At 43.1% G+C, this 249,884-nt stretch overlaps 1 protein-coding gene, 1 long non-coding RNA gene, 1 other non-coding gene and 2 pseudogenes across 15 annotated transcripts; 3 read left to right on the top strand and 2 right to left on the bottom strand.

Annotated features, from left to right (window-relative positions):
• The first annotated feature begins 52,278 nt into the window (after positions 1–52,278).
• On the top strand, positions 52,279–206,858 carry TPST1 (tyrosylprotein sulfotransferase 1). 12 transcript variants are annotated; one of them, XM_065541846.1, is made up of 7 exons: positions 58,448–58,639; positions 68,546–68,663; positions 91,082–92,027; positions 137,896–138,094; positions 198,929–198,979; positions 203,409–203,455; positions 206,314–206,858. In XM_065541846.1, exons 3-6 carry the CDS (start codon positions 91,183–91,185, stop codon positions 203,424–203,426), a joined length of 1,113 nt encoding a protein of 370 aa, XP_065397918.1. In that variant the 5' UTR covers positions 58,448–58,639; positions 68,546–68,663; positions 91,082–91,182; the 3' UTR covers positions 203,427–203,455; positions 206,314–206,858. The 12 variants fall into 12 exon arrangements, with proteins under 12 accessions (XP_073890965.1, XP_073890964.1, XP_065397918.1 ...); XM_074034864.1 differs by lacking the exons at positions 58,448–58,639; positions 68,546–68,663; positions 206,314–206,858 and adding exons at positions 52,279–52,448; positions 205,398–205,917; XM_074034863.1 differs by lacking the exons at positions 58,448–58,639; positions 68,546–68,663 and adding an exon at positions 52,282–52,448.
• Positions 190,440–190,552, top strand: LOC123572613 (U6 spliceosomal RNA; annotated as a pseudogene).
• LOC102139467 (uncharacterized) lies at positions 203,512–244,676 on the bottom strand. 2 transcript variants are annotated; one of them, XR_010585565.2, is made up of 7 exons: positions 244,553–244,676; positions 243,629–243,686; positions 243,037–243,134; positions 242,395–242,498; positions 238,591–238,751; positions 235,323–235,387; positions 227,082–227,473 (listed from the first exon to the last, which is right to left on the bottom strand). It is a non-coding gene; the product is annotated as an uncharacterized lncRNA (long non-coding RNA). The 2 variants fall into 2 exon arrangements; XR_010585564.2 differs by lacking the exons at positions 227,082–227,473; positions 242,395–242,498; positions 243,037–243,134; positions 243,629–243,686; positions 244,553–244,676 and adding an exon at positions 203,512–203,637 and having other exon boundaries at positions 238,591–238,727.
• On the bottom strand, positions 222,738–225,165 carry LOC141409972 (uncharacterized; annotated as a pseudogene).
• On the top strand, positions 237,895–237,998 carry LOC123572591 (U6 spliceosomal RNA). The gene has a single exon (XR_010585990.1). It is a non-coding gene; the product is annotated as a U6 spliceosomal RNA (small nuclear RNA).
• Positions 244,677–249,884: the final 5,208 nt, after the last annotated feature.

Here is a 249,884-nt window from a genome sequence, read left to right as displayed (position 1 = left end):
ATAAGATCTAGTATTTGATAGCACAACAGGGTGACTACAATCAACAATGATTTATTGTACTTTGTTTTTGTTTGTTTTTGAGACGATCTCATTCTGTCACCCAGGTTGGAGTGCAGTGGCAAAGTCTCAGCTCATGGCAGCCTCCACCTGGGCTCAAGCAATCCTCCCACCTCAGCCTCCTGAGTAGCTGGGACCACAGGTATGCGCCACCACACCAGGCTAATTTTTTGTATTTTTAGTAGAGACGGGGTTTTATCTCATTGCCCAAGCTGGTCTCAAACTCCTGAGCACAAGCAATACGCTTGCCTTGGCCACCCAAAGTGCTGGGATTACATGCGTGAGCTACTGTGCCCAGCCTCAAATTTAAAAATAAAGAGCCTAATTGCATTGTTTGTAACACAAAGAATAAATGCTTGAGGGGATGGATACCCCCTTTACTCTGTGATTGCTATGCATTGCATGCCTGTATCAAAGTATCCCGTAAATATATACACCTACTATCTACCCACAAAAATTAAAAAAAAAAAATGGCCAGGCATGGTTGCTGATGCCTGTAATCCCAGAACTTTGGGAGGACGAGCTGGGTGGATCACCTGAGGTCAGGAGTTCTAGACCAGCCAGGCGAACATGGTGAAACCCCATCTCTGCTAAAAATACAAAAATTATCCAGGTGTGGTGGTAGGCGCCTGTAGTCCCAGCTACTCAGAAGGCTGAGGCGCGAGAATCACTTGAACCCGGGTGGCGGAGGTTGCAGTGAATTGAAATAGCGCAACTGCACTCCAGCCTGGGTGACAAAGCGAGACTGTGTCTCAAAATATTAAAATTTAAAAATTTAAAAGAATAACTTAAAGTATAATTAGATTTTTTTGTTTATTTGTTTTTGTTTTTGGGACCGAGTCTCGCTCTGTCACCCAGGCTGGACTATAGTGGTACCATCTCAGCTCACTGCAACCTCTGCTCCCAGGTTCTAAGCAACTCTTCCGCCTCAGCTCCAGAGTAGCTGGGATTACAGACATGCGCCATCATACCCGGCCTTTTTTTTTTTAAGTAGAGATGGGGGTTCACCATGTTGGCCAGGCTGGTCTTGAACTCCTGACCTAAGGTGATTCACCTGCCTCGGCCTGCCAAAGTGCTGGGATTACAGGTGTGAGCCACCGCACCCACCCTACATTGCTTGTAACACAAAGGATAAGTGCTTGAAGGGATGGATACCCCATTTTCTATGATGTGATTATTACACATTGCATGACTATCAAAGCATCTCATGTAACCCATAAATAATACACCTACTATGTACCCACAAAAATTAAAAAACAACAAAAAACCCCACACCACTACCTCACTGATGCCATAATGTTTAACCATGCTTTTCACTTAAAGAATTCCAGGAAATAGGCCAGGCGTGTGGCTCACGCCTGTAATTCCAGCACTTTGGGAGGCCAAGGTGGGTGGATCACCTGTCACCTGAGCTCAGGAGTTCGAGACCAGCCTGGGCAACATGGCAAAATCCTGTCTCTACTAAAAATACAAAAAATTAGCTGAGCGTGGTGGCACGCGTTTGTAGTCCCAGCTACTCTGGAGGCTGAGTCACGAGAATTGCTTGAATTCGGGAAGTGGAGGTTGCAGTGAGCCAAGATCGTGCCACTGCTCTCCAGCCTAGGGGACAGAGTGGGACTCTATCTCAAAAAAAAAAAAAAAAAATTCTAGGAACTGGCCTTAGAAGATCTAAATATCAAACCAAGGCTGCGGAGAGTTCCACCTCAGAAAGAAATGCTGAGTAATTGATTTACAGCCCTTTTGTCGCCGGCCAGACCACCAAATGGCCCTTACCCAAGATTGCAACCAGACATGCTTGGCTTGCATGCCTTGCCCATCATGTGCTACCAGCTCAGCCTGCAAACCTTACCCCGATGCCAATTCCCACACTTTGCCTAATAAAAAAACTACTGACTTTTTTCAGAGAGTCAGCTGGAGCATCCTTGTACTGGGGCGCTAGCCCCAAAATAAAAGCCTTGTCTGGGGCCGGGTGTGGTGGCTCATGCCTGTAATTCCAGCACTTGGAGGATGAGGCAGGTGGCTCACCTGAGGTCAGGAGTTCGAGACCAGCCTGGTTAGCATAGTGAAACCCTGTCTCTTCAAAAATACCAAAATTAGCCGGGTGCAGTGGTGTAGCCTGTAGTCCCAGCTACTCAGGAGGCTGAGGCATGAGAATGACTTGAACGTAGGAGATGGAGGTTGCAGTGAGCTGAGATCACACCACTGCAGTCCAGCCAGGGTGACAAAGTGAGACTCCATCTAAAAAAAAAAAGAAGAAAAAGTAAAAATTAACAAGGGGAGCAGCAGATTTCCCAGACAAGGTTTTTGTTTTGTTTTGTTTTGTTTTGTTTTGTTTGAGACAGTCTTGCTCAGTCTCCCAGGCTAGAGTGCAGTGGCGCGATCTGGGCTCACTGCAAGCTCTGCCTCCTGGGTTCCCGCCATTCTCCTGCCTCAGCCTCCCGAGTAGCTGGGACTACAGGTGCCCGCCACCACACCCAGCTAAGTTTTTGTATTTTTTCTAGTAGAGGTGGGGTTTTAGCATGTTAGCCAGGATGGTCTCGATTTCCGGACCTCATGATCCACCCGCCTCGGCCTCCCAAAGTGCTGTGATTACAGGTGTGAGCCACCGCACCCAGCCTTGTTTTGTTTTTTAAGGTGGAGTCTTGCTCTGTTGCCCAGGCTGGAGTGCACTGGTGTGATCTCAGCTCACTACTGCAACCTCCACCTCCTGGGTTCAAGCAATTCCCTTCCCTTAGCCTCCCAAGTAGCTAGGAGTAGCATGCACCACCACATCCAGCTAATTTTTGTATTTTTAGTAGAGATGGGTTTTCTCCATGTTGGCAAGTTTTTCTCAAACTCCTGACCTCAAATGATCTGCCCGCCTCAGCCTCCCAAAATGCTCCCAAAGTTACAGGCATGAGCCACCTCACCCGGCATGATTTAGATAAGACTTTGAAGTTTAGACTTTTAAGGGTGATGCTGAAAAAGTTAAGACTTCTTGGGATTATTGGGATGGAATTTAATGAAGGTATTTTGGATGTGAGAAGGATATGGATTTCGGGGAGCTAGGGGAGAGTGCTATGGTTTGAATGTTTTTCTCTCCTCCAAAAATTTATGTTGAAATGTAATCCCCATTACCATAGGATTGGGAGGTGGGGCCTACTGGGAGGTCATGAGGGCTCTGCCCTCTTTAATGGATTAATACCACTGTATAAACAGCTTGCTGCCATGTGAGGACATACATTTCATCCCTTTGTACCCTCTGCCTTCTGCCATGTGAGGACACAGCAAGAAAGCCTTTATCACACCAGATGCGGGCACCTTCCTCTTGGACTTTAAAGTCTCCAGAACTGTGAGAAATACATTTCTGTTCTCTATAAAGTACCCAGTCTGTAATATTCTGTAATAGCAGCACAAAATGGACCAAGACATTTCGCTTTCTCCTCAGGTGGATCCCAAGACACAAAAAATGTCCTGCTAATTAGTGAAGGAGTTTCCTTGGCACAGACCCAATATGCAAAGAAGTGGCTGCCTTTTCAAACGCCTACTTTCCAACAACAACAAAAATCACAAAGCATATTTAAAAAAACAAGGTAACATGGACTATTTCAAGGAAGAAAATGAAGTGGCAGAAATTATATCTGGAGAGGCCGGGCGCACTGGCTCATGCCTGTAATCCCAACACTTTGGGAGGCCGAGGCGGGCAAATCACTTGAGGTCAGGAGTTTTGAGACCAGCCTGGCCAACATGGTGAAACCCCATCTCTACTAAAAATACAAAAATGAGCTGGGCATCGTGGTGGGCACCTGTAATCCCAGCTACTCAAGAAGCTGAGGCAGGAGAATCACTTGAACCCGGGAGGCGGAGGTTGCAGTGAGTTGAGATCGCACCACTGCACTCCATCCAGCCTGAGTAACAGAGCGAGACTCCATCTCAAAAAAAAAAATAAAGAAATTATTCCTGAAGAGACACAGGTACCAGACTTACTAGACAAAGAGCTTAAAACAAAACCATCTTAAATATGCTTGACTAGTTAAAGAAAAACATGGACAAAGAAGTAAAGGAAATCAGCAAAATTATATATGTATAAAATGAGAATATCAATAAAGAGATAAAAATTATAAAAAGGACCAAAAGAAAAATTCTAGAGATGAAAAATACAATAAACTGAAAAATTCAGTAGAGTCAATGGAAGGATCAAGCCGGCAGAAGAGAGAATTAACAAACTTGAAGAAAGTACATTTGAAATTACTTCGTCTGAGGAGCAAACAGAAAAGAACAAACAGGCCGGACATGTTACAGGCTCACACCTGTAACACCAGCTCTTTGGGAGACTGAGGCTGGAAGATCACCTGAGGTCAGCAGTTCGAGACCTGGCCAACATGGTGAAACCCCATCTCTACTAAAAATACAAAAATTAGCTGGGCGTGGTGGCAGGCGCCTGTAATACCAGCCACTCTGGAGGCTGAGGCAAGAGAATCGCTCGAACCCAGAAGGCAGAGGCTGCAGTGAGCTGAGATCGTGGCACTGCCCTCCAGCCTGGGCGACAGAGCAAGACTCTGTCTCAAAAGAAAAAAAAAAGAAAAGAGAAAACAAAGGTGACTGCATCCAAAGGGACTAGGGGACACCATCAAGAGGACCAAGATACACATTATGCAGTTCAGCAAAGGAGAAGAGAAAGAGGGAGGGACAGAGATTATTTGCAAAAATGGTCAAAAACTACCCCAAATTGGAGAAAGACATGAAACTACAAATCAAAGCACCTCAATGAACTCCAATAGAATTAACCAAAAACAGATCCACACCAAGACACATTATCATCAAACCGACAAGTGACAAAAAATCTTGAAAGCAGCAGCCAAAAAAAAAAAAAAAAAGTTAGCTGGGTACAGTTGCTCACACCTGTAATCCCAGCACTTTCGGAGGTCAAGGGATGTGGATCACCAGAGATCAGGAGTTCTAGACCAGCCAGGCCAACATGGCAAAACCCCGTCTCTACTAAAAATACAAAAAATTAGCCAAGTGTGGTGGCGAGCACCTGTAATCCTAGCTACTTGGGAGGCTGAGGCAGGATAATCACTTGAACCCAGGAGATGGAGATTGCAGTGAGCAGAGACTGCACCACTGCACTCTAGCATGGGCAACAGAGTGAGACTCTGTCTCAAAAAAAAAAAAAAAAAGCAAAAAATGTTGCTTGTCATGTACAAGGATTTCTCAATAAGATTGTCATTGATTTCTCAGCAGAAACTGTGGAGTCCAGAAGGGGGTGCGGTGATAGATGTAGCATGCTGGGTGGGTGGGGGGAAACCTGTCAACTGAGAATTCTATACATGTAAAAGTGTCCTTTAGTTACTATTAAAAATAAAGTAACTAAGATTCCAGAAATCACAAGTGTTGGAAAGGATATGGAGAAAGTGGAACTCTTGTGCACTGTTGCTGGCAATTTAAAATGGTGCAGCTACTGTGGAAAACAGTGTGGCAATTCCTCAAAAAATTAAAAATAGAATTATACAATGTAGCAATTCCATATCTTTGTATATAGCTGGCCCTCTGTATCCATGTTTTTTTGTTTTGTTTTGTTTTGTTTTGTTTTGTTGAGATGGAGTCTCTGTTGTCCAGGCTGGAGTGCAGTTGCACCATCTCAGCTCACTGCAACCTCTGCCTCCCGGGTTCAAGTAATTCTTGTGCCTCGGCCGAGCGCGGTGGCTCACGCCCATAATCCCAGCACTTTGGGAGGCTGAGGCAGGCGGATCATGAGGTCAGGAGATCCAGACCATCCTGGCTAACACGGTGAAACCCCGTCTCTACTAAAAATACAACAAATTAGCCAGGCGTGGTGGCGGGCACCTGTAGTCCCAGCTACTTGGGAGGCTGAGGCAGGAGAATGGCGTGAACCTGGGAGGCGGAGCTTGCAGTGAGCTGAGATTGCACCACTGCACTCCAGCGTGGGGGACAGAGCAAGACTCCTTCTCAAAAAAAAAAAAGAAAGAAATTCTTGTGCCTCAGCCTCCTAAGTAGCTAGGATTACAGAAGTGCACCACCATGCCCAGCTGATTTTCGTATTTTTAGTAGAGACGGGGTTTCACATGTTGGACAGGCTGTCTCGACTCCTGAGCTCAGGTGATCCACCCACCTTGGCCTCCCAAAGTGCTGGGATTACAGGTGTGAGCCACCGTGCCTGGCCTGTATCCATGGGTTCTGCATGTTGATTCAACCAACTACACATAGACATTGTAGTTAGGCCTATGATGATTGTGTCTGTTCTGAAGATGTACATACCTTTTCTTCTATCATTATTCCCTAAACAATACAGTATAACAACTATTTACACGGCATTTACATTGTATTGGGTATTACAAGTAATCTAGAGATGATTTAATGTATACAAGAGGGCCAGGAGCAGTAGCTCACGCCTGTAATCCCAGCACTTTGGGAGGCTGAGGCAGGCGGATCACGAGGTCAGGAGATCAAGACCATCCTGGCTAACATGGTGAAACCCCGTCTCTACGAAAAATACAAAAAATTAGCCAGGCATGGTGGTGGGCGCCTGTAGTCCCAGCTATTCGGGAGGCTGAGGCAGGAGAATGGCGTGAACCCGGGAGGCGGAGCTTGCAGTGAGCCAAGATCACGCCACTGCACTCCACCCTGGGTGACAGAGCGAGACTCCATCTCACAAATAAATAAATAAATAAAATAAAGTATACAAGAGGATATGCATAGATTATATGCAAATACCACCTCATTTTAAATAAATGACTTGAGCATCTGTGGATTATGGTATCCTCAATGTATCCTAGAACCAATCCCCTGTGGATACTGAGGGATGACTGTATACACAAAATAATTGAAAGCAAGGTCTTGAAAAAATATTTGTACACCCATGTTCACAGCAGTCTTATTCATGGTAGCAAAAAATGGAAACAGTCTGGGCGCAGTGGCTCACACCAGTCATCCCAGCACTTTGGGAGGCCGAAGCGGGTGGATCACTTGAGATCAGGATTTCGAGACCAGCCTGGCCAACATGGTGAAATCCTGTCTCTACCAAAACAACAACAACAACAACAAAAATTAGCCCAGCATGGTGGCACATGCCTGTAATCCTAGCTACTCGGGGAGCTGAGGCAGGACAATCACCTGAACCCAGGAGGTGGCGGTTGCAGTGAATGGAGATCACACCACTGCTCTCCAGCCTGGGCAACAGAGTGAGACTCTGTCTCCAAAAAAAAAAACCACACACACACAAGATATGGAAACAATCAGTATTCATCAATGAATAAATGGATAAGCCAAAGGTGGCATATACATACAATGAATATTATTCAGCCTTAAAAAACAAAAAAATTTTCAGACATTACGATATGGATGACCCTTAGTGATATTATGCTAGATGAAATAAGCCAGTTACACACAAAAAATACTGTATGATTCCACTTATACAAGGTACTTAGCATAGTCAAAATCATAGAGACAGAAGGTAAAATAGCGGTCTCCAGGGGGTGGGTGAAGAGGGGATTGGAAGTTATTGTTTAATAGGTGTATGTTTTTTGTTTTACGAGATGAAAAGAGTTATGGAGATGGATGGTAGTGATGGTTTACAACATTTTAAATATATTTAATGTCACTGGACTGTACACTTAAAAACCATTAAGGCAGGGTGTGGTGGCTCACGCCTATGATCCCACCACTTTGGGAGGCCAAGGTGGGAGGATTACTTGAAGCCAGGAGTTCCAGACCAGCCTGGGAAACATAGTCAGACTTCATCTCTACAAAAATAAAAAAATAAAAAATAAAAATAAATAGGCCAGGCACGATGGCTCACACCTGTAATCCCAGCACTTTGGGAGGCTGAAGCGGGCGGATCATGAGGTCAGGAGATCGAGACCATCCTGGCTAACACAGTGAAACCCCATCTCTACTAAAAACACAAAAAAATTAGCCTGGCGTGGTGGCGGGCGCCTATAGTCCCAGCTACTAGGGAGGCTGAGGCAGGCGAATGGCGTGAACCTGGGAGGCAAAGCTTACAGTGAGCAGAGATTGCGCCACTGCACTCCAGCCTGGGTGACAGAGCAGACTCTGTCTCAAATTAATAAATAAATAAATAAATAAATAAATAAATACATACATACATAAATAAATAATAGCTGGTTATGTTAGCATGTGCCTGTAGTCTCAGCTACTCAGGAGGCTGAGGCAGGAGAACTGCTTGAGCCCAGGAGGTGGGGGTTGCAGTGAGCCGAGATTGGACCACTACACTCCAGCCTGGGTGACAGAGTGAGACCCTGTCTCAAAAAAAAAAAAAAAAAGAACCCTGTCATTACCTCTAGCTTTTGGACTGTGAGACAATACATTTTTCATGGTGAGAAAACGAAAAAAAGAAAACAACTAAGCATTTAACTCTAACCTTCTAGGTCATTCACCATTTGGCTTCCAATAACATTTCCAACTTTAAGTCTCTTTCGTGACTGAGTGCAGTGGCTCACGCCTGTAATCCCAGCACTTTTGGTGCCTGAAGCCAGAGGATCACTTGAGGTCAGGAATTCGAGACCAGGCTAGGCAACAAAGTGATTCCCCATCTCTATAAAAAAAATTCTTTAGACCAGGCGCAGTGACTCATGCCTGTAATCCCAGCACTTTGGGAGGCCGAGATGGGTGGATCACCTGAAGTCAGGAGTTCAAGACCAGCATGGCAAAACCCCATTGCTACTAAAAATACAGAAAGTAGCCAGGCATGGTGGTGCACACCTGTAGTTCCAGCTACTGGGGAGGCTGAAGCAGGAGAATCACTTGAACCGGGAGGGGGAGGTTGCAGTGAGCTGAGATTGTGCTATTGCACTCCAGCCTGGGTGACAGAGCGTGATTCCAACACACACACACACAGAAAACTTTAAATTATCTGGCATGGTGGCACACGTCTGTAGTCCCAGCTACTCAGGAGGCTCAGGTGGGAGAATTGTTTGAGCTCGGGAGGTCCAGGCTGCAGTGAGCCGTGATTGTACTGCTGCAACCCACCCTGTATGACAGAGTGAGACCCTGTCTTAAGAAAAAAATTCTAGGCCGGGCGCGGTGGCTCAAGCCTGTAATCCCAGCACTTTGGGAGGCCGAGACGGGTGGATCACGAGGTCACTGGCGAACACAGTGAAACCCCGTCTCTACTAAAAAAATACAAAAAACTAGCCGGGCGAAATGGCGGGCGCCTGTAATCCCAGTTACCTGGGAGGCTGAGGCAGGAGAATGGCGTAAACCCGGGAGGCGGAGCTTGCAGTGAGCTGAGATTCGGCCACTGCACTCCAGCCCGGGCGACAGAGCGAGACTCCGTCTCAAAAAAAAAAAAATTCTCGGCCGGGCGTGGTGGCTCATGCCTGTAATCCCAGCACTTTGGGAGGCTGAGATGGGTGGATCACAAGGTCAGGAGATCGAGACCATCCTGGCTAACACGGTGAAACCGCCATCTCTACTAAAAATACAAAAAAAAAAAAAAAAAAATAGCCCGGCATGGTGGCGGGTGCCTGTAGTCCCAGCTACTCGGGAGGCTGAGGCAGGAGAATGGTGTGAACCCAGGAGGCGGAGCTTGTAGTGAGCCGAGATGGCACCACTGCACTCCAGCCTGGGCGGCAGAGCACGACTCCTTGTCAAAAAAAAAAAAGAAAGAAAAAAGAAAATAAATTATCTTGCAGAACCCTCTATTCCAGCTGAATGGGTTCACACATAAATTTTAATCCATTTTTATTGAGTGTCTATGACGCAAGGTTTAGGACTAGGCAGTGCAAGGCTTGTTTAGGACTAGGCAGTGGAGACATGATATGACTCAGACAACCAGGGCCCCTGACTTCTGGGGGAGGAGATGCTAAATGACCAAGATCACAATTCGTCATTGAATTACAACTGTGGCAAGAGTTACAAAGGAGAGTGCGCTAAGAACCTGACATTTTCTGGGAGACACAGGAAAAGTTCTCTGAGCAAGTAATGTTTGGACATGAAGGGTAAGCAGAAGTTAACCAGAGGAGGGAAGAACATTGCGTGAAGATATTTTGTGTTTTCTCTGTGCTTTTGTGTATACAGTGCCATCTGCTTGTACAGCATGCCTGTTTCAAGTATCCAAATCCTAACTCAAGATTTGGCTCCTGGCTGGGCGCGGTGGCTCAAGTCCAGCACCATGGGAGGTGGAGGCAAGTGGATCACTTGAGATCAGGAGTTTGAGGCCAGGCTGAGCAACATGGTGAAACCCTGTCTCTACAGAATTACAAAAATTACCTGGGCAGGTGCCTGTAATCCTAGCTACTTAGGAGGCTGAGGCAGGAGAATCACTTGAACCTGGGAGGCAGAGGTTGCAGTGAGCTGAGATTGTGCCACTGCACTCCAGCCTGGATGACAGATTGAGGCTCCATCTCAACAACAACAACAACGAAAACGCTTTGGTTCCTACCCTGCTTTCTCTGGAAAGCCATTCCTGATCATCTTACAAAGTATTCTATCCTTGCGATACATTGGAGGAGTTTGTTGGTTATTTGTTATAAGCTATGCATGGACTTGTGATGTTTTTGTGATTCTCGCCTTGCCCTGTGATGTAAATCCAGGAGTCACTCTTGAGTCCAGTTCTATCCAATCCATTTACTTCAGTTTTATGTCCACGAAGGACTTCCTGGGAAAAAAATTAGAGGATTTGGTTTTGAAATAACCTTAATTTTTCAATTGTATGATAAGACACAGATACAAAAAAAAAACAAAACAAAACCAAAAACAACAACAACAACAACAACAACACAAAACATGTGAACTGGCCGGGCTGTGGTGGCTCACACCTGTAATCCCAGCACTTTGGGAGGCCGAGGCGGGCAGACCACCTGAGGTCAGGAGTTCGAGACCAGCCTGGCCAACATGGCAAAACTCTGTCTCTACTAAAAATACAAAAATTAGCTGGGCATTGTTGCAGGTACCTGTAATCCCAGCTACTTGGGAGGCTAAGGCAGGATAATCGCTTGAACCTGGGAGGTAGAGGTTGCAGTGAGCCGAGATACCCCCACTGCACTCCAGCCTGGGCAACAGAGCAAGGCTCCATCTCAAAAAAACAAAACACAAACAAAAAAAACCATGAACAAAAGGAGAGAATTATTATTATTACTATATTATCATTATTATTATTAGTATTATTTAGATATAGGGTCTCACTCTGTCACCTCCAGCTAGAGTGCAGTGGCTCTATCATAGCTCATTTGCAACCTTGAACTCCTGGGCTTCTGTGTCAGTGTTGGGATTACAGGCATGAGCCCCTGCACCCGGCCTAAAGAGAGAGTTATAAAGAAAATGTGTTAATGATAAATCATAGTTTTATGAATTTTCAGGAGAGCTTGTAATTGTAACTACCACTCAAGGACAAGAAGTAGACTGGCTGTGGTGGCCTATACCTAAAATCCCAGCACTTTGGGAGGCTGAGGTGGGAGGACTGCTTGAGGCCAGGAATTCGAGACCAGCCTAAGCAACATAGCAAGACACTGCCTCTAAAAAAAAAAAAAAAAAAAAAAAAAAAAAAAAAAAACTCAATAATTAGCTGGGTATGGTGGCATGCAGCTGTAGTTCCAGCTACTTGGGAGGCTGAGGTGGGAGGATCGCTTGAGCCCAGGAGTTTGAGGCTGCAGTGAGCTATGATGGTGCCACTGCATTCCAGCCTGGGCAAACTGTATCTCCAAACAAGAAAAAAATAAAATAAAAAATAAAAAAAAGAACTCTTTTCCAGCCCCTACAGAAACCTCCCCTTTGCCCTGTCTCAAATACAATGACCTTCCTCCTGCTTAAAGTACGCACAATCCTGACTTCAAATAAACCACTTCTTTGGGTTTCTTTACAGTTTTATTACTATCCCTTACCATGATAATTTTCTCTTGCACTTTTGTTGACTTTAACATGTCTTTTAAGACTCTTTGGCTAGGTGCAGTGGCTCACTCCTGTAATCCCAGAACTTTGGGAGGCTGAGGCAGGTGGATCACTTGAGGTCAGGAGTTTTGAGACCAGCCTGGCCAACATGGAGAAACCCCGTCTCTACAAAAATACAAAAATTACCTGGGCAGGTGCCTGTAATCCCAGTTACTCAGGAGGCTGAAGCGGGAGAATCACTTGAACCTGGGAAGTGGAGGTTGCAGTGAGCTGAGATCGGGTCATTGCCCTCCAGCCTAGGCGGCAGAGCAAGACTCTGTCTCAAAAAAAAAAAAAAAAAAGAAAGAAAAAGAAAAAGAAAAGAGGGCCTGGTGGCTCACCCCTGTAATCCCAGCACTTTGGGAGGATGAGATGGGCGGATCACGAAGTCAGGAGATCGAGACCATCCTGGCCAACACGGTGAAACCCCGTATCTACTAAAAATACAAAAAAAAAAAAAATTAGCCGGAGACGGTGGCGGGCGCCTGTAGTCCCAGCTACTCGGGAGGCTGAGGCAGGAGAATGGTGTGAACCCGGGAGGCAGAGCATGCAGTGAGTGGAGATTGTGCCACTGCACTCCAGCCTGGGCGACTGAGTGAGACTCTGTCTCCAAAACAAACAAACAAAAAAAACTCTTTATCTAGAGGATCACCCTCAATTCCTTTCTTTTTACTTTATTTTATTTTACTATTTTTTCATAGAGACAGTATTTTGCTATGTTGCCCAGGCTGGTCTTGAACCCCTGGCCTCAAGCAATACTTCTGCCTCAGACTCATCCCTTTTTATTCTTACAGTTTCATGATGAAGAGCCCAAGAAGTTTGACCTGTAGAATTTCACACAGTCCTGGATTTTACTGATGGCTTACTTATGGCACATTTCAACTTGTTGTCTTATGTTTTTCCTGCATTTCAGCAGCTGGATCTGTAAGCTCAGTCAGATTCACGCTTGAACCCTTTGGCAACACTATAGTTCGTATTGTGATCTTTCCTCATGAGGGAAATAATGTGTCTTTGTGACTTATGCTACCAAATATAGTTTGTATAGAGCAGGCAAGATGAATGTTTAATTCTTTCCCATTTTTTGCCTATTTTCAAGGTAATGAATTGGCTTTTCTTTTTTTGAGACTGGGTCTTATTCTTGTTGCCCAGGCTGGAGTGCAATGTTGCCATCACAGCTCACTGCAGCCTCGACTTGCCTGGTTCAGTTGATCCTCCCACTTCAGCCTCCTGAGTAGCTGGGACTACAGGCATGTACCCCAATGCCTGGCTAATTTATTGTATTTTTAGTAGAGATAGGGTTTCACTGTGTTGGCCAGGCTGGTCTCGAACTCCTGGCCTCAAGCGATCCACCTGTCTTGGCCTCCCAAAGTATTGGGATTACAAGTGTGAGCCACCATGCCCGGCCAATTTCATGCCTTTTTAAGGCTGAATAAGAGTCTATTGTGTGTGTATCCTGCATTTTCTTTATCCATTCAACTGCTGATGTGCATTTGGCTTGCTTCGAACTTTTAGCTATTACAAATAATGCTGCTGTGGACACTGGCATGCAAGTATCTGAGTCCCTGCTTTCACATCTTCTGAGTATGTATCTAGGAATGGAATGACTGAATTGCTTAGTAATTGTGCGTTTATCTTTTTGAGGAATTGCCAAACTGTTTACACAGCAGCTGCACCATTTTATATTCTTACCCGCAAAGCACAATGTGATTCTCATTTCTCCACGTTCTTGCCAACCCTTGTTATTTTTCATTTTCTTTTTTAAATTTGTTTTTCATATCAGCCATCCAAATGGGTGTGAAAGGGGATATCATTGTGGTTTTGTGTTTTTGATCTGCGTTTCCCTAATGATTCATGATATTGAGTATCTTTTCATGTACATTTCAACCTATATATATATATCTTCTTTGGAAAAATGCCTACTCAAGTCCCTTGCCTGTTTTTTTTAAATTTTAATTTAATTTTTTAGTGACCATGACCCGTGACACAGCCCTCAGGGGATCCTGAGAATGTGTGCCCCAACCCTTGCCTTTTTTTTTTTTTTCTGACATGGAATTTCGCTCTTGTAGCCCAGGCTGGAGTGCAATGGCTGGAGTACAATGGCAATACTTCAGCTCACTGAAACCTCCGCCTCTCGGGTTCAAGTGATTCTCTTGCCTCAGCCTCCCAAGTAGCTTGGATTACAGGCACCCGCCACCACGCCCAGCTAATTTTTTGTATTTTTAGTAGAGATGGGGTTTTCACCATGTTGGCCAGGCTGGCCTCGAACTCCTGACCTCAGGTGATTCACCTGCCAGGCCTCCCAAAGTGCTGGGATTACAAGTGTGAGCCACCATGCCTGGCGATTTTTGAATTGATGTTTTGTTGTGTTTTTTAGTCACAGGAATACTTAATGTATTCTGGATATTAATCTTTATCATATATGTGAATTGCAAATATTTATTTCCAATCTGAGGGTTGTATTTTTACTCTTTTGATGGTGTTCTTTGATTAGTTCTCCCTCCCCTTTTTTAATTTTTGTGAGACGGGGTCTCACTTTGTCACCCAGGCTGAAATGCAGTGGTGCCATCATAGCTCACTGCAGCCTCTATCTCCTGGGCTCAAGCAATCCTCCCTCCCAGGTAGCTGGGACTACAGGTGTGCACCATCACACCCAGCTTTTTTTTTTTTTTTTTTTTTTTGAGACAGAGTTTCACTCTTGTCGCCCAGGCTGGAGTACAGTGGCCTGATCTCGGCTCACTGCAACCTCTGCCTCCTGGGCTCAAGCAATTCTCCTGCCTCAGCCTCCCAAGTAGCTGGGATTACAGGCACGCACCACCATGCCCAGCTAATTTTTGTATTTTTAGTAGAGACGGGGTTTTGCCGTGTTCGCCAAGCTGGTCTCAAATTCCTGACCTCAGGTAATCCACCTGCCTCAGCCTCCCAAATTGCTGGGATTACAGGCATGAGCCACTGCATCTGGCTGCTAAATTTTTATTTTTTGTAGAGATGGGTTCTCACTCTGTTGCTTGGGCTGGTCTCAAAATCCTGGCCTCAAGCAATCCTCCCACCTCAGCCTCCCAAAGTGTTGGGATTACAGGCGTGAGCCACTGCACCCTGCCCCCGTTTTTAATTAACAAGCATTTTATGGGGAAATATTTGAGAGAAATATTCTCTTACTACATTTTTACTCACTACTCTTAGGATCTAGTGATTGTTCTTGCCTCAACCAATAGCTACTATTTTTGAACACCAACCACATTCCAGGTGCTGCACTAAGGGCTCTGCGTGCCTTGTGCCTGTGTCATAGAGGAGGAAACCGAAGGTGCAGATTGAAACAATGGCCCAGGCACTCCCAGGGAGCAAACACTGGAGGTGGAGGTAGACAGCTGGGCGCAGTGGCTCACACCTGTAATCACAGCACTTTGGGTGGGTGAGGCAGGAGGATCACTAGAGGCCAGGAGTTCGATACTAGGCTAGCTAACAAAGTGAGTGCCCAGCTCTACAAAAAAAATTTTCAGGGCCAGGCGTAGAGGCTCATGCCTGTAATCCCAATACTTTGGGAGGCCGAGGTCGGGGATCAACTGAGGTCAGGAGTTCGAGACCAGCCTGGCCAACACGGCAAAACCCTGTCTCTACCAAAAATTACAAAAATTGGTCGGGCATGCTGATGCACACCTGTAGTCCCAGATACTCAGGAGGCTGAGGCAAGAGCATCCCTTGAACCTGGGAGGAGGAGGTTGCAGTGACCATAGATCATGCCACTGCACTCCAGCCTAAGAGACAGGGCGAGACTGTGTCTCAAAAAAAAAAGAGATGGAGGTCGACCTAGACCTGTCTGCTCTAGAGCTGGAGATCACGTGCTAGGTCTTGGGAAGCGAGTGTTTGCTGAGAACTCGAAACGCCCGAGTATCAGCTCTATTGAGCAAGCCTGTTTCTAAAGCTCCTTCCTCGTGGTTCCCAAACACCCCTGACCAAGGAGGAGGATGGAGCAAGTAGACTTTAGGGCTGGAGGCTGTGATATGCTGAGTATGGCTTGCAGCCAAGAGTCAGTCTTCCCTTCACTCCCCCTAGGGTACAAGCTACTCACAATGAGCCTCTGTTAGAAGCTTCGTGGGCCATTAATTACATGTCTGCCGTGTCCTGCGTGCATGGCTGGGTCAGAGGCTGGGTTCACAGAACCAGAAGATCCATGTTGTCCTTGCACAGGGCAGGGGCAGAGGGTCCCAGGAACCTGGTGGGTTCTGGGTTAAATGCTATTTTTCCCCCTTGTGTAGCCTTAGCTGGGAGGACCAGAACATGGGCAGGGTGGGGTCCCGGGGCAGGGAGCCAGAGTCTTGAGTCATAGGGACACCAAGGAGTCAGGGCCAGGGCAGGGTGTGCTGAGCCAGGGAAACCAGAAGACAGCCAGGGTCTGAATGCTGGGAGATGCATAAGTCACCGATGCAGGCGAGGTCACAGGAGGGGACTGCAGTCAGGACTGGAGCCAAGAACAAGCCCCCATGAGCCACGATCACACAGGACCAGGGCAGCAGAGCCTGAGCGTGTGTCTGCAGATCTCTGATGCTGGAGGCTTGTTCGCCAGGTCTGGACAGTGGCCCGAGATTGGTAGATTGGCCCAGAGCTGGGGATGCGCCAGGCTGGGAGCGGGCCTTGGTTGCAGGGATCCTCCAGGATCAAGCTTCGTGGTGGACATTTATCTGTCCAGCTACAGCCTGGCATTTCCAACAGGCCCTGCAGGACCATACCCACCTCTACTCCCTGGGTGTTCAGCCTCTGTATCCTATCAGCTGGGGTCACCTGGCCCAGCTCCTCATTTGCTGTGATGACTCACTCAGTCAGATCCCAGCCCTCTCTTTGTTTCTTCTTTAAATGCTTTATCATATGTGTGTGTGTGTGTATATATATATATATATATATGTATTTATACCTCCGTGTCCCAAGTTCAAGGGATTCTCCTGCCTCAGCCTCCTGAGTAGTTGGGATTACAAGCTCCCACCAGCACGCCCGGCTAATTTTTTTGTATTTTAGTAGAGACGGGGTTTCACCATGTTGTCCAGGATGGTCTCGATCTCCTGACCTTGTGATCCACCCACCTCAGCCTCCCAAAGTGCTGGGATTACAGGCGTGAGCCACCGCGCCCGGCCATTTATTTATTTATATTTTTTTGAGATGGAGTCTCACTCTGTTGCCCAGGCTGGAGTGCAGTGGCACAAGCTCGGCTCACTGCAAGCTCTGCCTCCCGAGTTCATGTCATTCTCCTGCCTCAGCCTCCCGTGTGGCTGGGACTATAGGCACACACCAACACACCTGGCTAATTTTTTGTATTTTTTAGTAGAAACATGTTTCACCGTGTTAGCCAGGATGGTGTCGATCTCCTGACCTTGTGATACACCCACCTCAGCCTCCCAAAGTGCTGGGATTACAGGCATGAGCCACCACGCTCGACCTATTTATTTTTTATTTTATTTTATTTTCTGAGATGAAGTTTCACTCTTGTTGCCCGGGATGGAGTGCAATGGCGTGATCTCAGCTCACTGCAACCTCTGCCTCCCGGGTTCAAGTGATTCTCCTGCTTCAGCCTCCCGAGTAGCTGGGATTACAGGCACATGATACCATGCCCTGCTAATTTTTTTTTTTTTTTGTATTTTTAGTAGAGACGGGGTTTCGCCATGTTGGCCAGACTGGTCTCGAATTCCTGACCTCAGGAGTTCGCTCTCCTCACCCTCCCAAAGTGCTAGGATTACAGGCGTGAGCCACAGTGCCTGGCCACTTATTTTTTTTTTAAGAGACAGGGTTCTGCTCTGCACCTAAGATGGAGTACAGTGGCGCAGTCATAGCTCACTGGTGGTGAGTGCCTGTAGTCCCAGCTACATGGGAGGCTGAGGTGCAAGGATCGCTTGAACCCAGGCGTTTGAGGCTGCAAATGAGCCATGATGGGACCACTGGACTCCAGCCTGGGTGACCGAGAGAGACCCTGTTTCTGAAGAAAAAAAGAAAAAAGAAAAGAAAAATCTGTCAATGGGAAAATAATAACGCCTTCCAGGTTCAAGCGATTCTCCTGCCTCAGCCTCATGAGTAGCTGGTTCTACAGGCACATGCAAAAGGCCTGGCTAATTTTTGTATTTTTAGTAGAGACAGGGTTTCACCATGTTGGCCAGGATGGTCTTGATATCTTGACCTCGTGATCCGCCTGCATTGGCCTCCCAAAGTGCTAGGATTACAGGCATGAGCCACCGCTCCTGGCCTTTTTCTTTCTTTCTTTCTTTTTTCTTTTTAAGAGACCAGGGTCTGGGGCCGGGCATGGTGGCTTACGCCTGTAATCCCAGCACTTTGGGAGGCCAAGACAGGTGGATCATGAGGTCAGGAGATCGAGACCATCCTAGTTAACAGGGTGAAACCTTGTCTCTACTAAAAATACAAAAAATTAGACGGGCGTGGTGGTGGGCACCTGTAGTCCCAGCTACTTGGGAGGCTGAGGCAGGAGAATGGCATGAACCTAGGAGGCGGAGCTTGCAGTGAGCCGAGATCAAGCCACTGCACTCCAGCCTGGGCGACAGAGCGAGATTCCATCTCAAAAAAAAAACAAAAAAGAGACCAGGGTCTTACTGTGTTGCCCAGGCTAGGGTGCAGTAGCGTGATCATAGCTCACTGCAGCCTTGAACTTCTGGGCTCCAGTGATCCTCTCGCCTGTGCTTCCCAAAGCAATGGGATTACAGGTTGCACCACCATGCCTGGCTCATGTTTAGTTCTAAAGTTTCACACGAGTTATGTTGGAGTAGTGGAGCCTCAGTCACATGACCTAGCCTAGGTCACATGACCATTCCTTAGCTGCAATGGAGGCTGCAGAATCATGCTTCCGGGCTTCTAACCTGGGGAATGGAGTAGTGGCAAGACTCATAAGGCAGAAAATTCTCCAAAATAGCTCACAGAGCCAGGCGCAGTGGCTCATGCCTGTAATCCCAACACTCTGGTATGCTGAAGCAGGCGGATCACCTGAGATCAGGAGTTTGAGACCAGCCTGGCCAACATGGCAAAACCCTGTCTCACTAAAAATGCAAAAATTAGCCAGGCGTGGTGATGCATGCCTGTAATCCCAGCTCCTAGGGAGGCTGAGGCAGGAGAATCACTAGAAACTGGAGGTAAAGGTTGCAGTGTGAGCCAAGATCGTGCTACTTCACTCTAGCCTGGGTGAAAGAGTGAAACTCCGTCTCAAAAAAAAAAAAAAAAAAAAAAAAGACATACATTCTGTAAGGCTATGGCTACCATAGCCAGTGATTTATTTTCTCAACTGAGCACAGTGACTCACACCTGTAATCCCAGCACTTTGCAGGGTGGAGGTGAGCAGATTACCTGAGGTCAGGAGTTCGAGACCAGCCTGGCCAACATGGAGAAACCCCGTCTCTACTAAAAACACAAAAATTAACTGGGTGTGTTGGTGCATGCCTGTAATCCCAGCTACTCGGGAGGCTGAGGTAGGGAGAATTGCTTGAACCCGGGAGGCAGAGGTTGCAGTGAACTGAGATCATGCCACTGCACTCCAGCCTAAGTGACAAAGTGAGACTCTGGAAAAAAAAAAAAGTCAGCTCACAAACATGAGAATATCCACAATACAGTTAAAAACATAATGACTGGGCGTGGTGGCTTACACCTGTAATCCCAGCACTTTGGGAGGCCAAGGCGGGCAGATCACCTGAGGTCAAGAGTTGGAGAACAGCCTGACCAACATTAAGAAACCCTGTCTCTACTAAAAACAAAATTAGCCGGGCTCATGCCTGTAATCCAATCCCAGCTGCTCGGGAGGCTGAGGCAGGAGAATTGTTTAAACCCGGGAGGTGGAGGCTGCAGTGAGCCGAGATCGTGCCATTGCACTCCAGCCTGTGCAACAACAGCAAAACTCTGTCTCAAAAAATAAAAAGAGTAATAACAGAGATTCTTCCTCTTATGTGGAAAAATACGTTGTAAAACTGTAATAATGTGTAATACCAGAATGAGAATAGATAAATCATTGAGGTGTATGTACATATACACATCTATATATGTATATAAGTCTTGGGAAAAAATGGACTTAGGTAAACACTCACACTTTACATCCAAGTTAATAACAGATGCATTAAAGAGTTAAACTGATTTGTTAGTCCATTAAAATACTAAAGAGAAAGTATTTATTTATTTATTTAGAGACAGAGTCTTGCTCTGTCACCCAGGCTAGAGTGCAGTGGCACAATCATAGCTCATTGCAGCCTTAACCTCCTGGGCTCAAGCAATTCTCCCTCCTCAGCCTCTCGAGTAGCTGGGAGTACAGGCACCTGCCCCCACACCTGGCTATTTTTTTTTTCTTTTTTTGAGACTGAGTCTCCCTCTGTCGCCCAGGCTGGAGTGCAGTGGTGCGATCTTAGCTCACTACAACCTCCGCCTCACAGGTTCAAGCAATTCTCATGCTCAGCCTCCTGAGTGGCTGGGATTACTGGTGCATACCACCACATCTGGCTAATTATTGTATTTTTGGTAGAGATGGGATTTTGCTAGGTTGGCTAGGCTGCTCTTGAACTCCTTACCTCAAGTGATCTGCCCACCTTGGCCTCCCAAAGTGCTGGGATGACAGGTGTGAGCCATTACACCAAGCCTACAAGTGGCTGAATTTTTTTTTTTTTTTTTTTTTGAGACGGACTGTTGCTCTCTTGCCGAGGCTGGAGTGCAGTGGCACGATCTCAGCTCATTGCAACCTCTGCCTCCTGTGTTCAAGTGATTCTGCTTCAGACTCCCGAGTAGCTGGGATTACAGATGTGCACCACCATATCCGGTTAATTTTTGTATTTTTACTAGAGACGGGGTTTCACCATCTTGGCCAGGCTGGTCTTCAACTCCTGACCTCATGATCCACCTACCTCAGCCTCCCAAAGTGCTGCGATTACAGGCGTGAGCCACCGTGCCCAGCCACCTGGCTGATTTTTTTTAACTTATTTTTTAGAGATGAGAGCTCACTATACTACCCAGGCTGGTCTTGAACTCCTGGCCTCAGATGATCCTCCTGCCTGGGCCTCCCAAAGTTCTGGGATTACAGACATGAGTCCATGAGTCATCCACACCCATATATATCAAATGTTATGATGGAGAAGAACTTCCTAAGTTTAATAAACTTTATCTTCCAGAAAAAAAGATAAATAGCTTTGCCTTTATAAACAGAACTTATGTACTTAACACATAAAACCAAAGGCAAACAATCATCTTAAATCATCTTAACCATTGCACTGGTAAAGTTTGTCATCTGCTTACTTGTAAGGAAAGGAAATGTCCTGGTATAAGCTCTCTATCTTGCCTAGGTGTGCTTTTTTTTTTTTTCTTTTTCTTTTTTTTTTTTTGAGACAGTCTTACTCTGTCCCTGTTGCCGGCTGGAGTGCAGTGGTGCAATCTTGGCTCACTGCGACCCTCTACCTCCTGGGTTCACACAATTCTCCTGCCTCAGCCACCCAAGTAGCTGGGATTACAGGTGTGCACCATCATGCCTGGCTAATTTTTGTATTTTTAGTAGAGACGAGGGTTTCACCATGTTAGCCAAGCTGGTCTCAAACTCCTGACCTCAAGTGATCTGCCTGCTTCAGCCTCCTAAAGTGCTGGGATTATAGCTGTGAGCCACCATGCCTGGCTTTGGCTAAGTATGCTTTCTTTCCCAGGTCACATTAACATTCCAGCAATACACCCCACTTCTGAGGGAGCAAAACTATTCAAGTTAGGCCGGGCATGGTGGCTCACACCTGTAGTTCCAGCTACTCAGGAGGCTCAGGCAGGAGGATCACTTGAGGCCAAGATTTAGAGACCAGCCTAGGCAACATAGTGAGAACCCGTCTCTACAAAAACTAAAAAATAGCCAGGCATGGTGTCCCACACCGTAGTCCCAGCTACCCAGGAGGCTGACGCAGGAGGATTGTTTGAGCTCTCAGGAGATAGAGAATGCGGAGTGCTGTGATCGTGCCACCATACTCCAGCCTGGGTGACACAGTGAGACCCTGCCACTGGAAAAAAGAAAAAGACAGATTCTTAAGAAAACCAAGTACAAAAAATAGGTCACAGGGTTTTATAGAAGTGAAAATAAAATAAACCGCTCCAAATCGAATGGCTTGAGACAATAAACATTTGTTATTTCTCTTGTTTTATGAGTCTGAATGTTTTGTGGCTGGCTCTGAATAGTCAGGGACCGTCTCACTCACATCTGGTAGCTGGCAGGCTGATGGGTCTAAGGGGGCCTCAACTGGGACAGTCCATCTCTGTTCCAGGTGATCTCTCATCTCCAAAAAGGGCTGGCCCAGGCTGCTTCTCATGGCAGTTTTGCAGCTCCAAAGAGCAGCGAGAGAACACGCCCCAAAGTGCAAGCCTTTTTTTTTTTTTTTTTTTTTTTTTTGAGACGGAGTCTTGCTCTGTCACCCAGGCTGGAGTGCAGTGGCGCCATCTTGGCTCACTGCAACCTCCACCTCCCGGGTTCACGCTATTCTCCTGCCTTAGTCTCCCGAGTAGCTGGGACTACAGGCGCCCGCCACCACACCCAGCTAATTTTTTGTATTTTTAGTAGAGACAGGGTTTCACCATGTTAGCCAGGATGGTCTCAATCTCCTGACCTCGTGATCCGCCCGCCTCGGCCTCCCAAAGTGCTGGGATTACAGACGTGAGCCACCGCACCTGGTCCCAAGTGCAAGCCCTTTTCAAGCCTCTCCTAGCTTCACAATTGCTAAGGTCCCATTGACCAAAGCAAGACCGAATGACCAAGCCTAGAGTCTGCAGAGGAGGGTATTACACGAGGCTGGAATACAGGAGGGTGTGAACACGGGAGGCCTTCACTACAAGAATCTACCTCAAGTATGTTTATTTGAGACACAGTGTCCCTCTGTTGCCCAGGCTGGAGTGCAGTGGCTCAATCTCAGCTCACTGCAACCTCCGCATCCCAGGTTCAAGCGATCCTCCTGCCTCAGTTTGCTTAGTAGCTGTAATTACAGGTGCCTGCCACCACAAACAGCTAATTTTTGTATTTTTTTGTTTTAACTTTTGAGACAGAGTCTCACTCTGTTGCCCAGGCTGGAGTGCAGTGGTGCAATCTCGGCTCACTGCAACCTCTGCTTCCCAGGTTCAAGTGATTCTCCTGCCTCAGCCTCCCCAGTGGCTGGGATTACAGGCACCCACCATTAAGCCTGGCTAGCTTTTGTATTTTTAGTAGAGACAGGGTTTCACTATGTTGGCCAGGCTGGTTGCGAACTCCTGACCTCAAGTGATCTGCCTGCCACCTCCCAAAGTGCTGGGATTACAGGTGTGAGCCACCACGCTTGGCCTCAAGTATGTTTATGGACCTTAAATCAATTTAATTTAGATTCTGAGTACTCATGCTGTTGGCCTGGTGAGAAACTCAATCCTGATCATTTTTAGATGTTTTTGCCACACTGTACCTGACCATGGCTGTGCCGTGGGGGGCCCCTGCAGTTGTTTATTGATTGTCCACCCTGGTCAGAAGCATAGCTTGGTGGGGGGGTGTGGTGTATAGAAAGGTGAGTCATTGCTTTCCCTGAGGACATTCTCCAAAAGCAGCCCTAAGATTTACTTGGCTACGGGTTGGGTTTCCTGGGAAGCCAAACTTGAATTAGAGATTAACGTGCCAGTGATTCATTAGGGAATGTGTGTGAGATCACCAGTTAAGCCAGGAGTGCTTCAACAAGGCCTTGAAAGACTGGTGGGGAGGCAGAAGAGTTGAGAGGTTTCTTAGAGTAAAGATTGATCTGGGGCCGGGCATGATTCCACCTGTAATCCCAGCACTTTCCAAGGCCGAGGCAGGAGGATCGCTTGAGGCCAGAAGTTTGAGAGCAGCCAGGCAACATAGCAAGACCTTGTCTCTATCAAAAATGTTGTTTTTTGTTTTTTGTTTTTTGTTTTTTGAGACAGAGTTTCACTCTTGTTGCCCAGGCTGGAGTACAATGGTGCAATCTTGGCTCACTGCAAACTCTGCCTCCTGGGTTCAAGCGATTCTCCCGCCTCGCCTTCCAAGTAGCTGGGATTACAGGCACCTGCCATCATAGCCAGCTAATTTTTGTGTTTTTAGTAGAGGCGGGGTTTCATCATGTTGGCCAGGTTGGTCTCAAACTCCTGACGTCAAGTGATCTGCCCACCTTGGCCTCCCAAAGTGCTGGGATTACAGGTATGAGCCATCATGCCCAGCCCCAAAACTTTTTAAAAAATGAGTCTGGTATGATGGCACGTGCCTGTAATTCTAGCTACTTGGGAGACTTAGGTGGCAGGATCACTTGACCCTAGGAGTTCAGCGCTGCAGTGAGCTATGATGACACCACTGTCCTCCAGCCTGGTCAATAAAGAGCGCGACTCTGTCTCAAAAAAAACAAAAACCCAAAAACCCAGATTGATCTGGAACATAGGTTGGAAGACTGAAGCCTGACTTTAAAGAAAGGGGCGGTGGGTGGCTGACTTCTGCTCTCTTGGGATTGGAGGACAGGAAGGGAAGAGAAAAAAAGTGGGTCAGGAAAGGTCTTGTTTGAGTGCAACTGTTGTGAGCTGGTGTCAGATTTGTTGGATGTTTAACGCCGCCAGCTCTTTGATATTTTGGAGGGTTGGTGAGTCTTCTGAGGAACTCCTCCCCTCAGTCACTGGGTGTCTACTACCTTCAGTTTTGTTGATGAAAGCCAATACCTTTCCATTCTGTCTCGCCCCTTAGTCCTTTCCCAGCCCTCTAGGAAGCCAGTGATAACCTTCAGCTTCTCTCTGTTGAGGTCTATGTGCACCTCAAAATAGCAAAACCATTCTGGGTGGGATTTTTTCTTTTTTTTTTTTTGTTTGTTTGTTTGTTTGTTTTTGAGACTGAGTCTCACTCTGTTGCCCAAGCTGGAGTACAGTGGCGTGATCACAGTTCACTGCAGCCTCGACCTACCAGGTTCAGATGATCCTCCCATTTCAGTCTCCCAAGTAGCTGGGACTACAGGCACATACTACCACACTCAGCTAAAATACTTTTTTAAGAGATGGGGGTCTCACTTGTTGCCCAGCCTGGTCTTGAACTCCTGGCCTCAAGTGATCCACCTGCCTTGATCTTCCAAAGTGCTGGGATTACAGGCATGAACTACTGCACCTGGCCAAACCCTCTGATCTTAAAGCTTAAAACTTACATTTGTTTTATCTGAATTCCTTCCTCAAGAAAGGACACCCAAGTCTCTCAAAAAGTACCAAAGATGGCCGGACGCAGTGGCTCACGCCTGTAATCCCAGCACTTTGGGAGGCCGAGGCAGGCGAATCATGAGGTCAGGAGATTGAGACCATCCTGGCTAACATGGTGAAACCCCGCCTCTACTAAAAGAAATACAAAAATATTAGCTGGGCATGGTGCCGGGCGTCTGTAGTCCCAGCTACTCAGGAGGCTGAGGCAGGAGAATAGCGTAATTCTGGGAGGTGGAGCTTACAGTGAGCCAAGATCGCCCCACTGGACCTCAGCCTGGGCGACACAGCGAGACTCCTTCTCAAAAAAAAAGTATCAAAGACTTGAAACTCACCAGATTATCGCATCCAGACAACAGACTCCAGGCCCCTCATTCATCATGAATGCTTCCTTACCCCCTCCTGAGTTCCTCTTTTCTCAGAGGTAGTTACATTTCTTCCCTGCTGTTTAAGCCCCTAATTTTAGTCCCTCAAGGAGATGGATTTGAGACTGATCTCCCCTCTCCTGGCCTGCAGCACCCGATTAAAGCTTTATTCCTTGGCAAGAATCATCGTCTTAATGGTTGGCTTTCTGTGCAGCGAGCAGCAGGACCCAGACCAAATCCCTGGTGTTTCAGTAACACACTGACCTAGCCCCCTTGCTTCTCAAAGTATGAACCATGGCCCAACAGCACAGTCATCATCTGAGAACTTGTTGGAAAGGTAAACTGTCAGGCCCCACCCCAGCCCTGCTGAATCAGAATCTGCATTTTATTTTATTTTATTTTGTTTTTCGGATGGAGTCTCACTCTGTCACCCTGTCACTCTGCATGATCTCGGCTCACTGCAACCTCCGCCTCCCAGGTTCAAGTGATTCTCCTACCTCAGTCAGCCCCCCCGAGTAGCTGGGATTACATGCATGGGCCACTGTGCCCAGCTATTTTTTTTTTGAGATGGAGCCTCACACTGTCACCCGGACTGGAGTGCAGTGGCATGATCTCGGCTCACTGCAAGCTCCGCCTCCTGGGTTCACACCATTCTCCTGCCTCAGCCTCCCGAGTAGCTAGGACTACAGGTGCTTGCCACCACGCCCGGCTAATTTTTTGTATTTTTAGTAGAGACAGAGTTTCACGGTGTTAACCAGGATGGTCTGGATCTCCTGACCTCACGATCCGCCAGCCTCGGCCTCCCAAAGTGCTGGGATTACAGGTGTGCACCCCCGTGCTCAGCCTTTTTTTTTTTTTTTTTTTTTTTTTGAGATAGAATCTCATACCATCGCCCAAGCTGGAGCGTAATGTCTCAATCTTGGCTCACCACAACTTTCGCCTTCCAGTTTCAAGCAATTCTCCTGCCTCAGCCTCCTGAGTAGCTAGGAGTACAGGTGCCAGCCACCACGCCCAGCTAATTTTTGTTTTTTGTATTTTTAGTACAGATGGGGTTTCACCATGTTGTCCAGGCTGGTCTTGAACTCCTGACCTCAAGTGATCTGCCTGCCTTGGCCTCCCAGAGTGCTGGGATTACAGGTGTGGGCCACCGCGCCCAGCCAGAATCTGCATTTTAACAAGATATGATGTGTACGCTCATTAAAGTGAGAGTGCTGGCCTAGCACATTTTCTAGAATGTGATTTTTTGGTGATTCCAGTGAAAGTGACATTTTTAATAGGAAAAGAAAAAGGAATCAAGGTTGTGGCCTGGCCTTATTCTCGCCATGTTCTCTTGCACTGGCCCTCAATTCAAGCCTTGAGTTAGAATCCCCATGGACTTTCCTCAAACAACATGAGGCTAGGCCTCAGATCTGGTTTGAGGGGTCACAGAAGGGGGTCTGTCATCTATGAATTTTGAAATGTCTCTCTAGGTTAAACTCCCAGTTAAGATTCCCTGATCAGACAGTACACGGTACTTAGCTGCCTCATACCAAGTTAATTTTTTAAATTGCAAAATCTCTTGAGATATAATATCGGATAAGAAGTGATCCTTGGCTGGGCTTGGTGGCTCATGCCTATAATCACAGTGCTTCTGGAGACCAAGGCTGGAGGACTGCTTGAGGCCAGGAGTTTGAGACCAGCCTGGGTAACATAGTGAGACCCTTGTCTCTACAAAACAAACAAACAAAAAAGCTGGGCATGGTGGCACACACTTGTAGTCCTAGCTACTCGGGAGGCTGGAGGCCCAGAAGTTTGAGGCTGCAGGGAGCTATGATCGTGCCTCTGCCCTCTAGCCAGGGTGACAAAGCAAGACACTGCCTCATGTAACAAAATAAAAAGGAAAAGGTGACCCTTGGCTGTGTTTCAGAAGCGCAGGGGAAAAGGGGTCGTATTTGGAACCTGGATTCTTCGCCATGGCCTCCAAGCCTGGAGGAGTGTGGTCCCTCTGGAAGTGTCCAGTTGTGGCATTCCCCTGGTACTTGGAGGACCCAAGGAACTACTCATTCCACCATCACACCCTGTCCTGCACACACTCCTGCTCAAACTCTGGCCACCAACCCAGGCGCAGCTAACCGTCCAGGCTTGCTCAATTCCTCTGCCTCCTCAGACAAGAATGGCTGGAAAAAGTGACAGGGCAGGGTTTCTTGGAAAGCAATCTGGCCTGCATCAGCATTAATGATTAAAACGTGTCCTCGTGTGGCAATTCCCCAACTGAGAGCCCATTCCTAAGCTATTTTAACTCATCAGTTCAGAAATTCTAGAGTCCCTATCCTTAGTTATTGAGGTCTGGATCCTGTTTTTTCCAGAGGATCCAATCCAGACACAATTGAGTAGAGGGCTTCAGAAGCCACAGAAAATATCTACCTACCTACGGCTGGGCACAGTGGCTCATGCCTGTAATCCCAGCACTTTGGGAGGCCGAGGTGGGCGGATCACAAGGTCAGGAGATTGAGACCATCTTGGCTAACACGGTGAGACCCCATCTCTACTAAAAATACAGGCTGGGCGCGGTGGCTCAAGCCTGTAATCCCAGCACTTTGGGAGGCCGAGACGGGTGGATCACGAGGTCAGGAGATCGAGACCATCCTGGCTAACATGGTGAAACCCCGTCTCTACTAAAAAATACAAAAAAACTAGCCGAGCGAGGTGGCGGGCGCCTGTAGTCCCAGCTACTCGGGAGGCTGAGGCAGGAGAATGGCCTGAACCTGGGAGGCGGAGCTTGCAGTGAGCTGAGATCCGGCCACTGCACTCCAGCAAGGGGGACAGAGTGAGACTCCGTCTCAAAAAAAAAAACAACAAAAAAAAAAAAACAAAAAAATTTTCCAGGCATGGTGGCAGGCACCTGTAGTCCCAGCTACTTGGGAGGCTAAGGCAGGAGAATGGCCTGAACCCGGGAGGTGGAGCTTGCAGTGAGCCAAGATCAGGCCACTGCACTCCAGCCTGTGTGACAGAGAGAGAATCTGTCTCAAAAAACAAACAAACAAACAAACAAAAAAACAAAAAAAAAACTACCTACCTATTATCTATCTATCTATCTATTATCTATCATCTATCTAGCTATCATCCATCCATCTATCATCTATCTATCATCTATCTATTCATCTATCTATATACTTATCATCTATTATCTATTATCATAGCTATCCATCTATCTATATACCTATTATCTATCATCTATCCATCGATCTACTTATTATCTATTTATCCATCTATCTATATACCTATAATCTGTCCATCCATTATCTATTTATCTATCTATCTTCCTATCCATCTGTCTAGATACTTATCATCCATGCATCTATCATCTATCATCTATCTATCCATCTATCTAGATACCTTTCATCCATCTATCATCTGTCCGTCCATCTACCTATACAGCTATTATCTATCATCTATCTATTATTTATCTATTTATCCTTCTATCTATATACCTATCATTCATCCATCCTCTATCTGTCCATCTATCTATATAGATATTATCTTTTTTTTTTTTTTTGAGACAGAGTCTCGCTCTGTTGCCCAGGCTGGAGTGCAGTGGTGCCATCTCAGCTCACTGCAAGCTCCACCTCCCAGGTTCACGCCATTCTCCTGCCTCAGCCTCCTGAGTAGCTCGGACTACAGGCACCTGCCACCACGCCCTGCTATTTTTTTCTGTTTTTTAGTAGACATGGGGTTTCACTGTATCAGCCAGGATGGTCTCCATCTCCTGACCTTGTGATCTGCCCACCTTGGCTTCCCAAAGTGCTGGGATTACAGGTGTGAGCCACCGCGCCAGACTCTTTTTTTTTTTTTTTGAGACGGAGTCTGGCTCTGTCGCCCAGGCTGGAGTGCAGTGGCCGGATCTCAGCTCACTGCAAGCTCTGCCTCCCGGGTTCACGCCATTCTCCTGCCTCAGCCTCCCGAGTAGCTGGGACTACAGGCGCCCGCCACCTCGCCCGGCTAGTTTTTTGTAGTTTTTAGTAGAGACGGGGTTTCACAGTGTCAGCCAGGATGGTCTCGATCTCCTGACCTCGTGATCCGCCCGTCTCGGCCTCCCAAAGTGCTGGGATTACAGGCTTGAGCCACCGCGCCCGGCCTTTTTTTTTTTTTTTTAAGACAAAGTCTCACTCTTGTCCCCCAGGCTGGAGTGCAATGGCACCATCTCAGTTCACTGCAACCTCCACCTCCCGGGTTAAAGCGATTCTCCTGCCTCAGCCTCCCAAGTAGCTGCCACCACACCAGGCTGGTCTCGAACTCCTGACCTCAGGTGATCCGACTGCCTCGGCCTCCCAAAGTGCTGAGATTACAGGCGTGAGCCACTGCACCCGGCCTATAGCTATTATCTATCTATGTATCTATCTATCATCTATCTATCCACCTAACTATATAGCTATTATCCATCTATCTATCCATCTAGATAGATAGATGATAGATAGATGATATATCTATATACCTATCATCCATCTATCATCTATTTATCCATCTATGTATATACCTATTATCTATCATCTATCTATCCATCTATCTACCTGTTATTTATTTATCTATGTACCTATTATCTATCTATCTATCTATCTATCTATCTATCTATCATTATTATCAACTAGACATAGATAGTGGTAGAGATACTGAATTATAAAGTAATATAGCCTTGATTTAGAAAGTCTGGAACATATTGAAAACTTTTACAATGTTGTTAAAGTGTAGTGGCCAGGACCTTCTCAGAGTTGTCAGGGTAACATAGAAAAGGCCAAGAACAGACTGCCTCATGGAATCGTGGGAAAGTTGACTGACTTTGTTTTGCTTCTTAGGGCCACAGGAGCAGACCACGTGTCATCTCAGACCCTGTCCCAAGGAATGTACTTTCCCAGAGTCTACAGGGTCCTCCGCTGTCCTACGTAAGTTGATTTTTCTTTTTCCTTCACCAAAAAACACACAATCGTAATAATGAAAAAGGGGGCTAGCATGACTAACTCCATCCTAGCCTCCCTGCTGTGATATCTTTTAGGTTCCTTGCTTTTGCTTATCTCTGCACATAGGCCAAGGTAACCACGGGAGGAATTCAGTTTATAGTTTAATTTTATTTTTTAACACTTTTTTTTTTTTTTTTTTGAGACGGAGTCTCGCTCTGCCGCCCAGGCTGGAGTGCAGTGGCCGGATCTCAGCTCACTGCAAGCTCCGCCTCCCGGGTTCACGCCATTCTCCTGCCTCAGCCTCCCGAGTAGCTGGGACTACAGGCGCCCGCCACCGCGCCCGGCTAGTTTTTTGTATTTTTTAGTAGAGACGGGGTTTCACTGTTTTTAACACTTTTTACTTACTTATTTTCCTTTCTAGTTCCCCCGCCCTGCCCCCGGGAAAAAACACAAGTCATAGGAACATGTGTGATCTGTACTTTTCTCCTATAATTTTTTTTTTTTTTTTTGAGACGGAGTCTCCCTCTGTCGCCCAGGTTGGAGTGTAGTGGCACAATTTCGGCTCACTGCAACCTCTGCCTCCCAGGTTAAAGCAATTCTCCTGTGTTAGCCTCCTGAGTAGCTGGGATTACATGTGTACACCACCACACTTGGCTAATTTTTGTGGTTTTAGTAGAGACAGGGTTTCACCATGTTGCCCAGGCTGGTCTCGAACTCCTGACCTCAGGTGATCTGTCTGCCTCAGCCTCCCAAAGTGCTGAGATTACAGGCGTGAGCCACTGTGCCTGGCCAAGATGTTTTTTTTCTTTGTTTGTTTGTTTTTGTTTTTGTTTTGAGATGGAGTCTCGCTGTGTCACCCAGGCTGGAGTGCAGTGGTGCGATCTCAGTTCACTGCAATCTCTGCCTCCCGGGTTCAAGTGATTCTCCTGCCTCAGCCTCCCGAGTAGCTGGGATTACAGGTGACCACCACCACACCTGGCTAATATTTTTATTTTTAGTAGAGACGGGGTTTCACCATGTTGCCCAGGCTGGTCTCAAACTCCCGACCTCAGGTGATCCGCCCCCCCTTGGCAAGATGGCTTTTTAGGACACTAGCCTGCCATCTTGTCAGTTTGCTGGCTCTCCAAAATAAAGTCGTCTTCCTTGCCCCACAGCTTGTTTCTTGATTTATTGGCTGCTGTGCAGTGAGCAGTACAAGCTTTGGACTTGGTAACACAATTGACTAGTTTCACTTTGAAGAGTATCTCACCAAAGTGAAAGATTCACCAAGCTTAGGCCAGTCGCGGTGTCTCACGCCTGTAAACCCAGCACTTTGGGAGGCCGAGGAGGGCAGATCACAAGGTCAGGAGATCGAGACCATCCTGGCTAAAACGGTGAAACTCCGTTTCTACTAAAAAATACAAAAAATTAGCCGAGTGTGGTGGCGGGCACCTGTAGTCCCAGCTACTCAGGAGGCTGAGGCAGGAGAATGGCATGAACCTGGGAGGTGGAGCTTGCAGTGAGCCAAGATTGCGCCACTGCACTCCAGCCTGGGTGACAGAGTGAGACTCAGTCTCAAAAAACAAACAAACAAACAAAAAAAAAACAAAAAAAACAGTTCAAATGTGGCCTTTGAAAGGTGTATTGGGTCTGTCAGTATATAGTATATAAAATGTGTGAAAGAGTAGGCTGTTCAAGAGTTAAGTTTGTAAAGTTGAGTACTGTCTGCATACACACGGCATGCCCTTTACCTGTATCACAGTATATTCAAAAATCTTCTCTCTTTTTTTCTTTCAGACAGGGTCTCGCTCTGTCACCTAGGCTGGAGTGCAGTGGCATGATCACAGCTCACTGCAGCCTTGACCTCCTCAAGCGATCCTCCCACCTCAGCCTCTTGGGTAGCTGGGACTACAGGTGTGAGCCACCAAACTCAGCTAATTTTTTTTATTTTTATTTTTAGAGACGGGGTCCTGCAATGTTGCCCAGCTGGTCTGGAACTCCTGGGTACAAGCGATCCACCCACCCTGGCCTCCAAAAATGCTGAGATTACAGGCGTGAACCACTGCACCTGACCTCCAATCTCCTCAAAATTCAGAACCTTACCTTTCTATCACTGTAACACTTTTTCCCTCACAGAATGTGTGGTAATTATCAAGAAAGGCAGTAAGGGGGAAGATTTCTAGCATTTCTCTTGAAGTCCCATTTGGTGCTTGCATCTTATTTTGGGGTACACTTGACATCTTGACATGGAGTTCTTGTCAGGTAGGCTTACAACAGTCTTAGATTGATCATGTAGGTAATCTTGATGACAGATATGATCATTCAATTCTAACCAAAATGTAGCATCCAAACATAAAAATAAGACAGCTGCTTACATTGTGTAAATCCTGCACAAGAGAGAGGATAAAGGTGCCCACCTCTGATAATCTGTCCCAAATGAAGGCAGTAAAATTCCTGCAGGGAAAAAGAACAAAGTGTGTCTGCCAGCTGCTGTCCTGTGTTAGAGAGGGCTCTTTCTAGGGGCAGCAGAGGGAATGGAGTGCATTTCACACTGTAAGCCTTTTAAAGTACAAATGTATTTGAGGCTTTACCTGAAATCTATTTGATGATATACCTTTTAAGTCCACTCAACTGCATTAATTAGGACTTTTGTTGCAAGTGACAGAAACCCAATTCAAACTAGCTTAAGCCTAAAGGCAGATCTATGGACTGTCTCTTGGAATTCATGAACAAGATAGTTCCATCTGTCAGAACTCATTGTCCTTAAGAACTATATGGAGTCAGAGACTCAAACACTACTCTCCTCTCTTGTTATCTCTGTGTCTCTTTGAGATTTATCCTTTTTTCTCAGCAATTCCCCCAATCCTTAGTTCACATAATCTGAAGCATGGTTACAGGGAGCTCCTAAATTTTATATTTTGCAGCCAAAGAGAGCTTGGTTCAACTCTCTTTCAGTCTCTGTTCCAAAAATCTGTGAAAGGACATTTATTGGATCGGCTTGGGGCAGGTGCCTTCCCTTGAATCAATCAGGACAAGTTCACATGATAATCTGGCAACCTAGAAAAAGGAAGTAAGGAGCAGAGGCAGCTCCTAGAAGACAAGTAGTGCCAGACCAACATTCCCACAGGTGTTCTCTGAACCAACAACCCTGACATTCTGATGTTTTCTTTTGCATTCATTAATATTTGTGTGAGTCTGGAGACATATACCATGTTCATGGATTGGAACACTCAATATTGTAAAGATCAGTTCTTCTTAAATTGATTTGTAGATTACATGTAATCCTTATCAAAATCTCAACATATTTCTTTCTTCTCCTTTTTTTTTTTTTTTTTTTTAGCGAACCACCACCATCAGGATGAATCTCAACACATTTCTTAATAAATATTGACAAGCTGATACTAATTTTTTTTTTTTTTAGACAGGGCATTGCTCTGTTGTCTAAGTTGGAGTATAGTGGTGCAATAATAGCTTACGGCAGCCTCAAACTCCTGGGTTCAAGCGATACTGCCTCCTCAGCCTCTCAAAGTGCTAGGATTACAGATGTGTGCCACCACACCTGGCTAATTCTAAATGTATATGAAAATGCAAAGGGCCAAGAATAGCCAAAATACTGGCTTATTCTGAAAGCTCTGGTCTATGAGATGATCTACTTCTTACTGACTTCAAGATGTGATAGAAGGCTGGGCACAGTGGCTCATGCCTATAATCCCAACACTGGGAGGCCAAGGTGAGAGGATGGCTTGAGGTCAGGAGTTGGAGACTGGTCCAGGCAACATGGCAAGAGCTTGTCTCTGTAGAAAAAGTTAAAAAAAAAAATTAGCTGGGCATGACACACACCTGTAGTCCCATCTATCCAGGAGGCTGAGGCAGGAGGATTATCTGAACCCAGGAGTTCAAGGCTATAGTGCCCTATGATTACACCACTGCATTCCAGTGTGGGCAACATAGTGAGACCCGTCTCTCAAACAAAAAAAAAAAAAGAAAGAAAGAACAAAAACCTAGCAGAATATGCTTCCCATAGCTAGTCTTCACTCAGTAATGTCCATTTGGCCACACAGTAGCTCTCAGAAAAAAACATTAATTAGTTCACCGATAGAGCAAGGAAACTCACTCATTAGCTTTAGGTCTGTTTTAGGGGAAATGGCATAATTGTCTAAAATATGATCGAGTTATTCAAGAAGCATTCATTGAGAATGTATTCTGTTTATATTCCACCCTACTCCTTCTACTGGTCTTCAGCATCCTGGTTTTCCAGCAATCTTGTACACTATGCCTTTTTTTTTTTTTTTTTTTTTTTTTGAGACAGAGTCTTACTCTTTCACTCAGGCTGGAATGCAGTGGTGCCATCACAGCTCAAGGCTCACTGCAACCTCCACCTCCTGGATTCAAGTGATTCTCATGTTTCAGCCTCCTGAGTAGCTGGGATTACAAGCACATGCCAACATGCCCATCTAATTTTTGTATTTGAATTAGAGACAGAGTTTCACCACAGTGGCTAGGCTGGTCTTAAACTCCTGACATCAAGTGATCCGCCCGCCACAGCCTCCCAAAGTCCTAGGATTATAGGTGTGAGCCACCGCACCCAGCCTGCTGTACCATCTTTAAATATGGAAATACTGGTATTTTTGTTGGTGTAATACTATTGTTTTGGCCTAAATCTGCAATATGAATTATTTTGTACTGAGACTATTCATGGAGTTTTTTGATTCTCTAAAATTCCAAATTGAACAAAGATACACTTAATTTAAAAATAATTTTTCTGACCGGGCGCGGTGGCTCACACCTGTTAATCTCAGTGCTTGGGAGGCCAACGCAGGCGGATCATGAGGTCAGGAGACCAAGACCATCCTGGCTAACATGGTGAAACCCCATCTCTACTAAAAAAAAAAAAAATACAAAAAATTAGCCGGGCGTGGTGGCGGGCACCTGTTGTCCCAGCTATTGGGGAGGCTGAGGCAGGAGAATGGCACGAACCTGGACGATGGAGCTTGCAGTGAGCCGAGATGCACAACTGCATTACAGCCTGGGTGACACAGTGAGACTGTGTCTCAAAAAAAAAAAATAATAATAATAATATTAATAATTTTTCCAGGCCGGGTGCAGTGGCTCATGCCTGTAATCCCAGCACTTTGGGAGACTGAGGCAGGTGAATCATATGAGGTCTGAAGTTCAAGACTAGCCTGGCCAACATGGCAAAACCCTGTCTTTACGAAAAATACAAAAATTAGCTGGGCGTGGTGGCACATGCGTGTAATCCCAGTTACTCAGGAGGCTGCAGTGGGAGAATCGCTTGAACCTGGGAGGTGGAAGCTGCAGTGAGCCAAGATCTCACCATAGCACTCCAGCCTGGGTGACAGAGTGAGACTCTGTTTCAAATAATAATAATAATTTTTCCATATTTCACACTTTTTTTTTTTGGAGACTGAGTCTCACTCTGTTGCTCAGGCTGGAGTGCAGTGGCTTGATTTCGGCTTACTGCAAACTCCACCTCCTAGGTTCAAGTGATTCTCCTGCCTCAGCCTCCCAAGTAGCTGGGATTACAGGCGTGCACCACCATGCCCAGCTAATTTTGTATATTTAGTAGAGATAGGGTTTCACCACATTAACCAGGCTGATCTCAAACTCCCAACCTCTGGTGATCCACCTGCTGTGGCCTCCCAAAGTGCCGGGATTACAGGCATGAGCGACCGTGCCTGGCCCATATTTCACACTTCTTTCCTTTTTTTGTTTTTTTTTTTTGAGATGGAGTCTTGCTCTGTGCCAGGCTGGAGTACACTGGCGCAATCTCAGCTCACTGCAACCTTCACCTCCTGGGTTCAAGTGATTCCCCTGCTTCACCCTCCCTAGTAGCTGAGACTACAGGCGCTTGCTACCACACCCAGCTAATTTTTTTGTATTTTGTTAGAGACAGGGTTTCACCATGTTGGCCAGGATGGTCTTAATCTCCTCTCCTGACCTCGTGATCCCCCCGCCTCAGCCTCCCAAAGTGCTGGGATTACGGACGTGAGCCACTGTGCCTGGCCGCTGATGCAATAATAATATTCTTTTTTGTTGTTGTTGTTTTGAGACAGAGTCTCGCTCTTATTGTCCAGGCTGGTGTGCAATGGCATGATCTCAGCTCACTGCAACCTCTGCCTCCCAGGTTCAAGCAACTCTGCCTCAGCCTACAGAGTAGCTGGGATCACAGGCACGTGCCACCACACCTGGCCAATTTTTGTACTTTTAGTAGAGACGGGGTTTCGTCATGTTGGCCAGGCTGGTCTTGAACTCCTGGCCTCAGCTGATCCGACTGCCTGGCCTCCCAAAGTGCTGGGATTACAGGCATGAGCCACCGCACGCAGCCAATAATAATATTCTTAACTCTGGTTCAAAGACTTTTTGAAGAAGCAGATAATGAGTGTGACAGAATTGGAACTGATTTGGGGAATCGATTAAAATCTCCATCTAGGACGGGTGTGATGGCTCACACCTGTAATCCCAGCACTTTGGGAGGCCAAGGCAGGCGGATCACTTGAGGTCAAGAGTTTGAGACCAGCCCAGCCAACATGGTAAAACCCCATCCATACTAAAAATACAAAAATTTGCCAGGCGTATTGGTGTGCACCCGTAATCCCAGCTACTGGGGAGGCTGAGCCATGAGACTCACTTAAACCCAGGAGGTGGAAGTTACGGTGAGCCAAGATCTCGCCACTGCACTCCAGCCTAGGTGACAGAGGGGAGACTCCGTCTCAAAAAACAAACAAAAAAAAAAAAAAAAAAAAAAAAAAAAACCCATCCATACATTATGAAACTGAAAGATCAAAAGAAAGCAGAATGATTTTATTTGGAGCAAAACACACTGCTCGCTGTCAATAGAAAGCTTGCAGTCCTAGGTTCGGCACAGTGGCTCACGCCTGTAATCCTAGCACTTTGGGGGACTGAGGCAGGCAGATCACAAGCACAGGAGATTGAGACCATCCTGGCTAACACAGTGAAACCCTGTCTCTACTAAAAATACAAAAAATTAGCCAGGCGTGGTGGCGGGTGCCTGTAGTCCCAGCTACTCGGGAGGCTGAGGCAGGAGAATAGCGTGAACCCGGAAGGCAGAGCTTGCAGTGTGAGCTGAGATCTCGCCACTGCACTCCAGCCTGGGCGACAGAGGGGAGACTCCATCTCAAAAAACAAACAAACAAACAAAACAAAAAAAATTGCAATCCTAATGTTTCCCCCCAGAATTCTGTCAGATAATCTAAAAGTTATCTAAATGAAATGGGAGTATTTAAAGATGAAGGACTTAAAGAGAAATATTTGGCCAGGTGTGGTGGCTCATACTTGTAATTCCAGCACCTTGGGAGGCCAAGGCGGGTGGACCACCTGAGGTCAGGAGTTCGAGACTAGCCTGGCCAATGTGGTGGAACCCTTCTCTACTAAAAATACAAAAATTAGCCGGGCATGGTGGTGGGTGCCTGTAATCTCAGCTACTCAGGAGGCTGAGGCAGGAGAATTGCTTGAACCCAGGAGGAGGAGGTTGCAGTGAGCCATGATTGTGCCATGGCACTCCAGCCTGGGGGACAAAAGTGAAACTCTGTCTCAAAATATACATATATATTTTATATATATTTAAATATATATATATATTTAAAGTTATTTCTTCCATCTTCCCCAAACAGGTGTCAGAAAAAGATTTTTTTCCAGCAACCAGAAATATTTACACAAAAGTTCTCTCACAACTCCAGATGCTTTTTATATTTAAAGGTTGCTTTTTTTTTTTTTTTTTTTTGAGACAGAGTCTGGCTCTGTCGCCCATGCTGGAGTGCAGTGGCACGATCTCCGCTCATTGCAAGCTCTGCCACCTCCCGGGTTCACGCCATTCTCTGGCCCCAGCCGCCCGAGTAGCTGAGACTACAGGTGCCTGCCACCCTGCTCAGCTAATTTTTTTGTATTTTTAGTAGAGACGTGGTTTCACCGTGTTAGCCAGAATAGTCTTGATCTCCTGACCTCGTGATCCACCCATCTCGGCCTCCCAAAGTGCTGGGATTACAGGCGTGAGCCACCACGCACGGCCTAAAGGTTGCTTTTTAAAAAATCAGTACTGGCCAGGCGTGGTGGCTCACGCCTATAATCCCAGTACTTAGGGAGTCCAAGGCAGGCATATCACTTGAGGTCAGGAGTTTGAGACCAGCCTGGCCAACATGGTGAAACCCCGTCTCTAATAAAAATATAAAAAAAAATTAGCCAGGCATGGTGGCGCATGCCGTTAATCCCAGCTACTGGGGAGGCTGAGGCAAGAGAATTGCTTGAGTCCGGGAGTCGGAGGTTGCAGGGAGCTGAGCTGGCACCACTGCACTCCAGTATGGGTGACAGAGTGAGACTCTGTCTCAAAAAGCAAAAAAAAAAACCAAAACAGTGCTATTTTGTGTTCAGTGTTTTACGATTAAACTTCTATAATTGTCTATTGCGCTAAGTTGATTATTTTTATTTTATTAAACTTTGGATTCATGGGGTACATGTGCAGGTGTGTTACATGAGCACATTGCAAAATGCTGAGGTTTGGGCTTCTAGTGAACCCATCATCCAAACAGTGAGCAGAGTACCCAATAAGCAGTTTTTCAACCCTTTCCCCCTCCTTCCCTCCCAACCTGTGGAGTTCCCAGTGTCTTTGTTTCCATCTTTATGTCCATTTGAACCTATCATTTAGCTCCTATTTATTTATTTATTTGAGACAGAGTCTCACTCTATCTCCCCAGCTGGAGTGCAGTAGTGCTATCTTGGTTCACTTCAACATACACCTCTCAGGGTCAAGCGATTCTCCTGCCTCAGCCACCTGAGTAGCTGGGATTAAAGGTGCACGCCACCACACCTGGCTAATTTTTGTGTTTTTAGTAGAAATGGGGTTTCACCATGTTGTCCAGGCTGGTATTGAACTCCTGGCCTCAAGTGATCCACCTGCTTTGGCCTCCCAAAGTGCTGGGATTACAGGTGTGAGCCACCGCACCCAGTCTATTTTTAAATATTACTTAATTTTCTTTCATTTTATTTGCTACTAGAATTGTATAATGATTTTTTTTTTTTTTTTTTTTTTTTGAGACAGGGTCTTGCTCTGTCACCCAGGCTGAAGTGCAATGGCTCAATCATGGTTCACTACAGCCTCAAATTTCTGGGCTCAAGCATCCTCCTACCTCAGCCTCCCAAGTAGCTGGGCCTATAGGCACGCACCACCATGCCCAGCTAATTTTCATATTTTTTATGGAGACAGGGTCTTGCTATGTTGCCCAGCCTTGCCTCAAACTCCTGAGCTCAAGCAATCCGCCCGCCTTGGCCTCCCAAAGTGCTGGGATTACAGGTGTAAATCACTGTCCCTGGTCTAATAATGTACAATTTTACTTTTTACTTAATGCTTCATGATATGATTTTAAAAGTTTGTATTTGAAATATATTTAAATATATAGTTTGATATTTTGAAAACATTTGGATTCCTAACAGATTCTAAAATACTAGTAGTGCCCAGGAGGCGAGGTTGCAGTGAGCCACCGCACCCTGCCAGAGCCCTGGTTTCTTTATTGAAGAATGGTATCAGAAACAGGGCCAGGCATGGTGCCTCATGTCTGTAATCCCAGAACTTTGGAAGGCCGAGGCGGACGGATCACTTGAGGTCAGGAGTTCAAGACCAACCTGGCCAACATGGTGAAACCTCGTCTCTACTAAAAATACAAAATTAGCCAATGTGGTGGCGTCTGCCTGTAGTCCCAGCTATTGGGGAGGCTGAGACAGGAGAATCACTTGAATCTGAGAAGTGGAAGTTGCAGTGAGCTGAGATCACACCACTGCACTCTAGCCTGTGGGATAGAAAGAGACTCTGTCTCAAAATAAATAAATAAATAAATAAATAAACAAAACACATTCCAACATCTGGGAGCTACATATGCTTGTTGTTGCTGGTCTGTAATTACTTCTAGGCCCTCTCCTAGGCAGAGTGAGGAAGTATGTGTGTACTACGCTGTGTACATTCATGCATGTATAATTATTTCTATACGTAATGATCTGTATCCACATTAAGGTAAATATGCATTCATCCTGATATCTCCAACTCTAATCCATTACCACATAAATCACTGTAGTTTCTTCCCCTTGCCTAAGCCTTTTTTTTTTTTTTTTTTTTTTGAGACTGAGTCTCGCTCTGTTGCCCAAGCTAGAGTGCAGTGGCGCGATCTTGGCTCACTGCAACCTCTGCCTCTCAGGTGCACACCATTCTCCTGCCTCAGCCTCCTGAATAGCTGGGACTATAGGCGCCTGCCACCACGACTAATTTTTTTGTATTTTTAGTGGAGACGGGGTTTCACCATGCTAGCCAGGATGGTCTCGATCTCCTGACCTCATGATCCGCCCTCCTCGGCCTCCCAAAGTGCTGGGATGACAGGCGTGAGCCACCTCGCCCAGCCCTAAGCCTTCTTTTAAAGGATCACAACTGATTGAGTCAGGCCTCAACCAAAGTAATCTCCCTTTTTATTAACTTAAAGGCAACTGGTTAAAGACGACTTTCAGGTGCAAAATCCCTTTAGTGTTTGATCAAATCACAGGGAGGAGCTGTGTGGATGCTACAGGATGTCTGCTGCCTTTCCATCCTCTGAGACAATATTGCTTGTAGCCCTAACTGGGGTTGTACTAGAAAGAAAATTCTAGGGTCTGTGTTTCAGCCTAGTCAAGTTGCCACATCCCACCAATGTGAGTGCCAGTGTGGTGGTATGACGCCCAGATATATATATATAGATAGATACACACACACACACACACACACACACACACACACATATATATACATACACACATTTTTTTAAGACAAAGTTTCACTCTTATTGCCCAGGCTTCTGTGCAATGTTTCAATCTTGGCTCACCACAATCTCAGCCTCCCGGGTTCAAGCAATTCTTCTCTCTCAGCCTCTCAAGTAGCTGGGATTACAGGCATGCGCCACCATGCCCGGCTAATTTTATATTTTTAGTAGAGACGGGGTTTCTCCATGTTGGCCAGGCTGGTCTCAAACTCCTGACTTCAGGTAATCCGCCTGCCTCAGGCTCCCAAAGTGTTGGAATTACAGGAGTGATTCCCAAAGCACTGGGATTATAGGTGTGAGCTACCACACCTGGCTGCATTAATAACTTGAAACCATCAATATAGAATGTGTTCAGAAAACATGTGGCAAGGCCAGGTGCCATGGCTCACGCCTGTAATCTCAGCACTTTGGGAGGTCGAGGCCAGAGGCTAACTTGAATGCAGGAGTTTGAGAACAGCCTGGACAACATAGTGAGATCCCATCTCTACAAAATATAAATAATGTTATCCAGGTGTAGTGGCACACGCCTATAGTCTCAGCTACTTGGGAGGCTGAGCAGGAGAATCACTTGAGGCTGGGAGGTTGGGGCTGCAGTAAGCTGTGATTGTGCCACTGCACTCCAGCCTGGGCTACAGAGTGAGATCCTGTCAAAAAAGGAAAAAGAGGAAGGAAGGAAAGAAGGAAGGAAGGAAGGAAGCGAGGGAGGGAGGGAGGGGAAGAGGGGAGGGGAGGAGAAGGTAGGGGAGGAATAAGAAGGAAAGAGAGGGAAAGGAAGGAAGGAAGGAGGGAGGGAGGGAAGGAAAGCAAGAGAGACAACCTTGAGAAATTAACATTTGTGCAGAGTGGAAGGGGGCATATGGATGCCTCTGTTGAGGGCTGAATGGTGCACCCCTCTGAGGATATGTTCTAACTCCCAGAACCTATGAATGTGACCTTATTTGAAAATAGTCTTTGCAGATTCAACTCAGTTCAGGATCTTGCAAAGAGATGATCCTGGATTAATCGGGTATCCCCAGGATCCTGCCAGAAATTGAATGACAAATTTCTATAAGAGGGGACATGACCTCTTATGTAAAGAGGAAGAGGGAACATGACCAAGGTGGCAGAGGTTGGAGGATGCAGGCTGGGAAGCCAATGAGTGCCAATGGCCACCAGAAGCTGGCAGAGGTAAGGAAGGCTCCTCCCCTAGAGCCCTGGGAAGAGGTGGCCCTGAGGACAACTTGATTTCACACTTTTTTTTTTTTTTTGAGATTGAGTTTTGCTCCTGTCCCGCAAGCTGGAGTGCAGTGGCTCAATCTCGGCTCACCGCAACCTCTACCTCCTGGGTTGTAGCGATTCTCCTGCTTTAGTCTCCTGAGTAGCTGGAATATCAGGCGTGCATCACCACGCCTGGCTAATTTTTGTATTTTTAGTAGAGATGGGGTTTCATCATGTTGGCCAGGCTGGTGTTGAACTCATGACCTCAGGTGATCCACCTGCCTCGGCCTCCCAAAGTGCTAAGATTACAGGTGCGAGCCACCGCCCCGGCCTTTTTTCCTTTTTTTTTTTTTGAGATGGAGTTTCACTCTTGTTGCCCAGGCTGGAGTGCAATGGCGTGATCTTGTCTCACCACAACCTCCACCTCCCGGGTTCAAGCGATTCTCCTGCCTCAGCCTCCCAAGTAGCTGGGATTACAGGCATGTGTCACCATACCCAGCTAATTTTGTATTTTTAGTACAGATGAATTTCTCCATGTTGGTTAGGCTGGTCTCAAACTCCCAACCTTAGGTGATCCGATCTCCTCGGCCTCCCAAAGTGCTGAGATAACGGGCATGAGCCACCACTCCTGGCAACTTCACACTTGTGACCTCCAGAGCTGTGGGAGAAGAAGCTCCTGTTGTGCCAAGTCATCCAGTTCATGGTCATCTGGAGGGAAACAAATACACCTCCAGGAGCTCACGGCCAATCCACCCTGGACTGTGTGTATCCTGTGGGCATCACGCAAACCACTCCCACTCCCATTCCACCTTGACCGCCAGCCTAGGGTTGTGTCCAACAGCACAACAAATATTTGCAGGGAGCAGAGCAAACAGGCCGGGGACCAGTGGAGGGGACTGGCTAGTGGGGCCAGGCCAGGCCCGGGTGTCTGGAATCTTACAGATTTACTGCACCCTGGAAATATCCTGGAGATAATATTTGCTCTAATGTAATTTACTCTCAAATGCTGTACTTCTGCCTTTGGGGCTTTCTCCACTCTACCTCCCGACCAGGGATCACTAGAGGCCACTGGGGAGTGAAGAGGGAAAGAGCCTTCCTTTTGCCTCCTGCAAACTGGCCTCTCTCCAGGGCACGATCCCAGCAAAGAGCCAGCCCCACTGGGGCAGCCCAGAAGTGCCTGGTGGGCACTGAAGGGGAGTAGGGTGCCCGCTACCCACCCCTCGGTGAGCTGCATGAAGGCTCCCGGCGAGGCATCCCAAATGCCTTCCCTGCTCTCTGCACAGATTCCTGTCCTAGTTGCTTTTCCTTCTCTGCCCATCCTGGCTCTGCTACCTCCAGCGCCTCCCAGCCTGGGCACTGGCCAGCTGCACTTTCCTTGAATGATTGGCAAGTACAACAGGACCAGGCTGGAATCATCGTCAGATGGGACACAGGCTATTTCCATAGTCACGAAGTATCGCCCAACAGATTACTTATTAATCACAAAAGAAAAACTAACTTTGCAGGAGAGAAAACTGGTGAATTTTTCCTTAACCAAATGATCAATATGTCCCACTATTGGAACAAACAGACCTCACGGGCTCCTGATATGACTGACGCCCTGAGAAAGTTACAACACACTTCTGGGGCACATAACTTGTGTACTTCCAGAATGAAAGCCAGAGTGAGGAAATGTTCCAGATTAAAGGAAACTAAAGTGGCACGACAGCTAACTGCAACACATTTTGCTATAAAGGACATAAATTGAAACAATCAGGGAAATTGGACTACGGACTGTATAGTAGGTAACAGCGTCCGTGTCATGGCGATGTTAAATTTCATTCATTTGATCATTGTATAAGGGAACGTTCTGGTTGGGCGTGGTGGCTCACGCCTGTAATCCCAGCACTTTGGGAGTCCAAGGAGGGCGTATCACGAGGTCAGGAGATCAAGACCATCCTGGCTAACACAGTGAAACCCCGTCTCTACTAAAAATACAAAAAATTAGCCAGGCGTGGTGGTGGGCGCCTGTAGTCCCCGCTACTCGGGAGGCTGAGGAAGGAGAATGGCATGAACCCAGGAGGTGGAGGTTGTAGTGAGCCGAGACCATGCCACTGCACTCCAGCCTGGGCAACAGAGTAAGACTCAGTCCCAAAAAAAAAAAAAAAAAAAAAAAAAGGAGAATGTTCTTTTTTGTTTTGTTTTGTTTTGTTTTGAGACAGTCTTGTTCTGTCCCTTAAGCTGGAGTGCAGTGGCTTGATCTCAGCTCCCTGCAATCTCCGCCTCTCGGGTTCAAGCTATTCTCCTGTCTCAGCCTCACGAGTAGCTGGGATTACAGGTGCCCACAACCATACTCAGCCAATTTTTGTATTTTTGGTAGAGATGGGGTTTCACCATGTTGGCAAGGCTGGTCTCGAACTCCTGACCTCAGGTAATCCTCCTGCCTCAGCCTCCCAAAGTGCTGGGGTTACAGGCATGAGCCACCATGCCTGGCCAAGAATGTTCTCATTTTTAGGAGACACTAATAAAGTATTTAGGAGTAAAGGGACAGAAGACGGTGTCTGTAATTTCAAATGATTCAATAACATTAGCAATAATAACCTATCTATATATAGAGAGAGATTAAGCAAATGAGGCAAATTTTAATTGGTGAATCAGCAGTTGGACACTTGGTGAACTGTATGGATACTGGAGTTCATGGTATTCTCACAATTTTTTTTTCTATGTTTAAATTGTTTTCAAAATAAAGTTTTAAATAAAAACAAGCCTGGGTACCATGGCTCATGCCTGTAATCTCAGCAGTTTGAGAGGCCAAGGCAGGAGGATCCCTTGAGCTCAGGAGTTTGAGACCAGCCTGGGCAACATAGTGAAATCTGGTCCCTATAAAAAAAATTTTCCCAAGCAGCTGGGATTTATAGGCACACGCCACCACGCCTGGCTAATTTTTGTATTTTTGGTAGAGACAGGGTTTTACTATGTTGGTCAGGCTGGTCTCAAACTCCTGACCTCAGGTGATCCACCTGCCTCAGGCTCCCAAAGTGTTGGAATTACAGGAGTGAGCCACTGCAATCGGTCTAAAAAAAATTTTTTTTAAAAGCCAGGTGTGGGCCGGGCGCAGTGACTCACGCCTGTAATCCCAGCACTTTGGGAGGCTGAGGCAGGCAGATCACGAGGTCAGGATAGCGAGACTATCCTGGTTAACACGGTGAAACCCTGTCTCTACTAAAAAGAATACAAAAAATTAGCCGGTTGTAGTGGCGGGTGCCTGTAATCCCAGCTACTCGGAGGCTGAGGCAGGAGAATGGCGTGAACCTGGGAGGCGGAGCTTGCAGTGAGCCGAGATCACGCCACTGCACTCCAGCCTGGGTGACACAGCGCGAGACTCCGTCTCAAAAAAAAAATAAAAAATAAAAATAAAAATAAAAATAAAAAAAAAAATAAATAAATAAATAAAAAGCCGGGTGTGATGGCATGTGCCTGTAGTCCCAGCTACTCCAGAGGCTAAGGTGGGAGGATTGCTTGAGCCCAGGAGGTGGAGGCTGCAGTGAACCAAGATTGCACCACCACACTCCAGCCTGGGCAACAGAGTGAGACCCTGCTTCAAAAAAAAAAAAAAAAGTAAAAAACAAGGCTGGGCACCGTGGCTTACGCCTGTAATCCCAGCACTTTGGGAGGCTGAGGCAAGTGGATCACCTGAGTTCAGGGTTTCCAGACCAGCCTGGCCAACATGGTGAAACCTCGTCTCTACTAAAAGTACAAAAATTAGCCGGGCATAGTGGGGTACACTTGTAATCCCAGCTACTTGGGAGACTGAGGCAGGAAAATCGCTTGAATCCAGGAGGCGCAGGTTGGTTAGCCGAGATTGTGCCACTGCACTTCCTCCAGGATAATAGAGCAAGACTCTGTCTCAGAAAAAAAAAAAAAAGTAAAAAACAAACACAAACCATAGGACTTTTTGTCTATGGGTCACAGAGATATAGAATAAAGTGAACTGATGATTCTTGAGGGAAATGCTGTCCCATTGTTCAGTTGACCCCATCTCACCAAATATTCCCAGGCCTGTCATGGGCCCGTCATAACAGCTTCCTATCTATCTGATGCAGGTGAGGGTGGAGAACCACACAAATACACAAAGAAAGAGAGTACAAAGTAGATTGGGAGAAGTGCCTTAAGAAAGGAATAAATCAGGCCAGGCAGGGTGGCTCATGCCTGTAATCCCCGGGCTTTAGGAGGCCGAGGCTGAAGGATCACTTGAGGCCAAGAGTTAGAGACCAGTCTGGACAACATAGTGAGACCCCTGTCTCTACAAAAAACTTAAAAATTAGCTGGATGTGGTTACATGTGCCTGTGGTCCCAGCTACTCAAGAGGCTGATGGGGGAGGATCACTTGAGCCCAGGAGTTTGAGGTTGCAGTGAGCTATGATCATGCCACTGCACTCCAGCCTGGGTGACAGAGTGAAATACAACCTCTAAAAAAGAAAGAAAGAAAACGAGGCTGGCTCAGTGGCTCACATCTGTAATCCTAGCACTTTGGGAGGCTGAGGCGGGCGGATCACAAGGGCAGAAGATCAAGACCATCCTGACTAACACAGTGAAACCTTGTCTCTACTAAAAATATATATATAAAAAAGTAGCCAGGTGTGGTGGCGGGTGCCTGTAGTCCCAGCTACTCAAGAGGCCGAGGCAGGAGAATGGCATGAACTCGGGAGGCAGAGCTTGCAGTGAGCTGAGATCGCACCACTGCACTCCAGCCTGGGTGACAGAGCCAGACTCCGTCTCAAAAAAAAAAAAAAAAAAAGAAAAAGAAAACAAAAGGAAGAAAGGAAGGAAGGAAAGAAGGAAGGAAGGAAGGAAAATAAGAGGGAGGGAAGGAAGGAGAGAGGGAGGGAAGGAAGGAAGGAGGGAAGGAGAGAGGGAAGGAAGGAGGGAAGGCGGGAAGGAAGGAAGGAAGGAAATAAATAAATAAATCAGGGCACAGATCACAAGAGTCATAGAGATGGGTCCCTACCTAGCGGAATTGACTTTTGCGGTCTGATGTGAAGGTTGGCTGAAGTTTTGCTGGCAGAGTTATGCTGGGAAACATAGGTGGATGGAGCTGCCAGAGGAAAAGGAATAGAAGGGGAGCCCTGGGCACACTAAGGGATGAGTAAGTCATCATGGCCTTGAGTGCTTTTGCTAAGCATGCTTTTCTTTCTTTCTCCTCCCTCCCTCCCTCCCTCCCTCTCTCTTTCTCTCTCTCTTTCTATCTTTCTTTCTCCTTCCTTCCTTCCTTCCTTCCTTCTTTCTTTTTTTTTCTTTGACAGAGTCTCACACTGTCGCCCAGGTTGGAGTGCAGTGACGTGATCTCAGCTCACTGCAACCTCCGCCTCCCAAATTCAAGCAATTCTCTTGCCTCAGTCTCCCGAATAGCTGGGATTACAGGCACGCACCACCATGCCTGGATAATTTTGGTATTTTTAGTAGAGACAGGGTTTCACTATGTTGGCCAAGCTGGCCTCAAACTCCTGACCTTGTGATCTGTCTGCCACAGACTCTCAAAGTGCTGGGATTCCAGGTGTGAGCCACTGTGTCTGGACTCATGCTTTTCTTTTACCCTTCTTAGGTTCAGTGACGAGGGCCTGCAAATTAAACTGACAAAAGATTAACAGGAGAAAAGCTTTTTTTTTTCTCTTTGAGACACAGTTTTGCTCTTGTTACCCAGGCTGGAGTGCAATGGCACAATTTCGGCTCACTGCAACCTCCACCTCCTGGGCTCAAGCAGTTCTCTTTCCTCAGCCTCCTGAGTAGCTGGGATTATAGGCACCTGCCACCATGCCCAGATAATTTTTTTGTTTCTAGTAGAGACTGCATTTCACCGTGTTGGGCAGGCTGGTCTCAAACTCCTGACCTCAGGTGATCCTCCAACCTCAGCCTCCTAAAGTCCTGGGATTACAGGGGTGAGCCACTGCACCTGGCCAATTTAATAAGGTTTCTTAGTCTTGTGTGATAAGAGTTATCTGCCAGTTGCTTTCAGAGAACAACTAAAATAAATTTCCTTTACAAAAGGGAAATTTATGCTCCAATTTTAGGGAGAAAGGGGGAGGACAGAGAGCTCCTATGTTTGCTGTTTGTTTCTTAATTGCCTTCAGCTCAAAATAAGCCTTAGGCCAAAATGGCATATTTGAGGGTGGCATATTCTGAACACTTCATGTGTAATTGATTGCCAGACTCTCACTAAACTGTAACCCCAAATAATGGTAGCAGGGCCCGGTCGTGGTGGCTCACGTCTGTAATCCCAGCATGTTGGAAGGCTGAGGCAGATGGATCACTTAAGGCCAGGAGTTCAAGACCAGCCTGACCAACATGGTGAAACCCTGTCTCTACGAAATACAAAAATTAGTCAGGCATGGTGGCACATGCCTGTAATCTCAGCTACTCAAGAGGCTGAAGCATGAGAATCACTTGAACCTTGAACCCAGGAGGTGGAGGTTGCAGTGAGCCAAGATTGTGCCACTGCACTCCAGCCTGGGCAACAGAGTGAGACTCTGTCTCAAAAAAAAGAGGGAATGGTAGTAGGGACTGTCTTGGTCACTGCTGTGTCCTCAGAGCCTATAACGGGGCCTGGTGTGGGGCTTTGGCAAAGCCTGTGCGCTGGTTCCCCTGGATCTTGCAAGAGTTTTCTATCCCTTGAAGAAGGTGCTTGCTCTGGGAAAGGGACTTGGGAGGGTGGCAAGAAGCTGGTAGCCCTTCTAGCGTCTTTTTCTTTGAGATGGAGTCTCACTCTGTCGCTCAGGCTGGAGTGCAATGGCATGATTTCGGCTTACTGCAACCTCCACCTCCTCTGTTCCAGTGATTCTCTTGCCTCAGCCTCCCAAGTAGTTGGGATTACAGGTGCCCACCACGACGCCCAGCTAATTTTTATATTTTTAGTAGAGACGGGTTTTTGCCATGTTGGTCAGGCTGGTCTCGAACTCCTGATCTCAGCTGATCCTCCTGCCTCGGCCTCCCAAAGTGCTGGGATTACAGGCATAAACCACTGCACTCTTTTTTTTTTTTTTTCTTTTTTGACAAAATCTCACTCTTGTTGACCAGGCTGGAGTGCAGTGGCACAATCTTGGCTCACTGCAACCTCTGCCTCCCAGGATTAAGCAATTCTCCTGCCTCAGCATCCTGAGGAACTGGGATTACAGGCGCCTGCCACCACACCTGGCTAATTATTGTGTTTTTAGCAGAGATGGGTTTCACCATGTTGGCCAGGCTGGTCTCAAACTCCTGACCTCAAGTGAACATCCTACCTTGGCCTCCCAAAGTGCTGGGATTACAGGTGTGAGCCAATGCACCTGGCCCCTTCTAGCCTCTTTAACCAGGGAGGGAAAGCTAAGACACAGGAGGAAATGGCACTCTTGAAGCAGGTCGCCAGGGGCCTGAGCAGTCCCTGTCCAAGTGGTAGGGTGTAGGTAGGGTAGTGTGGCAGTCAGTCCTGGTCTGCACTGGTGTCACTGGTCAGCATCTGTGGGTAGGGAAGGGCCAACTGCTCCCTGAAGAACCTGCACTCAGTCTCTCTTGCCTGGAGCATCTCCCAACTCTGAGAGTCCTAGACTTGCCTAAGAGGTGAAGGCATACCCCTGGAACTATTCCACCCCATACTTAGAAGCTGGGTGCTTAGAAGCACCTATCACCCCTCTTTAGCATAATCTAAGCCCCTCATCCTGTATCTCCTGAGTCTGAGAACTCAGCAGTTCTCAAACAGAATTTATTGGGGAGCGTTTTTTTTTTTTTTTTTTTTGAGACCAAGCCTTGCTCTGTTGCCCAGGCTGGAGTGCAGTGGTGCGATCCCGGCTCACTGCAACCTCCACCTCCCTAGTTCAAGCAATTCCCCTGCCTCAGCCTCCCAAATAGCTAGGATTACAGGTGCATGCCACCACGCCCAGTTAATTTTTTTGTATTTTTTAGTAGAGACAGGGTTTCACCATGTTGACCAAACTGGTCTCGAACTCCTGACCTCAGGCAATCCACCTGCCTCGGCCTCCCAAAGCGCTGGGATTACAGGCATGAGCCACTGTGCCCGGCTTTTTTTTTTTTTTTTTTTTTTTTTTGAGACGGAGTCTCGCTCTGTAGCCCAGGCTGGAGTGCAGTGGCCGGATCTCAGCTCACTGCAAGCTCCGCCTCCCGGGTTCACGCCATTCTCCGGCCTCAGCCTCCCGAGTAGCTGGGACTACAGGCGCCCGCCACCTCGCCCGGCTAGTTTTTTGTATTTCTTAGTAGAGACGGGGTTTCACCGTGTTATCCAGGATGGTCTCGATCTCCTGACCTCGTGATCCACCCGTCTCGGCCTCCCAAAGTGCTGGGATTACAGGCTTGAGCCACCGCGCCCGGCCTTTTTTCTTTTTTTTTTTTTTTTAGAGACAGGGTATTCTTCAGTTGCCCGGGCTGGAGTGCAGTGACATGATCATAGCTCACTGCAGTCTCAAACTCCTGCGCTGGAGCAATTCTCCCACCTCAGCCTCCCCAGTAGCTGGGACTACAGGTACACACCACACACCTGGTTAACTATTTTTGTAGAGAGTGAGTCTCATTATGTTGTCCAGACTGGTCTCAAACTCCTGGCCTCAAGAGATGTTCCTGCCCAGCCTCTCAAGCAGCTGGGACTGCAGGCATGCATTACCACGCTGACTTTTTTTTTTTTTTTTTTTTGAGACGGAGTCTTGCTCTGTCTCCCAGGCTGGAGTGCTGTTGCGTGATCTCGGCTCACTGCAAGCTCCGCCTCCTGTATTCACACCATTCTCCCACCTCAGCCTCCCGAGTAGCTGGGACTATAGTGGCCCACGACCACACCTGGCAAATTTTATTTTTGTATTTTTTGTAGAGATGGGGTTTCACCATGTTAGCCAGAATGGTCTGGATATCCTGACCTTGTGATCCACCCATCTCAGCCTTCCAAAGTGCTAGGATTAAAGGTGTGAGCCACTGTGCCTGACCTTTGTTTTTTTTTTAAGTGGAGACAGGGTCTCTCTATGTTGCCCAGGCTGGAACTCCTGGCCTCAAGCGATCCTCTACCTTGGCCTCCCACAGTGCTAGGATTACAGGTGTGAACTACCTTGCATAGTTCTATTATTATTATTATTTTTTAATGAAGTGTAACAAACATACAGAAAAGACCAGGCATGGTGGCTCACTCCTATAATCCCAGCACTTTGGGAGTCTAAGGCGGGAGGATCACTTGAGCCCAAGAAGTTCAAGACCAGCCTGGGCAATACAGTGAGACTCCTGTCTCAATTAAAGAAAAATAAAATAAAATTTAAAAAAATACAGCAAAGTCCACATGTATATGTAGCTTGATGAAATTTCACAAAGTAAGTAAACCAGCTAATTGCACCCAGTTCAAGAAACAGCATACCACCAACCAGTCTCTCTGAAGACACCCTAATGCTGCCTGTTAATCACTGGCCCACCCCGTCTCACTGTAGGGGTTGTGAGGAGTTCCTTCCAGATCTTCTCTTTCCTAAAACTGCTGAGAGGCTTGTGTCGACTGAGCTATGCAGGTAGTTTAGATGCATGGTGAGGTTTGGAAAACATTCCTGGAAGGCTTACAGTCTCCTTGGTCATAAGTAAAACCAGAGGATGCTTTGCTTTCAGCCTGGAACACAGCACAGCTGTCTGGCTGCGTTTCCCCATGGAGCAGTGGGCATTTCCTGAATCTGGGGTCTGCAGAGCACGTGGTGACAGTTCCCGGGTTCAGGAAGCTCAGTTGGTCGGCTCCAGCCTGGGCATGTGGCCTTCTCTCCCTGGAAGAAGTTGCATGAAGAGGTATTTTTGGAAGGTGCAGGAATTCTGTAGCCACTTGGAAAATGCCTGCTCATAGGCTGGGCTGAATTTTCATTTTCAAATGATGATGTGGCTAAGGGGCCTGACCTGCCCAGTTTTCCAGGATCTAGGGGTGGAGAAAGTCAGGAGTCCTGCTCACTTCTTTCTTTTTCTTTAAATTGTATCACCCTTTTCTTTCTGCCTTAAATCCTTGTATCCTGGAAGCTTCAAGAGAACTGCGAAGTGCCTCCCGCAGGTCGTTGGCTCTCTGATGCTGTGTGCAGGTAAGTGTTTCATCTTGTCCCAAATTAGCCAGGGCTTTTAGGTCACTTTAGGTCGAGTGAAAGTTTAACTCTCAGTTCTTCGTCAAAGATCTTTGGCCCTGGAGTCCTCACCTGGAGTTTCCCTGTCCTTTCCTGGCAGGACCCTGAGTGACCCAAGTGTCCTCCTGTTCTCCCTGGGTCCCGGCTCCGGTGCCCTGCTGGCCTTCTTTGACAATTGCAGCGTTTGCTGTTCATCTAGCCATTCATTACCTGTCCGTCCATCCATCCATCCATCCATCCATCCATCCATCCAGTGCCAGGCCAGTTGCTGCTAGTTGTGACAGACACATTCATCTCCTTCTTCTTCTTCTTCTTCTTCTTTTTTTTTTTTTTTGAGATGGAATCTTGCTCTGTCGCCCAGGCTGGAGTGCAGTGGCAGGATCTCAGCTCACTGCAACCTCCACCTCCTGGGCTCAAGTGATTCTCCTGCCTCAGCCTCCTGAGTAGCTGGGATTACAGGCGCCCATGACCACACTCAGCTAATTTTTGTATATTTAGTAGAGACGAGGTTTCATTATGTTGACCAGGCTGGTCTTGAACTTCTGACCTCAAGTGATCTGATCGCCTCACCTCCCGAAATTCTGGGATTACTGGCGTGAGCCACTGCGTCTGGCCTCAAATTTTTCATTTCTGAGGGACTCCCCATCTCTGCCATTTCCCACCTCTGCCACCATCTTCCCTTCATGCCAGACCCCAGAATGAAAATGTCACAAAGAGAGCTTTGCTGCATTTGTGTCCTTTTTTTTTTTTTTTGAGACGGAGTCTTGCTTTGTCACCTAGGCTGGGTGTGCAATGGCGTGATCTCGGTTCACTGCAGCCTCTGCCTCCAGGGTTCAAGCAATTCGACTGCCTCAGCCTCCTGAGTAGCTGGGACTACAGCAGGGCGGCACCATGCCCTGCTAATTGCTGTAGTTTTAGAGAGGAGGTTTCACCATGTTGGCCAGGATAGTCTTGATCTCCTGACCTCATGATCCGCCAGCTTCGGCCTCCCAAAGTGCTGGGATTACAGGCATGAGCCACTGCGCGGGGACTGTGTCCTTCTTAAGAGCAAAGCAATGCCAACAACCCCCAAAGCAAAAGCGCTGGAGGGCAGTGCTGCCTTTTCAGTTCTCAAAGCCTGCATATTCCTAGGTATGTTGCATAGACTTTCCCTCCAGGAGGTGAGGTTGCTGTAGTAAGGAGTTCTCACTCCTCCTTGGCCAGCTATTCTCTAGCGGTGAATTCCCAAGGCAGACGTGGTGCAAAGCCTGGCCTAGAGGAGAGAAACTCGCAGCTCTCACTGGGATGGCAGCAAGCACTGGTCCATTTCCTCTGCTTCTGAGCCGTGCCAGGGTTGCGTAGGCTGTTTGGAAGAAACAGGCTGTGAGCCCTTTGAATTGCCTAAAGAGAGGGCAAAGCCATCTATACTCTCAGGTGAGGTTATCTTTTATTTTTTATTTTTTTGAGACAGAGTCTTGCTCTGTCGCTCAGGCTGGAGTGCAGTTGTACAGTCTTGGCTCACTGTAGCCTCCACATCCTGGGTTCAAACGATTCTTCTGCCTCAGCCTCTCGAGTTGCTGGGATTACAGGTGTGCACCACCACACCTGGCTAATTTTTGTATTTTTAGTAGAGATTGGGTTTTACCATGTTGACCAGGCTGGTCTCGAACTACTGACCTCAAGTGATCCACCCTCCTTGGACTCCCAAAGTGCTGGCATTACAGGTGTGAGCCATCGCGCCTGGCCAATGCTCTCTGGTGAGATTATCTAATTTTGGGCTGATCACCTGGAGAGGTGAGGCCCAGGAGGGAAATTAGAAACACAGAAAGAATGTTCAGAATCTATGAGGCTCATTAAATTACACAGAGAAATAGAAATGTGATGTGAACCAGATGTGCATACAGGCTTGGAAAGTTTTTCAGGAACGAGTTTTCCTTTTAAAAAAAGTTATGTATTCATTCCTTGTAAATAGGTAATCCAGGCCAGGCATGATGGCTTATGCCTATAATCCCAGCACTTTGGGAGGCCAAGGTTGGAGGACTGCTTGAGCCCAGGAGTTCAAGACCGGTTTGAGCAACATAGCAAGATCCCATCTCTAAAAAAAAAAAAAGAATAAAAGACTGGGCATGGTGGCTCACACCTGAAATCAGCACTTTGGGAGGCCAAGGTGGGCAGATCACATGAGGCCAGGAGTTTAAGACCAGTATGGCCAACATATTGAAACCCTGTCTCTACTAAAAACACAAACATTAGCTGGGCATGGTGGCGGGTGCCTGTAATCCCAGTTACTCGAGACACTGATGCAGGAGAATTGCTTGAACCCGGGAGGCAGAGGTTGCAATGAGCTGATATCATGCCATTGCACACCAGCCTGGGCAACAGACCGAGACTCTGTCCCAAAAAAAAAAAAAAAAAAAAAAAAGCAGGGAGTGGGTGGCGTGCAGCTGTAGTCTTAGCTACTCAGGAGGTTGAGGTGGGAGGATCGCTTGAGCCCAGGCGTTTGAGGCTGCAGTGAGCTATGACTATGCCACTGTACTCCAGTCTGGGTGACAGAATGAGGCCCTGCCTATTAAAATAAGAAAAAAAAAAAAAAAAAAAAAAAGATAATCCAAGCACATAGCACATAATTTTTTTTTTTTTTTTTTTTTTGAGACGGAGTCTCACTCTGTCAGCCAGACTGGAGTGCAGTGGCATGATCTCTGCTCACTGCAAGCTCTGCTGCCTTCTGGTTCACGCCATTCTCCTGCCTCAGCCTCCCTAGAAGCTGGGACTACAGGCGCCCGCCACCACGCCCGGCTAATTTTTTTGTATTTTTTGTAGAGACGGAGTTTCACCACGTTCGCCAGGATGGTCTCGATCTCCTGACCTCGTGATCTGCCCGCCTCGGCCTCCCAAAGTGCTGGGATTACAGGTGTGAGCCACCGCGCCCGGCCAGCACATAATTTTTTAAGGTGCCAAAGAGTACATAGCTAAGAATTAGTCTTTTTCCTACTCCTGTGCCCAAGTCCTTCAGTTTCCCTCTCAGAGACAAAACTGTTACCAACTTAATGTGTGCATCTTTCTTGATATTGCCTCTGAAAATAAGAAGTGTGTGTGTGTGTGTGTATTTTAAATATATACAAATGGGTATATTATACACACTGTTTTGAACTTTGTTCTTTTCACTTGAGTATGTTTTGGAGTTTCTTTTCCTACTAGCAGATGTACTATATGTGTTGGGGCAGATTTAGAAAGCAGGAGAAGTTCATCTTGTTCTCAATAGCCCTGAGCTTTGCTTCAGATCAAGCTGCTTCTTACTTCTGCCTCAAAGGCTGGACCCTGTCAGCTACAGACAGTGTAGTTCCTGGGTCACCTGAAGCTGCCCTGCTCAGTGAGACATCCTGCCATGTGACAGGTTTCACTGAAAGGATTGTGTCCTTTGTTCTTACTGAATTCCCACATCTAGAATTCGTTCTCACAGTTTAATACGTGGTAGGAGGACCGGTGTCAGCTCCCCATGTGGTTACTCAATTCTTCTTCCAGGTCTTATAGGTGGGGGAAGGATTTTCTGGGCAGTGTGGGAGGTCATCTCAGATCTCCATCTCCACTTTGTGGAGAGAGCCTGGCAGGGGCTGTGCACCGGCGGTGGCTTCTGTATTACTGAGGTCATGGTGAGTCCTTTTCCTGAAGAGGTCTGAAATGTAGAAAGCAGAATGGAACTTGGCCCTTGCTTAACTGGTTAGAGGATCACCTGAGGTCAGGAGTTCGAGACTAGCTTGGGCAACATAGCGAGACCCTGTCTCTAAAAACAAAACAAAGGCTGGGCGCGGTGGCTCACACCTGTAATCCCAACACGTTGGAAGGCGGAGGCAGGCGGATCATCTGAAGTCAGGAGTTCGAGACTAGCCTGGCCAACATGGTGAAACCCTGTCTCTACTAAAACTACAAAAAAAAAAAAAAAATTATCTGGGCATGGTGGCAGGCGCCTGTGATCCCAGCTACTGGGGAGACTGAGGCTGAAAAATCACTTGAACCCGGGAGGTGGAGGTTGCAGTGAGCCAAGATCATACCATTGCACTCCAGTCTGGGCAACAAGAGAGAAACTCCATCTCAAAACAAAAACAAACAAACAACAAAATTGCTGTCTACTGTCTTATAGTCAGTTTTCTTATCTGTGTGTGTGGGTGTGTGGGTGTATACATACATATATATATATTTTTTGTTTGTTTTGGGTGAGAGGCAAGGTCTCACTCTGTCACCCAGGCTGGACTGCAGTGGTGCCATCACGTCTCACTGCAGCCTAGAACTCCTGGGCTCACAGGATCCTTCTGCCTGGGCTTCCCAAAGTGCTGGGATTACAGGAGTGAGCCACCACACCCAGTCAGTTGGTTATCTGTAGAAGGAGATATATGTACCTTAGACAGTTGCTGTAAAGATCAAATGAGGTCCACACAAAAACTTCTACACAAATGTTCATAGCAGCATCATGAATAATAGCCAAAAAAGTAGAAACAGATGTCTATCAATGGATTAATGGATAAATAAAAGGTGATGTCCAGCCAGGAATGGTGGCCATGCCTGTAATCCCAGCACTTTGGGAGGCCAAGGCAGGCAGATCACTTGAGGCCAGGAGTTGAAGATCAGTCTGGGCAACTTGATGAAACCCCATCTCTACTAAAAATACAAAAATTAGCCAAGCATGGTGGCACATGCCTGTAATTCCAGCTACTTTGGAGGCTGAGGCACGAGAATCACTTGAGCCCGGGAGGTGGAGGTTGCAGTGAGCCAAGATCACATAACTCCACTCCAGCCTGGGAGACAGAATGAGATTCTTCTCAAAAAAAAAAAAAAAAAGTGATGTCCGTACAATGGAATATTATTTGGCCATAACAAGGAATGAAGTGCCGATACATGCTACGACATGGATGAACTTTGAAAATATTATACTATGTGCAAAAGAAGGTAGTTACCTTCTTGGGTTCAAGCAATTCTCCTGCTGCAGCCTCCCGAGTAGCTGGGACGACAGGCGTCCACCACCATGCCCAGTTAATTTTTGTATTTTTAGCAGAGACGGGATTTTACTATGTTGGCCAGGCTGGTCTCGAACTCCTGACTTCAGGTGATTCACTAGACTTGGCTTCCCAAAATGCTGTAATTAGAGGCATGAGCCACCGCACCTGGCCTAGTAGACAGCAATTTTGAATACAGCTGTTAGATTCTGCACTCATGCCTTCTCTAATCCATGTCAACACAGTAGAAATAATTGCTTTGACAGAACCTGGTGTGGACGTGTCTCCAGGAAGAAACTGTAAAATGAATGGATCATTTTGTGAAATGTCTGCCCTTTCCCCACCTTTCTTTTGCCTCTTTGCCTTTTTCTCCCTTCCTAGTTTTTCTTTCTTTCTTTTAGGGCGTCAGCCTCCCACCTCTGTGGTTGGGAGGGACTATTGCACGTCTACACTCTCGGTGCGGATGAAATAGTGTTTGCGTTCGTTATCTGCATTTGCGCGTTATCTCCCCCAGGAGATGACAGCTCCTCTGCCAGCAGCTGGCAACGGTGGGCTCTGAAGCAGAGGAGGGGAATTATCAGGAAAAACTCATTTTATTGTCCTGTCCTAGGGTTTCACTGATGAAGGCCTCTGGGCTACCCACGTGGGGGGTGGGGGCGGTGAGACCGCCACCTGCCCGCGGCTCCCCTGCAGCCAAGCCACGCGCGCCGTTGCTAGGGCAACCACCCCGCCAGGCCGGCTGCTGCCGGGAAGCCCCCTCGGGAGCGCGCACGGGCAGGGCTGTGGGGGCGCGGGCCGGCTGCGACGTCAGACCCCCGCCCCTCGGCGCCTGCCGGACCCAGCTCCATCCCCAGCTCCACCTCCCTCAGTGGGCAGCCGGCCGGAACCCACGAATCAGAGCAGCCGACACATCGCCCGCTCACCCAATCGCAGCAGTTGTGTGATCCCGCCACCGCCCCGGACCCTGGAGGTCCGCGCTGAGGCGGCGACCGCGGGAGTCGCTGCTGAGGCGGCCTCGTGTGCGGGTCGGAACGGCGCTCTTCTGCGGGGCCGGTCCGGGCTGGCAGCTGCTGGCGCCTGGCGGTGAGGGCGGGCTCCCGAGTGGCCCCCCACCGAAGGCGGTGGGACTAGCGGCTGAGGCCAGGATGCCGTCCAGGCGGCGCGGCGGCTCCTCACTCTTCCCAGGTAAGGGGGACGCGGCGCTCGCTGCGGCTCCGCTCCCCTCTCGTCTCCTCACTCCCGGCCCCGAGCCCCGTCCTGGCATCCGTTGGCCCCTTGTCGCCTCCTGCCCGCTGCCTCCCGGTTGTCCAGCCCCGCCTCCGAGCGCGGAGCCCCGAGTCTGGCCCGTCCAGCCCCTGCTCCCACGCCCCTTCCCCCATCGCCGGCGTTTCCCGGGCTCGGCTTCTTCCCGGCCGCGGGGGCCTCTGCCCTCTGCCCCTTCTCTCCCTTCTCGCAGCCCTGGGACCACGTCCTAGCCCCGCAGTCCCCAGGGATGAGACCCTCGTCTCGCCGGGATCGGACATTTGCCCCCACCTCTACCCCGGCTGCGCTTCTCGAGCTCATCGCCCCATCATCCTACCCTTTGTACGTTGTCCTGTCTGCATGGCAGTCCCCTGCCCCGCTCCAGGTGTCCCTGGGTCTTGCCCTTTTGCTCCTAAGTACCTTCCTTTCCCAACTCACCTCTTCTCCCCTCACTTTGACCACCCACCATCGCGATCTCCTTTTCCTTCCCTTACACTTAAACCTCCAGACACTTTCCCACTCTCTGGAATGCCAGATCCATCGTTTTTTTTTTTTTTTTTTTAAGAGAGAGAGTCTCGCTATGTTGCCCAGGCTGGCCTCGAACTCCAGACCTCAAGCGATCCTTCTGCCTCGCCCTCCAAAGTTTTGGGATTACAGGCGTGAGCCACTGTGCCCGGCTCAGGTCCATAGTGTAATATCTTCATTCGTCCTTACATGAGCTGCACCCCATAACATGTAAACTCCCTTTCCCAGAGTCTAGCACACAGTAGGCCTGGCATATGGTGGGTGGTCACGCATGTTAGCCTCTTCCTCCTTCCAGGCCTTTTGTACTTTCCAGATGATGGTAGCAAGAAGTCCATTGTCCACAGGGATTTGACTCTGCTTGAAGAATGGTATGGGAGATGGCAGGAGAAATTGGTGAACTCCAGTAAAGCGATTAAATGGTCACTTACTTACTGCATTCATTAAGAAGAAACAATTCTACTATCTGTACCATGTATTGTTTTATGTTAATTGCCTTTGTAAAGGATTCTTAGGCTGCTAGTCAGCGAGCTTTACAGTATAATTACTCCCCATCCCCTCTCCATCCCCATCTGCAGTGTTTAGGGAACCTTTCTTTTTAGGAAAGAAAGAGCCCCTACCTCCCAGCTAAAATGGCGTAGTATATAAGCAGTGTTTCTCGTGGTTATCTATTAGCTGGATAGTCCAGGGAGCTTCAATGAATTTTCATCTTTAAGAACCAGAAGGAATCAGGATTTGGATTTCCTGGAATCAGCTGCTGTACAGACCAAATATGCTTGAGAATGAAACTTCTGACAAGTCCTCTAAGAGTGAGAGAGGAATTATCCACCCCTCTCCCTCCGCCTCTCCAAGCACTCGCTCTCGGAGGAAGTAGCGAGTCGATTTTTAAAAAAGAGTAAAATACGTTTGACTTTTTAAAATGATAAAAGCATTGTCATTGGCCCTGTACTATTCTTGCCACCTTTGCTCTGATGCTCTCAAGCCTGGACAATCAGTCAGCTTTTTCTGCTCCTGGGCTCCCAGGGCAGGCTGGCGAAAATCATGTAACTAAGCTGCTGGGTGCTGTTTCTGCACACTTCTGGATTCTGGAGATCCTTTGACTTACTCTCTAGATTCCGCTTATGTCCTAAAATCTAAATGGCTGTTTATAGATCTTCACCGTTCTTCTCTGACTCTTTGTCCTACTCTTGCCTTCGCTTCATTGCTTATTTTGCCACTTAACTCCACAGAAGAAATTGGTGGGCATCGGCCCTGAACTCTTAAGGAGCTGTCATTTTTGTCTGTGCCTGTCTGTCCCTGATTTCTAATATCCTTTCCTTTGATCTCAGAGGAAGAGGGGTCTTCCTTTCTAAAGCTAATCTCTTCCCATATTATTATTTTTTCTGTTGGACGGTATACATCCTCAGGTTTCCATCATTCAGACCAAAACAAAGCTTTTCTTGATGCTTCCCTTTTCTCTTTTTATTCTTCTCAGATTAACGTGGCATTCCTTAGGGTTGCATTTTTGTTTTTTTCTCTAATTTCCTTGTGTGATTACATGTCCTTTGGTGGCTTCAAATAGCACCTGTATATTTATGGTTTTTGAAGACGTCTATTTGGTCCCCATTTCTCTGGAACCTCAGGTTCTAATTTTCATCTGCCTTCTGCATAGCTGTATGTGGATGCTTGATTACTTCAAATGTGGTTACCTTTTCCTTCCCTTTCTTTCCACCCATAGCCCCCTTCAAGCACATATACAAACATTCCTATTTTAAGATCTTTACTCTAGAAACCTTAAAATCATCTTCTTTTCTCCTCACATTAAGTCTAGCATAGATCCTATTGTTGCTACCTCAGATCTTTTTTTTTTTCCCTCTCTTCATAAGATCTTTTTTTCCGGCCGGGCGCGGTGGCTCAAGCCTGTAATCCCAGCACTTTGGGAGGCCGAGACGGGCGGATCATGAGGTCAGGAGATCGAGACCATCCTGGCTAACACGGTGAAACCCCGTCTCTACTAAAAATACAAGAAAATTAGCCAGGCGAGGTGGCGGGCGCCTGTAGTCCCAGCTACTCGGGAGGCTGAGGCAGGAGAATGGCGTGAACCCGGGAGGCGGAGCTTGCAGTGAGCCGAGATCGCGCCACTGCACTCCAGCCTGGGGCACAGAGCAAGACTCCGTCTCAAAAAAAAAAAAAAAAAAAAAAAAAAAAGATCTTTTTTTCCTCTCTCTTCATTGCCAGAAGACTGGTTCAGACCTTGGTTATGCTTTTTCTGAACCTCTGCGTCCTGTAGTTCTACTTCATCCTCCACATTGCTGCTGGAATTGGTTCCATTTCTGAGACATCAATCTGATCATGCTGCTTGTTTTCTTTAAAAATTCTCAGCAGCTCCCAAACCCTTAGTATGTTGAGCCAGTCCTTCCAGGCCTTCTGCAGCATGGGCGCATCTCCTTCCTGGACCCTTTGTGATCCAGAGAAAAAAGCGGTAAAGAAACAGACCATTCACTATAGTACAATCAAGACTTTGACAGAGATGACTACAGGGTGCTCTGGGAGCATCACCCTGGAGTGAGGACATGTTTCTGTCGACAGGCATCTAGGACTTTTTCTGACTACCCTTTCTCCTCAGTTTGGGTTAGGTGACTTTTCTTTGTGTTCCCACAGCACTCTGTACATACTTCCATCTCCATTTTTACCACTTACACCATTTTTACTTTTTTTTTTTTTTTTGAGACACAGTCTTGGTCTGGTGCCCTGGCTGGAGTGCAGTGGTGCCATCTCAGTTCACTGCAACCTCTGCCTCCTGGGTTTGAGCAATTCTTGTACCTCAGCCTTCCGAGTAGCTGGGATTACAGGCGCCCGCCACCACACCCAGCTAATTTTTGTATTTTTAGTAGAGACGGGATTTCACCATGTTGGACAGAGACCAGTCTTAAACTCCTGACCTCAAGCAATCCGCCCGCCTCAGCCTCCCAAAGTGCTGTGATTACAAGGGTGAGCCACTGTGCCCAACCCATTTTTACTATTTATAATGTTCTGTTTTCTTATTTTTCTCCCTGACTTGAGAGTGAACTCTTTAAGGAAAAGGGTTGCGTCATATCTCATTGTATCTCCAGTTTCTAGCAAATTGCCAGGCACATAGCGCTCAGTAAACTAAGTTTTCAGAAGAGCTGAATCTAGACAAGGAAAGGTAAGGGGAGATGGGCATTTTGGAAGAGAGGGTAACATACAGAAAAGTGTGTCATAGGCTGGGTGCGGTGGCTCACCCCTGTAATCCCACCATTTTGGGAGGCTGAGGCAGATGGATCAAGACCATCAAGACGGCCGGGCGCGGTGGCTCAAGCCTGTAATCCCAGCACTTTGGGAGGCCGAGGCGGGTGGATCACGAAGTCAGGAGATTGAGACCATCCTGGCTAACATGGTGAAACCCCGTCTCTACTAAAAATACAAAAAACTAGCCGGGCGTGGTGGCGGGCGCCTGTAGTCTCAGCTACTTGGGAGGCTGAGGCGGGAGAATGGCGTGAACCCGGGAGGCGGAGCTTGCAGTGAGCCGAGATCACGCCACTGCACTCCAGTCTGGGAGACACAGCGAGACTCCGTCTCAAAAAAAAAAAAAAAAAAAAAAAAAAGACCATCAAGACCTGGGCAACATGGTGAAACCCCATCTCTACTAAAAATACAAAAATTACCCAGGCGTGGTGGCGGGTGCCTGTAATCCCAGCTACTCAGGAGGCTGAAAAAGGAGAATGGCTTGAACCTGGGAGGCAGAGGTTACAGAGAGCTGACTCCAGCCTGGGCAAGAGTGAGACTCCATCTCAAAAAAAACAAAAAAACAAAAAAACAAACAAAAAAAACCGTGCGATAACCTGGTGTTTTTGGAAAGAACTGGTAATTTGGAAAGGCTGGAGAATGGGCACGATGAGCGATGAGGCTGGGAAGGTATATAGGAGCCGCTCATGAATGACCTTGTGTGTCCTAACACATAATCTTGATGACAGCGAGGAACCTTTGAAGGATTTCATCCTGGGCAGATCTTACAAAGTCTGGCTTGTTCCCATCTCAGGCTTTGTGTCTTGCTGCATGTGTTACCTTTTGCCTCAGCCATATAAAATCACCTCCATTAGCTGAACATGCCTAAATGGCTTTATGTTTCTCTTTCTCCATAGAATGCATTTTCCCACTTAGGCACCTGTAGATTATACAGACTTCTGGTTACCTCTGCAGTAAAGCCTTCCCACATCTGCCTGCAATCCATCTCTCTTCATCTCTACTGTCATTTACTTGTTTATATGTCTTTCTCTACTCTAATGGTAGGGCTTTGAAATCAGGGTGGGTTTTGATTCATGTCTGCATCCCCTACTCTGGCAGGTAACATGAATGAGTATTGTGACCAGGTATATTTTGATTGTATTTATTTATTTTTCTAGAGATGGGAGTCTTGCTATGTTTCCCAGGCTGGTCTTGAACTCCTGGCTTCAGGTAACCCTCTGCCTTGACTTCGCAAAGTGTTGGGATTATGGGTGTGAGTCACTGCGCCTGGCCCCAGGTGTATTTTCAGAAAAATTACTCTGATCTCTGGTAGCATTGTAGAGAACAGGTTAGAGAGGGGCAAGACTAGGTGTACAAAGACCAATTAAGGCAGTCATTATAGGAATGTAGGTGAAAGATGATGAGGCCAGTGAGGCCAAGAGGTTAGATTTGGGGGTGAATTTGTGGAGTAAGGAGAACTGGTTAGGTGTATAGGTGAGAGAGAGGGAGAAGGAAGGGTCAAGGATGACTTACTGAGTTCAGGCTTGTGTGTCTGGGCAATGGTGGTTCTGTTCATCCAGGTAGGAAATGCAGGAAAAGAAACAAATTTTCAGGGAAAAGGAGAAAGCCAATCATAACATCTTGATGCCCAGGAAATAGCCTGAGAGAACAGTTGACCCTGAAGATGGAGATGTATATGGAGGGTCTGTGCTAGAATTGAAAGTGAAGTCATCAGAAGTAGGTGAGATTGCTTGGTTCAGTGATTTTCAACATAGGCACTACTTAAAAACCACCTGGGGAGCTTTTAAAGAATGTGGATGGGGGATCGATGCCTCGTTCCCCCATCCACAGGGATTCTGTATCATTTGGTCTGGTGCAGGGCCAGACCTTGTTACTTTAAAGATGCTTCCCATGAGATAGGTAGCTAGGACTGAGAACTGGGCTGAGAGCCCAAAGAGGGAGTGATAGAACCCTGAAGAACAATAGTAGTGACTCATCCTTTAAATATCAGGATAGCTGAGTGTGGTGGCTCACACCTGTAATCCCAGAGTTTGGAGAGATTGAGGTGGGAGGATTGCTTGTGACCAGGAGTTTCAGACCAGCCTGGCCAACATAGCAAGATCCCCGTCTCTACAAAATATGAAAAAATTAGCCAGGTGTGATGGCACATGCCTGTAGTCCCAGCCATGTAGAAGGCTGAGGCAGGAGGATTGCTTGAGCCCAGGAGTTTGAGGCTGCAGTGAGCTATGATCATGCCATTGCTCTCCAGCCTGAGTGACAGAGTGAGACCCTGTCTATCTGTCTGCCTTTCTTTCTCTCTCTCTCACACACACACACAACAGGCTAAATACCGCCTTCGTTGACATAGTTTCTTGTGTACATTTACCTATTAAAGGACTTACCACATTTTATTTCTGCTGGGTCCATTTTTATAACTAATTCCTTGAAGTCTGAAACCATGCCTTATTTGTCTTTTCATCACTGCCTTGCCCAGTACTTAATATATTTTAGAAACCTGTAAAAGTTGGTTGAATAAATCAGTTGATAAGTGATATAAAACAGAGCTTGAACTCATGATTTTGCAAACTGACCAGTTGTTTCTTTGCTGCTTAACAGGTCACTGGTCAAATACGCGTAGTCATTCCTGTTTTAAAAACATGCAATCTTGCCAGGCGCAGTAGCTTACGCCTGTAATCTTAGCACTTTGGGAGGCCAAGGCGGGGAGATCATGAGGTCAAGAGATGGAGACCATCCTGGTCAACGTGGTGAAACCTGGTCTCTACTAAAAATACAATAATTAGCTGGGCATGGTGGTGGGTGCCTATAGTCCCACCTACTTGGGAGGCTGAGGCAGGAGAATCCCTTGAACCCAGGAGGCGGAGGTCGCAGTGAGCCGAGATTGCGCCACTGCACTCCAGCCTGGCGACAGAGCAAGACTCTGTCTCAAAAAGAAACAAACAAAAAAACCCCAAAACAATTTTTATAAATTGGAGTGGATTAAGATAAGTATTATTTGCTCTGTAATGTCTTGGCTTTTAAGGTGGTTAAGCTGTGACAGTTATACAGAGGTTCATTCAGGCTTTGTCTTTAGAAGATACTATTTAAAATAGACTTTATTTCATATGATTAAGGTATATTGATCTTGTATCTTTTTAAAACAAATAGCTCTGATTTTAGGCCCATGAGCTTTTTAAATTTTTAACTAGAACAAAAACTGTCAATTTGATAAAAGATCTTGAACCGTGGCATAACAATTTCTTTTTAACTAAGAAAATTAAGGAAGTAAGGAATATGCCTTAAGCAAGCCCTATACCTAAATGAATCTCACTGGGATTGGTGATAGGTAGGAAGAAATAAATAATTCCCATGTATTTAAGCACTGTTACAGGAAACACCTGTGATTGCTCATCTACTGGTATCAGTGTATTTTCTTTTCTTTTCTTTTCTTTTTTTTTTTTTTTTGAGATTGAGTCTTGCTCTGTGGCCCAGGCTGGAGTGCAGTGATACAATCTCAGCTCACTGCAACCTCCATTTCCCGGGTTCAAGATATTCTCCTGCCTCAGCCTCCCAAGTAGCTGGCATTACAGGCTCCCGCCACCATGCCCAGCTAATATTTGTATTTTTAGTAGGGACGGGGTTTCACCATGTTGGCCAGGCTGGTCTCCAATGCCTGACCTTAAGTGATTCCCCCACCTAGGCCTCCCAAAGTGCTGAGGCATGAGCCACTGTGCCCGTCCTCAGCGTATTTTCTATTTTCTGATTTCTCAGGGCTTAGATATAAACCATGGAATCTTTTGTGTTCTTTGTTCTTTGTTTTTTCTTAAGATTTTGTCAGCTGTTTCTTTTTATAGGATTTGTGGTTGACAGTTCTTTGCTTTTAACATTTGAGAAATGTTGAGAAACTTTTTTCGGATGAGAAACCCTGCCATTAGAATTCATTTTCTTATAGGTAACATCCTCTCTCCCCAACTGCTTTAGAGGTTTTTTCTTTGTCTTTAGTTTTCAGAAGTTAAATTATGATTTTTCTGCACAAATTTCTTTGGGTTTTCCTGTTTGAAGTTCTCTTATTTTCTTGAGCTGCAGATTCATCTTTTTATCACATTTGAGAAGTTTTCAGTCACTTCATAGAATAATTTTTCAGTACCACTCTCTGTCTCCTTTCATTCTGTGACTGAATGTTAGATCTTTTGCTACTGTCCCACAGCACGTGAGACACTGTTTTCTTTTAATTTTTTTCCAGTCTTATTTTTTTGTCTGTTGTTTAGATTGGGTAATTCTTATTTCAAGTTTATTGGTTCTTACCTGTGTTATATTCATTCTGCTGTTGAGCTAACCCACCGAGTTATTATTTTGGTTGTTTTTCAGTGCTATAATTTTTATTGGGTTCTTTTTTGTCTATTCTACTTCTTTGGTGAGATTTTCTATTTTGTCATTTGTTTAAAGAGTGTATGTAATGGCTTGTTAAAGAATAATGGCTACTTTAAAATCTCTGTCAGATCATTCCAACATCTGATTCATCCTGTTGTTGGCATCTGTTAACTGTATTTTCTCATTCAAATTGTGGTTTTCCTGGTTCTTGCTATGATGAATGACTTTTGATTGTATCTTGGACATTTTGGATATTATGTTAGGAGTTATAGATCATATTTAAACTTTATGTTTTAGTAGACAGTCACCTTAGAAGGAGCATGTAGCTCCCAGCCTGCGTTTTGTTTTGTAACAGCTTTATTGAGATATAATTCACATGCCACATGTTAAACCATTTAAAGTATAAAATTCATTTACTTTTAGTATATTTATATAGTTGTACATCATTACCACAATCAATTTTAGAACATTTTCACTACCCACGAAAAAACCATACCATGCACTCCTTAGCCGTTATCCTCTCCTACTCTTCATCCTCTCCATCCCTAGGCAACCACTAATCCATTTTATGTCTTTATAGGTTTATATTATATAGAATAGAAATATCTATTTTGAACACATCATAAAAACAGAATCATATATAATATTGTCCTTTATCTCATTTTTAGAGTAATATTTACTATTACCCCATATTTACACTTTTTTTGTAATTTTTAAGTATTTATAAGTATAAATATAAATTATATTTATTTATAAATAGCGAGCTGCAATTTATTTTTGTAATATTTTTGGTTTCAAAATCCAATTAAAATTGGCCGAATATAATGAGTTCCGAAGTGTCGTTAAGAATTGGTGTTGCCAGGCCGGGCGCGGTGGCTCAAGCCTGTAATCCCAGCACTTTGGGAGGCCGAGACGGGTGGATCACGAGGTCAGGAGATCGAGACCATCCTGGCTAACACAGTGAAACCCCGTCTCTACTAAAAAATACAAAAAACTAGCCGGGCGCGGTGGCGGGCGCCTGTAGTCCCAGCTACTCGGGAGGCTGAGGCAGGAGAATGGCGGGAACCCGGGAGGCGGAGCTTGCAGTGAGCTGAGATCCGGCCACTGCACTCCAGCCTGGGCGGCAGAGCGAGACTCCGTCTCAAAAAAAAAAAAAAAAAGAATTGGTGTTGCCCGTGCAGTGGCTCATGCCTGTAATTCCAGCACTTTGGGAAGCCAAGGCAGGCAGATTGCTTGAGCCCAGGAGTTCATGACCAGCCTGGGTAACATGATGAAAGCCCGTCTCTACAAAAAAGCATGAAAATTAGCATGGTGTGGCGGCATACACCTGTAGTACCAGCTACTTGGGAGGCTGAGGCAGGAGGATCTCTTGAACCTGGGAGGGGAGGCGAGATCCTGCCACTGTACTCCAGCCTGGGCGACAGTGTGAGACCCTACCTAAAAAAAAAAAAAAAAACCACTGACCAAAAAAAGATATAAATACATAATGTACATTTAACATGTTTTTAAATATGTATTATGTATTTATATGTATATTTTTGTTGGCTTTTTAAATATATATTTTATAGATTTTTTATATGTATATTATATATTATAATAAACAATTTATAAGATATGTGCATTAAATATATAAATACATATTAATATATGTTTTAAATATATATTTAATATATTAATCTATATTATATTAAATATATATATATTTTTTGAGATGGAATCTCACTCTGTCACCAGGTTGGAGTGCAGTGGCACAATCTCGGCTCACTGCAACCTCCGCCTCCCAGGTTCAAGCCATTCTCCTGCCTCAGCCTCCCAAGTAGATGGAACTACAGGCATGTGCCGCCAAGCCCAGGTAATTTTTGTGTTTTTAGTAGAGACAGGGTTTCCCAATGTTGGCCAGGATGGTCTCCGTCTCTTGACCTCGTGATCTGCCCATCTCAGCCTACCCTCCCAAAGTGCTGGGATTACAGGCGTGCACCACCATACCTGACCCTAATATATATATATATATATATATAAATTTTTTTTTTTGAGATGGAGTCTTGCTCTGTTGCCCAGGCTGGAGTGTGGTGGCGCGATCTCAGTTCATTGCAAGCTCTGCCTCCTGGGTTCACGTGATTCTTCTGCCTCAGCCTCCCAAGTAGCTGGGACTACAGGTGCTTGCCACCACGCCCAGCTAAACTTTTGTGTTTTTAGTAGAGACGGAGTTTCACCATGTTAACCAGGATGGTCTCAATTTCCTGACCTCGTGATCCACCCGCCTTGGCCTCCCAAAGTGCTGGGATTACAGGCATGAGCCACCACGCCCGGCCTCCTAATACATATTTTTAAAAAGAATTAGTATCAATTTTTTCTTTTTTTTTTAACGTTTGATAGAATTTACCAGTGAAGCCATCTTGTCCTGGTTTTTCTTTGTGGAAAATTTTAAATTACTCTTTCATTTGCTTTAGTTGTTATAGATTTATTCAAATTTTTAATATTTTCTTGAGTTACTATTAGTAGTTTGTATCTTTTAGAAATTTGTCCATTTTATCTAGGTTAATTTGTTGGATTACAATTGTTTATGATCACTTTTATTTTTGTAGGGTTGGTAGTTATGTCTCCTTTTCATTACTGATTTTCATAATTTGAGTCTTCTCTCTTTTGTTCTTGGTCAGTCTAGCTGAAAGATTGTTAATTTTTCTGATCTTTTCAAAGAGCCAGTTTTTGGTTTTGTTGATTTTCTCTATTCTATTTTCTGTTTTATTTATTTCACTGTAGTCTTTATTCTTTTCTTCCTTCTGATGGTTTTGGTCTTGTTTGCTCTTTTTCTTTTCTTTTCTTTTTTTTTTTTTTATTGAGACGGTCTTGCTCTGTCGCCCAGGCTGGAGTGCAGTGGTGCGATCTTGGCTCACTGCAACCTCCGCTTCCCAGGTTCAAGTGATTCTCCTGCCTCAGCCTCCTGAGTAGCTGGAATTACAGGCACCCGCCACCATGCCCAGATAATTTTTGTATTTTACTAGAGACAAGGTGTCACCATGTGGGTCAGGCTGGTCTCAAACTCCTGACCTCAAGTGATCTTCCCACCTTGGCCTCCCAAAGTGTTGGGATTATAGGGGTGAGCCACTGCACCCGGTCCCCCTTAGGATTCATTCTGATGTCATTTTCTTCATGTAGCCTCTTCTGAGCCCATGGATGTGATCCTTCCTTGAAATGCGCATATGTCTTTGTTCATGCCTTTTGTATGATCTTTTTATTATTTTATCATGGCATATATGGTTAGTTTCTTGTCTTCTCTCCTTGCTAAGTTGCTAGTTCTTTCAAGGCAGATCATAAATCATACTCATTTATATGCTTATTTAATGTATGTAACATTTAATTGAAATGTATGAGTAAGATTTTCTACCCTGTAAAAATTAAATAACAGTACTGATATGTTTTTATAATTATTGGAAAGGTATAAGAAGACAATGAAAATTCAATTTTGCCCATAGAAATTTTTTTTTTTTTTTGAGTTGGAATCTCGCTCTGTCGCCCAGGCTGGAGGCGATCTTGGCTCACCGCAAGCTCTGCCTCCTGGGTTAATGCCATTCTCCTGCCTCAGCCTCCCGAGTAGCTGGGACTACAGGTGCTCGCCACCAGGCCCAGCTAATTTTTTGTATTTTTAGTGGAGACAGGGTTTCACTGTGTTAGCCAGGATGGTCTTGATCTCCTGACCTCGTGATCCGCCCACCTCGGCCTCCCAGAGTGCTGGGATTACAGGTGTGAGCCACCGCACCCGGCCAGAAATTGTTACTATAGGGCTGGGCACGGTGTCTTACGCCTGTAATCCCAGCACTGTGGGAGGCTGAGGCAGGCGGAACACGAGGTCAGGAGATTGAGATGATCCTGGCTAACACAGGTGAAACCCCATCTCTACTTAAAATACAAAAAAATTAGCCAGGCGTGGTGGCAGGCACCTGTAGTCCCAGCTACTCGCGAGGCTGAGGCAGGAGAACGGCATGAACCCAGGATGCGGAGCTTGCAGTGAGCAGAGATCGTGCCACTGCACTCCAGCCTGGGCGACAGAGCGAGACTCTGTCTCAAAAAAAACCCAAAATTGATGTTATAGTGGTTTCTTTTTTCTTTCTTTCTTTTTTTTTTTTTTGAGACAGAGTCTGGCTCTGTCGCCTAGGCTGGAGTGCAGTAGCACAATCTCAGCTCACAGCAGCCTCTGCCTCAGCCTCTTGAGTAGCTGGGACTTCAGGCGTGTGCCACCATGCCTGGCTAATTTTTTTTTTTTTTTTTTTTTTTTGTATTTTTAGTAGAGACAGGGTTTCACCATGTTGGCCAGGCTGGTCTCGAAGTCCTGACCTCAAGTGATCCACCCACTTCAGCCTCCCAGAGTGCTGGGATTATAGGCAAGAGTCACTGCTCCTGGCCATAATAGTGGTTTCTGATCAAAGATTTGATGCCCAGCTTTTCATAGAGAACATCACAAAATTCCAGCTCCAACTAATTTTGGGTTAGAGGCATAATTTCTCACAACAAACGTGGGAAACCTCCTTTCATAGGAGAGTGACTAGGCTAAAGCAAAACTAAACTGGTAAAATGTACAGGAAAGGTACAGCTATTTGCCAGGCTAGTTTCTAGCCTCTTATATATATCTGTTACTTCTTGAGACCAAATCTAGCTCTCCATTCTTAATCTCTCCCGGATGAAATCTTCAGAGACTTTCAGAAAGTGTGCAAATATGCATCCTGCTCATTTTTGTAAGTAAAGCATAATGGCTACATGGATTTACAGTTTTCTTCTGTCATTCTAATTAGATCTGAGATGGTCATGATGGGATAATTCTGGAGAAAATACAGTTATAAAGCTGGGTATATTTTTAAAATCTATATGCTAATAAAAACTTTATAAATAATAGCACATGGTCTTAACTTTACTTCATTTGCACCATAATTGTTGCATACCTGGCTGTTTGTTCATGCCAAGCCTAATAATGACTGGGACGTACCATGGTATACAGTCAGACCTGGGTTCCAGCTTGGTGAATAATTTGCCATGTAGCAATATATTAAGGAAGTTATTTATCCCTTTTGGGCCTCAGTTTCCTTATGTGTAAAATTCTAGAACTGAAATGTTCCTTTAACCTTATGATTTGTTGCAGCAAGTGTAAGGGATTGCAAAAAAGATTTTGATTCATTCATCAACGAGAGTGTGAAGTGATGATAGAGGCAGATGAAATAGATGATCAATAAAGAGAGTGGATTAGAAGAGCAAGAGTCAAAGGGAAAAAACAGGTGAACTTTGTATTTTTAGTTTTTTTTAAATGTAGTCAAACCTTATTATAACACTGGAACCAGAAGGAAAAACTAATGTTCTAATCCTAGGAAAGCATTAGCTATCTGGGGTTTTATTGAGAAAGTTTTAGCAGGATCAGTCAATGCACATTTATTGAATGCTTAATATGCTTGTAGTATGTTGTTATATACTATGGAGAAACTGAAAAAGATAAGATATAGTCAATACATCCCAAGAACTCACAACTAATTACACTTATAGAATCTAATTACAGCCATAATTACCTTATTGGCAATCTAAAATTCATTAATTCATTCAGAAGTCTCTAGTTTCAGGGAGCTCACAGTCTACTGGAAAAACAAAGTAACCATGTAGTGTGAGACATGATATGATAGGGTGTGTACGAGGGCACTAGGAAGTACACCTGTGTCGTATGTGGTAGAGAGCTGTCAGGAAAGCTGTGCAGGAGAGATGGCATTAAAGTGGTGGAATGAAGGATGAGTGAGAGTCATCAGGCAGAGAGACATGCAAAAGCTGCAGTGCATGTGGAGGCTCAAACAAGGAAGGGATGCTTCAGTTGGATGACGGTGGCACTGAGTGAGTGTGTGGGGAGTGTGGGGGTGGTGGGTGGTGAAACAGGCTGGGGAGCAGACAAGGGCTGGGTCAGGAAGGGCCTTGTACTAACATTATGATGAGGATTTTAAATTTTTTTTGGAAAAAGTAGAAAGTTGTGGAAGAGTTTTAAGCAAGGGAACATCATAAGTATATTTGCATTTTTGAAAGATGGTTCCTGGCTGGGAGCGGTGGCTCACACCTGTAATCCCGATGTTTTGGGAGGCCGAGGCGGGTAGATCACCTGAGGTTGGGAATTTGAGACCAGACTGGCCAACATGGTGAAGCCCTGTCACTACTAAAAAATACAAAAATTAGCCGGGCGTGGTGACACATGCCTGTAATCCCAGCTACTTGAGAGGCTGAGGCAGGAGAATTGCTTGAACCTGGGAGGTGGATGTTGTAGTGAGCCGAGATTGTGCCACTGTACTGCAACCTGGGCAATAGAGTGAGACTCCATCTTAAAAAAAAAAAAAGAAAGATAATTCCTGAGACAAGACAAGTTAGTGATTGAACTAATTGAAGGAAGTCAGAACTCAGACCATTTAGGAGGCTATAGAGTTCATATGAGAAAGGAAGAGGGTGAGGATTAAACTGATTTTTTTTTTTTTTCCTAATTATCAGCAGGGAAAAAATGGAGGGAAATCAAGTAAAGGGAGATGAAAGAGGAAGAATTGACAGGACTTTACCAGTTACTGATGGAGAGGTTAAGGGAGAAACTACATAAAAGTTCCCTGGTTTTGAGCTTGAGAATCAGAGAGAAAGTGGTTCATTGACCAATGGAGGAAAGGGAAGAGTAGAAGAGATTTACTAGGGAAGGTAGGTTCCATTCAGTGTTTGTTGAATGTGACATGCCGGTGAACATCCAGATAGAGTTGTCCCTTAGCCTTTAAATGATCAAGTCTGAGATAGGGATAGAAGTCTTGGTTGCAAATCAATTTGAGTCATTACAGTGTGAGTGGGAGCTGACTGCAGATGAAGCAGGGTAAGTGTAGGAGTGTGAGTGAGGGAATGCAGTGCTGTAAATTAATCTTTGGTCACCGCTTTGTGATGTTGCTTTTGAAACATAAGTTTGAATACAGAGTTGACTTTTTAAAATCTGGGCTTTTCTATTTTGTGTCATTGATTACTGTTAGTGTTCTAACAGTTAATATCTGTAGGACTCTTTCTTTCCAAAGACTTGGAAAAACTGTTTTTCCTCTCTGCTATGAATTTTGTAATCATTTTGTTGATTGCAGAATATCTTGTTGAGGCAGTGATTGAAATTGCAAAGTTTTTTTCTTCGCTCCCAGATTACTTTCTTTCTGTTTATTCATAGTTCCTTGTTTCATTTTTGTTGTTTATTTGTTGACCGTTTGCTTTATTTCAGATGACTTTGTAGGTATTTTAAGGAGATTTAAGAAAGGTTTCACTAGTTGCCTGTTCGTCTATAAATTCCTTGCTTAGGCCGGGTGTGGTGGCTCATGCCTGTAAATCCTGCACTTTGGGAGGCTGAGGCGGGCTAATCACGAGGTCAGGAGATCGAGATCATCCTGGCTAACACGGTAAAACCCTGTCTCTACTAAAAATACAAAAAATTAACCGGGTGTGGTGGTGGGCGCCTATAGTCCCAGCTACTTGGGAGGCTGAGGCAGGAGAATGGCGTGAAACCAGGAGGCGGAACTTGCAGCGAGCCGAGATCCTGCCACTGCACTCCAGCCTAGGTGACAGAGCAAGTCTCAAAAAAAAAAAAAAAAAAAAAAAAAAATTCCTTGCTTTGTATTTTATCTGTTCATGTACCTGCTGCATATTAAATGATGAATGGGTTTTAATTTTTGCTTTAAAGGAACTTAAGTAGTCTGGTGAGGTAAACTAACCACACAATACAGTGGTGTGTGTGCAAACTGATGTGTTTTTAACCAAGCACTTTGAGGTTACAGAAGAGGGAACAATTGATTTTTGTGCGGAAAAGATGGAAAAAGGCAGTCAGGGACAGGTTGACTGAGGAGATATGTGTAAAAGAGAGAAAGCGGCATGGTCCTGGAGGTGGTACCATGAGCAGAGGCCGGGTGTGGAGGGGCCTGATGTCAATGGGGAATGGTTCTCAGGGGGTCAGGCTGCATGGGAGGAGTGCTGGGAGGTGAAGGCAAAGGTGGAGGATGAGCAGGAGACAGTGAAGGAAGGGTGTCCTGGGCCCCTGTTCTTTAAAAGCCCCTTCACATGTTTCCACGTGATTGCCCCAGCAGCGCTGTGAGAGAGAACTTGCAGGTGTCCCTTTTTCTTTTGCATTTTGTCCCCAGTCTGTCTTCTTCCTTTCGTAATTTCTACTCTAATTACTTGTGAAGAAGGGTTTGATTATCATTATCTCTATTTTATGGATGAGAGAACTGATGCTCAGTGATTTATCTAGTGCCATGTGACTCAGAAAAAAACTGATTCCAGACTAGAGCCCAGGTCTTCTGACTCTAATGCACCAGGCTTCTTTTACATTAATTCAGTGCCATCTTCTCTTCTACTTTTTCTATTCAGTTACTTTTCATTCTAAAGGTTATGAGGGGCTGGGTGTGGTGGTTCATGTTTGTAATTCCAGCACTTTGAGAGGCTGAGGTAGGAGGATCACTTGAGGCCAGAGGTTCGAGACCAGCCTGGGTATCGTAAGGAGGCTCTGTCTCTACAAAAAAGAAAGAAACAAACAAACAAAAAATTAGCCAGGCATGGTTGCATGCCCCTGTAGTCCTAGCTACTTAGGAGGCTGAGATGGGAGGATCACTTGAGCCCAGGAGTTGGAGGCTGCAGTGAGCTATGTGCCATTGCACTCTAGCCTGGGTGACAGAGTGAGACCCTGTCTCAAAAAAAAAAAAAAAAAAAAAAGTTACAAGGTTGATAGAAAAATGGCAAAAACTTGAGTTACCAAATAAGAGTATAAAATTTGAACAAATTTGCTTTCTTTGTTCCTCATGGTGGGTGCTCTAAACGGATTGTAAACATGAGCTTGATGAATCTAGAAGAGAAATAGTTTAGCTAACAATGACTTTCTGATTTATAGGTCTGAGAAGTTTGGAACTTGGTAACTTAAATTTTTTATTTTGTTTTGTTTCATTTTAACTCTTTATTATGAAAAATTTCAAACATATCCAAAATAGAGACAGCTATATGAGCCCTCAAGTACCCATCACCCAACTTCAACAATAAGCCCATAGCAGTCTAATTTCATATATACCCTCCACACATGTTTGGTCTCAGATATTTCTGAAGTAAAACCGAGACGTCATTTCATTTAACTTGAACCTTCACAGATGTTATGCTTTAGTTTAACCTGTGCTCCTATCTCCATTTGTGTTCTAGGCATTAGGTCCAGTTCTTGGTATGGTTTTTTTGAAGTTTACTGCTCCTTTAAGAAGTGAGTGTCAGCTGACTTTCAAAGATTGTCAGTTGTGTGTACCATATTCTTCTTGCCATTTGCTACTCGTTAGTGGGTCTAGTGCCAGCCCCTAACGTGCAGCTAGGAAAAGATGTTCCCATGTTGGTGCTCTGACCATGAGCTGACATAAGAATGGATCTTGCAACAATGGTTTCATTTAGGTCAGATTTGAAGTTTCTACTGCATGGCAAAGCTGTCATTCAAAATCTGTCTCTGTGCATTTATTCATTGGCAAGTTCAAGCATGTGATAAAATTATTTTTCCTTTTGCTAACAGGCTAGAAGTAAATGGAGAAACCAGATACAGACTGGACTTTAGTCAGCAGGCACAGTGGTATTGGCTGTTGCTGTTTGCCACGTTGGTTGGCATCATGAATGGGCATGAGAGGCAAGGAACTAGTGATTAACAAGGAAAGACAGTTTTTAGGGGTGTTGTTACATTCCTGTAATTTATCTTTTGCTAGAATATGTTCCCAGCATCTCTTTGAACCTAGAATATGGCCATGTTCCTGATTATAACAGCAGGGAGTGGTGAACGTGCTCTCGAGTGTGTGTACCTGGGCCTATGTGTGTGCACTGGGTGTTGGGCATGGCCTTGCTGGCTACTGACCTCTGTATCTCTACTTTTGTTGACTTTGTCCTGTTTTTGGTTAGCAATCTTACTTTATAAAATTTGCAAATATGTAAGTAGAGAAATGTAATGTCAGCACTCTCTTCTCTAAGGCATTATTTCTGGGAGTCTATTTCATTTGGCCTGCTGGGAAAGAGCAGTTCTATTAATAGTGATTCCTCAGATATGTATATAGCAGTGTTTCAGTGCTTTTTCTTTCCCCTGGCGATAAAACTAAGCCTGAACATTCTGGTATTCTTTTTTTTTTTTTTTTTTTTTTTTTGAGATGGAGTTTCACTCTTGTTGCCCAGGCTGGGGTGCAGTGGTGCGATCTTGGCTCACCACAACCTCCACCTCCTGGGTTCAAGCAATTCTCAAGCCTCAGCTTCCTGAGTAGCTGGGATTACAAGCATGTGCCCCCATGCCTGGCTAATTTTGTATTTTTAGTAGAGACGAGGTTTCGCCATGTTGGCCAGGCTGATCTCGAACTCCTGACCTCAGGTGATCCGTCCCCGCCTCGGCCTCCCAAAGTGCTGGGATTACAGGCGTGAGCCACCGCACCTGGCCCATTCTGGTATTCTTTTTAGATCAGCCTTAGCTCTGTAAATGTCCTAGTTGAGAAAATGTTGATCTGCTTGTCTGAAAATACAGCAAAGTGGAGTTTAAAAGTAATGGAAAGAGGGCCGGGCACAGTGGCTCATGCCTGTAATCCCAGTGCTTTGGGAGGCTGAGGCGGGTGGATCACCTGAGATCAGGAGTTCAAGGCAAGCCTGGGCAACGTGGTGAAACCTCATCTCTACTAAAAATACAAAAATCAACTGGGTGCAGTGGCACATGCCTGTAATCCCAGCTACTGGGGAGGCTGAGGCAGGAGAATCACTTGAACCCAGAAAGCGGAGTTTGCAGTGAGCCAAGATTGTGCCATTGCACTCTAGCCTGGGTGACAGAAAGAGACTCAGTCTCAATAAATAGATAAATAAATAGAAATAAAAGTAACGTATCGAGGCTGTGTGTGTGTGTGTGTGTGTGTGTGTGCGCATGCACATGCACACATGCATGTAAACACACATGCACACAGTGTTTTAGTATATAAGGATAATGGTCAGGCTAGCTTTTACTGTACTTCTTAAATCAAAGGACTACCTGTTTTAGAATTTGAGAAGAATTAGTATGAAGGTGTGAGTGGAGCCTCAAACACTATAGTGTCTCTTATCTAGAAAAAGGTACTTCCCAGTTAGGTTAGGTACCTGTTTTTTTGTAGGCTCAGTATACACTGTGAGCTGGTGCTCTGCTAAGTATGCTCTGGTAGAGGACGGGACATAGACAAAGTCTCTGGGCTTCAGGCATGCAACATCTTTTGGAGTAAAATAAATATGGCACAATGAATAGTGACCTTTGAAGAATAGGTAAGATTTAGAGAAGTCATGAGGAGAATGTGCTACTTGGGCCTCAGTTTGTACATCTATAAAATGAGAGCATTATACGTAGATGATCTAAAGACCCCTCTTAGGACTGATTCTGGAAGTTAAGAAACCTCCAGAAAGAGAAAATTAGGCTTCACAAGCTTAGTGAAAAATAATGAGAATGTTTTTGGAGAAGCCAAAATCCCTTTCTTTTCCCTTTTTAGTATCCCTCACAAGGCCTTTGATCATTTACTTGTATTCAGATATCTTGAAGGACTATGGAACATACCCTCCCACTATTAATTAACATACGTTTAGCTAATGCCTTTTAATGTTTAAAATACAGCAGAAATTAAAACTTGAAGAAAATCACTCAAATTTGTGTCAGTTGACAACTAACAAGTATGCTTGAGTATATGGCAAGGTGTTCTTTGCCCTAAATTATCCCTTAGTAAAGAGGGAGTTGCTTTCATTTGAGTCCTTATGAAACCTCTGAAGGTGAGGGGTGCCTTCTCAATTGCTTTACTTTGAACAACAAACTACTGTTTTGGGATGATAAGCTATTATCATCAATTAGTGCTACTTTTTGGATGCCTGTAGGGATCTCCTGACAGGAGCAGTGGAAAAAGAGGCAGAGAAATTTAACATAGTTTGCTGTTGAATGCCTTAAAATAAGCCTTTTTTTTTTTTTTTTTAGATGGAGTCTCATTCTGTCGCCCAGGCTGGAGTGCAGTGGTGCAATCTCAGCTCCTGCAACCTCTGCCTCCTGGGTTCAAGCAGTTATCTGCCTCAGCCTCCCGAGTAGCTGGGATTACAGGAACCCACCACTATGCCTGGCTAATTTTTGTATTTTTAGTAGAGATGGGGTTTCACCATCTTGGCCGGGCTGGTCTTGAACTCCTGACCTTGTGATCCACCCGCCTCAGCCTCCCAGAGTGCTGGGATTACAGGCGTGAGCCACTGCGCCCAGCCCAAAATAAGACTTTAAGTGACCATTTGGAAAACAAATATCAGGCTTTGAGCAGAGGAATGGAACAATCTTTTTAATTAATTAAGTTAGTGTTTAGAGCTGGGGTTTGGCTCTGTTGCTCAGACTGGAGGGCAATGGTGCAATCATGGCTCACTGCGGTGTCAACCTCCTGGATATCAGCAATCTTCCCACCTCAGCTTCCCCAGTCCTTTTTTTTGTTTGTTTGTTTGTTTGTTTTTGTTTTGTTTTTTGTTTTTTGTTTTTGTTTTTGTTTTTTGAGACGGAGTCTCGCTCTGTCGCCCAGGCTGGAGTGCAGTGGCGCGATCTCGGCTCACTGCAAGCTCCGCCTCCTGGGTTTATGCCATTCTCCTGCCTCAGCCTCCTGAGTAGCTGGGACTACAGGCGCCCGCCACCGCGCCCGGCTAATTTTTTGTATTTTTAGTAGAGACGGGGTTTCACCGTGGTCTCGATCTCCTGACCTTGTGATCCGCCCGCCTCGGCCTCCCAAAGTGCTGGGATTACAGGTGTGAGCCACCGCGCCCGGCCAGTCCTTTTGTTTTATTAAAAAAAAAAAACCCCTCTGGCTGCTGAGTTGAGAATAGACTCTAGTGGGCAGCGGTAGAAGTAAGGATACCTGTCAGTAATCTTGGCGCAAGATGCTAGTAGTGGTAGTGGATGTGTTGAGAAGTAGCTGATTCTTGAAAGTAGAGCCAACAGAATTTTTTTTTTTTTTTTTTGGTCAGATTTGTATGTTGGGTATGAGAAAGAGATGAATCAAATGTTTATTAAATCCTTTATAATCAAGCACACTTCACCCTCCTTTACCTAACAATTCCTCCTCTAAAATTTAGTTTAAGAAAACAATCATGTGTGTAAAGATGTTTGTAAATATAAGAATAGTTATCATAGTAATATATCACAGTAATGAAAATTTTAAAACATGCAAATAATAATAGAGAATCAGCCAAATAAATGCAGGTAAATCCTTTCAGTAGAGTATTATGCAGTCATTAAAATGATCTATAAGTATGTTTTTGGACAAGGAAATGCATTACGAGTATATTTCCAGGTTTAGTTTTCGTATGTATTTTGCTGGGAATTTCAGGTTTCTTCTTTTGTTTTTCAAAATTAGTTTTCAATACTGGGGGTGTTTTAATGGGAAGTCGTTAGAGGGTATCAGAAACTATTGATTGCTGCTTTAGTAATGTAGAAGCCTTTCATGTTAACTTTTGATTGGTGAATATTTTGTATCTCTACTTTTAAAAGTAGTTATCTTGTTTTCCTACAGTTGAATTGTTGCTAAGGAAATTTTATTTTCTTGTGCTCTTTCAGGGAATCAACTAAGGCAATATTTGAAAGAAGTTGAATCATTTATTACCTGTTGTATTCTGACATGTATCAGAAATTGGCAAGTTAAGTGTAATTTAAAATAGTACAAAATATTTATTTTTCCTTATGTATCATATATGTAACCCCCTAAATAAATGGAGTATACTAGAAGAATCATTCCTGTATAACTGTCGGTATAAATGGTTGAAATGAAATCAACCATATTGAATTCATAAGCTTATTGGATCCATAAGAACACTTCTCTTTCATTCACTGAATGAGTTTGGTTTGCTTTGTTCAGATTTTAAATGAATTTTTATTTAAGTGTTCATAAGATGGAAAATACAAGACTGTTTTTCTAGGATCATTTCTCTGTAAGTTGTTTGCTTCATATGTTTCTGTCACCATTGAATCTATTATCTGTTCAATCAGAAACATTAATTGGAAGAATGAGGATCACAAACTCCTGTTTTTGGTCCTCTCCTGCCATCTGTCTTCCTCCTTCCCCCATGTTTCCTTTCAAATCTCTTCTGATTAAAAAAAAACATTTTTGAAATTACTACATAATAAAATAGAATTTTTTGTGCACAGTTCTGTGACTTTTGATACATATATTGAGTCATGTAGCAGTCACAATACAGAATAGTTCCATCATCTCAGTTATATCCCTTTATAGTCACACAGTTCCCTGGCATCCACTGATCTATAGTTTTGTCTTTTTGAGGATGTTTTATGAAAGGAATAATTTTGAGACTGGCTTCTTTTTTTTTTTTTTTTTTTTGAGACAGAGTCTTGCTCTGTCGCCCAGGCTGGAGTGCAGTGGCATAATCTCAGCTCACTGTAAGCTCTGCTTCCCGGGTTCATGCCATTCTCCTGCATCAGCCTCCCAAGTAGCTGGGACTGCAGGCGCCCACCACCATGCCTGGCTAATTTTTTTGTATTTTTAGTAGAGACGGGGTTTCACCGTGTTAGCCAGGATGGTCTTGATCTCCTGACCTCGTGATCTGCCTGCCTCGGCCTCCCAAAGTGCTGGGATTACAGGCGTGAGCCACCGCGCCTGGCTGAGACTGGCTTCTTTCACACAGCATAATGCCTTTGAGATTCATCCAAGTTGTTGCACATATCAAGAGTTTGTTCCTTTTTATTGCTGAATACTATTCCAGCAGTGAAAATGTCACACTTTGTCCAAATTAACTCATGGGATAATTTCTAGATTTTGGTGATTATGACTAGAGCTGCTATAAACATTTATGTACAGGTTTTGGGTGAATAGGATTTCATTTACTAGGATAAATACTCAGGAATGCCATTGTTGTATGGTAAGTATATATTTACATTTATTAGAGTCTGCGAAACTCTTTTTCACAGTAGATATATCTATCATTGGGCATTCCCAGTAGCAAAATGTGGCAGTTCCAGTTGCTTTTTATCCTCATCAGCATGGGTCAGTATATTTTAGCCATTCTAGTAAGTGTTTAGTGGTTTTTTTAAAACAGTATTATTGAGATAAAATCCACATACCATAAAATTCCGTACTGTCCAGGTTTAGAATATTTTATCACTTCAAAAAGAATACCCATGCTCATTACTAGTCACTCCTTGGGAGGCCAAGGTGGGCGGATCACGAGGTCAAGAGATCGAGACCATCCTGGCCAACATTGTGAAACCCCATCTCTACTAAAAAATACAAAAATTAGCTGGGCATGGTGGCACACATCTGTAGTCCCAGCTGCTCGGGAGGCTGAAGCAGGACAATTGCTTGAATCTGGGAGGCGGAAGTTGCAGTGAGCCGAGATTGCGCCACTGCACTCCAGCCTGGGTGACAGTGCGACACTCTCTCTCAAACAAACAAACAAAAAACCTAGTCACTCCTCATCTTCCCCCACCCTCCAGCTTCAGGCAACTATTAATTTTACTGTCTACAGATTTGCCTATTCTGGACATTTGATGTAAATGGGATCATATAGTAAGTAGTCTTTCATGAGTGACTGCTATCATTAGCTGGCCACCTCGCCCAGCTAATTTTTTTTTTTTTTTGTATTTTTAGTAGAGACGGGATTTCACTGTGTTAGCCCAGATGGTCTCGATCTTCTGACCTCGTGATCTACCTATCTCAGCCTCCCAAAGTGCTGGAATTACAGGCGTGAGCCACTGCACCTGGCCCTCACTTAACAGCTTTAAGTGATAGAAGTGGATGCAAGGTTTATCCATGTTGTAGCGTGTATTTGTTCGTTTTTGTGGCTGAATAATACTGTATTTTGTGGATATAACACATTTTGTTTATCCATTTATCAGTTCATGGACATTTTGGTTGTTTCTACTTTTTGGCTATGACTAACAATGCTGTAAAATAGGTGTACAAATTCTTATGTGGAGATGTGTTTCAGTACTCTTGGGTAGAATTTCTTGATCACATGGTAACTATTTTTGTTATTTATTTTGTTTCTTATTAAATTTTTTTTTTTTTTTTGAGACAGGGACTCACTCTGTTCCCCAGGCTGGAGATCTGGTGTGATTATGGCTCACTGTAGCCTGCACCTCCTGGGCTCAAGTAACCCTCCCACCTCAGCCTCCTGAGTAGTTGGGACCACAGGCACGCACCACCATGCCTGGTTAATTTTTAAGTTATTTTTTGTAGAGATGAGGTCTCATACTGTGTTGCCCATGCTTGTCTCACACTCCTGGGCTCAAGTGATTCTCCCACTTCAGCAGTAACTCTGTGTTTAGCCTTTTGAGGAAAACTGTCAGTGTGTTTTCTAAAGTGGTTGCACCATTTTATAATCCCTTCAGCAGTGTATGAGGGTTCTAATTTAACCACATTTTATCAACATTTGTTACTGCCCACGTTGTCATCTAGTGGGTTTCACGTGGTATCTCATTGTGATTTTGATTTGTATTTTCCTAGACTGATGATGTGGAGCATCTTTTCCTGTGCTTATTGACCATTTGCATATATTCTTTGGGGAAATACGTATTCTGATTCTTTGCCCATTTTTAAATTGTTATCTTTTTATTGTTGAATTGTAATAGTTCTTTATGTGTTCTGGACACAAATCCCTTATCAGGCATATAATTGGCAGATATTTTCTCCCATTTTTTGGTTTGTCTTTGACTTTCTTGGTGGTGTCCTTTGAAGCACAAAATTTTTTAATTTTGATGGAGTCCAGTTTGTCCATTTTTGGTGGTGGTGGTTGTACTTTTGGTGTTGTGTCTAGGAAACCACTACTTAACCCAAGGCCATGAAGATTTACACCTTTGTTTTGTTCTAAGAGTTTTATAGTTTTAGCTCATATATTTAGGTCTGATTCATTTTGAATTGATTTTTAAGAACAGTATATGGTAGGTATCCAGCTTCATTCTTTTGCATGTGGATATCCAGTTGCCTGAGCACCATTTGCTGAGAAGACTCTTATTTCCTCACTGAATTGTCTTGGTACCCTTGTCAAAAATCAATTTCTCATAAACATTGTATTTCTGGATAATTCTGTTCTATTCATCTGTGTGTCCATTTTTATGCCAGTACTACATTGTCTTATGATTATAGCATTTGGTTTTGAAATTGGGAAATGAGGGTCCTCCAACTTTGTTCTTTTTTAAGATTGTTTTAGCTAGAATGAGATTTTATAAACATAAATTGGAGAAAGTAACTCCATGCTTGAAGTAGTCAAATCAGTGATACCTGATTACATCTACCATAAAATTTATATCTCTAACTTGACCCACAAGATTTATGATCTGACCTCTGTCCAGTTTGACCTTTCACCCGCTTTTCCTATTGGTCAATGCCTTGCAGCTTCATTGGCCTACTTCCTGCTGCTTCTTTTTTTTTCTGAGACAAGAGTGTCTCTCTCTCACCCAGGAAGGAGTACAGTGGGGTGATCTTGGCTCACTGCAACCTCCGTCTCCCGGATTCAAACAATTCTCCTGCCTCAGCCTCCTGAGTAGCTGGGATTACAGGCATGCACCACCACGGCTGGCTAATTTTTGTATTTTTAGTAGAGACAGAGTTTCACCATGTCGTCCAGGTTGGTCTCAAACTCTTGACCTCAGGTGATCCACCCGTTTTGGCCTCTCAAAGTGCTGGGATTACAAGCGTGGGCACCGTGCCTGGCCTACTTCCTGCTTCTTGAATGTGTTAAAATGCCCTCCCATTACATGGCTTTTGCATATCCACATACTTTTTCTTGGAATGCTCTTCTCTTCACTAATTCCTACTCATTGTTCAGGTCTTAGCCTAAATGCCGTTTTAAAAGAAAGACTGTTCTTTTTATATTTATTTATTTATGTATTTATGTATTTATTTATTTATTTATTTATTGAGACAGAGTCTCGCTCTGTCACCCAGGCTGGAGTGCAGTGGCCGGATCTCAGCTCACTGCAAGCTCCGCCTCCCGGGTTTACGCCATTCTCCTGCCTCAGCCTCCCCTGTAGCTGGGACTACAGGCGCCCACCAGCTCACCCGGCTAGTTTTTTGTATTTTTAGTAGAGACGGGGTTTCACCATGTTAGCCAGGATGGTCTCGATCTCCTGACCTCGTGATCCACCTGTCTTGGCCTCCCAAAGTGCTGAGATTACAGGCTTGAGCCACCGCGCCCGGCCTCTTTTTATTTTTAAAATATTGCTTTATCTTTTCCCAGTTAGAAGAGCAATATAGAAGTCCTTTAGAGCAAGTTTGAAAAATAAAGAAAAGCATGGCTACACACACACACACACACACACACACACACACACGGAAACCATAGGACAAGCGTTAAATGTTGTAGTGCCATCAGATGTCAGTTTGTTATTGGTCCTTTGCGTTTTTCGTTTTTTCTGTTTGGAAGCCTGCAGCGTTTTTCATGCTTAGAATTGCCAAGTTGTGTCCAGATTGGGTCTGTTATCATTTGTTTTGCTCAATAGACGTATAGAGCCTTACATCTATAGTGTCTGTTTACATTCGTGGAAGTTTCTTTCTTTTTTTTTTTTTCTGATACGGAGTCTCGCTCTGTCGCCCAGGCTGGAGTGCAGTAGCAGGATCTCAGCTCACTGCAAGTTCCGCCTCCTGGGTTCACGCCATTCTCCAGCCTCAGCCTCCCGAGTAGCTGGGACTACAAGCGCCCGCCACCACGCCCGGCTAATTTTTTGTATTTTTAGTAGAGACGGAGTTTCACTGTAGCCAGGATAGTCTCGATCTCCTCCTGACCTCATGATTTGCCCGCCTCAGCCTCCCAAAGTGCTGGGACAGGTGTGAGCCTCCACGCCCAACCGAAAGTTTTCTTTTTTTGAATCTGCAATATGGTTTTACTTTCTTTTTTTTTTTTTTTTTTTTTTTTTTTAAGATGGAGTCTCGCTCTGTCACCCAGGCTGGAGTGCAGTGGTCGGATCTCGGCTCACTGCAAGCTCCGCCTCCTGGGTTTACGCCATTCTCCTGCCTCAGCCTCCTGAGTAGCTGGGACCACAGGTGCCCGCCACCTCGCCCGGCTAGTTTTTTTGTATTTTTTAGTAGAGATGGGGTTTCACCGTGTTAGCCAGGATGGTCTTGATCTCCTGACCTTGTGATCTGCCCGTCTCGGCCTTCCAAAGTGCTGGGATTACAGGCTTGAGCCACCGCGCCCGGCCTGGTTTTACTTTCTTTAACCAAAATGTTATTGTATAATAGGACGACTCTTCTCTGTTTTCTACATTATTCTCTTTTGCTGTTGTTTCCTTTTCTTTCTACTTGGCTCCTTTTAAATTGAATATTAGGATAACATCTTAAGTGTGTCTTCTATTATAATGGATACAATGTTGTGCATAGACATTTTAATGCTATATTGCCACCAATTGTCTTAATACTTTTTTCTTTGCAGTTTTTTAAGCTGATATTTTAATCTCAACCTAGTCTTTGTGATTCTTTGTTGAAGCTTTATATAGTGCCTGGCGCAAAACTATGTGCTCAAACATATATTGAATGAATGATTAAATCATACACATGAATAAACAAGAACCAGTTCTTAGTTGTTGTATTCTACTGAGACTGTGGAAGTGTTTCTCTAGTAATGAATTCCTTTTTTAAAAAAAAGCTGTATTGAAGTGTAATTTATATATATAGTATGTGAACCTCCAAAATCTGAGACAGGTATCAGTTAATTTAGAAAGTTTATTTTGCCAAGGTTGGGGAACACGCCTGTGACACAGCCTCAGGAAGTCCTGACGACATGTGCCCAAGGTGGTTGAGATGCAGCTTGGTTTTATACATTTTAGGGAGACATGAGACATCAATCAGTATATGTAAGAAGTACATTGGTTCCGTTTGGAAAGGTGGGACAGCTGGAAGCAAAGGCAGGAAGACTTGAAGTGGGGAAGGGGCTTCCAGGTCACTGATAGGTGAGAGACGCACAGTTGCATGTTTTTAAGTTTCTGATTAGCCTTTCCAAAGGAGGCAATCAGATATGCATCTATCTCAGTGAGCAGAGGGATGACTTTGAATAGAATGAGAGGCAGGTTTGCCATAAGCAGTCCCCAGCTTGACTTTTCCCTTTAGCTTAGTGATTTGGGGGCCCCAATATTTATTTTCCTTTCACAAGTATGAGGGTGTAATTCAATAATTTTTTAGTAGATTTTATAGGGTTGTACAACTATGACAGCAGTTCAGTTTTAGAACAGTTCAGTCACTGCAAAAAGTTCCTTCATGTAAACTTGCACTTAAATCCCTGCTTTTTCACTCTGCTGTCTCTATAAATTTGCCTCGTCATTTAAATGTATGCTGATGTTGCTCTCATATATATGTGTATATGTATATACACACACACTTTTAGGATTGTTTATGTCTATCTAAAGTATATATAGTATAAAGTATATGTACTTTATTTAAGTATATATACTTAAAGTGTGCACACACTTTATAATTGTTTTCATTTTTAAGCATGGCTTTCTAGGAGTTGCCTTCCTGTCTGCATAGCTTAGTGATCAGTGGTCACCCAGTGCTTGGATAGTGGTTGCCTCAGACATCTTGAGCCAGTAAGGTGTTCGTCCTCTGCCAGTAGACCTCTGTGGGTAGGGAGCACATACAAAGTTTAGGCTGTTTTCGGATCTGCCCTGTCTTTTACTTTCCACCCAGTCCTTTCATGTCTCCTCTGTGCCTGCATGCCACTTCAGGGTTGGCCAACAAATGTGCCCCACCTGGACTGCAACCTTCGCCTTCTAGAGCTAGTCACCCTCTCACTCACCTCCCACCTGCTCCATCTCTTACTCACAATGCAGGTGGGCATGTGTATTCTTACCCACTCCAAACCGAGCAAACTCCCTTCCACCCCAGCAGCAAAACTGTCAGTCCTAATGTTTTGCCTTGCCCTGCTCTGCCTTGCAGAACCTCTGTACCTACTGAATGGGTAGATGAGGTGGGAGTAACCTTACACAGACTCTCATTGTTCTTACCTACCTTTTAGCAGTTTTTCAAGCATAAATGCTTCTCAGGTTGTTGTATTCTTTTTTTTTTTTTTTTGAGACGGAGTCTCGCTGTGTCTCCCAGGCTGGAGTGCAGTGGCGTGATCTCGGCTCACTGCAAGCTCCGCCTCCCGGGTTCACGCCATTCTCCCGCCTCAGCCTCCCAAGTAGCTGAGACTACAGGCGCCCGCCACCACGCCCGGCTAGTTTTTTGTATTTTTAGTAGAGACGGGGTTTCACCATGTTAGCCAGGATAGTCTCGATCTCCTGACCTCGTGATCCACCCGCCTCGGCCTCCCAAAGTGCTGGGATTACAGGCTTGAGCCACCGCGCCCGGCCAGGTTGTTGTATTCTTCTGGTGGATTTCCAGAGCACTGAAAGGGTTGTTTTGCCCATTTCACCCAGCTTTATCATTGGTTTTTGGGGAGAGGAATTAACTACCTTCTCACTAGGCTGTACCTGGAAGTCTTCCCTCTCAGAATGTATTTTTTAGTGTAGTTAGTCATTTCCCCAGGTATATTTAGGGTTCTCCAGAAAAACAAACCGAACCCCTGTGTTAGGGTTTTATAGAAAAACAACCAGTAGTCAGGGCAAGGCAAACTATTAGCACTGGCTGCTTTGCTAGTGGGCTGGAAGGGATCTCACTGAATTTAGAGTGGTAGATAACACTCATGCCTACTGTGTATATGGGGAGGGGTCGGGGGTAGAGAGAGAAAGAGACTGATTTTTAAGGGATTCATTTATGTGATTGTGGGGCTTTGAAGTCTGAAATTCATAGGGCAGTTGGGCAGAGATGAGTTGATGTTGCAGTCTTGTTCCCAGAGCAAATTGAGAGTCAGGCTGCTATTTCTTGTGGCCCGATAACGAGATGCAGATGAACTGGGGAGAAAGAGAGTTTTTATTTCTGTAACCGGTTACAGGGAGGCCTGGAAATTATCACCAGACCAACTTAAAATTACAAAGTTTTTCTGAGCTTATGTACCTTCTAACCTATATGTCTGCATGTAAGTGTGCATTCATCTAAAGATGTAAGTGATTAACTTATTTTAATCTGTAACTAAAGTCTGAGTCCTGAAGCGCATTTTCTGGAGCCTCAGTAAGTTTACTTAATCTAAATGGGTCTAGGTGCTGGGGTGATTACCCTTATCTTGTCTCCTGCTAAATCACGGAGATTTGGGGTGTTCCTTCAGACCTCCAATAAACTTGTTTGTGGAGGCCTGGGGAGTTTCTTCAGACCCCCCATAAAACTTGTTTAATCCTAAATGGGTCCTGTTAAGAATTCCTTCGTTATTTTGTCATGCTTTAAGGCCCAGGAAAGGCCTAGGCAAAACTCTTGGTGGGCTTTTGTTACGTTCCAGCCATTGTATAACAGCACTGGCTTTTTTTTTTTTTTTTTTTTTAGCTTTTAATATTGAACTGAACCACTCAGTCAGTACTGAAACAGTTGTTATGGAGGCCTGCGTTAGTGACCTGGCCTGCCACAGGCTTGACTCCAGATTCTGCTGGGTAGCAGGCTGGACACACAGGCAGGGTTTCCATGATGTAGTTCTTTTCCAGGAAACCTCAGTCTTTGCTCTTAAAACTTTTACCTGTTAGACGAGGCCTTCCTGTGTTACGGAGGGTAATCCACTTTACTAGAAATCTGTCGATTTAAGTGTTAATCACATCTAAAATATACCTTCACAGCCATATCTAGACTGGTGTTTGACCAAACAACTGGGCACCAAAGCCTAGCCAAGTTGACACATAAAATTAACTGCCACACTTGCCTTCTGAGGATTCAGGGTAAATTATTTTGGTATAGATGTAGTCTGGTTGCTGTCTGTTTCCCACGGTGTACCCTTGTTCTAGCTAAACTAGCAGCTCCAGCTGTTTCATATACATGCTTCTGCTTTTGCACATCCATGCCTTTGGTGGTAGTGTACCTGCAGCTTAGAGCGCTTCCTGTGTCCAGATCTTACCTGTCCTTCTGAGGATTAGATCACAGATATTTATACATACAATTTTTTTTGCAACCTATACAACAGCTCTCCTAAACTTCTTCCTGTCACCTAATTATGCTATGTTCTGTCTTGCCATTGTGCTTTTGCACACAAGTTCCTTTGGTTTAGAATATCCCTCCCTTCTCTTTTCTTTTCTTTTTTAAAGAGGCGGGGTCTCAGTATGTTGCCTGGGCTGGTCTCGAACTCTTGAGCTCAGACGATCCTCCCATCTCGGTCTCCCAAAGAGCTGTGATTACAGGTGTAAGCTGCTGCACCTGGTCCTTTACCTGCACCTGGTCCTTTACCTGATCCTACTTTCTGTAAAACTTTTACAGCTTCCTCAGGTCAATTACATGCTCCTTTTCATTATGCTCCCATTGTCCCTTTGCATAGTTCCACTGAGGCACTCATCACATTTTATTGTTATTGTTTACATATCTGTCAAAAGACTTTGTTTTCCAAGAGCAGAGGTTACTCTACTGTTTTCCTTTTCAAAGTTGGTCCTCAGTCGAGCCTGAGTATCTGGTCTGTAGTACCTAAATAAATTGTGGGATAATAAACTGAATCTCTGTTGAAGATTTGGAAGTTGTTTCATGTTTCTTCTATAATTTCTCATTGTTAGAATGTGGAGCTAATAACTGCTTGGAGATGAGGCAAGTCTGAATAGCAGAGATCAGCCTTGAGTTGGACTCCAGACATTCTTGGGCTTATTAAATATTTGGTTGACTCACTGATAGAAATAGTTTTATTTATTTTCCATTCTTTACCAGGTACATAGCTTCAGAATTACTGCATTAACAAAAGCTGTTTCCGATTATAGACATTGATTTATTTTTACTCAAATTTGTCTATACTGTATATACTGAGTAAAACAAATTTTGCTCAAATTTGTTTTAAGAATATCAGAGGATCCTTTGGGAGGCCAAGGTGGGTGGATCATGAGGTCAGGAGATGGAGACCATCCTGGCTAACACAGTGAAACCCCGTCTCTACTAAAAATACAAAAAATTAGCCGGGCATGGTAGCGGGTGCCTGTAGTCCCAGCTACTCGGGAGGCTGAGGCAGGAGAATGGCGTGAACCCGGGAGGTGGAGCTTGCAGTGAGCCAAGACCGCGCCACTGCACTCCAGCCTGGGCGACTGAGCGAGACTCCGTCTCAAAAAAAAAAAAAAAGAATATCAGAGAATCCAAGACTGTTTCAGCTTTTTTCTACCTAAAATGCAGTGGTGATAACTGGTGACTGATTTGTAAGCAATCTCAATGTAATGATAAAATAACGTTTTCCTTTCTCTACTAGACGTTGGTTATCTTTCTGAAGTAGACTCTCCATGGCCTGAACATTTTCCGAAAATCATTTTGAGCAAAATATCTGTTTAATAACAAGATAACCACATCAAGATGGTTGGAAAGCTGAAGCAGAACTTACTATTGGCATGTCTGGTGATTAGTTCTGTGACTGTGTTTTACTTGGGCCAGCATGCCATGGAATGCCATCACCGGATAGAGGAACGTAGCCAGCCAGTCAAATTGGAGAGCACAAGGACCACTGTGAGAACTGGCCTGGACCTCAAAGCCAACAAAACCTTTGCCTATCACAAAGATATGCCTTTAATATTTATTGGAGGTGTGCCTCGGAGTGGAACCACACTCATGAGGGCCATGCTGGATGCACATCCTGACATTCGCTGTGGAGAGGAAACCAGGGTCATTCCCCGAATCCTGGCCCTGAAGCAGATGTGGTCACGGTCAAGTAAAGAGAAGATCCGCCTGGATGAGGCTGGTGTTACTGATGAAGTGCTGGATTCTGCCATGCAAGCCTTCTTACTAGAAATCATTGTTAAGCATGGGGAGCCAGCCCCTTATTTATGTAATAAAGATCCTTTTGCCCTGAAATCTTTAACTTACCTTGCTAGGTTATTCCCCAATGCCAAATTTCTCCTGATGGTCCGAGATGGCCGGGCATCAGTACATTCGATGATTTCTCGAAAAGTTACTATAGCTGGATTTGACCTGAACAGCTATAGGGACTGTTTGACCAAGTGGAATCGTGCTATAGAGACCATGTATAACCAGTGTATGGAGGTTGGTTATAAAAAGTGCATGTTGGTTCACTATGAACAACTTGTCTTACATCCTGAACGATGGATGAGAACACTCTTAAAGTTCCTTCAGATTCCATGGAACCATTCGGTATTGCACCATGAAGAGATGATTGGGAAAGCTGGGGGAGTGTCTCTGTCAAAGTGAGTAGAAGACACGTTTTTTATTTTGACTCTATATTTAGCTAATAATCTATATGTATGTATGTATGTGTTTTATGTATATATGTGTGTATGTACCTGTATATATAGAAACTGAAGACCTTTTCTGGAACAGATACAGATTCACTGATGAGGTTTCTTTTTTTGTTAATTCTCTACTAGTTTATTATGGATTTTCACTTATTTATACTTCATTTTTTCATTTATATATTGTGGCCCTCTTATTTGTTTGATGGATACAAACCCAACTTACAGGCGGTGAAAAGCCTTCTTCAAGGCCTCAGACCTTAATGTTCATCATTCAGTTTTAGTGCCTTCTGATTTCTAATTTCTAGATATTGTTGTTAATGAGGATAGTCGGCTTTTTTGTGGATAAAGGTTAAAATCAGGAAGTGCGTATATCATGTTAATGAGCACATAGTGAATTATAAGCATTTTGAAATTTTTAGTGGTAGAGAAAAATAAAAGCATCATCTAATCTAATCTCTTCATTTTATGGACAAGTAGACTGAGTCACAGTAAGATTAAAACAATTTGTTCAGATTTAGATGACAAGACCAGAATTCGAATATGTGTGCCCTGGTCTCTATGAGGTCGTGCTTTTCTCCATGGCATTTTACTACGTGTCGTGCTTCCTTTGTCATCTGAAGGATATAACCTCTCTTATTTTTTACAAAAGGCTAGAGGATCTCCAAAATTTGGAAGCCTAATCCATACAAGAAGTTCCTTGGATTCAAAACTTCTCAAATGATGATTTTTAGCATTTTGCTGCTTTTCTTATGAAGTGACAACTGGTATACCCTCCCACCTGTCTTGATGACTTATATACCTGGAATGAGGATATAAAAATGGAAACTACTATTAAATTCAGGTGGCATCTCTTCATGAAGAAAAGTTGGCTATAACTATATTTTTGTTTTTTTTCATTTATCAAAGTAATATATAACCCCTGTAAAAAAGAAAAAACAGTATACTTTCCTTGTGTGCCCTTCTTACTTTCACCAAGGAATATCTCCTTAATTTTTTTTTTTTTTTTTTTTGCTGTATAGAACTTGTATAGTAAATAGATTTCTTATGTAGATAATCTCAAAGGAACAGCTGCCTGCCTATACCGAGCTTTCAATTATTGATTATAAGTTATGACATACCATCACTGTAGTGGCTCTAGGTTGTTTTTATTGATTCAAAGAAAATTTCAGCTCTGGCTACTCTGATTGCAGTTTATTATTATTTCCAGATAATAGACTATAATTGATTTTTAATCACCTGCATTAGGTATTTCAGTCTTTGTGCTTGTATGTTGGCCCGGCACGGATGCCACCTACATTTACTAATATAAAAGGAGCTGTTAGACCACCAGCCTCTTTAGTAGGGATTAAAGAGATATGCTTAGGTTAAATTTTGGTGCCAATCAGGTAGAGAACATCTTGTGTATATACTTGCTATATTTAAGGTAAGCATAAAGGCCAAGAAAATTCATAGAAATTATATTATGAATTAATGAATTTTAGAAAGCAAAGAGACCTTACTTAGCATTTCAGTATGTGGAATGGAGGCCCTCGAAGGCTCTATGTTTTGTCAAAAATTAACGTGTCACAATCATGAGTAGAAGCTACTAATGCTTATTCCAAGATTTTTGCATTTGGGGTCTTTCTAGTTTGGGGCTATTACAGATAAAAGTTGCTGAGAACATTCTTGTACATTACTTTTGGTGGATATAGCATTCATTTCTTTTAGGTATATACCAATGAATAGAATTGCTGGATGACAAGGGGTATGTGTGTGTGTGTGTGTGTGTGTGTGTGTTTGTGTGTGTGTGTGTGTTTGATACTAAGAGTTTTCCAAAGTGTCTCTATCATTCATGTATGGCTGTACTGTAGATGAACATGTTCTAGTTGCCTCACATCTTTACCAACACTTGGTATTTTAGTATTTTCTGGTAGGCTACAATTGTTTTTTAAAACTTAAAAGCAAAATAATATTTGAACCCGTTTTTGAAAGAAAATCTTACCCAGAATTCCAATATAAAACAAGAACTGCTTTGGTTAAGGTGAGTCTAAACTAGACCATATTTCCTTTTTTTTTTTTCCTGAGACGGAGTTTCGCTGTGTCATCCAGGCTGGAGTGCAATGGCATGATCTCGGCTCACTGCAACCTCCATCTCCCAGGTTCAAGTGATCCTTCCATCTCAGCCTCCCGAGTAACTGGGATTACAGGTGCGCACCACTGTGCCCAGCTATTTTTTTTTTTTTTTGTAGTTTTGGTAGAGCCCACACTGGTCTCAAACCCCTGAGTTCAGGCAATCCATGTACCTCAGCCTCCCAGAGTACTGGGGTTACAGGCGTGAGCCACTATACCTAACCAGCCATACTTCTTTTTTTAAGATTGAATCCCTACTTTCAAAAACTGCTTATTGGGGAATAAGGCAGAAACATACAAAATTATTACATAGTACCAAGTTGTAAATATCCCATGTTCAATATAATGAAGAATTTATCACCCAGAGTCAGTCATCCTGTGTGCTTTTCTTTTTATTTAAACATTTTTATTCTGGGAAAATTGTTTAAAATAAATATTTTAATACTTAATATTACGTAGTATTACAATACTTAAATATTTAGGTAGCCTTCAAGGTTTGAAGATGTCACCAGATGGCCTAGGGACACTTATAGAAGTTGTCGAAAATAGAGATATCAGCAGGCTTTCACAGTTCTATCTCTTGTGTTGTGAACTATGAAAGTTAACCTTTACTTTGCTTAGAAATTTCCAATTATTTACTGTCGGGGTGGCATCTCTTGCTTCTCTGGGCAGTTCCAGTTACAGAAAAGTCAGAGGCTCCTGCTCAAATATCTTGAAAAGAAAGTAGAAGTAAAGTTTGAGGCTATTTACGTTGCCCTTTTCTCATGGTTTGTGGATTTTTTTGTGGAATTTTAGTTGTCTCCATCAGGGAAGTTTTGGGAAGTTATAAAAGTGTACAGTTACTTCTGTTATTAAACTCATTATGATACCATGAAATTACCTGGAACAAATAAAAATCAAGTTTGCTAGGTCAAAAGAGCAAAACCAGAAAAGCAGATTAATGTAACAGTGATGTTTAGACAACAAGTATAGGAATCACAACTACAATTCAGAGTTCTTATCTACACTTAGAGCAGAAAGAGAATATACTAACTATTAAACACAAATAAATTAGAATGAAAAAGATAATAGTAGTGATAAGTACAAGAGAACAATAAGAACATTAAAACTGACACCCTACAGCTTCTAATAAGTAAAGCAGACAAAAAAAACCTCTAAATTAGATCAAAAGCAAAGAAAGACTAAATAAATGAGTGAAAATAATGCAAAAGGTTTTTGGAAATGGAGATATTTTGAGGAAGTAGGAAGAATAATTAGTAATTTATTAAATTTATAACACAGTTTCTTTTTACTATCCAAAGTGAAATTTAGTTTTGTTAAAGAAAAAATTATTCAGTGATACTTGCTAAGGCATGAGGTGGTGTTTATTTAGCACCACTGCAGGAGATACAGGGACCACTGCAATCGGGTCTTGCAGTGGGGGATAGAGATTGGACTTAACTCTGAATACAGCATGGGCAAGTGGGAATTTATAGCCAGGGAGTAAGGTGAGGGCCAGTGGATGGAAAATTACTATGAGGAAACATCAGGGGTCAGGGGCATTCTGGCTAAATTTACCTGATAGGATTCTCATTGAAGATAGGCCAGGGTGATCAGACATCACCTGGGGAGTGGTGGAGGATGAGAAACCTGAGAGTGATTAGTTATCAAGGGTAGGAGGTTCTTGCTAAACTGCCTTAGCAGGGTTCTTTGCTAAAACTGGAATTTTTTTTCTTTTTTTGAGACGGAGTCTTTCTCTGTCTCCCAGGCTGGAGTGCAATGGCGCGATTTTGGCTCACTGCAAGTTCCACTCTCCGGGTTCACACCATTCTCCCGCCTCAGCCTCCTGAGTAGCTGGGACTGTAGGCGCCCACCACCATGCCTGGCTAATTTTTTGTATTTTTAGTAGAGATGGGGTTTCACCGTGTTAGCTAGGATGGTCTCAATCTCTTGACCTCGTGATCCGCCTGCCTCGGCCTCCCAAAGTGCTGGGATTACAGGCATGAGCCACCGCACCCAGCCTAAAACTGGATTTTATAAAGAAGTGCACGGATGGTCCTAGGAGAAGGTTCAGGAGCCTGACTGAAGTTTGGTCACACAAAGAATCTTTGTCAGTTTGGAAACTTAAAATTCTTACATCTTATGGGATTAACAGAAAACTCAATAGCCACTTGAAATTCTTGTGAAATTTAAGGATAACAAGAATATTTTGAGCAAGTGAAGAAAATGACAGACAATATTCACAAAGATTATGAGCATTAATAGCATGGAAAATTAATAGCAGGCAAGTTAGGATCATTTGAGCTCTACTAGCTCAGTCTGAAATATCCCAGAAGAATTTTATAAATATTACATGTAGTGTTTTTTTTTTCTTTCATGAAACTATCAGAGAACAAGTCTGTTTATTTGTGAAAACTTCTCCTTTGTGAAGGCACTGCCTAAGGATGCTATTGGGGTTGTGTCTTTTTTTTTTTTTTTTCTTTGGAGATAGGGTCTTGCTCTGTCACCCAGGCTGGAGTACAGTGGCAAGATTATGGCTCACTGTAGCCTTGAACTTCTGGGCTCAAATGATCTTCCCACCTTAGCTTCCTGTTAGTAGCTGGGACTACAGGTGCATGCCATCATGCCTGGCTAATTTTTTTTTTTTTTTTTTTTGGTAGAGATAGGGTCTTACTATGTTACCCAGGCTGGACTCGATCTCCTGGCCTCAAGCAGTCTTCCTGCCTTGGCCTCCCAAAGTGCTGGGATTACCGCTGTGAGCTGCCGTGCCCAGCCTCCTTTTACAAGTTATATTGAAGATAGAAGTGACTGAGACATCTTAGCTGGAGAGGAGGAATTGAATAAACAAGGGATATAAGCGACAGTAAAGTGGGCTGTGAAAGGAAATCAGAGAGCTGATGAAACACTGCATTTCAAAGTGTGTCAGTGAAAGATTGAGAAGAAGCAGAACCAGAACATGAATTAATAAGGCAACATTTGTACTTTTCTTGGAGAATATAGCAATTGGTAGCAAAAATTAGAAGTTGGATATCAGATCATTTATTAGTTTGATTAGATTTCTCTACAAATAATGGAGATCCAAAATAACAAAGATTTCCAAATAATGGCTGTTATGTAGAAGAAGGCAGACCTGGGCTGCTTGGTCAGCTCTGCAGTCATCTGGCATCTAGGCTGCTTCCAGCTTTTGTCTCCATCATTCCCAGGATCCAAGTTGGAGCGCCAGTCATTTCATCTACATTCTAAGCAGCACAGCGGGGGTGGATGTGTGTGAAACAAATGGCGTTTAGTATTTTTTGAGGATATTTCTTAGAAGCTTCCAGCTAGTACTTCTTGCTTTTCACTGGCCACCACACCCAGCTAATTTTGTGTGTGTGTGTGTGTTTTTAGTAGAGACGGGGTTTCACCGTGTTAGGCAGGATGGCCTTGATCTCCTGACCTCATGATCCACCCACCTGGGCCTCCCAAAGTGCTGGGATTACAGGCGTGAGCCACTGTGCCTGGCCAATATGTGTATTGTTTTTAAATGTTCTGTTAGTTGCTGGTGTATACAATTGTAAATGACTTGTATATCTATATCCTGCAGCTTTCCTTTTTTTTTTTTTTTAATTTTTTTTTTTTTTTTTTTTTTTTGAGACGGAGTCTCGCTGTGTCGCCCAGGCTGGAGTGCAGTGGCCGGATCTCAGCTCACTGCAAGCTCTGCCTCCCAGGTTTTTACGCCATTCTCCTGCCTCAGCCTCCCGAGTAGCCGGGACTACAGGCGCCCGCCACCTCGCCCGGCTAGTTTTTTGTATTTTTTAGTAGAGACGGGGTTTCACCGTGTTAGCCAGGATGGTCTCGAACTCCTGACCTCGTGATCCGCCCGTCTCGGCCTCCCAAAGTGCTGGGATTACAGGCTTGAGCCACCGCGCCCGGCCTATCCTGCAGCTTTCCTAATGTTTTGTGGTTTTGCCTAAGCTAGGACTTCTAATAGTAATAAGCAACCTTGGTTTAAAACAGTTGTTGTTGCTGGGTGCTCACGCCTGTAATCCCAGCACTTTTTGAGGCCGAGTTGGGCGGATCACGAAGTCAGGAGATCGAGACCATCCTGGCTAACACGGTGAAACTCCGTCTCTACTAAAAATACAAAAAATTATCCAGGCGTAGTGGCGGGCGCCTGTAGTCCCAGCTACTTGGGAGGCTGAGGCAGGAGAATGGCATGAATCCGGGAGGCGGAACTTGCAGTGAGTGGAGATCACACCACTGCACTCCAGCCTGGGTGACAGAGCGAGACAACGTCTCAAAAAAAAAAAGTTCTTCTTAAGTGGGGGCAGTTTGTTCCCCAGGGGACATTTGGCAATGTCTGGAGACTTTTTGGTTTTCACATTTGGGGAAGTGGAGGTGATACTGCTGGCCTTAAATAGAAAGAGGCCAGGGTGTTGCTAAACATCCTGCAATTATAGGACAGCTGCTACAACAAAGTATTTATCCGGCCCCAAATGTCAGTTGTGCCAAGGTTGAGAAATCATGCTTTAAAGGGAATGCCTTAAACAATATTTTATTATTGTGCAGAATTCCAAACACAAAAATAAATTGATAAGCAGAATTCCCAATACCAACAGTTAACCATTGTAGGCCACTATTGTTAACTCCTTTCCTTCCCCCAACTTCTGCTGAATTATTATTTTAAAACAAATACAAGATAACACATCATTCCATCTATAAATACTTCTCTGTGTGTCACTAGAGGTTCCCAAATTATGGTTTCAGAATACCAAAAAAATCCTTCAGACCTTCCCAGGAGATCTGCAAGATTAAAACTATTTTCACAATAATACTAAGATGTTATTTGAATTTTCATTCTGTTGACATTTGTGCTGATAGTGCAAAAGAGCTGAAAACTCTGGATGCCTTAGCACAGATCAAGGCTGTGGCACCAAACTGTACTTAGTGGTCATTGTACTTGTAGTACTGTCAAATTCTCTTCCGCTTAAAAAAACAACCAACTGGATTTAAGTAAGAATGTGATTCATGAAGCAGTACAATTTTTTTTAGTCTTCTGCCTAATGGTTTTAGTGATCATTGATGAGTCATTGCCCAGGCCTACTATTTTATTAAGTCTGGCCAAATGGTAGTCTAATTTAAAATTTCCTTCTGTATTCATTAATGATATTTTTCTATAAAGAAGACTGTGCTTATATCAACTGTTTAGTTACTCCTAAATATCCTGTGTATAGGAAATGAAGGAAAATGATTTATTTTTTTCCCAGAACAGAGTTTACTCTAAAGGGAATATGTTTAATGAATTTTGCTGTATTTATTTTAATGTACATTATTGGTATATGCTGTTAGTTTTCTTTCTCTTTGTTGATACCTTTTATCAAGTTGAATAATTTCTCTTCTGTTTCTAGTTCACTAAGAGTTTTCAAAGTTAATGGATATTGTATTCGTTTTTTCTTGCTGTGTAGTAAGTTACCCCAGAATTTAGTGGCTGAAAACAACAAACATTATATAAAAGTTTCTGTGTGTCAGGAATATGGACACAGTATAGCTGGATCTTCTGCCTCAGAGTCCCTCACAAGACTGCATCAGGGCTGGACTGGAGAAGGAATGATTTCCTAGTTCATGTGGTATTTGGCACGATTCAGTTCCTTATCTGTCATAGGTGGAGGGCTTTAGTTCCTTGCCGTGTATGTTTCTGTATAGGGCTATTTAACATGGCAGCTGGCAAGCAAGAAGAGCCAGAGAAGGTAAAGAAGATGGAAGTTACATCTTTTGCAACCTTATCTCAGAAGTGACATCCTATCACTTTTGCCATATTAATTAGAATCAAATTCCTAGGCCCAGCTAAAATCAAGTAGACGGGATTACACAAAGGTAGGAATATCAGGAGTTGGGAACCATCAGGTGCTATCTTAGAAGCAGCATTCCAGCCTGCCCTCTGGCCCCCAATGACTCATGTCTCTTGCATGTGCCCCTCTTAATTTGCCCCTTTCTCCAGGTCTCCAAAAGTCTCATTCCGTTACAGCATCAGCTCACAGTCCAGAATCTTACCATCTAAATCAGGTCCAGTTGTGAATGAGGCTTATGGGTGAAGTTTCTTTCTTTTTTTTTTTCTTGAGACAGCATCTCACTCTGTTGCCTAGGCTGGAGTGCAGTGGCGCAATCATGGCTCACTGCAGCCTCAACCTCCTGGGTTCAAGTGATCCTCCTGCCTCAGCCTCCTGAGTAGCTAGGATTACAGTTGTGTGCCACCACACCTGGCTAATTTTTTGATTTTTAGTGGAGATAGGGTTTCGCTATGTTGCCCAGGCTGGTTTCAAACTCCTGGGCTCCGCCTCCCAAAGTGCTAGGATTACAAGTGTGAGCCACTGCACCTGGCCAAAGTTTTTAAAATATAGTTCCTTGTGTACAGTTCCACTCAATCTGTAGAAATGTAACATTAAAGATACAAGTTATCCTCCTTTCCCTATATCCAGTATACAAGGGTGAAACAGGCATGGGATAATAGACATTCCTGTTTAAAGGAGGGAAAATAGGAGGCACAGAAGTGTCACTGGTCCATATCAATTCTGAAATCCAGCCAGGAAGTTAGAAGTTCCTTGATTGGTCTCACAGCCTAGGAATAATTCCTGCCCTCCTGACGCTTGATTCCACCTCTGAGTTATTCTTCCTTTTTCATGAAAGGTAGCAGTTAGCAGCTGTGTAGTTTTTTATCAGTCTGCTTCCTGCCAGTAGAATTTTGGGAGTCTAGTGGCCTCTTTTCATGTTGTACTATTTCTGGGTTTTTTTGGTCCAACCTGGCAGTGTTGCTGCTGATATAATTTTCTCAAAAACTTTGTAAGTCTTTTGTGAAACTCATTGGTGTTGATTCCATTGGGTAATAGTCACACCTACAAATCTAAGCTACACCCTTCTTTACTTTGTGATCTTTCTCAGATGGCTGAGGGACAATGTTCTTAAGCTTCCTAGAGCCCCTGTTGTTCAGTCGCAAGGACCTATTAGGCATACCCTTAATTTCTTTAAAGAGTCCTTTATATGACAGAATTACTGGGAACCATTTTCCAGGTAGCCCACCACAAAGGTTGTATTTTGTCAAATTGAAGGAGTCATCTGACTTTCTTTAATCATAAGCTGCAAATATAGTAAGCTGCATTAATAGATTTTCTAATATTTATTTAACTTTGAATTTCTGGAGAAAACCCAACTTCATCATGATTTATCATCTGAGCTTTGTTTTTGGCTTTGGTATGCAATTTTTTTTTTTTTTTTTTTTGGAGACAGAGCCTTGCTCTGTCGCCCAGGCTGGAGTGCAGTGGTGCGATCTTGGCTCACTGCAACCTCCGCCTCCCGGCTTCACGCCATTCTCCTGCCTCAGCCTCCCGAGTAGCTGGGACTGTAGGCGCCCACCACCATGCCCAGCTAATTTTTTGTATTTTTAGTAGAGATGCGGTTTCACCGTGTTAGCCAGGATGATCTCGATCTCCTGACCTTGTGATCCACGTGCCTTGGCCTCCCCAAGTGCTGGGATTACAGATGTGAGCCACTGCGCCCAGCTGGTATGCTAATTGTTGGCTTAGGATTTTTATATCTATTTCATGAGTGACACTGACCTGTAATTTTCTCTTTTCTTACACTCTTAAGTCTCGTTTTGGTATATAGTTATGCTTCCCTTACAAATTACTTTTGATTGTCTTTTCCCTCAATTTTGGAATGCTGTGGATTCCAATCCTGATGCTGTGGATTTGAGTAACTTTGGAGTTATATTTTGTGTCTCTAAGCCCTGTTAAAATCCTTGGGAGAATGCTGATTTTATTTTTGTTTTGGTAGGCAGTCAGGCTGGTTAGGTTCTAAACCACAAGTTTTCTCACCTTCTGTGAATAGTATTTCCAGTATCAATTCAAAGACTGCGCCATGCTACTTTGGGTCTTTCCTATCCACAGACCATTTATGAGTTAGTTTGGAGCTTTGGCAACAGTTTATATTTTAATTTATTCTCAGAGCCTTTGCTTTGTTTCCCTGAATCTGTCTCATGTGTGAGCTAGAAGTTGTGCTGGTTCATGTGCAAAATTATGGGAAACCCTTTCTCTGGCTCGTCTTTTTCCTAGATTCCCCACATACTCTATGGCTCCCAGAGGCTCCTTTCATTGTTATTGTAGTCTGACGTTTGGATTTCTTTCAGAGCTTTAGCTGCCTGTGATGTGTTTCTGTATGGCTGGTGCCACCCTTAGGGTGAAGAGCTCAGAGAAAGTGTTAAAAATAATGAGAATGATTCTTACACTCCTTAGACCACTGTGGTCTTTCCCAATTATTTTTGCCTGAAATGAGGGGTTTTGCCCAGAGTTTTTGCTGCTCACATTTGTGCATAGTATGGACTTATGATTCTAATTTTATTCTAAGGATCTTTATATTTCTCAGGGTTTTTTGTTTTGTTTTTTTGAAAAAGTCTTAGTTTCTTAGGTTATTTTTGGTTTATTTAATTCTGGGTTGGCAATAATTTTCTTAGTGTTTTGAAGATACTATTCCACCATCCACTAGTTGCAGTGGTTGCTGTTGAAAAATCTGCTGTTAGTAATTGTCAGGCCTTTGTTATATGTCATTTATCTGACCACTTTAAGCTCTTTATCTTTTGTGTATTTTGTTTTTATTACTGTATTTTGTGAGTAGGTGTGGATTCCTTTTTTTTTGTTTAGCTTGGTAAATGCTCTTCTTGTAAATAATTATAATTTTGTTTCTTTAGACAATATAGGGCTATTTAAATTATTTCTTCTTATGTGAGCTTTGGTAGTTTGTGTCTTTCAAGGAATTTGTTCATTTCCTTTAAGTTGTAGAATTTATAGGCATCAAGTTGTTCATAATCATTATTATTTACAATCTGTAGAATCTGTAGTAATCTGTAGAACCTTGCATTCCTGAAATCAGTAATTTTTACTTGGAATGTGTTGAGCTCTTTGGATCAGTGAGTTTTATAGTTTATATAAAATTTGGAAAATTGTGTACTTTTTTTTTTCAAAAATTTTTTTCTCCTTTCTACTTTTTCTTTTCCTTCAGGACTCCAGTTACACATATATGAGACTGTTTAAAATGTTTCCACAGTTCACTGATTTTTTTCAATTTTATTTTCAAAAATAGGCTGTTTTTTATAGCAGTTCTGGATTCATGGCAAAATTGAACAGAAAGTGTAGAGAATTCCCATATATTACTTATCCACACACATGCACAGCCTACCCCAATATCAGTATCCTACTGCTGTATTTATTACAATCGATGAATTTATGTTGACACATTATTATAACCCAAAGTTCATAGTTTACATTAGCGTTCACTCTTGGCATTGTACATTCTATGGGTTTTGACAAATGTACACTACCATATATCTACCATTTTAGTATCATACAGAATATTTTCACTGTCCTAAAAATCCTCCATGTTCTACCTATTTATCCTTTCCTTTTCCAGCCCATTGGCAACCACTGATCTTTTACTCTAGCCATAGTTTTCCCTTTTCCAGAATGTCATAGAGTTGCAATCATATAGTATGTAGCCTTTTCAGATTGGGCTCTTTCACTTAGTAATATGCACTTTACTCCATGTCTTCTCATGTCTCCATAGTTTATTTCTTTTTAGCACTGCCGTCAATACAGCTTAAGTATCTCTTATCCAAAATGCTTGGACTAGAAGTGTTTCAGATTTTGTTTTCTTTTTTGGATTTTGAAATATTTGCATATACATGATTAGATACCTTGGGAATGGGACTCAAGTCTAAATATGAAATTCATTTATGTTTCATATTACACCTTATGCACATAGCCTCAAGGTGATTTTATACAATATTTTGAATAATTTTGTTAATGAAACAAAGTCTGTGTTAAGTATGTGTGGAATTTTCCACTTGTGGAGTCAACGTGAATGTCACAAAATTTCATATTTTGGAGCATTTCAGATTTTTGGATTAAGGATGCTCAACATGTACTTGAATGACTGTACTCCATAATAACTGTGGAATAATCTGTGGAATAACTGTTTTAATGCATTTGGCAATTCTAACATCTGTGTTATTTGAAATTGATTATTTTTCTCATTATGAGTTGTGTTTCCCTGTTTATTTTCATGCCTGATAATATTTGATTGGATGCCAGATGTTGTAAATTTTACTTTTTTGGTTGCTGGATATTTTTTGTTTTGTTTTTGTTTGCTGGATATTTTTGTAGTTCTACAAATATTCTTGAGCTTTGTTCTGGGACGCAGTTAACTTACTTGACCAGTTTGATCTTTGGGGATTTTGCTTTTATGATTTGTTAGGTGAGTCTGAAGAAATACTTAGTCTGTGCCTGATTATTCCCTATTACTGAGTCAAGGCCTGGCTGAGTACTCTACCAGTACCCAATAAATTATGAGTTTATCCACTCTGGGTGGTAAGAGCAAGCACTATTCCTTGTTCTTTGTGAGTTCTGGGCACAGTTCCCTGTAAATTCGTTCTTTCCACTTAGCACATCTCCAGAATTCTCTCTATATACAGCTCTCTCCTCATTGATTCTCTGGCCTGAAAGCTCCAAACGGGACTTTCAGCTCCATTTCTCAATTTAGAATCTGCTGGGCTCTGCCTGGGACCCCCTTCTTGTACCACAGCCTGGATATTTTCTCAAGGCAGTAAGCTGGGGCAATTATGGGGATCACTTTTTTCCCATTTTTTGGGAAACACTGTTCTTCATTGCCCTAATATCCAGTGTTTTGAAAATTGTTGTGCAACGTATATTGTCTGTTTTTTTTTTTTTTTTTTTTTTTTTTTGGTTCTTTCAGGTTGTAGTACCCCACTGGATTACTTTGAAGCCTTTCGTTTATAGATATTTCAGTATGGTCCTTTGAAAGATAAGCACTCTTTACTTTTTTCTGAAACCTTTTATATTGTCTGAACTCATCACGTGTAGACAGCACTGTGTTGCTGTGTTCATGAAACATATATAAGTCTATGTACTAGTTTGCTTTATTTCCCAGTATATCAGTTTTGTTCAGTAACAATCATTTGATAGATTAGTGCTCACCTTAAAATTTTTTAAAATTGTGAGCAGCTGTTGGCTGTGTGTGTTATCTCCTATATCTTTATGTTATCCCGGATTCAGAGCAGTAGAATACCACCTAGATTCTTTAGAAAAGTCTTTGTATGTCTGACATTCTGTTTATCATTTTCATAGAAAATATATTTAATACATGTATTTTTCCATAAAATATATGTTGTCATATTGGGTTCAGATCTTGGCTTTACCACTTACTGACTGTGGGGCCTTGAATCAGATACTTAACCTTTGTATGCCTCATTTTCTTCATGTGTAAAATGGTGATAGTAATGGCATTTATCTCATAGGGTTGTTAGTAAGGTTTAAATGCATTAATAATCCGTAAAGAGCTTAGGATAGTATCTGGCACCTAAGTGCTATAAATGTGTGTTTGGTATTATTATTTTTACCACTGCTATCACCACCACTGCATATATTACTGCTAGTGTCCATGCCAGGAGAACCATGTCTGTTCCCTAGATGGCATATGGGTGTGTGTGTCTAAAGATGAGGTGACTGTGTGGTCTTGTGCTGCTCTCTCTGAGTCCTCCTTGGCCTCTGGAGTGATAGTATTGCTGTCCACCTGGTCACTGTGTCCTGCTGATAAGTGCTGTTGCAGTCTATGGTCAGCAGATAGTCCAGTGGTTCTCCTTGCTTCACTGGCCCCACCCTGGCTCATTCTGACTCTGAGGTTTGGGTGTCATGTTCTTTAAGCCCTGGACCTGTACAGTAAGACAAACAGCCCTCAGTTACTGAATCTGTTTGCCTCCCCTGGGGCAAAATCCTGTCCTTCAGTAATTTTGCTAGCAGAATCCCCAACTCCCTTCCTCTTCTTTCATTGGGCATACAAAAAATTCAGAATGCCTTTTATGCCTTGTGGGAGCCAGAGAACTCTGGATAACTAAATCCATGCCCTCCTTCCTCCTAACCCTTCTATGTTGATGATTCAGTCCCCACCTTTTCATTAAGGGGCATCTTGTGTAGCAGTCTCCTCCCAGAACCCCAAAAGGGAAATGGATCAAAGATGCCTGTTTTTTAGCTTTTTCTTCTGTCTGCCTAACATGTCTTTTTCCTTTTGGAACTCTATCCTGGAGAGAGGAGATGAGAACAGACTTTTGTCACTGCTGTTTCCTTCCCACTGTTCTCTTCTTCTGTCATGAAGACACCAGAAGTCTAGGCTGGGTAGACTTTCCATTTCCTCTGCCACTTTCCTTTGGGCATGATGGCAGGTGTGATACTAGGAAGGGGTAATCTGCTTGCTGATAAGGAAATGTGTGTTGGGAGATAGTTTAAAAAATACTATCCTTGGCTGGGCGCAGTGGCTCATGCTTGTAATCCCAGCACTTTGGGAGTCCGAGGTGGGCGGATCACCTGAGGTCAGGAGTTCAAGATCAGCCTGGCCAACATGGTGAAACCCCGTCTCTACTAAAAATACAAAAAAATTATCCAGGCGTGGTGGTGTGCACCTGTAGTTCCCACTACAGGGGAGGCTGAGGTACTAGAATTGCTTGAATCTGGGTAGTGGAGGTTGTAGTGAGTCCAGATTGCACAACTGCACTCCAGCCTGGGTGACAGAGTGAGACTCCATCTCCATAAAAACAAACAAACAAACAAATAAATACATATATACATACATACATACATACAGAGTGAGACTCCATCTCCATAAAAATAAATAAATAAAATAAAATAAAATATTATCCTTGTTAAATAGGTTAAAGGGAAAAATAATATTTTAGGGTAAAGGTGTGGGTGCCAGTTTGGATGGGAATTAGGGAAGGTTTCTCTGAGGACATAACATTTGAACAATTTCAAGGCTGTTTTGTAGTACTGACAAAATTTAATACTAGGATCAAGATTGCTTGTGCACAAAGCCAAAAGATGGTCTCTCTTATGCCCTCTTCTTCCCATATTGCAGTTAGTACATTCTGTTTTTCTGCAGTGGTGACTCTTTCTGGCCTAATTGCTCAGTTTCTCATTCTGGTCTTGTAACACATTTATTCTGCTTATCAGTATAGAGTTCTAATATGGAGAGGCTGGCAAAAACCTGAGGCAATATTTCTTCAAGCAAGCTACTGGTTTCAGAACCATCTGGGACACTTTTAAAATTGCACCTCTCGAACCCACTCCAGTGTCATAATTACTAATAGTTTCATTTGGAATCTGATACTGTTGAATTTATCATATTACTTGAGGACAAGCACTTTGTTATAGTTATCTTTTTAGCCACACAGCAGTGTAGATTCTAAGTAAGTGTTTGATAAATTGATTTATTAGGAAGCTAGGAGAGAGACATTTCAAGTGGTTTAAAAAGGTTTGCTATTTGGGGGTGACATCAGCAAAAGTGCCATAGTAAAGGGTAAAATTTTACTCTTCCATAAGAGCAACGGAAGAACTGGCAAAACCTATCAGAATCAACTTTTTCAGAACTCTAGAAAGTAACCAAAGACTTGAAAAAAAAAATGTGAAGAGTGCTTATTCACAAAAAATGGCTGAATCTTAGTAAGAATAATGAGCTTACCCAAGCCCCATTCCCTGTTCCATGTGTCAGCTGGGGCTAAAATAACAGCCTGTGTTCCTGTACTGGAGGGAGCAGAACAGACCTCATTGTAATTATTTGTTTTGCCTTCTTTGGTGGATCACTGGAAGAATGACTTAAAAACCTTGTCTTTATTTCTCCTGACTCAGAACTGGCCTACTTCTGAGAGTGGGGAGGACAGTAGTTATCAAGAAACATTTATAGACAAATAATTTAGTCATTGCTTCCTGAATCAATAGATAACAATGGGGGCAAACAGTAGACAAATTAAAGAGCTTAGGAGCAGAGATTGGGAATGAGATGTCTATGAGGGCTTTGAAAAGCTTCACATATTCCCAAGAATGTAGAAGGCCACGTGCTTGGCAAGGACTGTATGCATGCCCAGGGAAGACTTCTACCTCTCGCTGATCGTGAGACTCTGTGAAAGCAGGAAGTGAAGACTAAGGCAGAGTTAGAAGCTACCTAGCTAAGTAGTGAAGGTGTATCCCAAACCTACGCAGAGCCCTTCTGCAGAGATGGGGAGATTTTTTGGTTCCAAGCATTTAAGGCAGTCTGTCCAGTTGTTAGCTGGCCGTCGAGCTAACAGAACAGAGACTCCAGTGACTGCACATAACAAGGAATACAGATTTTACAGAATTAGTTTTGATAAGTCTTGAAACACAACTACAACAATAAGCAGCAATAAAAAATTCTGGAGAAGGGAGAGAATCTGATTCCCAGAGGTGCCACATTATAAGATTTAAAATGTCTAGTGATTAACAAAAAAGTGTAAGATATGGAACACAACAAGATAAAAAGCCATGAATAGAAATTGTCCCTGAGGAAACCCAGGCATTGGAATTTCTAGACAAACACTTTATATCAGCTATTTAAAATGATTCATCAAGAGCTAAAGAAAACCTTATCTTAAAAAAAAACAAAAAAATACAAAAACCTAACTGAAAGTTTGAGAACGGTGTCTTGCCAATTGAGAATATCAATAAAAAGATAGAAATTATGAACCAAACCAGGTAGATAAGCATGGTAACTGAAATGAAAAATTTGCTCCTAGGGCCCATCAGGAGATTAGAACAGGAAGAAGAAAGAAATTTGAAGGTAGTTCTATTGACTTTATCTAATTTGAAGAACAGAAAAGAAAAAAGAGTAATTAGGAACTATAAATAGAGCCTAACGAGACCTGTGGGATACCATCAAGTGTACCAACATACACATGACGGGAATCTCAGAAGGAGAGGAGAGATGGTGGGACAGAAAAATATTTGAAGAAATAATGGGCTGGGTGCAGTAGCTCATGCCTGTAATCTCAGAACTCTGGGAGACCAAAAGAGGCAGATCTCTTGAGCCCAGGAGTTTGAGACCAGCCTGGGCAACAGGGTGAAACCCTGTCTCTACAAAAAATACAAAAATTAACCATGCGTGGTGACATATGCCTGTAGTCCTAGCTACTCAGGAGGCTGAGGTTGGAGGATCACTTGAGCCCAGGAGGTCATGGCTGCAGTGAGCTGTGATTGCATTACTGCACTCCAGCCTGGATGACAGAGTGAGACCCTGTCTCAAAAAAAAAAAAAAAGGAAAGGGAAGTGAAATAGTGGCTAAAACCCTAAATTTGATTGATGCATTTATGCATGCAAGAAGCTCAGTAAACTCCAAGCAGGATAAAACCAGAGATTCACAGCTAGACACCTCATAAGCAAACTGTTGAAAACCAAAGAGAGAATCTTTAAAGCAGCAAGAGAAAAGCAGCTCATCACATACAGGGAAACCTCAGTAAGATGAATGCAGACTTCTCACTAGAAACTATGGAGCCCAGAAGGCAGTAGGATGACATATTCACATCCCTGAAAGGAAAAAGCTCAACGAAAACTTCCTATCTGGCAAAACTCCCCTTCAGAAATGAGGGAGAAATAAGATATTCCTCATAAACCAAAACTGTGAGAATTGTAGCTAGCAGACCTGCCTACAACGAATGCTAAGGGGAATTCTTCCAGCCGAAATAAAAATGTGCTAGATGGTAACTCAAATCTGCCTGAAACAATAAAGAACGTGGATCAAGTTAACTATATAGGTTAACTTAGCACTGGCCCAAGCTGGTCCCCAGAAAAAGGAGGCCGTCCAGTAATCAATTACCAGAGGACAGGAAGGATGAAACCATATTTTTTTCTCCTCTTCACTTTCAGGAGCCCTGCACACTTCCCATATTTCAGTATATAATTTTTGAGTAAATTAGCAAGGTGTGATCTTTTCACCAGTCTAATTCTTCTACTACTACTACAAAAAAAAGTAGACTTAGTATTATTAGTCCATAGGGAATACAGTTTAAAACCACAGTGAGATACCTCTCCGTATTCACCAGAATGGTTAATTTTAAATGAATGGACTTTACAGACTAATGGCAAGGATAATGTTGGTAGGAGTTAAATGGTATAACCATTTGGGGAAACTATATATTCTGGCTACTTAGCAAAACATGCTTAGCTTATGACCCTACAAATCCACTCCTACATATATTTCCAACATAAAGAGGTTATACACTTTAAAAATTACACTAGAAGACCTACACAAGGATATTTATAGCAGCACGATTTATAGTAATAGCTGAAAGCTAGAAATGGATCCAAGTACCTATCAACCGGGGGAGGTATAAATAAAATACGTTATATTCATGCAATTAGATATTACTCAGCAGTAAAAAGAAGCAAACTAGTGATACATGCAACATGATTGAATCTCAGAAATATTATACTAAGTGTACACAGCCAGATGCAAACAAGTATATACTGTAGGTTTCCATTTATATGAAGTTCAAAAGTAGCTAAAACCAATCTGTTGTGATAGTAGAAAAGTGATTATTCTGGGGTACTGACTGGGAGGCAACACAAAAGAGACTGTTGAGGGGCTAGAAATGATCACTGTCCTATCTGGGTGGTGGTTACATGGCTGTATACATAAAATTTTGAGTTATATACTTCAGACAGTGTTGCTGTTAAGATCTGTATATACACTGTATTATGAAAGATAATTTTTAGGATCTTAAAAAAAAATCTTGATTGCTCTGTCAATGTTATTCAAATCAAGGATGTATAGTATTATCAAGTTCAATCATTCTAGAAGGAAATTCAATTATAGTTTCATTTTTGTAACTGTTAAAAGCATTAATTAAGATATAAACATGTTAAACAATTCTCCTTTGAGACATAAACATAAAAACAGGTCTACTGATTAGTCTGTTAATTACCCTATTGCATTTTAGCCAGTGTTTAAATATTTGGTCATGTATGTTATTCTTGAAGTCCAGAATGTGCTTAGGGTAATTATTAGCAAGAATTAACTAAATTGGTTCTGTTATTTCATGCTGGAGGACCAGAGTCAATAAGGGGATGAGTCAGTAAAGGGACTTTTGAGAAATGAAATGTCAGTGTTTTTGCAGCCATTTGTAGGCCATAAAAAAGAAATCAGATTTGTTCTTGCAAAGAATGCAGGACTGGCCAAACACCAAAATGTTGCTACATAGAGAAAATAAAACAACCAGAGACAAAACCACAACAGAACTGCTTTCATCCCCAAACTGCTGAATAAGTACTGAGATACGACCGAGACACAGGGGAGAGAAAGGGTAAACAGTGGAGGAGAGAGATTTTTTGACCTTATGCTAACTGTTAATCTGAAGCTAGAAATCCTGATTTTATCTGAAAAATTAGAAACAGCTTTCCGCAGTTATTCGTTTATTCAACAAATATTTGTTGAGCTCCCATTATGTACCTAGGATCATCCTGGGCACATAAGATACAGTAGCAGACAAAACAAAAATTCCTGCCCTTATGGAACATATATTGGGGGAGGGGGTGTGGCAGAAATGCATACACATATTATACATGTAGCATGAGGTTAGATTAGGTGGCTTCTTTTTCTTTCTTTCTTTTTTTTTCTTTTTGAGACAGAGTTTCCCTCTATCACCCAAGCTGGAGTGCAGTGGTACAGTCTCGGCTCACTGCAACCTCCTCCTCTCAGGCTCAAGCAATTCTTCTGCCTCAGCCTCCCAAATAGCTGGGATTACAGGCATGTGCCACCATGCCCAGCTAATTTTTATATTTTTAGTAGAGATGAGGGTTTGCCATGTTGGCCAGGCTGGTCTTGAACTCCTGACCTCGAGTGATCCACCCACCTCAGCCTCTCAAAGTGCTGGAATTACAGGGGTTAGCCACCACACCCAGCCAAGGTGCTACTTTTTAAACTATGCCATAGTTTAGCCTTCAACTGTACATGCCTTATGGAACCTCCAGTTTAGTGCTGCTGTTGATACCCCTATTATATTTTATAATGAGACCTTCCTCAGCACTTTAATAATGAAATCTACTTGTATGACTCACGGTTGATGTGTCTTACTCAGTGGCAAAGAACAGAATAAGAAATAGATCCAAACATATGGGAATTTAAGACAGTGAAATGATTTCTTACAGAAAGGAGTCAGAGTATTGGGTCCTAAAGTCAATACAGATCAAAGCTGAAATTAATAAAATAGAGAAAAATAGAATAGGATAAATAAAAACCAAAATCAATTCTTTGGGATGGTGAGTAAAAATGTAAACCCTTTGCAATACTGATGAAAATAAAAATGAATATATATTATAAAGGATGAGGAAAGAGAAACAATCACAACTATAAATGATTTTTTTTTTTTTTTTGAGACAGAGTCTCACTCTGTTGCCCAGGCTGGAGTGCAGTGGTGTGATCTCGGCTCACTGCAACCTCTGCTTCTCAGGTTCAAGCGATTCTCCTGCCTCAGCCTCCTGAGTAGCTGGGATTACAGGCGTGCGCCACCACGCCCAGCTAATTTTTATATTTTCAGTAGAGACGGGATTTCACCATGTTGGCCATGCTGAACTCCTTACCTCAGGTGATCCGCCTGCCTTGGCCTCCTAAAGTGCTGAGATTACAGAGCGTGAGCCACAGTGCCCAGCCTATAAAAGACACATTTTTTAAAAATGACATGAGAATACATGAAAGTACATTTGTAGTACATTTGAAAGTCTAGAAACAATGGCTGATTTTTCAAGATAGATGGAGAGCTTAAGTAGGTTGATTAGCATCAAAGAGATTAAAAGACAATTAAGAGATATCATTTTAAAAGGAAGAGACAATACACAACTGAATTATTTCTAAGCAGTAGAGAACAGATGAGTCCAATGCTATTTAAGCTATTTTAGTTCATAGGAAAAGATGGAAAACTCCCCATTCATTTTTCAAAGCTACGATTTAATGACAGAACCCAGTAGAAATTACATAAAAGAAAACTTTAGATTAGTTTTCTTATGCATACAGATGCTAAAACCATACATAAAATACCAGTAAATAGAATTCAGCAGGGTAGCAAAGATTGATCAGCTATTATGACCAAATAGTTTTTGTTTCAGCAACAAAAGAATAGTTCGCTACTAGAAAAATCTGTCAACAGAATGTACTGCATCAATAAATTAAAGGAGAAAACCATATGATCATATCATTCAGTGCCGAAAAGGCTCTGGGTACAATTCAGTTGTGATTCATAATAAAAGCTCTTAAGAAGGAACAGGAAAAAAACTACCTAGATATAATAAAGACTCAACATGTTTTTACTGAGCATCCATTATATGGCCAATAATGTTCCAGCAGTTAACAGACAAAACATTTAGAGCCATCTCATTTTTAAAAAAAGAATGAGTTAAATGTTTAGATTGTCAGATGGTAATAAGAGCTATGAAATAAGAAATAAAGCAGGGAATAGGTGGTTGCCAAGAGCTGGGATGTAGGAATTGTCAGGGAAGGACTCATTGGTAAGGTGATATTTGAGTAGAGAACTGTAGGAGAGCAAGTGAACAAACCAGGCAAAAATTCCAGCCATCGTGTATCCTACAGTCTCATGGTGAGGGACAGGGGGGAGACAAAAAAACATAATAAAAACATATAGCATATTAGAAGGTTTTAATGGAAAAAAAGGAAAAACAGAGGAAAATAAAGGGGACCAGGGATTTTGAAGGTCAGATTATAACATGAAGTTAGTCGTCTCATTGAGAAGGTGATATCTGAGCAAAGTCTCAAAGGAGGTGAGGGAGTTAGCGAAGTAGATATACAGGAAAGAGTGCTCCAGGGAGAGAGAAGAGTCACAGTAAAGTAGCTATCAAGAGACCGACCACACCTGGCCTAGTCAAGGACCTACAAAGATGTCAATAGGACTGGAATAGAGTGAAGGAGGGAGTGTGTGAAGGTCAGGTTATGTTATGTAGGACCTTGTAGACCACCGTAAGGACTATTTTAAAAATTACCTTAATGAATTTTTATAAGGCAAACACTCTTATAACTGTCACCCATGTTAGAAATAGAACCATATCAGTCAATCCAGAAGCTTTTTCACGTACCCTATCCCAAACTAAGTCCCCTCCTTTCCTCCCAAATTATCCACTATTCTGAGACACCTTTAGAAAGCATTTATTCTGCTTCTTTATACTTTTGTTACCCAAATGTGCATTTAGACATTGTAGCTTATTCTTACTCATTAACGATAATTTGACAAGTCTTCTCTTTCTTTTAATTGACAGATTTCCAAATGATCCATTCCTTTCTCTACCATACACTATTTTTTGAAGAACCCAAGCTATTTAGCCTGTAAAGTTATTCACAATATGAATTTTGCTGATTGGAAAATTGTGCAATTTTGCAATTGAACTGCTGATTATCCAACATGTTCTTCTGAATTCTGTACTTCATGTAAATTGATCGCTGAGTCCAGAGGCTTAATCACACTCAAGGTCTTATTTGGTAAGGCTATATACATTATATGTGGTTGTCATTTTTCTTGTGGTTTTAGCAGCCATTGATCCTCAGTGCCTAGATTCATCAATTTGTTGGATATTGTAAAATGTTGATATTCTAATTCTGATTTCTTTTCTGTATCTTAGTTGGAACAATTTTATGAAGAGACACATCCTTGCCTCTATTTTTTGGTTGCCTAGGGTTACAGCTTTTCATATGGGAAAAGCATAATAAATGCCTGATTCTTTTGCTTTTTTTTTTTGGCCAGTTTTCAAGATAATGGTTTAGTTCGTTTTCATCTTCCCAAGAGACCAATTTTATATGTTTCTATCTATTGCAATCAGCATTTTTATTGGGTTCAAATTGTTCCTTCTCTGGCCACTAGATGCTTCTACACATTGGCTCCTGAGTACTCTTGCTGTGACCTCAGTTGTGTCTGATAGCTTCCTTGCTATCTGGTATGACAAGATCTGGTGTGACAAGATAGTACACGCTCAGCTGAGCTCAGTGATCAGTCATTTCTTTAAGATGCCCTACTTTCATTTAGTGGAAAATATTTTTTTCAAGACTGTTATCTGACCAGAAGGGGGGATGTTCATTGCTGGGGTAGTCAGTATTCATAAGCCTTTTTCAGTGATCATAGCTAGGGGGGGTGTGTGTGTGTGTGTGTGTGTGTGTGTGTGTGTGCAATAAAATACTTCATGAATTCATACTGATACTTTCTATTCAAAATCAGGACTAGCTGGGTGCAATTGCACACGCCCATAGTCCCAACTACTTGGGTGACTGAGGTGGGAGGATTACTTGAGCCCAGGCATTTGAGGCCAGCCTGGGCAACATAGCAAGACCCCTCTCAAAAAAACAAAACAACAACAGAAGTGGAACTATAGGGTTCTAGATTAAATCCGTATTACCTTTCTTCACACTGAGAATCATTGTTCTGAAGGACACAGGGGATGACAGGATTATCCTATCATATGATTATTCATTTGCTTTCTCAAACATTGTACAGTCACCACATTAAGATTAATGAGAAGAGCTAAAGAAAATAATTATTTGCATATGCTCTCTCTCATCTTCTCCTATATTTAAAAAAAATAGTATCTACATCATCAGAGTACACTTACATACCATGTCACTCTTAACTACTTTTATTTCCATGGATAGCTGTTTACTTAATATCATCCCAGTTCTTTGTCAGTGCCCCGCTAATCATTTTGCTTCTCTGAAGCTAGTTTTCTTTCTTTTCTTTTTTGGAGACGAAGTCTCGCTCTGTCTCCAGGCTGGAATGCAGTGGTGCGATCTCAGCTCACTGCAACCTCTGCCTCCTGGGTTCAAGCGATTCTCCTGCCTCAGCCTCCCGAGTAGCTGGGACTATAGGCTCACACCACCATGCCCAGCTAATTTTTTTGTATTTTTAGTAGATACAGGATTTCATCATGTTGGCCAGGATGGTCTCAATCTCCTGACCTTGTGATCTGCTCGCCTTGGTCTCCCAAAGTGCTGGGATTACAGGTGTGAGCCACCACACCTGGCCTGCAGCTCATGTTCTAGTACAGGAGTTGGCAAATTATGATCTGCTACCTGTTTTTGTAAGACCTGTGAGCTAAGAATAGTTTTTTACAAATTTATATTTTAAAAATTTTATTTGTGTATATTTAAGGTATACAACATGGTCTCTTGCTAGAAATATACATAGTGAAATGACTACTACTGTCAGGAAATTAACATGTTTATCACTAGACATAGTTACCTGTTTTTGTGTAAGAGGATCTAAAAGCTTAGCAAATTTTTTTATACTGTATTCTATTATTTACTATAGTCTCTATGTTGTACATTAGATCGCTAGACTTATTTTATGTACGTATGTATGTATGTATGTATGTAATTTATTTATTTTTGAGATAGAGTCTCGCCATGTCACCCAGGCTGGAGTACAGTGGCACAACCTCAGCTCACTGCCACCTCTGCCTTCTGGGTTCACGTGATTCTTCTGCTTCAGCCTCCTGAGTAGCTGAGATTACAGGCATGTGTCACCACGCTTGGCTAATATTTTTGTATTTTTAATAGAGACAGGGTTTCACCATGTTGACCAGGCTGGTCTCAAACTCCTGACCTCAGATGATCCGCCTGCTTCAGCCTCCCAAAATGCTGGGATTACAGGTGTGAGCCACCGTGCCTTGCCTGTTTATTTTATATAAGTGCACGTTGGTACCCTTTGACTTACATCTCCCCATTTCCTCCCATTTCTGCCCCTGGTAACCACCATCCTACTCTGCTTTGATGTGTTTTACTTTTTTAGATTCTTTATATAAGTGAGATCATACAGTATTTGTCTTTCTGTGTCTAACTTATTTCACTTAGCATAATGTCCTCTAGGTTTATCTATGTTGTTACAAATGGCAGTGTCTCCTTTTTAAAGACTGCGTAATATTTCATTGTGTGAGTGTATGTATTAATCCATATATACGTATATATCCATATCCATATCGTGTATGTATCATCATTTCTTTAGCCATTCATCCCTACATGTTAGGATTTTTTTTTTTTTCATTTTAGGACATTTTTAAAGGGTTGTAAAAATTGTAAAAAGAGAATATGCAACAGATTCTTCTTTGGATTATAGAGCCTAAACTATTTGCTATCTAGTCTTTTACAGAAAAAGTTTGCCAGCATACACTCTAGTAGATTCTTCAGAAAGTGTCTGTGGGAACAATATTCTCCGAGTTTGTAATTTTGATAACAGCTGCTCCGTGCCTTTTATACTTTTACACATTATTTTTCCTGGATATAAGATTCTTGGCTTATTTTTCTTCCATATGTATATTAAATAGATTGTTCGGTTTCTTCTAGGGAAAAAGTATTGATATTCTACAAGAAAAGAAAAATTATAAACCAGTATTTCTGATGAATATAGATGCAAAAATCCTCAACAAAATATTAGGAAACAAAATCCGTTGGCACATTTATAAGAATCGTTCACCATGATCAAGTGGGACTTATATTTGGGATACAAAGGTGGTTCAAAATAATGCAAATTAATAAATGTGATATACCACATTTACAGAATGAAGGACAAAAATCATATGATCATCTCAATAGATGCAGAAAAGGCATTTGACAAAGTTCAGCATCTTTTCATAATAAAAACTCTCAACCAAATTAAATACAGAAGGAAGGTATGTCAACACAATAAAGACTGTATCATAAGCCCATAGCTGACATCATCCTCAGTATTGAAAAGTTGAAAGCTTTTCCTGCAAGATCAGGACAGGATGCCCACTCTCACCCCCATTCTTTTTTTTTTTTTTTTTTGACATGGTTTCACTCTGTTGCTCAGGTTGGAAGGCAGTACTGCAGTCACAGCTTACTGCAGCCTCCTCCTCCAGCCTCAAGCAATTCTTCCACCTCAGCCTCCCAAGTACCTGGGACTACAGGTACATACCCCCATGCCTGGCTAATTTTTGTGTATTTTATAGAGTTGGGGTTTTGCCATGTTGCCCAGGCTAGTCTCAAACTCCTAGGCTTAAGCAGTCTGTCCACCTTGCCCTCCTAAAGTGCTGGGATTACAAGTGTGAGCCACTGTGCCTGGCCTCCCTCTCACCACTTCTCTTCAACACAGTACTGGAGTCCTAGCCAGAGCAATTAAGCAAGAGACAGAAATAAAAGGCAGCCACGTCAGAAAGGAAGAAACTAAATGGTCTCTATTTGCTGATGACATGATCTTACATATAGAAAGTCCTAAAGACTCCACCAAAAATTGTTAGAACTAGTTAATGAATTCAGTAAAATTTCAAGTACAAAGTCAGCCTTCAAAAATCAGTAGTGTTTCTATACACTAACAATGAACTGTCCAAAAAAGAAATCATGAAAACAATCTCATTCACAATAGCTACAAAAAAAAGAAAAAGCTTATGAATAAATTTAATCAATGAGGTGAAAGACTTGTACACTAAGAACTATAAAATACTGATGAAAGAAATTAAACACACTAATAAATGGAAAAATATCCTGTATTCATGGATTGGAATATTGTTAAAATGGCCACACTACTAAAAAGATCTATAGATTTCAATACATTCCCTATCAAAATTTCAGTGACATTTTCACAGAAATAGAAAAAGCACTTCTAAAATTTATATGGAACTACAAAAAGGCCCAAATAGTCAAAGCAATCTTGATAGAAAAGAACAAAGCTGGATACATCATAGTATTTGACTTCAAAATATACTCTAAAGCTATAGTAATCAGAATAGCATGGTGCTGGCATAAAAAAAGATGTATAAACCGATGGAACTGAATAGAGAGCCCCCAGAAATAAAGCCACATATTTATGGTCAGTTGATCTTAAGAGTGCCAAGAATACACAATAGGGAAAGGACAGTCTCTTAAATAATGTTGGGAAAACTGGATATCTACATGAGAAGAATGAAGTTAGACTCTTACCTCACATCATATACAACCACCAACTCAAAATGGATCAAAGTTTTATCTTGAAAAAACATTATTTTTTTCTTTTGAGACAGAGTCTCACTCTGTCACCCAGGTTGGAGTGCAGTGGTGTGATCTTGGCTCACTGCAACCTCCGCCTCCTGGGTTCAAACGATTCTCTCACCTCAGCCTTCTGAGTAACTGGGACTACAGGTATGTGCCATCACACCCAACTAATTGTTGTTGTTTTCTTTTTTTTTTTTTTTTCTGGTAGAGATGGGGTTTCACCATGTTGGCCAGGCTGGTTTTGAACTCCTGACCTTAAGAGAATCACCTGCCTCGGCCTCCCAAAGTGCTGAGATGATAGGCATGAGCCACCCGCACCTGGCCTCAAAATGGATTAAAGGTTTAAATGTAAAACCTGAAACTGTAAAACTACCAGAAGAAGACATAAGGGAAAAGCTCTATGACATTGGTGTGGGCAGTGAATTTTTGGATTTGACCTCAAAAGCATTGGCAACAAAAACAAAAATGGTCATACGGGATTATGTCAAACAAAAAAGCTCTGCACAGTAAAGAAAACTATGAACAGAGCGAAGAGACAACCTATAGAATAGGATGATATATTTGCAAACCATACATCTGATATAGAGTTAATATCCAAAATATGTAAGGAACTCAATTCGGCAAGAAAACAAATAATCTAAAAAATGGGGCTGGGCGCGGTGGCTCAAGCCTGTAATCCCAGCACTTTGGGAGGCCCAGATGGGCGGATCACGAGGTCACAAGATCAAGACCATCCTGGCTAACACGGTGAAACCCCATCTCTACTAAAAAAATACAAAAAACTAGCCGGGCGAGGTGGCGGGCGCCTGTAGTCCCAGCTACTCGGGAGGCTGAGGCAGGAGAATGGCGGGAACCCGGGAGGCGGAGCTTGCAGTGAGCTGAGATCCGGCCACTGCACTCCAGCCTGGGCGACAGAGCCAGACTCCGTCTCAAAAAAAAAAAAAAAAAAAAAAAAAAAAAAAAGGCAAAGAACCTGAACAGACATTTATCAAAAGAAGACATACAAATGGCCAACAGTTATATGAAAAAAATGATCAGCATCGCTAATCATCAGAGAAATGCAAATTAAAACTACAGTGTACCTCATACATGTTAGAATGGCTATTACAAAAAAGGTAACAAGTGTTGCCAAAGATATGGAGAAAAGGGAGACCTATACACTGTTGGTGATACTGTCACTTGGTACAGCTGTTATGGAAAACAACATGGAAGTTCCTCAAAAAATTAAAAATAGAACTACCATATGATCCAGCAATCCCACTACCAGGTATGTATCCAAAGGAATTGAAATCAGTATGTGGAAGAAATACCTGCACTCACATGTTCATTACAGCACTGTTCACAATAGCCAAGATATCAATCCAAGTGTCCATTCACAGATGAATGGATAAAGAAAATGTGGCATATATACCCAATGGAGTACTATTTAGCCTTTAAAAGGAGGAAATCTTGTCATTTGCGACATCATTAATAAACCTGTAGAACATTATTGTAAGTGAAATAAGCCAGGCATGGAAAGACAAATACTTGGGATCTCATTTCTATGTAGAACCTAAAATAGTCAAATTCATAGAAGCAAGAGTAGAATGGTGGTTACCAGGGCCTGGAGGTTAAAGGAATGGGGATTAGAGATGTTGGATTAAAGGATATAAAATTTCATTTAGACAGGAAGAATAAGTTCAAGAGATGTATACTGTGGTGACTATAGTTAATAACAATGTATTCTATACTTGAAAATTGCCCAGAGAATAGATTTTAAATGTTCTCATGACAAAAAAGTGATTATGTGAGGTAATGCACATGTTAATTAGCTTGATTGAGCCATTTCACCATGTATACATATTTTAAAACATGTTATATATTCAGTTTTTATCAGTTTATAAAACTAATTTTTTTTAAAGTATTGATGTTGAAAAGTTTGATCTAATTTTCTTCTCCTGTAGGTAATTTGCACACTTTGCTTAGCTACTCAAAATTTTTTTTAAAGTACAATAATTTTACTAGAGTATGTTTTATTGGTCATCATAAAGCAGATATTCTCAGATACATCTTGTGTTCTGTCAATATATAGGTTAAGAAAGCTTTTTTTAAAGAATATTTTCTTAAATTTTGGTTTTTAGTATTTGCTGTGTTCCCTAACTTTGATTTTCTTCTTCAAAGACTCCTATTTTTCATGTTAGGCTTTTCTTGCCTGTTAATATTTTTCACTTTCTTTTGAATTGTTTTTTTAAATTTTAAATTTATTTCTTCTATATCTGTGTATTTTTTTGAGGCAGAGTCTCACTCTGTCTCCCAGGCTGGAGTGCAGTGGTGTGATACTGGCTCACTGCAACCTCTGCCTCCTGGGAGTATAGGCACGTGCCATCATGCCCAGCTAATATTTCTTCTATTTTCAATTATTTTAAATTGGAAAGCTTTTAAATCTTTGAAGGCATTCTATTTCACTTTTAATTTGTTTTAAGATTCTCTAGCATTTATTAACTCGTCTTCCTTCTAGTTTAGTTTATTTCTGTAATGATTTTTCCTTTCATTTCTAAATTCCTGAGCTCTATCACCTTATTTCTAATATGATTTATGTATCATTTTCTCAATGTCTTTTAGCTTGTTTTAAAATAGTAAACTACAATTTTAATGTTTTGTGGCATGTCTTTTTTTGTTTATAGGAATGTTCTTCTTCTCTGTTTTCTTTTAACAATTCTTTATGATATTTGACCAAATACTTTTTTGTCACTCATTTTTACTGAAAAACAGTTTTCTCAAGCTTTTGGGAGGAGGAATAGTTCAAGCTGTCTTTATTAATTTCATAGCTCTCCCTCTCCTGTTTTTCGGTTTTGTTCTGGTAAAGCATTAAATAATATGGTGGCTTGCTGTCTGAGACTTCCTGACTCCATACCCTTCCTTCGCTTGTATCTGGGCCTTCTCTTTCCTTTGTCTCTGTCACCATTGTAATAGCCCAATTCTGATTCTCTTCCCAGAAGTTTCTCATTGTGATGTCCTGTCCTGTAGTTTTGGCTGGTTGGTTTCAAGTTCGTGTTTCCCATCTTTCTCTGGCCCCTGCCAGAACCTACCAGTGGCCCTTATAGTCACTTTTTGGTTTGATGAAACCCTTCCCAATTTCACCTGGTGTTCTCAAATAGGTCTGCTCTGATTTTTAGAGTTTGGTTTATGGCTGCTTTGGTGTTTCCCATTCTTGGGTTTCAGAAGCATCGTTGCTTCTTTTTCTTCCACCAAATTAACATTCATTCCATGCGGGGATTGTGGTTACTGTTGGTTGTCTCCACGAACTTGTATTTTGGAGTTTGTGAACTACTTTGTCATCTAGTTTTGTTGTCCACGGTGTTTTAGTTTTGTTATTGGATTGCTTTGTATGTTTTTAGGGAATGATTTGGTGAGACCAAAACTATTCACAATAGTTTTTTCTATTTCGATGATCGCACCAAATTATCCCCTAAATCTATCCAAATCAGAAAATCTGTTCAAATAGGAAAAACTATTCTGTGATTACTCAGATTCCCTCTCATTTCCAGTGCTTAGACTCTGAGTGACTAGGGAGTCATTGCAGGATTTTGAGCAATGAAGTGACATGACCTGACTGGTGTTTTAAAGACTCTGTCTAGTGATAGACTGAGAATAGACCACAGGGATGTAGAGGAAGAAGCAGGGAGACCTATTAGAAGAATGTTGCAGAAATAGGCTGGGTGGATCACTTGAGGTCAGGAGTTCGAGACCAGCCTGGCCAACATGGCAAAACCCTGTCTCTACTAAAAATACAAAAATTAGCTGGGCGTGGTATTGGGCGCCTGTAATCCCAGCTACTCAAGAGGCTGAGGCCGGAGAATTGCTTGAGCCCATGAGGTAGAGGTTGCAGTGTGCTGAGATCGCGCCACTGCACTCCAGCCTGGGCAACAAGAGCAAGACTCTATCTCAAAAAAAAAAAAAAAAAAAAAAAATTGCAGAAATCCAGGTGAGAGATGTTGACTTGGACTAGGTGTGCAGCAGTGGAGTTAATGAGAAGTGGCCAGATTTGCATATATTTTGAGGTATAGTTGATAAGATTTCCTGATGGATTTGATGTGAAGTATGAGAGAAGGTAGTTGAAAAATAACTCTGGTTTTGTCCTGAGCAACCATAAGAACGGAGTTGCTTTTAACTGAGATTAGGAGACTGAGGCTGCCTTGCGGTTAGGGTACACTTTGGGGTGACATTAAGAGTTCAGTTTGGACTATGTTGAGCTTGAGATAGTTATTAGACTTCTGAGTGAAGATACTCTTTGTGATTCTGTGAGTCCCATGATAACATGAGGTAAAAAAAGAAAGACATTGTTTATCATAGAACATTGGAAAATATGGAAAAGTTAGATAAGAAAATAAAAATCATGCTTCATTGTAAACATTCTGATATGATTCTAAAACATACATATAACATGCATATAGAACACATTGCTTTTTTCTTTCCAACTTTTAGGTTCAGGGAGTACATGCAAAGGTTTGCTAGAGGTAAATTGTCTGTTACAGGGGTTTGGTATACAGATTGTTTCATCACCCAGGTAATAAGTATAGTACTCTGTGGGTAGTTTTTCGATCCTCATCTTCCTCCCACCCTCCACCCTTAAGTAGGCCCCAGCGTCTGATGTTCCCTCCTTTGTGTCTATGTGTACTCAGTGCTTAGCTAGCACCTATAAGTGAGAACATGCAGTATTTGGTTTTCTGTTCCTGTATTAATTCGCTTAGAATAATGGCCTCCAACTCCATCTATGTTGCTGCAAAGGACACGACTTCATTTTTCTTTTATAGCTGTGTAGTATTCCATACTGTATATCTACCACATTTTCATCATCCAGTCCACTGTTGTGTGGGCATTTAGGTTGATTCTATGTCTTAGCTATTGTGAACAGTGCTGCGATGAACATACAGTTACCTGTGTCTTTGTAGTAGAACGATTTATATTCCTGTGGGTATATACCCAGTAAGGGGGTTACTGGGTCTAATGGTAGTTCAAGTTCTTTGAGAAATCTCCAAACTGCTCTCCACAGTGGCTAAACTAATTTACATTCCCACCAGCAATATATAAGCATGCTCTTTTCTTATTTTGTTTCGTTTTGTTTTAAAACTAAAGCTTATTCCGGCCAATTTACTCTTACTGTTTTGTAATAACAGCTCTTAGATCAGAAACGGTCTTTGTTTTAAACCTTCCTATCAATATTAAACACAATGATGTTGGGGTGAGAGGCCTTTTCTCTAAATGAAAATACAATACTTATTCTATATAATTCTAGAGGGCCCAGAGATGTGGAAATAATGTATTTGTAAGAATTATATTAAACAATCTTTATTTGATAAATAGTACCTTACAATCCTAATGCTATTTACCAAACTTCAGTAAGAGCAATTTCAGCATCAAGTAATGAACAGTAGCTAAACTAACAAGAGATCAATCAAAAGGGCTTTAAATGGAGCAGCACCAGCTGATGTGCTGCCAAGGCTCTGGGCATTCAGGACTCTACTACAGGGAAAACAGAATCAAACTGGCAGGTGCTCTGGACGCAAGCCCTCACATTGTGACCTGCCTCCCTCCTGGGGGCCTGGTGGCCCACAGTCCCCTTGGCACTTCTCAGCCCCTGTGGGCTGCAGATGGAAATCCAGACACCAATGGACAGCTTGGGAAAGGCTGGAACTTGACCTCACAGTCACCTGGCTTCTGCCTATTGTGGTTGTTTTCTTTCCAGAGCACCTAGAGCACTCACACAGTGGACACGGCAGTCATCCAGCCTTCTTGGGCTGTTTTCTCATAGAAGAGGATCTTCCTCTGAACATTGAAAGTGTCTTTCTCCAATTCCTGGACCAGATCTTGGGCCATCTTCTTGTAGGTCATGGGTCTGTCACACACGGTTCAAGTTTTTGTGGCTATTGTGAATGGGATTGTGTTCTTGATTTAGCTCTCAGCTTGGGTATTGTTGATGTATGGAAATGCTATTGATTTTTGTACAATGATTTTGTCTCCTGAAACTTTGCTGAAGTTGTTTATCAGATCTAGGAGCTTTTGGGCAGAGACTGTGGGGTTTTCTAGGTATAAAGTCATATCGTTTGCAAATATGGAAGATAGTTGGCTTTCACTCTTCCTGGATGCATTTAGTTATTTTTCTTACTACTCTATCTAAGACTTCCAGTACTGTGTTGACTAGGAATGGTGAGAGAGGGCATCCTGTCTTGTTCTGGTTCTCAGTGGGAATACTTCCAGTATGGTATGCTTCCAGCAGCACATCAGCTAGTGCTGCTCCCTTTAAAGCCCTTTTTGTTGATCTCTTGTTAATTTAGCTACTGTTCATTACTTGATGCTGAAATTGCTCTTATTGAAATTTGATAGGTAGCATTAGGATTGTAAGGCACTATTTATCAAATAAAGATTGTTTAATGTAATTCTTACAAATACATTATTCCACATCTGTGGGCCCTCCAGAACATTCAGCATGTTCTGGATGTTGGCTGTGGGTTTGTCATAGGTATCACTTATTATTTTGAGGTATGTTCCTTCGATGCCTAGTTTGTTGAGGGTTTTTAACATGAAGGGATGCTGAATTTTATTGAAAACATTTTCTGTGTCTTTTGAGCTGATCATGTAGTTTTTGTCTTTAGTTCTGTTTATGTGATGAATCACATTTATTGGTTTGCGTATGTTGAACCAACCTTGCATCCTAGGGATAAAGCCTACTTGATTGTGGTGGATTAGCTTTTTGATGTGCTTCTAGTTTCTGTTTCCTAGTATTTTGTTGAGGATTTTTGCATCTACGTTCATCAGGGATATTGGCCTGAAGTTTTCTTTTTTTGTTGTTTCTCTACTAGGTTTTGGTATCAGAATGATGCTGACCTCATAGAATAAGTTGGCAAGGAGTCCCTTCTCCTGAGTTTTTGGGAACAGCTTCAGTAGGTTTGGTACGAGGTCTTCTTTATACATCTGATAGAATTTGGTTATGAATCCCTCTGGTTTAGGGCTTTTTCTGGTGGGTAGGTTTTTTAGTACTAATTCAGTTTAGGAACTCATTATTGGTCTGTAGAACACATTTTCACAAAATTGAATTTCTATTGTATATACATTTTAAAATCTTCTTTCACAAGATGTGACCTGAGCATTTTCTAATAGTGAAAGTCTTTGAAAACATGGTTTTTAATGGTATTTCATTACATGCTTTACTGTAATAAACCTAATCACTTGGATTATGTACTTTCACTCTTTCCTTTTTGCATGTCTGTTCCATCCTCTATGCTTTAATCTGGAGGATTTGGTTTCTTGTAGTAGTTGCTGGGTATCATAATTCAGACCTGTGGTTTGGCAGTCAGCCTGGCTGTAGTGTTTAACTGAGTCTCGTGGAAAATCCATGCTTAAAATGGATGTCATGGAGGATTATATTCACCTCAGTCATTCAAGACTTTGGCATAGACCCCATTCCTTGAGGAGGAGTTGCTGCCACTGTGACTGCCACAGAGGGAAGGAAGCCTGGGCACTTGGGACTGCGAGAACTTTCAGAGTCACAGATATCTTGTCTCAGTGTACATGGGCTGTGTGTGTTGAAATGTACCAGTCTGTGAGGCACTGTGTTTTGAGGTCCCAGTAAGCTAAAGGTAGGTAGAATGGTATCTAGTTCATACCCTAGTATGCTTTAGATCTAAGTGTTGGTTAATTCTGGAAGGATTGAAGGAATAGGGGAGATTTAATGAGCTCCATGCAGTTCTGCAGGTTATTATCAAGAAAGGAAAATCAGGCTGTCAGTTCCAGGCCCATTTCTCTATAATCACTGTATCCTTTTGAACAAAAGTTGGCAAACTTTTTCTGTAAAGGGCCAGATATTTTTAGCTTTGCAGGCCATATGATTTCTGTTGTAAGCACTGAGCTCTTCTGTTATAGAGCAAAAGCAGCCATAGGCAGTACAGGAACAAATGGCCATGGTTATGTTCTAGTAAAACTTTATTTACATAGCAGGCAGCAGGCCAGATTGGAGCAATAGTTGTCAACTCCTGCTTTGAAAATGTTTTGGAAACTGTGTCTCTGTTGGTTAGTGGTCATTATCCCCAGTCTCTTAGGATCAGAGTTTTTCTTAGATTACAAAGCTGGATCATACAGACCTGACTTCCAGGTCTGCGTTCTCTCCACTACACTCTGCTGCCTCTTAGAAAAACATAAACTAAATAACTAGAACCCATGGAAAGCGGGAAAAGCCAAGCCCAGAGAGCTGACGTGGGACTAAGAGACAACTGTAAGAGTTTCAATGTGGAATGTTTATGTGGCTCCCCAACCAGACCGTGACCTCCTTGAAGATTGGGACTGCATCGTATCTTGTTCTCATTTTCTATTTTATTTTAAAGATCTATCCTTTGGGTTGAACAAATGTGTTTCTTGAGCCAGATAAGTGCAACACTGAGTAAACTCTTGTTTCTTTTCTCCCTTCCATCCTCCCAACTTAGTAGCTTCAGTACATTCTTAGCTCTCCTTACTTGCTATTCTCTCAACATACCAGGTGACTGGGCACAGTGGCTCACGCCTGTAGTCCCAGCACTTTGGGAAGCTGAGGTGGACAGATCACCGGAGGTCAGGAGTTCAAGACCAGCCTGGCCAACATGGCGAAACCACACTAAAAATACAAGAATTAGCTGGGTGTGGTGGCGTGCACCTGTAATCCCAGCTACTTGGGAGGCTGAGGCAGGAGAATCACTTGAACCCAGGAGGCAGAGGTTACAGTGTGCTGAGATTGCGCCACTGCACTCCAGCCTGGGTGACAGAGCGAAAGTCTATCTCAAAAAAACAAAACAAAACAAAACAAAAAAACAAACACCAGGTTCTCTCATGAATGTAAATAGTGATGTGGTCCTTCTGTCAGGAAGACATCACCTGAGACCACAACAGAAAGCCTAATTTTCCTTAGGATACAGTCCTACATCAGGGTTGACAAAGTTTTTTTGTAAGGGTTAGATAGTAAATATTTTAGGTTTTGCAAGCCATATGGTCTCTTCCTCAGCTACTCAACTCTGCCGTTGTAGTACAAGAGCAGCCATAGACAATCTATACATGAATGAGTGTGGCTGTGTTCCAGTAAACTTTACTTACGGATATTGATATTCGAGTTTCACATGATTTTCATGTGTAATGAAATGTGATTATTTTTATTTAAAACAAAACATTAAAAATGTAAAAGCCATTTTTTGCTTGAAGGCCAGACAAAAACAGGCAATGTGAACCAATTTAATTTAATGTGTGACTCATAGATGCTAACCCTTGCCTTAGCTGCTTAGTAACTTGCCCTAGTCATGTGTTACCCCATGAAAAGAATGGCCTACTTCTGTCATATTGCCTCTAACCTCTGTCACTTCATTTATGATGCTGTGTATTAGTCATGTGTACCTTTGTCTCTCTTGCTGGATTCTGAGCATCTTGAGAGGCAGGCCATGGACTAGTCAGTCATCTTTGTATCCTTAATATCAAACCTTAGACTTGACTTGGCACATAGTGGGTATTTAAGAAGTGACTGTTGGGGGGCGGAGCAAGATGGCCGAATAGGAACAGCTCCAGTCTCCAACTCCCAGCGCCAGCGACACAGAAGACCGGTGATTTCTGCATTTTCAACTGAGGTACTGGGTTCATCTCACTAGGGAGTGCTGGACAATTGGTGCTGGTCAGCTGCTGCAGCCCAACCAGCAAGAGCTGAAGCAGGGCGAGGCATCGCCTCACCTGGGAAGTGCAAGGGGGAAGGGAATCCCTTTTCCTAGCCAGGGGAACTGAGACACACAACACCTGGAAAATCGGGTACCTCCCACCCCAATACTGCGCTTTAAACAAACGGGCACAACAGGAGAGTATATCCCACACCTAGCCGGGAGGGTCCCACGCCCACGGAGCCTCCCTCATTGCTGACATAGCAGTCTGCGATCTAACCGCAAGGCAGCAGCGAGGCTAGGGGAGGGGCGCCCGCCATTGCTGAGGCTTAAGTAGGTAAACAAAGCCCTGGGAAGCTCGAACTGGGTGGAGCTCACAGCAGCTCAAGGAAACCTGCCTGTCTCTGTAGACTCCACCTCTGGGGACAGGGCACACCTAAACAACAACAAAAGCAGCAGAAACTTCTGCAGACGCAAACGACTCTGTCTGACAGCTTTGAAGAGAGCAGTGGATCTCCCAACACGGAGGTTGAGATCTGAGAAGGGATAGACTGCCTGCTCAAGTGGGTCCCTGACCCCTGAGTAGCCTAACTGGGAGACATCCCCCACTAGGGGCAGTATGACACCCCACACCTCACAGGGTGGAGTACACCCCTGGGAGGAAGCTTCCAAAGCAAGAATCAGACAGGTACACTCACTGTTCAGCAATATTCTATCTTCTGCAGCCTCTGCTGCTGATACCCAGGCAAACAGGGTCTGGAGTGGACCTCAAGCAATCTCCAACAGACCTACAGCTGAGGGTCCTGACTGTTAGAAGGAAAACTATCAAACAGGAAGGAAACCTACACCAAAACCCCATCAGTACGTCACCATCATCAAAGACCAGAGGCAGATAAAACCACAAAGATGGGGAAAAAGCAGGGCAGAAAAGCTGGAAATTCAAAAAATAAGAGCGCATCTCCCCCGGCAAAGGAGCGCAGCTCATCGCCAGCAATGGATCAAAGCTGGACGGAGAATAACTTTGACGAGATGAGAGAAGAAGGCTTCAGTCCATCAAACTTCTTAGAGCTAAAGGAGGAATTACGTACCCAGCGCAAAGAAACTAAAAATCTTGAAAAAAAAGTGGAAGAATTGATAGCTAGAGTAATTAATTGCAGAGAAGGTCATAAACGAAATGAAAGAGATGAAAACTATGACACGAGAAATACGTGACAAATGCACAAGCTTCAGTAACCGACTCAATCAACTGGAAGAAAGAGTATCAGCGATTGAGGATCAAATGAGTGAAATGAAGCGAGAAGAGAAACCAAAAGAAAAAGGAAGAAAAAGAAATGAACAAAGCCTGCAAGAAGTATGGGATTACGTAAAAAGACCAAATCTACGTCTGATTGGGGTGCCTGAAAGTGAGGGGGAAAATGGAACCAAGTTGGAAAACACTCTTCAGGATATCATCCAGGAGAACTTCCCCAACCTAGTAGGGCAGGCCAACATTCAAATCCAGGAAATACAGAGAACGCCACAAAGATACTCCTCGAGAAGAGCAACTCCAAGACACATAATTGCCAGATTCACCAAAGTTGAAATGAAGGAAAAAATCTGAAGGGCAGCCAGAGGGAAAGGTCGGGTTACCCACAAAGGGAAGCCCATCAGACTAACAGCAGATCTCTCGGCAGAAACTCTACAAGCCAGAAGAGAGTGGGGGCCAATATTCAACATTCTTAAAGAAAAGAATTTTCAACCCAGAATTTCATATCCAGCCAAACTAAGTTTCATAAGTGAAGGAGAAATAAAATCCTTTACAGATAAGCAAATGCTTAGAGATTTTGTCACCACTAGGCCTGCCTTACAAGAGACCCTGAAGGAAGCACTAAACATGGAAAGGAACAACCGGTACCAGCCATTGCAAAAACATGCCAAAATGTAAAGACCATTTAGGCTAGGAAGAAACTGCATCAACTAACGAGCAAAATAACCAGTTAATATCATAATGGCAGGATCAAGTTCACACATAACAATATTAACCTTAAATGTAAATGGACTAAATGCTCCAATTAAAAGACACAGATAAACTGGATAAAGAGTCAAGACCCATCAGTGTGCTGTATTCAGGAGACCCATCTCACATGCAGAGACATACATAGGCTCAAAATAAAGGGATGGAGGAAGATTTACCAAGCAAATAGAGAACAAAAAAAAAAGCAGGGGTTGCAATACTAGTCTCTGATAAAACAGACTTTAAACCATCAAAGATCAAAAGAGACAAAGAAGGCCATTACATAATGGTAAAGGGATCAATTCAACAGGAAGAGATAACTATCCTAAATATATATGCACCCAACAGAGGAGCACCCAGATTCATAAAGCAAGTCCTTAGAGACTTACAAAGAGACTTAGACTCCCATGCAATAATAATGGGAGACTTCAGCACTCCACTGTCAACATTAGATAGATCAACGAGACAGAAAGTTAACAAGTATATCCAGGAATTGAACTCATCTCTGCAGCAAGCAGACCTAATAGACATCTATAGAACTCTCCACCCCAAATCAACAGAATATACATTCTTCTCAGCACCACATCGCACTTATTCCAAAATTGACCACATAATTGGAAGTAAAGCACTCCTCAGCAAATGTACAAGAACAGAAATTATAACAAACTGTCTCTCAGACCACAGTGCAATCAAACTAGAACTCAGGACTAAGAAACTCAATCAAAACCGCTCAACTACATGGAAACTGAACAACCTGCTCCTGAATGACTACTGGGTACATAACGAAATGAAGGCAGAAATAAAGATGTTCTTTGAAACCAATGAGAACAAAGATACAACATACCAGAATCTCTGGGACACATTTAAAGCAGTGTGTAGAGGGAAATTTATAGCACTAAATGCCCACAAGAGAAAGCAGGAAAGATCTAAAATTGACACTCTAACATCACAATTAAAAGAACTAGAGAAGCAAGAGCAAACACATTCAAAAGCTAGCAGAAGGCAAGAAATAACTAAGATCAGAGCAGAACTGAAGGAGATAGAGACACAAAAAACCCTCCAAAAAATCAATGAATCCAGGAGTTGGTTTTTTGAAAAGATCAACAAAATTGACAGACTGCTAACAAGACTAATAAAGAAGAAAAGAAAGAAGAATCAAATAGATGCAATAAAAAATGATAAAGGGGATATCACCACCGACCCCACAGAAATACAAACTACCATCAGAGAATACTATAAACACTTCTACGCAAATAAACTAGAAAATCTAGAAGAAATGGATAATTTCCTGGACACTTACACTCTTCCAAGACTAAACCAGGAAGAAGTTGAATCCCTGAATAGACCAATAGCAGGCTCTGAAATTGAGACAATAATTAATAGCCTACCAACCAAAAAAAGTCCAGGACCAGATGGATTCACAGCTGAATTCTACCAGAGGTACAAGGAGGAGCTGGTACCATTCGTTCTGAAACTATTCCAATCAATAGAAAAAGAGGGAATCCTCCCTAACTCATTTTATGAGGCCAACATCATCCTGATACCAAAGCCTGGCAGAGACACAACAAAAAAAGAGAATTTTAGACCAATATCCCTGATGAACATCGATGCAAAAATCCTCAATAAAATACTGGCAGATCGGATTCAGCAGCACATCAAAAAGCTTATCCACCATGATCAAGTGGGCTTCATCCGTGGGATGCAAGGCTGGTTCAACATTTGCAAATCAATAAACGTAATCCAGCATATAAACAGAACCAAAGACAAGAACCACATGATTATCTCAATAGATGGATAAAAGGCTTTTGACAAAATTCAACAGCCCTTCATGCTAAAAACGCTCAATAAATTCGGTATTGATGGAACGTACCTCAAAATAATAAGAGCTATTTATGACAAACCCACAGCCAATATCATACTGAATGGGCAAAAACTGGAAAAATTCCCTTTGAAAACTGGCACAAGACAGGGATGCCCTCTCTCACCACTCCTATTCAACATAGTGTTGGAAGTTCTGGCTAGGGCAATCAGGCAAGAGAAAGAAATCAAGGGTATTCAGTTAGGAAAAGAAGAAGTCAAATTGTCCCTCTTTGCAGATGACATGATTGTATATTTAGAAAACCCCATTGTCTCAGCCCAAAATCTCCTTAAGCTGATAAGCAACTTCAGCAAAGTCTCAGGATACAAAATTAATGTGCAAAAATCACAAGCATTCTTATACACCAGTAACAGACAAACAGAGAGCCAAATCATGAATGAACTTCCATTCACAATTGCTTCAAAGAGAATAAAATACCTAGGAATCCAACTTACAAGGGATGTAAAGGACCTCTTCAAGGAGAACTACAAACCACTGCTCAGTGAAATAAAAGAGGACACAAACAAATGGAAGAACATACCATGCTCATGGATAGGAAGAATCAATATCATGAAAATGGCCATACTGCCCAAGGTTATTTATAGATTCAATGCCATCCCCATCAAGCTACCAATGAGTTTCTTCACAGAATTGGAAAAAACTGCTTTAAAGTTCATATGGAACCAAAAAAGGGCCCGCATCACCAAGACAATCCTAAGTCAAAAGAACAAAGCTGGAGGCATCACGCTACCTGACTTCAAACTATACTACAAGGCTACAGTAACCAAAACAGCATGGTACTGGTACCAAAACAGAGATATAGACCAATGGAACAGAACAGAGTCCTCAGAAATAATACCACACATCTACAGCCATCTGATCTTTGACAAACCTGAGAGAAACAAGAAATGGGGAAAGGATTCCCTATTTAATAAATGGTGCTGGGAAAATTGGCTAGCCATAAGTAGAAAGCTGAAACTGGATCCTTTCCTTACTCCTTATACGAAAATTAATTCAAGATGGATTAGAGACTTAAATGTTAGACCTAATACCATAAAAACCCTAGAAGAAAATCTAGGTAGTACCATTCAGGACATAGGCATGGGCAAAGACTTCATGTCTAAAACACCAAAAGCAACGGCAGCAAAAGCCAAAATTGACAAATGGGATCTGATTAAACTAAAGAGCTTCTGCACAGCAAAAGAAACTACCATCAGAGTGAACAGGCAACCTACAGAATGGGAGAAAATTTTTGCAATCTACTCATCTGACAAAGGGCTAATATCCAGAACCTATAAAGAACTCAAACAAATTTACAAGAAAAAAACAAACAACCCCATCAAAAAGTGGGTAAAGGATATGAACAGACATTTCTCAAAAGAAGACATTCATACAGCCAACAGACACATGAAAAAATGCTCATCATCACTGGCCATCAGAGAAATGCAAATCAAAACCACAATGAGATGCCATCTCACACCAGTTAGAATGGCAATCATTAAAAAGTCAGGAAACAACAGGTGCTGGAGAGGATGTGGAGAAATAGGAACACTTTTACACTGTTGGTGGGATTGTAAACTAGTTCAACCATTATGGAAAACAGTATGGCGATTCCTCAAGGATCTAGAACTAGATGTACCATATGACCCAGCCATCCCATTACTGGGTATATACCCAAAGGATTATAAATCATGCTGCTATAAAGACACATGCACACGTATGTTTATTGCAGCACTATTCACAATAGCAAAGACTTGGAATCAACCCAAATGTCCATCAGTGACAGATTGGATTAAGAAAATGTGGCACATATACACCATGGAATACTATGCAGCCATAAAAAAGGATGAGTTTGTGTCCTTTGTAGGGACATGGATGCAGCTGGAAACCATCATTCTTAGCAAACTATCACAAGAATAGAAAACCAAACACCGCATGTTCTCACTCATAGGTGGGAACTGAACAATGAGATCACTTGGACTCGGGAAGGGGAACATCACACACCGGGGCCTATCATGGGGAGTGGGGAGAGGGGAGGGATGGCATTGGGAGTTATACCTGATGTAAATGACGAGTTGATGGGTGCTGATGAGTTGATGGGTGCAGCACACCAACATGGCACAAGTATACATATGTAACAAACCTGCACGTTATGCACATGTACCCTAGAACTTAAAGTATAATAATAATAATAAATAAATAAATAAATAATAAAAAAGAAGTGACTGTTGAATTTGAATTTTATGCTTGATATGTATAAAATGTCATTTCTGCTGATCTTAAAGAGAAACACTTGATTGATATGCATAGGTTTCCCGTGTTCTTCCCCTTGAGAGGCCATAGTTGACTGCATTTGCTGCTAGCGGCTCTTATAAACTCAGTGGTTATATAGCAAAGCCTTTCCAAAGTCTTTTATTTTAGAGCTCTTTTTCAGACAGGAAATGATTATACTTTTTCTTCAACTCATTTATTCAATCATAATGATAAATATGGCTTTCACTATTCTGATGAACCAGAGCTATCATCAGTGTGAAATAATAATAGACATGGTTTAGTGAGCATCTACTATATTCCAGTCGATTAGAATTTTTTCTCTAGATTTTTGGTGACCTTCTGATTACTGTTAATTTACATGTTTTTTATTTTTCTCTACATGTCAAAGAAAAAGCAACAACATAAAAAACCCACATGCTTTTTCTTCATACTGTCTATATTATTGAATGACAGACAAACATCTGTCCTTCAAGTCAAGTATGAATTAATCATAGACTCCTTTCTCTTCTTCGGCCACTGTCTTTCCTTTTTTTTTTTTTTAAGATGGAGTCTTACTCTGTTGCCTAGGCTGGAGTGCAGTGGTGTGATCTCGGTTCATTGCAAGCTCCATCTCCCAGGTTCAAGCGACTCTCCTGCCTCAGCCTCCCAAGTAGCTGGGATTACAGACATGCACCACCACACCTGGCTAATTTTCGTATTTTTAGTAGAGAGGGGATTTCGCCATGTTGGCCAGGCTGGTCTCAATCTCCTGACCTCAAATGATCCATCCACTTTGGTCTCCCAGTGTCTTCGTAGTTTTAAAAATTATCTTTGGAATTTGTCTTGTCTCTATTTCTAATTCATTTAATCTACTTGAAGCCTTAATCATTTATTTTCTTCTAATATGTTGAGCATCTATACCGATTTTCCTGACCCCACTTGCCTCATTCTCCAATTATTCTTCCCATAGTTATCAGCACTGAATGCTAATAATAGTACTTTGTTCATATTAGTTGTTATTAAAACTCTTCAGCTGGGTTCAGTGGCTCACGCCTGTAATACCAGCACTTTGGGAGGCCAAGGTAGACGGATCACGAGGTCAGGAGATCGAGACCATCCTGGCTAACACAATGAAACCCCGTCTCTACTAAAAAAAAAAAAACAACAAAAAACTAGCCGGGCGAGGTGGCGGGCACCTGTAGTACCAGCTACCCAGAAGGCTGAGGCAGGAGAATGGTGTTAACCCGGGAGGCGGAGCTTGCAGTGAGCCGATACCGCGCCACTGCACTCCAGCCTGGGCGACAGAGCCAAACTCTGTCTCAAAAAAACCAAACAAAACAAAAAAACCACTCTTTATTTATTCCTTATTATCCTCAAGGTAAGCCCAGCTTCCCAGTCATGACATACAGGACTCTCTGTGTGACCCCAATACTTAACACAGATGTGTTTCAGATTTCAGAATTTTTTGGATTTTAGAAAAGTAATACGGTTTATGCAATACACATATGACATCCTCTGCTCATTTCTGAACACTTATGGGAGTGAATGGCAGGTGCTTTTAATAATTACGCTGGGGTAAATTATGCTAGGTGTAAACTGGACCTGTCTTGGGCAAACCAGGATGTTCTTTACACAGGTTAAGAATGTCAAGCAGGCCGGGCGCGGTGGCTCAAGCCTGTAATCCCAGCACTTTGGGAGGCCAAGGCGGGTGGATCATGAGGTCAGGAGATCAAGACCATCCTGGCTAACATGGTGAAACCCCGTCTCTACTAAAAATACAAAAAACTAGCCGGGCGTGGTGGCGGGCGCCTGTAGTCCCAGCTACTCGGAGGCTGAGGCAGGAGAATGGCGTGAACCTGGGAGGCGGAGCTTGCAGTGAGCCGAGATCGCGCCACTGCACTCCAGCCTGGGTGACACAGCGCGAGACTCCGTCTCAAAAAAAAAAAAAAAAAAAGAATGTCAAGCAAAGAACATTAGGGATGAAGCAATACAAGGAGAACAGATAGAGAGAAGGGAGCAGTGGGTTAAGTGGAGTCCTGGAGAAATATTTGAAAAGGAAGAAAGGAACATGGCTCTTGAGGCAGGGGGGAAACCTGGAGCAGGTAGCTTCACGAATCCCAGGGAAGAGGAATTGTTTTTCTATTATTTGAGAAGCAGAGCCCCTTTAGGAGACTCCTCATCAGATAATGGTTATTCAGTGAGGGGTCATATTCTTAATTAAAAGGGCCTTTACCTTTTCTTAGAATACTATGTTTGAATGACTTTTTATGTATTAGGATATAAAAGTCTCTTTTAAGCATTTCTATTTTATAGTCATTGACCAAAATCTAATTCAGATCCAGCTTAAATCCAAAAGTCATTTCATGCTACGTTTTATCCTGAGGTTGCTAGTTATTTAGTCAAATACTGTGAGTATAATCACTACAGGCTTAGAGTAAATTTCCATGTCAAGAGGTAGAACACATTTATTCTGTAATATTGAATCCTGTAATATTGAAAATAAAAAACAGCCCTTTCTTTTTTCTTCTATAGAAAATAAGATTTTTAAGGAAGTCAGCAGGAAAATAGAACAAGTGAATATTTTACATTCTTAGTGGTTTATGGTTGGCCGTTTTCCCCCAACATTTTGTTATGAAAAGTTAAAATGTACAGAAGAATTGAAAGTCTTATACCCACCAGCTAGATTCTTTCATTAACATGTTGCTGTATTTCCTTTATCACTGTCCATCTGTTTTACCATCTGTTTGTCCCTCTTTCCATCCATCCGTCTGTCTTTTTTTTTGGTAAGCATTTCAAGTAAGTTGACTGGCAGTTTTTCTAAGCAGCCGTATCTTTATTTTGTTACTGTTTTTTTCCTGGATGTTGTAATTACAGTGTCAAGATATTTAATGCAGATGTTTCAGCTAACCCTTTTTCCTATTTCTAGAAATCTGAGATTGCCAATAATCCCTGACAATCTTAAATTCTTTTTTAATTCTGGTAAATAGTGTCAGACCTGACTAGAGCCCTCTTTCTCAATTGTTTTGTAATCCAGACAATTAAAACCATTAGTCATTAAAACATAATTTATAGTGGTTTTAAAGCATGACTTTCTAAATTTTAAATCAACATTTATTCATATTACGTTGTTTTCAGAGTGGAGAGATCTACAGACCAAGTCATCAAGCCGGTCAATGTAGCAGCTCTATCCAAATGGGTTGGGAAGATACCGCCAGATGTTTTACAAGACATGGCAGTGATTGCTCCTATGCTTGCCAAACTTGGATATGACCCGTATGCCAACCCACCTAACTATGGAAAACCTGATCCCAAAATTCTTGAAAACACTCGAAGGGTAAGTGAGATTTTTTAAAGCAACTGAGAAAACTAGATTTGGAATTTGGGATCCGAATACTTTTTTTCTTATTTTATTTCTTGCTATTTAATGATCAGAAAATTATTTTGAATTAGACACATTTGGGCCCAGCAGCCTGGCACGGTGGCTCACACCTGTAATCCCAGCACTTTGGGAGGCCGAGGTGGGTGGATCACAAGGTCAGGAGATTGAGACCATCCTGGGTAACACGGTGAAACCCCGTCTCTACTAAATACACAAAAGATTAGCCAGGCATGGTGGCAGGCGCCTATAGTCCCAGCTACTCAGGAGGCTGAGGCAGGAGAATGGCGTGAACCCGGGAGGCGGAACTTGCAGTGAGCAGAGATCATGCCACTGCACCCCAGCCTGGGTGACAGAGCGAGACTCCATCTCAAAAAGAAAAAGAAAAAAAAAAGAAAAATTTGGGCCCAGAATAGGGCTGACACGTGTAGTTTCAGCACTTTGGAAGGCCGAGGTGGGAGTGAGCCCAGGATTTCAAGACTAGCCTGGACAACATAGTGACACCCCATCTCTACAAAAAATATAAAAATTAGCCAGGCATGGTCACGTATGATTCTAGTCCCAGCTACTTGGGAGGCTGAGGTGGGAGGATTGCTTGAGCCTGAGAGGTCAAGGCTGCAGTGAGCTGAGACTATGCCACTGCACTGTAGCGTGGGTGACACAGCAAGACCTTGTCTCAAAAAAAAAAAAAAAAAGAAAAATTCTATTTGTAGAATACTTTCTTATCAGAAGTCTTCCACTGCATTTTAAGGATAACTGGCTAATTGGGGATACTCCTTAGGGTATTTTGCTCAGTTTCTAGGAGTAAAACTCACTGTTGGGAGATTTATTCTCAGCCAATTACTGCAGATCTGCATAAATAGTATAATTATTAGTGACCTTACTTCTGATTTCTTTCTTTCTGTAAATCTAATAGCCACTTTACTTTAAACCTTTGTTTAGATGAGGCATAATTTTTGGATACCTAAAGGCTAAACATTGGTTACACTAGAAAAATTATTAAACACTAGTCTTCTGATTAAGAGAAAGTTGCTATTAAAGTGACATTACAGTTTTTATTTTAATAAGTTATGCTCATGTCTTTACAAAATATTGTTTCGGAAAGTGCTGAAAACTCAGAGCTAATTAGATTATATAGCCTACTAGTTGAGTCTATTTCAAATCAGACCTTATATATTCTTTTCTTTATTGCAGTAAGATCTGTTTAACATAAAATTTACAACTCTAACATGTTTAAAGTGCACAATTCAGTGGCATTAAATACATTCACATTGTTGTGCAACTGTCACCACCATCCATCTCCAGAACATTTTTTGTCTTCCCAAACTGAAATTCTGTACCCGTACTCTTCATTCCTTAGCCCCTGTCGACGGCAGTTTTTTGTGTCACTTACATATATTTTTTGAAACTACATTTCAAATAAGACAACTGTGTTAGCGTAAGTTCACTGATAAGCTATTTGATTCCAAGGTGAAAATTCCTTGGCTTTGTCTGGTATTCTCTTGTTTATATCAATGTCCTTCCCTCCCTACAACCATATGCCATATCATCTCTTTATTCTGTCTTTTGATAACTTTAATTGACAAATTTATGCCACATTTATTTCATGAGATTAATTTCTATGTGAATTCCTTTCTCTTAGGTATTACTTTTATTTCCCTTTTTCAGTTCATCATTAGCAGCTATATGAGAAGAGCTGCCTTCTTATAAACCATCACATATGAGGGCAAATTAAAAAAATAATCACTATCCTCTTTATGCTTTTCATATATATATAAATATTTCCATTATAAAAATATAATCATTATATGAAACTTACAAAATTAAAAGGATAAGAGAATAAAAATCACCTGTAATGTTACCACCTATACACATACACATATTATTCTTTTTTAAATTTTCTTATTTATTTACACATATTTTCTTAATATTTTGATGTATTTTCTCTCCTTTGCATTATGTTAAACAAAGGTAAGATTACATATATCATCTTACCTTTATATACACACAGTTTTGTATCCAGCCCTTTTAATATTCATGAGCATTTTCCCATTGTGTGCATGCTTTTTAAACATAATTTTTGTAGTTTTATACCTTCATAGAAGCCACCTTAAATTCTTTCTGAAACACAGTAGTAAATGAATGAATAAATCAACAAACAAAATATATTTCCCTAGTAGATGTTCTATAATTGATTTTACCATTTTGTTGTTTACAGTTTTCTCTTTGACAGATTGTGCTACAGTGAACATCTTTGCACATACTCAATTTTAGGATTTTTTTTTTTTAAGGTAGGACTGATAAAAGTAGAATTAAACCAGGGTAAAGTATATGAGATTTTTAAAAGGTGTTTGATATCTATTGATATTAAAAAACAACAAACAACAAAAAAAACCTTTGGGCTGGCCACAATGGCTCACGCCTGTAATCCCAGCATTTTGGGAGGCTGAGCTGGGTGGATCGCTTGAGCTCAGGAGTTCAAACCCACCTGGACAACGTGGCAAAATCCCATCTCTACAAAAAATACAAAAGTTAGCCAGGTATGGTGGCACATGCCTGTGGTTTCAGCTGCTTGGGAGGCTGAGGTGAGAGGATTGCTTGAGCCTGGGATTTTGAGTTTACAGTGAGCTGAGATTGTGCCACTGCATTCCACCCTGGGTGATGGAGTGAGACCCTGTCTCAAGAAAACAAAAACAAAAAACAAACAAAAAAACCTTTGAACTACCAGCACAATTGAGGTAATTTATTTTAGATTTTTGTTGGTTTTAATAGATTTCATTGATTAATGTAATTGAACATTTTTCAGTTATTAGCTATATGTATATATTCTTTTATGAACTATCTTTTAAGTTTTTCCTTTATTTATTTGAGACAGAATTTTGCTCTGTTGGCACAATCTTGGCTTACTGCAGCCTCTGTCTCCTGGGTTCAAGTGATGATTCTCTTGTCTCAGATGGAATTATAGGCACACGCTACCAAGCCTGGCTAATTTTTTTTTTTAGTTTTAGTAAAAATAGGGTTTAGTCGTGTTGGCCTGGCTGATCTCAAACTCTTGACCTCAAGTGATCTACCTGCCTTGGCCTCCCCAAGTGCTGGGGTTACAGGCGTGAGCCACTCTTTCTTTCTTTCTTTTTTTTTTTTTGAGACGGGGTCTTGTTCTTTCGCCCAGGCTGGAGTGCAGTGGCGCTATCTCGGCTCACTGCAAGCTCCACCTCCCGGGTTCACGCCATTCTCCTGCGTCAGCCTTCCAAGTAGCTGGGGCTACAGGCGCCCACCACTACGCCTGGCTAATTTTTTAAGTTTTCATTAAGAGACGGGGTTTCACTGTGTTAGCCAGAATGGTCTCGATCTCCTGACCTCATGATCCACCCACCTCGGCCTCCCAAAGTGCTGGGATTACAGGCGTGAGCCACCGTGCCCAGCCAGCATGAGCCACTCCTTAAAGTGTTATACGTATTAAAGTTTTGTGAGCTCTTTGTAGTTGGTAATTCATAGCTTTCTCCTTTGCACAATAGTGAAAGGCTTTTTTTTATTACCAAGATACATGTACAGTGCTATTTTGAAGGTTTTATAGCATTAAAAATAGCAAAATGAAGACATTATAGTTTTCTTACATGCAAATTGGCTTGGCTAGATTATCCTTTGCTTTCTTGAGTGATGGGTTGGGAAGAATGCTATGGTTTGAATCCATGTGACCAAAGAATCTATGTCATACACACTCTTGGTTTTTGAAAGGATTTCAAAATAACACACTGAAATTTAAAAACACCCACCTTTTTTTTTTTCCTGTCTCTGCCTATCTTTAAAGTGACAGATAATTTTGAGGAAGAAAAGATGAAGTGTGAACTATAATGGTGTTTTTGGGCCTTTTGTGGTAATGCATACAAACTGACATTCTTGTCTTGTGAGGGTAGATTTCATAAGACCTTTTTGCAAAGTAAATCCTGTGTATCTTCAATGCTTTTTTGCCTGTAATAAGTCAGATGCTAATGTATCCAGCACTGATGGTCATGAGGTTTTTATAAAGCAGTGCTTGAAAAGAGATTGTTGATTGTTAGCTATGATATGAGATGGGCCCCAGAGAAAGAGGTGGCTGGGGAAGGTGTTTTTCCTTTTTTTTTTTGAAACAGAGTCTCGCTCTGTCGCCCAGGCTGGAGTGCAGTGATGCGATCTCGGCTCAATGCAAGCTCTGCCTCCCAGGTTCACACCATTCTCCTGTCTCAGCCTCCCGAGTAGCTGGGACTACAGGCGCCCGCCACCAAGCCTGGCTAATTTTTTGTATTTTTAGTAGAGACGGGGTTTCACTGTGTTAGCCAGGATGGTTTCAATCTCCTGACCTCGTGATCCACCCGCCTCGGCCTCCAAAAGTGCTGGGATTATAGGCGTGAGCCACGGCGCCCGGCCTGGGAAGGTGTTTTTCTTAGTTATGGTGTGAAAGTGGGAGAAGAATCACATTTTAACTGAGAATTTAGAATGTGGATCTCTAGGCCTAAAAATGCTGGTTTTTTTCTTTTTTCTTTTTGTACAATTCTGGGTAGTCTGCAAGTAATAATGAGTCAGCACATTTTAGGGACATATTGCCCAGTATTGAATAGATAATCATGCTTCATGGTTACTGTGACTCACATAGTAAATTGGTAATGAAATGTTAACATATTTTGTACCCTATTCCACCATAGTCTCTAATCCTAAAATTATAGCACATTTCAATAAATAGTGCTATCTAGGTTACATCCTTAGCCTTCTTGCATAGATTCTTAACCTTTTTAGACTTAAGAACTTACTTGAGAATTTGATGAAACATGTGGATCCCCACCTCAGAAATACAGACATATGAATACAGAGATTTTACCCACAATTTCAGTAGATACCTACATGTTACAAAAGTCCATCAGATTAAGGACTCCTATTACCCACAATTTCAGTGGATGCATAGATGTGCCAGAAGCCTGTCAGATTAAGGACTCCTATTTTATAGTCTCCTTACTCAAGCTCATCCACTCATAGGGCTTTCATTACAACCTATTTGCTGATAATCATAAATCTGTATTTCCTAGTGGGTCTCTTTCCTGAGCCCCAGGTTCGTTATTTCCAACTGTCTTCTGTATGTGTCCACAAGGATGCTCTCAAGGACCTCAAATTCAAAGTCCAAAATTGAATTTATTGTCTAAACTTGTTCCCTGAGAGGCAGAAGCTAGGTGAAATTGTTCATTAAACTGTGCAGGAATCCACCTTGAGAGTGGGGATGATGCTGTGCTCATCTATACTTGCAGTACCTATGAGCCAGAGAGCAGATCTGAGGAACAGAGTCCTCAGGGCACATAGCTCAAGTCCCACAGCAATTCAAGGACCTGGTTGCTAAACTAAGAGAGAGCTGAAAAGCAGATCAAATTTATGAATGGAATATTTAGTTGGAAACCTGAGTAGATAGTACTGAGGAAGAACAAGTGATCAAATGGAAAAGCATGTATCAAGGTGCAGAACCCACAGTAACAGACAAGAAGAAATGTGAAAATGAAGTCAGCTGGGACAGGGGTTAGATTAAATCCCTAAACCAAACAGCAAAAAGCTGCAGCAGTTGGAATTGATATTCTTACATTAAAGGTGAAGCCTGGAATGAATGCATAGTTGTGTTTTCTGGTTCCTATACCCAGCAAAAACTGCTTGTTCCTGTTCTTTCTGTCTCCATACTTAGCATGCTTATTCGCCCAGTTACCCAAATTAGGTCTCCTTACTTAAAATTCGTGAATGACTCCACTGTTACTACAGGATAGAGTCTAGACATCTTAGAATGGCATTTACTTTTCTAGTATTTGGATATTTTCTCATTATCTTTTTGTTGTTGATTTCTAATGTGACCATTATGGTCAGAGAACACTCATTATGGTTTGTTTCAGTCCTTTGAAATATATTGAATATTGCTTTATGGCCAGTATGTAGGTCTTATGTGATTACTTGAAAAAATATGTATTCTGTGATTATTGCAGAGTTCCATAAATATCAGTGAGGTCAAGTAATTTTATAGTGTTGTTATAGTCTAAATGTTATTTGATTTTTTTGGTCTGCTTTATTAATTTTGGGAAAATTATGAATTTTTCCATTTTTCCTTACATTTCTAGCAATTTTGTTTCATGTATTTAGGATCTCTATTTTTGGGAACACACCCATTCAGACCTTCTTGAAGAATTACCTCTTTTGTAATTATGAAATAGTTCTCTGTATCTCTGATGTTACCGTCTGAAAGTCTACTTTGTCAGATATGAATATAGCCACAACAGTGTTTTTATGTATACTATATACATGGTGTATTTTCCCCATTGTTTTACTTTTAATCTGTGTCTTTATATAGCTGGCTTTGTTTGTTAATCCAGTTTTATAGTCTCTGCCTTTTAAATGGAGAGTTAATCCACTTATATTTAATGTAATTATTCATTTGATTGGATTTAAAACTACCATCTTGCTATTTGTTTTTTATTTGAATCATCTATTTTTGTTTCTTTGTTTGCCTTTTTTTGGATTAATCTTTTTTAGTATTCCATTGTTTGTATTATCTCCTCTTTTTAGCTCCACCTCTTTGTTTTTGTTTTGTTTTGTTTTGTTTTTGCTTATAGTGGTTACTCTAAGACATGGGCTGCACATTTTTTATTTTGTAAAAATCCAGATAGTAGGCCAGGCACAGTGGCTCACACCTGTAATCCCAGCACTTTGGGAGGCCAAGGCGGTTGGATCACAAGGTCAGGAGATCGAGACCATCCTGGCTAACATGTTGAAACCCCCATCTCTACTAAAAATACAAAAGAAATTAGACAGGCTTGGTGGTGGGCACCTGTAGTCCCAGCTACTTGGGAGGCTGAGGCAGGAGAATGGCATGAACCCAGGAGGCAGAGCTTGCAGTGAGCCGAGATTGCACCGCTGCACTCCAGCCTGGGCGACAGAGCGAGACTCCGTCTCAAAAAAAAAAAAAAAAAAAAATTCCAGATAGTAAATACATTATGCTTTGTGGGCCACAGATGGGCTCTTTGTTCTTTACTTTACTGAAGATCCAGATTTTCATCTGGCATCATTTCTCTTTAGCTTGATGAACTTCCTTTAGCAGTTCTTATAGTAAGGATATGTTGACTACTAATGCTCTTAGGCTTTTTTTTTTTTTTTTAATGTGTTTTTTATTTTTTTAATTTGAGAATATTTTGCTGGACATAGAGTTCTAGGCTGTTGGTTGTTTTCTATTGTTTTTTTTTTAACTTTCAACATTAAAAAGATACTATTTTATTGGCTTCCCATGTTTTTGATGAAAGTCAGCTGACATGAATGTAATTTTTTTTTTCTTTGACTGTTATAAGATTTTTTCCCTATTTTTGGTTTTCAGCAGTTTGATTATAATATACCAAATTCTCTGATCCGTTCTACTGCCATCTCCAGTGTGGGCCTCAGTTTTGATTAGTTTTTATTAGTCTATCTTTGAATTCATTGATCCCTTCTTTTTCTGTGTCCAGTCTGCTGGTAAGCCCATCTGGTGACTTCTTCATTTCAGATCATTTATTTTTCAGTTCTAGAATTTCCCTTTCTCTGCTGGAATTCTTTGCTCTTTACCCATTCTGTTGATCTTTTCCTTTAACATATTCCTAATAACTTTTAAAGTCTTCATCCATGGGTCCCTCCCTGTTGAACTGTTTTTCTTTTTTATGAGTTATAGGCACACCTTGGAGAGATTGTGGGTTTGGTTCCAGACCGCCAAAATAAAGTGAATATCCCAATAAAGCAAGTCACAAATATTTTGGTTTCCCAGTACATATAAAAGTTATACACTATATTGTAGTCTGTTCAGTCTGTAGTAGTATTATGTCAAAAGAAAACACAATGCATATGCCTTAATTTAAAATATTTCATTGCTAAAAACAAAATGCTAGCAATCATCCCAGACTTCAGCAAGTCATAATCATTTTGCTGGTGGAGACTCTTACCTCCATGTTGACTGCTAGACCATTCGGGGTGGTGGTTGCTAAAGATAGGGGTGACGATAGCAATTTGTTTTGTTATGTAATATTCTAAATCCTTTGCTGTCTTTTCAACAATGTTCACAGCCTTGAGTAGATTCCATCTCAAAAAACCACTTTCTCTGCTTATTCATAAGAAGCAACTCATTCATTCAAGTTCGATCATAAGATTGTAGGAATTCAACTACATCTTCAGGCTCACTTCTAGTTATAGTTCTTTTGCTATTTCTACCACATTTGCAGTTCCTTCCTCCACTGAAGTCTTGAAGCCCTCAATGTCATCCATCTGATTCTTCCAAATTCCTGTTAACGTTGAAATTTTGACCTCCTCCCATGAATTATGGATGTTCTTAATGGCATCTAAACTGGTGAATCCTTTCCAGAAGGTTTGCAGTTGACTTCGTGCAAATCCATCAGAGGAGTTAGTATCTATGGCAGCTATAGCCTTATGAGATGTATTTCTTAAATAATAATCTTGACAGGGCCAGGCGCAGTGGCTTAAACCTGTAATCCCAGCACTTTGGGAGGCTGAGGTGGGTATGGTCACCTGACCACACTTGAGGTCAGGAGTTCAAGACCAGCCTGGCCAACATGGCGAAATCCCATCTCTATTAAAAATACAAAAATTAGCTGGGTGTGGTGGTGCATGTGTGTAATCCCAGCCACTCAAGAGGCTGAGGCAAGAGAATTGCTTGAACCGGGATGGGGAGAGGTTGCAGTGAGCTGAGATTATGCCACTGCTCTCCAGCCTAGACGACAGAGTGAGACTCCATCTCAAAAAACAAAACAAAACAAAACAAAAACAACTTGACAGTAGAAATTACTCCTTGATCCGTGGACTACAGAATGGATGCTGTGTTAACAAGCATGAAAACAACACTCATCTTGTATATTCCTATCCGAACTCATGGGTGACAAGGTATATTATCAACGAATAATAGTATTTTGTGAGAAATCTTTTTTCCTAAGCAATAGATCTCAACAGTGGGCTGAAAATTGCACTTTTATGTTATAGAGGTAGCTTCTTTCCTTAAGCTTCATGAACCAACAACCTCTACTAGCCTCCAACTTTTCCTCTCTCAGCCTTTATAAAATTGAAGAAAATTAGGGCCTGGCTCTGGATTAGGTTTTGGCTTAAGGGAATGTTGTGACTGGCTTTATCTATCTATCTAGTCCGCTAAAACTTTTGCCATGTCTGCATTAAGACTCTCACTTTCTTACCACTTGTGTGTTCATTGGAGTAGCACTTGAATTTACTTCAAGAACTTTTCCTTTGTTTTCACAACTTGACTATTTGATGCAAGAGGACTGGCTTTCAGCTTATCTCAGCTTTCAACATACCTTCCTCACTAAGCTTGATAGTTTCTAGCTTCTGACTTAAAAGTGAGAGATACGCGACTATTCCTTTCATTTGAACACTTAGAGCCCATTGTTGGATTATTAATCAGCCTTTTTTCAATATCAATGTGTCTCAGGAATAGGGAGGCCCAAGGAGCGGGGAGAGAGATGGGGGAACAAACAGCCAGTTGGTGTAGCATTCAGGACATACACATTAAGTTAACTATGTTATATGGGCTTAGGATCGTGGTACCCCAAAACAATTACATGGTAACATCAAAGATCACTGATCACACATCACCATAACAGATATAATAATGAAGAAGTTTGAAATACTGCAAGAATTACCATAATGTCATAAAGAGACATGAGGGGAGCACATGCTGTTGGAAAAATGTCACCAATAGACTTGCTCACCACAGGATTACCACACACCTTCAATTTGTGAAAAACACAACATCTTCTGAGCACAGTGAAATGAGGTATGCCTGTACTCATTTGCTTCTTCACATGTCTTAGAAGTTTTAACTGCATACTGGACCTTTTGTATAAAAGAAGGGTGGAGAATGAACTAGGTAATACTTTTTGTTTTATTTTTGTTAAAGAGAGCAGTTCTTTCTTCCAGCAGGTAGCTAAGGTGATCATTCAAATTTCACAGTGAATCAAGCTGAGCTGGGGCTGAGCAGCAGCTTTAATTAATTTCGGTTTGCCTCTGGATTCAAATGAGATTAAGGAAATTTGACTTTTAGTCCAACCTTAGCTTTCTGTATCATTTAGATGAGGGGTTGATTTCTTTGATTTTAGCAAGATTTCAGCTGGGAGGCAGTTGGGTTGAAGATTAAATTAATTTACTTTACCTCTGGATTGCAACTATAGCAGGGCCCTGGAACCCAAGCACCACACAGCACTGGGAGATATCTCTCTGTCTCTCACTGTGCTCCCACCAGCACTTACTAAGATTCTCTTGTAGTATTATATGTAATTGTCAGACCAAGAGATTTGTTTTTACACTCGGGACTCTTTCAGATTCTAATTAATCATACCAGTCCACAGTCTCACTAAAAGTTTGGCTTGTTTCAGCAAAATCTTTCCACCTATGGGAGACTTCCTTTTCTGCCCACTTGTACCCAGACAGGCAATTGATTCAAGGTAGCTAGAAACAGGCTTTTGTTTCTCTGTGAAGAAGAACTCAGCTTTTCCCAGAAATTGGCTCTGTTAGACTTCTTGGCATTCATTTACTGCTCTTTCGTGGCTTTACAGAAAACTATGAAGTTAGTTTATCTGGTGTTTTCTTGTTTTGATGAGAGCAGTGGTCTTTGGGGATCAGCTGCATTCAAACCAGATTGGAACTCTTTAGAATGAGGGCATTAAGATTCTTTGCCTTCTGCTTTCAACCTTCCTTTTCAATCTCATCTCTTTTTATTCTTTTAAACACCCCATAGTACCTCCCTTTCATATCCGTAGCACACTGTATACCTCCATACCTTTGTTCCTTCTGCCTAGATTGTCCTTCTTCTCATCTTACAATTTTGTCTTTTAAAACTCAACTCACGTGACACCTCTTCTGTGCCACAGATCCTCCTACTACACTGTACCTACCTTTACTCATGTACTTTTCACATTATATTATGATGATTTATGTTATACGCTGCTGCTTTTAAACTAAGGACTTATATACTTTGCCAGACATGCCTTCAATTGAAAATGTTAATACAGTTCAAAATGATGCTGTAGTCTTTGTTTAGTTAAGGTAACAACTTTCTGGTCTGAAAAAAAAAAAAAGGCTATGCATCCCTTCAACAGAATAAGAGTTTTAAAAGTAATGATGTGGGAGGATCTCTAAGATATGGTCAGTGTTATGTTTTACCATTTGTATTTAGAAAAACAGCTGTGTGTGTATGTATTTATTTATTTTGAAACGGAGTCTCATTCTGTCACCCAGGCTGGAGTTCAGTGGTACGATCTCTGCTCACTGCAACCCCTGCCTCCTGGGTTCAAGCGATTCTCCTGCCTCAGCCCCTGGAGTAGCTGGGATCACAGGTGCATGCGCCACCATGCCTGGCTAATTTTTATATTTTTAGTAGAGACGGGGTTTCACCATGTTGTCCAGGCTGGTCTGAAGCTGCTGACCTCAGGTGATCCACTCACCTTGACCTCCCACAGTGCTGGGGTTACAGGCATGAGTCACTGCACCTGGCTTGTATATGAAATTTTTTAAAAAATAAATAAGTAAAGAATTTTCAAGGACAAAGATACTATTTGCATTTTGTAGCCTGAGTGCCAGACTTAATACTTGACAATTACTTGATGCTCAATAAATGATTATTATTAGCAAAATAACCTTACACATAGAAAAAGAATATGCCAAGAAAAGGGATCTTCAGATATGAGGCTCTTGGAGTTATGACTCAGCTCACAAGGATTCTGTCGTAGGTGAGAAATGCTCCATTACCCAGAGGCAAACCCCCAGAGGTTGTGGCAGCACTTTATGACTACGTATCAGTCTGGGCTCAGTCAGGGAAACATTGAGCCACTGTAAGTGTTATAGGAGTGAGGGGTTTAATGTATTAATTAAGGCTTATGCAAATGTGGGAGGACTAAAGAAGTGAAGGTCTGCACGTTTTTTATTGTATACTGGACATGTTGTTTAAAATAGGAGTAGGGAATGAGCTGGATACAGCTACAGTTGGAAGACTAGAGGAATAGGCACCAATGACTGAAACCTGCAGCTCTATAGTGGGCAGAGAAGTACTAGGAAACTGCCTCTTGCTGCCAAGGTAGGACTCAGTGTGGGAGCCCAAGGAAAGGTCTTTGAAGCCTGCCATGGGGATAAAGTGGAGCTTTAGGAGAGGCCAGTGAAGCGACTGCATCTGACTGCCCTGACCTCTTAAAAATAATGGCTTCTGCTTCATTTCCACCTTCTAAAACTCATAGAAGCCTCTGACTCAGAACCACACAGGGAAAGGAATTCTGGGAGACTTAATTTTCTGTCCTAGACAGCAGTGGTGGTGGTGCCAGTTGACCATCCAGCATAGGCCATTCCTTTGCCAGCCTGGCTTACATACACACCTATTTAAACCGTATTTAACTGCCAGATAAAGCTAATGCTCTGCTTAACATGATGTAACTCTCGCTTAGCAAACTGAAAGCATGCTAACCACTCCCTCAAAGAGGAGATGCTGTATTTCATATTGTGCTTTGTACATTTCTGGCTGATATGAATGTATTCCACTAGCTGAGTCACATCCCCTCTTTGATATCCTAAAAACTTAGATATACTGAGATACAGAGTTAGCCATTTCCTTTTTTTTTTTTTTTTTTTTGGCAAGGTCTTGTTCTATTGCCCAGGCTGCAGTGCAGTGGTGCCATCATAGCTAACTGCATCCGTGAACTCCTAAGCCCAAGCGATCCACCTGCCTTAGCTTCTCGACTATAGGTGTGCACCACCACACCTAGCTAAATTTTTTTTTATTTTTAACTTTTTGTAGAGACAAGGTGTCACTGTGTTGCCCAGGCTGCTCTTGAATTCTTGGCCTCAAGTAGTCCTGCTGCCTTAGCCTCTCAACGTGTTAGGATTATAGGCACGAACCACCGTGCCCAGCCAGAGTCAATACACCTTATATTAAAGAGTATTATTAGACAGGGAAAAGTGGAAAAAATAATTAATTAATATATTCAGTATATATTCATATCAAAGCAAAGAAGAATATCTGCCAAACTATTGTAGTTCTCATTTTCTGTACCTTTCATGTGATCATAGCAGGTATCTGTCACTTCTTTCTTCCTCTAGCCATTCCATGTTCCTTTGGTCCTCAGTAGTCACCTCAGATGGTCTTTGTTGTTTGCCTTATGGAGTGGCCTAAACCTTCATTCTGGGGTGTATGTACCAATAAATGGCCATATCGTTTTGCTCTAATACCCCATTAACTTTCCATAATAAACAAGTGTAATAGAAAATCCTAGGTTCCAGGCAATTTCTTTCCTTCTTCCATTGAGTGTTTTTTTCCCGTTGTGTATTTTAAACTTGGTTCTTCCTTGATAATCAGGATTAATCAGCCTAGCTATTATAGTACCTACCTTACTTGTCTTTTGTCTGAGTGGCATGAGGAGCAAGAATTACTGAGTTAACAGTCTCAGCTCTCTGTTCAGTGGAAATAATGTGTCTCCCTCAAAGAAGCACTTGTCCCTTGAGGATTAAGACCTGTAAACTGGGAGAGTCCACAGCTGCTGGGAGTTTTCTTTTGGGGAAGAATTTTGATAATATTTAGTGAATATAGGGCTATTCCAATTTTCTTCTTCTTGTGTCAATTTTGATAAATTTTATTTTTTAAAGTAATTTGGCCATTTCACTTAAGTTGTCAAATTTGTTGGCAGGAAGCTGTAGTATTTTCTTAGAATTCTTCTAATGTCTGTCAAATTGATAGTGATAACTTCTTTTCTATTCTTCATGTGATGACCCCTTGATTCCTCCTCTGTCCACACCCATTAGTGATTCCCTCCACCTGAATGTGGACAGGACCTGTGACTTGTTTGCAACAAATAGAATACAACAGAGGCGATGGGAGATATGTGATTGCATGATTATATTATATAAGATTACAGCACTGGACTGGCTGGAGTGTGTGCGTCTCTCTCTCTCTCTCTCTCTCTCTCTCTCTCTCTGGACATAATGACTGTTGTCTTGTATAGACTCTGGGTTCCTTTATAATACCCTTGTGAATGCATTTATTTTTGTTTTAGCAGGCAATCAACCCAGGTAGGCTGGATTATACATTGTTTTGCCTTTTGCAGGCAGTGGTTCAAATCTTAATTCAGTTATCAAAGCAAAGCCTTTGCTAAGCTGGTTTGGGTTTGTCCTGTGCATGTGTGATTCAGAGGTTAAGCTGAGACCCGTGTAGGTGCATACATAAAAGTGGAGAGCTCCTTCACCTGCTGTTTCTGCTCCAGGAGTTTTCTCTGACTCCCTGTCTTTCTTTGGCTCCTTTCCCTGCTTCCTCTGACCAGAAAGAAAACAATGCCTATCAGAGTTTTAGCCACCTATGTGTGCTGCTTAGTGACTGAAGCTGTCCCACCCTCAAGGAAAAACCTGATGAGAAAAAAATAAACAAACAGAAAACTCACCCTGTAAGGTCACTTCTCCAACTTTTTACTTCCCTCCACAATCTGCCGACTTTTATTTACTTTCCAGATCCTCATGTAGTTTTTTGTTTTGTTTTGCTTTGTTTTGAAACAGAGTTTTGCTCTTGGTGCCCAGGCTGGAGTGCAGTGGCACAATCTCGTCTCACTGAAACCTCCCCGTCCTGGGTTGAAGCGACTCTTGCCTCAGCCTCCTGAGTAGCTGAGATTACGGGCAGCTGCCACCATGCATGGCTAATTTTTGGTAATTTTGGTAGAGACAGAGTTTCACTGTGTTGGCCAGGCTGGTCTTCAACTCCTGACCTCAGGTGATCCACCCGCTTCAGCCTCCCCAAAGTGCTGGGATTACAGGCGTGAGCCACTGTGACCAGCCCAAGGTAGTTATTTTTTAAAAGTTTGCTCAAACTTTATACTTGTAATTAGAGGGAGAAACAACTTTATGGGATGTAGTTGGCTTAACCTCACCATAAAGGAACCAAAACTCCACTTCATTGACTTTTTTTTTTTTTTTTGGTGACGGAGTCTCGCTCTGTCCTCTGTCACCCAGGCTGGAGTGCAGTGGCATGATCTCGGCTTACTGCAAGCTCTTCCTCCCAGGTTCACGCCATTCTCCTGCCTCAGCCTCCCGAGTAGCTGAGACTACAGGCGCCCGCCACCTCGCCCAGCTAGTTTTTTGTATTTTTAGTAGAGATGGGGTTTCACTGTGTTAGCCAGGATGGTCTCAATCTCCTGACTTCATGATCCACCTGCCTTGGTCTCCCAAAGTGCTGGGATTACAGGCGTGAGCCTCCATACCAGGCCCACTTCAATCACTTTAAAAGAAGTACTTGACCAGAAGCAGTACTGTTTAGAATGCCATTATGGTGAATAAGATATTTTGTAAGGGAAAGGATGCTGGTTTTGACAGAAATGTGGGCAGAGAAGGAAATCTTCATTGAGTAAAAGCAGTGTCCTTTTCAGGATGGAAGCGGTCCGGTGTGATCATCCTGCTACAGATGGCTGCCCAGACCCCCTGGGAGCAGCGCTTTATCAGGGCACCATTGTTGGCCTCTCCTGTTGGCAGGTTGGACACTTAGCCGTGATTGTTGTCAGGTCAGCCTTGACAGGTGGAAGCCAGTGTCACTGAGCACATGCATAACCTTCATTCCTACTGCTCTCACAGTATGATATGAACTTTGTTCATTAGCCTTCTGAGCAAGGGAAACAGTGGCTGGTAAAATAATGAGTCATTTTGTCCACTTGGTTATTGAGAGCCTCCTCTGCTGAGATTATACATTGGTCATCATTTACATGGGACACAAATACTCTCACACTTTGTCCTGTTTGAGAATAGTTTATTGACATAGCTCGTTTCTACATCGTACCACAAGTTTCCCAACTTATTCTGAATTTCTGAATTTCCAGTCAAACCATTTGCTACTGACCACAAATCAGTGTGGATTCATATCAATAGCCGTCACTCCTTTGAGACAAAATGTGCAATCATGTACACTGCTTGGAGTGTATGATTAGCAGCCTAAGCGACTTGGGTAACTTGTTAGCCAGTGGTAAAGTGTTCAGTCCTTACTAAGTCCCAGTAGCAAGCAAGAGCTCTTTCTCAAAAGGGAGAGTAATGATCTCCAGAAGTTAGCATAGCTTTGCTCTGAAATCCTAGGGTTCTATACTGTGATTCACCTCTAGGGCCTGCCATACCTCCACACAGCACTGCGGTCTCCCACAGACATTTCAGACACCACTGGATCTCTTGAATCATACAGCCTCAGATGTGATACGATTGCAGGGCAGCCTGGACTTATTCCAGAGTCATCTTTTGCTCTGGACCCTACTCAGAATGCCACTTTTATGGGTTACTTGGTAAATGCATATGAGTAGTAAACCCAAATGAAACAAAACTCAAAAACAGCACATATGTCTTTTCCAAAACCCAAAGAAGCTCACTAGGTGTTGAGTCTATTTCTTATTGGAAGGGGATACTAGGTGTACCAACTTGTCCTCAGAGAAATATCTTATTCTCTTTCTTAGATTGTTGAATCCCTGGAAATTTCACAGAGGTGACAGACCACTCAGTTTTTTCAGGGCTTATTTTCTAACCTCTGACACATACGTGTCTTCCCAAAGTAGGTAGGGTGTTGGCTATTTCGTGTTTAATTAAGTCCAGTTAACATGTCTCAGTATAGTGGACCAGTATGCTTTTTTTGTACAGAAGTGAGATGATCAGGGTTCCCGTAGACTAGATTATGACAGAATGCTGTAGTGAGAGTTGCTATAGCCCTTTGGTGTAAGGTGTTACTTCTGATGGTCTTTACTAACAGATATAGAGAAGAAGTGCTTGCTGGATCAATAACTACATTTAGATAGTAGGAGCTATGTTGATTTTCTCTAATAAAGTTAATACATCTAGAACAGCAGTTGTAATAGGAGTCACCACTCATTAAGTATCATCCTGTATCTTAAGTTTTTGTTGGCAATACTAATCTCTGCAGTTTCTCCAGGAATGCAGTATTACTTTTGGTGTAATATTTTGGTAGAGAGAGGCAGCTCTAGTGTAACCCCTGAAGTACGGCTTTAGTATGCTACCCATCTCTGTAAGTCCTAGGGACACCATCACCAATCAGCCACCACCAGAGATCTCTACAACTCGCACCATTCTCTTTTCCTACTCTACCTCTGCACGTGCTTATAAAGTGTAGCCATGTGCCCATTGTTTCTATCATGAAGTGTCACTAGTTGGCTCCTGTGACTCAGAGATCTTTTCATCCTTCCCTTGGGTTCAGGGAGTCTATTTCTCTGACAGTCTTTCCCGTTGTTATTTCTAGCCTGCAGTGAACAAGCACTAAAGAGCTTTTTAGGATTTTGTTTCCCCCTTCACCAGTGTATTTCTCAAAGGCTTGGTGAAGGAGTGAGTTCTCTAGACCTTCCTGGGATGTAGTTAGGAGATGAGTGAACAGATCAGTCATACATATTAAATACACTCCAGTATTCCTTATTTTCTAACCTTTTGAATAACTTTTATTTTGAGACTGAGTTTTGCTCTTGTTGCCCAGGCCGAAGTGCAATGGTGCCATCTCAGCTCATTGCGACCTCTGTCTTCCGGGTTTAAGCAATTCTCCCGCCTCAGTCTCCTGAGTAGCTGGGATTACAGGCGCCCGACACCATGCCCAGCTAATTTTTGTATTTTTAGTAGAGACAGAGTTTCACTATGTTGGCCAGGCTGGTCTCGGAACTCCTGACCTCAGGTGATCCACCTACTTTGGCCTCCCAAAGTGTTGGGATTACAGGCGTGAGCCACTGCACCTGGCTTGAATAACTTTTATTTACAGTATACCAAGGAGGTTCTGGCATCTAAGCTTCAACGTTACATTCCTTCTTGTCTGGTCTAACATTCTTAGGATTCATTCCTACACACTTCCTAGGTTTCTGCACGTACAAATAGGCAAAATCTAGCACAATGACCCTAGACCTCCGAGGGTCATAGCAGGGTGGTTCTTGACCCAACCTAGGCAAATAAAGGTCTTTCCCTGGGACTGTGAAGTGGTACCAAGGAAAGAAAGGTGGTTTCTCTCTGGTGGGGAGGGTCACTAGATATAAGGCACAGGAACTGTTGCTGGAAATTTTAGACACTGCTGACTACTTGTTCCTTTTTCCCTGTTAGTAAAGACTATTTCTTTTAAAAACAAAAAAAAGGAGCTAAAACTGCCAGATACTCATTTTCCCATACACTCTTGTGGGTGAAATGACCACTTGACCAATTTTTTATAGCCAGTGATACATAAGGAGATTTTTTTTTTTTTTAACAGGGAAAGAGCTTACAAATTTTATGTGCACATGTATGCATGAGAGTTGCACAATTTTGTTAAAGAAAAACTCAAATGGCTCGATGATTGACACTTTTATACCACCCTGAGATTACAGAAAGAACAGGGGCTTGGATCATGGCCAAACAAATTATGGTGGCAAAACAGGTTATGGGAGGAAGAGAAGACCACCTTTGCCTCGCTAGCAAAGGTAGTCTTGAACTCTCACAGGTAGCAGCCCTCAGAAAGAATAGATAGTAGCCAGTGATAAATGTTTCTAGCAGACCTTTAAAGGCATTAGACTCCCAGTTAATCATTCTTAGGTCTGGATAAGGAGACATTTGCTAGGGATTTTCTTGGAGAGATTTAGCTTTCTTAGAAAATAAAGAATTTTATGAAAAGAGCTTACTCCTTCCTTCCTGCTTTTGAACACTGGTGTGGAAGAACATTATGCTTAGCCCTGCTGCAGCCACTTTTTGATCCTAAGATAAGTTATCATCAACACACTGAAGGTGACAGAAGGAAGATTAGGGCAGAGCCTTCCCTTGATTCTGGGCTTAGGACTGTCCATCTACCTCACATCTGGACTTCTTGTTGTGTGTTTGAGATACTCGTACTCAGTTGTTCTATTACTGTATGTTCACTGCAAATGGGGTCGTGTTCTTCAGTGTATAAGGGAATAAAGTCAGCTGGGTGCGGTGGCTCACACCTATAATTCCAGCACTTTGGGAGGCCGAGACAGGCGGATCACGAGGTCAGGAGATCGAGACCATCCTGGCTAACACGGTGAAACCCCGTATCTACTAAAAATACAAAAAAATTAGCTGGCCTGGTGGCGGGCGCCTGTAGTCCCAGCTACTCTGAAGTCTGAGGCAGGAGAATAGTGTGAACCTGGGAGGCGGAGCTTGCAGTGAGCCGAGATCGCGCCGCTGCACTCCAGCCTGGGCAACAGAGCGAGACTGTCTCAAAAAAATAAAAAAATAAAAAAAAATTTAAAAATAAGGGAATAAAGTCAACCCATCAAGAGGAGCAGAGTCAAAGAGGTCAAGGGAGTGTCCGGCAGGGGTTGAGGTCCTGGTTCTGGTTGTCCATGAAGATCATCTCCAGCTCTGCCCTTGCCACAGTTATGTGAGACGTCCTAGTCCACTTCCAGGAAACATTTCCCTTTTTGACTGTATTAGTTGAATTGGGTTTCTGGGTTGTAGTAGGAATATTCCAACTAACACCATACTTGGTGAATTTGAAGTATGATTAATTTTTAGCTACTTCTCACTTTATTTCTTGTGCCTAGATTTGAAGAGTTTTTATTTATTTGTTTGTTTGTTTGTTTATGAGACAGGGTCTCGCTTTTGTTGCCCAGAGTGCTCTGGAGTGCAGTGGCATGATCATAGCTTACTGCAGGCTTGACTTCTTGGGCTCAGGTGATCCTCCTACCTTGGCCTCCCAAAGTGCTGGGATTATAGGCATATAGGCATGAGCCACTTTGCCTGGCCTAAATTTTAGTTAAGGAAATTCTTATCTCATTCTTTCAAAATTTTCATAGACCTTCAAAGCAACAACTGTGGAGTTAAATTCATTTCCTCAACTTGGCAGGATTTTTTTTTCCCCCTATTGAAACATTTTGTCTTTTTTTTTTTTTTTTTGGTGACAGGGTTTCACTCTTTGCTCTGTTGCCCAGGCTGAAGTGCAGTGGCAGGATCATAGCTCACTGTAGCCTCAAACTCCCCTGGGCTCAAGCCATCCTCCCACCTGAGCTTCCTGAGTAGCTGGGATCATAGGCATGCACCACCATGCCCAGCTAATTATTGTATTTTTTTGTAGAGACGAGGTTTCACCGTGTCACCCAGGCTGGTCTCAAACTCCTGAGCTCAAGTCATTTACCCAGCTCGGCCTCACAAAGTGCTGGGATTACAGGAGTGAGCCACCGTGCCCAGCCATTTTGTTTTATTTTGAAAGAAGGCTGAATTGATTCCTGCAGGCATTCTGTAAAGAATATATAAGGAAGTTCAAAGTAGAACATTTTACCATCTCTCAGAATACTTTAGTCTTTCTTCTGATGCATCACTTTAAGTCTTTGATTATTAAACAAGCAATTACTAAATAGTTGCTTTTTGGAATACTACCTTCTAATGCATCAGGAGATGCAAAGATCTGGCTTGTATCCAGGAGGAAAACACAGGTAATTGGATTGGAGAGAAAAGACATGCCGTAGAAGAAAATGAAATAATAATAAGATGGGAGAAAAATGTTTTACTGTGTTTTAAAGGGTTAAAAACTGTTAGAAACCTAAAAATTTGTCCACAGGACCAGCCTGAAAGTCTGAGACTACCCCACAGGAATAGCCTTGTCAAGGCCTGATTGTGCCCTTTGATTTATCCTTCAAAGTCAAACCTTTCTAATCTTCTCTCCCAGCTTTGGCACTGTCATTCCGTAAGTGTATCCCAATAATTTGTGTTTTTTACCAGAAGTCCTTTAGGGGCTAATGAGTTTCATGCACTCGTATTTGCTGTGTAAAGTAGGGTTTCCTATACGTTTACTTACCAGATTAAATGTCAAAGGATCCAGTTCTTTGTTGGTTTTGTGTACAAGCACAAATTCCACTTGCCTATGCCATTGAGAATTTCATACATTTTAGTTGTCTTTTACAACTGTGATCCCATCTGAAGGTCTATGGGAAATTCAGTTCCTTAAACAAAAGAAATAGGTTCCCCTCATCCTTCTCTTTCTGCCTTCTTTAGGGAGAGTGCTTTTTGAGAGCAAGAGAACATTTGCAGTGAAGAGATTTAGTTGGGTAGCTATTTATACAGTTTTCCTTGGAATTTTAAAGAATGAAATCATTTCTCTTTAGGTCAGCAAATGCCTATTCTGAACATTCAGAGTGACTGTTCTAAACAGTAGTGTTCAACTCTTAAAAAACATAGTGTCTATAAATGAGAATATAATAAATCAGTATTAGAAGTCGTTTTTTACCCCATGCTCTAATTCAGGAGAAAATATGAGAGGAGATACTTATAGGTTAACTTGGTGTCTGATTACCAGTGCCTGAAATAATTTCCCCAATTACCTTTTTGAAAATCTATTAAAATATTGTAATTAAAAATCCCTTTAAAGTGAACATATGAAAAGCTCTGTGCTAAATAGGGAAATTTTCCACTAAGTTGATCATTGATTGTATTGTGACGTTTCCTTAAACCCAAAGATTACCTGAAGATTACTGTAGAAGTGACACTACGAAAAATCAGATTAATGATAGGGAGAGTATACATTAGATGCTCTTCCAGAATGTACAGCAGAAGGATAGAGATGAAAATGATTGATAGATAAGAGAAAATGATACCTATGGAAAAAAAAGAGATTTAACTGGTGACTAATAGATGTCTGCAAAGGAGACAACAGAAGTGGAACAAAAGCATGAATCAAATGTGTCATCGTGGAAGACTTTCCAGGGTTGAAAATGACCTGAAGAATAAAAGAGCTCACTATATTCTAAACAACATTATGAAAACGTGTCTGTACCTAGACATATTTTGCTGATTTTCTTTTGATTTTAAGGATCCTAAAAAAAAAAAAAAAAATCATGCATATATCAAGGCACAAAAAAATGAGCTCTCAACAAAGAAACAAAAATTATGCTGACGGCCAGCCATGGTGGCTCATGCCTGTAATCCCAGCACTTTGGGAGGCCGAGGTGGGCAGATCACAAGGTCAGGAGTTTGAGACCAGCCTGGCTAACATGAGGAAACCCCGTCTCTACTAAAAATACGAAAAATTAGCTGGGTGTGGTGGCATGCGCCTGTAATCCCAGCTACTCGGGAGGCTGAGGCAGGAGAATCGTTTTAATTCGGGAGTTGGAGGTTGCAGTGAGCCAAGATCATGCCATTACACTCCAGCTTGGGTGACAGGGCAAGACTCCATCTCAAGAATAATAATAATAATAAAATAAAATTAATTATGCTGGCTACAAAATTTTCTTTTGCAAATACTAAATGTTAGAAAATGATGGAGCAGTGGGCAGTGATCTTAGCCTGTGTGGGCTTGGAACTCCCTGCAGTAATATGTAGACCTCTATGTGCTGATGCAAGTTGATTTTCCTAGGAATAGAATCTATACCGTTCATCGTATTTTCCAGGATTTAATGAAACAAACAGTTAAAAACTACAGTAGTGGAGCAATATTCATGGTGCTTTTTCTTTTGAAATAATTTAAAACTTACAGAAAGGCTGTAAGAATAATACAGAGAACTCCTGTGTATTGTTTCCTAGATTCATGTGTTTGTCTTCTCTCTCTTTCTCTCTCCTTATAAAATATTTCAATGTTGTTAGTTATCTCAAAATGGACTTTGTAGTTTTTTTCTCCTCTGCCAGTACAGGTTTCAGTCTAAGATCACATCATGTATATAGTTTTATATTGTTTTAGTTTTCTTTAATCTGTAACTGTTTCTCAGATGCTCTCTGTCTTCCATGATACTGACATTTTTCTGAAGAATGCTGGCAGGTTATTTTAGAGTGTTCCTCATTCTGGGTTTGTCTGATGTTTCCTCTTGATTATTATTGCGGGTTATGCATATGAGGCCAGAATACTAGGTACATTGTGTGGTTTCATTCTCAAGGTATCCACATTTGAAGGCATATGATGTTCATCTGTCACACTGATGATGTTAATTTCAATCTCATAGTAAATATGTTTTTTCAATGTCTCCACTCTATGGTTACTTTTTTCTCCCTTTCAATTAAAAAGCAATCAGTGGCCGGGCCCTGTGGCTCATGCCTATGATCCCAACAATTTGGGAGACAGAGGCAGGAGGATCACTTAAGCCCAGGAACTCAAGACCAGTCTAGGCAACATAGGGAGACCCCTCTCTACAGGACTGGTGGCATGTGCCTCTTGTCCCAGCTACAGGAGGCTGAGGTGAGAGGATTGCCTGAGCCCAGGATGTCAAACCTGCAGTGAGCCGAGATCACACCACTGCACTCCAGCCTGAGTGACAGAGTGAGACCTTGTCTCAAAAATAAATTAATTAAAAATAAAAGCAATCAGTGTGGAAAAAACTTGAAGACTGTGCAAATAGCCATACATTGCTTAACGATGGCAATACATTCTGAAAAATGTGTTACTAGGTGATTCTGTCATTGTGCAAACACCATAGGGTGTACTTACTTAAATTTAGATAGTATAGCCTGCTACATAGCTAGGCTGTATGGTGTAACCTGTTGTTCCTAGGCTACAAAACTGTACAGCTTGTTACTGTACTGAATACTGTAGGCAGTTGTAACACTATGATAAGTATTATCTAAACATATCTAAACACAGGAAGATACAGTAAAAATACAGAATTATAATCTTATGGGACCACTGTCATAAGTGTGGTTTATTACTGACCAAAATGTCATTATGTGGCACGTGGCTGTATCTTGCTTTTCATCAGGCTTTACACTCTAGATTAGCATCCATTGATTATTCTTACCCACACCAATGATGCAGTTATGATAGTTGGAAAATACTGCTTTTTTCCAACTCCACTGCTCGCTCCATTTCATGGTATTCTAAAGAATGATCATTGTCACAAAATTCAACACCTAATTGTATCTGTTATGATAATGAAAAGAAGCAAATGACCCATTCAAAACAGTTCAGTTGAGAAGAGTTTATCAAAGGAATGACTTACCAAGGTGTGGCCACAATAAGGGAATCAACAAGGAATGGTGAAGCACCCAGTAACTAGCAACAATGGGAAGCCATTGCCACCCTTAGACCTGCAGGGGCAAAGGGAGGGCACATAGTTATCAGACTCATGAAACTGGAATTAATAGAGGAGGAACCACCTACAGGTGCTGTGTCTCTAGAGAAAAACAGCCACTGGCAGCACAGAGGCAAGGTCAAGACGGAGCTGGGAGAATCAGCTGAGTTCTTCCTGCTGCTGCTCTGACCTGTTAGTAGTGCTCACGGTTGCCTAACCGTAAGCCAAAGGGCAAGAAAGCCTGGGTGATGCAATCTGGAGAGCTTGGCCTCCTGGGGCACAGAGGGTGTTTGGGGGTTGTGGGAGTGGTAGTATAACCAGCACACTAGCCAAGATTTTATTAATCTGACAAGAAAAGAAAAAGATCTCTGATGCGCAAGAACTAAATGGAGACTTCAGATCATGTTCTTAGATGGGAAGATCGAATAGTATAAATATCTTGGTTCTTGCCACATGAATGTGTCTGCTTAATTCCAGCAATCTAATGGAATTAGGGAGGGAGTGGGGGTAGGGGGTTACCATTGTTAAAATGATTCTAAGTTCAATCAGGCAAGAATAACAAGAAAAAAAATTGTGGCCGGGTGTGGTGGTGCACGCCTGTAATCCCAGCACTTTGGGAGGCTGAGGCAGGTGGATCACCTGAGGTTGGGAGCATAAGACCAGCCTGACCAACATGGAGAAACCCCATCTGTACTAAAACTACAAAATTGTCAGGCATGGTAGCACATGCCTGTAATCCCAACTACTCAGGAGGCTGAGGCAGGAGAATCACTTGAACCCAGGAGGTGGAGGTTGCGGTGAGCCAAGATCACACCATTGCACTCCAGCCTGGGCAACAAGAGCGAAACTCCATCTCAAAAAAAAAAAAAAAAAATTCTGATTTCACTGCGTAATTTTAAAATTATTTTAATTTTGTTTTGAGCTGAATATTTTAAAATTATTTGTGTTCATAAATTATTTAGAATGTGTTCTTAAGGGTTTTCTAAGTTACATTTTTGTTACTCATTTCTAACTTAAATATAATATAGTTAAAGAATATTGTCTAAATTATACTAATTCTGTAAAATGTTGTTGAAGCTTAATGATCTAAGATGGGGTCAGTTTTTGTGAATCTTACTGTGTATGTGTTCTTGAGAAGGATGTGTATTCACTAATTAATGGGTGCTGGGTTTTATTGGTAGCCCAGAAGTCAAACTTGACAGTTATGTAGCCCTTAATTCATGCTAATGTTTTGTATCATTGGTCTATAAATAATTGAAAGAGCTGTGTCGAAATCTCCCACTTTGTGGATAGATTTGTTCATTTCTCTCTAAAGTTGTCAAATTTTGCTTTATTTTGAGGCTATTTTTTGAGAGCTTACAAATTTAGATTCATTACCATTTTCTAGCAAATTGAACGTTTTATTGTAATGTAACGACTATCACTAAAAATGCTTTTTGTCTTAAAGTAGAGTTGCTAAATAAAATACAGGATGCTCAATTAAATTTGATAAACATTGAGTACTTTTTTAGTGTAAGTATGTTCTACATATTGCAAAAATTATGCATTGTTCACAGGAACAGAAAACCAAATACCACATGTTCTCACTTATGAGGGGGCACTAAATGATGAGAACACATGGACACATGGTGGAGAACAAGACACTGGGGTGTACTGGAGGGTGGAGGAGGGAGAGGATCAGGAAACATAACTAATGGGTACTAGGCTTAATACCTGGGTGCTGAAATAATCTGTACAACACACCCCCATGACATGAGTTTACCTATAGAACAAAACTGTACATGTGCCCCTGAACTTAAAAGTTAACAAAAAAAGTCTGGCATGGAAAGACATAAACATGTGTGGAGCTGGTTATCTCTGATCTTGCACCACTTGTGATAAAGTTGTTTGTAGTATTTAGTGAATGCCTTAAAAAATCTGTATCTTTAGTTATATGTACTTCTTGGTCCTAATATTACTGATTTATGCTATCTATACAATTTTGGCAGGGGGTTTGCCTATTTTGAGGATAACCTTACTACCAGTTTGTCTCTCTAATTAGTATTTTCTTTTTTATTTATTTATTTTTTTTTTTTTTTATTTTTTTATTTTTTTTTTTGAGACGGAGTCTCGCTCTGTCGCCCAGGCTGGAGTGCAGTGGCCGGATCTCGGCTCACTGCAAGCTCTGCCTCCCGGGTTTACGCCATTCTCCTGCCTCAGCCTCCCGAGTAGCTGGGACTACAGGCGCCCGCCACCTCGCCCGGCTAGTTTTTTGTATTTTTTAGTAGAGACGGGGTTTCACTGTGTTAGCCAGGATGGTCTCGATCTCCTGACCTCGTGATCCGCCCGTCTCAGCCTCCCAAAGTGCTGGGATTACAGGCTTGAGCCACCGCGCCCGGCCTCTAATTAGTATTTTCAAGTAGTACTTCCTTTGGCTGTATTCTGTTGCTCCTTTTCTAGCTTGCTGAATTGAACATTTAATTAAATATTCATCATTCCTTTTGAAAAAATTATTCGTTATTTATCTAACATTCAAATTTAGGCATCCTCTGTTTTGTTTGTTTTTGCTAAATTTGGGAAGCCTATTTAAAAACTATTTTGTTTGATACTACTATAGTTATCCCCAATATTTTTTGGTTATAATTTCCCTAGTATATCGTTTTTATAAATTTCATTCTTTGAGTCTTTGTGTTTTAATTTTTTTTTAATAGATAGCCTATAGTTAGAGTTGTAGTTAGTCTAATCTTACCTATGTTGTTTTTCTAGCAAGTGTAGGGCTTTTACGTTTATTGGGATTGCAGACCTATTGTCCCTCTTTTAAAACTATATTTTCAAATGCTTTTTCATTTCTCCCACTTCTTTTGTGCTTTTGTGGCCTGTTTCTTTTTGCACAATTTAAAAAAATTCCATCTTCCCTTGTTTTAGACATTACACATATTTATTATTTTGTTAACCTTTAAATATTACTGTCAGGCCGGGCGCTGTGGCTCACGCCTGTAATCCCAGCACTTTGGGAGGCCAAAGTGGGTGGATCTCCTGAGGTCAGGGGTTCCAGACCAGCCTGGCCAACATGATGAAACCCTGTCTCTACTAAAAATATAAAAATTAGCCAGGTGGGATGGCAAGCGCCTATAATCACAGCTACTCAGAAGGCTGAGGCAGGAGAGTCGCTTGAACCTAGAGGCAGAGGTTATAGTGAGCCGAGATCATGCCATTGTACTCCAGCCTGGGCGACAGAGCAAGACTCTGTCTCAAAAATAAATAAATATATATATATTACTGTTCAAACTCTAGTTGATAAAGTTATTCAATATTTTTAAATCCCCACACAAATATTCTAACTCTGATAACCACCCTTTTAATGCTTATGCTATTACTGTTGAGTATTTAAGTTCTTTTTTTAAACACTATATGTTAGACATCATTACTGTTACTTTATATGGACAGTATTATGTTTCTGTATATGTTTACCATTTCCCGTGCTCACAATTATTTCTTGCATCTAAGATCATCTTTCTCAGATTGGTTTCCTATTTTTTCTCCCAAGTGCATTCTTTAGAATTTTTTTTTTTTTTTGAGACGGAGTCTTGCTTGATTGCCCGTGCTGGAGTGCAGTGGCATGATCTTGGCTCACTGCAACCTCCACCTCCACCTCCTGGGTTCAAGCAAGTCTCCTGCCTCAGCCTCCTGAGTTGTTGGGACTACAGGTGCCCACCACCATGCCTGGCCAATTTTTGTATTTTTAGTAGAGATGGGGTTTCACGATATTTCCCAGGCTGGTCTCAAACTCCTGACCTTGTGACTCACCCACCTTGGCCTCTCAAAGTGCTGGGAGTACAGGCGTGAGCCACCACGCCCAGCCTAGGAGTTTTTTTAGTAAAGGTAAATTGATGGTAGACTCAGACTTTGCATATTTGGGAATATTTTTACTTCACGCTAATTCTTTTTTTTTTTTTTTTTTTTTTTTTTTTTTTTTTTGAGACTGCTCGCTCTGTCGCCCAGGCTGGAGTGCAGTGGCATGATCTGGGCTCACTGCAAGCTCCACCTCCCAGGTTCACACCGTTCTCTTGCCTCAGCCTCCCAAGTAGCTGGGACTACAGGCGCCCGCCACCACACCCGGCTAATTTTTTTTTTGTATTTTTAGTAGAGACAGGGTTTCACTGTGTTAGCCAGGATGGTCTTGATCTCCTGGGTTCATGATCCACCCACCTCGGCCTCGCAAAGTGCTGGGATTACAGTTGTGAGCCACCACATTGGGTCTTGTTCATTTTTGTTATTTAATATTACGCTATAATTACGTAAGTATTTGGACTTTTTTTCTAGTTTGGCTCTGTTTTAATGTTGATACACAGTATCTTTGTACATATCATTTGGTGAACATGAATAATGCATTTTTGTTGGGAATATGCCTGGGAGTTATACTGGGAGTTTCCAAGACCACTCATAGTAATCAGAAGTTCTTATGATTATGATTATAGTTGATTACAGCAAAAGGATATGAAGTAAAAATCATCAAAGGGGAAAGGCACATGGAGAAAGTCTAGAAGGAACCAGCTGCTCACTTTCTAATGTGCCCTCTCAGTGGCGTCAGACAGGACGTTTCATTTCCCCAGCAACATGTGTGACAACACACACAAAATGTTTCCAATCAGGGAAGCTCACCTGAGCTTTTGTGTCCAGAATTTTTATTAGGGGTCAGTCATGATCTTGGCATTTGGTAGTACCTGTACAACTGACTTCAGGGTCGGGATCCAGATCCCCAGAGAAAAAGCAGGTGTCCACCATAAATCACATTGTTAGCATAAACTATCTGGTTAAACCAATACAGCATGGCCCAAGGCCTCAGACACATGAAACATTTCTTATCAGACATAACATTCTATGATAGGAGGCAGCCAGTAGCCAATCCTGAAAACAGGCCTGTCTTGGGAATGTGCAACCAGGCCTGCTGAGTTAATAAACTTTTCTATCAGAGATTGAAAAGGATGGGTCAAAGGGTATCTGTAGGTACAAATTTGAGAGAGAGTGCCAAAGAGTTTTTCAGAGTGATTATACCTGTTTACTCTCTAACCAGCAGATGTGTAAGAACTTCAGTTCTTCTTTGCCAATACCTTGTACAGTTTAATCTTCTAAAATTGTAGTTTTCTTCCTCATGTGTATTAATGTCTCATTTTGGTTTACATTTGTATTTCCTTAGTAACTGAGACTGAGCACCTTTTCATATGTCGTTGACTAGTAGGCTGTGTTGTGAATTGCCAGTTCAGGTTCTTTGCCTGGTGTTCTTTTGAATCGTTTGCTTTTTTCACATTGATTTTTAGGAATTATTTACATGTGTTGATATGTACACTGTATATGTATTTCAAATAACTTCTCCCATCTATCTGCCTTGCCTTTTCTCTCCCTTATGGCTGTCTTTTGAAGACTAGAAGTTAATTTTAATGCCCAATTTAGTAATCTTTTTATTTATGTTTAATGCTTTTGCCATACCATTTAATAAGTCTTCTTTCTAATTCAAGTCCTTGAATATATCCTCCTATGTTGTCTAATTAAAACTTCATTGCTTTACCCTTCTCTTTTAGATCTGTAACCTGCCTGGAATTGATTTTTTTTCATTGTGATGAGAAACACATGACATAAAATACACTCTCTTAAAGACTTATAACTGTACATCTCAGTAGTGTTCAACATAGATACAGTGTTGTGAAACAGATTCAGAAACTTTTAATCTTGAAAAATGGAAAACTTTATACTCATTAAACAATAACTCTCCATTCTTCTTCTCCCCTCTCCCCTCCTCCCTACTCCTGGCGGCCCCTATTTTACTTTTGTCTCAATTTAAGTACCTCATGTGGCGTCAAATAGTATTTGTCTCTTTGTGACTGACCTGTTTGAGTTAGCATAATGTCCTCAAGGTTCATCCATGTTATAGGATGTGACAGGACTTCCTTTTTCAGGCTGCATAGTATTTCATTGTATGTCTGTACCACATTTTGTTTATCCATTCGTCTGTTGATCAGTTTGGGTTGCTTCCACTTCTTGGCTATTGTGAATAGTGCTGCAGTGAACATGATGTGCAGATATCTCTTTGAGTTATTTCTTTCAGTTATTTTGTGTATACTCAGAAGTGGAATTGCTGAATTATGTGGGAGTTCTATTTTTAATTTTTTCAGGAACCTACTGTACTGTTATTCCATAGCAGCTACACTATTTTACATCCCTTCCAGTAGTGCACAAAGGTTCCAGTTTTCCACAGCTCACCAATACTTGTTATTTTCTGTTTTTTTTTTTTAATAGTAGCCATTCTAATGGATATGAATGGTAACTCATTATGGTTTTGATTTGCATTTCTCTGCTGATTGGTGATGTTGAGCATCTTTTCATGTGCATGTTGTCTATTTGTGTGTCATCTTTGGGGAAAAATACTTTGTCCATTTTTAAAATTGGATTATTTGATTTTTTGCCATTGAATTATAGAAGTTCTTTACATAATTCTGAATATTAACCCCATAGCAGATACATGACTTGCAAAATTGTGTTTCTTTAGAGTGATTTCTTTCACTTTATTTTGATTCTTTGATTGGGCCATCTATCCAGACCAGGCTGGTCTCAAACTCCTGAGCTCAGGCAGTCAACCCATCTCAGCCTTCCAAAGTGCTGGGATTACAGGCGTGAGCCACCATGCCCTGCCCGCTGTGGATTGTTAAATAAAATGTCCTTTATCATGTTAAAGAAGCTTTCTTCTGTTCTTAGTTTGCTAAGTATTTTGTTATGAAGTGATGTTGAGTTTTGCCCAGTGTTTTTTCTGTGTGTATTGAGATGATATGTTTTTCTTTATATTTTATTATTATGTATTACACTGGATGATTATCTTACATTGAACCACCCTAGCATTCCTGAGATAAATCCAAATTGGGCTGCATCGAAACTAAAAACTTTTGTGTTGTAAATATTATAAAGAAAGTGAAAAGACAACCCACAGATGCTATCTAGAGATTGGTATCCAATTATATAAAGAATTCTTGCAACTCCAATAATAAAAATTTGTATCACCCAATTAGTAGTTTAAGTCAGCCAGAGTTGGTTCCTCTTGAATCACCCAACTTGTGGTGAATCAAAACTAGAATCAGATACTACTTCACACCTCCTAGGATGCTTATAATAAAAAAGGTATGGGAAATAGTATGGTAGTTCCTAAAAAAATTATAGAATTACCATTTGATCCCACAATTCCACTTCTGTGTATATATACAAAAGAGTTCAAAGCAGGAATACAGATATTTGTATACCAGTGTTTGTAGCAGCACTATTCACAACAGTCAAAAGGTGGAAACAACCTAAATGTCCATTGACAGATGAATGGATAAACAAAATGTGCTATAGATGGATAGACAGATCACAAAGGAATATTATTCAGCCTTAAAAAAGAATGAAATTCTGATACATGCTACAATATGGATGAACCTTCAAGACACCGTGCTAAGTGAAATAAACCAGACACAAAAGGACAAATGTTGTATAATTTGACTTACAGGGTACATAGAATAGGTAAATTCATAGAGACAGAAAGTAGAATGGAGGTTATCAGGGATGGGGTTTGATTCTATTCCTGTAACGTTCAGAGTTACTCTTATTGGAGGAAAGGATACATTATGACTAGAAGGAGGCACAAGGAAGGCCACTAGGTCATCTTCTATTTCTCAATCTGTGTTTACTCCATAGAATTTCATTGAGCTGGCCGGGCGCGGTGGCTCATGCCTGTAATCCCAGCACTTTGGGAGTTTGAGAAGGGTGGATCACGAGGTCAGGAGATCAAGACCATCCTGATTAACACGGTGAAACCCCGTCTCTACTAAAAATACAAAAAAGTTAGTTGGGCGTAGTGGCGGGTGCCTGTAATCCCAGCTACTTAGGAGGCTGAGGCAGGAGAATGGCGTGAATTCAGGAGGTGGAGCTTGCAGTGAGCAGAGATGGTGCCACTGCACTCCAGCCTGGGCGACAGAGCGAGACTCTGTCTCAAAAAAAAAAAAAAAAGAATTTCATTGAGCTGTTTAGCTGTGGTTTGCACATTTTCCTTTACATATAAACTTTTTACATACATGCTTTTATTAAAATCTACTTAAAACGGGGAAAAAAAGATACCTAGATTTCAGCTTTTAAATGCTGGCACAATGATAGCCATTTTCACCTGGGTGCAGTGGCTCACACCTGTAATCCCAGCACTGTGGGAGGCTGAGGCAGGTGGATCACCTGAGGTCAGGAGTTCAAGACCAGCCTGGCTAATATGGTGAAACTTTGTCTCTACTAAAAATTAGCTGAACGTGGTGGTGGGTTCCTGTAATCCCAGGTACTTGAGAGGCTGAGGAAGGAGAATTGCTTGAACTCGGGAGGCAGAGGTTTTACAGTGATCCAAGACTGTGCCACTGCACTCCAGCCTGGGTGACAGAGTAAGACTCTTGTCTCCAAAAAAAAAAAAAAGAAAAAGAAAAAAAAAAGAAAGAAAGAAAAAGAAAAAAAGACAAAACACTCATATCTGAAATGTGGTTTATATAGAATATTCTTCCAGGCAAAAAAAAACAAAACAACAACAACAAAAAAAACAAGATTAAAATTACTGGTTTTGAAAAGGTACTGTGTTCTTTCTTATATCAAAGTCTTGATTTTGGCGGCTAGGGAGAACTTCTTAGATTTTCTACCTGTATTAGTCCGTTTTCATACTGCTATAAAGAACTGCCCAAGACGGGGTAATTTATAAAGGAAAGAGGTTTAATTGACTCACAGTTCAGCATGGCTGGGGAGGCCTCAGGACACTTACAATCATGGTAGAAGGTCAAGAGGAAGCAAGGCACGTTCTTCACAAGTTAGGAAGGAGAAGTGCTAAGTGAGGGACGAAGAGCCCCATATAAAACCATCAGATCTCATGAGAACTGACTCACTGTCACGAGGACAGCATGGGGGAATCTCTGCCGTGATTCAGTGACCTCCACCTGGTCTCTCCCTTGACACGTGGGGATTATGGGGATTATAATTCAAGATGAGATGTGGGTGGGGACACAAAGCCTAGCCATATCACTGCCATTTTTCTTTTCTTTTTTTTTTTTTTTTGGTATCTGGATTTTTTTATTGTTCCCTTATCAACATTTTAAAGTGTAATTAAGCGAAAGAGAATACTATACAATGGTTTTAAACAATTTTTTAAAGTTTTTTTTCCCCCCAAGACAGGGTTTCCCAGTGTTGCCTAGGCTGGTCTCAAACTCCTGGCCTCAAGTGATTCTCCCACCTCACCCTCCTAAGTAGCTGGGACTACAGACATGTGCCACTGTGTCCAGCTGCCTATACAGTGTCTTTAATTTTTGTTTGTTTGTTTGTTTGAGATGGAGTCTTGCTTTGTCACCTGGCTGGAGTGCAGTAGCGCTATCTTGGCTCACTGCAACCTCTGCCTCCCAGATTCAAATGATTCTCCTGCCTCAGCCTCCCGAGTAGCTGGGATTACAGGCGCCCACCTCCACGCCTGGCTAAGTTTTGTATTTTTAGTAGAGATGGGGTTTCACCAAGTTGGCCAGGCTGGTCTCGGACTCCTGACCTCGTGATTTGCCCGCCTCGGCCTCCCAAAGTGCCAAGGTTACAGTCGTGAGTTCTTTAATTTTCTTCTTGCAAGAATTGAATAGAATGATAGAATGAATGCCAGTATTTTATAATGTTGTATCAGTAGGTTCCAATCAGGGAAGCTCCAACAGAGTCACTTTTTCTGTCCTTTTATGTTCAATCTTTGCTGTAAATTGGTTTCAGAAACTTCTGTGAGTCTATCAACTGTAAAAATGGAGATGACTATGAAAGGATCTCACTCTTTTATTCTTGTTTGATCCACATGTCCATTTGTTCCTCCATCCAGGATATAAAGGTGATTAAGACTCTACTCTCTCCTTAAGTCCAATGAAGAAGATAGATTTACATTTAATGGTAATTCAGTACGGTAACTGCCATAAGAACAGGGCATTCAGAATGCCCTGTGAGCTCAGAGATGGTGCTACTGTATTCTCATGTTTAAAGGATAAGTAAAAGAGAAAAGAGGGGAAAAGGACTCCAGTGAAAGGAAATTGATTAAATTACTGTTGACTTTACTTGTATATATTAACTGTCTTTCAGTGTCTCTGAAAACTTGATTTGGGACTCTTTCCTTTGAACAGAATAGCATTCCTGCCTGATAAATGTCCTGTGGTCAGATAATATGATTTCCTAATCATTCTGCACACTAAACTTTTTTCCTGCAGGAAATCAATGCCTTAATGCTAAATTTCCTCTGTACTACTTTCTTTAAGAGGAAGAGGTTCCTGTTTCACAGTCACGACACATTCCCAACTCAATTCACGTTCCAATCCATCTTGTCCAACTTCATCGAAAGTTGATACCCTGAACCATTTCTTTTTCTTAAAAGAAATAGAATTCTTCTAAATTCTTTCTACTGTTGGAATAGAAAGAATATCATGCTTCTAGACTGATTAATTTTTTTTCTTCTTTATATAAGAAGTATTGACAACATCAGTTGTTTCTAGGCAGCACAAGACTATTGAACTTTCCTAGAACTCAGTCCAAGATTTGCAAAGCTGTCAAAATATTTTTAAACAAATGAAAATATGTAAACATGCATGTTATCAGCTGTTTTACAGTATTTGTGTTTTAGAGATAATGAGTGTCTAATGGACCACAAGAGCCCAGGGGGATTTCAAACTCCAGATTCCTTTTTGTGTAATCATATCTAGCTGGAGTTATGTGTTTTCTCTGCATGTGAAAGTATCAAGTTATAATTCTTCAAAGGGGAATGTTTATTGCATTATTTAAAAATAATAAATTATATTACTAAATAAATAACAGCAGGCCAGGCATAAACCAATGATGAAAGTTTGTCAGAAACTAAGGCTTCTGATTAATTCTGTGCTCTGGACTATAATTGGAAGGAAGGATTATATTAGAGTTTACAATGAGTTTACAGAAAGAAAGGAGAGGGATAAATTATATTTAGTTCACAGTAAATCTGAATTCAAAACCGCTGGTTGTAAGACTAGTCTTTTAACTTTTAGAGTTAAAAAATGTATATGTACAGCTGGGTGCAGTGGTTCACGCCACTGTAATCCTAGCACTTTGGGAGGCCAAGGTGGGTGGATCACTTGAGCCCAGGAGTTCGAGACCAGGTTGGGCAAAATGGCAAAATCCTCACGCTATAAAAAATACAAAAATTAGCTAGGTGTGGTGGCAGCTGCCCATAGTCCTACCTACTTAGGAGGCTGAGGTGGAAGGATCCCTTAAGTCTGGTCAAAGCTGCAGTGAGCCGTGGTTGTGCCACTGCACTCCAGCCTGAGTGACAGAGTAAGACCCTGTCTAAAAAAAAAAAAAAAAAAAAAGCGTGTATGTGTGTATGTATGTTGAAGAAAACTATGAGAAAAAGCAAAAATTTAGAGTCTATAATGCATAATGTTGTGCTAAGCACATAGTTTAGTCATTGGTACAGATTTCTGGAGATGGTCTAAAGATCTATTTTTTAAAAACTGATTTTAATTAAATCAGAGATTAGCAAATCACAACCTGCAGGCCAAATCTGGCCTATCATCCATTTTGCTTGTTTCTTTGTTGTGTTTTTGTTTTTTATGTATTTATTTATTTATTTTTATTATTATTATTATTATTTTGAGACAGAGTCTTGCTCTGTTACCCAGGCTGGAGTGCATTGGTGCGATCTCAGCTCACTGTAACCTCTGTCTCCCGGGTTCAAGCAATTCTCCTGCCTCAGCCTCCTGAATAGCTGGGATTATAGGTGTGCACCACCATGCCTGGCTAATTTTTGTGTTTTTATTAGAGATGGGGTTTTACCATGTTGCCCAGGCTGGTCTCAAACTCCTGAGCTCAGGCAATATGCCCACCCCAACCTCCCAAAGTGCTGGGATTACAGCCGTGAGCCACCACACCTGGCCCTATCATACATTTTGGTAAATAAAGTTTTATTAGAACATACTACGCTCAATCATTTATATGTTTTGTGTGGCTGCATTTGCCCTGCAGCAGTAGAGTTGAGTAGTTGGAACAGAGACTATGGTTCATACAACCTAAAATATTTACCCTGGCCTTTGTTACAGAGTAGGTTGCTAACCTCTGAGTTTCTGTTTTAGCCCATTCACAAATGAATTTTTTTTTTTTTTTTGAGACAGTCTCTGTTGCCTAGGCTGGAGTGCAGTGGCATGATCTTGGCTCACTGCAACTTCTGGCTCCTGAGTTCAAGCAATTCTCTTTCTCAACCTCCTGAGAAGCTGAGACTACAGGCACACACCACAACGCCTGGCTAATTTTTGTATTTTTAATTTTGTATTTTTAGTAGAGACCAAGTTTCGCCATGTTGACCAGGCTGGTCTTGAACCCCTGGCATCAAGTGATCCGTCCGTCTTGGCCTCCCAAAGTGCTGGGTTCCCAGCCCCCCGCCCCGCCCTCTATATAGATATATATATATTTTTGAGACAAGATCTCATTCTGTCACCCAGGCTGGAGTGCAGTGGCATAATCACAGCTCACTGCAGCCTTGACCCCACGGGTTCAAGCAATTCTCTCGCCTCAGCCTCCCAAGTAACTGGGATTACAGGTGCACGCCACCACGCCCTGCTAATACTTGTGTTTTTTGTAGAGACGAGGCTTCTCCATGTTGCCCAGGCTGTTCTCGAACTCCTGGAACTCAAGCAATCCGCCTCAGGCAGGAATCCTGGAATTCTGGGATTGTAGGTGTGAGCCACTTCTCCTGGCCCACAAATGACATATTCCTTGTAATCTACTACAGTGAGCTTTGCACGGTTAATATATTTGTCGTGTTGAAACTTTATCTTCCTGATTTTTTCCAATTTTTTTTATAGAGAAACATGGAAAGAATAGTACCATAAATACCTATATACCCTAACAGAGAATTATTGTTAAAATTTTGCCGTATTTACTTTACCTTCTCTGTGTATATGTATACTCACATGGCTTTTTTTTTGTTGGTATTAGTTGAAAGTTGCAGATACTATGCTTCTTCAGCATATATCCCTAAGAATAAGAGCATTTTCCTCCACAACTGATTGTGTTAAAATTTGAAAACGTGTATGAGGTTTTTTGTTTGTGAGGGCTATATGACTGGCGTTTCTCCAGTATATGGCACTTTGTTAATCCCTGTGTTCCTCTTTATAAACTGTGGAAATTCTAAGTATAATGCATTAGTTGTCTATTGCTTGCAAGTAGTAGACTGAATAATGGCCCCATAAAGATGTCCACTTCCATTAGATAAAGAAAATGTGTACATATCCACCATGAAATATTGCACAGCCATAACAAAAGAGTGAAATTATGTCCTTGGCGGCAGTTTGGATAGAGCATGAGATCATTATCCTAAGTAAATTAATGCAGAAACAGAAAAACAAGTACCTCATATTCTCACTTGTAAGTGGGAGGTAAACATTGGGTACAAATGGACATAAAGATGGGGACAGTAGACACTGGGAATACAAGAGGGCAGAAGAGGGAAGGAAAAACAAGGGTTGAAAAACTACCTATTGGGTACTGTGCTCACTACCTGGATGACAGGTTCAATCATATCCCAAACTTCAGCATCCCACAATATGCCCTTGTAACAAGCCTGCACATGTACCCCCTGAATCTAAATAAAAATTGGAAAAACAAACAAACCCAGATGTCCATTTCCTAATCCCTGGGATCTGGGAATATGTTACCTTACCTGGCAAAAGGAAGTTTACAGATGTAATTAAGGAATTTTAGATGAGGAGATGACCGATTATCTGGTGGGCCCAAAGTAATCACCAGGGTCCTCATAAAGGAGAGGCAAGGGAGTTGAAGGTAGAGAAAGGGCTCTGAAGATGGGAAGCAGAATAAGTGTAGGAAATGTGAGCTTGCCACATGGCTAGTGTTGAAGATGGTGAGGCTAGGAATTTTCACATCCACTTTCAAAACTGTCATGTCCTGGCTCCTTTTTCTTTTAAACTGTCTTTCACTCAGTTTCTCTCTCCTCTTACATCTTATTGTATACACCAAGAAGAAATCAGGCAGTTAACTTTGCTTGGAAATATTTTTAGCTAGACCATCTAATTCATTCAGCACATTTTCTGCCTTCCACATCACTGTAAAATTGGGTTGCTAAAATTTCCACAAGTACCTAACAGAGATCCCTTGCCTCCAGTTTCTACTCAGATGTTCCTCACATTCCTTAAAACTCACAGTCCAACTCCTAACAATCCAAAATCTACCAACTGTCAATTCCTGGCAATTCAGGCTGCTCTTCTGAAAGGCCTTAAAGTATTAGAACTAGGCCCTGTTATTAGAACCTATTTCCCAGTTCTAATACTTCTCCCACATTTTTGGTATGTGTTACAACAGAACTTTACTCCTGACACCAAAATCTATGATTTATATATGAAGCATAACAAATTATTCTAAAATGTATTAATGGCTTAAATCAACAAACGTGTGTTGTCTCATAGGTTCTGTGGTTCAGGAATCCAGGCAAAGCTACCTAGATGCTTCTAGCTCAGATCTTTAATGAAGTTGCAGTCAAGCTGTCAGCCAGGCTGCAGTCATCCCAAGGCTCAGCTGGGAGAGGATCTGCCTTCAAGCTCTCTCATGTGACTGTTGGCAGGCCTCAGATTTTCGCTGGCTGTTGGCTGGAGATGTCTCTTATTTGCCACATGAGCCTCTCTCTATGGCAGTTGACAACATGCAGCTGGCCTACCTCAGAGCAAGCAAGCAAGAGAGCAAGATAGAGTGCTCAAGACAAAAGATAACAGACTTTTTGTAACTTAATCTCAGGAGTAACATCCCATCACTTTTGCCAAATTCTGGTTCTTAGAAGCCAGTCACTAGATCTATCCCACACTTGAAGAGGGTTAAACAAGGTCATGTTCTTCATAAGATTAAGCCAAGTACAGAATTGGCTTAATAACATTTCTGACGATTTTTCCTGTAACTTGTAAAACCTTGGCTATCTGAAACCCTTGGGAAATGAATCATCCTTGAAAGCTAAGTTTCTGGATAGATTTTTGCCATGAAGAGACCAAATCTTAATAATTTAGAGTAGACTCATTTCTGCATTTGATCACATATTTCTTGCGTTTTAAAATAAATTACTGATCTTTATTTGAAATTTTATTTCATCAAAAGAGAATTAGCAATTGTGTGTTATAAAGAGAAGGTGCCTGTCTTCTCCGTATGTAGGGTATAGAACTGTTCATCTCTTTCCTAAAAACTTAAGGCTTCTGTCTGCCTTTCATAATTTGTTTCTTTCTTTGTTTCATTTGTTACCTCTTAGTTATCAGTACTTGCCCATTGCCTTCCTGTTTACTGTATCTATTAGGTTGCTGCAAAAGTAATTGCGATTTTTGCATTAAAACGAATGGCATTAGATTCTCATAAGAGCATGAACACTTTCGTGAACGGTACATGTGAGGAATCTGGGTTATTCTGCCCTTATGAGACTTTAATGCCTGATGATCTGTCACTGTCTCCAGTCACCCCCAGATGAGACCCTCTATTTGCAGGAAAACAAGCTCAGGGCTTCCACTGATTCTGCATTACAGTGAGTTGTATAATAATTTCACTATATGTTACGATGTAATAATAATAGAAATAAAGTGCATAGTAAACATAATGTGCTTGAATCATCCCGAAACTACTCCCTCTGCTGGTCCATGGAAAGATTGTTTTCCACAAAACCGGCCCCAAAGTTGGGGACTGCTGCTATGCAGAACTGGATCTGCAGTCTACAAGTAATGTTAATGACATTTACTTTAAGCTGCACTGAGACTTTGTTTACATCTTTTTTTTTTTTTTTTTTTTTTTTTTTTTTTTTGAGATGGAGTCTTGTTCTTGTTGCTCAGGCTGGAGTGCAATGGCACAATCACAGCTCACTGCAACCTCCACCTCCCGAGTTCAAGCGATTCTCCTGCCTCAGCATCCCGAGTAGCTGGGATTACAGGCGCGTGCCACCATACCCAGCTAATTTTTTATATTTTTAGTGGAGATGGGGTGTCATCATGTTGGCCAGGCTGGTCTCGAACTCCTGACCTCAGATGATCTACCCACCTCAGCCTCCCAAAGTGCTAGGATTACAGGCATGAGCCACTGCGTCTGCCCTGTTTGCATCTTAATTATAAATTGTTACTATAGTCAGCCCTCTGTATCTGTGGTTTCCACATCCATAGATTCAACTAACCATGGATTGAAAATATGTGGGGGCAGAAATGATGCTTACATCTGTACTGAACGTGACAGACTTTGTCATTATTTCCTAAACAATACAGAATAACTATTTACATAGCACTTACATTGTATTAGGTGTTATAAGTAGTCTAGAGATGATTTAAAGTGTACAGGAGGATATGTGTATGTTACATGCAAATACTACACCATTTTATATAAGGCACTTGAGCACCTGTGGATTTTGTTTTCACAGGGGATCCTGGAACCAATCCCCTGTGGATACCAAGAGATGACTATATAGGTGAGGCTGTGGTGACAGGTGAAGTGGCATTGGGTTTAATAGTAAGGGTAAGAAAGCTAAGAGTGGCCTGAGGACAGATGACAAACATGACACATTGCTCACTTTAGCCAATGCTCAGAATCTCTTAAGTTTTTGAAACTTCACGAGCAGTTTAGGCAAACTCTCTTTTCTTCTCTATCTCTGTATTCTATGTAATCCCACAGTTGAAGGCTGTTCTTATAGTGGAATTAATTATACCTCACTCCAAAAACTTGAACCTGATTTCCGTCTACAAGCCCAAAGCAGCAAATACAATTTACTTTTATATTTGAATTATTTTATTTGTAATAGTGTCTGTTGACAGCCAAAGTCTCTTGTTTGGAAACATACCACCATTGCCACAAGTAAAAGCTATAAAGCAGTGTTAAATACTGTATATAGAGCTCACATTTTTGTATGCATTTCTTTTAGGTCTTTTTTTATTTTTTATTTTTTTTTGAGATGGAGTCTCGCTCTGTCGCCCAGGCTGGAGTGCAGTGGTGCGATCTTGGCTCACTGCAAGCTCTGCTTCCAGGGTTCACGCCATTCTCCTGCCTCAGCCTCCCGAGTATCTGGGATTACAGGCGCCTGCCACCACACCCAGCTAATTTTTTATTTTTAGTAGAGACGGGGTTTCACTTTGTTAGCCAGGATGGTCTCAATCTCCTGACCTCGTGATCTGCCTGCCTCGGCCTCCCAAAGTGCTGGGATTACAGGCATGAGCCACCGCGCCCGGCTCTTTTAGGTCTTACGTAGCGTGTGTACTATGGAAGATCGAGAAAGTGCATTAGGTTGTTAGACAAAAGACCCAGAAGGCCTGCTAGAGAGGCCACAGGTGGAACTAAGAAAGCAATCTGTGTATCGCTCAGGCTTTGAGAAACTTCCTTCAGAATCATAGAACATGAGACCTGGGGAGGAGAAGGGTTTAAAAAATCTTTAGTCTTTTTTTCCCCAGCTCCAGTCTCTTGTGAATAATTAACAGTAAAGTTAAAGATTATGAGAATTACATGCATCCTCTTTTCCCTTGCACAACATAGAATTTGTTTTCTAATAGTAGTTATTTGTTAGCTTTGCATTCCCATAAGTGATGGTTTCCAGTCTTGGCAAACCCTTGCAGCCTCCAGCCACAAGTCCTCTGGACCTCAGAGAATGTATATACTGTGTGTGCACCCTAATAACATGTTTCCATAAAACTAGTACTACTGGATCCTCTAACTTTAGTAGATGTCTTTCATGTCCAACTTTTCAGAGGCCACCAAACTAGCAACCGTGAACTCATTTGTCACTCTCAAAACATAATATATGAATATGGAAAGCTAATGTAAAAATGGTAAAGGACTGAGCCATTTGGAAGATAATCTAACATAAATGCCTGAAAAACAGGGATACAAGAAAGCAAAGGGACAAGAAGCAAACCAGTTCACCCTGAACCCTACACATGTTTGGGAATTAGAAATATCAAGTATTACAAATTAGGGGAAACGGATGAAGTCTGATACTAAAAATAGGGAGGTTGATAGTCTATGTAGGAACAGTTAGACTTCCAGATCCTTATCTCTATACCCCACCTCCCCCTCTGCAGAAGAGATAGATTCCCTTAGGGAGGAAGAAGACTAGAGAAAATGAAGACACTAGGGGGAAAGTGTGATGTCAGCAAGATAGTGGAATAAAAAATCCTTGGCATCACTCTTCCCACAAAAATACAACTAGAAATTATTCAGGCTGGGCGCGGTGGCTCACTCCTGTAGTCCCAGCACGTTGGGAGGCCGAGGCACGTGGATCACTTGAGATCAGGAGTTCGAGGCCAGCCTGGCTAACATGGTGAAACTTTGTCTTTACTAAAAATACAAACATTAGCTGGGCATGGTGGTGGGTGCCTGTAATCCCAGCTACTTGGGAGGCTGAGACAGGACAATCGCTTGAACTTGGAGGTGGAGTTTGCAGTGAGCCAAGATCATGCCACTGCACTCCAGCCTGGGCAAAAGAGCGAGACTCCATCTCAAAAAAATAAATAAATTATTCAAAGACAAGAACACCAACCTGAGTTCACCAGAACTTGGGGAAGAAGTGAAGAAACCTCCTGGGCCGACAAAATTTTTTGTAAAATAAGTAGTCATTTCAGACTGTGCCACCCCTTCCCCCAAACTGGCAAAACACCGCTCAGGGAGAATTTTCCTAGCCCTACAGTTTCCAAGGTGAGAGAAAGGAATTGGAGGTGGGTATTCAGTCTCCTCACTGGTCTGGGAATCTTCCCAGGGAGCCCACTCCAGTCCCATCTGGGAGAGTCAAGAGAGCTGAACTACCTGGGGTAAATTGGGGACAAAAAGCAGGGCACTGATTGTAGCAACTCATATATGGATCTTGCAGCTACTGTGTACTCAAATCAGCTGAGATACCCTATTGACAAGGCTGGCTGTGTCTTAGTGCCACTGGGGTGTAATCAGTGGGAAAGCCTGAATCCCTGGTTGGATTTTCCACAAAACTTAGTGCTCACATGGAACCTTCCCCTGGCCCAGAAACAGCTGTAAAATTGGGATTAAGCTGGGCATGGCTGCTCATTTCTGTAATCCTACTTTGGGAGGCCAAGTTGGGTGGATCATTTGAGCCCAGGAGTTCAAGATCAGCCTGGGCAACATAATCCCATTTCTACCGCAAAAACAAAAGTTAGCTGCATGTGGTGGTACGTGCCTGTAATCCCAGCTACTTCAGAAGCTAAAGCAACAGAATTGCTTGAGCCTGGGAGACAGAGGTTGCAGCGAGCCAAGATCACGCCACTGCACTCCAACCTGGGCAACAGAGCAAAACGGTGTCTCAAAAAAAAAAAAAAAAAAAAAAAAGTTGGGATTAAGTTCCAGTGCCCACTTAAGACTTTCACAGACTGGAAATGATGACAGGTAGCAATAGAGTTCCAGAACAACATTTACCTTTCTGTGGTCACTGTAAGTCTTCCCATCTGTGAAACAATGGCAGAGCAAGTTTAGTTTTAGTGCAATGTTTCAAATGGCAGGGCAAATTAGTTTAGTTTTAGTGCAGTGTTTTAAATGGCAGGGCAAGTTAGTTTAGTTTTAGTGCAGTGTTTCAGTTCTGATGCTCTCTATAAGTGCTCCCCAGAATGGGAAGAAACAATAGGCCAGTACTTAAGCTCTCATACTAAGAATTAAAGGCCCAAAATCACCAAAGAACACCTGCAAAAATGAGAAGAAATGGCTGTATCCTCAAATGTGCAGACATCAACATAAACAAGCAACGATTATGAAAACTTAGGGAAATATGACACCACCAAAAGAAACCAACAAAGCTCCACCAGTGGACTCAGAAGAATTGAAGACCTATGAAATGTCAGATAGAATTCAGAATAAGCCTCTTAAAAAAGTTCAGGGAATCACAAGAAAATAGAGATAGAAAATTAAATGAAATTTAGAAAGCAATCCAGGAGTATAGAGAGAAATTTGACAAAGAAATAGAAACAAGTTAAAAACAAATAGAAATCCTATCAATAAACAATACAGTAACTGAACTGAAATAACTCATTGGAAAGCTTTAGCAGCAGACTTGATCAAAGAAAAGAATTGGTGAGCTTAAGGACAGAACATAGGAAATTACCCATTCAGAGGAGCAAGAATAAAAAAGGGTAAAGAATACCTACAAGAATTGTGGAATACCATCAAGCAAACTAACCTCTACATAATAGAAATTCCTGAAGATGAGGAAGAAAAGGGTGTAGAAAGCATACTTAAGCAACCCATGGCTGAAAAAGTCCCAAATCTGGAGAAAGATGACATCGTCTAGGTACAGGAAGCTCACTGATCAGCAATTAAAATCAACCCAAAGAAGAAATACCTATGACACATAACAATCCGGTTAACAAAAATCAAACGCAAAGAAAGAATACTCAAGGCAGCAAGAGAAAAGAAATGTATCCCATTCAACAGACCCCAATAGAGCTTTCAGCAGATACCCCAGCAGAAACCCTGTAGACCAGAAGAGAGTGGAATGCCATATTTAGAGTGATGAAGGAAAAGAAAAAAACTGCCAAGCAAGAATACTGTACCCAGCAAAGTTACCCTTTATAAACACAAAGGCAAGATAAAGATTTTCCCAGACAAACAAAAGTTGAGGGAATTCATCAACACCAGACCAATCTTACAAAAAATGCTAAAGGGAGCTCTTCAGTAAGAAAGTGAAGGATGCTAATGGGTAAAAAGAAAGCATCTAATGGTGTTAAACTCATTGGCAAAAGAAAACTCACTAGTAAAATAAGAATTCTGACAAATTCAGAATATTCTAATACTGTAAATGGGGTGAGTAAACCACTTATATTTTAAGTATAAAGATGAAAAGCCAAAACTTTTTTTTTTTTTTTTTTTTTTTAAAGACAGAGCCTCACTCTGTCACCCAGGCTGGAGAGCGCAGTGGTGCAGTCTTAGCTCACTGCAACCTGCGCCTTCCGGGTTGAAGCAATTCTCGTGCCTCAGCTTCTGAGTAGCGGGGATTACAGATATGTGCCAACACACCTGGCTCATTTTTGTATTTTAAGTAGAGACAGGGTTTCACCGTGTTGGCCAGGCTGGTCTCGATTTCCTGACCTCAGGTGATCTGCCCATCTCTGCCTCCAAAAGTGCTGGGATTACAGGCTTGAGCCACACATCTGGCCGACAAAACTATTAAAAACAATAACTACAACAGTTATTTAAGAGACAGACAATTGTTTAAGCAATAAAAAGATTAAATCGAAACATCAGAAAGTCAAAATGGCAATGGTGGTGTTAAAGTATAGAGTTTGTTTTTGTTACTTTTCTTTGCAAAGTTACGTGATTATCAGTTTAAAATGACCTATTATAAGATTTTTTTTGTAAGCCTCACAGTAACCATAAAGCAAAAACCTATAGTAGATACACTAAAAATGAACACAAAATCAAAGCACGCTGCTAGAGAAAATCACTTACCATAGAGGAAGACAGTAAGAAAGGAAAATAGGAAGAAAGAACCTACAAAACAACCAAAAACAAGGAACAACATGGCAGTAGTAAACCCTTACCTATCAGCAATAGCCTTGAATATAAATGGATTAAATTCTCCAATTAAGAGTGGCAGAATGGATTAAAAAACAAGACCCAGCCATATGCTGGCTACAAGAAACTCACTTCATCCATAAAGATAAGCACAGACTGAAAGTGAAGGTATGCACAAAGATAATTTATGCAAATGGAAACCAAGAAAGAGCAAGAGTGCCTATAGTTTTATCACATAAAATAAACTTAAATCAAGATGGTTAAAAAAAGAGAAGGCCATTATATAATGACAAAGGGGTCAATACAGCAAGAGGATATAACAATTGTAAATATATACAGACCCAACGCCAGAGCACCCAAAAATATAAAACAAATATTAATAGACCTAAAAAGAGAGATAGATTGCAATACAGTAATACTAGGGAACATCCACACTTTCAATGTGAACAGATCATCCAGACAGAAAAGCAACAAAGAAACATAGACGATAAACTGTACTCTGGACCAAATGGACCTAACAGACATTTACAGAACATTCCATCCAACAGTTGCTAAATACACATTGTTCTCAACAGCACATGGAATATTCTCCAGGATTGATCATACATTAGGTCATAAAACAAGTGTTAACAAATTTTTAAAATTGAAATTATATTTATCTTTTCTGGCCACAGTGGAATAAAACTAGAAATCCATAATCAGAGGAACATTGGAAACAGTACAAACTGATGGAAATTAAACAACAAATGGACCAGTGAAGAAATTTTAAAGTAAATTTTAAAATTTCTTGAGACAAACGAAAATAGAAACAAAATACCAAAACCTATGGAATACAGCAAAAGCGGTTCTAAGAGGGAAGTGTATAGCGGTAAACATCTATATCAAAAAGTAAAAAGACTTCAAATAAACAACCTAATGATACACCTCAAGGAACTAGAAAAGCAAAACTAAACAAACCCCCAATTTTTTATTCTTTTTTTCTCCCTGAAAAAAGGCACCTAAAAAACCAAAGTTAATAGAAAGAAAGAATAAAGGAGCAGAAGTAAATGAAACCAAGACTAAAAGAATACAAAGATCAATGAAATGAAAATGGTTTTTTTTGAACAGGTAACCAAAATTGACAAACCTTTAACAAGACTGTGGGTGGGAGGGTGCGGGGGGAGAGAAGACCCAAATAAGTAAAACCAGAGGTGAAAAATGAGACATTGTCAGTGATACCACAGATATACAAAAGATCATTAGAGACTACTATGAACAACTGTACACCAAAAAATTGCAAAGCCTAGAAGAAATGTATGAACTCCCTGACACATTCAACCTACCGAGATTGGATGAGGAAAAAATAAAAGACCTCAACAAACCAGTAATGAGTAATGAGATTGAAGCCATATTTTAAAAGTCTCTCAACCAAGAAAAGCCCAGGACCTGTTGCTTCACTGCGAAATTCTGTCAAACATTTAAAGAATTAATACCAATTAAACTCAAACTCCTCAAAACGAAATTTTTTTTGGAAGAGAAGGGAATACTTCCCAACTGATTCTACAAGGGCATCATTACCCTGATACTAAAACCAGACAAGGATGCAACAAGAAAATGACAGGCCAGCATCCCTGATGAACATAGATGCAAATATCCTCGACAAAATACTGACAAACCGAGTTCAACAACACATTAAAAAGATCATCCTGGGATACAAGGAGGGGAAGAACAGACACCAGGCATACTTGAGGGTGGGGGGTTGGAGGAAGGAGAGGATCAGAAAAAAATACCTATTGGGTACTATGCTTATTACCTGGATGATGAAATAATCTGTACATCAAGCCTTTGTGACACGCAGTTTACCCATATAACAAACCTGCACATGTACCTCTCAACCTAAAAAAAAAGAGAGATTATCATGATCAAGTAGAATTCCCAGGGATGCAAGGATGATTCAACATACAGAAATCAGTAAACAAGGTACATCACATTAATACAGTCAAGACCAAAAACCATATGATGATTTCAGTAGATGCTGAAAAAGCATTCAGTAGAATTCAACATCCCTTCTTGATAAAAATTCTCAACAAACTGGGTATAGAAGGAACATACTTCGGCCAGGTGTGGTGGCTCACGCCTGTAATCCCAGCACTTTGGGAGGCTGAGGTGGGTGGATCCCTTGGAGTCAGGAGTTTGAGACCAGCCTGGCCAACATGGTGAAACCCCATCTCTACTAAAAATACAAAGATTAGCTGGGTGTGGCGGTGCACACCTGTAATCCCAGCTATTTGAGAGGCTGAGGTGAGAGAATCACTTGAGCCGGGGGGGCGGAGGTTGCAGTGAGCTGAGATTGCGCCACTGCACTCCAGCCTGGGTGATAGAGCGAGACTGTATCTCAAAAGAGAAAAAAAAAGAAGGAACGTATCTCAAACCATATATGACAAACCCACAGCTAATGTCATATTCAACAGTGAAAAGTTGAATAATTTTTATCTAAGATCAGGAACAAGACAAGGATGCCCACTCTAACCACTTCTGTTCAACTTAGTACTTGAAGTCCTAGCCCAAGCAATTAGGCAAGAGAAAGAAATAAAGGGTACCCAACAGAAAGGAAGAAACCACATTATCTTTATTTGCATATGACATGATCCTGTATTTAACCTCAAGACTCCACCAAAAACTGCTAGAACTGATGAACAAATTCAGTTAAATTTCAGGGTACAAAATCAACATGACAAAAATCTGTAACATTTCTGTACATCAACAGCAAGCAATCTGAAAAAGAAGTCAGAAAAGCAATCCCATTTACATAGCTACAAAAAATAAAATACCTAGGAATAAACTTAACCAAATAAGTGAAGAATCTCTGTGATGAAAACTATAAAAGATTGATGACAGAAATTGAAGAGGACATACAGAAAATGAAAAGATACTTCATACTCATGGATTAGAAGAATTAATATTGTTATGGAGTTCGAGACCAGCCTGACCAACATGGTGAAACCCCATCTCTACTAAAAATGGAAAAATTAGCCAGGCCTGGTGGCGGGCGCCTGTAATCCCAACTACTCAGAAGACTGAGGCAGGAGAATCACTTGAACCTGGGAGGTAGAGGTTGCAGCAAGCCAAGATCACGCCACTGCACTCCAGCCTGGGCAACAGAGCGAGACTCCATCTCAAAAGTCAGTATTACCCAAAGTAATCTACAGAGTCAGTATAATCTCTATCAAAACACCAATGACATTTTTCACAGAAATAGAAAAAAAATCCTAAAATTTGTGTGGAATGACAGAAGACCTTGAATACCTAAAGCTATCCTGAGCAGAAAGAACAAAGTTGGAGACATCACACTGCCTGACTTTGAATACCACAAAGCTATGGTAGCCAAAACACCTTGATTCTATATGTATGTACACAAATTTTATACACACATAGGTATATAAAATACCTACAAAATTTTTGTTTTTTGAGACAGTGTCTCGCTTTGTTGCCCAGGCTGGAGTGCAGTGGCGTAATCTTGGCTTGCTGCAACCTCTGTCTCCCAGGTTCAAGCAGTTCTCTGCCCCAGCCTCCCAAGTAGCTGGGATTACAGGCACCCGCCACAAACGCCTGGCTAATGTTTTTGTATTTTTAGTAGAGATGGGGTATCACCATCTTGGTCAGGCTGGTCTTGAACTCCTGACTTCATGATCCACCTGCCTCGGCCTCCCAAAGTGCTGGGATTACAGGTGTGAGCCACTGCACTCGGCCTAGACCTACAAAATTATACTTGGAGAATCCTGACAAAAAGGCTGGCTGAGAAAGCACACCCATAATTATACTCAACTCTCATATACAGAACTCCAGTTAACTTTGTAGTGCTTCATAGCCAAGACTCGCCAGAAATTGGCAGAACATCTCTAACATAAGAGAGACCAAAAGAAAGGGAAAAATGTACCTCAGAGATAACAAAAACAATGTAATAAGCAAAAGAAAAAATGTAAATGAACTGTAATTAATATTCTTGTAGAGGTAAGGTGAAGGAACAAGAATAAATTGCTATTTTCTAAAACAAAAACATTCAGAAAGCTTGGGAACTAAAAATAAGAGCTGAAATTTAAAATCAGTGATTGAATAAAGTTGAGAAAATACCTTATAAAACAAAAAGAGAAAACGAGATGACTTAGAGAAAAAAGATAAGAAACGGGGAAGCAAAATTCAAGTTGTCCAATGTTTAACTGACCGGAATTCCAGAAAAAGAGAATAGAGAAAATGAACAGCAGGATATTATCAAAGTAACAATGTAGGAATAGATGGACATGCATCTGTTTCCAATACCATTGAGTGAAGAAAATAAACCACAGTACCATGAAATTGTAGAACACCAAGGATGAAGACAAGCTGCAAAAACTGAAAAATCAACTCTTCAATCAGAAAATTGAGGTTTCAGGGCAAACCATTCTCCCAAAAACTGGAGGGAAAGGTACATACTGAGAATCACAGATTACCTCTAGAAACCTCACCGGATGGATTCTCAGGGTAAAGAGGAAAATCTCCTCAAGCTTCAGGTAGGGAGAAGGGGAATCCTCATCTTGAAATAAGCCAGAGCACTCCTTAGCAATGGTTTGCTCTCAAAGTAAACTGTTTTATCAAGCCTAATTGACATGCGCTTTACCAGAGCCTAATTGACCTGGAGGAAGATGTGTTAGTCCATTTGGCATTGCTATAAAATACCCGAGACTGGTAATTTATAAAGAAGAGGGGTTTATGCTGGGCGCGGTGGCTCAAGCCTGTAATCCCAGCACTTTGGGAGGCTGAGACGGGCGGATCACGAGGTCAGGAGATCGAGACTATTTCCTGGCTAACATGGTGAAACCCCGTCTCTACTAAAAAATATGAAAAACTAGCCGGGCGTGGCCGCGGGCGCCTGTAGTCCCAGCTACTCGGGAGGCTGAGGCAGGAGAATGGTGTGAACCCGGGAGGCGGAGCTTGCAGTGAGCCGAGATCGCGCCACTGCACTCCAGCCTGGGCGACAGAGCGAGACTCCGTCTCACAAAAAAAAAAAAAAAAAAAAAAAAGGAAGAGGGGTTTATTTGGCTCACATTTCTGCAGGCTGTACCAGAAGCATGGCACCAGCATCTGTCTGCTCAGCTTCTGGTGAGGCCTCAGGAAGCTTTCCCTTATGGTGGGACACAAAGGGGAGCAGGCACAGCACATAGAGAGAGAGCAAGAGAGAGAGGGGAGGGAGGTGCCAGACTCTTTAACAACCAGATCTCGCACCAGCTCTTGCGTGAACCATAGTAATAGAGTAAGAACTCACTCGTAAGTGCAGGGACAACATCAAGCCATTCATGAGGGATCTGGCCCCATGACCCAAACAGTTCCCACTAGGTCCCCACCTTCAACACTGGGAATCACATTTCAGCATGAGTTGGAGGGGAAAAATACCCAAAGTGTATCAGAAGGGAAACACCCAACCGCAGCCCTCTCTAGCCTTCCTGTCTTACCTAATGGGGGGAGAAGGGAACCTGAGAAGCCCTTGTGAAAGTCACGGCCCAGGCACACAGGCTCACTAAAAGACTGAGAACTAATTATGTGGTTATAGGACACTCCCCCCACCACACAGACACCTCACCACCACCGATCTGTCTCCTGTATAATGATAGTGGATTACTGCTAAACGAACTAATTTTGAGACCCTGTTTTAATAAGGAGTCTTTAGGGAAACCAAGAAACGGTAAGAGATACAAAAACAAGGATGTGATTGCAACAACATAGATGCAGCTGGAGGCCATTATCCTAAGTGAATTAATGCTGAAACAACCAGAACTACATGTTCCCAACTCCTAAGTGGGAGCTAGACATTGGGTATTCATGGACATAAAGATGGGAACAGTAGACACTGGGGACTGCAAGACAGGGGAGAGAGGGAGGGGAGAAAGGGTTGAAAAGCTGCCTATTGGGTACTCTGCTCCCGACCAGAGTAGCAGGATCAGTTGTACGCCGGACCTCAGCATCACACAAAATACCCTTGTAACCTGCACAAGTCCCTCTGAATCTAAAATAAAAATTGATTTAGAAAAAGGACACTAAAGGACATTTAACCTATACAGCTACACAAAACAGTAAACACAACCCAACTCTTAGCCAGAGAAACATAAAGCCTCAAGCAAAAGGACTCTTTACTGCAGTTTCTTCTGTACAGTATATCATGTCTGCTTTCAACAGAAACTTACAAGACATGCTAAAAGACAAAAATCAAAAGTTGCATAAGGCATAACAAGAATCAGAACCATTGCCAAACTCATTTATGGCAGCAATTTTGGAATAATCAGACAGGAAATTTTAAGTAAGTATGATTAATACACTAAAGGCTCTAGTGGAGAAAGTAAACAACATGCAAGAAAGATGGATAACATAAGCAGACAATAGAAACTCTAAGAAAGAACCCAAAAGAAATACTAGAAATAAACAATACTATAACAGAAATGAAAAATGCCTTTGGACTTATTGATAGACTGGAAAGGACAATAGATAACCTGGGAAAGACTCAGTGAGCTTGAAGATATGTCAGTAGAAAGTTCCAAAACTTAAACTGCAAAGAGAAAAAAGAATGAAAATGACAGAACATGGCAGGGCCTGGTGGCTCACACTGTATCTCAGCACTTCAGGAGGCCCAAGTGGGAAGATCACTTGAGACCAAGATTGAAGACCTGCCTGGGTAACAGAGAGAGATCTGTTGACTCCACAAAAAAGAAAAAGGAAAAGAATAGGATATCCAAAAACTGTGGGACAGTTATGAAATTATATATATTTAAGTCCTTGCTTTGGCTGAACATACACTAAAATTGGAACAATACAGAGACACAACATGTACAACATGGCCCTGTGCAAGGATGATATGTAAGGTCATGAAGCATAGAAAAAACATTTCTAATTTTTTTTTTTTTTTTTAGATGGAGTCTCACTCTGTCACCCAAGCTGGAGTGCATGGCATGATCCTGGCTCACTGCAACCTCTGCTGCCCAGGTTCAAACGATTCTCCTGCCTCAGCCTCCCGAGTAGCTGCCACCACGCTTGGCTAATTTTTGTAATTTTAGTAGAGACGGGGTTTCACCATCTTGGGCAAGCTGGTCTTGAACTCCTGACCTCGTGTTCCACCCGCCTTGGCCTCCCAAAGTGCTGGGGTTACAGGTGTGAGGTACCTCACCCAGCCAACATTTCTTATTTATTTATTTATTTTTTAGACAGAGTCTCACTCTGTTGCCCAGGCTGGAGTGCAGTGGCATGATCTAGGCTCACTGCAAGCTCCGCCTCCTGGGCTTATGCCATTCTCCTGCCTCAGCCTCCCGAGTAGCTGGGACTACAGGCAAAGAAAACAGGAAAAGAGAGAAAAGAAAACAGGAAAAGAGAGAAAGGAATAGAAGAACCATCTGAAGTAATAATGTCTGAGTATTTTCAAAACTAAAGACAGACATCAAACCACAAATCCAGTTTAGAAAGTTAAGAAAACAAGCAAGATAAATACCAAATGCCAGGTGGGGTGGCTCACACCTGTAATCCCAGCACTTTGGGAGGCCGAGGTGGGCAGATTACTTGAGGTCAGATTACACCGGCCAACATGGTGAAACCCTGTCTCTACTAAAAATACAAAAATTAGCTGGGCCTGGTGGCAGGTGCTTATAATCCCAGCTACTCGGGAGACTGAGGCAGGAGAATTGCTTGAACCTGGGAGGTGGAGGTTGCAGTGAGCTGGGCGCCACTGTACTCCAACCTGGGAGACAGAGTGAGACTCCATCTCCAAAAAAAAATAATAACATAATAAATAGATAAATAAATACATACAAGAAAGTCTGTACCTAGGCATATCATAATCAAATAGCAGAAAATCAGATAACATCCTGAAAAAAACCTAGAGGACAAAAAACACCTTACTTATGGAGAGTGAAATATTTCTATATTTATTATGTTTTTAATTGTATTTTTATTTTTGTGGTTACCTGGTAAGTGTATGTATTTATGGGGTACATGAGATATTTTGATGCAGGTATACAATGTGTAATAATCACATCAGGATGAATGAGGTATCCATCACCTCAAGCATTTATCATTTTTTTGTATTACAAACCATCTTTATACTCTAGTTGTTTTTAAATATATAGTAAATTGTTGACTGGAGTCACCCTGTTGTGCTATCAAATAATAGATTTTATTCCTTCTATCTAATAATATTTTTGTACCCATTAGCTATCTCCTCCCCTACCCACCTACCCACTACCCTTCCCAGCCTCTGGTAACCATTGTTCTACTCTCTATTTCCATGAGTTCAACTGTCTTAATTTTTAGCTCCCACAAGTAAGTGAGAACACGCAAAGTTTGTCTTTCTATGCCTGGCTTCTTTTACTTAACATAATGACCCCCATTTCCACCCATGGTGTTGCAAATGACAGGATCATTCTTTTTTATGGCTGGATAGTGTGTGTGTGTGTATGTATGTGTGTGTGTGTGTGTGTGTATATATATATGCCATCTTTCCTTTATCCATTTATCTGTTGATGGACACTTAGATTGATCCCAAATCTTAGCTATTGTGAATAGTGCTGCAGCAAACGTGATAATGAAGATATCTCCTTGATTTACTGATTTTCCTTCTTTTGGGTATATTCCTGGCAGTGGGATTGCTAAATCATATGGTAGTTCCATTTTTAGTTTTTTGAGGAACCTCCATACTGTTCTCCATGATGGCTGTAGTAATTTATATTCCCACCAGCAGTGTAGCAGGGTTCCCCTTTCTCCACATCGTTATTGCCTGTCTTTTGGATAAAAGCCATTTTAACTGGTGTGAGATGATATCTCATTGTAGTTTTGATTTGCATCTCCCTGATGGTCATGACATAATATTGAGTGCCTTTTCATATACCTGCTTACCATTTGTATGTCTACTTTGGAGTAATGTCTATTCTGATCTTTTGCCCATCTTTAAATTGTATTACTAGATTTTTTATTGAGTTGTTTGAGCTCTTAATCTATTCTGGTTATTAATCTCTTGTCAAATAGATAGTTTGCAAATGTTTTCTTCCATGTGGGGAATTGTCGCTTCACTTTGTTGATTGTATCCTTTGCTGCATAGAAGTTTTTGCACTTAGTGTGATCCCATTTGTCCATTTTTGCTTTGGGTGCCTGTCTTTGTGGGGTATTACTCAAGAAATCTTTGCTCAGTGCAATGTCCTGGAGAGTTTTCCAAATGTTTTCTTTTAGTAGGTTCATAGTTTGAGGTTTTAGATTTAAGTATTTAATTCATTTTGATTTGATTTTTGTATATGGCAAGAGATAGGGATCTAGTTTCTTTCTTTCTTCTTTTTTTTTTTTTTTTTTTGAGACGGTGTCTCACTGTCTCCCAGGCTGGAGTACAGTGGTGTGATCACAACTCATTGCAACCTCCACCTCCCAGGTTCAAGCAATTCTAATGCCTCAGCCTCCTGAGTAGCTGGGATTTCAGGTGTATGCCACCATGCCTGGCTAATTTTTGTATTTTGAGTAGAGACAGGATTTCACCATGTTGCCCAGGGTAGTCTCAAACTTCTGGCCTCAAGTGATCCACACTGGCCTTGGCCTCCTAAAGTGCTGGGATTATAGGTGTGAGCAAGTATCTAGTTGTATTCTACTATATATGGATATCCAGTTTTCCCAGCACCATTTATTGAAGAGACTGTTCTTTCCCCAATGTATGTTCTTGGCACATTTGTTGGAAATGAGTTCTCTGTAGATGTCTGGATATGTTTCTGGGTTATCTCTTCTATTCCATTGGTATGTATGTCTATTTTTATGCCAGTACCATGCTGTTTTAGTTACTATAACTCTGTAGTATAATTCGAATTCAGGTAATGTTACTCCTCCAGTATTGTTCTTTTTGCTCAGGATAGCTTTGGTTATTCTGGATCTTTCATGGTTCCAGGTAAACTTTAGGATTGTTTTTTCTATTTCTGAGAAGAAGTATTTTATTTTATTTGTAGCTATGGTACATGGGATTACTTTCTTGATTTCTTTTTCAGATTGTTCACTGCTGGCACATAAAAATGCTACTGATTTTTGTATGTTGGTTTTGTCTCCTTCAACTTTACTGAATTTATTAGTTCTAATAGTTTTTTTGGTGGAGTCTTTTGGATTTTCCAAATATAAGGTTATATTATCTATAAACAAGGATAATTTGACTTCTTCCTTTCTAGTTTGGATGCCCTTTCTTTCTATTGTCTCATTGCTATCAGACTTACAGAGTGAAATATTTTAAGTATTGAAAGAAAAGCCCTACCAACCTATGGTAACTCCATGTTTCCAGTTGGTAGTTGCTTAGGCAAAACACCTTGGAGTCATTCTTGATTCTCCTTGTCCCTCACATCCCACATCCTGTCTTGTAGCATATCGAGATGTAATTAGAAAAAAAAAAATCTGTAATCCTCCCCTTCTACTTCTATCTCCTTGGTCCAAGCCATCATTATCTCTTCTCTGGATTATTGCTATAGACTCCATACCGCAGTCTAAACAGAGCAACTACAATGATTGAAATCCAATCTAGTATTACTACAGAAGCTTCCCATTTCACCACCTGTCTATGAATTACTTAATTTCTCTGTGCCTCAGTTGCTTCATCTGTACAAAGAGAATAATACCTCCTCAGGAGATTGTGTGATTTGATGAGGAGGCACTTGCTTAATACCAGCCTGATGCATAGAAAATAGTAAAGTTTAGCGGGTTTTAAAATTATTTGTATTTTCAATTTGCCCTTCAAATCAGAAGCTTAGTTTTGTCTTTTTCTTCAGTGCTTGAGGTGGGAGGGTTTGTAGAAACATTTGGATTCTGAATACCTATCTCGTTGCTGTCAAGCAGAATCCTCTCTCTTTTAGTGCCTGAAAATATTCAGATGTCCAGAAACATTGTTAACCAAAGGAAATTCCATTTCTAGCTCTGCTGTTTGTGTAGGCAATGTAGTGGGTCAGTTTCCTGCACTGCGCAGAAATTGCTTTGTCAATGGAAAATGTTATTTTTCTCGGTTTTACAGTTCCTAACTTTTGAGGCATTTGTTCCCTAGAGGATACTAAAAGAAGAAAATCTCCAGACAGCTGCCCACTGATTTTTTGCTTGAGCTTTATCTGATATTTTACCCTGACCCCTTTTGGTTTTTTATTACATTTGTAACATCACATACCTAGGATTTTTTTTTCTTCTTCATATAAGCCTTACCTATCTGGAACTGTCAGTACTCGGAAGGGACTTAGAGTGTTGAATGTTCCCACTCATATTTCCTTGTTAGGCCTTATGCTTTTTATAACAAGCCAAAAAGAGTAAGAAAGATTTCACCATAGATTTGCTAATGGCAATGTAGGATGCAATGAGTGTGGTTTAAGGGAAGAGCCCTGGGGTGGGGCCTGTGAGCCTTGCTCTGCCACTGACACCTGTATGACTGCCTGGGCTTGAGTTAAACCTTCTGCATAAATTCTAGCAAGAGAGGCTAGCTCAAAGAGGAGATTCAGTGTCTGAATGTCTGAGAGAGTGTGAAAATAAGAAAAGTTGGCCAGGCACAGTGGCTCATGCCTGTAATTGCAGCACTTTGGGAGGCTGAGGTGGGCGGATCACCTGAGGTCAGGAGTTCAAGACCAGCCTGACCAATGTGGAGAAACCCCATGTCTACTAAAACTACAAAAAATTAGCCAGGTGTGGTAATGCATGCCTGTAATTCCAGCTGCTCGGGAGGCTGAGGCAGGAAAGCACTTAAATGTGGGAGGCAGAGGTTGCGGAGAGCCAAGATCATGCCATTATACTCCAGCCTGGGTGACAGAGCGAAACTCCGTCTCAAAAAAAAAAAAAAAAAGTCAAGTCACTTGAGACCCCAACCCACTAACAAGAGAAGAGGAACTGGGGCAGGCCCGAACTGAACTGGTTCTGTAAAGCAGCCAGGGCACAGACCAGAGCGGACTATGGGCCTGAGCAGTGTATGCCCTTGGGGCCTGGAAAGTAGGGGCTGGGACTTCATTTCTTGAATAGAGGGAGAAGGAAGGACACGTGAGAATCTGGTAAAAAACTCAAAACAAACAAAACATTCTAGTAGCTTCAGCCCCTCCACTGGCATGGTGTCTTCTGACCCCACAGACAATAGGCAGGCAAAGTGGATGGAAGCGAGTGCTAACATGATACACAGCTCCCAGGGCTTCCCACCTCAGCAAGCTGGATCCATCCGAGTTGTGGTGTCAGGGTAGAACAAATGATTCTGTTTTTTGAGACAGTGTCGCTCTGGTTGCCCAGGCTGGAGTGCAATGCAGGGATCTCGGCTCACTGCAACCTCCGCCTCCCAGGTTCGAGTGATTCTCCTGCCTCAGCTGCCTGAGTAGCTGGGATTACAGGCGCCCGCCAACACGCTCAGCTAATTTTTTGTATTTTAAGTAGAGACGGGATTTCACCATGTTGGCCAGGCTGGTCTCGAACTCCTGACCTCAGGTGATCCGCCCGCCTTGGCCTCCCAAAGTGCTAGGATTACAGGCCTGAGCTACTGCGCCTGGCCGAACAAATGATTCTTATATGCAGATTTTTTTTTAATGATTATTATACTTTAAGTTCTGGGGTACATGTACACAACGTGCAGATTTGTTACATATGTATACATGTGCCATGTTGGTGTGCTGCACCCGTTAACTCGTCATTTACATTAGGTATATCTCCTAATGCTATCCCTCCCCCCTACCCCCACCCCACGACAGGCCCCGGTGTGTGATGTTCCCCACGCTGTGTCCAAGTGTTCTCATTGTTCAATTCCCACCTATGAGTGAGAACATGCAGTGTTTGGGAACAGCTAGGCCAGCCCCCATTGACTAGGGGAGATGATGGGAGCTTTGAGACACTCCTAGTAGCTGCAGTTTTGTTATCCTGCACCCTTTTCACCTTCCAGGGCCACGCACCTCCATGGAAATACCTTATCTGTAAGCCTTGTGTCTCTACTTCAGTTTAGGCCTCCTAGACTGTAGCAGAGAAAAACAAAAAATAGACCAGGTTTTAGGCACTGCAGGAAAAAAAAGTGTGTTCATTCTCTGAGCCTCCGAAGTAATGCGGCTATTATATTTAGATGGATCAGTAAAAGGAGAAACTTCTTTAGGTTTTTAGGCTTAGGATTCAGCACTGAGATTTCTCTGTGCTCTGAAGGACCATCCAGTAACTGTCCTTCCAATAACTTTCCTTCGTTTCTTGTTACAATCGCAATTCCAGTGGTTATCAAACTTCTTCCTAGTGGATTGCTTTTCCACTCTTGATTGACATTACTTGTTCCCAGGTGTTTTTTTGCTGTTGCAAACGGTGTTGAAATAAACATCTTTGTACTTAAATGATATTTTTTCTTTTTTTTGAGACGGAGTCTCACTCTGTCGCCCAGGCTGGAGGTGCAGTGGCGCGATCTCGGCCCACTGCAAGCTCCGCCTCCTGGGTTCACGCGATTCTCTTGCCTCAGCCTCCTGAGTAGCTGGGACTACAGGCGCCCACCACCACGCCTGGCTATTTTTTTGGTTTTTTTTTAGTAGAGACGGGGTTTCACCGTGTTAGCCAGGATGGTCTCGATCTCCTGACCTCGTGATCCACCCGCCTTGGCCTCCCAAAGTGCTGGGATTGCAGGCGTGAGCCACTGTGCCCAGCCAATATATGTGTATTTTAACAGTAAATTTTTAACATTAAACCACTGACTTAATTCATTTATTGAATTTTGTTGTTGTAGTATATCACACATAGAGTACACCAGTCATTTATCAATAACTGATATGTTCACAAAATGAACACATGCTCATAATCACTACTCATATCAACACAGAAAATTACCAGCACCCTGGAAGCCTCCCTCAGCTTCTCTCTCTCAAAATCACTACCACCTCCTTCCTGTCCAGGGCAAACAGTATCCTGATTTCTAAGATCATTGATTCGTTTTACCTACTTAGCTTTAAATTTTTTAAATGAAGACATAGTATATTATTGGAATAAATTTGGAATATAGTATAAATTTGGAATCTGGCTCCCCACCTCCTTATTGTATGTTAAGATTCATCTGTGTTCTTGGTAATGTAGCAGAGTTCATTTTTCTGTTGCTGTATAGTATATCATTATATGCATAGAGCACTTTTTTTATTTATGCATTCTCATTGCACTGTTCTATAGTGCCACCTTGCCATAAACCAGGCATCCATATCTCAGGGGCTGTTTCTAGACCTGTCATTCTGTTCCATTGATATATTTGTCTATCCCTGTGCCAAAAACTGTCGTTCTTATGGCTATATCATTAACTTAGCTAATGCTTAGAGCTATGTAATGTAGATAATTATAGCTGTATAATAATAATGTATCGATATCTGGTAGAATAAGTTCTTCTACTTTGTTATTCTTTTAAAACTACCTTGACTATTCTTGGCCCTGTGTATTTTCATTTAAGTTTTACAAACAAGTTGAAATTACTCCTTCCCCTCCAAAAAAAAGAAAAGCATGCTAGAATTTTGTTTGGGAATTCTTTGAGGAGAATGGCCATCTGTACTATGTTAAATCTTCCTGTCCCTGAAAGTGGTATGTCTGTTTATGTGGGTCTTTAATTTCTCTCAATAGTGTTTTATAGTTTTCTGTGTTAAGGTCTTATATATCTTTCACTGATTTACTCTTACATATTCAGTGGGCTTTTAAATGTAATAAATGGTATTTTAAAAATGATTCCTAATTATTGCATGTATTGGAGACATTTTTATATATTAAAGCATACGTTTTTAATTATAAGATTTTATGAGATTTAAGGTATATATCATTTTAAGAATCACTTAATATTCAAATTCAAATCACCATGGGAATACTGGGTAAATTGAGGAAAGTAAAGTTGGATTAAATCCAGGGTTGTATCCTTGGAGAATTCAAAAGGAACCAGGAGCTTGTTCCTCAACTGTGTGAGTTCTGTGTTGGTTGCTTCAGAGAGATTGCCTTAGGGCTTGCTTCCTCTCTCAGCTAAAGTGATTGGGATTTGGCAGTCAGGGTGCTTTTGTTTTTCAGGTACTCTGAGCCCTCTCCTAGCCAGCCCGCATCTGTGAGCACTCGGTAAACACAGGGCAGGAGGGAATCGCAGTGAATGGGGATTTCCGTCAGTCCTGCCCACTGGCTGCTCTTGGACCGACAGGCTTCTCTCTCATTCTAAACTCCCCAGCAGTGGAGCAGTAAACCCGGCCATGGTCAGGCATGGCACATGTCCTGAAATGATGGGGACTGGACCTGTTGCCTTAAACTCACGCCTGCTTTGTTTTTCCAGGTCTATAAGGGAGAATTCCAACTACCTGACTTTCTTAAAGAAAAACCACAGGTACGGTGTCTGCTTTTTCCTCCTGATGTATACTAGATTGGCTCTTGCATTGAAGTAATATTTTTAAAGAGATAATGAAATTAAAAAGACAGAAACAAGAAACCAAAAAGAAAAGAAGAGATAATGGTATGTGCTGGTGGAAGAAAGATCAGCCTCTGGGACTTGTTGATTTTAACAATAATTTAACACAGTCTTAATTTCAGAGAGCTCAATGTCTCCCAAAACCAGGGAAATACTTTATTGATAATGAAATGCTGATTGTTTGAGGTCCTGCACAAGCCACCCAGTGGGTAAAGCTACTCCAGCCTTCCAGTGCCTAATTTGAAATAAAAATTTGCAGCGACCCTCTCTGTTCCTACTGTGTATACTGTACATCCATGCCCCTTTGGCTTTTCTCATTTGGAGCCCAGAAGACTTATAAATATATTATGCACACAGTTACTGGCCCTTGGGAAGGACACCAAGAGTTTGAAGGATTAAAGCCAGCACGGTGGCTTATGCCTGTAATCCCAGCAGTTTGGGAGGCCGAGGTCGGTGGATCACTTGAAGTCAGGAGTTCAAGACCAGCATGGCCAACATGGTGAAACCTCAACTCTACTAAACATACAAAGATTAGCCAAGTATTGTGGAAGGTGCCTGTAATCCCAGCTACTTGGGAGGCTGAGACAGGAGAATCACATGAACCGAGAGGTGGAGGTTGCTGAGCCAAGATTGCACCGCTGCACTACAGCCTGTGTGACAGAACAAGACTGCCTAGCTAAAAAGAAAAAATTAGCTAGGCATGGGGGCACAGGCCTATGGTCCCAGCTACTTGGGAGGCTGAGGTAGGAGGATCGCTTGATCCCGGGAGGTGGAGGTTGCCATGAGTCTAGATTGTGCCACCCAGCCTGGGTGACAGAGTGAGACCCTGTCTTAAAAATAAAAAAAATTAAGCAGATTCAGAGTTTCCCCTGTAACATCCACTCTCACTGACTTGCATTCCAATCCTGTTTCCTGGGTTGGAAAGAAACAGGGAGTCTTGCAGCTGACATGCCTAGAGGAGCCCGCGTCCTGCCTCTGGGCATCACCTGTCATCCCCATATAGAAGTCAGAAAAAATGGGCACCCATGGCCTGAGTGCGGCCAACTTCCCTTGCCAGCATGGCATTGATGCATGTTGCCTCCAGGCTGCTGCTGTCAGTGATTAGCTTGTCAGTAGGAAAAGGAGACTCAGTTCTGAACTCAGTTTCTAAAAGCGTTCCAGATAGAGATTGGTGAAACAACACCGCCTCATAGACTTGTGTGAAGTCTAGTTGCCTGAAGCAAGCCTGGAGTAAATGGGCTGCCCTCTCTGAGGGAAGCCATGTCTCACACCAGAGTTGAAGCCTCTTCCTTCCTGACCCTTGTCTAAAAACATTCAGCCGCCAGTAATTGATACATATGACTTGAGTGCTTCAAAGTACTTGCAAGGCATATTCTTACTCACATATATTTACTATTCATCCATTCATTCACTTATTCACCAGTTGTTTACCCAGCGTGTACTACGGTGAGGCATTGGAGTAAGTCCTCAGGAGTCACAGGAGGAGCTCCTGATTTATCCAGAAGACTCCGACCACCTCGTGCAGACAAGGGGCGCAGAGCTCTGGGCCCAGGCTGGGCGTGAGGTCCCAGAAACCTGGGCAGATTCATGAACAGACTCACTCACAGGCTGTGGAAGTTGGAGCCAGAGAATATTCCAAGAGGCTGTCTTGAAGGAATATAAAATCCAAAAGTGCCTGGGCGTGGTGGTTTACACCTGTAATCCCAGCGCTTTGGAAGGCCCAGGTGGGCGGATTGCCTGAGGTCAGGAGTTCGAGATCAGTCTGGCCAACATGGTGACACCCCGTCTCTACTAAAAATACAAAATAATTAGCAAGACTTGGTGGTGTGGGCCTGTAATCCCAGCTACTCAGGAGGCTGAGGCAGGGGAATTGCTTGAACCAGGGAGGTGGAGGTTGCAGTGAGCCAATACTGCACCTCTGCACTCCAGCCTGGGTGACAGAGCAAAAGTCCATCAAAAAAAAAAAAAAAAAAATTCCAAAACCTGGTTTGCATAACAAGTCTGAAGAAGTCAAGAAAAGGAATTTGAGGCTAAAACTAAAGGGACACCCCTGCTTCACAACATACCTAAAAATATTTCCAAGTGGATCACACACCTAAATGTGAAAGGCAAAATGATGAAGTTGTTACAGGCCTGCTCACACCTGTAATCCCAGCACTTTGGGAGGCTGAGGCAGGCAGATTGCTTGAGTCCAGGAGTTCAAAACCAGCCTGGGAAACAGAGCCAAACCTCACCTCTACTAAAAATACAAAAAATTAGCCAGGTGTGGTGCATGCCTATAGTCGCAGCTATTTGGGAGGCTGAGGTGGGAGGATCACTTGAGCCCCAGAGGTCGAGGCTGCAGTGAGCCAAGATCACACCACTGCACTCCAGCCTGGGCAATCAACCCTGTCGCACAAAAACGAAGAAGATAATAGAGGAGACCATCTTTATGACCATAAGAGGAAAGAATTTCTTAAGCCCTAAAAAGTACTAATTATTAATTTAAAGGTGGATAATATGAACTACATTATAATTGAGGATGTTTATGTAATAAAAATCATCATAAGAAGAGTAAAAAAGTGAGCCTAAGTAGGAGAACATATTTGAAACAAAGGACTCATCTGAGGCCGAGCTCAGTGGCTCATGAGCCTGTAATCCCAGCACTTTGGGAGGCCAAGGTGGGTGGATCACGAGGGCAGGAGTTTGAGAACAGACTGGCCAACATAGTGAAACCCCATCTCTACTAAAAATACAAAAAAAATTAGCTGGGCGTGGTGGCAGGCGACTGTAATCCCAGCTACTTGGGAGGCTGAGGCAGGAGAATCGCTTGAACTCAGGAGGCAGAGGCTGAAGTGAGCCAAGATCGTGCCACTGCACTCCAACCTGGGTAACAGTGTGAGATTCTGTCTCAAAAAAAAAAAAAAAAAAAGGACTCATCTGTGGAATATAGATCTTTCCTACAAATCATAAGGGAATTTTTTTTAATTGGGCAAAAAGCCTGGACAACATAGCAAGACCCTATCTCTTATCAAAAAATTAGCTGGGCGGGGCCAGGTGCAATGGCTCACATCTGTAATCCTAGCACTTTGGGAGGCTGAGGCGGGTGGATCACTTGAGATCAGCAGTTCAAGACCAGCCTGGTAAACATGGCAAAACCCCATCTCTAAGAACAAATACCAGAAAATTAGGCGGGCATGGTGGCACACACCTGTAATCCCAGCTGCTCCCGAGGCTGAGGCAGGAGAATTGCTTGAACCCAGGAGGCAGAGGTTGCAGTGAAGTGAGATTGTACCACTGCACTCCAGCCTGGGTGACACAGCAAGACTCGATCTCAAAAAAAAAAAGAAAAAAAAGAAGCTGAGCATGGTGGCATACTTGGGAAGCTGAGGCAGGATGATCCGTTGAGCCCAGGCAGTGAGCTGTGATTGTGCCACTGCACTCCAGCCTGGGTAACAGAGGGAAACCTTGTCTACTAAAAAAAGAAACAAAAAATCATGCAGAAGCATGCATGCACACAGACACACACACACACACACGCACACACGCACACACACGCACACACACACACACGCACACACACACACACACACGCGCGCACACGCACACACACACACACACACACACACGCGCGCACACACACACACACACACAGAAAGGGCCCATAAGGTCTTAAATGAGCTGAAACCCAAAGAACCTTCAGATTCAATAATTAGCTAGAATGGTTCATAAAACTTGGGAAAGTGCAGTACTTAACAATTACAGGTTTATAAAGGATGCAGATCAGGACCAGCCATAAGATAGAAGTGGGCCCGGGAGGGTCCTGAATGCAGAGCTTCTGCGCCTCCTCTCTGTGGAATCAGGGCATGTCACCCTCCCGGCACACCCATGTGTTCGCCAACCTGGAAGTGCCACTGAACTTCCACACCCAGCGTTTTTATTGGGGTTTATTTATGCAGGCAAGATTGATCAACTCATTGGTCATGTGTTAGAACTCAATCTTCAGACAACCTCCCTTCCCCAGAGTTGAGGCGGGCTGCAAGCCCCAGCCCCCTGATCCCGTGGTTGGTCTCTGTGGTGAGCAACCCCATCCTGAGTCATCTCATACCATAAACCCAGATGTCATCCAAGGGCCTCAGAAATAACAAAGACACTCTTGTTACTTAGGGAATTCCGAGGATTCAGCGTTTCCCTCCCAGGAACCAGGCGGAAAGGCCAGTCAGATTCTTGAGCATACTGCAGTAGTACACTGAGTTCATCTGAAAGTGAACAGAGCCTGCGGGCCACCCCTGGTGTTTCAGTGGGGGCAGTCACTTCTTGTGCTGACCAACTTCAAGGGCATTAAAACATCTTTTCTTTTCTTCAACAGACTGAGCAAGTGGAGTAGCAGGACCAGGAGCCTCTTCCATACATGAGGTGAGGGTTGGGGAACATTGCTGGGTTTTCCTGTTTCCCACTCGGGCTCTTGCAGGGTCTGGGTGGCTGAGGTGGAGAGCACAGCTCTGGAGTCCGTCTGCCCGGGTTGGAATCCTGGCTCTTCACTTTCTGTGTGGCAGCGAGCGTGTTAACTTCACCTCTCTCTGTCTTCATTTATTCATCTGTGAAATGAGGATGATATTAACAAGAGCATGGTGGTGAGAATTAATCATCATTCAAGACCCTGGCTCATAATAAGCAAACAATAGTATTGTTATTTTTATTATGAACCATGAAATATTGCAGCTGAAAGGGACCTGGAGGCCATCAATCCAACTCCTTGTTTTCTGATAAGGAAGCTGGTCCCAGAGGGAGCAGGTGGTTTGTCAAGACCATAGTCCAGAGGCAGGGAAACCCAGAACGCAGGAGGGACTGCTTACTTCTGGTTCCCTGTTTAGCCAGGGCCCCAGCTGCCCACCCCGCCTCCAAGGGCTTTCTCTGTGTGCTGGACTTGCAGATGTTTTTCCACTACTGCAATTTTTGTTTGTTTCTTGGTTGGTTTTTCAAGTTTGCCCTTGCTTGTTTTAATGTATTATGGATGGCTTATGTAAGTAACCTACATTGTCTCATTGGACTAAGCACTACATTGTGGACAAGGCCAGCTGCTGCCTTTTAAGCCCTCTTTCTATCTGAGTATGTGGCCCTCATCAGGCACATGTCCAGGGATACCAGCTCATGAGTGGCAAAGCTGGTTTCTCAGCCCAGATCTCCAGGTGCAGCTGCTCAGAGCTCCTACCCTTCTCCCAGACTTACAGTCTCTGCTTAAGCAACCCAAACTTGCTTAAGATCAGTTTTGCTCCAAATGATATGGCAAAGCCTTTGATCAGTTGGAACTTGAACAGCCTTTTAAAAAAATCTGATATTGGCTGGGCACAGTGGCTCACACCTGTAATCTCAGCACTTTGGAGGCCAAGGTAGGTGGATCACAAGGTCAGGAGTTCGAGACCAGCCTGGTCAACATAATGAAACCTCGTCTCTACTAAAAATACAAAAATTAGCCAGGTGTGGTGGCAGGGGCCTGTAATCCCAGCTACTTGGGAGGCTGAGGCAGGAGAATCACTTGAACCCAGGAGGCGGAGGTTGCAGTGAGCTGAAATCATACCATTGCACTCCAGCCTGGGTGAAAAGAGCAAGACTTTGTCTCAAAAAAAAAAAAAAAAATAGCTGGGTGTGGTGGCGGGCGCATATAGTCCCAGCTACTCGGGAGGCTGAGGCAGGAGAATCGCTTGAACCCGACAGGGTGCAGTGAGCCGAGATCACACCACTGCCCTCTAGCCTGGGTGACAGAGTGAGACTTCATCTCAAAAATAAATAAATAAATAAAAATAAATAAAATCTGATATTGATAGTGATTTTTTCTCATAGTTTACTTGCTGACTTTTGTTTTTAGTTTTACTTTATATAATAATGATGTATTGTGCATACTCCATACCAGGCATAAAATACCAAGCATTTTATTTGTATATGTATAAGATGATAATATATATAACTGATATGCTAAATTATATATACATCTATATATAAAATTGTATTCAGTTCTCAAACCACTCTGGCAAGCTGGTAGTATTCCTGTTTTACTAGTGAGAAAACAGGTTGAATGTGACTTGCGGTGCGTTGATGGATTATGGACATAAGAAGCACACGGACACTGCTCCATCATCTCAAAATCCCAGGTGGCAGCAAGCTGCTGATATCGACAGGCTCTAGGATTCAGGTTTCCTTTTTGCTGAGGAGCAAACGCTGAATTATTCTGTGGGTCTGCATATTTAACAGCAGTTATCAGGCCTTGGCTAACTTTGTTTTTACAAAATGCTTTCAAAGTTCATAGGTAATCTCCCTACCCATCCCACCAAACACTCACAAGGCCTCATTTCCTGACCAGCGTGTTGGAGGATCGACCGCATCGGCAGCTGCCTCCGCAGCAGTTCACCCTTGCCTTTGTGTGGAGGCCGGGAGGGGCCCACCCGTGGTGAGGAGGACTCAGGAGAACCGGGGACACAGCAGAGCCCTTAGGACGGATACTATCTTATCTTGTGGGTCCCCTTGGCATTTCAGTAACATTCACTGTGTTCTCCAGAGCTTCCTTTAAACAACCTTAGGACCCATTTCTTCCCGTGACGAAGAATCAGGTGCTGACCCCTGGACACTTAAAGAACCTTAGGACCTATTTCTTCACACAAGGAGGAATCAGGGTCTTGTCCCCTGGACACTTTAAGAACCTCAGGACTTAGCCGGGCATGGTGGCGGGCGCCTGTAGTCCCAGCTACTCGGGAGGCTGAGGCAGGAGAATGGTGTGAACCCGAGAGGTGGAGCTTGCAGTGAGCCGAGATCGCACCACTGCACTCCAGCCTGGGTGACAGAGCGAGACTCCGTCTCAAAAAAAAAAAAAAAAAAAAAAAAACCTTAGGACCCATTTCTTCACATGAGGAGGAATCAGGGTGCTGACCCCTGGACACCTTATGCCCCTGACAGTACCCCCACAGTAGCATCAATAGCAGACGACAGTCGCAGTTATTTGGAAATGGGCAGGAGCAGCCCTGGCTTTGGCCACCATCTGCTTGCTTTGCTCCCAGCAGCTACTCGCATGCATCTGAAAGCACCAGAGTGAGGGCGCGTGTGCCTCCCAGGCAGCCCTCCTGAGGCAGCTGTTCTCAACGTCCATCCTCCTGGCCCCTGACCTGCAGCAACCTCCCCAGCTGCCTGGCTTGTCCAGGCCTGTAGCTGGGAAGGAAGAGATGAAGACACAGGAACACACCGGGACGCCACACCCGTAACCACGTTCTGTTTGTTCGCCCTAGGAAAGACTGCTGCCTTTTCAACGGAAGGGAAATTCCTAGGACTGGCTGTCCCCTGCTGAGCTCGGTGGAGCGTCTGCACCTTGGCTATGTCTCCTCTGCTTTTGCCAGTTTCCTTCCACTGAGAGGATGGAGGTGTCCGCACAGCTTTGGGTCTCATGAGGGATCTGCCTCCTGAGCAAAGAGCTCTTGATCCTGATTCCATGCACAGCCCTGCGGTAAGGAGCCCAGAAGAAACGTGTTTCCTGTTAAAACTGCTCTTGTCCTCTTTTCTTACCAGATTATGAAGTTTGTGTTCAAGGAGAGGGTTTAAAAATGGGATCCTGTAAGCAGACTTGGGCAGTCTCCTTTTGAAATAGGTTGTCTGTACATGTTCTAATGTTTTGTAGAACACGTGTGCCTGTTTAAGTGTATTGATGTGAATAATATTAAATAATTATTTAATTCATTGTATTGTTTCTGAGAAGTTGGGAAATTATCATTATACATTTACAACTTAATGACTTTTGTATTTTATTTTTCAAAATAAAAGCTTTCAATGTGAAGCATTCTGGTAGTTACATGTTTTCATTAATGTGATTTCAAAGAAGCAGAGACCTTATCAGACACTGGTGTGATAAACCAAAGTTTCCTCGGTTGGCTGTATTGTGGATACTCCCCTGGAGCCATCACTTTTTTTTTCGGGGGTGGTGGTAGGTAGAGACAGGGTCTCGCTACATTCCCCAGCCTCGACTCAAATGATCCTTCTGCCTCAGCCTCCCAAAGTACTAAAATTACAGATGTGAGCCATAGTGCCTGGCCTGCATCATCATTTTGTAATGAAGTTTTCTGTAATTTATTTCAGAGAGAACCTACTGCCATCCACTTTGGGAATCCTGTTCTATTTCATACTTGCAGATTATATTTAAGGACATGGAAGTTATTATTTCCACTTGCTTCCTAGAAGCCTTTGTTATGGAACACAGAATGTCCAGATAGTAGTAGTAACTGCCATGTTGAGTGTGTTCACATATGTGCCATATAACACGTATATTATATGTGCCATATATATAAGCGTATATAACATCTTATCCCATCTCTGCCCCAAAACTTGCATCTATCCATTTAGGTCATATCCATCTCAGTAATTGCAGTATTTTCTGTCACTTGAGCCAGAAACCAAAGAGGCACACTTGATTTCACCCTTTTCCTCCCTCTTTCCATTCACATCCAAGATCTTTGATCCTACCTTCAATGTATTTCTTGGATCACACAACAGAATAAGAGTTTTTAGAATACACATCTGGACGGGACCCTCCCCACCTGAGGCATTTCAGTGGCTTCCATGTCACTTAAAAGAGCCCAGACTCCTGCCAGGGCCAGCAGGGTCCTCCTCTCCATCTCATCGCAGGCCTCTCTCCCAACCTCACCGCTTGTGCTCTAGAAGTGTCTTTAATAGAAGTATCTTTATTTTCAGAACATAGCAAGTTCTTCTTGTCTCTACATATCTCCTCTCTCTGGAATGTTCTTCCCGTTGGCTATTTATTTATTTAAGATGAAGTCTTGCTCTGTTGCCCAGCTGGCCTGCAGTAGCACAATTTCAGCTCACTGCAACCTCCACCTCCTGGGTTCAAGCAATTTTCCTGCCTCAGCCTCCCGAGTAGCTGAAATTACAGGCACGTGCCACCATGTCCGGCTAAGTTTTGTATTTTTAATAGAGACGGGGTTTCACCATGTTGGCCAGGCTGGTCTTAAACTCGCAATCTCAAATGATCCTCCCGCCTCAGCCTCCCAAAGTGCTGGGATTACAGGCGTGAGCCACTGCGCCCAACCCCCTTTGCTCTGTCTGATAGGCCCCTTCTCAATTCTGTGGTCTCAGTAAGCCTCACTTCCTCAGAGAGATCTTCCCTGGCCTCTTAAACTAAAAGTAATTCTCCCGCTGCTTGCCTTCTTCATGGTCATACTTTGCAGTGTTTCATCTGTTTGTTGCCTTTTTTATTATCTGTCTGCTACACCAGCAAGTTCTTGGAGTACCAAGACTATGTTGGAGTACCAAGACTATGTTTTTTCTTGTCTGTTGTACTTTGGGCACCTAGCAAACTGTCTGGCACTTTCTAGAAACCAAGTAAGGCCAAGTACGGTGGCTCACGCCTGTAATCCCAGCACTTTGGGAGGCCGAGGTGGGTGGATCACGAGGTCAGGAGATTGAGACCATCCTGGCTAACACAGTGAAACCCCATCTCTACTAAAAATACAAAAAATTAGCCAGGCGTGGTGGCAGAGCTTGTAGTCCCAGCTACTCGGGAGGCTGAGGCAGGAGAATCACTTGAACCTGGGAGGTGGAGGTTGCAGTGAGCCGAGATAGCACCACTGAACTCCAGCCTTGGCGACAGAGTGAGACTCCGTCTCAAAAAATAATGTCTAAGCTATTCTGCTGCCATAATGTGGCCTTACTGCTCCCTCATATACGGTGCCTTTCTCCTCCCTCCTTTCATTCTCTTCACTTTCTTCTTCCAGATGCTCGTACACCCGGTCCCCCTACCTGGGAAATCACAACCTCATTAAGAGCTCAGCTATATTAAGTCCTATTTCTTCATGAAATCTAACTCAACTGCTGCAACTTCCAAGTAGCAATTAGCTTCAGCATAACCTTTTTTCCTTTGTTTCCTGTGTTAGTATTATGTCACCAGTTTTGTGGGGACAAGGTCACATACCTCTCTAGAATATATCAGAATGATAGAACATCTTCAGCTATAACCCACCTAGATACCAATACTTGCCCCCAAGGGAATGTATGACTTTTATTCCCCATTATGAGAAACAAACTCACCCCTCCAAACCCAAAGAACGGACTCAGAGACCCAGAGAACAGCGGAAGTGAGACATTTAATGACGCTCTTGCAATATCGGGTGTCTGGCAGCAGGCACACCCAGCACAGTTTCAACAAGCAATTTATCCACTAGTGCACAGGTCCCTCCCCCAGTTCCTCATAGGCTGAGTACTGTGGGGTCACAATCTTCCCAGATGTCACCTATTGGTTGTTGGGTAGGGGCTTTAGGTGTTTTCTTTAGGGTTGTCCTGCTGCATTTTGTTGCAGCCCACACTGCATTGCAATCCTAGTTAGCTCAGGGGCTCTTCAAGTATTTGACTTCTGACTTAAGTAGCTGGGCAGGCTGATAAGAACAGACAACACGAGCTATTTTGCAGTTAGTAAACTTTCATCTTAGACTAAACTTCTTTGGTTCAGGTGAGGGTAACTAAGGGGGGTGGGTGAGAAGCAGGCCTGTCCAAGCAGGAGCCTGCTGTATCCTGTTTCTTCTGTAGTCTACTGACCTAAGTTGATTTAAGGCACTTTGTCTTAGAAATGGACCATTGTATACATTTCCTTCATCTAGCTAAGATTTAAATTTTTTGGTAGAGATGGGGTCTCACTCTGTTGCCCAGGCTGCTGTTGAACTCTTGGCCTCAAGTGATCCTCCTGCCTCAACCTCCCGAAGTGCTTGGATTACAGGCGTGTGCCACCTGTTTGGCCAAATTTGTTTAAACAAAAGAGTTTAGAGGACTCCCAACTAGGAACTATTGGAGTACTCTGGACAGATATGATTCTAGCTGGGTTGAAACAATGATCAAGATAAAAAGGAGGAAGACAGGGGAAAGGCTGGGAGGGGCACAACCAACAGGCCTTGCAAGTAAGCAGATCTGGTGGCAAAGGTCAGGGAAAACCAAAGAAGACTCCCAGGTCTCCAGGTGACGAGGCCAGACATGGTACATGGTAGTGCCGGCAGACGGAGGGGGAGTGCATACCCCCACACAGTCGGCCCACACACTCTGGCTGCAAAGGGCCAGGGACCGTGTGGTCTCCAGCTTGCTGCCTGAATTTGGACAACCCAACTCATTCTCACTGCCTGTCTTCACAGTTTCAAAATGAAGCTAAAACAAACCCGTCTCTAGTTTGTTTTGTTTTTTTTTCTGAGATGAAGTCTTGCTCTGTCGCCCAGGTTGGAGTGCAGTGGTGCAATCTTGGCTCTCTGCAACCCCGGACTCCCAGGTTCTAGCGATTCTCCTGCCTCAGCCTCCCAAGTAGCTGGGATTACAGGTGCCTGCCACCATGCTCAGTTAATTTTTTTCTATTTTTTTCAGTAAAGATGAGGTTTCGCCATGTTGGCCAGGCTGGTCTCGAACTCCTGACCACAGGTGATCCACCCACCTCAGCCTCCCAAAGTGTTAGATTACAGGTGTGAGCTACTGCACCCAGCCTCCAGCTTGTTTTAAGAATCTAGTAACATCACTATGTTTAACAATTGGCTTAGATATTCAGAAGCTGCTGGCTGGGCACAGTGGCTCACACTTGTAATCCCAGCACTCTGGGGCCGAGGTGGGCGGATCACCTGAGGTCAGGAGTTTGAGACCAGCCTGCTCAACATGGAGAAACCCCGTCTCTACTAAAAATACAAAATTAGCCAGGCATGGTGGCACATGCCTGTAATCCCAGCTACTTGGGAGGCTGAGGCAGGAGGTTGCAGTGAGCCAAGATCGCGCCATTGCACCCCAGCCTGGGCAACAAGACCAAAACTCCGTCTCAAAAAAAAAAAAAAGATATTCAGAAGCTGCTGACATGAACGTTTAATGAATTTGTTTTTTGTTGTTGTTTGGTTTGTTTTTGTTTTTTGAAATGGAGTCTCGCTCTGTTGCCCAGGCTGGAGTACAGTGGTGAGATCTAAGCTCACTGCAACCTCCACCTCCCGGGTTCAAGCAATTCTCTGCCTTAGCCGCTTGAGTAGCTGGGATTATAGGCACCTGCCACCATGCCCAGCTAATTTTTGTATTTTTAGTAGAGACGGGGTTTCACCATCAAGGTCAGGGTGGTGTTGAACTCTTGACCTCGTGATCTGCCTGCCTCATCCTCTCAAAGTGCTGGAATTACAGGCATGAGCCAACGTGCCCAGCCTGTTGAATGAATTTCATGAGTAAACAAATCAGATCATGAGGAAACAAAGTAGATCAAAGTAAGTGGATTCCATGAAGCCGAGAATGATGTCTTCTGGATATGCCACCTGGTAACCCCTCCTTCAGCGCACTGAGCCCCCTGACAAACACCATGGGGAGCAGGGACAGAGGAGGTGGGTGGGGAGCACAGGGACACAGGCACGGTGACATCTGCCCCTGCCTCGCCCCTGTCCCGTCCACCCCTTTCTATAATACAATCATTTAACAATGGTTTCCCATGTGTGAAATACTTGCTTCATTCCTTCTCAATCACAGAATAGACACCACAGAATAGACACTTGATATTCAAATTTACTGAGGAAGAAACTGTTTCACATGCCAAGTGGGAACTTAAAAAAAAAAAAAAAAAAAAAAAAACCTTAATTAGCTGTATTATTGAAGTAAAATCAATTTAAGGGATTTAGTGTTTATTCAGGCAAGGCTGGTTGGCTTCTTGGCTCTCTATCTTCCCCATTTCTTCCTCCTTCTCAAAGTGTAAATTTTATTTTCAAACCTGGGAAGAGAGTTCAAGGTGGGAGGTGGAGGCAGGAGGATGGCTTTAGATCAGGAGTTCAAGATCAGCCTGGTCAATACAGCAAGACCTTGTCTCTAGAAAAAAATTTTTTTTTTTACTTAGCTGGGTGTGGTGGTGCATGCCTGTGGTCCCAGCTTCTCAGGAGGCTGAGGCAGGAGGATCACCTGAGCCCAGGAATTTGAAGGTGCAGCGAGCTGTAATTATGCCACTGCACTCCAGCCTGCGTGACAGAGCAAGACCCTGTCTAAAAACAACAACAAAGAGCCAGACTCAGTGGCTCACACCTGTAATCCCACCACTTTGGGAGGCTGAGGCAGGAGGATCTCTTGAGGCTGGGAGTTCGAGACCAGCCTGGGCAACATAGTGAGACCCTGTCTGTGTGTGTATATGTATATATGTATTTTTAAAAGAGGTGTTTGGGAACTTCCAGTATGTAGACGTCCACTGCCGAAGGGCTGTTTTGGGTCATAACCAAGACATGTGGCCTGAGAGCCTGTGATGATTATTTGTGTTTGTGCAAACTCCAGAGCAGCCTAAGCTCCTGGATAAAGAGACACTCCACTCTGCTTTTAACTGTCTTGAGCAGACATATGAGGAGAGACAGGTTATTGTCTCCAGCATCAAAGGAATGAACCAAGATGTTGATTTTGAAGAGCCAACTTTCCCAGGAAGCCACAGTGTGACCTCACAGGACCTCTCCTGACACTTGTCTTTCTGTGTCTGTGTCTGGCATGTAAGGCTGGGCCACATTCTAGCAGAGGCCCCGCCCAAAACGTGGCCTGGTGTGATCAAAAGATGTTGATGTGGCAGCTCCTCACCAGATGTCCTGCACCCACTCTTGCCCCTCCATGTCCAGTCTCTTGACAAGCAGCTGGAATGTTCTTTTTAGTGTTTTTATTTTTTCTTTGAGAAGAGGTCCTTGTCACCAAGGCTGGAGTGCAGTGGCATGATCTCTGCTCACTGCAACCTCTCCCTCCTGGGTTCAAGCAATTCTCATGCCTCAGACTCCCAGGTAGCTGGGATTATAGGCGTCTGCCACCATGCCCGGCTAATTTTTGTATTTTTTAGTAGTGACAGGGCTTCACCATGTTGGCCAGGCTGGTCTCAAACCCTGACCTCAGGTGATCCACCCGCCTCGGCCTCCCAAAGTGCTGGGATTTTAGGCATGAGCCATCACGCCTGGCCTTTGTTTTTAGAGATAAGGTCTAGCTCTTTCACTCAGGCTGGAGTACAGTGGGGCAATCATGGCTCAGTGCAGCCTCTATCTCCTGGGCTCAAGGATCCTCTCACTTCAGCCTCCCCAGGAGCTGGGACTACAGGCACGTGCCACCACATCTGGTTAATTTTTTTTTTTTTTTTCAAGATGGAGTTTCACTCTTGTCCAGGATGGAGTGCAATGGCTTGATCTCGGCTCACTGAAAACTCCACCTCCCGGGTTCAAGCGATTGAAAACTCCACCTCCCGGGTTCAAGCGATTCCCCTGCCTCAGCCTCCCAAGCAGCTGGGACTATAGGCGTTCACCACCACACCCGGCTAATTTTTGTATTTTTAGTAGAGACAGGGGTTCACCATGTTGGCCAGGCTGGTCTCGAACTCCTGACCTCAGGTGATCCACCTGTCTCAGCCTCCCAAAGTGCTTAGATTACAGGTGTGAGCCACTGCGCCTGGCCTCTTTTAGCTATTTTTAAATATACAAAAATTGTTTACTATAGTCATGCTGTTGTACTACCAAATACTACATCTTATTCATTCTAACTGTACTTTTGTACCCGCTAATCATTCCTGTGCACCTCCTCCAGCCCACTACCCTTCCCAGCCTCTGGTAACCATCATTCTGCCCTCCATCTTCAGGAGTTCAATTGTTTTAATTTTTAACACCCACAAATGACTGGGAACATGCAAAATTTGTCTTTCTGTGTCTGGCTTATTTTAGTTAACATAATGACCTCCAGTTCTACCCACGTTGTTGCAAATAATAGGATTCTATTCTTTCTCACGGCTGAACAGTCTTCCATTGCGTGTATGTACCACATTTTCTCTATCCATTCACCTGTTGGTGGACACTTAGATTGATTCTAAATCTTGGCTATTGTGAATAGTGTTGCAATAAATATAAAAATGCAGATATTTCTTTGATGTACTGATTTTCTTTCTTTTGGTTACATACCCAGCAGTAAGATTACTGGATCATAAAGTAGCTCTATTTTTAGTTTTTTGAGGACCCTCAAAACGTTCTCCATAGTGGTTGTACTAATTTACATTCCCATCAACAGGGTACCAGGGCTCCCTTTTCCCTACATCCTCAATAGCATTTGGTATTGCCTGTCTTTTGGATATAAGCCATTTTAACTGGGGTAGGATGATAGCTCACTATAGTTCTGATTTGCATTTCCCTGATGATCAATGATGTTGAGCACCTTTTCATATGCCTGTTTGCCATTTTTATGTTTTCAGAAGTGTCTATTCTGATCTTTTGCCCATTTTAAAATCAGACAGATTTTTTTTCTATTGATTTTTTTTTCCACCTGAGCTCCTTATATACTCTGGTTACTAATCCCTTGTCAGATGGATTCAGGATTGGGTTTTTTTTTTTTTTTTTTTTTTGAGATGGAGTCTCACTCTGTTGCTTGGGCTGGAGTGCAGTGGTGCTATCTTGGCTTACCGCAACCTCCATCTCCCAGGTTCAAGCAATCCTCCTGCCTCAGCCTCCCCAGTAGCTGGGATCACAGGTGCCCGCCACCACGCCCAGGTAATTTTTGTAGTTTTAGTAGAGACAGGATTTCACCATCTTGGCCAGACTGGTCTTGAACTCCTGACCTCGTGATCCACCTGCCTCGGCCTCCCAAAGTGCTGGGATTACAGGCGTGAGCCTCTACACGCAGCCTGGATTTTGACTTTTACACTCAATTCTAACTCATTAAATGCTGTCAAGTGGAGAATTGATATAATATTCATATTGGAAGATCACTTTGTGTATCAGCTATCTATTGCTGTATAACGAACCACTCCAAGCTTAATGGTATAAAGTTACAACGATGCTTATTTGTCTTCTCACAATACTGCAGGCTGACTAGACTCACCTAGGCAGTTCTGCCTCTGTATGTCTTACGTGGTTGCCTTCAAACAGTATGCAGTTGGAATAGTCTCAAAGGTTTCCTTGCTCAAATATCTCCTGGTTAATTTGGGCTCTTAGCTAGGGCCTCAGCTGGGGCGATCCGGTGGCACACCCACACATCACCTCTGTACATGGCCTGGGCTTTCTCACAAAATGGTGAAAGGGTTCTAAGTGCACCCATCCCAGGAAGGAGAGCCAAGTGGAAACAGTGTCATCTTTTATGACCTAACTTTGGCAGATCATGAGCACCACTTCCACTGTATTCTGCTTATAGAAGCAGGGGACTAAATTCACATTCAAGGGAAGATAAACTAGATTTTTTTTTTTGAGGTGGAATCTTGCTCTGCTGCCCAGGCTGGAGTGCAGTGGCCCGATCTCGGCTCACTGCAACCTCCACCTCCCGGGTTCAAGTGATTCTGTTGCCTCAGCCTCCTGAGTAGCTGGGACTACAGGCACAAGCCACCACGCCCGGCTAATTTTTGTATGTTCAGTAGAGACGGGATTCACCATGTTGGCCAGGGTGGTCTCGATCTCCTGACTGTGTGATCCACCTGCCTCAGCCTCCTAAAGTGCCGGGATTACAGGCGTGAGCCACCACACCCGGCCTGCAACTAGATTATATTGCTTGATGACAAGTGTAAAAAAAATTGCAGACAACTATTCGCAACAGTGAAGGGATGGAATCAACCTAAGTTTCCTTCCATCAATGGAAAAAAGAATAAAGAAAAAGTGGCAGCTGGGCGCAGTGGCTCATGCCTGTAATCTGTAATCCTAGCACCTTGGGAGGCTGAGGCAGAAGGATCACTTGAGGTCAGGAGTTTGAGACGAGCCTGACAACCATGGTGAAACCCTGTCTCTACTAAAAATACGAAAATTAGCCGGCCGTGGTGGTGTTCACCTGTAATCCCAGCTACTCGGGAGGCTGAGGCAGGAGAATCGCTTGAACTTGGGAGGCGGAGCTTGCAGTGAGCTGAGATTACACCACACACTCCAGCCTGGGAGAGAGAGAGACTCCTTCTCAAAAAAAAAAAATGGTTCAACACATAGAAAATGCTTGATATAATCAAAGTGAATCAGAGGATAAAAGAACTATAATAAAGCAACTGAAGAAAATGATTATGGAAATTAGAGACAGTAGTCTAACACTGGGTTGTCGATGGGTGACCCTGAGTTAGACAACCTAAAAAAATAAAACAGGGCTGGGCACAGTGGCTCATGCCTATAATCCCAGTGCTTTCAGAGGCTGAGGTGGGAGGCTAGCTTGACCAGGAGTCCAAGACAAGCCTGGGCAACATAGCAAGACCCCATCTCTACAAATGTAACAAAAATTAGCCAGGTGTGGTGGTGCACGCCTGTAGTCCCAGCTACTCGGGAGGCTGAGGTGGGAAGATCCTTTGAGCCCAGGAGTTTAAGGCTGTAGTGAGCTATGACGACACCAGTGCGTTCTAGAGCCTGGGTGATAGAGCAAAACCTTGTCTTGAAAGAAAGAAGAAACGTAGGAATGGAGGGAGGGAGAGAGGGAGGGAAAGGAGGGAGAGAGGCAGGGAGGGAGGGACAGAGAGAGAGACAGCGGGAGGGAGGGAGGGAAAGGAGGGAGAGAGGGAGGGAGGGAGGGACAGAGAGAGAGAGCGGGAGAGAGGGAGGGAGGGAAAGGAGGGAGAGAGGGACGGAGAGAGAGAGGGAGGGAGGGAGGGAGGGAGGGAAGGAGGAAGGGAGAAAGAAAAGAAAAAGGAATAAACTAAGGAAGGCAAGAAAGAAAAGGAAAAAAGAAAGCAAAGAGAAAGAAAAAGAAGAAAGAGAAGAAGGAAAGGAGGGAGGGAGGAAGAAAGAAAAAAAGAATGATTGCATGCAGAGATTGAGAAGTACATAGTCAGTAGTCAAAAGACACACGGCACACCTGGATGAACTAATACAGAATGACTGGCCTAGGGCCGACCCTGGCTAAACTGTTGAATTTCAATGATAAAGAAAGTACTCTACTGGCCTTTGAGTAGGAAAATAAAACGTACATGTGAGAAGAACCTCTAGCCAGCCTCAGACCTTCCCATAGCCCCAGCTAGAGCCAGATGACAATAGAGTCAGAACTTAAAGAACTGAAAAAAAGGAAAATGAATCAAGAATATTCTCCCATGCCAGGTGCGGTGACTCACGCCTGTAATCCCAGCACTTTGAGAGGCTGAGGCAGGAGGATCACTTATGGTCAGAAGTTTGAGACCAGCCTGGCCAAGATGGTGAAATCCCATCTCTACTAAAAATACAAAAATTAGCTGGGCGTAGTAGTGTGCGCCTGTAATCCCAGCTACTCAGGAGGTTGAGGCAGCAGAATCGTTTGAACCTGGGAGGCAGAGATTGCAGTTAGCCGAGATCGCACCACTGCACTCCAATGTGGGCGACAGAGCAAGACTCTCTCTCTCAAAAAAATAATTAAAAAATAAAGGCCGGGCGCGGTGGCTCAAGCCTGTAATCCCAGCACTTTGGGAGGCCGAGACGGGCGGATCACGAGGTCAGGAGTTCGAGACCATCCTGGCTAACACGGTGAAACCCCGTCTCTACTAAAAAAAATACAAAAAACTAGCCGGGCGAGGTGGTGGGCGCCTGTAGTCCCGGCTACTCGGGAGGCTGAGGCAGGAGAATGGCGTAAAAACCCGGGAGGCAGAGCTTGCAGTGAGCTGAGATCCGGCCACTGCACTCCAGCCTGGGCGACACAGCGAGACTCCGTCTCAAAAAAAAAAAAAAAGAAAAAATAAAATAAAAAAGAATGGTCATCCAAAGGCCAGGTGTGGTGGCTCACACCTATAATCCCAGAACTTTGGGAAGCCCAGGTGGGCAGATCACGAGGTCAGGAGATCGAGACCATCCTGGCTAACACGGTGAAACCCTATCTCTACTAAAAATACAAAAAATTAGCAGGGCGTGGTGGCGGGCACCTGTAGTTCCAGCTACTAGGGAGGCTGAGGCAGGAGAATGGTGTGAACCCAGGAGGTGGAGATTGCAGTGAGCCAAGATCACGCCACTGCACTCCAGCCTGGGCGACAGAGGGAGACTTCATCTCAAATAAATACATACATACATACATACATAAAAAAAAGAATGGTCATCCAAGTAGAAACCCACTCAACAGAAACCCTCAAATATGGACCATTTCCAAAAATACAGCCGCTCTGGGTGAAAATAGAAACTGCAGGTTAAAAAGAATCATGATACTTTTATCTTTTTTCATTTTAATGAATGTTGAATAAAAATGTATCACTTGCACATAGCCATTTATCTGAAGTTCAGAAATTCTCTCACCTTAGTTTCTTCAGCTGCTGTTGTATCAAGCAAAATGAAAGTTATATATATTTAAACTAAAACACATATAAAATACGTAAAGCTATTTATTTATTATTTATTTATTTATTTATTTAGAGATGGAGTCTCGCTCTGTCGCCAGGCTGAAGTGCAGTGGTGCGATCTCACTCACTGCAACCTCCCCCTCCCAGGTTCAAGCGATTCTCCTGCCTCTCAGCCTTCCAAGTAGCTGGGATTACAGGTGCCCGCCACCACACCCAGCTAATTTTTGTATTTTCAGTAGAGACAGGGTTTCACCGTGTTGGCCAGGATTGTCTCCATCTCCGGACCTCGTGATCCGCCTGCTTCACCCTCCCAAAGTGCTGGGATTACAGGCATGAGCCATAGCGCCTGGCAGTTATTTTTAATCCATTAATCTATCTACTTAGGTAAGTACCTATTTGCACAAAAAGAGGTATGAATTAATTACTGCCTAATTTTTTTTTTGAGACAGAGTCTCTCTCTGTTTTCCAGGCTAGAGTGGAATGGTGCGATCTTGGCTTACTGCAACCTCCGCCTCCCAGGCTCAAGCAAGTCTCGTGCCTCAGCCTCTCGAGTAGTTGGGATTACTGGCGCCCACCACGCCCAGCTAATTTTTGTATTTTTAGTAGAGACGGGGTTTCATCATGTTTGCCAGGCTGGTCTAAAACTCCTGACTTCAAGTAAGCCACCTGCCTTGGCCTCCCAAAGTGCTAAAATTACAAGCATGAGCTATCACGCCTGGCCATACCACCTAATGTTGAGAGTTATTTCTTGGTGGTTGAAAATTTCTTGATTTGTTACTTGCTTCTTTGTAGTTTTCTTTTCTCTCCTTTCTCTCTCTTTCCACCTCCCTCTCTCTGACAAGGTCTCACTCTGTTGCCCAGGCTACAGTCTCAAACTCCTGGGTTTTAGTGATCTACCTGCCTCAGCCTCCCGAGTCGCTGGGACCATAGGTGTGCGTTACCATAACTAGTTTTTAATTTTTTAGAGATGGGATCTTGCTATGTTGCTCATGCTGGTCTCAAACTCCTGGCCTTGAGCAATCCTCCTGCCCTGCCTTTCCAAAGTGCTGGGATTACAGGTGTGAGCTATAGCACCCGGCCTGCTTTGTACTTTTCTATAGGACTTAGATTTTATGAATAATTACAAATAATTTTTATAAAAGCAGTAAACTTTTTAAAATTAAGCAGTGATAAAGAATGAGCTACAGAAAGTAGTATTAGTTCAGCGCCTATTATATACTAGATATTTTGCATATAGTGAATCACCTAATCCACGTATCAAGGCAGGAATTATAATCTTTATTTTTCAGGAGAGAAAACTGAGGCTTACAAGCATTTGTTAATTCTAGAGTTACACTGCTGCTGCCAAAACAAGTGCCCTCTTCCCAGAAGCCTGCCCACTGCTGGTTTCATCAAATTCAACCCCACTACTTCCATCCCCATATCTGTGCGCAAGAATGTACACACACAAACACACACACACACAAGCACACTTCTGCAATATTTCATCTGCCTAGGCCAGGAATTTACCATGACGAACCAAATGCAATACCTGTTTCCTGACCAAAGCTGTTACTCAATATCTCCATGATTTGAGAAACAGTTTGATTTCAAGCTGACAAGGGTCATACTGAGGTCTTAATAATTACAAAGCATCCTAGTGTATGTGAAAGGATGTGATGTTCAGATATATCTAGCCCTTTGAGATGCTCTGCTGGAAGGTGGTTGAGGTGCAAAGTACTACTGACTCATGGTCATCTTGGTCCATGGTCATTAATAATGATACTTTGTATTTCTTTTGTGTTTGTGCTAAGGGTGGTTTCAAAACCTGTAAGAAGCTTATCAGTTTCTAGGTATTCAAATATCTCTTTTCACAATGTATATGTGTGTGTGTATGCTATGAAAATATATACACACATATATTCACATATGAATAGATAACACACATATACATATATATATATAGTTACAGTACACTAATCAAAAAGCAAATTCTTCTTTTTTCTTTCTTCTGGATAGAGTTTAACTCTGTCGCCCAGGCTGGAGTGCAGTGGCACTATCTTGGTTCACTGCCACCTCTGCCCCCCGTGTTCAAGCGATTCTCCTGCCTCAGCCTCCTGAACAGCTGGGATTACACCACACATGGCTAATTTTGGTATTTTTAGTAGATACAGGGTTTCACCATCTTGGCCAGGCTGGTCTTGAACTCCTGACCTCATGATCCACCCACCTCGTCCTCTTAGAGTGCTGGGATTACAGGCGTGAGCCACCGTGCCCGGCTTAAAGTAAATTCTTAATGATCCATGAAAAGAAAAAGGCAGGCCAGGTGTGGCTCCCACCTGTAATCCCAGCACTGTGGGAAGCTGATGTGGGAGTATCGCTTGAGCCCAGGAGTTTGAAACCAGTCTGGGAAACATGGTGAGACTTCCTCTGTAGAACAAATGTAAAAATTACCTGGGCATGGCAGCTTATACCTGGGGTCCCATCTACTCAGGAGGCTGAGGTGGGAGGATCACAACTCAAAAAAGCAGAGTTTGCAGTGAGCTGAGATCACACCACTGCACTCCATCCTGAATGACAAAGCAGTACCTTGCCTCAAAAAAAAAAGGAAAAAATTGGTATCAAAGAAAAATTTAATGTATCTATATATACATAAATGTATATAGTCATAGTATATTAATCAAAAAGTAAATTCTTAATAGTTCATGACAAGTAAATGGCAGGCCAGGCATGGTGGCTCACGCTTGTAATCTCAGCACTTTGGAAGGCCCAGGCAAAAGGATTGCTTATGTCCAAAAGTTTGGGACCAGCCTGGGCAACCTAGTGAGAACCAGCCTCTCAGAAAAAAACAGAAATTAGCCAGGCATATTGGCATGTGCCTGTAGCCTCAGCTACTCAAGATGCTGAGTTGGGAGGATCACTTGAGGCCAAAAGGCCAAGGCTGCAGTGAGCCATAATCACATGACTACACTCCAGCCTGGGTGATAGAGCAAGACCCTAAGGAAAAAAAAAAAGAAAGAAAACTGTAAAAAATATAAAAATAGAAGACATGAAGTGAGAAGCTACCAAGTCCGGGGCAAATACAAAGGGCCCAAGGTTCATTCCAATCCTTACCCCCAGAAGACAAGAAAAGCCATGAAACACTAAATAAAACAGAAATCACTGTGAAACCACACAGGCAGAATTTACTATCGATTTGTCAGAAATCCACTCTTAAGGTTAAAAAAAGAGACGGCTTTTGCTAAAGCACTCTGCTGTGAACAAATGAGAGTCCAGGGAAGCTTTAGGATCCTTGATGCTGTCGACCATCAAAGACTTAAAGCTGGATCTGGAAGAGGCAACTGTGAGGCAAGAGCAAAACCAGAAGAGGCCACCATGAGGCAGAAGATGGGCCCTGAGTGGCCACTGTGAGGCAGAAGATGGGCCAGATGAGGCCATCGTGAGGAAGGAGCTGGTGTAAGAGAGACCACAGCGAGACAGGAGCTGGGTTATGGGAGGCAGTCGTGAGGCAGGAGATGGGCCTGGTGAGGCCAGTGTGAGGCAGCAGCTGGGCCTAGAGATGCCAGTGTGAGGCATTAGCTGGGCCTGTTGAGGCTGCCAGGAGGCAGGAAGAAACATGGCTGGGGAAGGCCACCATGATGAAAGAGCTGGGGCTGGAAAGGCCTCTGCAAGGAAACAGGTGGGCCTGGAGAGGCCATTGTTAGGCAGCAACTGGGCCAGTTCAGGCTGCCACGAGGCAGACTGTGGGCCTAGACAGCTTAACTTGAAAAAGTTTCAGGCCTACAAAGGATTCCAGGAGCTGGGCAACAGCTGAGGCCGAAAAGTTTGTTGTGAGGCAGGAACTGGGCCCTACAGATGCAGCCAGAAGAAGAGCTGGGACTGGAGACGAGGCCGGGAGGCAGCAGCTGGGACTGGAGAGGCTGATTTGAGGAAGTTCTGGGCCTGAAGAGGCAGCCAAAAGTCAAGACCAAGGTCTGGGGAAAACAGCCGTGAGGCATGAATTGGACCTGGAGAGGCCTCTGGTAGGCAAGAGCAGGACGTGCAGAGGCTGTTCTTAAGCGAGAGCTGGGTCTGTACAGGCCACCGGGAGGCAGAAGGTGGGACTAAAGGGCTTGCCTGGAAAAAGTTTGGGGCCCAGAAAGGCTGGCAGGAGCTGGGTGGGAGCTGAGTCCAAAGAGGTTGTTGTGAAGCAGGAGTTGGCCATGTAGACGCAGCCAGAAGGAAGAACTAGGCCTGGAGAGGCCACTGTAAGAAAGGCAAAGGCTAGGCCTGTAGAGGCCGACTTGAGACTGCAGAGAGGCCGGCAGGAGCATGGCCGTGGAAGGCTGCCAAAAGGCAAGAGCTGGGCCTGGAAAGGCTGCTGCGAGGTAAGAGGTGGGCCTGGACAGCTGAACTGGAGGAGGTTTCGGGCCTACAAAGGCTGCTGGGAGCTGGGCAGGAGTCGAGTCAAAGGAGGCTGTTTGGAGGTAGGAATTGAGCCTACAGGCGCAGCCGTGAGAAAAGAGCTGGGCCTGGAGAGGAGGCTGGGAGGCAGCAAGCAACTGGGCTGGGGGAGGCCAACTTGAGGAAGTTCTGGGTCTGGAGAGGCTGCCAGAAGGGAAAAGCTGGGCCTAAAGAGGCCATGGTGAGGCATGAGCTGGGCCTAAAGAGACCATTGGGACACAGGAGCCGGGTCTGCAGAGGCTGCTGAAAAGCAGGAGGGTGGCCTGGGGAGACTGCGGTGAAGCATGAGATGAGCCTAAAAAGGACCTCGCAGGCGGGAGCTGGGCCTGTTGAGGCTGCTGCAAGGCAGGCACAAACGTGGCCTGGGGAGGCCGATGTGAGGCAAGAGCTGGGCCTGGAGAGGCCCTTGTCAGGCAGGAGCTGGGTCTCCCCAGGCCACCAGGAAGCTGAAGGTGGACCTGGAAGGCCTGACGTAGAGAAGCCTGGGGTCTACAAAGGCTGCCAGGAGCTGGGCCAAATGTGGTTGTCATGTGGCAGGAGGTGGGCCAGCAGACACGGCCGGGAGGGAGAGCCAGGCCTGGAGAGGCCGACTAGAAACAGTTCTGGGCCTGGAGAGGATGCCGAGAGGCAAGAGCCGGGCCTGGAGAGGCTGCCAAAAGGCAGGAGCTTGGCCTGAGGTGGCCATGCTGAGGCAAGAGCTGGGCCTGGAGGCTCCACTGTGAGGCAGAGGCCATGGTTGTTGGGGCCCCCAACACACACGCACTGGGCCTGGCGAGGATGACTTCAGGACGATTGGAGCCTGAAGTCATATCAGGAGGCAATAGCTTGGCCTGTAGAGGCTGAGAAAAGGTAAGCACTTGACCTGCGGAGGCCATGGTCAGGCAACAGCTGGGCCTGGAGGGTCCACTTTGAAGCAGCAGCTCAGCCTGAAGGGGCCTACAACAGGCAGGATCTCGGCCTGTGGAGAGGCATGACCTGATCTTAAACACGCCAGTGTGAGGGATGACCTGGCCCATAGAATCCTGTGTGAGGCCGGATCATGGCCTGCAGAGTCCAGGAGAGGCATGAGATGGGCCTAAACAGGCCAGTGCAATTGAGCACCTGGGCCTATAGAGGCCAGTGTGAGGCAGGAGCTTGGCCCGGAGAGGCCGCAAGACATATGAGCTTGTCCTAAATAGTCCAGTGTAAGGCAGGAGCTGGGTCTGTCGAGGCTGTCGGGTGGCAGGCTATAACTTGGACTGGGGAAGCTGCTGTGAGGCAAGAGCTGGGCCTGGGGGAGCTGGAGAAAGGCAAGACCTGGGCCTGGAGTGGCCATCGTCAGGCAGTAGCTGGGCCTGTCAAGGCCACTGTGAGGCATGATCTGGGTCTGGAAATCTTGACTTAAAGAAGCTTTAGGCCTACAAAGGCTGCCAGGTGCTGGGCAGGAGCTGAGCCAAAATAGGTTGTTGTGAGTCAGGAGTTGGGACTGTAGACACAGCTGGGAGGAAAAACTGGGCCTGGAGAGGGTATAGGGAGGCAGCAACTCCACCTTGAGAGGCCAAACTGAGGAATTTCTGGGCCTGGAGAAGTCACCAAAGGGAAAAGCTGGTCGTAGAAAGTCCATTTTGAGGAATGAGCTGGGCCTCAGGAGGCCATGAGATGCAGGAGCTGGGCCTCTAGAGGCTGCCAAAAGGCAGGAGCTTCACCTGGGGTGGCCGCCTTGAGGCATAAGATGAGCCTAAAGAGGCCACTGGGAGGCAGGAGCTGGGCCTGTCGGAGCCTGCCATGACGCAGGCAGAAACTTGGTGTGGGGAGGCTGCTGTTAAGGCAAGAGTTGGGTCCATCAAGGCTACCGCAATGCAGGCAGAAACCTGGCATTGGGAAGCTGCCATGAGGCAAAAGCTGGGCCTGTCAAGGCTGCTGGGAGGCCAAAGGTGGGCCTGGCAAAGTTGACTTTAAGAAGTCTGGAGTTGGGTGTGTCCAGGCCAGTGGGAGGCAGAAGGTGGGCCTAGAGAGTCTGAATTGAGGAATTTTCAGGCCTACAATGGCCGCCATGAGCTGGACAGGAGCTGGGCAGAAGAGTTTATCTGAGGCAAGTGTTGGGCCTGTAGATGGAGCCAGGAGGAGGAGCTCGACCTGGAGAGGCAGAATGAGGCAGAAGCTTGGCCTGTATAGGCTGACAGGAGACAGGAACTGGGCCAGGAGTGGCTCACTTGAAGATGATATTGGAGAAAGTGACAGATCATCAGGCATTAGATTCTCACAGGGACAGCACAACGTAGATCCCTCACATGCACAGTTCACAATGGGGTACTTGCTTTTATGGGAATCTAATGCTGCTGCTGATCTGAGAGAAGGTGGAGCTCAGGGGAATGTGAGCAGTGGGGAGTGGCTGTAAATAAAGATGCAGCTTCCCTCACTCAACACTATTCACCTGCTGTATGGCTCCTTACAGCTCCATGGCTCCACTCAACACCTGCTGTGTGGCTCCATACAGCTCCATGGCTCAGGCGTTGGGGGCCCCTGCTCAAGTACATCCAAAAGGACCCTTCTCACAACAGTCTTCATAGTGGTCAAGTGCAGCAGCCACTTAGCTCCCAAGGCATGTGCCTCAGCTGGCATTTCATCACAATCAACAGTAAGTGGTAGCTTGAGTCATTGTGAGGTCACTTCCCGGAAATCACCAGCATCCCATATCCCGTTGGCAAGGAGCTCCACACAGTCCCTTGGATAACCAAACCTATGCCCAAATGCCATCTGTGTGGGTCTGTCTCCTGGGACCCTTCCTAGTAGCAACTCTGTATTAGTCAGGGTCCAATCAGGACACGTAAACCACTCAAAAGTCCAAAGTGCTAGAATTTAATACAGAGAATTATTCATTATAACAGGGAAACAGTATGACAGATTGGCTAGCACAAAGTAAAGAGAATTCTAGTGAATGTAGGACTAGCCAAGGTCAGGCATGGTGGCTCATGCCTGAAATTCCAGCAATTTAAGAAGCCAACACAGGAGGACTGCTTGAGGCCAGGAGCTAGAGACCAGCCTGAGCAACACGGTGAGACCCTGTCTCTATCCAAAAAAAGAAAAAAATTAGCTGGGTGTGGTGGTGCACACTTACAATCCCAGCTACTCGGGAAGCTGAAGTGGGAGGGTAGTTTGAGCCTGTGAGGTCAAGGCTGCAGTGAGTCATGATTATGGCACTACAGTCAAGCCTGGGTGACACAGCAAGACCCTGTCTCAAGGAACAAAACAACAACAACAAGCATTTACAGACAGAAAAGAAATAGGGCTAATAAGGTATGATGTTGAAATGTGACAAAGTAATATGAGGGCTTTTATCCATTTAAAATCATCAAACAAAAAATAACCTATTAAATTATAATACCCTGTGCTGGCAAAGATGCAGTGAAATGGGCACTTTCTTATACAATGAGGGGTGTTTAAATTGTGTATGAGCCTTTCAGGGTAAAGCTTTGCAATTTTTTAATTTTTTTTTTTTTTTTTTTTTGAGATGGAGTTTCACTCTTGTTGCCCAGGCTGGAGTGCAATGGTGCAATCTTGGCTCACCGCAACTTCCACCTCCTAGGTTCAAGCGATTCTCCCGCCTCAGCCTCTGAATAGCTGGAATCACAGGTGTGTGCCATCACACCCAGCTAATTTTGTATTTTTAGTAGCGATGCGGTTTCTCCATGTTGGTCAGGCTGGTCTTGAACTCCAGACCTCAGGTGATCCACCCACCTCAGCCTCCCAAAGTGTTGGAATTACAGGCTTGAGCCACCACGCCTGGCCGACAATTTTTTTTTTTAATAATAGAGACACTGTCTCACCACACTCTCCTCCAAGTCCTGACATCAAGCAATCCTCCTGCCTCAACTTCCCAAAGTGCTGGGATTATACCTGGGAGGCACCCAAAACCTTGTCAATTTACATCAAGGGCAATGAGAATGTCCATTCACCATGACTCACAGTAATCTCACTTCTGGAAATACCTTGGGAGATAACTGAATCTAAACAAAAGGTCATCTGCTCAAACAGTGAAAATCTGGGAGTAACTGAAGACAGAGTGGTTAAGCGAAATAAGAAACAGTTATAAGAAATTAAACTATCTATGGTATTTACAGGCACCTGGTCAGTTCATGTTAGCTGCTACTTTTTTGTTGTTTACCCAGGCTGGAGTGCAGAGGCCTGATCATGACTCACTGCAGTCTCAGCCTCCCTGGGCTCAAGTGATCCTCCCACAGCAGCCTCCCAAGTAGCTGGGACTACAGGAACATGCCACCACACTAGGCTAATTTATGTATATTTCTGTAGGGATGGTAACTCCCTTGGTTTCTGAGGCCTGTCTCAAACTCTTGGCCTCAAGCCATCCTCCTGCCTCAGCCTCCCAAAGTGTTGTGATTACCAGTGTGAGCCACCACACCTGTCCACCTGCTACTTTTATTATATTATATCACTAAATTCAAAATTATTTGTCATTAAAAATTATCATTTTCAAGGCTGTGGAACAATATGTGTCCTACAGCATAATTGTAAAAACATATACAGTTGTCCCTCGGTATATAGAGAGGATTCGTTCCAGCCCCTCCATCTCTGCATATACCAAAGTCCATGCATACTCATGTTTTGCAGTCAGCCCTTTGGAACCCACGTATAGGAAAAGTCCAAATATTACTTGGGCATCATGGCAAGCACGTACAGTCTCAGTCACTTGAAAGGCTGAGGTGGGAGGCATGCTTGAGCCTGAAAGGTCGAGGATGCAGTCAGCTGTGATAGCACCACTGCCACTCCAGCCTGGACAACAGAGCAAGACCCTGTCTCAGAAAAAAAAAAAAAAAGGTTAGAAATTGTAATGACGTCTGTTGGGCAAAATTCCATATAAGCAAAGTATAGATTAATGAAGCAATTGGTGATCAATTAGTACGATTGACTTTCTGGAGTTTCTGACAGTAAAGGTAAGAAAAATGCAAAACACAGAGACAGAGGGTTAGGGAAGGATTCTACGTGTTTAACAGGATGACACTGGCCATGTTCGTGCAGCAGCAGTATGTCACCATATGACATACCTTGGAGAAAAGTTAGCAGATGAGGAAGTTGATAAAAATGATGACAGAAGCAAAATACTGATAGCGATAGTGAAGTAAACCATGAAGAATTTCCATAACTGACATCAGCAAAGTGGGAATATTGTACAGTGTGTGTTTAAGTTCCTGTATAACATTGTATTTGCTGTTTGTTTGTAAGGAATGTATCTACTAAAAGTTCTTCTTGCTGTCAAAAGAATATGTGTAAGTCATTAGAACTTATTCTTCTGTTTTTCTACTTTGATCTTCCGGCCATCATCCCATAGCCTTACTTTAGAAATTTTTTATTTTTTTAGAAATTTGAACAAGTGCTTGTTGGGGTGGCTCATACCTCTAGGATGGGAGGCAGGGGTGGAAGGGTCACTCGAGGCCAGGAGTTTGACACCAGCCTGGCCAACAAAGTGAGACCCCATGTCTACAAAACAATTTAAAAATTAGCCAGGTGTCATCATGTATACCTACAGTCCCAGCTACTCAGGAGGCTGAGGCAGGAGGAGCCTTAGCCCCAGAGTTCAAGGCTGCAGTGAGTTGTGATTGCAGCACTGTACTCCAGCTGGGTTGCAGAGGAGACCCCATCTCCTAAAACAAAAAAAACAACAAAAAAAGAAAGAAAATAGGTAAAGTAGCAAGTTGTATGTAGCTTACTCTGAATACGTCTAAACTACATGTTTTCAATCTTTTGGGGTCTAGCATCTCTTTACATTTTTTAACTCTATTGAAGATCTTTTAAGACTTTTTCTTTATATAAATATATTAAAATTAGAAAATAAGACAAAATTTTGAAAATATTATTCATTACATATTAATAAAACCATTTCATGTTGTTATAATGCAGGACAAATTTTTAACATAGATACATTCATTACATATGAATAATAAAACCAGTACATGTTGACGTAAGTAATACTGTTTTTTTTTGGAAACAAAGTCTACTTTCACCCACGCTGGAGTGAAGTGGCACGATCTTGACTCACTGCAACCTCCACCACCTGGGTTCAAGCAATTCTCCTGGCTCAGCCTCCCAAGTAGCTGGGATTACTGGCACCTACCACCATGCCTGGCTCATTTTTGTGTATTTTTAGTAGAGATGTGGTTTCACCATGTTGGCCAGGCTGGTCTTGAAATCTTGACCTCAGGTGATCACCTCGGTCTCCCAAAGTGCTGAGATTACAGGCGTGAGCCATTGCACCCAAACCAATTAATATATATGTATTAATGTGTATGTGTGTGTGTGTGTATATGTGTGTGTGTATATATATATATATATATATATTTTTTTTTTTTTTTTTTTTTTTTGAGACGGAGTCTCGCTCTGTCCCCCAAGCTGGAGTGCAGTGGCGCAATCTCGGCTCACTGCAAGCTCCGTCTCCCAGGTTCACGCCATTCTCCTTCCTCAGCCTCCCCAGCAGCTGGGACTACAGACGCCCGCTGCCATGCCTGGATAATTTTTTTGTATTTTTATTAGAGATAGGGTTTCACCGTGTTAGCCAGGATGGTCTAGATCTCCTGACCTCGTGATCTGCCCACCTCGGCCTCCCAACAGATTAATATATTTTTTAAAACACTGATTAGTCAGGCAACAACACTGGGCAGGGGTCTCCTCATTCCCAGCGATGCAAACCCCACTGCACGGCTCCGGGGTTGCAAGGGCTACAGCGCCAAAAGGCTCTAACTTGTGATTTCATATTTTATTTGTATTCTATTTGTATTGTGAGACAGGGTCCTGCTCTGTTGCCCAGACTGGAATGCAGTTGTGTGTGCACTTATAGCTCACTGCAGCCTCGACCTTCTGGGCTCAAGCCATCTTCCTGCCTCAGCTCCCCACTGGCTGGTGCTACAGTTGAGTGCCACCATACCTGGCTATTTTTTTAATTTTTTGTAGAGTGAGGGGTCTTGTTCTGTTGCCCAAGCTGGCCTCAAACGCCTGACCTCAAGAGATCTGCCCACCTCAGCCTCCTGAGTAGCTGGGACTATAAGTACACATCACCATACCTAGCTACATTTATTTCATTTTATTAAATTTTGAAAAATATTTTTATAGAGAGGAGGTCTTGCTATGTTGCCCAGGCTGGTCTCAAATTCCTGCCCTTAAAAGATACTCCCATCTCTGCCTCCCAAACAACTGTGACTACAGGCATGAGCCACCGCAATGAGCCTGAAGAGATTTCTTTAATCTAGCATCCCATACTTGATAGGATTGAGAAAGGCAGTAGTGTTTTTAAAAATTACTTAATAATTCAGTAAGAATCTATCTCAACCTTGACCTCTGCCTTCTCTCACATCCAGTCTGTCGGGAAATCCTGTTGTGTCTTCAACATGTATTGAAGATCTCCACCCAGCAACCCCCTGGCCTCCTCCCCTGCTTCTCTCCTCTGACCATCTCTCACCACCACTATGACCCTGGTCAGGACCACTATCATCTCCCGCCTGGATGTTGCCGCAGCTTGGCCCCCATGCTTCTACCCAAATCTTCCCACAGTCTTTCTCAACTCAGCAGCCGGAGAAAGCTTTTAAATCGGGAGAGAGATCATGTCTCCTCTCTGCTCAGAACCCTCCCACAGTTCCCATCTCAGTCAGAGTAAAAGCCAAAGCCCCAGCAATAACCTCCCAGGGCTTACACGATCTGTGCTGATCCCAGCCCAGCAACTCCCTGGCCTCCTGCCCTAATTCTCTCCCTCTCTCCTTCTGCTCCACTGACCTCCTTCCAGAGCCTCAGACACACCTCAGACACTTTATTCCGTTGTTTCTGCCTACAATCCTCTTCCCTCAGCACCTCGGCCAGCTCCTTCCCCTCCTTCAAATCTTGGCTTAATTTTCACTTAGGAGGCCATCCCTGACCATTCTATTTAACATTGCCATCTGTCCCCATGCCCACCATGCTCATTTATTCTTCTTTTCTTTCTTTTTTTTTTTTTTTTTTTTTGTGGAGACAAGATCTTACTCTGCCACCAAGGCTGGAGTGCAGTGGTACAATCATAGCTCACTGCCACCTCCAATTCCCAGGCTCAAGCAATCCTCCCACCTCAGCCTCCCTAGTAGCTGGGACTACAGGGGCATGTCGTCATGCCTGCCTGATTTCTTTTATTATTTTATTTTATTTGAAGATGGAGTTTCACTCTTCTTGACCAGACTGGAGTGCAGTGGTGCAATCCTGACTCACTACAACTTCCACCTCCCAGTTTCAAGGATATCTCCTGCCTCAGCCTTCCTAGTAGCTGGGATCACAGGCGCGTGCCACCATACCTGGCTAATTTTTGTATTTTCAGTAGATATGGGGTTTTGCCATGTTGGCCAGGCTGGTCTCAAACTCCTGACAGGTGATCTGCCTGCCTCAGCCTCCCAAAGTGCTGAAATTACAGACGCGAGCCACTGCGCCCAGCCATTTTTTAAATTTTTTTATAGAGACAGGGTCTCACTATGTTGCCCAGGCTGGTCTTGAACTCCTGGCTTCAAGTGATTCTCCTGCCTGGATTCCTAAAGTGCTGAGATTACAGGCATGAGCCACCATGCCTGGCTTCATGTTCATTTCTTCTTGTGGCTACAACAAACTTTCCTACATTTAGTGGCTAAAAACACCACAAATCAACCATCTTACAATTCTGGGGGCCAGAAGCCCAAACTAGGTTTATTAAGGCTAAAGTCAAGGTGTTCAGCAGGGCTGCATTCCTTCTGGATGCTCTACCATGTTCTCTTGGCTTTTCCAGCTTCTAGAAGCCACCCCCATTTCTTGGATCATGGCCCCTGACTCCATCTTCAAAGCCAGAAGTGAAGCATCTTCAAATCTCCCTCTCTGACCTCGGCTTCCAACCACCTCTCCTGTTCCAATTCTGACTCTCCTACCCTCTTTCTTCTATAAAGATCCTTGTGATTCACCTGAGGTCAGGAGTTCAAGACCAGCCTGACCAACAGAGAGAAACTCCATCTCTACTAAAAACACAAAAATTAGCCGGGCGTAGTGGCGCATGCCTGTATTCCCAGCTACTCTGGAGGCTGAGGCAGGAGAATTGCTTGAACCCAGGAGGCGGAGGCTGCGGTAAGCCAAGATCGCACCATTGCACTCCAGCCTGGGCAACAAGAGCGAAACTCCGTCTCAAAAAAAAAAAAAAAATCCTTGTAATTGCTGGGCATAGTGGCTTCCACACATAATTCCAACACTTGGGGAGGTCAAAGCAGGAGGAAAACTTGAGGCCTAGAGTTTGAAACTAGCCTGGACAACATAGTGAGACCCCCACCTCTACAAAAAAATAAAAATAAATATCAGCCAGACATGGTGGTATGTGCCTGTACTCCCAGCTACTTGAGAGGCTGACGTGAGATGATCACTTTAGCCCAGGAGTTTCAGATCAGCCTGGGCGACATAACTAAATTTCATCTCTACAAAAATGAGCTGGGCATGGGTGACATGCATGTGTAGTCCCAGCTACTTGGGAGACTGAGGTGGGAGGATCGCTTGAGCTTAGGAGGTCAAAGCTATAGTGAGCTATGATCATATCACTGCACTCCAGCCTGGATGACACGGGCAGATTTTGTCTCAAGAAAAGAAAAGAAAAATATATTTGGTCTCTGTCCCTGGTTCCTGGTACAGAGCTTCTAAAGCTTTTATAAAGACCTCAGTGATAGAGGTGATAGGAGCATCTTTTGTTGTAATATTTGGTCTTGGTCCCAGGTTTCTAACACAAGAGCCTCTAAGAACTCTGGGATCTCCAGCATGATAAGAATGCATTTGGGGATGTTGTCGAGATGAATGGGTGGCTGCAAGCTCCTAGATTTCTTCAGGAGGAGGGCTAATTGCCAGAGGAAGCAACCACATGATTAGAGGCTTGGAACTTTCAGCATCACCCGCTTAACTCCAGGAGGCAAGTGGGGCTGGAGATCGACTTAATCACCAATGGCCAAGGATTTTATCAATCGTGCTTGCATAATAAAGCCTCCATAAACACCCTGAACAACAGGACTGCAGAGCTTCCGGGTTACTGAACACAGGAGATGCTGGGAGTGTAGCATGTTCAGCTCACTGCATGTGAGCTCTGTGCCCCTCCCCACTTACCTTGCCCTGGGCAACCTTTTTTTTTTTTTTTTTTTTTTTTGAGAATGGGTCTGGCTCTTTTATCCAGGCTAGAGTGCGGTGGCACAGGTTAGAGTGCAGTAGCACAATCTTAGCTCACTTGCAACCTAAGCTTCCCCAGTCCCCAGATCAAAACATCCTCCCACCTCAGCTTCCCTAGTAACTGGAACTACAGGTGCACACCACTGTGCACTCGGTTATTTATTTATTTATTTATTGAGACGGAGTCTAGTTCTTAGTAACTGGAACCGAGGAAAGAGAGACCCTCTCATATTGTTTTATACTCAGTACCTGTTTTAAGAAAAAACAAGGAAGTAAAACCAAAGACAGGCAGCCCCGTGCCAGGCCCGAAACCAGGCCTGGGCCTGCCTGGCGTAAACCCAGTAGTTAATCAACTCATAACTTAGAAACCGATGTTATTCATAGATTCCAGACATTGTATAGAAAAACATTGTGAATCTCCCTGCCCTGTTCTGTTTCTCTCTGACCACCGGTGCATGCAGCCCCTGTCACATACCCCCTGCTTGCTCAAATCAGTCACGACCCTTTCATGTGAAATCTTTAGTGCTGTGAGCCTTAAAAGGGACAGAAATTGTGCACTCAGGGAGCTCGGATTTTAAGGCAGTAGCTTGCCGATGCTCCCAGCTGAATAAAGCCCTTCCTTCTACAACTCGGTGTCTGAGAGGTTTTGTCTGCGGCTCGTCCTGCTACAGAACTACAGGTGCACACCACCGCACTCGGTTATTTATTTATTTATTGAGACAGAGTCTAGTTCTGTCACCCAGGCTAAAGTGCAGTGATGTGATCTCAGCTCACTGCAACCTCCACCCCCAGGTTCAAGCGATTCTCCTGCCTCAACCTCCTGAGTAGCTGGAATTACAGGTGCGCACCACCACGCCTGGCTAATTTTTGCATTTTTAGTAGACGGGGTTTCACCATGTTGGTCAGACTGGTCTCGAACTCCTGACCTCGTGATTCGTCCACCTTGGCCTCTCAAGGTGCTGGGATTGCAAGGCTTGAGCCACTGTGCTCAGCTTTTTTAAAATTTTTTACAGCGACAGGGTTTCACCATGTTGCCCAGGCTGGTCTCAAACCCCTGAGTTTAAGCAATCCTCCCACCTCGGCCTCCCAAGTGTTGGGATTACAGCGTGAGCCACTGCATCTGGCATGTACATCTCTTTCATTGGCTGTTTCTGCGATGAATCCTTTACAATGAACCAGTAATAGGAAATGAACTGGCCCGATGTGGTGGCTCACATCTGTAATCCCAGCACTTCAAAGAGGCTGAGGTGGGAGGATTGCTTGGGCCCAGGAATTTGTGGCCAACCTGTGCAACATAACAAGACCCCAACTCTACAAAAAATAAATTAGCCAGATATAGTGGTGCAGACGTGTAGTCTCAGCTACTAGGGAGGCTGAGGTGGGAGGACCACTTGAGCCCAGGCAGTCGAGGCTGCAGTGAGCTATGACTGCACCACTGCACAACAGCCTGGGCAACAAAATGAGACCCTGTCTCTCAGAAAAAAAGAAAATAAACTGTTTTTGTGAGTTCTGTAAGCTGTTCTAGCAAATGATTAAACCCAAGAAGGTGGTCATGGGAACCCCTGATTTGTGACAGGTTGGTCAAAAGTACAGGTGACAACCTAGGACTTGCCATTGGCATCTGAAATGAGGGTGGTCTCGTGGGACTGAGCCCCTCATCTGGGGGGTCTGTGCCAACTCCAGGTAGTGTCAGAATAAAATTGTGGGATACCCAGTTAATATCCAGAGCATTGGAGAATTTGGTGTAGAAACTCCACACACACATTCAGTCAGAAGTGTGTGAGGAGAGACAAACACGGGCTTTTCTTTCACCTGTCTACCTGCTTAACGGCATAGGAGAGGCAACACGTGGTGCTCATGAACAAAGCAAGCATTAAAGTCAGACCAGAGCCGACATTTGACTCAGTCTTAATATCCAGGCGAGCTTGGGCAAATCACTTATTATCCCTAAGTCTTCATCACTTCATTCATAAAATGGGGATAACTGTGGCACCTGCCTGTGATTTTATGAGAACTAATGAAATACTATGCTTGGTGTTAGTGTGATCATTATACCTATTCCAAACTATCTGACAAGGACAGTGATGCATGATAACATCAACAGATTAGAAATTGTAATGAGTTCTCTCAGGCAAAATTCCATACAAGCAAATTACTGTCTCTCCAAAGCATTCCCACCATACTTAATTCACCATTCCCTGAACAAAATGTGCCATCTTCATTGTCCAGGTCTTTACAGTGCTGGTTTCCCTGCCTGGGCAGCTCCCTCCATCCCATCCCAGCCCATTCCCCATCCCTCCACCTCCCCCTTCCCTCCCCACTCTCATACAACTCTTCCTCATTTTTCAGGACCCGGCTTCAATGTCACCTTAACTGGAAGCTTCTCTCACCCTCCGGAAGAGCTTCCCATTGCATTTGATGCATGTACTGTTATTTGACCATTTTTGAGTCATAGGCCAAGTCTTTTTGTACCTGAATAACATACTGCCCAGTCAGTCTCTCTTCCTGGACTCTGAAGTCTTTCATGGTAGATCCAGCTGGAAATGACAAAAAGACATTCTTTGAAAAAAAAAGGGGGATGATATAAAGAGACACAAGTTCTTAAACGTTTTAAATGGTATGTGAAAAGCAAACAAAAATCAAAGGCTTATGGGAAACAGGAAGGAAAGAATTACTGGGAACTTCATCAAGGGTTAATATTTTGTTTGGTTTTTTGTTTGTTTTTTTTTTTTTTTGAGACGCAGTCTCGCTCTGTCGCCAGGCTGGAGTGCAGTGGCGCGATCTCGGCTCACTGCAAGCTCCAAATTTCCCAGGTTCACGCCATTCTCCTGCCTCAGCCTCCCGAGTAGCTGGGAGTACAGGCACCCGCCACCACGCCTGGTTAATTTTTTGTACTTTTAGTACAGACGGGGTTTCATCGTGTTACCCAGGATGGTCTCAATCTCCTGACCTTGTGATCTGCCTGCCTCAGCCTCCCAAAGTGCTGGGATTACAGGCATGAGCCACCGTGCCTGGTCTAATTCACTTAAATTATTTTATTTTATTTATTTTATTTATTTTATTTTTTGAGACAGAGTCTCATTCTGTTACCTAGGCTGGAGTGCAGTGGTGCAATCAGGGCTCACTGCAGCCTCGACCTCCTGGGTTCAAGTAATCTCACCTAATTTTTATTTGGTTTAAGAAACTCAGTCTTGGTTGAACATGGTGGCTTATGCCTATAATCTCAACACTTTGGGAGGCTGAGAGGGGTGGATTACTTGAGGCCAGCAGTTTGAGATCAGCCTGGGTAACATATTAAGACCCTGTCTCCACACAAAAAATAGTGAATTTGTGAAAGGCAATTTTTTCCACAGACTGGGGGTGGAGGGAATGATTTCAGGATGATTGAACTGCATTACCTATATTGTGCACTTTATTTCTATTATTATTGCATTGTAATATACAATGAAATAATTCTACAACTCATGATAATGTACAATCAGTGGGATCTCTGAACTTATTTTCCTGCAACTAGAAGGTCCCTCTGGAGCGATGGGAGAAACAGGCACTAGATTCTCATAAGGAGCACGCAACCTAGATCCCTCACATGCACAGTTCACAACAGGGTTCATGCTCCTATGAGAATCTAATGCTGCTGCTGATCTGACAGGCCATGGTGCTCAGATGGTCATGTGAGCGATGGGAGGGGCTGTAAATACAGATGAAGTTTCCCCTCACTCGCCTGCTGCTCACCTCCGGATCTGTGGCCCTGTGGTTGGAGACCCTGCTCAACTGCATTCAAAAGTACCCATCCCATACCATTCTTCAGACTCACCTATACTGCCGCAGTCGTCAAGTATAGCACCCCTTAGCTTGCATGGCATATGCCTCGGCTGGCATTTCATCACAATCAACAGTAAGTGGTAGCTTGAGTCATTATGAGATCACTTCCTAGAAATCACCAGCATCCCATGTTCCACTGGCAAGGAGCTCAGCACCACTCCTTGGATAACCAAACCTATGCCCAAATCCAATCTGTGTGAGTCTCTCTCCTGGTATCCTTCCAGGCAACAATTCTGTATTTCTAGGAGTCGAATCAGGAGATGTAAACCACTCAGAGGTTTAAACTGAAATGGGCACAGTGGCTCACACCTTTAATCCCAGCACTTTGGGAGGCCAAGGCGGGTGATCGCTTTGAGCTCAGGAGTTTGAGACCAGCCTGGAAAACATGGCGAAACACCGTCTAAACAAAAAAACACAAAAATTAGCCAGGTGTGGTGGCACATACCTGTAATCCTAGTTACTCGGGAGGCTGAGGAAGGAGAATTGCTTGAGCCCGGAAAATTCGGAGGTAGCAGTGAGCAGAGATCGTGCCACTGCACTTTAGCCCGGGTGATCGAGTGCGACCCAGTACCAAAAAAAAAGTAAAAAAAAATACGTACATTGAATATAAAAAGTATTAATTATAACAGAGGATCGGCGTAATGAGTGACACACTAGCACAAACTAAAGACAACGCTAGAGAATACAAAACTAGCAGAGGCCAGGCATGGTGGCTCATGCCTGTAATCCCAGCAGTTTGGGAAGCCTAGGCAGGAGGATCGCTTGAGGACAGGAGTTGGAGACCAGCCTGGGCAACGTAGTGAGACCCTGTGTCTACTAAACAAAAGAAAAAAATCAGCCAGGTGTGGTGTTGGTGCACACCTGTAGTTCCAGCTACTTTGGAGTCTGGCATGGGAAGATCCCTTGAACCTGAAAATTCTAGGCTGCAGTGAGTATGGGTGCATTTTGGTGTACACAGAAACGGGGGAGCTGGAACTAATCCCCCCCATATACCAAGGGACAAATTATATCTGTTTTTACAATTATACTGTAGGATACATTATGTTCCATGACAATGGTAATTTTTAATGCCAGTTTTTAATTGAGTGGAATTAACATAAAAATAATAAAAGTAGCAGCTAATATTTACTGAGCTGTTACTAGGTGCCTATAAATACCACAGATTTTTAAATTCCCCATAACTCTTCCTTATTCCATGTAACCACCCTATCTTAAATTACTCATGCTTGCTTCGGTAGCACATATACTAAAGTTGGAACAATAGAGAGATTGGCATGGCCTCTGTGCAAGAAAGACATGCAAATTTGTGAAGCATTCCTTTTTTTAAAAAAAAAAGAGAAACAAAATTACACCCGGATTTTCACTGTGTGCATATGACCTTTTGTTTATGTTGAATTATATCCAAAGATGGTATTTCCAAAAGTGAGATTACTGTGAGTCACAGGGCATGAGCATTCTTATTACACTTGATGTAAATTGTCGAGCTTTCAGGCATGGTGGCTGTCTGCTTATAATTCCAGCACTTTGGGAGGCTGAGGTGGGAGGATTGCTTGTGCCTAGGAAGTTGTGGCTACAGTGAGCCACAATTGCACCACTGCACTCCAGTCTGGGCAACAGAGTGAGACAGAAGATTGACTTTTTAATAGAATTTTTCTGTTCACTTGAAGATTTGGCCAGGACTGTGCTATATGAAAATTCTTCACAAAATAATCATCTCATCCAATTAATGTTGGAATTGGGAACAGAAAATGTTTGGGTGACTATTTATTCCTTCACTTGCTGTTATATAAAATATTGCCAGTGGGCATTTAACAACCAAAAGTGTCATCTCTGAGCTACCCACAATGAAAGGTGATGTCTGGGGCCCAGGTGTATTGAGGTCCCCATGTCTGGGCTATGGGTGCTGAGTGGGACTTACTTGTCCATCCGTTTTCTATATTCCAGCACTGGGAAACTTGGGTTTATCCATCTTGATAAGAGGTCACTTAAATTCCACTTGGCAAGAACCACAAATGGAAGAAAGGCCATGAAACCACAGGCTTGCCCTTGTTCTCAAGGGAATCTTCAGCTTAGCTGGTTCTGTAAAAGAGGAATCACATTGTTGAAAACTCACCGCAGGTCAGCTGAGGTGGTCCATACCTATAATCCCAGCCCATCAGGAGACTAAGGCAGGAGGATCCCGTGAGGCCAGAAGTTCAAGAGCAGCCTGGGCAACACAGTGAACCCTCATCTCTACAAAAAATTAGAAAACGAGCTGGGTGCGGTGGCACATTCCTATAGTCCCAGCTACTCTGCAGGCTGAAGTGGGAGGATCAAAGTGAAAGCTGCAGAAGTGGAAGCTACAGTAAGCTCGATCTCACCATTGCACTCCAGCCTGGGTGACAGAGTGAGACCCTGTCTCAACACACGCACACACACCCCCTTGTCCCAGTCTGCCCAGCCTGGACTAGTGAAAAGTCTTCTGGTTACAGAAGAGGTATGCTCTTTTTTAGGACAGGGAGGGACCAGCAAGCTTGTTCACAGCCTTTCCCTCATCCTCTGCTTAGTTTTCCAAGAACATTTATGTGGAAAGGCAGTCTCTAGGGAAAAGACCTAAATCATCAGGTTGCCAAAGGAGAAATATGCCTCCTTTGTCAATTAATAAATGGAATGCCTGCCTTAAAAACCAGGGAGTTCTGCTAGGATGATTGATTCACTCCCTACAACCCTGACCTATGCAGGGAATGTAAAAACCTGGAGTTTGGGGACCTATAATATTGAAGGCCACATTGCAGATGTGGAGACTCTGCCAAAGTACAGCCTTTCCACAAGGCACTACCAAACACCAGCTGGATGTCTCCATGAGGCACCACCGTATCTCTGGCTCTCGTTTCCCCCGGAGATGCTCTATTCCAGCCTTCTCTTACATTTTGTATCCCGCACAGTTCCTGGCATGAGGACTCACAACATAGCAGGCTGCTGAGTTAATGGTGACCTACTGCAGATCTAATTTGAGATTCTGGCAGGGTGCTTTGTGTTTGAGAAATTAAAGAGGAGAGAATGGACCCAGCCTGCTAGAATATAAAAAATTTAAAGAAAAAAAATTTTAAAGCACACTCCCACCAATGCTGGATCTATTTCTTTCTTGCTTTTTTTTTTATTTTTCTGAGATAGGGTCTTGCTCTGTCACTCAGACTGGAGTGCAGTGTCAAGAGCACCGCTTACCGCAGCTTTCAACTCCTGGGCTCGAGCTATCCTCCCACTTCAGCCTCCCGAGTAGCTGGGATTACAGGTGAATGCCACCATGCCTGGCTAATTCTTAATTTTTTTGTAGAGACGGGGTCTCACTATGTGGCCCAGACTGCTCTTGAACTCCTGGGTCAAACTAACCCTCCCGCCTTGGCCTCCCAAAATGCTAGGATTACAGGCTTTAGCCACTGCACTCAGTCTATTTATCTTTCTATAACTCATATATTAAATCTTCCTCCTTAAATCACCTCCTACCCACTGATCTGCAGGGACAGCAAACACAGGTCTCAGCAGGTCAGGCAACCTACACGAGGGAATGAGGCCAGAGTAATGTGGGAGACCAGGGGGAACTGCACAAACTGCAAGGTTTTCAAACCTTGCAAACTGCACTTCAACAGTTCTTCAACACTGTGATGGTCAAACCAAACACAGAAACAGGAAGCCCAGTTCAGTCGCCAGCAGCCAATGTGGGATATTTGATCTACACGCTACAGGGCAAACTGCTTACGAAGAATGACCTGGTCTCCACCAACCTGCTCTTAAGTCCAACTGCTCCTGCCCAAGTCCTTACACTCTACTGACATGACCCACATTCACAGTACTCTCCTGACACTTTGCTTGTTCACTCTTTATTTATTTTCCCAATGAATATTTCCTTATCTCTCTTTTTTTTTTTTTTTTTTTTTTTTTACTTTTTTTGAGACAGAGTCCCCCTCTGTCAAACAGGCTGAAGTACAGCAGGATGATTATGGCTCACTGCAGCTTCCATCATCCGGGCTCAAGTGATCCTCCCACCTTAGCCTCCCAAGTAGTTGGGATTACAGCCATGTAACATCGCACCCAGCTAAATTTATTATTTTTTCTTTTTTTTTTCAGACAGAGTCTGGCTCTGTCGCCCAGGCTGGATGGAGTGCAGTGGCATAATCAAGGCTCACTGCAACCTCTGACTCCTGGGTTCAAGCGATTCTCTTTCCTCAGCCTCCCGAGTAGCTGGGATTACAAGTGCGTGCCACCATGCCCAACTAATTTTTATATTTCTAGTAGAAACGGGGTTTCACCCTGTTCACCAGGCTGGTCTTGAACTCCTGACCTCAGGTGATCCGCCCACCTCGGCCTCCCAAAGTGCTGGGATTACAGGTGTGAGCCACCGTTCCTGGCAAGTTTATTATTTTTTCTAGAGACAGGGTCTCACTATGTTGCCCAGGCTGGCCTTGAACTCCTGGGCACAAGCAATCCTCTGGCCCCCACCTCCCAAAGAGCTGGGATTACAGGCTTGAGCCAACACATCAGGCCCTAACAAATTTCTGGAGCTCTTACTATATACCAGGCAGTATAACAGGTGCCCAGGAAACAGCAGTGAACAAGGTATAAGAGTTTTTGCCCTTGGCCGGGCACGGTGGCTCACACCTGTAATCCCAGCACTTTGGGAAGCCGAAGCAGGTGGATCACCTGAAGTCAGGAGTTCCAGACCAGTCTGATGAACATGGTGAAACCCTGTCTCTACTAAAAGTACCAAAATTAGCGGGTCATGGTTGTACATGCCTGTAATCCCAGCTACAGCTACTTGGAAGGCGGAGGCAGAAGAATCGCTTGAACCCAGGAGGTGGAGGTTGCAGTGAGCTGAGGTCGTGGCACTGCACTCCAGCCTGGGCAACAAGAGTGAAACTCCTTCTCAAAAAAAACGAAAAACAAAAAAACAATTTCTGCCCTCGCAGAGCGTATAGGGTAGCAGGAAATTGATAGAGTTTGAATGCTTGTCTCCTCCAAATCTCATACTGAATTTAAATCCCTAATGTTGGAGGTGGTGCCTCGTGGGAGGTGTGTGGGTCATGGGGGCAGATCCCTCATGAATGGCTTGGTGCCCTCCCCATGGTAATGAGTGAGTTCTCTCTCTACTAGTTCACGTGACAGCCGATTGTTTAAAGAGCCTGGCACCTCCTCCCCTCTCCCTTGCTCTTTCTTCTCAACAAGTGACATGCCGGCTCCTCCTTCACCTTCCGCCATGAGAGGAAGCCTCCTGAGGTCCTCACCAGGGGATGCTGGTACTATGCTTTTTTTTTTCTGAGACAGGGTCTCACTCTGACACTCAGGCTAGAGAGCAGTGGTGTAATTATGGCTCACTGCAACCCTGACCTCCTGGGCTAAAGAGATCTTTTTACCTTAGCCTTTCAAGTAGCTGAAACCACAGGCATGCATCAGTACACTATCATGCCTGGCTATTTTTTTTTTTTCATTTTTACTACAGGTAAGATCTCACCATGTTTCCCAGGCTGGTTTCAAACTTCTGGGCTCAAGCAATCCTCCTGCCTCAGTATCCCAAAGTGCTGGGATTACAGGTGTGGGCCACTGTGCCCGGCCTGGTACCATGCTACTTGTATAGTCTGCAGGACTGTGAGCCAAATAAACCTTTTTTCTTTATAAACTACCCAGCCTGAAGTATTTCCTTATAGCAATGAAAAATGGACTAATCTAGGAATCATAGGCCAACACTTACCAGACTGTGATGAGCACATGACAGAAGTTCAGAGTGGGACTGAAACGCTCCCAAGGGGCTTCTTGTTGCATCACAGAGAGTGGGGTGAGACATCTCGGCTGAGGCTAAAGATGAGCAACGATGAGAGTGAAAGAGTGATGATGGGGGTAGGGAGAGGGTTTCCTGCAGGACCAGTAAAGTCCCCCAAGGAAATTTACATTCCATGTGGCTAGAGGGTAGGGATATGGGGAGGGTGGTGCGAGATAAAACTGGGAAGGTGAGCGGAGACCAGCTCTTACCAGGCCCTGTGGCCAAATTAGTTTGACTCTGTCTTAAAGGCAATGGGCAGTCACCAGCAGGTTTTAATCAAGAACTATTTTAACCCAAATTTGCCTTTTAGGAGAATTCCTCTGGCTTCAGTGGACAGGCCGAAGTGAGCAAGCCTAGAAGTCAGGAAAACAACTGGAGGCCCTTACAATAAACCAGTGTAAAAGAGAACAGGGCGGGGCAATGGTGGCTCCTACCTGTAATCTCGAAACTTGAGAAGTCCAAGGTGGGCGGATGGCTTGAGCCCAGGAGTTTGAGACCAGCCAGAGCAGTGTGATGAAACCACATCTCTACAAAACTCAAAAATTAGCTGGGCATGGGCATGGTGGCTCGTACCTGTGGTCCCAGCTACCCCAGAGGCTGAGGCGAGAGGATAGCTTGAGTCCAGGAGGTTGAGATTGCAGTGAGCCGAGATCACCCCACTGTGCTCCAGCCTGGGCAAGACAGGGAGACTGTCTCAAAAAAAAAAAAAAAAAAAAAAGGAAAAAAAGAAAAAGATCCCATTCTTCACTTATTAGTGCCCTAACATTCTCAAGAGAACCTTGGTGACACAGTGAATTCAACTGTCACTGTAATTCAGCAACCCACACATTTAAGTTTGTGTTTGATTTCCAATAATATCAGCCCTGTGGATACAAGAAATAAGGAATTGTGTTTGGGCTATCATGGAAGCTCTCTGGATCTTAGACCATGACTTATGCTGAAAGGTAAAGACTTGAGCTTTTTGTTTTTCTCTCTGTAAGCGCTCAAGTGCAGCGGTCCCCAATTTTGGGGGGACCAGGGACCAGTTTTGTGGAAGACAGTTTTTCCACAGACTGGAGGCAGCGAAGGTCAGTTCTGGGATATATCAAGCACGTTACATTTATTGTGCACTTTATTTCTATTATTACTACATTGTAACATATAACAAAATAATTATATAACTTACCATAATGTAGAATCAGTGGGAGTCCTGAGCTTGCTTTCCTGCAACTAGACGGTCCCATCTGGGGATGATGGGAGACAGTGACAGATCATCAGGCATTAGATTGTCATAAGGACAGAGCAAGGTGGATCCCTCGCATGCACAGTTCACAATAGGGTTTGTGCTCACATGATAATCTAATGTTGTCGCTGATCTGACAGGAGACAGATCAGGCGGTAATGTGGGGAGCGGCTGTAAATACAGACGAAGCTGCACTCGCCCACCCGCTGCTCACCTCCTGCTGTGTGGCCCAATACAGGCCTGTGACCCAGGGATTCGGGGCCCCCGCTCAAGTGCATCCAAAAGGACCCTTTCCACACCAATCTTCATAGTGGTCAAGTGCAGCAGCCACTTAGCTCCCAAGGCATGTGCCTCAGCTGGCATTTCATCACAATCAACAATAAGTGGTAGCTTGAGTCATTATGAGGTCACTTCCTGGAACTCACCAGCATCCCATTTCCCATTGGCAAGGAGCTCAGCACTGCTCCTTGGATAACCAAACCCATGCCCAAATCCCATCTATGTGGGTCTATCTCCCGGGACCCTTCCTAGCATCAATTCTGTATTTGTCAGAGTCCAAACAGGAGACACAAACCACTCAAAAGTTTAAAGTGTTAAATTTAAAATAAAAAATTATTAATTATAACAGGGCAACAGCATAATGAAAGATTGGCTACCAAAAAGTAAAGAGAACTCTAGAGAATACAGGACTAGCAGAGGTCAGGCACGGTGGCACATGTTTACAATTTCAGCAATTTGGAAAGCCAAGGCAGGAGGATTCTTTGAGGCCAGGAGTTTGAGACCAGCCTGGGAAACACAGTGAGACCCTGTTTCTACCCAAACAAACAAACTAACAACAACAAAAAACCTGGGTGTGGTGGCACATACCTGTAGTTCTAGCTACTTGAGAGGCTGAGGTGGGAGGATTGCTTGAGCCCGGGCGGTCAAGGCTGCAGTGAACCATGATTTTGCCACTGCACTTTAGCCTGGGCAACAGAGGGAGACCCTGTCTCAAAAAAAAAAAAAAAAAGTATAGGACCAGCTGATAAAACAAGCAGTAACTGTCCCTACTGTCCCAACGCTGAGATCAAGGAAAAGACTCCCCACTAGGGCTGAGATCCAGCCCCCCTTGGAGAGGGCACAGTCGTGGGTAATTCAATGGCAGAATTGCTGCATTACCACATGGTGGAAGATGCTAGCAATCTGCCCTCTGGAATTTGCTGAAAATCCACCCTCTATGATGCTAGATTAAGATATCAACGAACAGTTGTCTCACTACAAAACCACCCAGGCAGGTGCAGAGAAACTGCTGGTCACTGGGTGCTGCTGAGCACCATGCAGGGCAGGAGCCCAGTGCTGCAGACGCTCAGTGCCTGTGGAGATTCGCACACCACAACCAGAAAGAAAAGTCTCTTACAAGGTCCCTCTAGAACCATGTACTGACAACATTTAATCATGTACTAGCTGACGGAGGAAGCATTTAAGGAACCCACATCTATGTTTGCAGATCAAGCAGTGAAGGGTGAATTTGGAACGGATGGGCAGTCATTGGATGGATAGCTGGTACATGACATATTTCCCTCTAGCAAGAAAGAAAGGGAAGAGAGAAAAGAGAGAGAGGACCAGGCATGGTGGTTCACACCTATAATCCCGGCAGTGTGGGAGGCCAAGACAGCTGGATCATTTGGGTCCAGGAGTTAGAAACCAGCCTGGGCAACATAGTAAAACCCTCTCTACTAAAAATTAAAGAAATTAGCTGAGTGTGGTGGAGTTTGACTGTAGTCCCAACTTCTCAAGAGGCTGAAATAAAAGGATCACGAGTGTCTAGGGGTTCGAGGCTGCAGTGAGCTGTGTTCACACCACTGCACTCCTGCCTAAGTGACAGAGCGGGATCCTGTCTCAAAAAAAGAAATGTTGATGAAAATGTGGAGAAATTGGAACCCACATACATTTCTGGTGGGAACACAAAATGGTTTAACTACTTTAGGTGTTTCTTTTGTTGTCATTTTATTTTATTTGTTTATTTATATTTTTACTTTTGTGTGACAGAGTCTCTCTCTGTTGCCCTGGCTGGAATGCAGTGGTGTGATCCTGGCTCACTGCAACCTCCACCTCCTGGGTTCAAAAAATTCCCCTGCCTCAACCTCCCGAATAGCTGGGATTACAGGCATCTGCCACCATGCCCAGCCAGGCTGGTTTTGAATTCCTGACCTCAAGTTATCCACCCACCTTAGCCTTTCAAAGTGCTGGGATTACAGGCATGAGCCACCGCACCTGTCTTCTTTCCGTTTTAATTTAATTTTTCAAAAACCGAGACAGGGTCTTGCTGTCTTGCCCAAGCTGATGTCTCTTGTAGGCTCAAGTGATCCTCCCACCTCAGCCTCTCATGTAGCTGGGATTACAGGTGTGAGTCACTGCACCTGACTGGTGTAACCACTTTGGAAAACAGTTTCTCAAAAGGCTAATGTACAGTATCATAGAATGCAACAATTTCTCTCCTAGGTACATATCCCAGAGTAATAAAAATATATGTCCACACAAAAACTTGTACATGAATCTTCATAGCAGCATTATTCATAATGGCCAATACATGGAAACAACCCAAATGTTCATCAACTGATGAATAAACAAAATGTGGTGTGTCTCTACCATGGAGTATTATTCAGCCATAGAAGGAACGAAATACTGACACATGCTATGACAGGAAGGAACTCTGAAAACATTGTGCTAAGAGGAAAAAAAAGAGCCAGCCACAAATGATCACATATTGCACAATCCTATTTATATAGAAGGTCTAGATTAGGCAAATCTATAGAGACAAAAATAGATCAGTGGTTTCCTATGGGGAGGGAACACAGGGGCATGGGGGGAGTAAGCTACTAGCTAGTGGCTAAGAACAGTGGGTTTCTCTGCAGGGTAATGAAAGTTTCTAAAATGGATGGTGGTGATAGATCACAGCTCCATGAATATTCTAAAAACCACTGAATTGCATACTTTGATAAATAAATTGCATCGTATGTGAACTACATTTCAATAAAGTTGTTATTTAAAAGAAAGAAAATAGCGAGCTGGACACAGGTGGCCCATGGCTTCCTATAATCCCAGCACTTTGGGAGGCTGAGACAGGAGGATCACTTGAGGACAGGAGTTTGAGATCATCCCGGGCAACATAGCACGATCCCATCTCTACAACAAAAAAATAAAAAATTTAGCTTTGCATGGTGGTGTACGTCTGTAGTCCCAGTTACTTGGGAAGCAGAGGTGGGAGTATTGCTTGAGCCCAGGGGTTTGAAGCTACAGCGAGCCATTATCACAACACTGCATTGCAGCCTGAGTGACAGGGCAAGACCCTGTCTCTAAAAAGGAAAGAAAAGAAATGCAAGTTTTTATCACTTTGTGAGAGTAACCAAGTTTGTAGAGAAACAGGTAAGAACAAAAGAGCACTGAATGGTGAGAGTGGGAGGCTGGTTAGGCTCATTGCTAGCTAAGGGACTTCTGAAAAATTCATTAGTAAAATCATAGCTCTGAGGGTCCATCAGGCATTCAAATGATAAATGTTAAATCCATTACAAATGCCCATCGTCTTTCTTTACATGCCTTCTAATGAAAAATTCCTAAGTGCCTAAATAGCAAGTGGTCTGAAATGACAGCAGCTGTTTATTAAAGAAATAACATCTCAAATTTTAAAAACCATGAGTCAAATATTATTTTCTTCCTCCCATTTTACAGGTGTGCAACCAAAAGAACAGAGAACTTAAGTAACTTTTCTTTTTTTTTTTTTAAATTATACTTTAAGTTCTAGGGTACATGTGCACAATGTGCAGGTTTATTACATATGTATACATGTGCCATGTTGGTGTGCTGCACCCATTAACTCATCATTTACATTAGGTATATCTCCTAATGCTATCCCTCCCCCCTACCCCCTCCCCGCAATAGGACCCAGTGTGTGATGCTCCCCTTCCTGTGCTCAAGTGATCCCATTGTTCAATTCCCACCTATGAGTGAGAACATGTGGCATTTGGTTTTCTGTTCTTGCGATAGTTTGCTGAGAATGATGGTTTCCATGTCCCTACAAAGGACACGAACTGTATCCATGTCCCTACAAAGGACACGAACTCATCCTTTTTTATGGCTGCATAATATTCCATGGTGTGTATGTGCCACATTTTCTTAATCCAGCCTGTCACTGATGGACATTTGGGTTGATTCCAAGTCTTTGCTATTGTGAATAGTGCCGCAATAAACATACATGTGCATGTGTCTTTATAGCAGCATGATTTATAATCCTTTGGGTATATCCCCAGTAATGGGATGGCTGGGTCAAATGGTATTTCTAGTTCTAGATCCTTGAGGAATCGCCACACTGTTTTCCACAATGGTCGAACCAGTTTACAGTCCTACCAACAGTGTAAAAGTGTTCCTATTTCTCCACATCCTCTCTAGCACCTGTTGTTTCCTGATTTTTTAATGATTGCCATTCTAACTGGTGTGAGATAGTATCTCATTGTGGTTTTGATTTGCTTTTCTCTGATGGTGAGTGTTTAAGTAACTTTTCTAAGTGGCAGAGCACAGATTTAAATCCTATCACTTTGGCCTCAGAGTTTGTGCTTTATTTTACTTTATTATTTTAAAATTCATCGTTTTTAAAACCAAGAGACTTATGCAAAATTCTGCTAGGATTCAAAAAACACCTCTTGCTTTTCCTGACCATGGGTGCAGGCAGGGCTCATGCTGCATTTTCTTTACTTACATGTGTCCTGTTTGGATGGAGACATGATGACAGGAGCTCTCTCGGTCATCGTGCACCAGAAAGGAGAGTGAAGAGAAGCACAGGGAAGCCAGTCTTACCATCTTTGAGCTACTGAACCAATGTCAGCCTCAGCCTACCTGCACAATTATTTTTATGTGAGAAAAACAGGCATCTCCCTATTTTGAAAATCACAGCTAGCTACAGTAGCAAACAATCCTAAAGTTATTCCTCGTAACATTATTCCTACAGCCTCAATCCTTTTAACTCATTATATTAGCTGTTCATTTATCTGTTTTTCCTAACATCTAACTGATAACCAAAAGCTTATGTTATTAAATAAGCTTTGGGTTAACAGGATCAATGAATGAAGAGTTTAAAGATAACCAAAAAAAAGCTCATAGAAGTACCTGCCAAATGTGCCAACTGACTACTATGAACTAATTTACTTTTGAGAAACATGCTGTTTCTTATATGCTACTGACAGTGCCTGTAAAAATGGTGCACATTAACTGGCTGTTGTATTTTCTCCTCAATCTTAATATCTAATATCCACAGACTGAGATTAGGGCACCAGCATATACAATGTACCTTTATACTAGAGTTAGAAGGGGACTGGAAGTGTAGAAATCATAATCTTCTCTATAAAGCTCCTGTCACCTTGGAATTAACCTCTCCTTTATATAGTCTCAACGTTCACCTTGTTCAAATCTTTATAGGTTCAGGCTCAGGTCTCTGTGGTCGCACAGTGTGTCTTTTTACCAAAAGGAACACCTCACACACTTTACTAGGAGCTCCTTCAGGAAAGGATGGCACCTCGTGTAGAGGAGAGATCTCTGATCCTTTGATCTTTTCCAAAAGAAGAAAAGGAAAGATTTGAATGTATTTTTATTCTTGGCATTTTTGAACAGAAATGATCAGGTATTAAGTTGCTCAAAGATGCCTACAAGCTTTCATAGGAGAAACATCTAATTCATAACCAAGAGTTTATGTTATTAAGTAAGCTTTCCTTTAATAGGATCATGAATGAAGAGTTTAAATACTCTAGTCCCCATTTAGTCATCTGGTATATTCTCTGTGAGGTATACTCTTAGTCATCTGGGAACCTCTCTCCGAGTACGCCAGATGATTAAATGGAAATTACTGCACCACTAAACACCAGTACTGCAAACTCTTACTTAAAAAATCGACACCTAGGACATAAAAAAAAGATCCTAGGCTGGGTGCGGCAGCCCACACCTGTAATCCTAGCACTTTGGGAGGCCGAGGCAGGCAGACTGCCTGAGCTCAGGAGTTTGAGACCAGCTTGGGCAACATGGTGAAACCCTATCTCTACTAAAATGCAAAAAATTAGCCGGACATGGCGGTGTGCGCCTGTAGTCCCTGCTACTCGGGAGGCTGAGGCAGGAGAATTGCTTGAACCTGGGAGGCTGAGGCTGCAGTGAGCCAAGATCATGCCACTGCACTCCA

The sequence above is a fragment of the Macaca fascicularis genome, chromosome 3 (assembly GCF_037993035.2).
Source record: "Macaca fascicularis isolate 582-1 chromosome 3, T2T-MFA8v1.1".
In the NCBI taxonomy this organism is placed as follows: Eukaryota; Metazoa; Chordata; class Mammalia; order Primates; family Cercopithecidae; genus Macaca; species Macaca fascicularis.
This window is presented reverse-complemented; position numbering and strand designations above follow the sequence as displayed.

Coding starts and splice junctions, on each gene's coding strand:
- TPST1 (XM_074034863.1), top strand. CDS start 91,183: ATGGTTGGAAAGCTGAAGCAGAACTTACTATTGGCATGTCTGGTGATT. Junction 92,028..137,895: donor GGGGGAGTGTCTCTGTCAAA/GTGAGTAGAAGA, acceptor CGTTGTTTTCAG/AGTGGAGAGATCTACAGACC. Junction 138,095..198,928: donor TTCTTGAAAACACTCGAAGG/GTAAGTGAGATT, acceptor TTGTTTTTCCAG/GTCTATAAGGGAGAATTCCA.